Source organism: Stomoxys calcitrans, chromosome 1 (genome assembly GCF_963082655.1).
Source record: "Stomoxys calcitrans chromosome 1, idStoCalc2.1, whole genome shotgun sequence".
Lineage (NCBI taxonomy): Eukaryota > Metazoa > Arthropoda > Insecta > Diptera > Muscidae > Stomoxys > Stomoxys calcitrans.
This window is the reverse complement of record NC_081552.1, coordinates 36470948-36683447: the sequence shown is the minus strand read 5'-3', so window position 1 is coordinate 36683447 and position 212500 is coordinate 36470948. Positions and strand designations below refer to the sequence as shown.

General features: G+C 38.8%; 2 protein-coding genes across 4 annotated transcripts in view; one reads left to right on the top strand and one right to left on the bottom strand.

Annotated features, from left to right (window-relative positions):
- Positions 1-33198: 33198 nt before the first annotated feature.
- On the top strand, positions 33199-159555 carry LOC106095129 (serine/threonine-protein phosphatase rdgC). Of its 3 annotated transcripts, XM_059360392.1 has the most exons (14): positions 33400-33517; positions 33685-34031; positions 46563-46690; positions 80391-80484; positions 88770-88915; positions 88981-89148; positions 89247-89450; positions 89615-89764; positions 105061-105132; positions 150430-150868; positions 150939-151102; positions 151159-151258; positions 158210-158521; positions 158671-159555. In XM_059360392.1, the coding sequence occupies exons 2-14, from the start codon at positions 33932-33934 to the stop codon at positions 158787-158789; spliced, it is 2196 nt and encodes a 731-aa protein (XP_059216375.1). In that variant the 5' UTR covers positions 33400-33517; positions 33685-33931; the 3' UTR covers positions 158790-159555. The 3 variants fall into 3 exon arrangements, with proteins under 3 accessions (XP_059216376.1, XP_059216375.1, XP_059216374.1); XM_059360393.1 differs by lacking the exons at positions 33400-33517; positions 33685-34031 and adding an exon at positions 33199-33386; XM_059360391.1 differs by having other exon boundaries at positions 33400-34031.
- A 38279-nt stretch (positions 159556-197834) lies between these two features.
- The window catches only part of LOC106095253 (uncharacterized), a 75467-nt gene continuing 60801 nt past the window's right edge, over positions 197835-212500 (bottom strand). Inside the window, exons 5-9 of the mRNA XM_059360410.1 lie at positions 202991-203312; positions 202761-202925; positions 202407-202692; positions 199067-199466; positions 197835-199006 (exon numbers count right to left, since the gene is read on the bottom strand). Coding sequence (XP_059216393.1) covers positions 198002-199006; positions 199067-199466; positions 202407-202692; positions 202761-202925; positions 202991-203312 — 2178 coding nt within the window. The 3' untranslated portion in view covers positions 197835-198001. The remainder of the gene's footprint in view (positions 199007-199066; positions 199467-202406; positions 202693-202760; positions 202926-202990; positions 203313-212500) is intronic.

Sequence of the window (212500 nt, the reverse complement as noted above, 5' to 3'; positions counted from 1 at the left end):
AGTCATAACAAAATACCTCAGCCAAATCGGATGAGAATTGCGCGCTCTATTGGATCAAGAAGTCAAGATCCAAGATTGGTTTATATGACAGCTATACCAGATTATGAACCGATTTGAACCGTACTTACCACAGTTGTTGGAAGTGATATCAAAATACTACGTGCAAAATTTCAGTCAAATCGGACAAAGTCAAGACCCAAGATCGGTTTATATGGCAGCTATATCAGGTTATGGACCGATTTGAACTACACTTCGCACAGTTGTTGGATATCATAACAAAACACGTCGTGCAAAATTTCATTCCAATCGGATAAAAATTGCGCACTCTAAAGGCTCAAGAAGTCAAGACCCAAGATCGGTTTATATGGCAGCTATATCAAAACATGGACCGATATGGCCCATTTACAATACCAACCGACCTACACTAATAAGAAGTATTTGTGCAAAATTTCAAGCGGCTAGCTTTACTCCTTCAGAAGTTAGCGTGCTTTCGACAGACAGACGGACGGACGGACAGACGGACGGACATGGCTAGATCGACATAAAATGTCGCGACGATCAAGAATATATATACTTTATGGGGTCTCAGACGAATATTTCGAATAGTTACAAACAGAATGACGAAATTAGTATACCCCCCATCCTATGGTGGAGGGTATAAAAATTGTGCCTGCTATAGCCATAAAATGCCATATCGGATGAAAGTAATATATGGGAGCTATATCTAAATCTGGACCGATTTTGAGGAAATTTTGCTCACATATGAACACGTTAAAAATAGCACCGCATGCCAAATTTTGTAAAGATCGGACCAAAATTATGGCTTCTACAGCCTTAAAACTCCATATCGGATAAAAGATATATATAGTAGCTATATCTAAACCTGAACTGATTTTGATGAAATTTTGCACATATATGGAAACGTCAAAAGAAGCACCTCATACCAAATTTCGTAAAGATTGGACCAAAATTGTGGCTTCTAAAGCCTTAAAAGGCCACATCGGATTATAGATATATATGAGAGCTATATTTAAATCTTAACCGACTTTGTTCAAAGTCAATAACGATTGTCCTTGGGTCAAAAAAGAGACTTGTGCGAATTTTTATGACAAGCGGACAAAAATTGCGGCATGCAGGACCTCAAGAAGTCAAATCGGTTTATGTGGGAGCTATATCAGTTTCTTGACCGATTTGGACCGTACTAATCACAGTTGTTGGAACAACATTCATAACAGAATACTACGTGCCAAATCGGACAAAAATTGTTGCTTCCAGGGGCTCAAGAAGTCAAATCGGGAGATCGGTTTATATGGGAGCTATATCAGGTTATAGACCGATTTGGACCGTACTTAACACAGTTGTTGGGAGTCAAAACACCACATGCGAAATTTCAGCTAAATCGAACAAAAAGTGCAGCTTCCAGGGGTTCAAGAAGTCAAATCGGGAGATCGGTTTATATAGGAGCTATATCCATATTCGAAACGATATGGCCCATTTGCAATCCCCAATGGCCAACATCAATACAAAATATGTGTGCAAAATTTTAGGCGGCTAGCTTTACGCGTTCGAACGCTATCGTGATTTCGACAGACGGACGGACGGACATGGCTAGATCGACTTAGAATGTCGAGACGATCAAAAGCATATATATTTTATGGATGTCCTAGATCACTATTTCGAGGTGTTACAAACGGAATGACTTGGTTCGTATACCCCCATCCTATGGTGGTGGGTATAAAAACAAGAATAATTTTTTTTACCACTCTGAGCACTTCTGCAAGATTTCATAAAAAGCATTTAGATTTTAATATAGATGCTATTTATCTGAATCGCTCGTTTTTAAATTTATAAGGCTTTAGTAAATAAATCTGATTGGCTAAGGTTTGGCTGAAGCTTCCATGCAATTGTAAGCAAAGATATTAAATTAAGAAGTTAAAAAAATTTTCTTTTATACAACCAACTATGCGTCATTTTAAGGTTTTAATGGCCTTGCAAATTTCTTTTATTGTACTTTTATGGAAATTTATATATCATCAGGGATGTCTGATGCACAAAATGGCCACAATTATCATTCGACTCGTCACATTTAATTTGTTTTGCCTTTGTTGGGTCATTTGAATTATGGAAACCCCCATATGATGTTTCCACACGCATATATTAGGACAAAAGTAAGTGAAAACCTCTGGTGACATTTGCACATCACCATAGATATATACATACACATTAGAGTGTCCCAAAAAACAAAAAGTATTCTTTTAATACCCTCCCTAATACTACCCTATGGGGTCTTAGACGATCGACTTTTAAGTCGACCTAGCCCTGTCCGTCCTTCTATCCGTCCGTCTGTCTGTCGAAGGCACGCCAACTTTCAAAGAAGTAAAGCTAGCTGCTTTGCAATTTGGCACAAATACTTCGTATTAGTGTAGATCGGTTTGGGATTTTCAACGGGCCACATCGGTCCATGTTTTGATATTTTATATATAAAAATCAATTTGTGTTTGTTTGTAGGTTTGTTTGTTTGTTTATGTGTTCCTTATAGACTCAGAGACGGCTCGACCGATTTTCTTGAAATTTTCACAGATGGTGCATAATGATCCCGTGGTGATAATAGATGATATCTGAAGGGGGGGCGGACCCTCCCCCTTACCCTAATTTTCAGAAACGCCTGATCTGCGAGATGGCTGGTGCGATTTAAGTTAAATTTTCTGTGTGCTCTCATATAGTACCCCAAAAACAAAAATTTTGGTATCCATATATCGGATGCGGTACCTAGGGGGGCCGCCCCACCCTAAAACCTACCAAACATATTTTTAGACCAATCACGACAATATGGGACTCAAATGAAAGGTATTTAGGATAAGAAAAGGCATCTGATATCCAATTGTCGTGTACCCCAAAAACAAAAATTTTGGTATCCATATATCGGATGCGGTACTTAGGGGGGCCGCCCCACCCTAAAACCTACCAAACATATTTTTAGACCAATCATGACAATATGGGACTCAAATGAAAGGTATTTAGGATAAGAAAAGGCATCTGATATCCAATTGTCGGATCAAGTGTTAGGGGGACCACCCCAACCCCCAAACCACCAATAAATCGGGACACAATGAAAGGTATTTGCGAGTAGAATATGAATCTGATATCCATATGTGAGACCAAGTTTCTGGGGGTCCACCCCTTCCCGAAAACAACCCCCCAACCAGCACTTATTTACTGACTATGAGAATAGTGGGCTTCAAAAAAAGCTTTTTGAGTGTAGAATACGAATCTGATATCAAAATAAGGGACCAAGTGTTTGGGGGCCGCCTCTCCCCAAAAACAACCCCCATTACGACCATAGCAATATGGGGCTCAAATGAAAGATTTTAGGAAGTAAAGCACGAATCTGATATCAATCAAAAGTGTCTATGCGGCCACCCCACCACCATAATACTACTCATATAGGCTGCTGACTATTGCAATATGAGGCTCAAATAAGAGGTATTTCATAGTACAACACGAATTTGATATATATTTTGAAGGCGAAGTCACTGATTGGCCCCATCCCCCAAAACATCCCTCCAAAGCGAACATGTTTCCCGACTATGGAAATAAGGGGCTCAAATGGCAGGTATTTGGGAGTCTGATATTAACATTCGGCACCAACCGTCTAGGGGACGTCCCACCCCCATAACAGCCCCCATATAGGACTCACCATGGCAATTTGGGTCTTAAAGAGAGTGGAGCTCGATATTGATTGTTTTTGGGGCCCAAACCCAATCGGACATATGTACTGACTTTTTTCCAAATGAAACGTATTTGAGATTAGAAAACGAATTTGATATCCAATTTTGAAGCCACTGGCAGTATAGGGTTCAAATAAATGATATTTGAGAGTAGATCACGATGCTGATATATTTTCAGGGCTAAGTGCTTGGGGAATGCCCTCCAAAACACCCCTTAATCGGACACATTTATCTCCCATGTAAAAGCTATTAGGGAGGGGATACCCATACCAATTGATACCTAATTTCGGAACAAATTCTCTGGGGGTTTCCCCTTCCCCAATACACCTCACAAACAGGAATTATTTACTGACCATCAAAATATGGGGCCCAAATAGAGCGCACAACAAGCCTGTGACTGGCTTAGGTGAATTTCCATAGTGGCATGGGGCGGATTTATATCTGCACCCTCTTTTCGACCTAACCTAACCCACAGTAACCTAACAACAAAAATTTGGTAGCAAAATCTGGGGTGGGGTGCCTAGGAGGGCCGCCCACCCACAAAACCCGCCCATACCCTATCAATATGGGTATTAAATTAAAGGTATTTGAGAGTAGAAAACGAATCTGATATCCTATTGTGGGATTTAGTGTTTGGTGGGTCACCCCACCACCAATTAAAATGCCTGAAGTTGGACACATCAACCGACTATGGCAATATGGATCATTAATGAAAGGTTTTTGGGAGTAGAGCTCAAAATGGACCTTCACTTTTAGGACCAAGTCTCTGGTCCTAAACAAAAACTTTACTGACCACTGCACCGTGGGGTTTAAATAAGAGGTATTGAGAGTGGAAAATTACACAGCAAAATTGGAATACATTTTCAACTGAAAATCGGCAGAAATTTCCAAATTTAGAGTACTTCTTTCCAACATAGCATTATCGGGCACAGCGGCGCGGACCGGGCTCAGCTAGTAGCTCCCATATAAACCGATCTTCTTGAGCCACTAGAGGGGCAATTCTTATCCGATTTAGGTGAAGTTTTCCATGACGTGTTTTGTTATGACTTCCAACAACTGTGCTGAGTATTGATCAAATCGGTCCAAAAACCGATATAGCTGCCATATAAACCGATCTAGGGTCTGGCAATTATGATCCGATTGGACAAAAATTTTGAATGAGGTGTTTTGTTATGACTTCCAAATCGATCCATAAACTGATATAGCTGCCATATAAACCAATCTGGGGTCTTGACATCTTGAGTCGCTAGAGGGAGCGATTTTTATCCGATTTGGCTGAAATTTTGCATGACATGTTTTGTAATGACTTTCAACAACTGTTCCGATCCATAGCCTGATAGAGCTGTCATATAAAGCGATCTGCGATCTTGACTTCTTAAACCTCTAGAGGATGTATTTATTACCCGATTTGACTGAAATTTTGTACAACGACTTCTCCCATGTGTCGAATATTGTTTGAATCGGTATATAGCCTGATACAGCTCCCCTAAAAACGGAACTCCCTATTATTTATAATTTTTCAGCCCCTAAACGGAGCAATCCTTACTAGATCTGGCATAGCAATTATTATACCCACCAGCGAAGGATGGGGGTATATTCATTTTGTCATTCCGTTTGCAACACATCGAAATATCCATTTCCGACCCTATAAAGTATATATATTCTTGATCAGCGTGAAAATCTAAGACGATCTAGACATGTCCGTCCGTCTGTCTGTTGAAAGCACGCTACAGTCTTTAAAAATTGAGATATTGAGCTGAAATTTTGCACAGATTCTTTTTCTGTCCATAAACAGGTTAAGTTCGAAGATGGGCTATATCGGACTATATCTTGATATAGCCCCCATATAGACCGATCCGCCGATTAAGGGTCTTAGGTCCATTAAAGCCACATTTATTATCCGATTTTGCTGAAATTTGGGACAGTGAGTTGCGTTGGGCCCTTCGTCATCCTTCGTCAATTTGGCTCAGATCGGTCCAAATTTGGATATAGCTGCCATATAGACCGATCCTCAGATTTAGGGTCTTAGGCCCATAAAAGCCACATTTTGTATCCGATTTTGCTGAAATTTGGCACAGTGAGTTGTGTTAGGCCCTTCAACATTCTTCGTCAATTTGACTTAGATCGGTCCAGATTTAGATATAGCTGCCATATAGACCGATCCTCCGATTTATGGTCTGAGGCCCATAAAAGCCACATTTATTATCCGATTTTGCTGAAATTTGGGACAGTGAGTTGCGTTGAGCCCTTCGATATCCATCGTCAATTTGGCCCAGATCGGTCCAAATTTGGATATAGCTGCCATATAGACCGATCCTCCGATTTATGGTCTTAGGCCCATAAAAGCCACATTTATTATCCGATTTTGCTGAAATTTGGGACAGTGAGTTGCGTTGAGCCCTTCGACATCCTTTGTCAATTTGGTCCAGATCGGTCCAAATTTGGATATAGCTGCCATATAGACCGATCCTCCGATTTATGGTCTTAGGCCCATAAAAGCCACATTTATTATCCGATTTTGCTGAAATTTGGGACAGTGAGTTGCATTGAGCCCTTCGACATCTTTCTTCTATTTGGCCCTGATCGGTTCAGATTTGGATATAGCTGCCATATAGACCGATCTCTCGATTTAAGGTTTTGGGCTCATAAAAAGCGCATTTATTGTCCGATGTCGTCGAAATTTGGGACAATGACTTGTGTTGGGCCCTTCGATATTTGTCTTCGCTTTGGCTCAGATCGGTCCAGATTTGCATATAGCTGCCATATAGACCGATCTCTCGGTTGAACAATGACTTGTACTTATAAGCATTTGGTCTAAATCGGATGAAATCTATAGAGCTGCTATGGGGCATAAGGTATGCATTTTTCACTGGATTTTGACGAAATGTGGTTCATATATATACCCGAGGTGGTGGGTATCCAAAGTTCGGCCCGACCGAACTTAACGCCTTCTTACTTGTTTTCTTTTATCCTTTGTTTGCTTAAAAAGAGATATCGGGAAAGGAACTCGACAAATGAGATCCATGGTGGAGGAACTTAGTACTCTTCTACTTGTTTTTTATACCCACCATCATAGGATGGGGGTAAACTAATCCAGTCATTTCCTTTGTAACACCTCGAAATATTGATTTAGGATCCCATAAAGTATGTATATTTTTGATCGTCTCAAAATTCTGATACGAACTGATTTCGACTAGTCCGTCCGTCCGTCCGTCTGTCGAAATCACGATAGCCGTCGAACGCATAAGCTATCCGCTTGAAATTTTACACAGATGATGTAAGTCGTTGGGGATTGCAAATGGGCCATATCGGGTCAGATTTGGATATAGCTCCCATATAAACTGATCTCCCGAATTGACATCTTGAGCCCATGGAAGCCACAATTTTCGTCCGATTTGGCTGAAATTTTGCACATAGTGTTCTGTGAGGACTCTCAACAACAGCGTCGACTTCGGTCCAAATCAGGCTATGACCAGATGAAAGGTCGTATTTATTACCCGATTGCAAGCGCTTTTATTATCTGATTGCGCTTAAATTGAAAGCATTGAGTTTTTTTAAGCCTCCCGACATCCGATTTAACAGTGGTTCCGAGCGTACTATATTTAGATATAGCTGTCATATAGACCGATATGCCGATTTAAGGTCTTAAGCCAATAAGAGCCGCAATTATTACCCGATGTCGCTGAAATTTGATATGGTGTGTTGTTATAAGACTCCCGACATTCGATCTAAATATGGTTCAGATCGGACTATATTTAGATATAGCTCCCATATAGCCGTATCTGCCAATTTTGTGTCATATGCCCATAAAAGCCGCAATTATTACCCAATTTCGCTGAAATTTTTTATTAATGAGTTCTTTAACGCCTCCCGATATGCGACTTGAAAATGGCTCAGATCACAATTTATTTAGGTAAAGCTGCCATATAGACCGATCTGCCGAACTAGGATCTTAAGCCCATAAAAACCGCATTTATTATCCGATTTCGCAAAATAATGAGTTGTTCTAAGTTTCCCGACATCCGACTTAAATATGGTTTAGATCGAACTATATTTTGATACAGCTGCCATAGGGATCATTACTAAAATTTGCATGTACCAGATGGTTCAGTTTTAGATATAGCTTCCACATATTTAATTCGCCCAAGTTGCACTTATAAGGGTGTAGTAACCACAATTTTCAAAGAACAAAATTTGGAATGTTGCTAATGTTGCTATGCTGCTAAATTTCATCAAAATCGGTTCATATTTGTGTAAAGATTCCATTGTAGTTTTCAACCTACAGAAACTACAGCCCAATAATTCAACTTCGTTCACCATCTTCAAACGGGAGCTTTATCTGAATTTCCACCGATTTGGAGGCTTTCAGTTGAACAATACAACACTCCATACTAAATTTCATGTAAATCCGTTGAAAATTGTCGTGACGACGGGAGAATTATGTATATGGGAGCTATATCTAAGTGTGAAGCGATTTTAACCAAAACCAATAGTGTTTGCCTTTGGGCTAAAAAATTTATATGTGTAAAATTTTGTGATGATTGAATAACAAATGCTACCTGTCCCTTGGCTCCAAAATGCGTTCAGATAGACAAGCAGATTCGCGCCCAGACGGACATGACTAGATCGAAGTAGGAAGTAATTCTTAGTCTATTGATACATTTTTAACTGCCAAACTGTTTAGTTAAATGCCATATAAATCTTTACCTTGTGCTCAAATTATATTCTAAGGCGTAAAATCCTCCAAGGGATCCCAAAAAAAAAACACTTTTTTCAATTTTGAATATCGCTACATCACGTTTTATCATTAACCGATCGTCATGACATTTCGTATGTCGCTTATTATGACTAAAAGGAAAAAAAAAAAAAAATTGAAGGCTATGCGCTACTCTATTTGAAAAAAAAAAAAAAAAAATCTCCCTTATAGGATGGGACAGTCTAATACACATACATTAGCATGAACATTTTGTTTTCATTTGTACAAATGTAAGAACACTTAAACAGAATTTGTCACATATTTTATACCTATTTGTATTCATTATTTGACAAATGGAAAAATAAAATAATGACCAATTGCCATGTCTGCTTCACAGACAAAAGACACCCACAAGGTAAGGCCTTAGTTGGAATGAATGATTAATTTTTAAATGAATGTCAAGTCCAAATGAGAAATTTAAAATATAAAGTAGCCAATTTAAGGAGAACAAAAAGTAAGGTTCTTTAAAATAATTAAATTTTATTTTTTAATAGGGAATTGTTGTAAATACACCTAACCTAACTAAAATAATAAAAAACAAGTAAAAAGGCGTTAAGTTCGGCCGGGCCGAACTTTGGATACCCACCACCTCGGGTATATATGTAAAACACCTTTCGTCAAAATCCGGTGAAAAATGCATACCTTATGCCCCATAGCAGCTATATCGAAACATGTTCCGATTTGGACCAAATACTTATAAGTACAAGTAATTTTTCAATTGCGTATAACAAAATATTGATCTTTTAAGTAGCTGTATCTAAAATTAAACCGATTTGAACCATGTACTAAACGGATGTCGAAATGCTTAGCATAAGTCACTGTGTAAAATTTAAGTGAAATCGGATTTAAATGCGATTTTATGGGACCAAGACTATAGATCGGGATAACGGTCTATATGGCAGATCTGGATCAAATTTTAAAAGAAAATCGAAGGGCCTAACACAACTCACCGTCCCAAATTTCGGCGTCATCGGACAATAAACGCGCCTTTTATGACCCCAAAACCTTAGATCGAGAGATCGGGCTATATGGCAGCTATATCCAAATCTGAACCGATCTGTGCCATATTGCAAAAGTATGTTGAGGGGCTTAATATAACCCATTGTCCCCAATTTCGGCCACATCGGACAATAAATGCGCCTTTTATGGGCCCAAAACCTTTAATCGAGAGATCGGTCTATATAGCAGCTATATCCAAATTTGGACCGATCTGAGCCAAATTGACAAGGGATGTCGAAGGGCCTAACTCTACTCACTGTCCCAAATTTCAACAAAATCGGGAAATAAATGTGGCTTTTATGGGCCTAGGACCCTAAATCGTAGGATCGGTCTATATGACAGCTATATCCAAATCTGGACCGATCTGGGCCAAATTAACGAAGGATGTCGAAGGGCCTATCACAACTCACTGTCCCAAAATCGGCAAATCAGCAAAATCGGATATTAAATGTGGCTTTTATGGGCCTAGGACCCTAAATCGTAGGATCGGTCTATATGGCAGCTATATCCAAATTTGGACCGATCTGAGCCAAATTGACGAAGGATGTCGAAGGACTCAACGCAACTCACTGTCCCAAATTTCAGCAAAATCGGATAATAAATGTGGCTTTTATGGGCCTAAAATCCTAAATCAGGGGATCGGTCTATATGGCAGCTATATCCAAATCTAGACTGATCTGGGCCAAATTGACGACGGTTGTCGAAGGGCTCAACACAACTCACCGTCCCAAATTTCAGCAAAATCGGATAATAAATGTGGCTTTTATGGGCCTAAGACCCTAAATCGTAGAATTGGTCTATATGGCAGCTATATCCAAATCTGAACCGATCTGAGCCAAATTAACGAAGGATATCGAAGGGCCTAACACAACCCACTGTCCCAAATTTCAGCAAAATTGGATAACAAATGTGGCTTTTATGGGCCTGGGACCCTAAATCGTAGGATCGGTCTATATGGCAGCTATATCCTTATCTAGACTGATCTGTGCCAAATTGACGAAGAATGTCGAAGGGCCTAACTCTACTCACTGTCCCAAATTTCAACAAAATCGGGAAATAAATGTGGCTTTTATGGGCCTAAAATCCTTAATCAGGGGACCGGTCTATATGGCAGCTATATCCAAATCTAGACTGATCTGGGCCAAATTGACGAAGGATGTCGAAGGGCTCATCATAACTCACTGTCCCAAATTTCAACAAAATCGGGTAATAAATGTGGCTTTTATTGGCCTAGGACCCTAAATCATAGGATCGGTCTATATGGCAGCTATATCCAAATCTGGACCGATCTGGGCCAAATTGACGGAGAATGTTGAAGGGCCTAACACAACTCACTGTCGCAAATTTCAGTAAAATCGAATAATAAATGTGGCTTTTATGGGCCTAAGACCCTAAATCGGAGGATCGGTCTATATGGCAGCTATATCCAAATCTGAACCGATCTGGGCCAAATTGACGAAGGATGTCGAGGGGCCTTACATAACTCACTGTCCCAAATTTCAGCAAAATCGGATAATAAATGTGGCTTTTATGGGCCTAAGACTCTAAATCGTCGGATCGGTCTATATGGCAGCTATATCCAAATCTGGACCGATCTCAGCCAAATTAACAAAGGATGTCGAAGGGCCTTACACAACTTACTGTCCCAAATTTTCGCAAAATCGGATAATAAATGTGGCTTTTATGGGCCTAGGACCCTAAATCGGAGGATCGGTCTATATGGCAGCTATATCCAAATCTGGATCGATCTGAGCCAAATTGACGAAGGATGTCGAAGGGCCTAACACAACTCACTGTCCCAAATTTCAGCAAAATCGGATAATAAATGTGGCTTTTATGGGCCTAAGACCCTAAATCGTAGGATCGGTCTATATGGCAGCTATATCCAAATCTGGACCGATCTGAGCCAAATTAACAAAGGATGTCGAAGGGCCTTACGCAACTTACTGTCCCAAATTTTCGCAAAATCGGATAATAAATGTGGCTTTTATGGGCCTAGGACCCTAAATCGGAGGATCGGTCTATATGGCAGCTATATCCAAATCTAGACTGATCTGTGCCAAATTAACGAAGGATGTCGAAGGGCTTATCACAACTCACTGTCCCAAATTTCAGCAAAATCGGATAATAAATGTGGCTTTTATGGGCCTTAAATCCTAAATCAGGGGATCGGTCTATATGGCAGCTATATCCAAATCTAGACTGATCTGGGCCAAATTGACGGAGGATGTTGGAGGGCCAAACACAACTCACTGTCCCAAATTTCAGCAAAATCGGATAATAAATGTGGCTTTTATGGGCTTAGGACCCTAAATCGTAGGATCGGTCTATATGGCAGCTATATCCAAATCTGGACCGATCCAAAGCCAAATTGACGAAGGATGTCGAAGGGCCTAACTCTACTCACTGTCCCAAATTTCAACAAAATCGGGTAATAAATGTGGTTTTTATTGGCCTAGGACCTTAAATCGTAGGATCGGTCTATATGGCAGCTATATCCAAATCTAGACCTATCTGGGCCAAATTGACGGAGAATGTTGAAGGGCCTAACACAACTCACTGTCCCAAATTTCAGCAAAATCGGATAATAAATGTGGCTTTTATGGGCCTTAAATCCTAAATCAGGGGATCGGTCTATATGGCAGCTATATCCAAATCTAGACTGATCTGGGCCAAATTGACGGAGGATGTTGGAGGGCCAAACACAACTCACTGTCCCAAATTTCAGCAAAATCGGATAATAAATGTGGCTTTTATGGGCCTAAGACCCTAAATCGGAGGATCGGTCTATATGGCAGTTATATCCAAATTTGGACCGATCTGGGCCAAATTGACGAAGGATGTCGAGGGGCCTTACATAACTCACTGTCCCAAATTTCAGCAAAATCGGTTAATAAATGTGGCCTTTATTGGCCTAAGACCCCAAATCGGCGGATCGGTCTACATGGGGGCTATATCAAGATATAGTCCGATATAGCCCATCTTTGAACTTAACCTGCTTATGGACAAAAAAAAAAAAGAATCTGTGCAAAGTTTCAGCTCAATATCTCTATTTTTGAAGACTGTAGCGTGATTTCAACAGACAGACGGACAGACGGACGGATATGTCTAAATGGTCTTAGATTTTTACGCTGATCAAGAATATATATACTTTATAGGGTCGGAAATGGATATTTCGATGTGTTGCAAACGGAATGACAAAACGAATATATATTGTATAATATTTCAGTCCATTCGAATAAGAATTGCGTCTTGTAGGGGCTCAAGAAGAAAAATCGGTTTATATGGGAGCAGTATCAAGCTATAGATGGATTCAGACCATATTGGAAACGTATGTTGAAGGTCATGGGAGAAGCAGTTGTAAAAAAGTTCTTCCAAATCGGATGAGAATTTCGCTCTCTAGAGGCTCAAGAAGTCAGGATCCAAAATCGGTTTATATGGCAGCAATACCAGGTTATGTACCGATTTTAGTCATGCTTAGCACAGTTGTTGGAAGCCATAACAAAACACCTCGTGCAAATTTTCAGCCTAATCCGATAATAATGGCGCGCGCTAGAGGCTCAAAAAGTCCAGATCGGTTTATATGGCAGCAATATCAGATTATGTACCGATTTGAGCTATACTAAGCACAGTTGTTGGAAGTCTAAATTTCAGCCAAATCGGATAATAATTGCCCCCTTTACAGGCTCTCGAAGTCAATATCCCAGATCGGTTTGTCTGCCAGATACCATTCTTAGCGCAGTTGTTGAAAGTCATAAAAGAACACATCATGTCAAATTTCAACCAATTTGCATAAGAATTGGGCCCTCTAGTTGCTCAAGAAGTCAAGATCCAAGATCGGTTCATATGGCAGCTGTATCAATTTATGGACCGATTTGAACCATAATCGGCATAGTTGTTTGAAGTCATAACAAAACACCTCATGCCAAATTTGAACCAAATCGAATAAGAATTGCGCCCTCTAGTGGATCAAGAAATCAAGATCCTAGATCGGTTTATATGCGGCTAGCTCTACTCCTTCGAAAGTGAACGTGCTTTCGACACACAGACGGACGGACAGACAGACGGACGGTCATTGATAGATCGACTTAAAATGTCATGACAATCAAGAATACATATGTGCTTTATGGGGTCGTACACCAATATTTCGAAGAATTACAAACAGAATGACGAAATAAGTATGCCCCCTTCCTATGGTGGAGGGTATAATTAAAAAACAATGAAAAAGTGTTAAGTCTGGAACGGCCGAACTTTGGGTACCCACAACCATGGATATATTTATCATCAAATTTTCTTTTAACTCCACTACCATATCCATACTTATATCTCAACTAGTCGAACCGGGCCCGCTACGCCGCGTCTTCTTTAACTCGAATATCTTTTTAGGGTGGGGACACTTCCTCCTGAATGTCGAATTCGTATCATTGTTGCATATGATGCTGAACGCATTCGAATCCTGGCGAGAACATCGGACAAAGCGGTGGTTGGCGACATTTGCGAGCTACACTGCCATGCATGGTCATTTAAAACATTTTCCCCAAAGAGGTGTCGCACTGCGGGACACCGTTCGGACTCGGCTATAAAACAAGGTCTCTTATCATTGAGTTTAAACTTGAATCTGAAAGCACTCATTGATGTGTGAGAAGTTTGCCGCTGCTCGGTTCCTGGTGCTTTCATAAACTAGTGTAATGAGAAATGCTTTTTAAGGGGAGGATGCCACCTCAGACATTTCGATTCAAATATGAATATCAAATTCGTGCAGCACTTCCAAATCCCTTTAATTTGAGCGCCATATTGGCATGGCCAGTAAATATGAACCGGGGCGGCCACCGGCAATTTGCACTGAAAATTGTTAATAAATTCCTTTTTTTATTCCCAACTGAAATTAAGTTCATTTTAGGGGGTGCTTTAGGGCGTACCCGTAAACATTTGGCTCCAAAATTGGATATAAAATTCGTTTTCTACTCTCAAATACCTTTCATTTGAGTCCCATATTGTCATAATGGGTCAAAAAACCAATTTGGCTTATCTTTAGTGGGAAAAGGGCCACCTTATCTACTCCCAAATACCCTTAATTTAAGTCCCATATAGCCATGGCCGGTTTATATGCCCATTAGGGGGAATTTGGGGGTGGGCGACCTCCCATTACTTGGACCTAATGTTATATGCCATATTTGTAATCTACTGCCCAATACTTTTCATCTGAGTCCCATATTGGCATGAACTTCGAATATATCTGTTTAGAGGAGTTTTGGGGTTGGGGGGCCCAAATTTTAATACCATGTTCATTTTCTGGTCTCCAATACCTTTCATTTGATACCTTTCTTGTGCCCATTGCACCACTCTCGGCTATGGGTGGCGTTTTTGGGGTAAGGGGGAGGGTCCGCCTCCACCCGATATCTAAAATTTTTACAGACTATATTTCCTTCCAGACAAACGTACACAATCTTTTTTTGAGGGGTGGTGTGACCACCAATACTTCGATCTGATTTTGTATGCCAGATTCGAAATCTAATCCCGAATACCTATCATTTGAGCCCCATACTGAAATGAGCGTCCAATATGTCTGTTGGGGTGGGGGGAGGTTTGGGGTTGGGGGGCCCACTGAGTACTTAGACTCAAATTTTAATACCATATTTATATTCTACTCTGCGATACCTTTCATTTGTGAGGTAATATACCATGTAAAACTTCTCTCCAAAGAGGTGTCGCACTGCGACACGCCGTTCGGACTCGGCTATAAAAGGAGGCCCCTTATCATTGAGCTTAAAACTTGAATCGGACTGCACTCCTTGATAGATGAGAAGTTTGGCCCTGTTCCTTAGTGGAATGTTCGTGGACAAAATTTGCAATTCCTACTTCGTCACCATAATCGTAATCCACTCACGAATACCTTTCATTTGAGATCCATATTATCATGATCGTCAAATAAACCTATTTTAAGGGGTTTTTGGGCCGGGGCGGCGCCCAGGTACTTGGACCCAACTTTTATTATGAAATTCGTTCTCTACTCTTGACAACCTTTCATTCGAATCCCATATTGTCCCGATTGGGCCACTTTTACTTTTGGGGTAAGGGGGAGGGTCCGCCCCCCTCCCGATATCAAAAAATTATATAGCCTATGTTTCCTTCCAGACCAACCTACATAATCTGTGAAAATTTCAATGTAATCGGTTCAGCCGTTTTTATACCCTCCACCATAGGATGAGGGGTATACTAAATTTTATGTCGATCTAGCCATGTCCGTCCGTCTGTCCGTCCGTCCGTCCGTCCGTCCGTCCGTCCGTCCGTCCGTCTGTCTGTCGAAAGCACGCTAACTTCCGAAGGAGTAAAGCTAGCCGTTTGAAATTTTGCACAAATACTTCTTATTAGTGTAGGTCGGTTGGTATTGTAAATGGGCCATATCGGTCCATGTTTTGATATAGCTGCCATATAAACCGATCTTGGGTCTTGACTTCTTGAGCCTCTAGAGTGCGCAATTCTTATCCGATTGGGATGAAATTTAGCACGACGTGTTTTGATATGATATCCAACAACTGTGCCAAGTATGGTTTAAATCGGTCCATAACCTGATATAGCTGCCATATAAACCGATCTTGGGTCTTGACTTCTTAAGCCTCTAGAGTGCGCAATTCTTATCCGATTGGAATGAAATTTTGCACGACGTGTTTTGTTATGATATCCAACAACTGTGCCAAGTATGGTTCAAATCGATCCATAACCGGATATAGCTGCCATATAAACCGATCTTGGGTCTTGACTTCTTGAGTCTCTGGAGGGCCCAATTCTTATCCAATTTAAATGAATTTTGGCACGTAGTATTTTGCTATGATATCCAATAACTGTGCCCTGTATGGTTCAAATCGGTTCGTAACCTGATATAGCTGTCATATAAACAGATCTGGGGACTTGACTTCTTGAGCGTCTAGAGGGCGCAATTCCTATCCGATTTGGCTGAAATTTTGCAACACGTTTTTTATTGTTACTTTCAACAACTATGTCAAATAAGGTACAAGTCGGTTCATAACCAGATATAGCTGCCGTATAAACCGAACTGGGATCTTGACTTCTTGAGCCTCTAGAGGTCGCAGTTATTCTCCGATTTGCCTGAAATTTTGTACGACGGATTCTCTCATGACCATTAACATACGTGTTTATTATGGTCTGAATCGGTCTATAGCCCGATACAGCTCCCATACAAATCCATCTCTCTATTTTACTTCTTGAGGCCACAAAGGGCGCAATTCTTATTCGAATTGGCTGACATTTTAGACAGGTCTCCAACATGTAATTTAATTGTGGTCCAAACCGGACTATATCTTGATATCGCTCTAATAGCAGAGCAAATCTTTTCTTATATCCTTTTTTTTTTGCCTGAGAAGAGATGCCGGGAAAAGAACTCGACAAATGCGATCCATGGTGGAGGGTATATAAGATTCGGCCCGGCCGAACTTAGCACGCTTTTACTTGTTGAGTCTATACAGAACAAACAAGCAAATCGACAAACAAACACAATTTGAAATTTATATATAAAAGGGGCTGGTCTGGATCACATTTTATTCAGGTCCCTGTAACTGTTTCATTGAAATCGAGCAACAAATACGTTTTTTATGGGATTAAGACCTAAAATTAGAATATCGTCTATATGCCAGCTATAACTGTATAGTCTGATCTGATTTATATATGGGTCAGATGTCGGGAGGCTAAAAACAACTCACTGTTTTTAATTTCGGCGAAATCGCATAATAAATGTAAGTTTTATGGGTTCCAGACCCTTAATCGACAGATCGGTCTCATGGCAGCCATATCTTAATATAGTCCGATCCGAAACATATTAAGGTTGGATAACGGGAAGGGCTTAAAAGAACCCACTATTTCAAATTTCAACGAAATCGGGTAATAAATATAGCTTTTATTGGCTTCAGACCCTTAAACGGCAAATCGGTCTGTATGGTAGCTATAGGTAAATATAGTCCGATCTGAACATCTCATTGATTAAAATTTCAGCGAAATCGGATAATACATGCAGATTTTATGGGCTTCAGACCCATAACTGGCAGACCGGTCTATATGACAGCTCTAAATATGATCCGTTTTGGCCAGTTCAAAACATAACCTACGTTGAGCAAAGGTACCTATTTGTGCCCAATATCTCAAATTTTGACGCCTGCAGTGTGATTACAACTGATAGACGGACAGATGGACAAACACACAGACATCTTTAAATAGCCTTAGATTTTTGTAACGATCCGATTTATACGTATTTTATGTAGGGTCGGAAACGGATATTTCGATTGTATGGTGGTGATTATAAAAAAATGTTTAATATTGGGTTGCCCAAAAAGTAATTGCGGATTTTTTAAAAGAAAGTAAATGCATTTTTAATAAAACTTAGAATGAAATATACTTTTTTACACTTTTTTTCTAAAGCAAGCTAAAAGTAACGGCTGATAACTGACAGCAGAAAGAATGCAATTACAGATTCACAAGCTGTGAAATATTTTTGTCAACGCCGACTATATGAAAAATCCGCAATTATTATTTCTTTAAATAATTAGTACGACTTTTGGTGTTAAGCATCCATTAAAAAAATTTTCAAATTTTCATTTCAAACAATTTGTTCAAATAAACCTCTCTATCAGTTTTGCCAAGACGCCCTCTATGGGCGATATCTTGAATTTTTTTATCTGTTACAACATTAACAACTACAAAACTCTCTCCCCATTCAAGGAAGAAGAGAAAAATTTCCAAAACAAGAAAAAAAAATTAAATATATAAAATTTTACAAGTTATACTGTGTGTTGTTTTCTACAAAGAAGGTCAACAACAAGAAGAACTATAAAAGCCAAAACACCCTTAACCTGATATTTATGCCACAGGAAATACGTGTACTACCGGTGCAGTCACAACAAAAAATGCTTTGGCTGCATCAGTTAACAAGGCAAATGAGTTATGTGACAAAGGGCAAATATTGTACAACAAGTAAAATCATGCTAAGTTCGGCCGGGCGAGATCTTATGTGCCCTATAGCATAGATTTGTTAAGTTCTTTGCCCGGCATCTCTTTTTAGGCGAACAAGCGATAATGGATAAAAAATGTTTTGCTATTGGAGCCAGAACACGTAATGGAACGATTGGGGTCATACATGGCTTAGATGTTGAAGACTATAGTAAAAGTTAATGTGTAAGCTTTCAGCCAAATCGGATAAAAATTTAGTCCTGTAAGGGCTCAAACAATAAAATCTGGACTTCGTTTTATGTGGGATCTATATTTGTTTATAGACCGATTCAGATGAGTAAGTTAAATGTCATAAAAAACATTTAGACAAGCACTGCGCCCTCTAGAGGCTTAAGAAGTACAATAGGGAGATCGATTTATATGGGAGCTACATCAGGCTTTAGACCAATTAAGACCATATTTTACATATATATTGGGGGTCATAAGAGAAGTCATTGTGGAAAATTTTCCAAATCGGATAAGAGTTGCGCCCCATAGTGGCTCAAGACGTAAACACGGTAGATCTGTTTATGTGGGAGCTATATCAGATTATGGACCGATTCAAATCATACTTGGTATAGTTTTTAAAAGTCATAATAAAACAAGTAAGAAGGCGTTAAGTTCGGCCGGGCCGAACTTTGGATACCCACCACCTCGGGTATATATGTGAACCACATTTTGTCAAAATCCGGTGAAAAATGCATACCTTATGCCCCATAGCAGCTCTATAGATAGCATCCGATTTAGACCAAATGTTTATAAGTACAAGTCATTGTTCAACCGAGAGATCGGTCTATATGGCAGCTATATCCAAATCTGAACTGATCAGGGCCAAATAGAAGAAATATGTCGAAGGGCCTAAGGCGAATCACTGTCCCAAACTTCAGCAAAATCGGATAATAAATGTGGCTTTTATGGGCCCAAAACCTTAAATCGAGAGATCGTTCTATATGGCAGCTATATCCAAATCTGAACCGATCTGGGCCAAATTGACGAAGGATGTCGAAGGGCCTAACACAACTCACTGCCCCAAGTTTCAGCAAAATCGGATAATAAATGTGGCTTTTATGGGCCTAAGACCCTAAATCGGAGGATCGGTCTATATGGCAGCTATATCCAAATTTGGACCGATCTGAGCCAAATTGACGAAGAATATCGAAGGGCTTAACACAACTCACTGTCCTAAATTTCAGCAAAATCGGATAATAAATGCGACTTTAATGGGCCTAAGACCCTAAATCTGAGGATCGGTCTATATGGCAGTTATATACAAATTTGGACCGATCTGGGCCAAATTGACGGAGGATGTCGAAGGGCCCAACGCAACTCACTGTCCCATATTTCAGCAAAATCGGATAATAAATGTGGCTTTTATGGGCCTAAGACCCTTAATCGGAGGAACGGTCTATATAGCAGCTATATCCAAATTTGGACCGATCTGGGCCAAATTGACGTAGGATGTCGAAGGGTCTAACACAACTCACTGACCCAAATTTCAGCAAAATCGGATAATAAATATGACTTTAATGGACCTAAGACCTTAAATCGGAGGATCGGTCTATATGGCAGCTATATCCAAATCTGAACCGATCAGTGCCAAATTAAAGAAAGATGTCGAAGGGCCTATGGCAACTCACTGACCCAAATTTCAGCAAAATCGGATAATAAATGCGACTTTAATGGGCCTAAGACCCTAAATCTGAGGATCGGTCTATATGGCAGTTATATACAAATTTGGACCGATCTGGGCCAAATTGACGGAGGATGTCGAAGGGCCCAACGCAACTCACTGTCCCATATTTCAGCAAAATCGGATAATAAATGTGGCTTTTATGGGCCCAAAACCTTAAATCGAGAGATCGTTCTATATGGCAGCTATATCCAAATCTGAACCGATCTGGTCCAAATTGACGAAGGATGTCGAAGGGCCTAACACAACTCACTGCCCCAAGTTTCAGCAAAATCGGATAATAAATACGACTTTAATGGACCTAAGACCTTAAATCGGAGGATCGGTCTATATGGCAGCTATATCCAAATCTGAACCGATCAGTGCCAAATTAAAGAAAGATGTCGAAGGGCCTATGGCAACTCACTGACCCAAATTTCAGCAAAATCGGATAATAAATGTGACTTTAATGGGCCTAAGACCCTAAATCTGAGGATCGGTCTATATGGCAGTTATATACAAATTTGGACCGATCTGGGCCAAATTGACGGAGGATGTCGAAGGGCCCAACGCAACTCACTGTCCCATATTTCAGCAAAATCGGATAATAAATGTGGCTTTTATGGGCCTAAGACCCTTAATCGGAGGAACGGTCTATATGGCAGCTATATCCAAATTTGGACCGATCTGGGCCAAATTGACGTAGGATCTCGAAGGGTCTAACACAACTCACTGACCCAAATTTCAGCAAAATCGAATAATAAATGCGACTTTAATGGGCCTAAGACCCTAAATCGGAGGATAGGTCTATATGGATGCTATATACAAATCTGGACCGATCTAAGCCAAATTGACAAAGGATGTCGAAGGGCCCAACGCAACTCACTGTCCCAAATTTCAGCAAAATCGGATAGTAAATGTGGCTTTTATGGGCCTAAGACCCTAAACCTGAGGATCGGTCTATATGGCAGCTATATCCAAATTTGGACCGATCTGGACCAAATTGACGATGGATGTCGAAGGACCTAAGGCAAATCACTGTCCCAAATTTCAGCAAAATCGGATAATAAATGTGGATTTTATGGGCCTAAGACCATAAATCGGAGGATCGGTGGCAGTTATATACAAAGTTGGACCGATCTGGGCCAAATTGACGGAGGATGTCGAAGGGCCCAACGCAACTCACTGTCCCATATTTCAGCAAAATCGGATAATAAATGTGGCTTTTATGGGCCTAAGACCCTTAATCGGAGGAACGGTCTATATGGCAGCTACATCCAAATTTGGACCGATCTGAGCCAAATTGACGAAGGATATCGATGGGCCTAACACAACTCACTGCCCCAAATTTCAGCAAAATCGGATAATAAATGTGGCTTTTATGGGCCTAAGACCCTAAATCGGAGGATCGGTCTATATGGCAGCTATATCCAAATCTGTTCCGATCTAATCTAAATTGAGGAAGGATGTCGAGTGGCCTAACATAACTCTCTGTCCAAAATTTCAGCAATATCGGATAATAAATGTGGCTATTATGGGCCTTAGACCCTAAATTGGCGGACCAGTCTATATGGCAGCTATATCGAAATCTGGACCGATCTGGGCCAAATTGAAAAAGGATATCGAGTGGCCTAACATAACTCTCTGTCCTAAATTTCAGCAAAATCGGATAATAAATGTGGCTTTTATGGGCCTAAGACCCTAAATCGGCGGATCGGTCTATATGGGGCTATATCAAGATATAGTCCGATATAGCCCATCTTCGAACTTAACCTGCTTATGGAAAAAAAAAGAATCTGTGCAAAATTTCAGGTCAATATCTCAATTTTTAAAGACTGTAGCGTGATTTCAACAGACAGACGGACGGACATGTCTAGATCGATTGAGGGTCTTAAGCTTATAAGAGTTGCATTTTTTTTCGATTTCGCTGAAATTTGAAATAATGAGTTGATCAAGGCCTCCCGATATGTGGCTCAAATATGGTTCAGATCGGTCTTAATTCAGATATAGCTGCCATAAAGATCAATCTACCGATTTAGGGTCTTGAATCCATAAAAGCTGCATTTATAACTCGATTTCGCTGAAACTTAAAATAGTGAGTAGTTTTAAGCCTTCCATCGTCACACCTAAAAATGGCCCATATCGAACAGTATTTAGTTATAGCTGCCATATAGACCGATCTACCGATTGAGGATCTTAAGCGCATAAGAGCCGCAATTTTTATCCGATTTCGCTGTAATGTGATATAATGAGTTGGTCAAAGCCTCCCGATATACGACTCAAATAGGGTTCAGATCGGTCTATATTCAGATATAGCTGCCATATAGACCGATCTACCGATTGAGGGTCTTCAACCCATAACAGATGCATTTAGCACACAACTTCGCTGGAATTTGACACAGTGACTTGTATTAAAACTCCCGTTATCCGACCTGTATTTGGTCCAGATCAGACTATGTTTAGATATAGCTGCCATGTAGATCGATCTTTCATTTTAAGGTCTTAATTCCATAAAAAGCGGATTTGTTGCCTCATTTCGCTGAAACTGTGACTTGTATAAGAGTTCTCGGAACCTGAATCAAATATGAACCAGACTAGCCCCCATTTGAATATTATTGGGTTGCCCAAAAAGTAATTGCGGATTTTTTAAAAGAAAGTAAATGCATTTTTTATTAAAACTTAGAATGAACTTTAATCAAATAAACGTTTTTTAAACTTTTTTTCTAAAGCAAGCTAAAAGTTACAGCTGATAACTGACAGAAGAAAGAATGCAATTACAGAGTCACAAGCTGTGAAAAAATTTGTCAACGCCGACTATATGAAAAATCCGCAATTACTTTTTGGGCAACCCTTTTGGTAATGGGTAAATTATGCACTTTGGCGGGTATCCAAAGTTCGACATGGTCGAATTTAACATTTAACATGGAAAAGTAAGGCCACAAGACAATACAGCGCCAACCACGGTATGATGCGATTCGATTTCTTGGTTGAGGTGGTCATCATCGGACGCTTTAAGGTGTGAATACTTCAATACTTCCACACAGTGGGATGGGGAAAAAAATTAGTGGAAACAAGTTTGCTATTTGAAAACGGATAATGAAGTTTCTTATAGTTATATAGCTGTTATTCAGACTATGTGCAAAATTCAGGACCCTAGAAGGCCCGGGGGCCCATTGGTTTGCTTTCAATGTAGGTGACCTTGTTCCTAAAATTTTTTTTTTGGGTTGTCATTTTTGGTCCGATTTTCAAAATTTGTTATTCGCTGGAAAGTGTTCTACAAACCCTATAAAGAACACGCTTTTCGTGCGGGATATCTGTTATAGTGCCCAAAACTACGAATTTGTAATTTCGTAGAGGCTGGCAACTTAATTTGTTGTTTGTGAAAGCATTTCTTAATGGATTTGCAATTTTTCAACTGATTTGAATAGGTAACAAAATTCGCACTTTTGGAATTGTTGCACAGATACTTAATACTGATATCGTATCAGGTTTGGATATAACTCCCAAATAAACCGATCTCCCGGTTTGACTTCTCGAGTCCCTGGAAGCCCCAATAATTGTCCAATATGGCCCATAATGTTCTGCTATGACTTTCAACAACTGTGCTAAGTATCGTCAAAATCGGTCAAAAACACGATATAGCTCCCATATAAACCGATCTCCCGATTTTAATTCTTGATCCCATGAAAGCCTCAATTTTCATCCGATTTGGCTGCAGATAGTGTTCTCTGATGACTTACAACAACTGTGCCAAGTACCGTTTAAATCGGCCAAGAACGAAATATAGCTCCAATTTTTAGCAGAATCCATGGTGGTGGGTTCCCAAGATTCAAATCCAATATGGCTGAAATTTTGTTCTATGACGTTTTCAATGACATTAAATGATATATGCCAAGTGTGAACCGAATAGGTACAAAACCTGATATAGCTCTCACAACCAACCATGTCACCTTTTCTGACCTAAGAGGGCACATTTCTTGTTTGATTTGGTTGAAATTTTGTACAACGACTTCTCCTATAACGACTTTTTCCCACTATCCGTCGCCCCTTATGAGCCAGTATCTCAATTTAATTTTTCGAGCTCGTTTTTAATTACTCTGAAAGTATCCCTCTTTCTTGTAGGGTCTCTTTCGTCTAAATTAGACTTAATCACTTTGGCAAATAATCGCTCTGAAAATTGTTGTTTACTACGTCAGTACTTACGACATTCAACTACGTATGAGTGTCGTAATTCAAAAGTGAAGGAGGGTTGTTTTAACACTTCAATAAAGGGTAGACAGGTACTAAAGACCATTGTTAAGGCATACCAAAGAGGCTGTATTTAACCATAAATAATGACCGCTAGTAGACTAGAGGACAAAATGCTAAAGAAAACTAGGGCGCAATAAAAAAAATGTTGACATTAAATATTGACCCCTTTTCGTCACAATCCGGTGAAAATTGGATAACTTTAGCAACCAAATTCGGCACGGACATTGAGTGGTCTAATAAATATAAGTCACTGTTCAATTTTGTAGAAAACAAGTAAGAGCGTGCTAAGTTCGGCCGGGCCGAATCTTATATACCCTCCACCATTGATCGCATTTGTCGAGTTCTATGCGCGGTATCTCTTTTTAGACAAACATGGAATATTGAATAGGAACTGCTATCCTATTGAAGCTATATCAAGTTATAGTCCGATTCGGACCATAAATGAATGCTGATTGACATTGTAGAAGTCATTGTGTAATATTTCAGTTCATTCGGATAAGAATTGCGCCTTGTAGGGGCTCAAGAAGCAAAATCGGGAGATAGGTTTATATAAGAGCTGTAACAAGCTATTGATCGATTCAGACCATACTAGACACGTATGTTGAAGGTCATGAGAGAAGCAATTGTACAAAATTTCAGCCAAAGCGGATGAGAATTGCGCCCTCTAGAGGTTCAAGAAGTCAAGATCCTCAGATATGGCAGCTATATCAGGTTCTATATCGATTTACGCCATACTAAGCACAGTTATTGGAAGTCATAACAAAACATCTTATGCAAAATTTCAGCCAAATCGGATGAGAATTGCGCCCTCAATTGGCTCAAGAAGTCAAGATCCAAGATCGGTTTCTATGACAGCTATATAAGGTTATGGACCGATTTGAATTATACTTGGCACAGTTGTTGGATATCATAACAAAACACGTCGTGCAAAATTTCAGTTAAATCGGATGATAATTGCGCCCTCTAGAGGCTCAAGAAGTCAAGACCCCAGATCGGTTTATATGACAGCTATACCAGATTATGAACCGATTTGAACCATTCTTTGCAAAGTTGTTGAATATCGTAATAAAACACGTCGTGCAAAATTTCATTCAAATCGGATAAGAATTGCGCACTCTAGAGGCTCAAGAAGTCAAGACCCAAGATCGGTTTATATAGCAGCTAAATCAGGTTATGGACCGATTTGAACCATACTTGGCACAGTTGTTGGATATCATAACAAAATACGTCATGCAAAATTTCATTCAAATCGGATAAGAATTGCGCACTCTAGAGGCTCAAGAAGTCAAGACCCAAGATCGGTTTATATGGCAGCTATATCAGGTTATGGACCGATTTGAACCATACTTGGCACAGTTGTTGGATGTCATAACAAAATACTTCGAGCAAAATTTCATTCAAATCGGATAAGAATTGCGCACTCTAGAGGCTCAAGAAGTCAAGACCCAAGATCGGTTTATATAGCAGCTATATCAGGTTATGGACCGATTTGAACCATACTTGGCACAGTTGTTGGATATCATAACAAAATACGTCATGCAAAATTTCATTCAAATCGGATAAGAATTGCGCACTCTAGAGGCTCAAGAAGTCAAGACCCAAGATCGGTTTATATGGCAGCTATATCAGGTTATGGACCGATTTGAACTATACTTGGCACAGTTGTTGGATATCATAACAGAACATGTCACGCAAAATTTCATTCAAATCGGATAAGAATTGCGCACTCAAGAGGCTCAAGAAGTCAAGACCCAAGATCGGTTTATATGACAGCTATATCAGGTTAGGGACCGATTTGAAGCATACTTGGCACAGTTGTTGGATATCATAACAAAACAAGTCATGCTAAATTTCATTCAAATCGGATAAGAATTGCGCACTCTAGAGGCTCAAGAAGTCAAGACCCAAGATCGGTTTATATGGCAGCTATATCAAAACATGGACCGATATGTATTTGTGCAAAATTTCAAGCGGCTAGCTTTACTCCTTCGGAAGTTAGCGTGCTTTCGACAGACAGACGGACGGACGGACGTACAGACGGACGGACATGGCTAGATCGACATAAAATGTCACGACGATCAAGAATATATATACTTTATGGGGTCTCAGACGAATATTTCGAGTAGTTACAAACAGAATGACGAAATTAGTATACCCCCCCATCTTATGGTGGAGGGTATAAAAATGGGTTCAGATCTGGATACAGCTCCCATATATATGTTTGTCCGATTTTCAGTAATAGTGCATTCAAATGGTCATTTCTTAACCGATTCTCTCGAAATTTGGCAAGAAGGATTTTTTTACGACTGTCGACTTTACGGGTGAACTTCATGGAAATGGGTTCAGATTTAGACATTGCTCTCACATGTACGTATCGCCCGATTTTCACTCCTACAGCCACTGCAAGCACATTTATTGACCAATCTTGCCAACATATTGCACAACGCTTTCCTCGATGACTATCACAATATATATATAGATTTGGTCAAAATCGGTTCAGATTTAGATATAGCTCCCATATATATGTTCGTCCAATTTTGAGAAATATTGCAATAAAGTACTCATTTATTAAGCAATTCCCTCGAAATTTGGCGGTATGGATTTTCTTGTGACTCTTAGCATGAATGGTGAATTTCATAGAAATCGGTTCAGATTTAGATATAGCTGCCACATATGTATATCGTCCGATTTGCACTTCTAGAGTCACAGCAAGCGCATTTATTGACCAATCTTATTACATTTTTGCATATATATATATATGTTCGGCAGATTTTTGGTAATTTGCAAAAATGTGGTTATTTGTCAAACGTAGTTATTACAGTTTGAAAATATTTGCTCGAAATGTGATACGGATTGTTTAATAACCATCAAAATTGGTTCAAAAGAAGAGATAGCTTCCACTTTGTAATTTAAGGGTAGAGGCAGGGTATTGTACAGTCGGCACCGCCCGACTTTGCCTTACCCTACTGGTTTTGTGATAAGAAATACCAATTTGGTTGCCCAAAAAGTAATTGCGGATTTTTCATATAGTCGGCGTTGACAAATTTTTTCACAGCTTGTGACTCTGTAATTGCATTCTTTCGTCTGTCAGTTATCAGCTGTTACTTTTAGCTGGCTTTAGAAAAAAAGTGTAAAAAAAGTATATTTGATTAAAGTTCATTCTAAGTTTTACTAAAAATGTGGAATAGCTAACATATCATATCATAATCATCTTCTCAGACAGCCCTTAAATCTCTGGGAAATTTATTTCTGAATACAAAAACTACTCCCGACTGTTGCAGATCTCTCAATGAAATTGCTGAACAGTTCAATAAATTGCTGAACAGTTCGAAATTCTCCTATACTGGGTGCAGGGAAGCAGAGACGGGACACAGAGATTTGCGGAACTGGGAACTACCTTACACATTTCAAGGAAACCGGAATCTGTGGGTATGACTCTAGCGACATGTAATCTATGTCTTCAATATCAGGGCCGAAGGCCAACTTATGACAGATGGTCACAAAGGGGGCTTGTGAACACTCCAAAATGATGTGGCCGAACTAGAGTTGCTGTCGTTGTCTGGAATAGAAATTTCAATCATTATGTCCGTCATGTCGGGTGTCTGGCTGATCGGAAAACATGCTGGTTGCAAGTAACGACTTCTGCAGAAGCTATGTGGACGTTGAGGTAGAAAATACTATTGAACAGACTATCACGCACTGACAGCCCCGAAGGATTTCAACTTAAGGTTCTAATTTCTTTGAGAATTTGTCTTATTTAGCCAATATGAAAACATTCTCGTTGGGGTTTTTAAAGCAATCTGAATGGTTCAATGCTAGGAACTGAAAAGCTTCTTCCTTTTCTTGTTCCTGTGGTATCACAATGGACGAAAATGTCCAAGTGAATCTGATTGCAGACTGCCACATAATCTTAACCTAACCTTTCTACATATTTTCCCATGAACATTCCATAAAGGAGCCGGATGTACTTCTCTCATGTCAATGAGTGCAGTCCTATCCCAGTTTTAGCTCAATGATATGGGGCCTCCACTTTTATGCCGAATTTGAACGGCGTGCCCCTTAGCAACATCACTTGTTAGAGAAGTTTTCTATTTTTAGTAAATTTGGAACTTAGCCTTGATGTTATTAAAGTTTTTATACCCACCACCGAAGCATGGGGGTATATTCATTTTGTCATTCCGTTTGCAACACATCGAAATATCCGTTTCGGACCCTCTCAAGTATATATATTCTTGATCTGCGTAAAAATCTAAGACGATCTAGACATGTCGAGTCCGTCTGTCCGTTGAAATCACGCTACAGTCTTTAAGAAAAGAGATATTGAGCTGAAATTTTGCACAGGCTCTTGTTTTTGTCCATAAGCAGGTTAAGTTCGAAGATGGGCTATATCGGACCCCATATAGACCGATCCGCCGATTCAGGGTCTTAGGCCCATAAAAGCCTCATTTATTATCCGATTTTGCTAAAATTTGGGACAGTGAGTTGCGTTAGACCCTTCGACATCCTTCGTCAATTTAGCCCAGATCGGTCCAAATTTGGATATAGCTGCCATATAGACCGATCTTCCGATTTATGGTCTTAGGTCTATAAAAGCCACATTTATTATCCGATTTTTTTGAAATTTGGGACAGTGAGTTACGTTAAGCCCTTCGAAATCCTCCGTCAATTTGGCCCAGATCGGTCCAGATTTGGATATAGCTGCCATATAGACCGATCCTCCGATTTAGGGTCTTAGGCCCATAAAAGCCACATTTATTATCCGATATTGCTGAAATTCAGGATAGTGAGTTGCCTTAGGCCCTTCGACATCTTTCTTCAATTTAGCACTGATCGGTTGAGATTTGGATATAGCTGCCATATAGACCTATCCTACGATTTAGGGTCTTAATCCCATAAAAGCCACATTTATTATTCGATTTTGCTGAAATTTAGGACAGTGAGTTGTGTTGAGCCCTTCGACATCTTTCGTCATTTTGGCCCAGATCGGTCCAGATTTGGATATAGCTGCCATATAGACCGATCCTCCGATTTGGGGTCTTAGGTCCATAAAAGCCACAATTATTATCCAATTTTGCGGAAATTTGGCACAGTGAGTTGCGTTAAGCCCTTCGAAATCCTTCGTCAATTTGGCCCAGATCGGTCCAGATTTGGATATAGCTGCCATATAGACCGATCCTCCGATTTAGGGTCTTAGGCCCATAAAAGCCACATTTATTATCCGATATTGCTGAAATTCAGGATAGTGAGTTGCCTTAGGCCCTTCGACATCTTTCTTCAATTTAGCACTGATCGGTTGAGATTTGGATATAGCTGCCATATAGACCTATCCTACGATTTAGGGTCTTAGGCCCATAAAAGCCACATTTATTATTCGATTTTGCTGAAATTTAGGACAGTGAGTTGTGTTGAGCCCTTCGACATCTTCTGTCATTATGGCTCAGATCGGTCCAGATTTGGATATAGCTGTCATATAGACCGATCCTCAGATTTAGGTTCTTAGGCCCATAAAAGCTACATTTATTATCCGATTTTACTAAAATTTGGAAAAGTGAGTTGCCTTAGACCCTTCGACATCCTCCTTCGATATGGCTCAGATCAGTTCAGATTTGGATATAGCTGCCATATAGACCGATCTCTCGATTTAAGGTTTTAGGCCCATAAAAAGCGCATTTATTGTCCGATGTTGCCGAAATTTGGCACAGTGAGTTGTGTTGGGCCCTTCGACATCCTCCTTTGATATGGCTCAGATCAGTTCAGATTTGGATATAGCTGCCATATAGACCGATCCTCCAATTTAGAGTCTTAGGCCCATAAAAGCCACATTTATTATCCAATTTTGCGGAAATTTGGCACAGTGAGTTGTGTTAGGCTCTTCAAGATCCTCCATTAATTTGGCCCAGATCGGTCCAGATTTGGATATAGCTGCCATATAGACCGATCTCCTGGTTTTAGGTTTTGGGGCGATAAAAGCGCATTTATTGTCCGATGTTGCCGAAATTTGGGACAAAGAGTAAAGTTAAGCCCCTCCATATATTTCTGCAATTTGGTCTAGATCGATCAAGATTTGCATATAGCTGCCATATAGATCGATCTCTCGATATAAAGTCTTGGCCCCATAAAAGGCTCTTTTTTAATCCGATTGCACTGAGATTTGACACATTGACTTATGTTATGCTTTTCGGCATCCGTGTCGTATATAGTTCAGATCGGTTTATTTTTAGATATGGCCACTAAAAAGACCAATATATTGTTATATATAATTGAACAATGACTATTACTTATTAGTATTTGGTCCAAATGGGAACATATATTGATATAGCTGCTATGGGGCATAAGGTATGAGTTTTGCACCGGATTTTGACGAAAGGTGGTTTACATATATATCCGAGGTGGTGGGTATCCAAAGTTCGGCCCGGCCGAACTTAACGCCTTTTTACTTGTTTTTATTTTATTTGAATATTTTCTTATTTTAGTTCATTTTGTACGTTAGTACACTAGTGTACTCACAATTATTTCATAAAGCGTTTGACCGATTCCAAAAATTTAAGAAATTGCTAAAGGGTCAGGGTAACCAAACGAAACTCTTTGAAACAAAAAACAAGTAAAAAGGCGTTAAGTTCGGCCGGGCCGAACTTTGGATACCCACCACCTCGGATTTATATTTATAAACCACCTTTCATCACATTTCGGTGAAAATTTCATACCTTATACTCATATACCTCATAGCGATCTGAACTATGTACGACACGATGTCGAAAAGCCGAACATAAGTCACTGTGTCAAATTTCAGTGAAATCTGATTATAAATGCGCCTTTTATGGGGCCAAGACTTTAAATCGAGATATCGGTCTACATGGCAGCTATATCCAAATCTGGGCCGATTAGGGCCAAGTTTCATAAAAATGTCGAAGAGCCTAACTTAAAGCACTGTCCCAAATTTCGGCGAAATCGGACAATAAATGCCTCTTTTATGGGCCCAAACCATAAATCGAGAGATCGGTCTATATGGCAGCTATATTCAAATCTAGACCGATCTAGGCCAAATTGAAGAAGGACGTCGAAGAGCCTAACTTAACTCACTGTCTCAAACTTCAGCGACATCAGACAATAAATGCGTCTTTTATGGCCCCAAAACCTAAAACCTAGATATCGGTCTATATGGCAGCTATATCCAAATCTGTACCGATCTGTGCGATAATGCAGAAGTATGTCAAGGGGCTTAACTTAACTCAATGTCCCAAATTTCGGCGACATCGGACAATAAATGAGCATTTTATGGGCCTAAAACCAGAAATCAAGAAATCGGTCTATATGGCAGCTATATCCAAATCTGATCCGATCTGGACCAAATTGCAGAAATATATCGAAGGGCCTTTCACAATTCACTGTCCCGAATATCATCAAAATCGGATAATAAATGTGACTTCTGTGGGCCTAAGACCCTAAATCGGAGGATCGGTCTATATGGCAGCTATATCCAAATCTGGACCGATCTGTGCGATATTGCAGAAGTATGTCAAGGGGCTTAACTTAACTCACTGTTCTAAATTTCGGCGACATCAGACAATAAATGAACATTTTATGGGCCCAAAACTATAAATCAAGAAATCGGTCTATATGGCAGCTATATCTAAATCTGAACCGATCTGGAACAAATTGAAGAAATATGTCAAAGGACCTAACACAACTCACTGTCCCAAATTTCAGCAAAATCGGATAATGAATGTGGCTTTTATGGGCCTAAGACCCTAAATCGGAGGATCGATCTATATGGCAGCTATATCCAAATCTGGACCGATTTGAGCCAAATTAACGAAGGATGTCGATGGGCCTTACACAATTCACTGTCCCAAATTTCATCAAAATTGGATAATAAATGTGGCTTTTGTGGGCTTAAGACCCTTAACCGGAGGATCGGTCTATATGGCAGCTATATCCAAATCTGAACCGATCTGGGCTAATTTAATGAAGGAAGTCGAAGGGCCTAAGACAACTCACTGTCCCAAATTTTAGCGAAATTGGATAATAAATGTGGCTTTTATGGGCCTAAGACCCTAAATCGGAGGATCGGTCTATATGGCAGCTATATCCAAATCTGGACCGATCTGAGCCAAATTGACGAAGGATTGCGAAGGGCCCAACACAACTCACTGCCCCAAATTTCAACAAAATCGGATAATAAATGTGGCTTTTATGGCCGTAAGACCCTAAATCGGCGGATCGGTCTATATGGGGGCTACATCAAGATATAGTCTGATATAGCCCATCTTCGAACTTAACCTGCTTATGGACAAAAAAAGAATCTGTGCCAAATTTCAGCTCAATATATCTATTTTTAAAGACTGTAGCGTGATTTCAACAGACAGACGGACGGACATGTCTAGATCGTCTTAGATTTTTACGCTGATCAAGAATATATATAATTTATAGGGTCGGAAATGGATATTTCGATGTGTTGCAAACGGAATGACAAAATGAATATACCCCCATCCTTCGGTGGTGGGTATAATAACCCAACTATTAAATATGGTTTTAGTTAAATAGTCACTATGGTTTATGTTTATATTGAAAAAGTATTGACCACCCACACACAACAACTGTGTGTGTATGTATGGGGGTGGTATAAGTATGCGGCCATACAATCCCATTGCTGCACTTGTAGGTGTATGAGTATGTTATGGGGGAACCCTAAGTAACCGTGCATGCGATTGTGTTGTCTATTATGTGTGCGTGTCTATTTGGGTGTAAGGGCGTAAAATAAAGACCACCGCATTGTCAGTTGCTGGTTTTTACTGGTCCCATAATAGTTGACCACAGCACCTGCAAATGAGTGGTCAGCATTCAAGTGAATAGCCATCACGCGTCCCTTTCTTAGCTATAAACACTTGTTAATCAACGGACGGACAAATAGATAGACATAAAGAGACTACACAAAAATCCACGGCAAAAAAGGTTAGCTGAAAAATTATGGAACAACAGTTTAAAGGTAAATACTCAACGTAACAGTTGTGAGCTGTGAGGCAAAACAAAATTCAAAAAAAAAAAAAAAAGAATTCGGAAAATTAACAAAAAAAGTGTTAACATTTCCATAGTCCCATCAAATGAAATGACAAAAATGTAACTGTCATTTCAAGAAAAAGTTTGAAAACAAAAAAGATTATCATTGACATAACTCATTAGGAAATCAATAATTTACAAAGCATATATACCACCGTTAAAGGCCATGTAAGGCTAATAAAATAGTTTCATGGCCAAAAAATAAAAACGAAAAGCTCTTATTTCAGTCAATATTAAAATGTTGAACAAAAATGATAAAAAAAATTAAACAGAATTGTGAAAGTGTAGACAATTTTAGTGTGTTTATATAAAAGAATAAACAAATTTATACAAATAAAAAAGTGTATCCCTCCCTCTGACCATTTTGTTACATAAAGTGCCGTGTTGAAAAATAGGACTTTAATTTTTGTTTGGCCTTAAAGTGTGCCAAAGCTGTGCTGTGCTGGGCAATTGCAGCGCCAATTCAAACGCCAAATGGGTTCACCAAATTCTGGATTATTGACAAAATTGAAAAACAATTTCATATCAATGGGCTGTCTACCTTCAAAACCCAAGCCTGTAGATCCCATACAGAGTATGTATGCATATTTGGTTAATATTGCAAATTGTATTTCGAATTTTCAAAAGGTTGTTCTATGTTCTGTAAATTATTGAAAATTTTATTATTGTTGTGATCTAAGTAAATATTTTATCAAAACAAAATGAAAATTAATAACCATGTGACATTTTCAAAGTTCATTAAATTTTCTGTAAATTCATATTTGAGAGAAATTTTGTTAAAAAAGAAAAAACAGTAAGGAAAGGCAAAAGTCGGAGCCGACTTTATAATACCCTTCACCTACCCTATAAATACAAAGTGGGAGCTATGTATATCTCTGAACCAATTTCGATGGACCTCGGCGGATGTTTTCAGAGGGGAAATTAAAATCCAAATGTCAAACAACCCGTAGTTATTACACTACGGTTGACAAATGACATATTTGAGAGAAAGATCTTTTAGTGAAATACCATGCTACGAAAATAGTATATCGCTTGACTAACAGTTTAACAATATAAGTGCCTTTATTTGAATCCCATATGATCTTTATTGGTCTACGAATTTAAGTTTGGATGTAAGGTGTACTCCATTCTTAATACTTTATTTCAGCCCGATATTCTCATGATATCTGATTCAAGGGTGTTTTCGGGGAAGAGGTGGTGCCCCAGATACTTGACCCTGAAAAAATATCAGCATCGTGCTCTTCTTTCAAATACCATTTATTTAAATTCCTTTTGCCATTGGTTTAAGGAGAATTTAAAGGTTGAGGCGTCCCACAAACACGTGGCCCCAAAATTGGTTATCAAATTCGTTTTCTAATCTCAAATTCCTTTCATTTGAGCCATGGTCCTACATTTGGATATCAAATTCATATTCTTCTCCCAAATACTTTCATTTGAGCCCCATATTGCGATGGTCACTAAAAAATTGCTGTTTTTGGGGTATTTTGGGAAATGAGTAGACCGTGCTCTACTCCTACATACCTTTAATTTGAGCCCCATATTGCCATAGTCGGTAAATATTACAGGCTGAGGCGGGGGTGTTTTGGGGGATGGGCGACCACTCAGTGAGTTGGCCTTGAAAATATATATCGGATTCGTGCTCCACTTTAAAAACCCTCTTATTTAAGCCTCATATTGCAATAGTCAGCAAATACTTACTATCTGGGTGGTGTTGTGGGGGTGGTGTGGCCCCGTATACACTTTTCCCAAATATTGATATCAAATTCGTGCTTTACTCCCAAAGACCGTTCATTTGAGCCCCATATTGCTATGGTCGTAAATTTGTCCCCTTTGGGGGATGGTTTTTGGTGAGAGGCGGCCCCCAATCACTTGGTCCCATATTTGGATATCAAATTCGTATTCTACATTCAAATACCTTTTATTTAAGCCCCATATCCCCATGGTCAGTAAATAAGTCCTATTTGGGGGGTGTTTTGGGAAAGGGTTGGACCCGCAGAAACGTGGTCCCACATTTGGATATCAGATTTGTATTCTACTCGCAAATACCTTTCATTTGAGTCCCATATTGCCATGGTCGGCAAATATGTCAGATTTAGGGGTGTTTTGGGGCTTGGGGTGGTACCCCTAGCTCTTGGTCCGACAACTGGATATCAAATTAGTTTTGTAATCCTAAATACCTTTCATTTGAGTCCCATATTGTTGTGATTGGTTTAAATTTATGTTTGGTAGGTTTTAGAGTAGGGCTGCCCCCCTAGGTACCCCATCCGAAATTTGAATACCAAATTTTTATTTTTAGGTTACTATATGAGAGCACACAAAATTTCGCTTTAATCGCACCACCCATCTCCGAGATTTGGCGTTTCTGAAAATTAGGGTAAAGGGGAGGTACTAAATTTTTTGGTATCTGAAGGGGGGCGCGGACCCTCCCCTTTACCCTAATTTTCGGAAACGCCAGATCTCGGAGATGGGTGGTGCGATTTAAGCGAAATTTTGTGTGCTCTCATATAGTACCTCTCATATAGTACCCTATATATATATATATATATATATATATATATATATATATATATATATATATATATATATATATATATATATATATATATATATATATATATATATATATATATACAGGGCCCGCTCCGCTGCACTTTCTGCCACTCTCTTATTTTATCTAAGCCCTATACGGTCACGTCGAGAAATAAGTCCTTTTTGGGGGTGCTGGTACGGCCTTTCAGATATTTCGCGCCAATGTCGATATTATATTGGTGCTCTTCTCCCAAATACCTTTCATTGGAGACGTATATTGCTATAGTCGGTAAATATGTCCGGTATGGGGGTGTTTTTGAGAGTGAGGCAAATCCCCATATATCAAATTCGTGCTCTGGTCTCAAATACCTATCATTTGAGTCCGATATTGTCGCTATTGGTTTATATGCCATTTGGCTGGTGGCTTTGGTGGTGGGGCGGGAAAGTGGGGAGGGTCCGCCTATTAAATTCTGGATATTAGATCTACTTCATTCTCTTGGATTTGGTGGTAGATTGAAGTAGTCAAACTCTTTGCCCCAAAAGTGGATATTAGATTCATACTTCACTCCCGAAAATCACATTGGAGTTTTACAGGGCATAGTATCTCACAAATTTTGCCAGCATTAACCCGTACTTAATCCTGAAAAAATATTAGCATCGTGCTCTCCCCTCAAATTTCTTTAATTTGAGCTCCAATCGCCATTGGTTTAGGGGAGTTTATGGATTGGCACTATCCCCAAACATTTGGACTGAAACTTGGATATCAATTTCGTTTTTTACTATGAAATACCTATTATTTATCGCCATATTAGGCAATCATGACCAGTTTGAAGAGAGTTTAGAGGCGGACCCTGAAGTAATATCATCATTGTTGCTAGAGCACGATTTTGTTTGAGCCCCATAATGTCAAGCATTTTGAAGAAGGCTATCAAGATATCCAGGGCTAGGGGGCCTCGTTCAGATTCACACTAATTATTTTTTATACCCTCCACCATAAGATGGGGGGGTATACTAATTTCGTCATTCTGATTGTAACTACTCGAAATATTCGTCTGAGATCCCATAAAGTATATATATTCTTGATCGTCGTGAAATTTTATGTCGATCTAGCCATGTCCGTCCGTCCGTCTGTCTGTCGAAAGCACGCTAACTTCCGAAGGAGTAAAGCTAGGCGCTTGAAATTTTGCACAAATACTTCTTATTAGTGTAGGTCGGTTGGTATTGTAAATGGGCCATATCGGTCCATGTTTTGATATAGTTGCCTTATAAACCGATCTTGGGTCTTGAATTCTTGAGCCTCTAGAGTTCGCAATTCTTATCCGATTGGAATGAAATTTTGCACGACGTGTTTTCTTATGATATCCAACAACTGTGCCAAGTATGGTTCAAATCGGTCCATAACCTGATATAGCTGTCATATAAACAGATCTGGGGACTTGACTTCTTGAGCTTCTAGAGGGCGCATTCCTATCCGATTTGGCTGAAATTTTGCAAGACGTTTTTTATTGTTACTTTCAACAAAAATAGAGATATTGAGCTGAAACTTTGCACAGACTCTTTTTTTGTCCATAAGCAGGTTAAGTTCGAAGATGGGCTAAATCGGACTATATCTTGATATAGCCCCCATATAGACCAATCCGCCGATTTAGGGTCTTAGGCCAATAAAAGCCACATTTATCATCCGATTTTGCTGAAATTTGGGACAGAGAGTTGTGTTATGCCCTTCGATATCCTCCGTCAATTTGATTTAGATCGGTCCAGATTTGGATATAGCTGCCATATAGACCTATTCTATGATTTAGGGTCTTAGGCCCATAAAAGTCACATTTATTATCCGATTTTGCTGAAATTCGGGACAGTGAGTTGTCTTAGGCCCTTCAACATTCTCCCTGAATTTGGCTTAGATCGGCCCAGATTTGGATATAGCTACCATATAGACCGATCTCTCGGTTTTAGGTTTTGGGGCCATAGAAAGCGCATTTATTGTCCGATTTTGCCGAAATTTGGGACAAAGAGTTAAGTTAAGCCCCTCCACATATTTCTGCAATTTGGTATAGATCGATCAAAATTTGCATATAGCTGCCATATAGACCGATCTCTCGATTTAAATTCTTGGCCCCATAAAAGGCGCATTTTTAATCCGATGGCACTGAAATTTGACGCACTGACTTATGTTATGCTTTTCGACATCCGTGTCGTATGTAGTTCAGATCGGTTTATTTTTAGATATAACAACTAAAAAGACCAATATTTTGTTATACACAATTAAACAATGACTTGTATTTATCAGCATTTGGTCCAAATTGGATCATATTTCGATATAACAGCTAAATGACATAAGATATGCAATTTTCACCGAATTTTGATGAAAGGTGGTTTACATATATACCCGAGGTGGTGGGTATCCAAAGTTCGGCCCGGTCGAACTTAACGCCTTTTTACTTGTTTTTATACCCACCACCGAAGGATGGGGGTATATTCATTTTGTCAGTCCGTTTGCAACACATCGAAATATCCATTTCCGACCCTATAAGGTATATATATTCTTGATCAGCGTAAAAATCTAAGACGATCTAGACATGTCCGTCCGTCTGTCCGTCTGTCTGTTGAAATCACGCTACAGTCTTCAAAAATAGAGATATTGAGCTGAAACTTTGCACAGATTATTTTTTTGTCTATAAGCAGGTTAAGTTCGAAGATGGGCTATATCGGACTATATCTTGATATAGACTCCATATAGACCGATCCGCCGATTTAGGGTCTTAGGAACATAAAAGCCACATTTATTATCCGATTTTGCTGAAATTTAGGACAGTGAGTAATGTTAGGCCCCTCGACATCCTTCGTCAATTTGGCCCAGATCGGTCCAGATTTGCATATAGCTGCCATATAGAGCGATCCTCCGATTTAAGGTCTAAGGCCCATAAAAGCCACATATTTTATCCGATTTTGCTGAAATTTGGGACAGTGAGTTATGTTAGGCCCCTCGACATCTTTCGTCAATTTGGCCAAGATCGGTCCAGATTTGCATATAACTGCCATATAGAGCGATCCTCCGATTTCGGGTCTTAGGCCCATAAAAGCCACATATTTTATCCGATTTTGCTGAAATTTGGGACAGTGAGTTTCGTTAGGCCCTTCGACTTCCTTCGTTAATTTGGCCTAGATCGGTTCATATTAGGATGTAGCTGCCATATAGACCGATCCGCCGATTCAGGGTCTTAGGACCATTAAAACCACATTTGTTATCCAATTTTGCTGAAATTTGGGACAGTGAGTTGTGTTCGGGCCTTCGACATCCTTCTTCAATTTGGCCCTAATCGGTTCAAATTTGGATATAGCTGCCATATAGACCGATTTCTCGATTGAAGGTTTTGGGCCCATAAAAAGCGCATTTAATGTCCAATGTCGCTGAAATTTGAGACAGTGCTTTGTGTTAGGCTCTTCGACATTTCTCTGCAATGCCTCTGCTGGCCTTAATCGGATCAGATATAGCTGCCAAATAGACTGATATCTCGATTTAAAGTCTTGGCCCCAAAAAAGACGCATTTATAATCCGATTTCACTGAAATTTGACACAGTGACTTACGTTAGGCTTTTCGACATCCATGTTGTATATGGTTCAGATCGGTTTGTATTTAGATATAGCTACTGTACTTATTAGTCGGAACATATTTCGACACAACTACTATGGGACATAAGGTATGAAATTTTCACCGAATTTTGATGAAAGATGGTTTAAATATATACCCGAGGTGGTGGGTATCCAAAGTTCGGCCCGGCCGAACTTAACGCCTTTTTACTTGTTTCCTATTTCAATAGGCTTCATCTCTAGGCCGAAAAACATGCCTGTACTAAATTTTAAGAAAACTGCGACCTGTAGTTTGTACCCAAATTAACATGGACAGACAGACGGACAGACATAGCTAAATCGAATCAGAAAGTGATTCTGAGTCGATCGGTATGCATGTCAAAATCTCTCTTCTTCAGGGTGTTACAAGAAAATTCGCTAACTTATAATACCCTATACCACAGTAGTGGTGTAGGGTATAATAAATTTCAGAAGAATTTTCTATAAATATTGCATTATGAGAAAATGTTCTTGAATTTTATATTTTTTCAAAAATCGTAGATTGAAACAAATTCTTAAAAAAATCCCAAGTTTTAAATCCAAACTGCTAAAAAATTTTGAAGAACAAATTTAGAAAAAAATTTCTTAAAACTTTAATATTCTCAAAATTTGCTTAAAATTCAAGTTTTTTTGTTTAATAATAAAAATTAAAAACAAAATTATATATAAATACATGTAAAGCCGTGCTAAGTTCAACAAGTCGAATCGGGAGATCGGTTTATATGGGAGCTATATCATGTCCTTGACTATTTGAACAGTAGAAAATTTAACAAAAAAAAATGCGGCTTCCATTGGCTCAAGAAATCAAATCGGGAGATCGGTTTAAATGGTTGATATATCAGGTTCTAGACCGATCTAGACCCTACTTGACACAGTTGTTGGAAGTCATAACAGAACACTATATGCAAAATTTCAGCAAAATAGGACAAAAATTGTGACTTTCATGGGCGCAAGAAGTCAAATCGGGAGATCGGTTTATATGGGAGCTATAACAGGTTCTTCACCGATTTGGACCGTACTTATCTGAATCTGAACCGATATGGCCCATTTGCAATCCCTCAGGAACCAACATCGATATCAAATATCTGTGCAAAATTTCAAGCGGCTACCTTAACTCGTTCGAGATTTAAATAAAGCTCCCATATATATGTTCGTCCGATTTGGACTTAAATTGCAATTATATTATTATTTGTATACCAATTCTTACGAAATTTTGGACGAGTGATTCATTTTTAAGTCTTGACATTATTGATGAATTTCATAGAAATCGGTTCAGATTTAGATATAGCACCCATAATACTCAATAGTTTAGTAATTTGTTAACTGATCTTCACAAAATTTGGCATGAATGTTCTCTTATAATTCTTCTGATGATTGATGAATTTCATAGAAATTTCTTTAGTTTTAGATAATGCTCCCATATATATGCACCTCCCGATTTTCACTTTTAAGGACTTTGCTAACCCATTTATCAATCGATCTTCTCAAAAAAAAAAAAATCAAATATAAACAAAATTAAAATTCGACGACTTAGCCTGCATATCCAATGTGGTGTAGGGTATCAAAAGGTCGGCTTTACCCGACTTTAGCCCTACCTTACTAGTTTAATATAAAATTTGTACTCTACTGCTGAATACCTTTCATTTGAATATCATATTGTAACGATCGGTCCACTTTTATTGTTGGGTCGTACTTTTGGGGTAGGGGGGAGGGTCCGCCCCCCCTTCCGATATCAACAAATTATAAAGGCTATTACTCCTTCCCGGCCATATTCGTAATCTACTTCCGGATACTTTTCATTCGGGTCCCATATTGTGGATATCGTCCAATAAACCTATTTCAGGGTGTTTTGGGGTCGGGCGGCCCCTCAGTAACTTGGATTAAATTTTTAATATTCAATTCGTACTCCACTCCTGAATACCTTTCATTTGAGTCCCACATTGTCCTGATCGGTACACTTTTATTTTGTGGGAAGGGGGAGGGTCAGCCGCCCTTCCCATATCAAAATTTAATACACCCAATTGTTCCTTCCAGAACACTCCCAACAATCTGTGAAAATTTCAAGAATTTTTTGAGTCTTAAAGGAACAAACAAACCATACCACATAACAAACAAATATACATACCCACCCACAAACGAACAAACAAACATACAAACACAAATTCATTTTTATACCCTCCACCGTAGGATGGCGGTATACTAATTTCGTCATTCTGTTTGTAACTCCTCAAAATATTCGTCTAAGACCCCATAAAGTATATATATTCTTGATCGTCATGACATCTTATATATAAAAATCAATTTGTGTTTGTTTGTTTGTATGTATGTGTGTTCCTTATGGAATCAGAAACGGCTGAATCGATTTTCTTTAAATTTTCACCGATGGTGCATAATGACCCCGTGGTGAAAATATGGCACTAAATTTTTTGATATCTGATGGGGGGCGGACCCTCCCCCTTACCTTAATTTTCAGAAACCCCAGATCTCGGAGATGAGTGGTGCGATTTAAGCGAAATTTTGTGTGCTCTCATATAGTATCCTAAAAATAAAAATTTGGTATCCAAATTTCGGATGGGGTACCTAGGGGGACCGCCTCAACCTAAAACCTACCACACATATATTTAGACCAATCACGACAATATGGGACTCAAATGAAAGGTATTTAGGATAAGAAAACGTATCTGATATCAAATTGTCGGACCAAGTGCTAGGGGACCACCCCAAGCCCCAAAACACCCCTAAATCGGACATATTTCCCGACCATGGCAATATGGGACTCAAATGAAAGGTATTTGCGAGTCGAATACGAATCTTATATCCAAATGTGGGACCAAGTGTTTGGGGGTCCACCCCTTTCCCAAAACACCCCCCAAACATGACTTATTTACTGACCATGGTAATATCGGGCTTAAATGAAAGGTATTTGCGAGTAGAATACGAATCTGATATCCAAATGTGGGACCAAGTGTTTGGGGGCCGTCTCTCCCCAAAAACATCCCCCAAAGGGGACAAATTTACGACCATAGCAATATGGGGCTTTGGGAGTTAAGCACGAATCTGATATCAATATTCTTTAAAAAATTTATGTGGGGCCACCCCACCCCCACAACACCACCCAAATATTGGGTTGCCCAAGAAGTAATTGCGGATTTTTCATAAAGTCGGCGTTGACAAATTTTTTCACAGCTTGTGACTCTGTAATTGCATTTTTTCTTCTGTCAGTTATCAGCTGTTACTTTTAGCTTGCTTTAGAAAAAAGTGTAAAAAAAGTATAATTGATTAAAGTTCATTCTAAGTTTGATTTACTTTCTTTTAAAAAATTCGCAATTACTTTTTGGGCAACCCAATAGTAAGAATTTTCTGACTATTGCAATATGAGGCTCAAATAAGAGAGTTTTTAAAGTGTAACACGAATCCGATATATATTTTCAAGGCCAACTCACTGAGTGGCCGCCCATCCCACAAAACCACCCTCAAGCCGGTCATGTTTGCCGGCTGTGGACTATGTTTGGGTTAACCACCCCAATCCCCAAAACACCCCTAAATCGGGCATATTTACCGACCATGTCAATGTGGAACTTAAATCAAAGGAATTGGGGGGTAGAGCAAGAATTGATACCCATTTTCGGCACTAATTTTCTGGGGGTCTTCCCTTTTCCCAAAATACCCCACAAACAGCAATTTTTTAGTGACCATTTAGGTATTTGAGAGTAGAATACGAATTTGATATCCAAATGCAGGACCATGTATTTAGGGCATCACCTCTTTCCCAAAAAACCCTCCAAACGGTCATATTTACGGGCCATGGCAATATGGAGTTCAAATTAAAGGGATTTGGAAGTGCAGCACGAATTTGATATCCATATTTGAGTCGAAAGTCTGAGGTCCCATCCCTCCCCTAATGAGAATATTACCCTTAGGAAGAACATTACCACCAGGTATCGAGAAGAGGCAATTTCGCACACGTCTATGAGTGCTTTCCGATTCAAGTTTATACTCAATGATAGGGGTCAATTTTTTATAGACGAGTCCGAACGTCGTCCTGCAGTGCGACACCTCTTTGGGGAAAATTTTTAAATGCCCATGAATGACATTGTACCTTGCAAATGTCGGCAACATTAAGAGGGGATAAACACCGCATTGTCTGATGTTCTCGCCAGGATTCGATCGCGCTCAGCGTTATAGGCTCCATTGACACGATTTCGATAACTGCATTCAGGGCAAAGTGTCACCACCATAAAAAGATATTAGGGAGTTAAAGAAGGCGCAGCGGAAAAGGCCCGGTTCAGCAAGTTTTATATTTATTTAATTTTTCGACTTTTGTCTATAGACAATATTAACTTCATACACATTTAGAGTTAAGAAAAAAATTGCCTTGTTCAATTGATCACACCCCACCTCGGTTGCAGGCTGCTTACCATGGCTAACTTGGGGTCCCATCCTTTGTAAGCTTAACATGTCGCTCTCTTTCACAAAGTCAAACTTGACGACCTTTCAGGAAATATGTCCAACGAGCTTTTTAATATCACCACATCATGCATGGCTTTTTATACCCACCACCGAAGGATGGGGTATATTCATTTTGTCATTCCGTTTGCAACACATCGAAATATCCATTTCCGACCCTATAAAGTATATATATTCTTGATCAGCGTAAAAATCTAAGACGATCTAGACATGTCCGTCCGTCTGTCTGTTGAAATCACGTAGCGTGTCTTTAAAAATTGAGATATTGAACTGAAATTTTGCACAGATTCTTGTTTTGTCCATAAGTAGGTTAAGTTCGAAGATGGGCTATATCGGACTATATCTTGATATAGCCCCCATATAGACCGATCCTCAGATTTAGGGTCTTAGGCCCATAAAAGTCACATTTATTATCCGATTTTGCTGAAATTTGGGACAGTGAGTTGTGTTGGGCCCTTCGACATCCTTCCTCAATTTGGCTCAGAACGGTCCAAATTTGGATATAGCTGCCATATAGACCGATCCCCAGATTTATGGTCTTAGGCCCATAAAAGCCACATTTTATATCCGATTTGGATGAAATTTGGCACAGTGAGTTGTGTTAGGCCCTACAACATTCTTCGTTAATTTGGCTCAGATCGGTCCAGATTTGGATATAGCTGCCATATAGAGCGATCCTCCGATTTATGGTCTTAGGCCCATAAAAGCCACAGTTTATATCCGATTTGGATGAAATTTGGCACAGTGAGTTGTGTTAGGCCCTACAACATTCTTCGTTAATTTGGCTCAGATCGGTCCAGATTTGGATATAGCTGCCATATAGAGCGATCCTCCGATTTATGGTCTTAGGCCCATAAAAGCCACATTTTATATCCGATTTGGATGAAATTTTGCACAGTGAGTTGTGTTAGGCCCTCAACATTCTTCGTCAATTTGGCCCAGATAGTTCCAAATTTGGATATAGCTGCCATATAGACCGATTCTCCGATTTATGGTCTTAGGCCCATAAAAGCCACATTTTATATCCGATTTGGATGAAATTTTGCCCAGTGAGTTGTGTTAGGCCCTTCAACATTCTTTGTCAATTTGGCCCAGATAGGTCCAAATTTGGATATAGCTGCCATATAGACCGATTCTCCGATTTATGATCTTAGGCCCATAAAAGCCACATTTATTATCCGATTTTGCTAAAATTTGGGACAGTGATTTGCCTTAGGCCCTTCGACATCTTTCTTCTATTTGGCCCTGATCAGTTCTGATTTGGATATAGCTGCCATATAGACCGATCTCTCGATTTAAAGTCTTGGCCCCATTAAAGGCGCATTTCTATTCCGATTTCGGTGAAATTTGAAACAGCGACATATGTTAGGCTTTTCGACATCCGTGTCGTATATGGTTCAGATCGGTCTATATTTGGATACAACTACCAAAAAGACCAATATTTTTTTGTTTTACAAATGAAACAATGACTTGTACTCATTAGGCCTCTCATTGCCCGTGGCGAATTTGGTTCAAATCGGACCATATTTCGATATAGCTGCATAAATTATGCATTTTTCACCGGATTATGGCGAAAGGTGATTTTCATATATTAACGAGGTGGTGGGTATCCAAAGTTCGGCCCGGCCGAATTAGTTAATTTATACCAGTAAGTATTTGGTTGGCATCACTGAACATATTTGAGTTTAGAGACAGACACTAATGATATCTCATTTATATTTTATGTTAAGTATCCTACAAAATTCATTACCTACCCTCATCATTACTTAAGCTTTATTTCCAAAAAAAAAGACAAAAATAATGAAAAGAAATCACAGCATTTTTAAAAGGTTCAACCAATAAGTCGACTATGAAGGCCACCTTCATTCATTGCTTGAGCCAAAGTCAAGACCATGAAGTTCATGGAAAAACTTCTCAGACATGTAAATGGAAGCAATGACGTTATCATTTTGCATTAATCCGAAATAAAAGCGATTTTATAGATATTTCCATAATTATCCCCAAGGCAAATGCTATGCCATGCCTTGCCTTGCCAAGGAATGAATGAAAATGGGAGCTCTATAATTATTTGCAGCCCAATGGCTGCACATAATCAGACATCAGCAGAGTATCTTAAATGTCAAATGTATTTTTTTATTGCCAGCTAAAAATTGAAGAGAAGCGAAAACAAAATGATGATGAGAAACAGATGATAATAAACATTAGGCATAAGCGAAATCTATAAAAGTGGAAATGCTTCGAAGCCAAAAGCAAATGCTAAAATTTCTGTTCCGAAAATCATTAAAGTGATGACAGGGTTAATGGGAGGCTTGTATATCCTCAAAATGAATCAAAAGTTTAATTCCAAAAACTTTAAATTGGTTGCAAGGACTATGGAAGCTTTGTATTTCTCTTAAACTTTTCTTAGGAAATTATTTTTAAGTATTACCTACTGCTGTTGAGATGCTTTTGTAACTTCTTTCTTTCTTTGTTTTGTAGCTATGAAAGCCGCCTTGCTCATACAAAGGTGGTATCGACGTCACAATGCCCGCATGGAAATAAAAAGACGCTATACCTGGTCCATATTTACCAATTTGGAATATGCCGGTGAACAGGATCAAGTTGAGGTAAGTAAAAGCAAAAATTTTTTATTCAACAACAAAAAGAAAATGTAAATACTTTTATAGAATTTGTTTGTTATTACACAGGTGTGAAGTTTAAGTTGTCAATTAAAGTTAATATAGCTGAGACATGAACCGGGAATGGGTAAAATTGAAACAAAAATTTGAAATTAATATAACTTAGGAAATTTTGGTTGGATTTTGGAAAATTTGTTATCCAAAGAAAGTTTAAAGCGAGAATAAAAATGTACAGTTGATCTCGCTTTCAAAGCTTCATTTGTACAGCTTGTAACGTGTTTTTTATCTACGGCTGGTGTAGTCCAGCAAGACCCACAAAGCTTAAATAATAACACACTTATAAATTCCCGACCCGGGCCCGCTCCGCTGCGCCTTTTTTTACTTTATGTGGAACAAAAGTTTCCTTGGAATATTTATTTTCGACAATTAAAGATCTTCTAGTGAAATACCATGCTACGAAAAAGTAATTGCGGATTTTTCATATAGTCGGCGTTGACAAATTTTTTCACAGCTTGTGACTCTGTAATTGCATTCTTTCCTCTATCAGTTATCAGCTGTTACTTTTACCTTGCTTTAGAAAAAAAGTGTAAAAAAAGTATATTCGATTAAAGTTCATTCTAAGTTTTATGAAAAATGCATTTACTTTCTTTTAAAAAATCCGCAATTACTTTTTGGGCAACCCTAGTATATCGCTTGACTAATTGTTTAACAATATAAATGCCTTTTTCCGAATCCCATATGATCTTTATTGGTCTACGAATTTTAGTTTGGATGTAAGGTGTACTGCATTCTTAAAATACTTTATTTCAGCCCGCTACTCTCATAATATCTTATTTAGGGGTGTTTTCGGGTGTGAGGTGGTCTCCCAGGCACTTGGGCCTGAAAAAATATTAACATTATGCTCTTCTTTCAAAAACCATTTATTTAAACCCCATATTGCCATTGGCTTAAGAGGAGTTTACAGGATGAGGCGTCCACCGAACACATGACCCAAAATAGGTTATCAAATTCGTTTTCTAATCTCAAATACCTTTCATTTGAGCCACATATTGGAATGGTCGAAAAATATTTTCCCCCCGGGGGTGTTTTGGGAAAGGGGTGATGCCTTAAATACATGGTCCTACATTTGGATATCAAATTCATATTCTACTCCCAAATACCTTTATTTGAGCCCCATATTGCGATGGTCACTAAAAAATAGCTGTTTGTGGGGTATTTTGGGAAAGGGGTAGACCCCCAGAAAATTGGTTCCGAAAATGGGAATCAATTCTTGGTCTACCCCCCAATACCTTTCATTTAAGCTCCACATTGTCATGGTCGGTAAATATGCCCGATTTAGGGGTGTTTTGGGGATTGGGGTGTCCCCCAATGGGGTATTGACCCTAAAAACTATGAATATTTAGTTCCATTCTCTTTAAGACTCAAATTGTCTTGGTGAGCAAATACATCCTACTTGGGGGTTGTTATGGTGGTGGGACGTCCGCTAGACAGTTGGCCCCTAATGCTGATATCAAATACGTGGTCTACTCCCACATACCTTTAATTTGACCCCATATTACCATAGTCGGCAAACATGACCGGCTTGGGGGGTGTTTTGGGGGATGGGCGGCCACTCAGTGAGTTGGCCTTGAAAATATATATTGGATTCGTGTTCCACTCTAAAAACCCTCTTATTTGAGCCTCATATTGCAATAGTCAGCAAATACTTACTATTTGGGTGGTGTTTTGAGGGTGTGGTGGCCCCATAGACACTTTCCCCAAATTTTGATATCAGATTGGTGATTTACTCCCAAAGACCCTTCATTTGAACCCCATATTGCTATGGTCGTACATGTGTCCCCTTTGGGGGAGGCTTTTGGGGAGAGGTGGCCCCCCAAACACTTGGGCTCATATTTGGATATCAGATTCTAATTCTACACTCATATACCTTTGATTTAAGCCCCATATTCCTATGGTCAGAAAATAAGTCCTGTTTGGGGGGTGTTTTGTGGAAGGGGTGGACCCCCAGAAACGTGGTCCCACATTTGGATATCAGATTCGTATTCTACTCTCAAATACCTCTCATTTGAGTCCCATATTGCCATGGTCGGTAAATATGTCCGATTTAGGGGTGTTTTGGGGCTTGGGTTGGTCCCCCTAGCACTTGGTTCGACGATTGGGTATCAGATACGTTTTCTTATCCCAAATATCTTTCATTTGAGTCCCATATTGTCGTGATTGGTCTAAATATTTATTTGGTAGGTTTTAGGGCGGGGCGGTCCCCCTAGCTACCCCATCCGAAATTTGGATACCAAAATTTTATTTTTAGGATACTATATGAGAGCAAACAAAATTTCGCTTAAATTGCACCACCCATCTCTGAGATCTGGCGTTTCTGAAAATTAGGGTAAGGGGGAGGGTCCGCCCCCCCCTTCAGATTTCAAATAATATAGTACCCTATTTTCACCACGGGATCATTATGCACCATCTGTGAAAATTTCAAGAAATTTGGTTCAACCGTTTCTGAGTCTATAAGGAACACACAAACATACAAACAAACCTACAAACAAACACAAATTGATTTTTATATATATTGGGTTGCCCAAAAAGTAATTGCGGATTTTTTTTACACTTTTTTTCTAAAACAAGTTAAAAGTAACAGCTGATAACTGACAGAAGAAAGAATGCAATAACAGAGTCACAAGCTGTGAAAAAGTTTGTCAACGCCGATTATATGAAAAATCCGCAATTACTTTTAGGTCAACCCAATAGATAATAATATACTTCAGTAAGTACTATTCTAGATGATGTTCTAAGCTCTTCGGTACAGGGTGTTGGTTAGTGTCTGTCAGTGAGCCGCTTTAACCGCCAAGTGCTTGGTGTAGGGGGTTGGTCGGTTGGGTTGATTATATATTCAGTCGGTTTCTTCGGTATTCGGAGGGTTTGGGCTGGTTGCGAACCAGTTGCCTAGTCGCGCTAGAATGCGAACAAATCAGCGTTAGGATGCGAACAAATTGCTCAATCGCTCAATCGAAATATTGTAGTTTCCTATTCGTGTTAGGATGCGAACGAATCAGCGTTAGGATACGAATCAGTTGCCCAATTGCGTTAGGATGCGAAATAGTTTCCTAGTCGCGTTAGGAAGCGAACGAATCAGCGTTAGGATGCGAACTAGTTTCCTAGTGGCATTAAGATGCGATCAAATCGCATTAGAATGCGAACTAATCGGGGTAAGGATGCGAACCAGTTGTCTAGTCGCGTTACGGTGCGAACGAATCAACGTTGGGATGCGAACTAGTGTCTTAGTCGCGTTAGGATGCGAACTAGTTGCTCAGTCGCGTTAGGATGCGAACTAGTTACCTAGTCGCGTTAGGATGCGAGCTAATTGTCTTGTCACGTTAGAATGCGAACTAGTTACCTAGTCGCGTTAGGATGCGAACGAATCAGCGTTAGGATGCGAACTATCTTCCTAGACGCGCTAGAATGCGAACGAATCAGCGTTAAGATGCGAACCAATTGCCTAGTCGCGCTAGAATGCGAACAAATCAGCGTTAGGATTCGAATAAGCTGCTCAGTCGCGTAAGGTTGCGAAATAGTTTCCTATTCGTGTTAGGATGCGAACGAAGCGTTAGGATACGAATCAGTTGCCCAATTGCGTTAGGATGCGAAATAGTTTCCCAGTCGCGTTAGGAAGCGAACGAATCAGCGTTAGGATGCGAACTAGTTTCCTAGTCGTGTTAGGATGCGAACGAATCAGCGTTAGGATGCGAACAAGTAGCATTAGGATGCGATCAAATCGCATTAGAATGCGAACTAAACGGGGTAAGGATGCGAACCAGTTATCTAGTCGCGTTACGATGCGAACGAATCAACGTTGGGATGCGAACTAGTGTCCTAGTCGCGTTAGGATGCGAACTAGTTGCTCAGTCGCGTTAGGAAGCGATCTAATTGCCGTGTCTCGTTAGGATGCGAACCAGTTGCCCAGTCGCGTTAGGATGCGAACTAGTTTCCTAGTCGCGATAGGATGCGAACGAATCAGCGTTAGGATGCGAACTATCTCCCTAGACGTGCTAGAATGCGAACGAATCAGCGTTAAGATGCCAACTAGTTGCCTAGTCGCGCTAGAATGCGAACAAATCAGCGTTAGGATTCGAATAAGCTGCTCAGTCGCGTAAGGATGCGAAATAGTTTCCTATTCGTGTTAGGATGCGAACGAATCAGCGTTAGGATACGAATCAGTTGCCCAATTGCGTTAGGATGCGAAATAGTTTCCCAGTCGCGTTAGGAAGCGAACGAATCAGCGTTAGGATGCGAACTAGTTTCCTAGTCGTGTTAGGATGCGAACGAATCAGCGTTAGGATGCGAACTAGTTTCCTAGTCACGTTAGGATGCGAACAAATCATCGTTAGGTTATTTATGGTACAAACGGATACGTCAGTTATGATGATTATGGTACAAACGGATACGTCAGTTATGATGTTAACGAATCGCGTTGAGATGAGATGAAATCCATAGGGCTTTTAGGCTTTCTGACTGCGGACCAAGCCACACGTTTTAGGTTAGGTTAGGTTGAAAGGAGGATGAACATACACCTATGCCAGCAATCGGCTTGCTGTGCGCTCTAAAAACTAATAAGTAAAAGAGTGCTAAGTTCGGTTTGATCGAATCTTGGGAACCCACCTCCATGGATTCTGCTAAAAATTTATGCAAAAGAAATTTAGTTAAAGGGCATAATTTTATTCTTTTTATTTATTCTACATACCAAACTTCTGTCAAACCAGAAAAAATTAAAGCTTCTAGAAACCGAACAACGATAATCGAGAGACCGGTTTACATGGGAGCTACATCAGGTAACAGACCGATATGGATCGCACTTAACACAGTTGTTGGAAGTTATAGCAGAACACCGCATGCAAAATTGCAGTCTTGGATTAACGGAACCCTAGTATTGCCATCTGGAAGATCATGTGACATGGATGGATCAAAGCTAGAGGACAGAGTTCGCCTGAGGGTCTGCATTGAGAACCCAGGGACTGAGATCTGTTTTCGACTGCCTGACCATAATACGGTCCTGCAGACGAAGATCTAGGCGGTCACGGAATTCGTGAGGTGGTAACGCGAGGACGTCGAGTGTGAACACCTTTATGGACAGTAAAATGGCCATAAGGCAATAACAGCCAGAACGGTAAGATCACGAACAATCTTGAAATGTAAGAAGGAACGCCTTCTCTGAGGATGGCACAATCCGCATCGTTTGGGTGCCGGGCCTTAACGGAGTAAGGGGAAATGAAAGGGCAGACGATTTGGCAGTGAAGGTCAGAGAACTGCCATCAATAAACTTGGTCGACCCTTTCGGGTCGACGCAGTCCAAGTTAGGGGAATGGGCGACGAAAACGCATGCAACATTGTGAAACAGCGATACGGTCGGTAGGACGGCGAAAATCCTATGGGGGGATCCAGATCGTGAGAAGTCAAGACTATTACTGAAAGGAAGTAAGAAGGAGGTTAGGATAGCTATTACTATCAGAACGGGACACATAGGACTACGAGCTCCCGAGCTGTGTAGGGCATGCGGGGAAGATGATGAGACCTTGGAGCATTTCCTTTGTCATTGGGCAATTGGGCTTTCGCGTCTAACAGATACCGGCACTTAGGTGGGGACACAATACCTGACATGAACCAACTTAGGGGAGTGTTATTGAATACAATTAAGGATTTTGTAATTTTCTTTTTATACCCTCCACCATAAGATGGGGGGTATACTAATTTCGTCATTCTGTTTGTAACTACTCGAAATATTCGTCTGAGACCCCATAAAGTATATATATTCTTGATCGTCGTGAAATTTTATGTCGATCTAGCCATGTCCGTCCGTCTGTCCGTCTGTCCGTCCGTCCGTCCGTCCGTCCGTCCGTCCGTCCGTCTGTCTGTCGAAAGCACGCTAACTTCCGAAGGAGTAAAGCTAGCCGCTTGAAATTTTGCACAAATACTTCTTATTAGTGTAGGTCGGTTGGTATTGTAAATGGGCCATATCGGTCCATGTTTTGATATAGCTGCCATATAAACCGATCTTGGGTCTTGACTTCTTGAGCCTCTAGAGTGCGCAATTCTTATCCGATTGGAATGAATTTTTGCACGACGTGTTTTGTTATGATATCCAACAACTGCGCCAAGTATAGTTCAAATCGGTCCATAACCTGATATAGCTGCCATATAAACCGATCTTGGGTCTTGACTTCTTGAGCCTCTAGCGTGCGCAATTCTTACCCGATCAGAATGAAATTTTGTACGGCGTGTTTTTTTATGATAACCAACAACTGTGCCAAGTATGGTTCAAATCGGTTCATAACCTGATATAGCTGCCATATAAACCGATCTTGGGTCTTGACTTCTTGAGCCTCTAGAGTGCGCAATTCTTATCCGATTGAAATGAAATTTTGCACGACGTGTTTTGTTATTATATTCAACAACTGTGCTAAGTATGGTTCAAATCGGTTCATAACCTGATATAGCTGCCATATAAACTGATCTTGGGTCTTGACTTCTTGAGCCTCTAGATGGCGCAATTCTTATCCGATTGAAATGGAATTTCGCACGACGTGTTTTGTTATGATACCCAACAACTGTGCCAAGTATGGTTTAAATCGGTCCATAACCTGATATAGCTGCCATATAAACCGATCTTGGGTCTTGACTTCTTGAGCCTCTAGAGTGCGCAATTCTTATCCGATTGGAATGAATTTTTGGCACCAAGTATTTCGTTAAGATATCCAACAACTGTGCCAAGTATGGTTGAAATCGGTCCATAACCTGATATAGCTGCCATATAAACAGATCTGGGGATTTGACTTCTTGAGCTTTTAGAGGGCGCAATTCCTATCCGATTTGGCTGAAATTTTGCATGACGTATTTTATTTTTACTTTTAACAACTGTGTCAAATAAGGTTCAAATCGGTTCATAACCTGATATAGCTGCCATATAAACCGATCTGGGATCTTGACTTCTTGACCCCTAGAAGTCGCAATTATTATTACCGATATGCCTGAAATTTTGTACGACGGATCCTCTCATGACCATCAACAAACGTGTTTATTATGGTCTGAATCGTTCTATAGCCCGATACAGATCCCATATAAATCGTTCTCTCTATTTTACTTCGTGAGCCCCAATGGGCGCAATTCTTATACGAATTGGCTGAAATTTTACACAGGTCTCCAACATATAATTTAATTGTGGTCCGAACCGGACCATATCTTGATATCATTTTAATAGCAGAGCAACTCTTTTCTTATATCCTTTTTTGCCTAAGAAGAGATGCCGGGAAAAGAACTCGACAAATGCGATCCATGGTGGAGGGTATATAAGATTCGGCCCGGCCGAACTTAGCACGCTTTTACTTGTTCTTTTTAGAAGAGCCGATTACTGGCTTAGGTGTATGTACATAGTGGCATGGCACGGATTAATATCTGCACCCTCTTTTCGACCTATCCTAACCTAACCTAAATGAATGTTTTTGTTAACGTTCTAATTTTTTGCACCATTGCAAAAGTTGTGGCAATTTAAAAATGTTATTTGACTATTTTTTATACCCACCACCGACGGATGGGGGTATATTCATTTTGTCATTCCGTTTGCAACACATCGAAGTATCCGTTTCCGACCCTATAAAGTATATATATTCTTGATCAGCGTAAAAATCTAAGACGATCTAGTCATGTCCGTCCGTCTGTCTGTTGAAATCACGCTACAGTCTTTAAAAATTGAGATATTGAGCTGAAATTTTGCACAGATTCTTTTTTTGTTCATAAGCAGGTTAAGTTCGAAGATGGGCTATATCGGACTATATCTTGATATAGCCTCCATATAGACCGATCCGCCGATTTAGGGTCTTAGGCCACATTTATTGTCCGATTTTGCTGAAATTTAAGATAGTGAGTTATCTTAGACCCTTCGACATCTTCCGTCAATATGGCTCAGATCGGTTCAGATTTGGATATAGCTGCCATATAGACCGATCCTCCGATTTAGGGTCTTAGGCCCATAAAAGCCACATTTTATATCCGATTTGGATGAAATTTGGCACAGTGAGTTGTATTAGGCCCTTCAACATTCGTCGTCAATTTGGTCCAGATCGGTCCAAATTTGGATATAGCTGCCATATAGACCGATCCTCCGATTTATGGTCTTAGGCCCATAAAAGCCACATTTATTATCCGATTGGGATGAAATTTGGGACAGTGAGTTGTGTTCAGCCCTTCGACATCCTTCGTCAATTTGGCCCAGATCGTTCCAAGTTTGGATATAGCTGCCATATAGACCGATCCTCCGATTTATGGTCTTAGGCCCATAAAAGCCACATTTATTATCCGATTTTGCTGAAATTTGGGACAGTGAGTTGTGTTCAGCCCTTCGACATCCTTCGTCAATTTGGCCCAGATCGTTCCAAGTTTGGATATAGCTGCCATATAGACCGATCCGCCGATTTAGGGTCTTAGACCCATAAAAGCCTCATTTATTATCCGATTTTGCTGAAATTCGGGACAGTGACTTGCGTTGAGCCCTTCGACATCCTTTGTATATTTGGTCCACATCGGTCGAAATTTGGATATAGCTGCCATATAGACCGATCCTCCGATTTATGGTCTTAGGCCCATAAAAGCCTCATTTATTATCCGATTTTGCTGAAATTCAGGACAGTGAGTTGCGTTGAGCCCTTCGACATCCTTCGTCAATTTGGCTCAGATCGGTCCAGATTTCGATATAGCTGCCATATAGACCGATCCGCCAATTTAGGCTCTTAGGCCCATAAAAGCCACATTTATTATCCGATTTTTCTGAAATTCGGGACAGTGAGTTGCGTTGAGCCCTTCGACATCCTTTGTATATTTGGTCCACATCGGTCGAAATTTGGATATAGCTGCCATATAGACCGATCCTCCGATTTATGGTCTTAGGCCCATAAAAGCCTCATTTATTATCCGATTTTGCTGAAATTCGGGACAGTGAGTTGTGTTAGGTCCTTCGACATTCTCCGTCAATATATTTCAGATCGGTTTAGATTTGGATATAGCTGCCATATAGACCGATTCTCCAATTCAGGGTCTTAGGCCCATAAAAGCCACATTTATTATCCGATTTTACTGAAATTCTGGACAGTGAGTTGTGTTAGGTCCTTCGACATTCTCCGTCAATATATTTCAGATCGGTTTAGATTTGGGTATAGCTGCCATATAGGCCGATTCTCCAATTCAGGGTCTTAGGCCCATAAAAGCCACATTTATTATCTGATTTTGCGAAAATTTGGGACAGTGAGTTGTATTAGGCCCTTCAACATCCTACGTCAATTTGGCTCAGATCGGTCCAGATTTGGATATAGCTGCATATAGACCGATCTCTCGGTTTTAGGTTTTGGGGCCATAAAAAGTGCATTTATTGTCCGATGTTGCCGAAATTTGGGACAAAGAGTTAAGTTAAGCCCCTCCACATATTTCTGCAATTTGGTCTAGATCGATCAAGATTTGCATATAGCTGCCATAAAAACCGATTATGAATTTTCGAACGGATTTTGAGGAAAGGTGGTTCACATATATACCCGAGGTGGTGGGTATCCAAAGTTCGGCCCGGCCGAACTTAACGCCTTTTTACTTGTTTTCTAGCATGTTTGGCTATTTCTTTTCGCATTGGACTTTTTGGCGTTTTTCATTTCATTAAATGCAGCGGTTGAATTTAAATAGATTTTTGTGGCTATTGTGGTTGTTCGAACTGAGTTGGTTAAAATCCTCTATTCTTCTGCCCCTTATGTTCATCCTCCACCATCCAATGGCAAATAGGTAAAGGTTATACTCACTATATTGATATTTTGAGGCAGGTTTGAGGTTTTAGTTGGAATGCATTTGGCATTTGTATGGCTGCAAAAGTCGATATCAGCAAATAAGAAAGTGGAATTAAAAAATCTAAACTAAAATTTTTAGAATACCATAAAATGGGTCATTTAAACTATATGGCATATGGGATTTTTTAAATTCTACATATACATACATATGTGTTCCATATTTTCATTTACTTTTGATAACGTCACCAGTGCCTGGGCAATTAGTAATACCAAATATAGCCAAAACACATCTCCATCAACCATATAATATTGCGTTGCCCAAAAAGTAATTGCGGATTTTTCATATAGTCGGCGTTGACAAATTTTTTCACAGCTTGTGACTCTGTAATTGCATTCTTTCTTCTGCCAGTTATCAGCTATTACTTTTAGCTTGCTTTAGAAAAAAAATGTAAAAAAAGTATATTTGATTAAAGTTCATTCTAAGTATTATTAAAAATGCATTTACTTTCTTTTAAAAAATCCGCAATTACTTTTTGGGCAACCCAATACTTTATGGAGTCTTAGACAAATATGTCGTGGTGTTACTAAAGGACTGAATATATAAATAAACCCGCATCCTATAGTGATGGGTATAAAAAAAAAGACAAGTAAGAGCGTGGTCAGTTCGGCCAGGCCGAATCTTTTATACCCTCCACCATGGACAGCATTTGTTGGTTTCTTTGCGCGTTATCTGTTTTTAGGCAAATTAAGAATAATGAATAAGAAATGTTATGATCTTGGAGCTATATCAAGTTATAGTTCGATTCGGACCATACATGAATTGAATGCTGAAATTTGTAGTAGTCATTGTGTAAAATTTCAGTCCATTCAGATAAGAATTGCGTCAAGAAGCAAAATCGGGTGACCGGTCACTATGGAAGCTGTAACAAGCTATAGATTGATTCAGACCATATTGGACACGCATGTTGAAGGTCATGGGAGAAGCCGTTATACATAATTTCTGCCAAATCAAAGGAGAATTTCGCCCTGCAGAGGACCAAGAAGTCAAGATCCCAGATCGGTTTATACGGCAGCTTTTTCAGGTTATGCACCGATTTGCGCCATACTAAGCACTGTTATTGGAAGTCAGAACAAAACACCTCATGCAAAATGTCAGCTAAATCAGATTAGAATTGCGCCCTCTAGCGGCTCAAGAAGTCAAGATTCAAGATCGGTCCATATGGAAGCTATACCGGGTTATGAACCGATTTGGGCCACACTTAACACAGTTGTTGGAAGGGATTCCAAAACACCACGTGTAAAACTACAGCCAAACCCGCCCTCTAAAAGCTGACGAAGTCAAGATCCTAGATTGGTTTATATGGCAGCTATATCAGGTTATGATGATTTGAACCATACTTAGCAGAAATAGAATGACGATATTACTGTATAAGATGGGGATACAGGGTTGAGGGCATAAAAATAAATAAAAGCGTGCTAAGTTCGGCCGGGCCGTATCTTGGGAAACCACCACCATGGATTCTGCTTAAGTATGGGAGCTATATCTGCGGCTTCTAGGGGCTCAAGAAGTCAAATCGGGGGATTGGTTAATATGGGAGCTATAACAGGTTATGGACCGATTTTGATTGTACTTGGCACAGTGGTTGGAAAACATAACAGAACACAATGTGCACAATTTTATCTAAACCGGCCAAAAATTTTAGCTAAATAGGACAATAATTGCGGCTTTCAGGGGCTAAAGATGTCAAATTGGGAGATCGCTTTATACCGGAGCTGTACCAGGTTATAGACCGATTTGTACCGAACTTGGAACAGTTTTTGGAAGTCATAACAGAACACTATCTGCAAAATTTCAGTAGAATCGGACAAAAAATGCGTCTTGTAGAGTCTCAAGAATTCAAATCGCGGGATCGGTTTATATGGGAGGTATATCAGGTTATAGACCGATTGGAACCGTTACTGGCACACTTGTTGGAAGTCATAACAGAACACTACGTGCAGATGTCAAATCGGGAGATCAGTTTAAATGGGAGCTAATCTGCTTACAGAACGATTTGGACCGAACTTGGCACACTTGTTGGAAGTCCTAACAGAACACTTCATGCAGAATTTCAGCCAAATCGGACAAAAATTGCGGCTTGTAGGGGCTCAAGAAGTCAAATCGAGAAGTCGGTTTATATAGGAGCTATTGGGTTGCCCAAAAAGTAATTGCGGATTTTTTAAAAGAAAGTAAATGCATTTTTAATAAAAATTAGAATGAACTTTAATCAAATATACTTTTTTCACACTTTTTTTTCTAAAGCAAGCTAAAAGTAACAGCTGATTACTGACAGTAGAAAGAATGCAATTACAGAGGCACAAGCTGAGAAAAAATTTGTCAACGCCGACTATATGAAAAATCCGCAATTACTTTTTGGGCAACCCAATATATCTAAATCTGAACCTATATAGTCCATTTGCAATTTCCGACGACCTACATCAATATTTAGTATCTGTGCAAAATTTCAAGCGGCTAGATTTACGCGTTCGACCGATATCGTGATTTCGACAGACGGATGGACGGAAATATCTATATCGACTCAGAACATCGAGACAATCAAGAATATATATTCTTGATGGAATATTAGACGAATATTTCGAGGTGTTACAAACGGAGTGACTAGATTAGTATACCCCCGTCCTATGGCGGTGGGTATAAAAATCCATGTAATTGTTGTGGCAGAAATTCCAAAATTTATTATCGTTTTAGCATGATGTGCAAAAATTTCACTTGCGCATCGGAATATCGTTAAGATTTCATTTGACTCAACAACAAATATGGCAAATATGTCTTCATTCGTGGGAACTATGTCAACATGTCATGATATGTCAAATAAAAGAACAGCCGCAACGTTCTGGCAAAAGTCACACCACAACCATCGCCATCGTCATTATCATCTTCATCGGTGTTGTAAATAGAGATTAAGGCAAAATTTAAAATATTTGCACGATACCAAAGAGTTGCGTGCTGTGTTTACATTTAAAGCATATACCAATGTTAGTTCTTGTCCAAAAGAATAAAAAACAAGTAAAACAGCATTAAGTTCGGCCGGGCCGAACTTTGGATACCTTCTACCTCGGATAAAATAAAAACCTTTCGTCATAATACAGTGAATAAGTAAAATGGCGTTAAGTTCGGCCGGGCCGAACTTTGGATACCCACCTCATCGGGTATATATGTCAACCACCTTTTACCTTATGTCCCATAGCAGTTATATCGAAATATGTTCCGACTTGGACCAAATACAATTAAGTACAAGTCATTGTTCATTTGGGTATAGCAAAATATAAATGCGCCTTTTATGGGGCCAAGACTTTAAAGGGAGATATTGGTCTATATGACTGCTATATTCAAATCTGAACCATATTGACGGAGGATGTCGAAGGGCCTAAGACAACTCACTGCCCCGAATTTCAGCAAAATCGGATAATAAATCTGGCTTTTATGCCCCTAAGACCCTAAATCGGAAGTTCGGTCTATATGGCAGCTATATCCAAATCTGGACGGATCTGAGCCATATTGACGGAGGATGTCGAGAGGCCTAAGATAACGTACTGTCCCAAATTTCAGCAACATCGGATTAGAAATGTAGCTTTTATGGGCCTATGACCCTAAATCGAAGGATCGGCCTATATGGCAGCTATATCCAAATCTGGACCGATCTGAGCCAAATTGACGAAGGACGTTGAAGGGCCTAACGCAACTCACTGTCCTAAATTTCAGCAAAATCGGGTAATAAAAGTGGCTTTTATAGGCCTAAGACCCTAAATTGGAGGATCGGTCTATATGGCAGCTATATCCAAATCTGCATCGATATGAGCCATATTGACGGAAGATGTCGTAGGGCCTAAGGCAACTCACTGCCCTAAATTTCAGCCAAATCGGGTAATAAAAGTGGCTTTTATAGGCCTAAGACCCTAAATCGGAAGTTCGGTCTATATGGCAGCTATATCCAAATCTGAACCGATCTGGGCCATATTGACCGAGGATGTCGAAGATCTTAACACAACTCACTGTCCCAAAATTCAGCTAAATCGAATAATAAATCTGGCTTTTATACGCCTAAGACCCTAAATCGGAAGTTCGGTCTATATGGCAGCTATATCCAAATCTGGACCCATCTGAGCCAAATTGACGAAGGACGTTGAAGGGCCTAAGGCAACTCAGTGTCCTAAATTTCAGCAAAATCGGATAATAAATGTGGCTTTTATAGGTCTAAGACCCTAAATCGGAGGATCGGTCTATATGGCAGCTATATCCAAATCTGGACCCATCTCAGCCAAATTGACGAAGGATGTTGAAGAGCCTAACACAACTCACTGTCCCAAATTTCAGCTAAATCGAATAATAAATGTGGCTTTTATTGGCCAAAGCCTAAATCGGCGGATCGGTCTATATGGGGGCTATATCAAGATATAGTCCGATATAGCCCATCTTTGAACTTAACCTGCTTATGGACAAAAAAAAGAATCTGTGCAAAGTTTCAGCTCAATATCTCTATTTTTGAAGACTGTAGCGTGATTTCAACAGACAGACGGACAGACGGACAGACATGTCTAGATCGTCTTAGATTTTTACGACGATCAAGTATACATATACTTTATAAGGTCGGGAATAGATATTTCGATGTGTTGCAAACGGAATGACAAAATCAACATAACCCCGTCCTTCGGCAGTGGGTAAGAAAATTGTATAAGGAAATTTCAAAGTAGTTTTCATGTTGCTGACACTTCATTTGGTAGAAGGGGTTTTGCAACGAATTTCGCCCACTACTTTTTCTGTTTTGTATGTTCGTTCTTTTGTACATCCAAACCCTTTTTGGCACATTTACTGGTGTGGTGTTGTAATCATTTGAAAGGACATCCGATACTGTTGCTTTGAACGGAAACAGTCATTCGTTCGAGTTTATGCGGTTGTTGATTATAATCTCTTGGCAAAAGGGACGCATGTTAAAAAAGGGAGTGAAAAAGGCTTGAAAGCTAAGATTTGCTTTTAATGGTATTTTTAAACGAAAGTTTAAGTTTGTATGCAGTTGAAAGCATGGGAATGGTGGTGTACAATCACCTTTACATACGTCAAGTTTGTAACACTTTAAACTATTGGGTTGGCCCAAAAGTAATTGCGGATTTTTCATATAGTCGGCGTTGACAAATTTTTTCACAGCTTGTGACTCTGTAATTGCATTCTTTCTTCTGTCAGTTATCAGCTGTTACTTTTAGCTGGCTTTAGAAAAAAAGTGTAAAAAAAGTATTTTTGATTAAAGTTCATTCTAAGTTTTATTAAAAATGCATTTACTTTCTTTTAAAAAATCCGCAATTACTTTTTGGGCAACCCTATATTAGTGTTAGAGTCACAAAGTTTTAATCATACCCACTACCATAGGATGGGGTACCTCGAAATATTCGTCCAGGACCCCATAAAGAATATATATTCTTGATCATCCGACGTTCTGAGTCCATCTAGCCATGCCCGTTTGTCGAAATTAACATAGCGGTCGAACGAATACATTTAGCCGCTTGAAATTTTACACAGATACTTAGTATTGATGTGGGACATGGGGGGGATTGCAAATGGACCGAATCGATTCCGATTTAGATACAGCCCCCATATAAACCAATCTCCCGATTTGATTTTTTGAGCCCTGGAAGTCGTACTTTTTGGCTGAAATTTTGCACTTGGCGTTCTGCTATGACTTCCAAAAACTTTGCCAAGTACGGGTCAAATCGGTCTCTAACCTGATACAGATCCCATATGAACTGATCTCCCGAATTGACTTCTTGAGCCCTTAAAAGCCCCAATTTTACGTCCAATTTGGCTGAAATGTTGCATGTGATGTTTCGTTATGACTTCCAACAACCTTGTCAAGTATATTCCGAATCGGTCTATAACCTGATATAGCTCCCATATAAACCCATATCCCGATTTGACTTTTTGAGCCCTTAAAAGCCTTAATTTTTGACCGATTTGGCTGATATTTTGCATGTGATATTATGTTATATCTTCAAACAAATATGCTAAGTAAGGTCCAAATCGGTCTATAAACTGAAATTTTAAACAATGACTTCTCCTATGGTCTATAAAATTCAGTTCAATTATGGTCCGAATCGGACCATAGTTCTGTAAATAGTAATATTCCTGAATTTGCTTCTTGAGTCTCTAGATGACAAATTTTTATCGGATTTGTCCAATTTTTGTTATATAGGTTAGCATACAGTGAGCGCCAACATAAAATTTACAAAAGCTATAACTTTACAGGATTTTTTTTTTGCCAAATACCTCAAACTTACTTTCATTACTAATTCAGTAATAAATTTAATTTTTTTCGTACTTCGTATAACTAGTAAATTTAAAGATGAAATACATTATTTTTTAATCAAATGCTTTTATACACTTTGTTTTGACGCTCACTGTGTACTGCATCACACCCACCACACTTACTTCTCCCAACACAAAGAGTAGCTCATGCTTAATTTTTATAGTCTTTTCATTTCTGGCAGTCTAACCAAAGCACACGGTCGGATTAATTTTGAACTCTAAGCTATATTCAAAAATACTATTTCTACCCTAATAATGGTTAATGGGTCATTCACAATTCCAACTGACCAACACTAATAAAAAGTGTTTGTGCAACATTTCAAGCGCCTAGCTTAACTACTTCAAATGGTACCGTGCTTCTGACAGACAGACGGACGGACGGACATGGCTATCGACTTAAAATGACATGACAATCAGAATATACATTCTTTATGGGGGGTCTTAGACGTATATTTCGAGGTATTACAAACAGAATGACGAAATTAGTATACCCCCATCCTGGTGGAGGGTATAAAGGAGAGTGCGGTTATTAATCCGCCCCATGCCACTGTGGATATACACCTAAGCCAGTAATCAGCTTGTTGTGCGCTCTACATACTAAACCAGTAAGGAAGGGCAAAAGTCGGACGGTGCCGACTGTATAATACTCTACACCTACCATATGAGAACAATGTGGGAGTTTTATCCAATTCTGAACCAATTTTGATGGTCCTCGGCGGTTGTTTTCAGATGGGTTATTAAACAATTAGTGTCAAATTTTGACCAAATATGTTCAAACAGTAATAACCACGGTTCACAAATGACAGCATTATTGCAAATTACCCGAAATCTGACGAACACATATATCGGAGCTATATTTAATTCTGAAGCGAGTTCGAGCAAATTTCTCAGATATTGTGGTCGTTGTCGAGGAAAACGTTGCACACAATTTTGTCAAGATTGGTCAACAAATGCGCTTGCAGTGGCTCTAGGATTGAAAATCAGGCAAAGGCCGCTCCGCTGCGCCTTCTTTTACTTTATATGGAACAAAAGTTTCCTTGGAATATTTATTTTCGACAATTAAAGATCTTTTAGTGAAATAACATGCGGACCCTCTCCCTTAGCCTAATTTTCAGAAAAGCCAAATCTCGGAAATGTATGGTGCGGTTTAAACGAAATTTTGTGTGCTCTCATATACTACCATAAAAACTACAAGTAAAAGCGTGCTAAGTTCGGCCGAGCCGAATCTTATATACCCTCCACCATCGAGCGCATTTGTCGAGTTCTTCTCTCGGCATATCTTCTTAGGCAAGAACGAATATAAGAAAAGATTTGCTTTGCTATTAGAGCGATATCAAGATATGGTCCGGTTTGGACCACAATTAAATTATATGTAGGAGACCTGTGTAAAATTTCAGCCAATTCGAATAAGAATTGCGCCCTTTGGGGGCTAAAGAACTAAAATAGAGAGATCGATTTATATGGGAGCTGTATCGCTATAGACCGATTCAGACCATTATAAACACGTATATTAATGGTCATGAGGGAATTCGTCGTACAAAGTTTCAGGCAAATCGGATAATAATTGCGAACTCTAGAGGCTCAAGAAATCAAGATCCCAGATCGGTTTATATGGCAGCTATAACAGGTTATGAACCGATTTGAACCTTATTTGACACAGTTGTTGAAAGTAAGAATAAAATACGTCTTGCAAAATTTCAGCCAAATCGGATAGTCCCCAGATCTTTTTATATGACAGCTATATCAGGTTATGAACCTATTTGAACCATATTTGGCACAGTTGTTGGATATCATAACAAAATACTACGTGCCAAAAAATTGGATTAGAATTGCGCCCTCTAGAGGCTCAAGAAGTCAAGACCCCAGATCGGTTTATATGGCAGCTATACCAGGTTATGGGCCGATTTGAACCATACATGGCACAGTTGTTGGATATCATAATAAAACACGTCGTGCCAAATTTCATTCCAATCGGATAAGAATTGCGCCCTATAGAGGTTCAAGAAGTCAAGACCCCAGATCGGTTTATATGGCAGCTATATCAGGTTATGGACCGATTTGAACCATACTTGGCACAGTTGTTGGATATAATAACGAAACACGTCGTGCAAAATTTCATTCCAATCGGATAAGAATTGCGCACTCTAGAGGCTCAAGAAATCAAGACCCAAGATCGGTTTATATGGCAGCTATATCAAAACATGGACCCATATGGCCCATTTACAATACCAACCGACCTACACTAATAAGAAGTATTTGTGCAAAATTTCAAGCGGCTAGCTTTACTCCTTCGGAAGTTAGCGTGCTTTCGAGAGACAGACGGACGGACGGACATGGCTAGATCGACATAAAATTTCACGACGATCAAGAATATATATACTTTATAGGGTCTCAGACGAATATTTCGAGTAGTTACAATCAGAATGACGAAATTAGTATACCCCCCATCTTATGGTGGAGGGTATACAAATTTGGTATCTAAATTTCGGATGGGGTTCCTAGGGGGATCGCCCCACCCACGTATCTGATATCCAATTGTGGGACCAAGTGTTAGGGGGACCACCCAAACCCCCAAAACACCCCTAAGTCGGACATATTTACCGACCATGGCAATATCGGACTCAAATGAAAGGTATTTGCGAGTAGAATACGAATGTAATATCGAAATGTGGGACCACGTTCCTGCGGAGCACCACTTCCCCAAAACACCCCCCAAACAAGACTTATTTACTGACCATGGGAATATGGGGCTTAAATAAAAGGTATTTGAGTGGAGAATTAGAAACCGATATCCAAATATGGGACCAAGTGTTTGGGGGGCCGTCTCTCCCCAAAAACATCCCCCAAAGGGGAAAAATTTACGGCCATAGCAATATGGATCTCAAATAAAAGGTCTTTGGGAGTAATGCACGAATCTGATATCAATATTGGGGAAGAGTGTCTATGGAGCCACCCCACCCCCACTACACCACCCACATAGGAAATATTTGCTGACTATTACAATATTAGGCTCAAATAAGAGGGTTTTTAGAGTAGAACTCGAATTCGATATATATTTTCAATGCCAACTCACTGAATATATATATATATATACATATATATATGTATATATATATATATATATATATATATATATATATATATATATATATATATATATATATATATATATATATATATATATATATATATATATATATATATATATATATATATATATATATATATATATATATATATATATATATATATATATATATATATATATATATATATATATATATATATATATATATATATATATATATATATATATATATATATATATATATATATATATATATATATATATATATATATATATATATATATATATATATATATATATATATATATATATATATATATATATACATATATATATATATATTGTCGATTTATATATCCCTGTCGATTTTCATGAAATTCACCAGTAAAGTCGAGAGTCATAAGAATATCATGTCTGCGACATGACAATCGGTTAACAAATGTCCATTTTATTGCAATATTATTGCAAATCGGACAAACATATATATGGGGGCTATATCTAAATCTGAACCGATTTCGACCAAACTTTATTGATATCGTGCAAATCGGAAAGCGTTGTGCAAAATTTTGGGAAGCTTGGTCAATAAATGCGCTTGTAGTGGCTCTAGGATTGAAAATCGGGTGACATATATATGTGAGAGCTATATCTAAATCTGAACCGATTTCTATAAAATTCACTACTAATGTCGGGAGTTATCAGAAAATCCTTGCTGCCAAATTTCGACAGATTCTGTTAACAAATTACCATTTTAATGTTTTATTAATGCAAAGCCGACGAACATATCTATGGGAGATATATCTAAACCTGAACCGATTTTTTCCAATTTCAATAGACTTCGTGTCTAGGACGAAAGACATGCCTGTACCAAATTTTAAGACGATCAGATGAACATTGTGCACAAATTAGCGTGGGCAGACGGACATAGCTAAATCGAATCGGAAAGTGATTCTGAGTCAATGGCTCAATCTCTCTTCCTTCTGGGTATTACAAACAAATCGACTAAGTTAAAATATCCTGTAGCACGGTAGTGGTGTTGTGTATAAAAACCTCGAAAAAGTAAATCGAAGTTAGGAATTCGGTGCTTCTTACAAAATCCTTAATGAACCTCCCCTAAGTTGGTTCATGTCTGCTATTGTGACCCCACCTAAGTACTGTTGTCTTTTATCATCTTCCCCACATGCCCTACTGACCTCCTTCTTACTTCATTCTAGTAATAGCCTTGTCTTCCTGCGATCCGGATCACTCCATAGGATTTTCGCCGTCCTACCGACTGTTTCGCTGTTCCACAGTGTTACATGCGTTCGTCACCCTCGTCCTTAAATCGGACTGCGTGCACCTGAAAGGCTTCGGCTTAACCAAGTTTATAGGCGGCAGTCCTCTGGCCGTCACCGCTTAATCGCCTGCACTTTCATTCCCCCTTACTCCGTTATGGCCCGGCACCCTAACGATGTGGATTGTGCCATCCTCAGCGGAGGCGTTAATCCCCGTCTTACATTCCAAGATTGTTCGTAATCTTACCGTTGTGGTTGTTATTGCCCGTGCTAACGCGAGGACGTCGAGTATGAACATCTTGTTCATAAAGACGTTCACACTCGACGTCTGTTAGCACCACACCACGCATTCCATGATCGCCCGGATCTCCGCCTGCAGGACCGTATTATGGTCAGGCGGTCTCATTCCCTGGGTTCTCAATGTAGACCCCCACGCCCACTCTGTCCTCTAGCTTTAATCCATCCGTGTAACATGATCTTCCAGATGGCAATACTGGGGTTCCGTCAATCCAAGACTATGCCGATGGCAGCAGTGCCTCGCACTCGACTTTAAGCTTCATCTCAGGTATCCGATCGGAAACCTCTTCCCTTCCTTTCAGGTTTCCTATCGTGGCCTCGATTATACCGCGATGGTATGAGCTGCTCCCATCGCCTCACACTTAATCAGTATGTCAATGTCAAACCTGATATAGTTCTCATATTAACCGATCTTCAGATTTGATTTCTTTAGACTGAATCGTTTAAAAAGCTAATATATTGGGTTGCCCAAAAAGTAATTGCGGATTTTTCATATAGTCGACGTTGACAAATTTTTTCACATCTTGTGACTCTGTCATTGCATTCTTTCTTCTGTCAGTTATCAGCTGTTACTTTTAGCTTGCTTTAGAAAAAAAGTGTAAAAAAAGTATATTTGATTAAAGTTCATTCTAAGTTTTATTAAAAATGCATTTACTTTTTTTTAAAAAATCCGCTATTACTTTTTGGGCAACCCAATAGCATCCATGTAAACCGGCTTACCGATTGCACTTCTTCATGATCCCCTAGAGAGCCCAGTTCATGCCTGATTTGGCTGAAATCTTACAAAACAACTTCTCCTATGACCTTCAAGATACGTGGCAAAAATGGATTGAATCGGTCTTAAACCTGATATAGCTCCCGTATAAACCCATCTCCCGATTTTATTGCTTGAGCTCCTTTAAGGCGCAATTCTTATCCGATTTGGCTGAAACATTACACAGTAACTTCTGCTTCTATTCTCCACCATCCACAACGAGTATGGCACGAATCTGTCTATAACCTGATATACCTCCAATTGCGCAGCAATACTTATCCATTATTCCTGGTACTTTTACTTGTATTAATAAAACACAGCTAGTATCCTTAAAAATTCCTAAAACAAGTAAAAAGGCGTTAAGTTCGGCCGGACCGAACTTTGGATACCCACCATTTCGGGTGTATATGTGAACCACATTTCGTCAAAATTCAGTGAAAAATGCATACCTTATGCCACATAGCAGCTCTATAGATATCATCCGATTTAGACCAAATGCTTATAAGTACATGTCACTGTTCTACCGAGAGATCGGTCTAAATGGCAGCTATATCCAAATCTGAACTGATCAGGGCCAAATAGAAGAAAGATGTCGAAGGGCCTAAGGCAAATCACTGTCCCAAATTTCAGCAAAATCGGATAATAAATGTGGCTTTTATTGGACTAAGACCATAAATCGGAGGATTGGTCTATATGGCAGCTATATCCAAATTTGAACCGATCTGAGCCAAATTGAAGACAAATATCGAAGGGCCCAACACAAGTCATTGTCCCAAATTTCGGCGACATCGGGCAATAAATGCGCTTTTTATGGGCCCAAAACCTTAAATCGGAGGACCGGTCTATATGGCAGCTATATCCAAACTTGGAACGATGTGGGCCAAATTGACGAAGGATGTCGAAGGGCTCAACGCAACTCATTGTTCCAAATTTCAGCAAAATCGGATAATAAATGTTGGTTTTATGGGCCTAAGACCATAAATCGGAAGATCGGTCTATATGGCAGCTATATCCAAATTTGAACCGATCTGTGCCAAATTGACGAAGAATGTTGAAGGGCCTAACACAACTCACTGTGCCAAATTTCATCCAAATCGGATAATAAATATGGCTTTTATGGGCCTAAGACCCTAAATCGGCGGATCGGTCTATATGGGGGCTATATCAAGATATAGTCCGATATAGCCCATCTTCGAACTTAACCTGCTTATGGACAAAAAAGGAATCTGTGCAAAATTTCTGCTTAATATCTCAAATTTTTAAAGACTGTAGTGTGATTTTAACAGACAGACGGACAGTCGGAAAGACGGACGGACATGTCTAGATCGTCTTAGCTTTTTACGCTGATCAAGAATATATGTACTTTATAGGGTCGGAAATGGATATTTCGATGTGTTGCAAACGGAATGACAAAATGAATATACCCCCATCCTTCGGTGGTGGGTATGAAAAGAGGATAATATTAAGGTTTTTTCGATTTGGAACCACAAGAAGGAACGCAGAGGACCCAGGCGCTTGGAACGATATTCAAAGTTCGGTTTATGGGACAATTGTTCGACCCTATTAAAGTAAAGTACCACTGTGCATCTGTCCGTCCTTCGGCCCGTACTTGCGTTTGCTTTTTATACCATAGGATGGGGGTATACTATTATCGTCATTCTGATTGTAACTACTCGAAATATTCGTCTGAGACCCCATAAAGTATATATATTCTTGATCGTCGTGAAATTTTATGTCGATATAGCCATGTCCGCCTGTCCGTCTGTCCGTCCGTCCGTCCGTCTGTCTGTCGAAAGCCCGCTAACTTCCGAAGGAGTGAAGCTAGCTGCTTGAAATTTTGCACAAATGCTTCTTATTAGTTGTAGGTCGGTTGGTATTGTAAATGGGCCATATCGGTCCATGTTTTGATAAAGCTGCTATATAAACCGATCTTGGGTCTTGATTTCTTGAGCCTCTAGAGTGCGCAATTCTTATCCGATTGGAATGAAATTTTTACACGACGTGTTTTGTTATGATATCCAACAATTGTGCCAAGTATGGTTCAAATCGGTTCATAACCTGATATAGCTGCCATATAAACCGATCTTGGGTCTTGACTTCTTGAGCCTCTAGAGGGCGCAATTCTTATCCGATTGGAATGAAATTTTGCACGACGTGTTTTGTTATAATATTCAACAACTGTGCCAAGTATGGTTTAAATCGGTTCATAACCTTATATAGCTGCCATATAAACCGATCTTGGGTCTTGACTTCTTGAGCCTCTGGAGGGCCCAATTCTTATCCAATTTGAATGAATTTTTGCACGACGTGTTTTGTCATGATATCCAACAACTGTGCTAAGTATGGTTCAAATCGGTTCGTAACCTGACATAGCTGTCATATAAACCGATCTGGGGTCTTGACTTCTTGAACTTCTAGAGGGCGCAATTCCTATCCTATTGGGCTGAAATTTCGCATGACGTATTTTATTCTTACTTTCAACAACTTTGTCAAACAAGGTTCAAATCGGTTCATTATCTGATATAGCTGCACTATAAACCGATCTGGGATCTTGACTTCTTGAGCCTCTAGAGGTCGCAATTATTATCCGATTTGCCTGAAAGTTTGTACGACGGATCCTCTCATGACCACCAACATACGTGTTTATTATGATCTGAATCGGTCTATAGCCTGATACAGCTCCCATATAAATCGATCTCTCTATTTTACTTCTTGAGCCCCCAAAGGGCGCAATTCTTATTCGAATTGGCTGACATTTTACACAGGTCTCCAACATATAATTTAATTGTGGTCCAAACCGGACCATATCTTGATATCGCTCTAATAGCAGAGCAAATCTTTTCTTATATCCTTTTTTGCCTAAGAAGAGATGCCGGGAGAAGAACTCGGCAAATGCGATCCATTGTGGAGGGTATATAAGATTCGGCCCGGCCGAACTTAGCACGCTTTTACTTGTTCCTTTATCCTTTAATTCTTCCATCCATCTGGCGGAACGCCAGTCCGTCCTTCCATACGTATTTCTGACCAAACATCTCTCATTTTGTTCATCCTTCCATTGTTAGGCCTGTCCTTCATTTCACCCATACCACCTTTCATGAGTCCTCCCTCTTTTACAAGCCGACCCATGGCTTCGCCATGCTTCAACTTAAAAATATTTACTCCATCATTCCCCATCCTTATGCTAAGTAATTTTGCCAATTGTTATTGCAGATATCCTTCCTGCCTTCCTTCCTTTTGCTGCATGCTGCAGTCCATTTAACCCTATTGGCCTTAATGCCATGGCAGTCAAACCCATTACTCTCAGCATATAATTAAATCCAAACCAAATTGGTTTAGAAAATTTTGCAAATTAGCAGTTTTGTTTCATGAAAAAATGTACTCGAACGAGTCCATGGATTTGTGGACTAAACAATTACGTGAATAGTAACTGTGATGTATGCATCGACAGATGACAGAGGAAGTTCTGGCTTGGTTTTATGGCAGTAGTTATATATTTATTGCTCTTCAACACGAAAACAGAGCAGAAATGCCACTATATTTTTGCATTATAAGCCATAATTAGATTTTTTTTTTCGGAAAATACATGTAGTGGAAAATGATGTGATTATAAAGCAAAAGCAAATGATTGAATGTCGAAGAGAAAATTTAGATTTTTAGTGGTGGACTGCAGTAAATTGGTTTGATTCATACATTAGCATATGAAATGTATGATTGCATGTTGTGGACGTAGTCGTAGTCGTTTCAGAGTATCACATCAAGGTCTCTTTGGTATTTCTGGAACAAATATCGGCACGGATTTCCAATGAACAAAGAGTCTGTAGCATTGTAAGACAAGTAAGGGCAAAAGTCGGGTGGTGCCGACGATATAATACCCTACACCACTGCGCCTACCAATAACTTTTGAGTAAATACGAGGGCATGTTACGAGGGTTTGCATGAAATTGTGACAAAATATGAGAGATTTTGGCCCAGCATACCTATTGAGATTTGCACACCTATTGGGATGTCAAATGAAACATCGCATACACAATTTTGATATAATAGGCCAAATCTGTGGCTACTACAGCCACACTGGCTCTAATCGGGCAAAAATATATGTGGGAGCTAAAGGGTGATTTTTTTGAGGTTAGGATTTTCATGCATTAGTATTTGACAGATCACGTGGGATTTCAGACATGGTGTCAAAGAGAAAGATGCTCAGTATGCTTTGACATTTCATCATGAATAGACTTACTAACGAGCAACGCTTGCAAATCATTGAATTTATTACCAAAATCAGTGTTCGGTTCGAAATGTGTTCAAATTTTGACAAATTTTGTTCAGCGATGAGGCTCATTTCTGGTTGAATGGCTACGTAAATAAGCAAAATTGCCGCATTTGGAGTGAAGAGCAACCAGAAGCCGTTCAAGAACTGCCCATGCATCCCGAAAAATGCACTGTTTGGTGTGGTTTGTACGCTGGTGGAATCATTGGACCGTATTTTTTCAAAGATGCTGTTGGACGCAACGTTACGGTGAATGAACACATTTCGAACCGAACACTGATTTTGGTAATAAAATTCAATGATTTGCAAGCGTTGCTCGTTAGTAAGTCTATTCATGATGAAATGTCGAAGCATACTGAGCATCTTTCTCTTTGACACCATGTCTGAAATCCCACGTGATCTGTCAAATACTAATGCATGAAAATCCTAACCTCAAAAAAATCACCCTTTATATCAAAATATATATATATTTTTTTTTATACCCACCACCGAAGGATGGGGGTGTATTCATTTTGTCATTCCGTTTGCAACACATCGAAATATCCATTTCCGACCCTATAAAGTATATATATACTTGATCAGCGTAAAAATCTAAGACGATCTAGACATGTCCGTCCGTCTGTCCCTCTATCTGTTGAAATCACGCTACAGTCATTAAAAATTGAGATATTGAGCTGAAATTTTGCACAGATTCTTTTTTTGTCCATAAGCAGGTTAAGTTCGAAGATGGGCAATATCGAACTATATCTTCATATAGCCCCCATATAGACCGATCCGCCGATTTAGGGTCTTAGGCCCATAAAACCCACATTTATTATCCGATTTTGCTGAAATTTGGGACAATGAATTGCCTTAGGCCCCTCGACATCCTTCGCCAATTTGGCTCAGATCGGTTCAGATTTGAATATAGCTGCCATATAGACCGATCCTCCGATTTAGGGTCTTAGGCCCATAAAAGCCATATTTATTATCCGATTTTGCTGAAAATTGGGACAGTGAGTTATGTAAGGCCCTCCGATATCATTCGTCACTTTGGTGCAGATCGGTTCAGATTTGAATATAGCTGCCATATAGACCGATCCTCCGATTTAGGGTCTTAGGCCCATAAAAGCCACATTTATCATCGGATTTTGCTGAAAATTGGGACAGTGAGTTGTGTTAGGCCCCTCGACATCCTCCGTTAATTTGGCTGAGATCGGTTCAGATTTGAATATAGCTACCATATAGACCAATCCCCCGATTTAGGGTCATAGGCCCATAAAAGCCACATTTTATTATCCGATTTTGCTGAAATTTGGGACAGTGAGTTGCGTTGAGCCCTCCGACATCCTTCGTTAATTTGGCTCCGATCGGTACAGATTTGGATATAGCTGCCATATAGACCGATCCGCCGATTTAGGGTCTTAGGCCCATAAAAGCCATATTTATTATCCGATTTTGCTGAAAATTGGGACAGTGAGTTGTGTTAGGCCCTCCGACATCATTCGTCACTTTGGTGCAGATCGGTTCAGATTTGGATATAGCTGCCATATAGACCGATCCGCCGATTCAGGGTCTTAGGCCCATAAAAGCCACATTTATTATCCGATTTTGCTGAAAATTGGGACAGTGAGTTGCGTTGAGCCCTCCGACATCCTTCGTTAATTTGGCTCCGATCGGTACAGATTTGGATATAGCTGCCATATAGACCGATCCGCCGATTTAGGGTCTTAGGCCCATAAAAGCCACATTTATTATCCGATTTTGCTGAAAATTGGGACAGTGAGTTGTGTTAGGCCCTCCGACATCATTCGTCACTTTGGTGCAGATCGGTTCAGATTTGGATATAGCTGCCATATAGACCGATCCGCCGATTCAGGGTCTTAGGCCCATAAAAGCCACATTTATTATCCGATTTTGCTGAAAATTGGGACAGTGAGTTGAGTTAGGCCCTCCGACATCCTTCGTCAATTTGGCTGAGATCGGTACAGATTTGAATATAGCTGCCATATGGACCGATCCCCCGATTTAGGGTCTTAGGCCCATAAAAGCCACATTTATTATCCGATTTTGCTGAAATTCGGGACAGTGAATTGTGTTAGGCCCCTCGACATCCTTCCTCAATTTGGCTGAGATCGGTCCTGATTTGAATATAGCTGCCATATGGACCGATCCCCCGATTTAGGGTCTTAGGCCCATAAAAGGCACATTTATTATCCGATTTTGCTGAAATTTGGGACAGTAAATTGTGTTAGGCCCTTCGATATCCCTTATCAATATGGTGCAGATCGGACCAGTTTTGGATACAGCTACCATATAGACCGATCCTCCGATTTAGGGTCTTAGGCCCATAAAAGCCACATTTATTATCCGATTTTGTTGAATATTGGGATAGTGAGTTGTGTTAGGCCCTCCGACATTCTTCGTCAATTTGGCCCAGATCGGTCCAGATTTGAATATAGCTGCCATATAGACCGATTCTCCGATTTAGGGTCTTAGGCCTATAAAAGCCAAATTTATTATCCGATTTTGCTGAATATTGGGACAGTGAGTTGTGTTAGGCCCTCCGATGTCCTTCGTCAATTTGGCTGAGATCGTTCCAGATTTGAATATAGCTGCCATATAGACCGATCCTCAGATTTAGGGTCTTAGGCCCATAAAAGCCACATTTATTATCCGATTTTGATGAAATTCAGGACAGTGAATTGTGTTAGGCCCATTGACATCCTTCTTTAATTTGGCTCAGATCGGTTCAGATTTGGATATAGCTGCCATATAGATCGATCCTCCGATTTATGGTGTTAGGCCCATAAAAGCCACATTTATTGTCCGATTTTGTTGAAATTTGAGACAGTGAGTTGTATTAGGCCCTTCGACACATTTCTTTAATTTGGTCCATATCGCTTCAGATTTGGATATAGCTGCCATATGGACCGATTTCTTGATTTATGGTTTTGAGCCCATAAAATTCTCATTTATTATCCGATGTCGCCGAAATTTGGGACAGTGTATTAAGTTAAGCCCCTTGACATACTTCTGCAATATCGCACAGATCGGTCCAGATTTGGATATAGTTGCCATATAGACCGATATCTAGGTTTTAGGTTTTGGGGCCATAAAAGACGCATTTATTGTCCGATGTCGCTGAAATTTGAGACAGTTTGGCTAGGCTCTTCAACGTCCTTTTTCAATTTTGCCCAGATCGGTCCAGATTTGAATATAGCTGCCATATAGACCGATCTCTCGATTTTAGGTTTTGGGCCCATAAAAGAGGCATTTATTGTCCGATTTCGCCAAAATTTAGGACAGTGCTTTGTGTTAGGCTCTTTTTATGCAACTTGGCCCAAATCGGTCCAGATTTGGATATAGCTGCCATGTAGACCGATATCTCGATTTAAAGTCTTGGCCCCATAAAAGGCCCATTTATAATCCGATTTCACTGAAATTTGACACAGTGACTTAGGCTTTTCGACATCCGTGTCGTATATAGTTCAGATCGGTTTATTTTTAGATATAGCTTGTATACTTATTAGGATTTGGTCCAAATCGGAACATATTTTGATGAAACTGATATGGGACATAAGGTATGAAATTTTCAACGAATTTTGATGAAAGGTGGTTTACATATATACCCGAGGTGGTGGGTATCCAAAGTTCGGCCCGGCCGAACTTAACGCCTTTTTACTTGTTTATTGTAGGGGTCGGATGCCACGGGGGCCTCCCAAACCCTGACAAATTGTTATACAGACCAATTACGATAACATACAGCTCAAACAAAAGGTGCTCGAGAGAAATAAGCGAATCTGATATCCAAATTATGAGCCATGTGTTTGGGGAGCCACCTTATTCCAAAATACCTACCTATTATACAAAAACTGTTTGGGGTGGAACTTGATTGATTTTAGGGAAATTGATACTCATTTTCGGGAAAAATGCCCTGGGGTCTACGATACCCTCATACAGAACATATTTTTCGATCATGCCATTATGGGGCTCACATAAAATATTTTGAAAGCAGAGCACGAATCTTATATTTACATTAAGAGCCAAGTGTCTGGGTTGCCACCCCACCCCCGAATTACCCCGTAACCCGGAAATATTTACCAATACGGTAAAACTACGGTACGGAACTCAAAATAAAGGCATTTGGGAGTAGAGTAAAAATGTACCCAGGAACCGAGCAGGGGCAAACGTGTCACACATCAATGAGTGCTCATCGATTTAAGTTTAAACTCAACGATAAGGGGCCTTTTTCATAGCCGAGTCTGAACCGAGTGCCGCAGTGCGACACCTCTTTGGGGAGAATTTTTTACATGACCATGCATGGTATGGTACCTCGCAAATATCACCAGCATTTAAATTTTTTCCGATGTTCTCGCCAAGATTCGAACGCAGCGTCATAACCGGATATAGGCTACAGTGGCACGGATTCGATATCTACATTCCGGATGAAATGTCCTCACCCTAAAATGATATTAGAGAGTTATAGAAAGCGCAGCGGAGCTGGCATGGTTCGGTTAGTTAAGTATATATATTCTTGATCGTCTCGACATTCTGAGTCGATCTAGCCATGTCCCTCCGTCACGATAGCGGTCGAATGCGTAAAGTTAGCCGCTTGAAATTTTGCACAGATACTTAGTAATGACTTAGGTCGTTTGGGATTGCTAATGGGCCATATCGGTTTAGATTTGGATATAGCTCCCATATAAACCGATCTCCAATTTGATTCCTTGAGCCCTTAAAAACCAAGTATAGTCCGAATTGATCTATAACCTGGTATAGCTCCGATAAAAACCCATCTTCCGATTTGACTTCTTGAGCGCTTACAAGCCACAAATTTTGTTCGCTTTAGCTAAAATTTTTCAGATAGTGTTTAGTTATGACTTTCAATGGCTGTGCCAAGTGCGGTCCAAAACCGGTCTATAAACTGATATAGCTCCCATATAAACCGATCACCCGATTTAACTTCTTGAGTCCTTGCAAGCCACAATTTTTGTCCGATTTGGCTGAAATTTTGCATGCGGTATTCCGTTAGACTTCCAACAAGAATACGGTTCAAATCAGTCAATAACCTGATATAGCTCCCATGTAAACCGGCCTCTCGATCATCCTTGTTCGGTTTCTGGAAGCTTTAAGTTTTGCTGGTGTGACGGTAGTTTGGTATGTAGAATAAAACTATGCCCTTCAACTAAAGTTGGTTTGGATAATTTTTTAGCAGAATCCATGATGGTGGGTGTTACAAACGGAATAGCGAAGTAAGTATAACTCTATCCTATTGTGGAAGATATTTTTTCTTTGTGGGTCAGGAAGGGAATATGCTTTACGCATTGGACGGGTACGTCTCTCATCTTATGCCAGACTCCGTTATAAACGGCACCGGCTAAAACTCACCCTGTGTCACCCCTGGGGATTAATTCCACCTCGGAACCGCTTGCGCATTACTTCGAGGTGGACCCCCATATCTGGTGTTCATCCATATCATCGTCATTGAGTCTGCGTCCAGACCTCCGCATTCATACTCTACGCCGCTGCCTCCAGATCTACCTTCTTACTGCACAGTGCTTGTTTGGCGTACCTCATCACCGCCTCCCACTTCCTCTCGTCTTTCAGCATCATCTGGACTATTGTCTCAGGCGGAACGTCACCAATCGCTGTTTCAAATTCCCTGCGACTTTTGACCCAGCGCTCGCAGTGGATGAATGTGTGTTCCACATCTTCTGCAACTTGTAGCTCCTCATAAATGCACATGCTTGAGGAGCATTTGTCCATTCGATGCTGGTATTTCCGGAAGTAATCATGCCCTGTTAACAGCTATGTGTGACGGAGTAGTTGACGTCCCCGTTGTTCCCATCTCTTTACATCCGTACACCGGGTATAAGTCGACGCATTCAACTGGCCCGATTCTCATTTGTCCACCTTTGTTGCCATCTGTCAACAGTCTCCTCTCGTATGACCCGTATATGATCCGTTTGAATCTCACCCTGTCCTCTCTGGGTGTCACACTTCGCGGTGTAGAGCCTGGCTCTCTGCATGGCCTGTAGATCTATCGGAACCATTCCGACTATTACAAAGGCTGCGGGCTACGTCAATGTCCGGTAGAATGATATGGCCCTAAGAGATGCCGTCCTCTGTACCGAGAGCAGTGATGTCGCCCGGCATGCTGTCTGCAGTGTTTGGTCCCATATTTCACTCCCATAGAGTAGGATGCAATTACTTGTCTCCATTAAGAGTCTGCGACCGCTCGGGAGAGACCCATCGACGTTTGCCATCAGTCGGTTGATTTGCGCCGTTATTCTCGCGGTCTTTGTTGTCACATGCCGAATTAACTCTGCTTAGGTCAGCTTTGTATCTAGTCGGATCCCTAAATATTTGACCCATGTTGGTTTTCACTTCCACTGGAATATTTTTTCTTGTTAGGAGTAGCAACTCCGTGTTCAGCTTGGCAGCCAGGCTTTTGCCCTTAGCATCACCTGCCGTAGTTTGGGCTCTGCAACTTCCGTATCCCTTGCCGTGATGGCTGCGGCGATATCGTCAACATGTCCCACTAAAAAGGTTCCATCTGACATTTCTGTTCGAAGTATTCCATTATAACTGGCATTCCAAAGATCCCGTCCAAGTATGGATCCTTGCACCGCTCCTGATGTGATCTCACATCCACTCGTTCCGTACTGAGAGTTATAGATAAGTACCTTGTCACGCAAGTAACTCCTGATATTTTCAGTAGAAATTCAGGTCTGTTTTCAGCTATCTGCTCGATAATCTCGGCCGGTATTCCGTCAGGGCCAGGAGCTTTTCTGCTCTGAAGGTTCCGGGCTGTATTCCATAGCTCCTCTATCGTAAACGGGTTTATGTTATCAGTGGGCTCTTCATAAACTTAATTATACCCTACAACACCACTGTGGTACAGGGTATTATAAGTTTGTGCATTTGTTTGCAACGCTTAGAAGGAGAAGAGCTAGATCTATTGATACGTATACCGATCGACTTAGAATCACTTTCTGATGGGATTTATCCATGTCCGTCTATGAGTCCATGTATTCTTGTAATCAAGGTACAGGCCGTATTTGTTGTCCAATTGTCACGAAATTTTGCACATACCGCTTTTTTGGCCCAAGGACAAAAGCTATTGGTAAAAATCGGTTCAGATTTAGATATTGCTCCCATATATATGTATTGCCCGATTTGCACTTAAATGGCCGTAGTATCTACAATTTTCAACCGATCTGCACAACATTTAGCACGAACTTTTTTGTTAACATATCTGCAAGAATTTATCACAATCGGTTCAGATTTGCATATAGCTCCCACATATGTATATCGCCCGATTCGCACCTAAATGGGAGTATTAACTACAATTTTCAATCGATCTGCACAAAATTTGGCACAGATTGTTTACATATCTACATATTGGCAGATCTTTACGTATTTGCAAGATTTCATCAAAATTAGTTCATATTTGGATATAGCTCCCATATATATTTATCGATGGATTTGAACTTATATGGCCGTAGTAACAACAATTTGTAAGCGATTTATTCGAAAAAATTTGTTTCAGATTTAGATATAGCTCTCATATACATATTGGGTTGCCCAAAAAGTAATTGCGGATTTTTCATATAGTCGGCGTTGACAATTTTTTTCACAGCTTGTGACTCTGTAATTGCATTCTTTCTTCTATCAGTTATCAGCTGTTACTTTTAGCTTGCTTTAGAAAAAAAAAATGTAAAAAAAGTATATTTGATTAAAGTTCATTCTAAGTTTTATTAAAAATGCTTTTATATTATTTTAAAAAATCCGCAATTACTTTTTGGGCAACTCAATATTTCCATTCTATTTTAACGATTTTGTTTTTTTCTGTATTTTTACAGCTTTACAATTTCTTCAATGCTTTATTAACACACATTCCAAATGCTGCTGCCGATAAAAATCGTTCATATGCTTCCTCTACAGTTTCTTCACTGGGTGAGTATGGGATAAGCGACGATACAAAATGTTGAGATATAAAGAAACAAAAAATTTTTTTTTGCCTAAAGCCTAGTACTCGCTTCGATTGTGCGGCAAATGTTGCTAAACATCAATTAAATTTTGTTTCAAACAGTGTTGATAATTTGTTAAGTTGTAAATAAACTTTTTTATTTGGCGTTCAAAGCGTTCTTTTCGTAGTAAACAATTGTACCATGACTCCATTGTTATCATACGACATAAATATTTAAGACAATTTAAAAGATACAAAAGAAACGGATTTAGAAACAGAAGCTGCTGTATGTTTGGCAGCACAACATGAATTTAACAATACAAAGAGGCGTATCAAGCGGGGCTGGGCAACATTCATGATAACACTGTGGCAATTGCGGTAGACAGCCGTGTGAATGGAGTCCTTGGAAAAGACCAATTGCACCTAAAGAAATATAACCCGATTTCCTGTTTATAGTTCTTAAGCTTCTAGAGGGCGCAATCCGAGATGGCTCAAATTTTGTACGTAGTAGCCAAATATGGTCTAAATCGGTCCATTAGCTCATATAGCTAACATATAAACCGAAATCCCGATTTGACTGCTTGAGCCTCTATAGGGCGCAATTTTTATTCATTAAGGCTCAAATTTTATATAATAATGAATTCTATTATTGTCTTCAACAAAACTAAAGAGGGCCCGGAACGGGTCATAACCTGATATAGCTCCTGATATAGCATTGCAATTCATACCCATTGTCCTCTGTTTGCCTATACATAAATACCAGGCAAAGAACTTGACAAATGCGATCCTTGGTGAAGGGTATATAAGATATGGCCCGGCCTAACTTAGCAAGTTTTTACTTGTTTTTATACCCACCACCGACGGATGGGGTTATATTCATTTTGTCATTCCGTTTGCAACACATCGAAATATCCATTTCCGACCCTATAAAGTATATATATTCTTGATCAGCGTAAAAATCTAAGACGATCTAGACATGTCCGTCCGTCTGTCTGTTGAAATTATGCTACAGTCTTCAAAAATAGAGATCTTGAGTTGAAACTTTGCACAGACTCTTTTTTTGTCCATAAGCAGATTAAGTTCGAAGATGGGCTAAATCGGACTATATCTTGATATAGCCCCCATATAGACCGATCCCCCGATTTAGGGTCTTAGGCCAATAAAAGCCACATTTATCATCCGATTTTGCTGAAATTTGGGACAGTGAGTTGTGTTAGGCCCTTCGATATCCTCCGTCAATTTGGCCCAGATCGGTTCAGATTTGGATATAGCTGCCATATAGACCGATCCTCCGATTTAGGGTCTTAGGCCCATAAAAGCTACAATTATTATACGATTTTGCTGAAATTTGGGACAGTGCGCTATCTAAGACCTATCGACATCGTCCGTTAATATGGCTTAGATCGGTTCAGATTTGGATATAGCTGCCATATAGACCGATCCTCCGATTTAGGGTCTAAGGCCCATAAAAACCACATTTATTATCCGATTTTGCTGAAATTTGGGACAGTGAGTTGTCTTAAGCCATTCAACATCTTCCGTCAATATGGCTCATATCGGTTCAGATTTGGATATAGCTGCCATATAGACCGATCCTCCGATTTAGGGCCATAGGTCCATAAAAGCTACATTTATTATCCGATTTTGCCGAAATTTGGGACATTGCGTTATCTAAGGCCCTTCGACATCCTCCGTTATTATGGCTCAGATCGGTTCAGATTTGGATATAGCTGCCATATAGACCGATCCTCCGATTTAGTGTCATAGGTCCATAAAAGCCACATTTATTATCCGATTTTGCTGAAATTCGAAATAGTGAGTTGTTTTAGGCCCTTCGACATCTTCCGTCAATATGGCTCAGATCGGTCCAGATTTGGATATAGCTGCCATATAGACCGATCCTCCGATTTAGGGTCATACGCCCATAAAATATACATTTATTATCCGATTTTGCTGAAAATCGGGATAGTGAGTTGTCTTTGGCCATTCGACATCTTTTGTCAATATGGCTCAGATCGGTTCAGATTTGGATATAGCTGCCGTATAAACCGATCCTCCGATTTAGGTTCATACGCCCATAAAAGCTATATTTATTATCCAATTTTGCGGAAATTTGGGACAGTGAGTTGTCTTAGGCCCTTCAACATTCTTCCTTAATTTGGCTTAGATCGGCCTAGATTTGGATATAGCTACCATATAGACCGATCTCTCGGTTTTAGGTTTTGGGGCCATAAAAAGCGCATTTATTGTCCGATTTTGCCGAAATTTGGAACAAAGAGTTAAGTTAAGCCCCTCCACATATTTCTGCAATTTGGTCTAGATCGATCAAGATTTGCATATAGCTGCCATATAGACCGATCTCTCGATTTAAATTCTTGGCTCCATAAAAGGCGCATTTTTAATCCGATTGCACTGAAATTTGACACACAGACTTATGTTATGCTTTTCGACATCCGTGTCGTATGTAGTTCAGATCGGTTTATTTTTAGATATAACAACTAAAAAGACCAATATTTTGTTATACACAATTAAACAATGACTTGTACTTATCAGCATTTGGTCCAAATCTGATCATATTTCGATATAACTGCTATATGACATAAGATATGCAATTTTCACCGAATTTTGATGAAAGGTGGTTTATATATATACCCGAGGTGGTGGGTATCCAAAGTTCGGCCCGGCCGAACTTAACGCCTTTTTACTTGTTTGTTTTGTCGGAGTTGAAGTGGAAGTCAGGGCAAGCATGCTCAACTGAACTATGACCTCGGCCTGAAAACCCTGACTCCGCCCTTTTCATGGTTCCGCTCTTTGCATCCTCTAACCAGTCTCGACTTCACATAGTTCGACGCCAGAGCATTCAGCGACGCCTGACTGTTCACATACATCGTGACATTATTATCTTGTCGCATCGACATCATCTCCAATGTCTTCAGATTAGCAAAAATGCGGGACCAGTCCAAAAGCCTCTATGATTCTTTAATTGGCGGAATTCAATGAAGACTCCTGCTCCGGAGTCCCCATTTGTGTATACCGAAGCTCTCGGGGAGGGCGATCTTCCCCGAAACATCCACAACGTCGACAAGAAACGACTTCCATGACATGTTACCATTCGTGCCACATGCAGCATGCAGCCACGCCTCTTTTTCGTTCCCCAGGAGAAAATTCTTATTTTCTCCTGGAGAACGATAGTGCCCTTCGTGAATCATGAAGGGCACTATCAATACACAGACTGCAACCCATGTATGAGTCACAAACGTCAAACTCAGGCGTGGTAGGTCAATACTATCACAGATCCCCTTCAGGGTACGGTGAGAAAGCTGTCTAGATGGGCAAGAGCAAAGGTGCTTGGCATAAAGCCCAGAAAGGCAGAGCTGGTGTTGTTTACCGGAAGGAGGACGTATGACGAATTCAGGGTCCTGGGCGTTATTCTTGACCATAAATAAAACGAAAGGCTGAACGTTGACGAGAGAGTTAAACGGAGGCTGAGTGCGCTCTATTCATGGCGCAACTTAATAGACAGATTTGGGAACATAGACTGGGGGCGGTCCGCTGGATGTACACTGCTGTGGTTTGGCTGATCCTCATCTATGATCGTTCGGTGTGACACCGGGTCCTGGGGTGTAACACTTCCTTCTGGGTGTTACAAACAAATGCACTAAGTTATAATACCATGTACCACAGTTGTGGTGCAGGGTTTAATAAAATGTTTTTATACCCGTCTGTCGAAATCACGATAGCTTACGAACGCGTAAAGCTAGCCACTTGAAATTTTGCACAGATACGTTGGGGATACACGTTGGGGATTGCAAATGGGTTAAGATTTAAATATTGCTCCCATATAAACCGTTATCCCCGTTTGGTTACTAGAGCCAATGGAAGCCGCACTTTTCGTTCGATTTGGTTAAAATTTTGCACGTGTTCAGTTATGGCTTCCAATGACTGTGCTCAGTACGGTCTGAATCGGTCTATAATCTGATATAGCTCCCATATAAACCGATCTACCGATTTGACTTCCCGAGCTCTTACAAGCCCCAATTTTTGTCCGATTTGGTTGAAATTTTGCATGTGGTGTTCTGTTACGAATTCCAACTACTAAGCCAATAACGGTCCAAATCTGTTTATAACCTGATATAGCTCCCATGTAATACGGTCTCGGTTCCTAGAAGCTTAAATTTTTGTTCGGTTCCTAGAAGCTTAAATTTTTGCTGGTTTGACAGAAGTTTAGAATGTAGAATAAATTTATGCCCTTCAACTGTATATTTTGTATACATTTTTAGCAGAATCCATGGTGGTGGGTTCGCAGGATTTGGCCCGTCCGAACTTAGCACGCTTTTACGCTTTTGTGATCCTACCTGCGATAAAAATTTAATTTTTTATACCCACCACCATAGGATGGGGGTATACTAATCTAGTCATTTTGTTTGTAACACCTTGAAATATTGATCTGCGACCCCATAAGCATACATATTCTGGATCATTCCGACATTCCGAGTCTAACTCGCCATGTCTGTCCATCCTTCCGTCTGACTTTCGAAATCACGATAGCGGTCGAACGCGTAAAGGTAGCTGCTTGAAATTTTGCACAGATATTTTTTATTGATGTAGGTCATTGAGGATGGCAATCGGGCCATATCGTCTCAGATTTGGATATATCCCCATATAAACCGATCCCCCGATTCGACTTCTTAAGCTCCTAGAAGCCTCAATTCTCATCCCTTCTTCCCTAACTTCCGAAGGAGTAAAGCTAGCCGCTTGAAATTTTGCACAAGTACTTCTTATTAGTGTAGGTCGATTGGTATTGTAAATGGGCCATATCGGTCCATGTTTTGATATAGCTGCCATATAAACCGATCTTGGGTCTTGACTTCTTGAGCCTCTAGAGTGCGCAATTCTTATCCGATAGGGATGAAATTTTGCACGACGTTTTGCTGTGATATCCAACAACTGTGCCAAGTATAGTTCAAATCGGTCCATAACCTGATATAGCTGCCATATAAACGGATCTTGGGTCTTGACTTCTTGAGCCTCTAGAGTGCGCAATTCTTATCGGATTGGAATGGAATTTCGCACGACGTGTTTTGTTATGATACCCAACAACTGTGCCAAGTATGGTTCGAATCCGCCCATAACCTGATATAGCTGCCATATAAACCGATCTTGGGTCTTGACTTCTTGAGCCTCTAGGGGGCACAATTCTTATCCGATTTGAATGAAATTTTGCATGACGTATTTTATTTTTACTTTCAACAACTGTGTCAAATAAGGTTCAAATCGGTTAATAACCTGATTTAGCTGCCATATAAACCGATCTGGGATCCTGACTTCTTGACTCCTAGAGGTCGCAATTATTATCCGATATGCCTGAAATTTTGTACGACGGATCCTCTCATGACCATCAACAAACGTGTTTATTATGGTCTGAATCGGTCTATAGCCCCATACAGCTCCGATATAAATCCAGCTCTCTATTTTACTTCTTGAGCCCCCAATGGGCGCAATTCTTATTCGAATTGGCTGACATTTTACACAGGTCTCCAACATATAATTTAATTGTGGTCCAAACCGGACTATATCTTGATATCGCTCTAATAGCAGAGCAAATCTTTTCTTATATCCTTTTTTTTGCCTAAGAAGAGATGCCGGGAAAAGGACTCGACAAATGCGATCCATGGTGGAGGGTATATAAGATTCGGCCCGGCCGAACTTAGCACGCTTTTACTTGTTTTTTATTTAAATTTATGTAATTTGTGTTTTTATACACTCCACCAAGGATGGGGGTATACCCATTTTGTCATTCCGTTTGTAACACATTGGAATACTGGGCGTCAGGCCCAACAAAGTATATATATTCTTGATCGTCTTGACATTCATAGTTGATTTAGCCATGTCCGTCCGTCCATGCGCTAACTTTTAAATCAGTAAAGACAGTTGCAATTTTGCACGAATACTTCAATTCGGTTGGGATTGTGTATGGACCAAATCTGTCCATATTTTGATTTAGGTGCCATATAAACCGTTATCGAATCTTGAATTCCAGAGCTGCTAGAGGGCGCAATCCTTATCTGATTAAACTGAAATTTTGCACCAAATATTTTATTTTCATTTCCTACAAAACCGCCAAGTATGGTCAAAATCGGTTCATAACCTGATATAGTTCCCACATAAATCGATTTCGGATCTTGATTTCTTGGGCCGCTAGAGGGCGCAATTTTTATCCGATTTGGCTGAAATTCAGCTTGATGGGTTTTGGTTTGACCACCAATAGCTGTGCTAAGTATGGCTCAAATCGGTTCATAACCTGATATTGCTTCCATATAAAACGATTTCGGATCTTGATTTCTTGAGCCGCCAGAGGGCACAATTTTTATCCGATTTGGCTGAAATTTTGCACAAAGTGTTTTTTGTTCCAACTTATAACAACTGCGCCTAGTGTGTCAAAAATGGGTTCATAACCTTATATAGCTCCCATATAAACCGATCTACTTGAGTCGCTAGAGGGCGCAATTATTATCCAAGTTTGCAAAAATGTTGCACAAAGTGTTTTCGTTTGACTATCAACAGCGGTGTCAAGTATGGCTCAAATCGGTTCATAACCTGATATAGCTCCCACATAAACCGATTTCGGATATTGATTTCTTGGGCTGCTAGAGGGCGCAATTTTTATCCGATTTGGCTGAAATTCAGCTTGAAGGGTTTTGGTTTGAACACCAATAGCTGTGCTAAGTATGGCTCAAATCGGTTCATAACCTGATATAGCTCCCATATAAATCTATTTCGGATCTTGTTTTCTTGAGCCGCTAGAGGGCGCGATTGTTATCTGATTTGGCTAAAATTTGGCACAAAGTGTTTTGTTCCAACTTCTAACAACTGCGCCTAGTGTGTCAAAAATGGGTTCAAACCCTTATATAGCTCCCATATAAACCGATCTACTTGAGTCGCTAGAGGGCGCAATTATTATCCGAGTTTGTAAAAATGTTGCACAAAGTGTTTTCGTTTGACTATCAACAGCGGTGCCAAGTATGGCTCAAATCGGTTCATAACCTGATATAGTTCCCACATAAACCGATTTCGGATCTTAATTTCTTGGGCCGCTAGAGGGCGCAATTTTTATCCGATTTGGCTGAAATTCAGCTTGAAGGGTTTTGGTTTGACCACTAATAGCTGTGCTAAGTATGGCTCAAATCGGTTCATAACCTGATATTGCTTCCATATAAACTGATTTCGGATCTTGATTTCTTGAACCGCCAGAGGGCGCAATTCTTATCTGATTTGGGTGAAATTTTGCACAAAGTGTTTTGTTCCAACTTTTAACAACTGCGCCAAGTGTGTCAAAAACTGGTTCATAACCTTATATAGCTCCCATATAAACCGATCTACTTGAGTCGCTAGAGGGCGCAATTATTATCCGAGTTTGCAAAAATGTTGCACAAAGTGTTTTCGTTTGACTATCAATAGCGGTGTCAAGTGTGACTTCTTGAGCCGCTAGAGGGCGCAATTATTATCCGATCTGGGTGAAATTTTTCATGAAGTGTTTTGGTTTGACCGTCAGCAACTGTGCTTAGCATTGCTCAATTTAGTTCAAAACCTGATATGACTCCAATATATTGGGTTGCCCAAAAAGTAATTGCGGATTTTTCATATAGTCGGCGTTGACAAATTTTTTCAACGGCTTGTGACTCTGTAATTGCATTCTTTCTTCTGTCAGTTATCAGCTGTTACTTTTAGCTTGCTTTAGAAAAAAAAGTGTAAAAAAGTATATTTGATTAAAGTTCATTCTAAGTTTTATTAAAAATGCATTTACTTTCATTTAAAAAATCCGCAATTACTTTTTGGGCAACCCAATATTATACTTCTCAGTCGGCCCATTTGGTCGAAATTTTGCACAACGATTTCTTCTTTGACCTTGAGCATACATGTTTAATATGGTCTTATCGGTAAATAACCCGATAAAACTCTCATATAAACAGATCTCCTGACATTATTTTTTGAGCCACTATAGGGCACAATTCTTATCTGATTTGGCTGAAATTTTGCATAATGACTTCCATTTTGGTCTCCAACAGCCAAACCAAGCATGGCCCCAATCGGTTCTTAACTTGGTATAGCTCCAAAAGCATATAAATCCATATCCATAATCCTTTGTTTACCTATAAAGTGATATTGGGCTATTAACTTGACAAATGCGATCCATGGCGGAGGGTATATAAGATTCGGCCCGGCCGAACTTACCACGCTTTTACTTGTTAACATTATTCTCCTTTTTTTCTAGATCAATATGATTCCAAATATTCCGATGAATCAGATTATCATGAAGAATATGATAATTCCGGTTACCGATACAAAGGACCCCAAATTAATTTTCCGTTAACCAGAAAAGATATTGATGTTTTAATCGATTTATTCCGTAAGAAAAAGGTAAGAGAATAAGAAAATTGGAAAGAAGCCGTGAAGAAGTTAAAAATCCTTTTTTTTTATTGCAGTCTAATCGTCTTCATGCCCGATATGTGGGTGCCATACTCAAAGAAGCCGCCTTGAAGTTGCGTACTTTGCCCAATTTGAATACGGCCTCAACTGCCATTTCTAAACAGATAACCATTTGTGGGGATTTACACGGAAAATTGGATGATTTGTTGGTGGTGTTTTATAAGGTAAAAAAAAAAAACGAATTTGGAAGAAAATTACCAGAAAAAAATCAAATTTTCGGTGAAAATGCAGAATTTTCGTTTTTCTTTTATGTTTTTTCCAGAATGGCCTTCCTTCCTCCGAGAATCCCTATGTATTCAACGGTGACTTTGTGGATCGCGGCAAAAAAGGTTTGGAAGTGTTCCTTTTGCTGTTGGCCTGCTTTTTGGCATTCCCCAATGGTGTATTCCTCAATCGAGGCAATCACGAGGATTCTGTTATGAATGCTCGTTACGGTTTCATACGTGAGGTGCAACAAAAATACAGGGTAATTATCCACGGCATGCAAATGCAAGGGTCACACATTTCATAAATATTTGAAGGACTATCCAAAAATACAAGAGCCTTCACAACAGCTGTTTTGATATCAACAAGGACATTTGTAAAAGTAGTAGTGCGTTAATTTTCATGTATTGTTATGCCTTGTTTCAGCGCAATTCCACAAAATTATTACGGCTCATTGATGAGGTCTATCGTTGGCTGCCATTGGGAACAGTAATTAATAGTCGTGTTTTGGTGGTGCACGGTGGGATATCGGATACAACTAATTTGGATTTAATTAAAAGTCTGGACCGTGGAAAGGTAAGTGTAAATGAAGGAAGAAACAGACAGACGGGCAGACTACCAAAATGAAAATGGCCTTAGGGTTGTGGTTGCAAATGGTTGTTTTTTCTCATGTTTGTTGTTATGACCAGGGAAGCCATTTTTTGAGCCCATTAATTGTTTCTCCTTTGTGGATTCTCTTTAAAGGAAATATTTGTGTATTTTGTACTTTCCAACATTTTTATACCTACCACCATAGGATAAGGGTATACAAATTTCGTCATTCCGTTTGTAACAACTCGAAATATTCGTGTAAGACCCCGTCTTACCGTCTGTCCGTCCGTCCGTCTATCGAAAGCACGCTTACATGCGATAAAGTAAAGCTATGCGCTTACATGAATGCTTCTTATTAGCGCAAGTCAGTTGGAATTGAAAATGGACCATATCGGTCTATACCCTGATACCATCCCTCTCCTTTGCATTCACTTAGCTACGTACATTTTTTGCGGTCATGTTTTTATAGAACTTATAGACTATTGTTAAAGCTTTTCCCAGGGTAGGAGGGTTAAAAAAATAAAACCGAAAACAGTCAAAGGTTTCTTCCTTTATTTTATTTATTCGAAGGACAGACAACTTGTCAAAACAGTAGTTAAAAGCATATGATCAGCTTTGAACACACTCTCCTGTACCTCTAGCGATCTTTTTCTTTGTTCGGGTTTGCTTGGCCATTCAAATAATTTCTATCTCCCAATAGATGGCGCTGAATTTGTTGTTGGTGATACTCGCTGTTGATTCCCATCATATTGTCGTAATTTTGTCTATTTTGAAATTCAATCGAATTTCCACCTTTGTCGGATTATCCAATATTACCGTTGCGCATGGGTAAGCATCTTCAGCAATGACACTGAAGGTCTGGGCTCGAATTTTACTATAAATATCAGAAACAAGTTAAAGCGTGCTAAGTTCGGCAGGGCCGAATCTTAGATAACCACCAACATGGATCGCATTTGTGGAGTCCTTTTCCCGGCATCTCTTCGTAGGCAAAAAAGGATATAAGAAAAAATTTGCTCTGCTATTAGAGCGATATCAAGATATGGTCGGGTTTATATGTTGGAGACTTGTGTAAAATGTCAGCCAATTCGAAAAAGAATTGCGCCCTTTGGGGGCTTAAGAAGTAAAAAAGAGAGATCGATTTATATGGGACCTGTATCGGGCTATAGACCGATACAGATTAAGATCCATAATAAACACGTATGTTGATGGTCATGAGAGGATCTGTCGTACAAAATTTCAGGCAAATCGGATAAGAATTGCGCCCTCTAGAGGCTGAGGAAGTCAAGACCCAAAATCGGTTTATATGACAGCTCTATCAGGTTATGGACCGATTTGAACCATACTTGGCGCAGTTGTTGGATGTCATAACAAAATACTTCGTGCAAAAATTCATTCAAATCGGATAAGAATTGCGCCCTCTAGAGGCTGAGGAAGTCAAGACCCAATATCGGTTTATATGGCAGCTATATAAGGTTACGAACCGATTTAAACCATACTTGACACAAGTGTTGGATATGATAACAAAATACCTCGTGCAAAATTTCATTCCAATCGGATAAGAATTGCGCACGCTAGAGGCTCAAGAAGTCAAGACCCAAGATCGGTTTATATGGCAGCTATATAAGGTTATGAACTGATTTGAACCATACTTGGCACAAGTGTTGGATATGATAACAAAATACTTCGTGCAAAAATTCATTCGAATCGGATAAGAATTGCGCCCTCTAGAGGCTGAGGAAGTCAAGACCCAATATCGGTTTATATGGCAGCTATATAAGGTTATCAACCGATTTAGACCATACTTGGCACAAGTGTTGGATATGATAACAAAATACTTCGTGCAAAAATTCATTCAAATCGGATAAGAATTCCGCCCTCTAGAGGCTGGGGAAGTCAAGACCCAATATCGGTTTATATGGCAGCTATATAAGGTTATGAACCGATTTAAACCAAACTTGACACAAGTGTTGGATATGATAACAAAATACCTCTTGCAAAATTTCATTCCAATCGGATAAGAATTGCGCACTCTAGAGGCTCAAGAAGTCAAGACCCAATATCGGTTTATATGGCAGCTATATAAGGTTATGAACCGATTTAAGCCATACTTGGCACAAGTGTTGGATATGATAACAAAATACTTCGTGCAAAAATTCATTCAAATCGGATAAGAATTGCGCTCTCTATAGGCTGAGGAAGTCGAGACCCAAAATCGGTTTATATGACAGCTATATCAGGTTATGCACGGATTTGAACCATACTTGGCACAAGTGTTGGATATGATAACAAAATACTTCGTGCAAAAATTCATTCAAATCGGATAAGAATTGCGCCCTCTAGAGGCTGAGGAAGTCAAGACCCAAAATCGGTTTATATGACAGCTATATAAGGTTATGAACCGATTTAAACTAAACTTGACACAAGTGTTGGATATGATACCAAAATACCTCGTGCAAAATTTCATTCAAATCGGATAAGAATTGCGCCCTCTAGAGGCTGAGGAAGTCAAGACCCAAAATCGTTTTATATGACAGCTATATCAGGTTATGGACCGATCAGGTTATAGACCATACTTGGCAAATTTGTTGGATATCATAACAAAACACGTCGTGCAGAATTTCATTTCAATCGGATAAGAATTGCGCACTCTAGAGGCTCAAGAAGTCAAGACCCAAGATCGGTTTATATGGTAGCTGTATCAGGTTATGAACCGCGCGTCTGTCTGTCGAAAGCACGCTAACTTCCGAAGGAGTAAAGCTAGCCACTTGACATTTTGCACAAATACTTTTTATTAGTGTAAGTCGGTTGGTATTGTAAATGGGCCATATCGGTCCATGTTTTGATACAGCTGCCATATAAACCCATCTGGGAACTTGACTTCTTGAGCTTCTAGAGGGCGCAATTCCTATCCGATTTGGCTGAAATTTAGCATGACGTTTTTTATTATAACTTTCAGAAACTGTGCTAAATAAAATTCAAATCGGTTCATAACCTGATATAGCTGCCATATAAATCGATCTGGGATCTTGACTACTTGAGCCTCTAGAGGTCGCAATTATTATCCGATTTGCCTGAAATTTTGTACAACGGATCCTCTCATGACCGTCAACATACGTGTTTATTATGAATCGGTCTATAGCCTGATACAGCTCCCATATAAATCGATCTCTCTGTTTTACTTCGTGAGCCCCCAAACTGCGCAATTCTTATTCGAATGGGCTGACTTTTTACGCAGGTTTCCAACATATAATTTAATTGTGGTCCTAACCGGGCCATATCTTGATATCGCTCTAATAGCAGATCAAATCTTTTCTTTTATCCTTTTTTGCCTAAGAAGAGATGGCAAGAAAAGAACCCGACAAATGCGATCCAAGTTGGAGAGTACATAAGATTGGGCCTTGCCGAACTTAGCACCCTTTTAATTGTTTTATCTATAAAGAGATATCGGGCAAAAATATGACAAATGCGATCCATGGTAGACGGTATGTAAGATTGGGCCCGGCCGAACTTTTCCCGCTTGTTGTAACTCGGTTCGTTCGCCAAGTCATTGAAAACAGCTATTTTCCCTTTATAAATTCAGCTGTTTTCAATGACTTGGCGAACAAATCGAGTGACAAAACAAAAATAAAAAGGTGTGCTTATCGGCACGCCACTTGGGCTCGACTATAAAAACGAGGCTTCTAATCTTTGAGCTAAATTTTCAGTCAAACCCGCTTCACTGTGCTTTCGCCTTCAAGACGTAGAAAAATTTCATCTCTGTAACGTAACTTACTCTCCAATAGCTCTGATTTTGTGTACGTTCGTTGAGCCTTCCCCTCCACCAGTTTAACACAAACTTGGATATTCACATTCTACTAAATAAATTTTTATCTATGGCAAAGATAGTCACTTAAACTACCTGAAACACCTATTGTTAAGGACCGTCTTAGGGTGGGAAATTAAAAAAAAAAAAATACAGCAAACAACCGCAACGAAATTTCTATACTTTATTTTTCTTTATTTTACAGAACAATTGGTTGCCATAACAAAGATAAATGCTGCATGATCAATTTTTACCACTCTGCCCTCTCTCTGTTCGTAGTGGCGTGTCCATTCAGTTGATCAATTTGCAAACAACCAATAGATGGCGCATTTTTAAATGTTAGTGCTGCCTTATATAAGGGAAAGATTTAGACTTTAATACCCAACATGTTAATAAAATAACTTGAAAGTTCTCAGTTCCATGTCACCCCGGATGCTTGCGCAATCACATACAAACGACTGAGAATTTTACATTTCTCCCATCTGTTAGAGGTTTTTTGAACATCTATAGATTTCCTTTGTCTATGCTACTACTCTCTTGGAGCGGCTAAGGGCCTATAACATTGATCATCATGTGTTAGTTGTCTAAAACTGGCTACCTGTTGAATAGTCATAATTTAGTCTTTTTTAAATCAAATTGCCTCAGTGGTAAAGAACTAATTTGCCAGTCTTCATATTAGGTGCGATGGCGACAGTTCTTAGTAATTAAATCATGTTAAACTTTTGAACATGAAAGTGTTGCCCAGCAGCAAGTTGTTTGGACTTTTCTAGGAAAAGAAGGCTCTTTTTCGATGAGCTAGAAATGGCGGCCACCTTCACGTTAAGGTTTGCAACTGTTCCTATCACATGAAACGCCCTAACTTTGGGGGTATGTCGGCAGTGTCCTCTTAGGTCATTATAATTGATCACCTGTTTTGAGGTGAGGTGGTCCGCTAGATATATGAGCAGAAGAAATATATCATATTCGCAGTCCACAACCTTATACTTTGAATTTAACTCCACATTGTCATAATTGGTATATATAGCCGTTTGCTACTTAAACTCCACACTCCACTTAAAAATATCGATCACTTGATCCCCCATTGTTTTAATGGGTCAAATAAACTATTGGAGGCAACTTTAGGGGGTAAAGCACCACCTAGATTCTTGAAATCACGCTACAGTCTTTAAAAAGAGATAGAGATATTGAGCTGAAATTTTGCACAGATTCTTTTTTTGGCCATAAGCAGGTTAAGTTCGAAGATGGGCTATATCGGACTATATCTTGATATAGCCCCCATATAGACCGATCCGCCGATTTAGGGTCTTAGACCCATAAAAGCCTCATTTATTATCCGATTTTGCTGAAATTCGGGACAGTGACTTGCGTTGAGCCCTTCGACATCCTTTGTATATTTGGTCCACATCGGTCGAAATTTGGATATAGCTGCCATATAGACCGATCCTCCGATTTATGGTCTTAGGCCCATAAAAGCCACATTTATTATCCGATTTCGCTGAAATTCGGGACAGTGAGTTGCGTTGAGCCCTTCGACATCCTTCGTCAATTTGGCTCAGATCGATCCAAATTTGGATATAGCTGCCATATAGACCGATCCTCAGATTAGGGTCTTAGGCCCATAAAAGCCTCATTTATTATCCGATTTTGCTGAAATTCGGGACAGTGAGTTGCGTTGAGCCCTTCGACATCCTTCGTATATTTGGTCCACATCGGTCGAAATTTGGATATAGTTGCCATATAGACCGATCCCCCGATTTATGGTCTTAGGCCCATAAAAGCCTCATTTATTATCCGATTTTGCTGAAATTCGGGACAGTGAGTTGCGTTGAGCCCTTCGACATCCTTCGTATATTTGGTCCACATCGGTCCAAATTTGGATATAGCAGCCATATATACCGATCCTCCGATTTATGGTCTTAGGCCCATAAAAGCCACATTTATCATCCGATTTTGCTGAAATTAGGGTCAGTGAGTTGCGTTGAGCCCTTCGACATCTTTCTTCAATTTGGCACTGATCGGTTCAGATTTGGATATAGCTGCCATACAGACCGATCCTCCGATTTAGGGTCTTAGGCCCAAATTTATTATCCGATTTTGCTGAAATATGAAACAGTGAGTAACGTTGGGCCCTTCGACATCCTCCGTCAATTTGGCCCAGATCGGTCCAGATTTGGATGTAGCTGCCATATAGAACGATCCTCAGATTTAGGGTCTTACGCCCATTAAAGCCGCATTTATTATCCAATTTTGATGAAATTTGGGTCAGTGAGTTGCCTTAGGCCCTTCGACATCTTTCTTCAATTTGGCACTGATAGGTTCAGATTTGGATATAGCTGCCATATAGACGATCTCTCGATTTAAGGTTTTGGGCCCATAAAAAGCTCATTTTTTGTCCGATGTCGCCGAAATTTGGGACAGTGAGGTGTGTTGGGCTCGTCGATGTTGGTCTTCTATTTGGCCCAGATCGAACCAGATTTGGATATAACTGCCATACAAAGCGATCTCTCCGTTGAACAATGACTTGTACTTATGAGCATTTGGTCTAAATCGTTTGACATGTCTATATAGCTGCTATGGGGCATAAGGTATGCATTTTTCACTGGATTTTGACGAAACGTGGTTCACATATATACCCGAGGTGGTGGGTATCCAAAGTTCGGCCCGGCCGAACTTAACGCCTTTTTACTTGTTCAATTTGGCTTAGATCGATCCAGATTTGGATATAGCTGCCATATAGACCGATCCTCCGATTTAAGGTCTAACGCCCTTAAAAGCCATATTTATTATCCGATTTTGCTGAAATTTAGGACGGAGAGTTATGTAAGGCCACTCGACATCCTTCCATCATTTGGTCCAGATCGGTCCAGGTTTCGATATAGCTGCCATATAGACCGATCCGCCAATTTAGGGTCTAAGGCCCATAAAAGCCACATTTATTATCCGATTTTGCTGAAATTTAGGACAGAGAGTTATGTTAGGCCACTCGACATCCTTCCTTAATTTGGATCAGATCGGACCAGATTTGGATATAGCTGCCATATAGACCGATCCACCGACTTAGGGTCTTAGGCCCATAAAAGCCACATTTATTATCTGATTTCGCTGAAATTTGGGACAGTGAGTTGTGTTAGGCCCTTCGACATTTTCCGGCAATATGGTTCAGATCGGTTCAGATTTGAATATAGCTTCCATATAGACCGATTCTCCATTTCAGGGTCTTAGGCCCATAAAAGCCACATTTATTATCTGATTTTGCGAAAATTTGGGACAGTGAGTTGTATTAGGCCCTTCGACATCCTTCGTCAATTTGGCTCAGATCGGTCCAGATTTGGATATAGCTGCCATATAGACCGATCCACCGATTTAGGGTCTTGGGCCCATAAAATCCACATTTATTATCCGATTTTGCTGAAATTCGGGACAGTGAGTTGTCTTAGGCCCTTCGACATCTTTCGTCAATATGGCTCAGATCGTTTCAGATTTGGATATGGCTGCCATATAGACCGATCCTCCGATTTAGGGTCTCAGGCCCATAAAAAGCCACATTTGTTATCTGATTTTCCGAAAATTTGGGACAGTGAGTTGAATATAGACGGATCTCTCGGTTTTAGGTTTTGGGGCCATAAAAAGCGCATTTATTGTCCGATGTTGCCGAAATTTGGGACAAAGAGTTAAGTTAAGCCCCTTCACATATTTCTGCAATTTGGTCTAGATCGATCAAGATTTGCATTTAGCAGCCATAAAAACCGATTATGAATTTTCGACCGGATTTTGAGGAAAGGTGGTTTACATATATATCCGAGGTGGTGGGTATCCAAAGTTCGGCCCGGCCGAACTTAACACCTTTTTACTTGTTAAAATTGCTTTTAATAACATAAGTAATTTTTTGGATTTTATAGGTTTTAAAACAACAATTTTATATTTGATAAATTATTTGCCAAAACATCAAATCAGTAATTATGGCGAATAACACAAAAAATGTGAAAAATATGCTTGGTCTTTCTAGAGTTAATTCATTTTAATTTTAATTAAATTTTTAAGCTTTCTTTCTATTTTGTAATCTTGTTTATGGCTACCGTTTGGCAAGTGTCACATAGGGTCATAATAATTTTCACACAGATGGATGGTTAGCTAAGCTTTAGTTTGGGACATTGTCCTAGTCATTCGCTATTCGTGGAGTATTTTTTTAGTCCTTCAAGTTTTCTCCATGGTTCTTTGTCCTTGGTTCTTTATGGCCATTCATACAGCTGTGTATAACGTCTCTGTGTGTTTGAATGGCCCTAAGGGGTTCTCATTGCTTTTCTTTGGAGTGAATTCATGGGGATAAAGAACCATTGGTGTTTGTATGCTTTCCACAGCTTAAACTTTATTTCACAACCATTGGTCTGTGAAAATTAATATGATTATTTATTGGTATTTATTAGCTCCTATTCCCTTTCATTTTATTAACCACCACCATAGGATGTGGGTATAATAATCTAGTCAATCAATATTCGTCAAAGACCAACTAGAGTATATATAATCTTGGTCGTCTCGACGTTCTGAGTCGATCTAGATATGTCCGTCCGTCTGTCGAAATCACGAAAGAGGTCGAATGCTTTCAGCTAGTCGCTTACCATTTTGCACAGAGACTAAATATTAATGTAGGTCGTTGGGGACTGCAAATGGGCAACAACGGTTCAGATTTAGATATAGCTCCCATATAAACCGATTTCCCGATTTGACTTCTTGAGCCCCTACAAGCCGCAATTTTCGTCGGATTTAGCTTAAATTTAGCATGAAGTGTTTTGGTGGGACTTTCAACAACTATGCTAAATACGGTGCAAATCGGTGTATAACCTGATGGAGCTCCCATATAAACCGATCTCTCGATTTGACTTCTTGAGCCCCTGGAAGCAGCAATTTTCATCCGATTTAGCTGAATCTTTGCATGTAGTAATCCCTTATGACTTCCAACTACAATACAACGGTAAGTATGGTCTAAATCAGTCTATAACCTGATATAGCTCCCATATAAACCGATCTTCCGATTTGACTTCTTGAGCCCTAACAAGCTGCAATTTTTGTGCGATTTAGCTGAAATTTAGCATGCGGTGTTCTTTTACTGTGCCAAATACGGTTTAAATCAGTCTATAACCTGATATAGCTCCCATGTAAACAGGCCTCTCGACCATCCTTGTTCGATTCCTAGAAGCTCTACTTTTTGCTGGTTTGGCAGAAGAGTGATATGTAGAACAAAATTATGCTCTTCAACTAAATTTATTTTGTAAATTTTTAGCAGAATCCAGGGTGTTGGATTCTCAAGATTCGGCCCGGCCGAACTTAGCACACTTTTATATCCCCCACCATAGGATGGGGGGCATAGTAATTTCGTCATTTCATTTGTTACAGCGAAATATAGATCCGAGACCCAAAAAAGTGTATATGTTATTGACATTCTAAGTCGATTTAGCTCTGTCCGTCCGTCTATTCAAAAAACGCTAACATTCGAAGGAATAATGCAAGACGACTGAAATTATGTATGAATACTTCCTATTAGTGTAGGTTGGTTGGGATTGTAAATGGTCCATGTTTTTATATAGCTGCCATATAAACCGATCCCGGGTCTTGATATCTTGAGCCTCTAAAGGGCACAATTTTTATTTGATTTGTCTGATATTTTGCTTGAGCTGCTTTGTTATGACTTTCAATAACGGTGCCAAGTATGGGCCAAATGTTGTGACTTCCAACAATTGCGCCAAGTATGATCTATGTCCGACGACATCGGACAATAAACGCGCCTTGTATGGGCGTAAGACCTTCAATCGGAGGATCGGTCTATATGACAACTATATCCAAATCTGGACCGATCTGAGCCAAATTGACGCAGGATGTCGAAGGGCCAAATATAACTCACTATCCCAAATTTCAGCAAAATCGGATAATAAATGCGCCTTTTATGGGTAAAAACCCTTAAATCGAGGGATCGGTCCATATGGCAGCTATATCCAAATCTGGACCGATCTGGAGCAAATTGACGAAGGGTGTCGAAGGGTCAAACAGAAGTCACTGTCCCAAATCTCAGCAAAATCGGATAATAAATGTGGCTTTTAAGGGCCAAAGACCCTAAATCGGGGGATCGGTCTATATGGGGGCTATATCAAGATATAATTCGATCCGATCCGCTCATCTTCGAAGTTAACCTGCTTATGGACAAAAAAATGCTCTGTGCAAAATTTCAGCTCAACATCTCTATTTTTGAAGACTGTAGCGTGATTTCAACAGACAGACGGACGGACATGTCTAGATCGTCCTAGATTTTTACGCTGATCAAAAATATATATACTTTATAGGGTCGGAAATGGATATTTCGATGTGTTGCAAACGGAATGACAAAATGAATACACCCCCATCCTTCGGTGGTGGGTATAAAAACACATAAAATTCTTAAAAATTAATGAAATTTTTATTTGAATCGATAATACGGTCCATATAATTTAATATGTGAACATTATTTCATTTAAATGTTGACAGTGACTGCGCCTCAAATGGTCCATCCGCTTAGTCCAGTTTTGGCAAACCCTTCCAACATTTTGCCCAGTATCTCACCAATTAATGCTTCTATGTTATCTTCCAATGCGTTAATTGAAGCGCGCTTGTCTTTATAGACATGAGCTTAAACATAGCCCCACAAAAAATAGTCTAAAGGCTTTAAATCGAACGATCTGGGCAGACAATTAACCAGTCCCGAACGAGAAACTCGCCTCTCAATAAGTCCATTGTTACGACTAGAGCTCTGTGGCATGTAGCACTGTCTTGTTGAAACAACATGTCATGCTAAGCAAAAAGTTGAATATCATCTCATGGTAAGGCTCAACATTCACAGTTACGTTACGATTCGCATCACCTTTGAAGAAGTACGGTCCAATGATGCCACCAGCCCATAAACCGCACCAAACTGTTGCTTTTTATACCCACTATCATTGGATGGGGGTATACTAGTCTAGTCATTCCGTTTGTAGCAACTCGAAATATTGATCTAGGACCACACAAGGTCTCGTCTCGACATCCTGAATGGATCGAACATGGCTTCGTACGTCCGTCTGTCGAAATCACGATAGCGGTCAAACGCATAAAGCTAGCCGCTTGAAATTTCGCATGGATACTAAGTATTGAGGTAAGTCCTTGCGGATTGGCATATCGGTTCAGATTTGGTTATAGCTCCCATATAAACCGTTCTGTCGATTTGACTTCTTGAGCCCCTGGAAGCCGCAATTTTCATCCGATCACTTGTGCTAAGTACGCTCCGAATCGATTTATAACTTGATATAGCTCCCATATAATCCGATCTCCCGTTTTGATTTCTTGAGCCCCTAGAAGATTTAATTTTCATATAATTAGATTGAAATTTTGCACATATTGTTCTGTTATGACTTACAACAACTGTGCCAAGTACCGTCCAAATCGATCAAGAACCAGATACAGTTCCCATATAAACCAATCTCCCGATTTAACTTCTTGAGCCCCTGGAGGCCACAATTTTCATCCGATTTAACAAAACTTTTTCACATAGTGTTCTTTTATGATTTCCAAGAACTGCATCAAGTACCGTCCAAACAGTGAGGAATCTGATATAGCTCTCATATAAACCGATATACCGATTAGACTTCTTGATCCCCTAGAAGCCACAATTTTCATCGGATTTAGCTGAAATTTTGCACATAGTGTTAAATTATGATTTCCAACAACTGTGCTAAGTACAGTTCTATTCAGTCTATAACCTGATACTGCTCCAATATAAACCGATCTCCCGATTTGACTTTTTGAGTCCTTACAAGCCGCAATTTTTGTCCAGTTTGGCTGAAGTTGGACATGTAGTGTTTTGTTGTGACTTTCAACAACTGTGCCAAGTATGGTTCAAATCGGTCCATAACCTGATATAGCTGCCATATAAATCGATCTGGGGTTTTGACTTCTTGAGCCTCTAGAGTGCGCAATTCTTATCCGATTGGAATGAAATATTGCACGACGTGTTTTGTTACGATATCCAATAACTGTGCCAAGTATGGTTTAAATCGGTCAATAACCTTATATAGCTGTCATATAAACCGATCTGTGGTTTTGACTTCTTGAGCCTCTAGAGTGCGCAATTCTTATCCGATTGGAATGAAATATTGCACGACGTGTTTTGTTATGATATCCAACAATTGTGCCAAGTATGGTTCAAATCGGTCCATAACCTCATATAGCTGTCATATAAACAGATATGGGGTCTTGACTTCTTGAGCCTCTAGAGGGCGCAATTCTTATCCAATTTGAATGAAATTTTGCACGACGTGTTTTGTTATGATATCCAACAATTGTGCCAGGTATGGTTCAAATCGGTCCATAACCTGATATAGCTGTCATATAAACAGATCTGGGGTCTTGACTTCTTGAGCCTCTAGAGTGCGCAATACTTATCCGATTGGAATAAAATTTTGCACGACGTGTTTTGTTATGATATCCAATAACTGTGCCAAGTATGGTTTAAATCGATCAATAACCTTATATAGCTGTCATATACACCGATCTGGGGTTTTGACTTCTTGAGCCTCTAGAGTGCGCAATTCTTATCCGATTGGAATGAAATTTTGCACGACGTGTTTTGTTACGATATCCAATAACTGTGCCAAGTATGGTTTAAATCGGTCAATGACCTTATATAACTGTCATATAAACCGATCTTGGGTCTTGACTTCTTGAGCCTCTAGAGGGCGCAATTCTTATCCAATTTGAATGAATTTTGGCATGTAGTATTTTGTTATGATATCCAACAACTGTGCCAAATATGGTTTAAATCGGTTCATAACCTGATATAGCTGCCATATAAACCGATCTGGGATCTTGACTTCATGAGCCTCTAGAGGTCGCAATTATTCTCCGATTTGCCTGAAATTTTGTACGACGGATTCTCTCATGACCATTAACATACGTGTTTATTATGGTCTGAATCGGTATATAGCCCGATACAGCTCCCATATAAATCGATCTCTCCATTTTACTTCTTGATCCCTCAAAGGGCGCAATTCTTATTCGAATTGGCTGACATTTTACACAGGTCTCCAACATATAATTTAATTGTGGTCCAAACCGGACCATAGCTTGATATCGTTCTAATAGCAGAGCAAATCTTTTCTTATATCCTTTTTTTTTGCCTAAGAAGAGATGCCGGGAAAAGAACTCGACAAATGCGATCCATGGTGGAGGGTATATAAGATTCGGCCCTGTCGAACTTAGCACGCTTTTACTTGTTTTTTTTTTCATATAGTCGGCGTTGACAAATTTTTTCAACGGCTTGTGACTCTGTAATTGCATTCTTTCTTCTGTCAGTTATCAGCTGTTACTTTTGGCTTGCTTTAGAAAAAAAGTGCGCGAAATTTTGTTTACCTTTGTTTGTTTGGCGTCAATTTTAATATGGAGCCTACAAAGGAGCATTTTCGTCATATATTACTTTATTATTTCCGTAAAGGAAAAAACGCGGAGCAGGTTGCTAAAAAGTTACGAGATGTGTATGGTGATAAAGCTTTAAAAGGAAGACAGTGTCAAAATTGGTTTCGCAAATTCCGTTCTGGATATTTTTCACTTAAAGATGAGCCACGTACAGGTCGGCCAAATGAAGTTGATGATGACCAAATCAAAGCATTAGTCGAATTGGATCGTCATGTAACTGAGCGTGAGATCATTCATTATCACATAAAAAGTCTTGGACTGGTGAAAAAGCTTGATATTTGGGTACCACATGTATTGAAAGAAATTCATTTAACAAACCGAATCGACGCTTGTGATATGCACCTTAAACGCAATGAATTCGATCCGTTTTTAAAACGAATCATAACTGGAGATGAAAAATGGATTGTTTACAACAACGTTAGTCGAAAACAACCATGGTCCAAGCATGGTGAACCAGCTCAAACCTTTTCAAAGGCTGATATCCACCAAAAGAAGGTTATGCTGTCTGTTTGGAGGGATTGAAAGGGTGTGGTATATTTAGAGCTGCTTCCAAGGAACCACACGATTAATTCGGATGTTTACTGTCAACAATTGGACACATTGAATACAGCCATCAAGGAGAAGCGACCAGAATTGGTCAATCGTAAAGGTGTCATATTCCACCAGGACAACGCTAGACCGTACACATCTTTGGTCACTCGCCAAAAACTGAGTGAGCTTGGCTGGGAACTTTTGATGCATCCACCATATAGCCCTGACCTTGCACCATCAGACTACCATTTATTTGGATCTTTGCAGAACTCCTTAAATGGTAAAACTTTCGGCAATGATGAGGCTATAAAATCGCACTTGGTTCAGTTTTTTGCAGATAAAGGCCAGAAGTTCTATGAGCGTGGAATACTAAATTTGCCACGAAGATGGCAAAAGGTTATCGAACAAAATGACAATTATATATTTTTGGTTAAAGTCCATTCCAAGTTCTATTAAAAATGCATTTACTTTCTTAAAAAAAAAATTTTTTTGGGCAACCCAATACCTTACTTTGTAGGTTCGGAAATGGATATTTCGATGTGTTGCAAACGGAATGACCAAATGAATATACCCCCTATCCTATGGTGGTGGGTATAAAAAACATTTCACAACTCCGGTTCCTCTCAAATTCCATGGCATTGATTTAAAGTAGAAGCATTACTACTATTGGCATAAATTGTGAGGCGTTTTAGGTGATACTTTAACTTAATCAAAGAAAGGAACACATTGCCACCAAATCATTAAGAAACACAGAAAAAGCAGTTAAAGCAATCTGAAGGAAACTTGATACCATTCAATGTAGCCAACGAGGTTTAAGGCTTGAAATTTGTCCTTAGAAAAAGTTCAACCAAAGGTGGCTAAACCATAAACACAGTGATTTATTAGACATTCCCGTTAAACCCTCTGCCTCTACACCGCCCCTGTAGCCTTATAGCTCTTGTATTGTATTTTATGCCCTATATAACGCCCTTCCAGTTTAAATGACACAACGCTCTAGACAGTATGAACAGTTTCAGTTCATTACACGTAGTTTATTAAAAGTAATAACTTTCACATAACCATGCCACCGTGTTATGGAACCTTATCTATGCATTGGAAACTAGGAAAACTATGCCATTTACAAAGGACGACTACTAACCAGCACTAACCAATACAAACATAACATTGCTAAACTATATTTCCGCTACTGACCTTTACTATTCCGTTCACATTTACCTCCTTCTACTCATCAACTTGCTACAAGGCTCTCATATTTTTCTTGTTTTGTTTTTTTTTTTCTATTCCATTTTTTATGGCTACTTCCGTTTTGTGGTTGGCTATGATTGCACCATTTCCTTTACCCGGTGATGTACTGATGATGGTGTGATGGTGTGATGGTGTGATGGCGATGGCGATGACGATAATGATGTTGATGGCAAACGTTATGGCTTTACCTACTGTTTATCCTTTTTCCGTTCTGCATTGCTGCCGCCTGCAGTACGTTTCAATATTAAGGCCACCGGTTGAACAGACAGGTGGCGAAGGTATCGATAAAGTTGAATGGAAACAGGTGAGTACCCATTTTCTTAAACAACGATTTGGTAATAAGCTTAAATTGCTAATCACAGTTAAGGGTTTAAAAAGATGTTTGAATTTTGATAGAACTAAATTTTGATTGAAAATGTGTGAGTCACAAAGGCATATGACTGCAGAAAAATTTAATCTATTAAACTTATCTCCAAATCTATTCATTGAAATAACGAATAGAACCTTGAAAGATTTTCTTACGATAGGACACAAATTGTGGCTCTCTACAGCCTTAAAAGGCCATATTAGATAAAAGACATATATGGGAGCAATTGGGTTGCCCAAAAAGTAATTGCGGATCTTTTAAAAGAAAGTAAATGCATTTTTAATAAAACTTTAAATGAACTTTAATCAAATATACTATTTATACCCTCAACCATGGGAGGGGGGGTATACTAATTTCGTCATTCTGTTTGTAACTACTCGAAATATTCGTCTGAGACCCCATAAAGTATATATATTCTTGATCGTCGCGAAATGTTATGTCAATCTAGCCATGTCCGTCCGTCCGTCTGTCGAAAGCACGCTAACTTCCGAAGCAGTAAAGCTAGCCGCTTGAAATTTTGCACAAATACTTCTTATTAGTGTAGGTCGGTTGGTATTGTAAATGGGCCATCTCGGTCCATGTTTTGATATAGCTGCCATAAAAACCAATCTTGGGTCCTGACTTCTTGAACCCCAAGAAGGCGCAAATCTTATCCGAATGGAATGAAATTTTGCACGACGTATTTTGTTATGATATCCAACAATTGTGCCAAGTATGGTTCAAATCGGTCCATAACCTGATATAGCTGCCATATAAACCAATCTTGGGTCCTGACTTCTTGAACCTCTAGAAGGCGCAAATCTTATCCGAATGGAATGAAATTTTGCACAACGTGTTTTGTTATAATATCCAACAATTCTGCCAAGTATGGTTCAAATCGGTTAATAACCTGATATAGCTGCCATATAAACCGATCTTGGGTCTTGACATCTTGAGCCTCTAGAGTGCGCAATTCTTATCCGATTGGAATGAAATTTTGCACGACGTGTTTTGTTATAATATCCAACAATTCTGCCAAGTATGGTTCAAATCGGTTAATAACCTGATACAGCTGCCATATAAACCGATCTTGGGTCTTGACATCTTGAGCCTCTAGAATGCGCAATTCTTATCCGATTTGAATGAAATTTTGCACGACGTGTTTTGGTATGATATCCAACAATTGTGCCAAGTATGGTTCAAATCAATTCATAATCTGGTATAGCTGCCATTTAAACCGATCTGGGGTCTTGACTTCTTGAGCCTCTAGAGGGCGCAATTCTTATCCGATTGGAATGAAATTTTGCACGACGTGTTTTGTTATGATATACAACAATTGTGCCAAGTATGGTTCAAATCAATTCATAATCTGGTATAGCTGCCATATAAACCGATCTGGGGTCTTGACTTCTTGAGCCTCTAGAGGGCGCAATTCGTATCCGATTTGAATGAAATTTTGCACGACATGTTTTGGTATGATATCCAACAACTTTGCGAAGTATGGCGTAAATCGATATAGAACCTGATATAGCTGCCATATAAACCGATCTGGGATCTTGACTTCTTGAACCTCTAGAGGGCCCAATTCTCATCCGATTTGGCTGAAATTTTGTACAAGGGCTTCTCTCATGACCTTCAACATACGTGTCTAGTATGGTCTGAATCGATCAATAGCTTGATACAGCTCCCATATAAACCTATCTCCCGATTTTGCTTCTTGAGCCTCTACAAGGCGCAATTCTTATCCGAATGAACTGAAATATTACACAATGACTTCTACAATGTCAATCTGCATTCATTTATGGTCCGAATCGGACTATAACTTGATATAGCTCCAATAGGATAACAGTTCTTATTCAATATTCTATGTTTGTCTAAAAAGAGATACCGCGCATAGAACTCGACAAATGCGATCAATGGTGGAGGGTATATAAGATTCGGCCCGGCCGAACTTAGCACGCTCTTACTTGTTTTACACTTTTTATTCTAAAGCAAGCTAAAAGTAACAGCTGATAACTGACAGAAGAAAGAATGCAATTACAGAGTCATAAGCTGTGAAAAAATTTGTCAACGCCGACTATATGAAAAATCCGCAATTACTTTTTGGGCAATACATCTTAATATAGCTGATTTTGATGAAATTTTGTATAGGCATTGGCAAGTCAATTAAAACATCTCATGAAAAATGTTGTAGAGGGAGGAGGTTTTAGATGTGACAATATGTTCGATAAATCTAATCGATGAGGTTCAGGATTGGAGGGTCTTCTCAGACCATCGCTACATTAGATTTAGATTAGCACAGCTAGCGCCGATTTCCGATAAGCTTCCGTAATAAGTTGAAAACCAACTGGCCAAAGTTCGGAAGACTACTCTGAAGGAGACTTGGGCAAGATAATTAGATTGTTCAAGCATAGACACTCAAAAACCCATGTTAGTAGAGGACATGGGAGTGAGAGCAGAGGCAAAGGAGGAGGTTGATCGAGAAGGCTTATCATAACGGAATTTATGGTCAAGGAAGTCTTGAGGAGCTTCAAACCATTTAAGTCACCCAGACCTGATGAAATATTTCCAGCTTTACTACAAAAGGAGGCCGACTATCTGGCGCCTCATCTGGCCACTATTTTCACAGCGTACCTAGGACTTGCATATACTCTGAAAGCCTGTCATGAGGCAAGGGTGGTATTTAAAGCCAAGCCCGGCAAAGCAAGTTATGCGACACCAACGACCTACAGACCTATAAGCCTTACGTCCTTTCCACTCAAAACCATGGAAGGTGTTGTGGATACCATGACAAAGAGAAGGACATTCAGCGAACTGCTCAAATTTAAACAGCATGTCTGACACAAAAATCTAAGACGATCTAGACATGTCCGTCCGTCTGTCTGTTGAAATCACGCTACAGTCTTCAAAAATAGAGATATTGAGCTGAAATTTTGCACAATTTTTTTTTTTTGTCCATAAGCAGGTTAAGTTCGAAGATGGGCTATATCGGACTATATTTTGATATAGCCCCCATATAGACCGATCCTCCGATTTAGGGTCTTAGGCCCATAAAATCCACATTTATTATCCGATTTTGCTGAAATTTAGGGCAGTGAGTTGTGCTAGGCCTTTCGACTTCCTTCGTTAATTTGGCTTGGATCGGTTTATATTTGGATATAGCTGCCATATAGACCGATCCTCCAATTTAGGGTCTTAGGCCCACAAAAGCCACATATATTTTCCGATTTAGATGAAATTCTGGACAGTGAATTGTGTTAGGCCCTGCGACATCCTTCGTTAATTTGGCTCTGATCGGTTCAGATTTGGATATAGCTGCCATATAGACCGATCCTCCGATTTAGGGTCTTAGGCCCACAGAAGTCACATATATTTTCCGATTTAGATGAAATTCTGGACAGTGAATTGTGTAAGGCCCTTCGACATTCTTCGTTAATTTGGCTCAGATCGGACCAGATTTGGATATAGCTGCCATATAGACCGATCCTCCGATTTATGGTGTTAGGCCCATAAAAGCCGCATTTATTGTCCGATTTAGATGAAATTCGGGACAGTGAGTTGCGTAAGGCCCTTCGACATATTTCTGCAATTTGGTCCAGATCGGATCAGATTTGGATATAGCTTCCATATAGACCGATTTCTTGATTTATGGTTTTAGGCCCATAAAATGCTCATTTAATGTCCGATGTCGCCGAAGTTTGGGACAGTGAGTTAAGTTAAGCCCCTTGACATACTTCTGCAATATCGCACAGATCGGTCCAGATTTGGATATAGCTGCCATATAGATCGATATCTAGGTTTTAGGTTTTGGAGCCATAAAAGACGCATTTATTGTCCGATGTCGCTGAAATTTGAGACAGTGAGTTTGGTAAGGCGCTTCGACGTCCTTCTTCAACTTTGCCCAGATCGGTCCAGATTTGAATATAGCTGCCATATAGACCGATCTCTCGATTTAAGGTTTTGGGCCCATAAAAGTGGCATTTATTGTCCGATTTCGCTGAAATTTGGGACAGTGCTTTGTGTTGGGCTCTTCGACATTTTTATGCAACTTGGCCCAAATCGGTCCAGATTTGGATATAGCTGACATGTAGACCGATATCTCGATTTAAAGTCTTGGCCCCATAAAAGGCGCATTTATAATCCGTTTTCACTGAAATTTGACATCCAGCTAGTGTACTTATCAGTATTTGGTCCATATCGGAACATATTTTGATATAACTGATATGGGACATAAGGTATGAAATTTTCACCGAATTTTGATGAAAGGTGGTGGGTATCCAAAGTTCGGTCCGGCCGAACCTAACGCCTTTTTACTTGTTTTATAGTAACACCATCAAGTCTGGATGAGTTAAATGGTTGGGAGCTCCTAGAGGCTTGCTTTACCATAAATTCTTTTATGATATGTCCTCGATCAATGAGGTTGATTCTGACAGGCTTTCTGAGTATATGGAAGCCCTTGGCACGCTGTAAAAATTGTGGCCAGAATGGGCGCCAAATAGTCAGCCTCCTTCTGTAGTAACGCCGTAAGTATGCCATCAGGTCTGGGTGAGTTCAGTGGTTGACTGCTCCCCAAGGCTTCTTTAACCATAAATTCTGTTATGTTAAGCCCCCTTTCAACCTCATTATTTCCAGATACCGGGGACATCGTAAGTCCCGTTGTGTCCTGTGGAAAATGCAGTTTCATCAAAAGCCACCTCCGTTGTCTCTGCTCTCACTCTCATGTCGTCTACAGACGTTTCTGTTGGGACATGGGTTTTTATTTGTAGAACTTCGAAATATTGATCTGCGATGTCATTAAGTATTTATATTCCAGATCGTCTTGGCATTTTTATGCCATCTAGCCATGTCTGTCCGTACGTCGGTCAAAATAACGGTAGCAGACGAACGAAGAATGATACGAGTGGGCAATCTGCCAACTGACAGCTCTAACGTAAAGCTTGACATTTTTGAGGTTATATGTAATCAGAACATTTTGACATACGAGCGCTATTTGAATTGTTTACAGTAATTTAAAAGATTCATCATGTGTAAAATGTCAGCCAATTCGAATAAGAATTGCGCCCTTTGTGGCCTCAAGAAGTAAAATAGAGAGATCGATTTATATGGGAGCTGTATCTGGCTATAGACCGATTTAGACCATAATAAACACGTATGTTGATGGTCATGAGAGTACAAAGTTTCAGGCAAATCGGATGCGTCCTCTAGAGTCCATAGCCCAGATCGATTTATATGACAGCTATATCAGGTTATGAACCGATTTGAACCTTATTTGACGCAGTTGTTGAAAGTAAGAATAAAACACGTCATGCAAAATTTCATTCCAATCGGATATGAATTGCGCACTCTAGAGGCTCAAGAAGTCAAGACCCAAGATCGGTTTATATGGCAGCTATATCAAGTTATGGACCGATATGACCCATTTATAATACCAACTGACCTACACTAATAAGAAGTATTTGTGCAAAATTTCAAGCGGCTAGCTTAACTCCTTCGGAAGTTAGCGTGCTTTCGACAGACAGACAGACGGACGGACAGACGGACGGACATGGCTAGATCGACATAAAATGTCGCGACGATCAGACGAGTATTTCGAGTAGTTACAAACAGAATGACGAAATTAGTATACCCCCCATCCTATGGTGGAGGGTATAAAAACCAACCGCCAAAGACGGATCACTCTTCACCACGACAAGGCGAGCTCTAACTCATCGACTCAAACAACTGCTTCTTTGAGCAATCTTAAAATCGATTTGATGAATCATCCGCCTTATAGTCCTGACTTGGCACCGAATGACTACTATCCTATGGTGGAGGGTATAAAAACCAACCGCCAAAGACAGATCACTCTTCACCACGACAAGGCGAGCTCTCACTCATCGACTCAAACAACTGCTTCTTTGAGCAATCTTAAAATCGATTTGATGAATCATCCGCCGTATATTCCTGACTTGGCACCGAATGACCACCATCCTATGGTGGAGGGTATAAAAACCAACCGCCAAAGACGGATCACTCTTCACCACGACAAGGCGAGCTCTCACTCATCGACTCAAACAACTGCTTCTTTGAGCAATCTTAAAATCGATTTGATGAATCATCCGCCGTATAGTCCTGACTTGGCACCGAATGACTTCTTTTTATTCCCGTACGTAAAAAATAAAATGAGAGGTCAACGTGTTACGACACCTGAAGAAGCGATTGATGCGTTCAGAATGCATGTTTTGGAGATACTTCAATCAGAGTGGCAAAAGTGCCGCGACAATTGGCTCAAAGGCATGCAAAACTGTATAGACCTTGATGGGGAATATTTTGAAAAACCATAAAGCTTTTTGCTATGATTAATATTTGGTTTTGTTGTCGAGTCCCGAAATATAAAAGGCAACCCTCGTATAGTCTGGAAATTTGGAATAGCTACTTCTTATTTTCTTAGGTAGTTAATCCCCAACTACCTACAAATGAGCCATATCTGTTCAGATTCGAACATAACCCCCCTTCCCCATAATTCGATCCCCACATTGGACTTCTTGAGGTCCCAGAAATCTTAACTTTTATGTGATTTAGCTGAAATTTGGTTTTGTTATGACTTCAATAGCCGTGGTAAGTACTGTCCAAATCGGTCTGTAACCCGATATAGCTCCCATATAAACCGGTCACCCAGCTAGTCTTCTACGGCCTCTAGATGTCTGATTTGGCAGAAGTTTTGTATGTTATTACACATATTTCTCATAACTAAATTGAACTTTGAAAACTTTTAGCAGAATCCATGGTGTTAGTCTTACAAGTTTTAGCCCGGCCAAACTTATTGCGTTTTAACTTGTTTTGGTATAAACGATAAACTAAAATTTAAAACTGAAAACTTTTGTTTTTAGGTTTTATTTAGCGTTTTTATTCCATAAACATTGTACTAGTAAAATCGTTTTCAAATTCAATTACCTTGTGCATGCACATATGCACTTTCAAAAGTTTACTTTCACAAAATTGCTTAAATAAAGCTCTATAGCTCAATGCCAAAAAAATCCTTAAACTAATTTGCAGTTTGCCCATAAACAAAAGGACCTTCATTCACATTGACATGGGCAAGTCCATTTACCCATCACCGTCATGCACAAAAACACATAGTGGAGTTACCGTGAATTCACATCCTTAAAAATGGGAAAACTAGAATTCCATTGAACAGTCCAAATTATTGTTTAAGGGAGGGAAATGAATGCTCTGCAATTCAAGGTCTTTATGGCGTTATGATAAATTTGTTCATGGACTGAATCGACAACATTTGTTTTTGGAAACAAATTTTTAAAAAAAATTTCACATACTCATAAATAAAAGGGGATTTTTCAGCGATTATCCTTTTGACAACACTGGTTTAGACAGCTCACGCACGTTTCGTGTTTTGTTTTACTGTCAAAAATCTTCAGTTTGGTCTATAATTTTACCATGAATCGTCTTACAAACAAACAACGCTTCCAATTTATTGCATTTTATTATCAAAGTGCATGCTCTGTTCAGAAAGTTCAACGCGCGCTTCTTCCACTGAGCGACGAAGTTAATTTTTGACTCAATGGGTATGTAAATAAGCATAATAAGAGTTGTCGATTTTGGAATGAAGATCAGCCAGAAGCATTGCAAGAGCTATCAATGCATCCAAAAAAAGTCCGAATTTGGTGCGGTTTATGGGCTGGTGGCATCATTGGACCGTACTTCATCAAAGATAATGCGAATCGTTAAGTAACTGTGAATGGTGATCGCTACCGTGAGAGGATACTCAATGGGAGTTGTGGATTTTGGAGTGAAGATCAGCCAGAAGCATTGCAAGAGCTATCAATGCATCCAGAAAAAGTCACAATTTGGTGCGGTTTATGGGCTGGTGGCATCATTGGACCGTACTTCTTCAAAGATAATGCGAATCGTTAAGTAACTGTGAATGGTGATGGCTTCCGTGAGAGGATACTCAATGGGAGTTGTGGATTTTGGAGTGAAGATCAGCCAGAAGCATTGCAAGAGCTATCAATGCATCCAGAAAAAGTCACAATTTGGTGCGGTTTATGGGCTGGTGGCATCATTGGACCGTACTTCTTCAAAGATAATGCGAATCGTTAAGTAACTGTGAATGTTGATCGCTACCGTGAGAGGATACCCAACTTTTATTTGCCCAAAATGCAAGAGTTTGACTTGCATAACAGTGGACTTATTGAGAGGCGAGTTCGGTGAGCATTTTATTTCACGTTCAGAACCGGTCAATTGGCCGCCTAGATCTTGCCATTTAACGCCTTTAAACTATTTTTTTGGGGTTTTTTGGATAGAGTATGTCAAAAATGTACTAAGCGGATGGACCATTTGAGGCGCAGTCACGGTCAATATTTGCATGAAATATTCTTCAAACATTAATGATTCAAATAAATATTTCATGCATTTTACTTAATTTTATGTGTTTCTTTTTATACCCTCCACCATAAGATGGGGGGTATACTAATTTCGTCATTCTGTTTGTAACTACTCGAAATATTCGTCTGAGACCCCATAAAGTATATATATTCTTGATCGTCGTGACATTTTATGTCGATCTAGCCATGTCCGTCCGTCTGTCCGTCCGTCCGTCCGTCTGTCTGTCGAAAGCACGCTAACTTCCGAAGGAGTAAAGCTAGCCGCTTGAAATTTTGCACAAATACTTCTTATTAGTGTAGGTCGGTTGGTATTGTAAATGGGCCATATCGGTCCATGTTTTGATATAGCTGCCATATAAACCGATCTTGGGTCTTGACTTCTTGAGTCTCTAGAGTGCGCAATTTTAATCCGATTAGGATGAAATTTTACATGACGTGTTTTGTTATGATATCCAACAACTGTGCTAAGTATGGTTAAAATCGGTTCATAACCTGATATAGCTGCCATATAAACCGATCTTGGGTCTTGACTTCTTGAGCCTCTAGAGTGCGCAGTTCTTATCCGATCAGAATGAAATTTTGCATGACGTGTTTTGTTATTATATCCAACAACTGTGCCAAGTATGGTTCAAATCGGTCCATAACCTGATATAGCTGCCATATAAACCGATCTTGGGACTTGACTTCTTGAGCCTCTAGAGTGCGCAATTTATCCGATTGAAATGAAATTTTGCACGACGTGTTTTGTTATTATATCCAACAACTGTGCCAAGTATGGTTGAAATCGGCCCATAACCTGATATAGCTGCATTTAAACCGATCTGGGGTCTTGACTTCTTGAGCCTCTAGAAGGCGCAATTCTTATCCGAATGGAATGGAATTTCGCACGACGTGTTTTGTTATGATACCCAACAACTGTGCCAAATATGGTTCAAATCGGTTCATAACCTGATATAGCTGCCATATAAACCGATCTTGGGTCTTGACTTCTTGAGCCTCTAGAGGGCACAATTCTTATCCGATTCGAATGAATTTTTGCACGAAGTATTTCGTTATGATATCCAACAACTGTGCCAAGTATGGTTGAAATCGGTCCATAATCTGATATAGCTGTCATATAAACAGATCTGGGGATTTGACTTCTTGAGATTTTAGAGGGCGCAATTCCTATCCGATTTGGCTGAAATTTTGCATGACGTATTTTATTTTTACTTTCAACAACTGTGTCAAATAAGGTTCAAATCGGTTCATAACCTGATATAGCTGCCATATAAACCGATCTGGGATCTTGACTTCTTGACCCCTAGAGGTCGCAATTATTATCCGATATGCCTGAAATTTTGTACGACGGATCCTCTCATGACCATCAACAAACGTGTTTATTATGGTCTGAATCGGTATATAGCCCGATACAGATCCCATATAAATCGTTCTCTCTATTTTACTTCGTGAGCCTCAATGGGCGTAATTCTTATACGAATTGGCTGAAATTTTACACAGGTCTCCAACATATAATTTAATTGTGGTCCGAACCGGACAATATCTTGATATCGTTTTAAAAGCAGAGCAACTCTTTTCTTATATCCTTTTTTGCCTAAGAAGAGATGCCGAGAAAGAACTCGACAAATGCGATTCATGGTGGAGGGTATATAAGATTCGGCCCGGCCGAACTTAGCACGCTTTTACTTGTTTTTTTTTGAAAAACTTTCCTATAGCTCTTAAAAAATCACATAAATTTTCAATAGAAATAAAACTTTGGTTAATTTTCTTTAACAATTTTTTTTTTGACAAAACTTTCGCTAGAATTAATTTTGACAATTTTCAAAAATGCAATATCTCTGAGTTGGGTACACCCGGTTAATTGAAGAAGAAAACAGAAACACGAAATTGGTATAACAGTTTTGTGTTTTTTATACCCTCCACCATAGGATAAGGGGGTATACTTATTTCGTCATTCCGTTCTCGTAGCTCGTCTTGACATACTTGGTCGATTTAGCCATGTCTGTCCATCTGCTTGTCTATGGAAAGCACGCTAATGATCTAACCATGTCCGTCCGTCTGTCTGTTGAAATCACGCTACAGTCTTTAAAAATGGAGATATTGAGCTGAATCTTTGCATAGAATCTTTTTGTGCCCATAAGCGGGATAAATGGTTTATATCGGAATATAACTTGATATAGCCCCCATATGGACCGATCCGCCGATTTAAGGTCTTGGACCCATGAAAGGCACATTTATTGTCCGATTTTGCCAAAACTTAGGACATTGCGTTGTGTGGGGCCCCTCGACGCCCTTCTTCAATTTGACCCTGATCAGTGTAGATTTGCACATAGCTGCGCTTAACACCGATCTCTCGATTTAAGGTTTTGGACCCATAAAAGGCGCATTTATTATCCGATTTCGCTGAAATTTGGGACAGTGAGTTATGTTGGGCCCTTCAACATTCTTCTTCAATTTGGTTTATATCTGTTCAGATTTCAATATAGCTGCCATACAGACCGATCTCTCGATTTAAGGTTTTGGACCCATAAAAGGCGCATTTATTATCCGATTTCGCTGAAATTTGAGATAGTTCGTTATGTTAGACCCTTCGGTATTTTTCTTCAATTTGGCGCAGATCGGTCCGGATTTGGATATAGCTGCCATATGGACCGATCTCCCGATTTAAGGTTTTGGGCCCATAAAAGGCGCATTTATTGCCCGATTTCGCCGAAATTTGGGACAGTGAGTTGTGTTAGGCTCTTCAATATCCTTCTGCAATTTGGCCCAGATCGGTCCAGATTTGGATATAGCTGCCATATGGACCGATCTCCTGATTTAAGGTTTTGGACCCATAAAAGGCGCATTTATTATCCGATTTTGCTGAAATTTGAGATAGTTCGTTTTGTTAGACCCTTCGACATTCTTCTTCAATTTAGCGCAGATCGGTTTAGATTTGGATATAGCTGCCATGTGGACCGATCTCCCGATTTAAGATTTTGGGCCCATAAAAGGCGCATTTATTGCCCGATTTCCCCGAAATTAGGGACAGTGAGTTGTGTTGGGTCCTTCAATATTCTTCTTTAATTTGGTCCGGTCCGGATTTGGATATAGCTGCCACATAGACCGATCTCTCAATTTAAGGTCTTTGGTTCATAAAAGACGCATTTTTTGTCCGATTTCCCCGAAATTAGGGACAGTGAGTTGCGTTAAGCCGCTAAACATCTTTTTTTCAATTTGGCTCAGATTGGTCCAGATTTTGATACAGCTGCCATATAGACCGATCTTTCCATTTAAGGTTGGCTCAGGTCAGTCCAGATTTGGGTATGGCTGCCATACAGACCAATAAAAGGCGCGTTTATTGTCCTATTTCGCCAAAATTTGGGACAGTGAGTTGTGTTAGGCTCTTCGATATCCTTCTGCAATTTGGCCCAGATCGGTCCAGATTTGGATATAGACCGATCTCTTCGACATTCATCTTCAACTTAGCTCAGGTCAGTCCAGATTTGGATAAAGCTGCCATACAGACCGATCTCTCGATTTAAGGTTTTGGACCCATAAAAGGCGCATTTATTATCCGTTTTCGCTGAAATTTGAGATAGTTCGTTGTGTTAGACCCTTCGACATTCTTCTTCAATTTGGCGCAGATCGGTTTAGACTTGGATATAGCTGCTACGTAGACCGATTCCTCGATTTAAAGTCGTGGCCACATAAAAAGCTCATTTAATATTTGATTTCGCTGATATTTTAAACAGTGACTTATGTTAGGCTTTTCGACATCCGTGATTTCCAATATTTTGTTCCACAAAATAAAACAATCACTTGTACTTATTAGACCACTCAATGTCCGTGTCGAATTTGGTCCAAATCGGGCCTTATTTCGATACAGCTGCTATGGAGGCTTAAATTATGCATTTTTCGGCGGATATATACCCGAGGTGGTGGGCATCCAAATTTCGGCCCGGCCGAACTTAAGCCTTTTTACTTGATTTTTAACTCGTCTATTAGGGTACTAAAATGTACAAAATTGTACTTTCTTTACAGACTGAGGTACAGCTCTTAAATTTGGGATTTTGTTACACATTGGCGGAGCTAGAGCTCCAAAATTTGGGATACATATTTAACTTGAGAGTGAATGCCGGGCGACGTACAAAATGCGAACGTACAAAATGGTACTTTCTTTGCAAATTAAGCTTTAACTCTCAAAATTGGGACACAGTTACTACTTGATAGTATATATCTGGCGACTGAATGATTTTTTTAATTTCGTTCATTTAGGTACCAAAACGTAAAACCGTTACCCCAAAAACACCACCCGAAATCAATATGGGTATCAAATGAAAGTATCTGGCATACAAATTCATGTCGAAGTATAGGGGGTCATCCCGCTCCCACAAAAACACACAAAATGGCCACATTAGCCAATCACGGATATATGGGACTCGGTTTGTTTGTTCCGTATAGACTGAAAAAGAACGGCAGAACCGATTCTCGAAATTTTCGCATAGGCTATATAATTTTTCAGTATCGGAAGGGGGACCCCCCCTTATGCCAAAAACACAACCCAAAATCAAAAGTGGACCGATCGGGACAATATAGGTATCAAATGAATGGTATTGGAGAGTAGAATACGAATATGGTATTAAAATTTGAGTCTAAGGACCCATCGGGCTGCCCCAACCTCGAAACTCCCCCAAACAAACACATTGGGCGTTCAATTCAATATGGGGCTCAAATAAAAGGTATTCGGGATTAGATTTCGAATCTGGCATGCATAATTAGATCGAAGTATAGGGGGTCATGCCAACCCGTCAGAAACGTCTTTAGACCTATTATGACTATATGATACTTGGCTGAAACGATTTTCTTAAAATTTTCATAGATTGTGTACGTTTATCTGGAAAGACACATAGGCTATATAATTTTTAGAAATTGGTCGGAGGCGGACCCATCCTCTTACCCCAAAAACGCCACCCATGTCCAAAAGTGGTCCGATGGGCACAATAAGGGTATCAAATGAAAGCTATTGGAGACCAGAAAACGAATATGGTACTAAACAGATATATTCGAAGACCTCTAAACAGACATATTCGAAGATCTTGTCAATATGGGACTCAAATGAAAAGTATTAGACAGCAGATTACAGATATGGCATAAAACACTAGGTCCAAGTAATGGGAGGCCGCCCAAACCCAAATGCCCCTAAGGGGCATATTAGCCGACCATGGCTGTATGGAACTCATATGAAAGGTATTAGGGAGTAGATTACGAATATGACATTACAATTTGCATTTAAGCCTAGGTGGCGGTTTTCTTCCTTAAGATACATCAAATGGGTTATTTGATCCATTATGACAATATGGGACTCAAACGAAAGGTATTTGAGAGTAAAAAACGAATTTCGTATCCAAATTTGGAGCCAAGTGTTTTGGGGTACGCCCTAAAGCACCGCCTAAACTGAATTTGGAAGTGCACTACGAATTTGATATCCATATTTGAGTCCAATTGTCTGAGGTGCCATCCCTCCCCTAATGAGAACATTACCCTAAGCAAGAACATTACCACCAGGAACCAAGAAGGGGCAAATTCTCACACATCAATGAGTGCTTTCCGATTCAATGTTAAACTCAATGACAAGGGACCGTTTTTTAGAGCCGAGTCCGAACGGCGTCCCGCAGTGCGACACCTCTTTGGGGAAAATTTTTTAAATGACCATGCATGGCATTGTCCCTCGCAAATGTCGTCAACATTAAGAGGGGATAAACACCGCTTTGTCCGATGTGCTCGCCAGTACTCGAACGCGTCCAGCGTCATAGGCTACAATGGCACGAAATCGATATGAGCATGATATAGCTACCATATCTTAACAGAATCCATGGATTCCCAAGATTTGGCCCGGCCAAACATAGCACGCTTTTACTTGTTATACCATCCACCATAGGATGGGGGTATACTAATTTCGTCATTCTGTTTGTAACTACTCGAAATATTCGTCTGAGACGAATATATATATTCTTGATCGTATATATATTCTTGATCGTCGTGAAATTGTATGTCGATCTAGCCATGTCCGTCCGTCTGTCTGTCGAAAGCACGCTAACTTCCGAAGGAGTAAAGCTAGCCACTTGAAATTTTGCACAAATACTTCTTATTAGTGTAGGTCAGTTGGTATTGTAAATGGGCCATATCGGTCCATGTTTTGATATAGCTGCCATATAAACCGATCTTGGGTCTTGACTTTTTAAGCCTCTTGAGGGCGCAATTCTTATCCTATTAGAATGAAATTTTCCACGACGTGTTTCGTTATGATATCCAAGAACTGTGTCAAGTATGGTTCAAATCGGTCCATAACCTGATAAAGCTGCCATATAAACGGATCTTGGGTCTTGACTTCTTGAGCCTCCATAGTGCGTAATTCTTATCCGATTGGGATGAAATTTTGCACGACGTGTTTTGTTATGATATCCAACAACTGTGCTAAGTATGGTTCAAATCGGTTTATAACCTGATATAGCTTCCATATAAACCAATCTTGTGTCTTGATTTTTTAAGCCTCTTGAGGGCGCAATTCTTATCTGATTGGAAAGAAATTTTCCACGACGTGTTTCGTTATGATATCCAACAACTGTGTCAAGTATGGTTCAAATCGGTCCATAACCTGATATAACTGCCATATAAGCCTATCTGAGGTCTTGACTTCTTGAGCCTCTTGAGGGCGCAATTCTTATCCGATTGGAAAGAAATTTTCCACGACGTGTTTCGTTATGATATCCAACAACTGTGTCAAGTATGGTTCAAATCGGTCCATAACCTGATATAACTGCCATATAAGCCTATCTGAGGTCTTGACTTCTTTAGTCTCTAGAGGGCGCAATTCTTATCCGATTGGATTGGAATTTCGCACGACGTGTTTTGTTATTATATCCAACAACTGTGTTAAGTATAGTTCAAATCGGCCCTTAACCTGATATAGCTGCCATATAAACCGATCTTGGGTCTTGACTTCTTGAGCCTCTAGAGGGCGCAATTCTTATCTGATTGGGATGAAATTTTGCACGACGTGTGCCAAATATGTTTCAAATCGGTCCATAACCTGCAATAGCTGCCATATAAACCGATCTTGGGTCTTGACTTCTTGAGCCTCTAGAGCCTCTAGAGTGCGCAATTCTTATCCGATTGGGATGAAATTTTGCACGACGTGTTTTGTTATTATATCCAACAACTGTGCCAAATATGGTTCAAATCGGTCCATAACCTGATATAGCTGCCATATAAACCGATCTGGGGTCTTGACTTCTTTAGTCTCTAGAGGGCGCAATTCTTATCCGATTGGGAAGAAATTTTCCACGACGTGTTTCGTTATGATATCCAACAATTGTGCCAAGTATGGTTTAAATCGGTCCATAACCTGATAAAGCTGCCATATAAAACGATCTTGGGTCTTGACTTCTTGAGCCCCCATAGTGCGCAATTCATGGTTCAAATCGGTTCATAACCTGATATAGCTGCCATATAAACCTATCTGGGGTCTTGACTTCTTTAGTCTCTAGAGGGCGCAATTCTTATCCGATTTGAATGAATTTTTGCACGAAGTATTTTATTATGATGTCCAACAACTGTGCCAAGTATGGTTCAAATCGGTTCATTACCTGATATAGCTGTCATAAAAATCGATCTGGGATCTTGACTTCTTAAGCCTCTAGAGGTCGCGATTATTATCCGATTTGCCTAAAATTTTGTACGACGGATCCTCTCATGACCATCAACATACGTGTTTATTATGGTCTGAATCGGTCTATAGCCCGATACAGCTCCCATATAAATCGATCTCTCTATTTTACTTATTGAGCCCGCAAAGGACGCAATTCTTATTCGAATTGGCTGACATTTAACACAGGTCTCCAACATATTATTTAATTGTGGTCCAAACCGGATCCTATCTTGATATCGCTCTAATAGCAGAGCAAATCTTTTCTTTAGCTTAAAATCTCTATACTTATCGACATTTTTGTTATGAAGATAACCTTCTTTCCCCCCATCCCTATTTGTTTAATAATTATTGCTCTCCCTCAATTAAATAATTGTTGTTACAAGTAGCCTAAATGCCATAATTAAATGTTTTAATCAAGTGCTCCTTCTATTTGTGTTTTATTTCTAAATACTCTTCACCAAATACTTTATCACTGTTCATAAGAGGTACTTTTGGTGGCTTTCATTTTGTAGTGGTAGCTGTTATTTTTGTTCAAGGCACCAATTAAGGGGATTGTAGCTCAAATACTAGACCAAAGTCAACATTAGCTTCTTTTTGTGGGTCAACATTTGTTGTTGTTGTTTGTTTGTTTCCTTCGCTCCTTCACTGTGAATGAAGTATGGAAATAAATTTAAGATGGCATATTTTTTTTATGATACATATCCCTAACTGTGTATGAAAAGCCTACTTTGTAGCAAATAAAAGAAAGAGTGGCATGTGAACAATAGGGTTGTTAAGCCATAAACGCCTCAACCTTAACTTCCTTGTCTGATTTTGATAAAATTTCTATATATTGGGTTGCCCAAAAAGTAATTGCGGATTTTTTAAAAGAAAGTAAATGCATTTTTAACAAAGCTTAGAATGAACTTTAATCAAATATACTTTTTTACACTTTTTTTCTAAAGCAAGCTTAAAGTAACAGCTGATAACTGAAAGAAGAAAAAATGCAATTACAGAGTCACAAGCTGTGAAAAAATTTGTCAATGCCGACTATATGAAAAATCCGCAATTACTTTTTGGGCAACCCAATATTTATTATTTATTTATGGCGTTTATACTAACCAAATATATTTTTATACCAACCACCATTGGATGGGGGTATACTAATCTAGTCATTTCGTTTGTAACACCTTAACACCATAAAGTATATATATTCTGGATCGTGAAGAAATTCTGAGTCTATCTAGAAATGTCCGTCCAATAGTATGTCAAAATCACGATAGCTATCGAAAGCATAAAGCTAGCCGCTTGAAATTCTGCACAGATACTATCTATTGACGTAGGTCGTTGGAGGTTGCAAATGGGCCATATCTGCTCAGATTTGGATACAGCCCCCTTATAAACCGATCCCCAGATTTGACTTCATGAGCCCCTAGGAGACTCGATTTTCATCCGACTTGGTTAAAATTTGAAACAAAGACTTAAGCTATGATTTCCAACATCCATGCCAAGTATGATCCAAATCGGTCTATAAACAGATATAGCGCCCATATAAACCCCGGATTTGAATTTTTGAGCCCTTAAAAGTTTTATCCGAATTGGTCAATAAGGCCCCCCTAAGTTGCAAAATAATTCAAATTCAAAATCAGTTAATACGATAAGGGTAAATTTTTAGCGGAATCCAAGTTGGTGGAAACCCATGGTTCGGCCCGGTCGAACTTAGCATGCTTTCATTTGTTACACCCACCACCAAAGGATGGGGGCATATTCATTTTGTCATTCCGTTTCTGCAATTTAGCCTAGATCGATCAAGATTTGCATATAGCTGCCATATAGACCGATCTCTCGATTTAAGGTTTTGGGCCCTGAAAAGGCGCATATAATGTCCGTTGTCGTCGAAATTTAAGACAGTGAGCTGTGTTAGGGCCCTCGTCATCCTTCTTAAATTTAGCCCAGATCGGTCCTGATTTGGATAAAGCTGCCATATAAAGCGATCTCACGATTTAAGGTTTTGGGCCCATAAAAGACGCACTGTATATATCGACCAATCTTACAAGCGCATTTATCGACCAATCTTGCCAGAATATTGTACAGGCTTTCCCCGTCGACTACCACAATATCTAAGAAGTTTGCAGGAAATCGGTTCAGATTTAGATATAGCTCCCATATATATGTTCGTCAAATTTGGACTAATATTGCAATAAAGTGCTCATTTGTTAACCGATTGCTTATTTGTTAACCGATTTGGCAGGAAGGATTTTCTTTTGCCTTTTAATATTACTGGTGAACAGGAATTGGTTCAGATTTATACGTAGCTGCCGTGTATGTATATATCGCCCGATTTTCAAAAATTGTGCACAACTATTTCCTCGATACCTACCACAATATCTAAGAAATTTGGTTAAAATCGGTTCAGATTTAGATGAGGTTACCATATATATGTTCGTCAGATTTTGGCTACTTTGCAATAATGTTGTCATTTTTCAACCGTAATTATTACATTTTGAATATATTTGCTCGAAATTTGATAGAGATTGTTGAATAACCCATCTGAAAACTTCCGCCGAGGTCCATCAAAATTGATTTAGAATTATATGTAGCTCCCACTTTGTAGCTATAGTGTAGACATAGGGTATTATGAAGTCGGCACAGCCCGACCTTTACCTTTCCTTACCGGTTTTTTTTATACCCACCAACGAAGGATGGGGGTATATTCATTTTGTCATTCCGTTTGCAACATATCGAAATATCCATTTCCGACCCTATAAAGTATATATATTCTTGATCAGCGTAAAAATCTAAGACGATCTAGACATGTCCGTCCGTCTGTCCGTCTGTCTGTTGAAATCACGCTACAGTCTTTAAAAATTGAGATAGTGAGCTGAAATTTTGCACAGATTCTTTTTTTGTCCATAAGCAGGTTAAGTTCGAAGATGGGCTATATCGGACTATATCTTGATATAGCCCCCATATAGACCGATCCGCCGATTTGGGGTCTTAGGCCCATAAAAGCCACATTTATTATCCGATTTTGCTGAAATTTGGGACAGTGAGTTAAGTTGGGCCCTTCGACATCCTTCGCCAATTTGGCTCAGATCGGTCCGAATTTGGATATAGCTGCCATATAGACCGATCCTCAGATTTAGGGTCTTAGGCCCATAAAAGCCACATTTATTATCCGATTTTGCTGAAATTTGGGACAGTGAGTTAAGTTGGGCCCTTCGACATCCTTCGCCAATTTGGCTCAGATCGGTCCAGATTTGGCTATAGCTGCCATATAGACCGATCCTCAGATTTAGGGTCTTAGGCCCATAAAAGCCACATTTTATATCCGATTTGGATGAAATTTGGCACAGTGAGTTGCATTGGGCCCTTCGACATCCTTCGTCAATTTGGCTCAGATCGGTCCAGATTTGGATATAGCTGCCATATAGACCGATCCTCAGATTTAGGGTCTTAGGCCCATAAAAGCCACATTTTATATCCGATTTGGATGAAATTTGGCACAGTGAGTTGTGTTAGGCCCTTTAACATTCTTCGTCAATTTGGTCTAGATCGGTTCAAATTTGGATATAGCTGCCATATAGACCGATCCTCAGATTTAGGGTCTTTGGCCCATAAAAGCCACATTTTATATCCGACTTAGATGAAATTTAGCACAGTGAGTTGTGTTAGGCCCCTTAACATTCTTCGTCAATTTGGTCTAGATCGGTTCAAATTTGGATATAGCTGCCATATAGACCGATCCCCCGATTTATGGTCTTAGGCACATAAAAGCCACATTTATTATCCGATTTTGCTGAAATTCGGGACAGTGAGTTGCGTTGAGCTTTTCGACATCCTTCGTCAATTTGGTCCAGATCGGTCCAAATTTGGATATAGCTGCCATATAGACCGATCCTCAGATTTAGGGTCTTAGGCCCATAAAAGCCACATTTTATATTCGATTTTGCTGAAATTTGCGACAGTGAGTTGCGTTGGGCCCTTCGACATCCTTCGTCAATTTTGCTCAGATCGGTCCAAATTTGGATATAGCTGCCATATATACCGATCCTCAGATTTATGGTCTTAGGCCCATAAAAGCCACATTTATTATCCGATTTTGCTGAAATTTGGGACAGTGAGTTGCGTTGAGCCCTTCGACATCCTTCGTCAATTTGGTCCAGATCGCTCCAAATTTGGATATAGCTGCCATAAAGACCGGTCCTCCGATTTATGGTCTTAGGCCCATAAAAACCACATTTATTATCCGATTTTGCTGAAATTCGGGACAGTGAGTTGCGTTGAGCTTTTCGACATCCTTCGTCAATTTGGTCCAGATCGGTCCAAATTTGGATATAGCTGCCATATAGACCGATCCTCAGATTTAGGGTCTTAGGCCCATAAAAGCCACATTTTATATTCGATTTTGCTGAAATTTGCGACAGTGAGTTGCGTTGAGCCCTTCGACATCCTTCGTCAATTTTGCTCAGATCGGTCCAAATTTGGATATAGCTGCCATATATACCGATCCTCAGATTTATGGTCTTAGGCCCATAAAAGCCACATTTATTATCCGATTTTGCTGAAATTTGGGACAGTGAGTTGCGTTGAGCCCTTCGACATCCTTCGTCAATTTGGCCCAGATCGTTGCAAATTTGGATATAGCTGCCTTATAGACCGATTCTCCGATTTATGGTCTTAGGCCCATAAAAGCCACATTTATTATCCGATTTTGCTGAAATTTGGGACAGTGATTTGCCTTAGGCCCTTCGACATCTTTCTTTTATTTGGCCCAGATCGGTCCAGATTTGGATATAGCTGCCATATAGACCGATCTCACGGTTGAACAATGACTTGTATTTATAAGCATTTGGTCTAAATCGGATGATATCTATAGAGCTGCTATGGGGCATAAGGTATGCATTTTTCACTGGATTTTGACAAAATATGGTTCACATATATACCCGAGGTGGTGGGTATCCAAAGTTCGGCCCGGCCGAACTTAACGCCTTTTTACTTGTTTAAGTACAACTTTACCCCCATACACTAACCTATTTATTGTGACTATAAACCATTTATTTTATAAACAAAAGTGCTTATTTGTGAAACTCTTAATTAAATAAAATATGCCCACAATGTTACCGTCCAAGGAGAGCTGAATGAAAACAAGCGAGAAAGAACTAAAACTCTTACACACACTTAAGTGTGTGTAAAGTAAAACGACTCTGGGCAGTTAAACAACGAAAGCATGATGCCCCATAGAAATACAACGAACAATTTGAAGGATATTTGTGGAGGTCTGTGTTTGGTATTTCAAGTGTAAAATGGCTGTATTTTAAAGGTCCTTGATACTTAAAATATAAAATGGTGGGGGGCCTTATAATTTACTAGTAATTTCCAAAGAAGGCTTGGGTCAAAAAAAATTTTTCCAGCAATAATAATAACTTGCCAAACACGAACCATGAAACATTTTTTTTTTGTTTCAGCATTATGTGATATTTGTCAGCATTATCTCTGGCAATTTATTATATGCCCTTTAATTACAGCATTCTGGTTTCCATCAAGCTCAACTAAGGCGATTAAGAGCAGAGCCTTCTTTAAAATTGGATTAAACTCTAATTGCAAAATAACATGGTTAAAGAATTTTTAAATCAATTTTCTGGTATTTTCCTTCCTTCGTTCTTCCAACATAAAAATCTCATTAACTTCTCATCCTTGTCCAAGCTAAATTTTAGTTAATAATTAAAGGTGAGGTAAATTTTCTTTTAGTTTTTCCTTTGCAATTTCGTATTAACTTTCCACCTTGTAACTAAGAAAAACAATTTCAAAAGGCTCCTTGATTTTCTTAAGCGCTAATTCATTGAATTCAAATGCGCTATTCATAAAGCTCTTGCTAAGAGTTTTTTAAGGCAAAACATCGCAGACAGCAAAGGGGGGGTTAACTTAATATTTCATGCTATAGGTACAAAATAATGTGAAAAGCTGAACAGAGAAAATTCTTGTTTTTGCGCTTTACAAAGGCCTTATGTTTCTTAATTAAATTGCAGAAAATTCATTTTAAACGTAAACTTATTAGCGGCAACCTTTAGAATAACATAGGAGACAGTAGAAGCGGTATTGCACTGTAAAGAAAATGCTCACTAAACTTTGTCATCGAAAATTTTGTCAAAATTGTATTTTATTAGGCCATTTTGTCAATATTTTACTTCCATAGACAAGGACAATTATAGAAAAGGTTTTCAAAAAACATTTTTATACCCACCACCGACGGATGGGGGTATATTCATTTAGCCATTCCATTTGCAACACATCGAAATATCCATTTCCGACCCTATAAAGTATATATATTCTTGATCAGCGTAAAAATCTAAGACGATCTAGACATGTCCGTCCGTCTGTCTGTTGAAATCACGCTACAGTCTTCAAAAATTGAGATATTGAGGTGAACCTTCACACCGCATCTTTTTTTTGTCCATAAGCAGGTTAAGTTCGAAGATGGGCTATATCGGACTATATCTTGATATAGCCCCCATATAGACCGATGCTCCGATATAGGGTCTTAGGCCCATAAAAACCACATTTATTATCCGATTTTGCTGAAATTTGAGACAGTGAGTTGTCTTAGGCCCTTCGACTTCCTTCGTCAATTTGGCTCAGATCGGTTCAGATTTGGATATAGCTGTCATATAGACCGATCCTCAAATTTATGGTCTTAGGCCCATAAAAGCCACATTTGTTATCCGATTTTGCTATAATTTGGAATAATGAGTTGTGTTAGACCCTTCAACGTCCTTCGTCAATTTGGCTCAGATCGGTTCACATTTGGATGTAGCCCCCATATAGACCGATGCTCCGATTTAGGGTCTTAGGTTCATAAAAGCCACATTTATTATCCGATTTTGCTGGAATTTGAGACTGTGAGTTGTGTTAGGCCCTTTAACATCCTCCGTCAATTTGGCTTAGATCGGTTCACATTTGGATATAGCTGCCATATAGACCGATCCTCCGATTTAGGGTCTTAGGCCCATAAAAGCCACTTTAATTATCCGACTTTTCTGAAATTTGGGACAGTGCGTTGTCTTAGGCCCTCCGACGTCCTCTGTGAATTTGGCTTAGATCGGTTCACATTTGGATGTAGCCCCCATATAGACCGATCCTCCGATTTAGGGTCTTAGGCCCATAAAAGCCACATTAATTATCCGACTTTGCTGAAATTTGGGACAGTGAGTTGTGTTAGGCCCTTTAACATCCTCCGTCAATTTAGCTTAGATCGGTTCAGATTTGGATATAGCTGCCACATAGACCGATCCTCCAATTTAGGGTCTTAGGCCCATAAAAGCCACATTTATTATCCGATTTTGCTGAAATTTGGGACAGTGAGTTGTGTTAGGCCCTTTAACATCCTCCGTCAATTTGCCTCAAATCGGTTCACACTTGGATATAGCTGCCATATAAACCGATCTCTCGGTTTTAGGTTTTGGGGCCATAAAAAGCGCATTTATTGTCCGATGTTGCCGAAATTTGGGACAAAGAGTGAAGTTAAGCCCCTCCACATATTTCTGCATTATCGCACAAATTGGTCCAGATTTGGATATAGCTGCCATATAGAGTGATCTCTCGGTTTTAGGGCCATAAAAAGCGCATCTATTGTCCGATGTTGCCGAAATTTGGGACAAAGAGTTAAGTTAAGCCCCTGCCCATATTTCTGCTATGGGACATTAGGTATGAGTTTTGCACCGGATTTTGACGAAAGGTGGTTTATATATATACCCGAGGTGGTGGGTATCCAAAGTTGGGCCCGGCCGGACTTAACGCCTTTTTACTTGTTTATACAAATTTTTTCAATCGCAGTGTGTTGCGATCTCTGGCTTTTTCTTTTTCCATTGCAAATATCTCGAAAGGGAAACAAACGAAAAAATTTTCAAATTAAGTGATCTTCGCCCTAACAGGCAAAACAAGTAAAAGCGTGTGAAGTTTGGTCGGGCCGAATCTTATATACCCTCCAGCATTTGTAAAGTTATTTGTCCGAAATATCTTTTTTTGGACAAACAAAGAATAACGGATAAGAATTCCTTTGCTATGGGAGCTATACGAAGCTATGAACCGATTCGGGCCATACTTGGTATGGCTGTTAGAGACCAAAATTTCAGCAAAATCGGATATGAATTGTACCCCATAGTGGCTCAAGAAAATTAGATCACCTCTTTATATGAGAGCGAAATCAGGTAATGGACCGATCGACACGTATGTAAAAGGCCATACAAAAAGTCATTGTGCAAAATTTCATCCAATTCGGATAAGAATTTCTCCCTCTAGCGGCTCAAGAAGTATAATCGGGATATCGGTTTAAATTGGAACTATATGAGGTTCAAAATACTTTTTTTTTTTTTTTTTTTTTTTTTTTTTTTATTTTATTCGTTATAAATCTTATATATACAATAATTCAAAATTATGTTGGTGCCTCAGCGCCAAAAAGGCATTAAAGAGGCTAGTTGGCAAAAAACATTACTTCATATTGTATTTATAGTAATTTTAATATTGTAAACTTTTTTTTCTTAAATTATTTACGTATATACAATTAGTAACAATCATAGCTTGTGTACTGTCTTAAACAAATTCATCAACATGAGATAATAAATATTCCTTCAATTTGCGTTTAAAGATTTGGATACTATTGTATTCATTAAAAATTTGTGGTAAGGCATTGAATGCGTGGCAACCAGCATACTCAATACGTTGTTTAGTCGTCTCAGTACGGCATAATACAACTCTTAGCTGCTGATTATTCCGAGTATTGAAACTTGATTGATTTCGTGTAAAAAGAAGTGTGTGGTGTCCAATGTTTTTAAGGCATTTATAGACATATAATAGAACTTGGAATCTATATCTACAATATATTGGCATAACCGATGGGAAAATATCATGATAGAGACTAGACGTGGAATGCCTTATATCCAGATTAGCCACTGCTTTCAGAGATCTATTTTGAAGACGCTGGAGTGATTTCAAAGCCGTATTGTTCTTGTGGGCGTATATGATGGCCAAATAATTAAGATGACTTCCAATTAAACTTTGATAGATTAAAAATTTAGTTCGAGTATCAAATTTGTTCTTGAATTTATATAATAAGCCAAGAGCCGGCGATATCTTTAACTTTAGATGCCGGATATGTTCATCCCAGGCTAAATTCGACTGCAAGTGTAATCCTAAGTACTTGATTGTGCTTACTTCCTTGATTTCTTTTCCACCAATATTTAGGCTGAATTGCGAATTAAAATGTCTGAGTGGTCTGAAGCGCATTATCTTAGTTTTAGACTCGTTAAGAAATAGTTTATTTACTCGCATATATTCACATATTAACGAAGCGTCCCGTTCCATGTAAGACTTTACAACAGCTTCAGATTTGTATGGGTAAAAAACACATATGTCATCTGCATACATAAATAATTTTCCGGTTAGTTCCAAATTGACAAGATCATTCATATATATAATGAACAATAAGGGGCCCAACGTACTTCCTTGAGGTACGCCATGTTTCGCCGAAATCATTGAACTTTTACATTCATTGATCTGAACAAATTGCTTGCGATTCTCCAAATATGATTTAAAAAGTGAAAGCTCATTACCGCGAACTCCATAATTTCTTAGTTTTTGTACCATTATATCATGATCGATCATGTCAAATGCTTTTGTCAAGTCAAAGAAAATCCCAGCCACGCCGTTATAACCTTCATCTAAAAGTTTGCATATATAGTTGATTACATTTATTGTTGCTTCCTCGGTACCACAGCCTCTCCGAAAACCGTATTGGCTAGGATTAAGCAAACTATTTTGTTCGAAGTATGCAGACAATTGTCGATAAAGGATTTTCTCAAATACGTTGTTTACAGACGACAGAACTGAAATCGGGCGAAAACTAGACATTGCTGTTGGCGATCTTTCCTTTGGTATAGGTACGATTTTATGAATTTTCAAAATTTCTGGATATTCACCGGTATTCAACATGGTGTTAAAAATATTAACTAACTGTGGCACAATACTGCTACTACATTCCTTTAGGATTTTAGGGGATACGTTGTCATGCCCACAACTTTTACTCAGTGATAGACCCGATACTATAACGTACATCTCATGTGCAGTTGTTTGATTGATTTCAAATACAGTTCCACATCTACGAACAGTTCTCAAGGAGTTAAAATGATCCATAGGCAAAATTTCTATACCCCGCTTAAGATTTTCAACAGATTTTGCAAAGTATTTGTTCAACATTTCTGCCTTATCCAAATTGTTCACTACGGCAACTCCATCTTCATCAAAAATATTTACACAACTCTTAGAGCTCCTCCCAAGCGTATCATTTAGAAATCTCCAAGTCCTTTTAGGATCGTTTTGAAAGTTTGTTAGATTGCTTTCGTAATAATTGTTCATGGAGAATTTCTGTGACTTATTTATTACTTTACTTATTCTTCTCAGCATACTTTTCAAAGTTTCACAGCTAGGATTTTTTTTACTTCATGCTAAATTTCAGCCAAATCGGCTAATAATTGCACCCTCACGAAGTTAAGATCCGTAACCGATTTATGTGGGCGTTATATCGGGAAATGAACCGATTTGAGCCATACTTGGCATAGTTATTTATGATGAAGCCAAAACACCTCTTGCAAATTTTCAGCCAAATCGCATAGCAGTTAAGATCCGTAATCGATTTATGTGTGAGCTGTATCAGGTAATAAAACGTACTGGCGGTTAAACCAAAACACCTCTTGCCAACTTTTAGCCAAATCGCATAATTGTTGCGCCCTCTAGCGGCTCAATAAGTCAAGATCCGAGATCGGTTTATATGTGAGCTATATCAGGTTATGAACCGATTTGAACCATACTTAACGGGAATCCTGACGGTCAAACCAAAACACTTTGTAGAAAAACGGATAATAATTACGCCCTCTATCGGCTCAATAATGGAAACTATATCAGGTTATGAACCGATTTGAACCATACTGCGCACAGCTATTGAACACCTCTTACAAGCTTTCAGCCAAATTACATACAAATTGAGATCCGTAATCAATTTATGTGGGAGATATATCAGTTTATGAATCATATTTGGCAGAAATGCTGACGGTTAAATCAAAACATCTTTTGCAAACTTTTAGTCAAATCGGATGAGAATTGCGCCCTTTAGAATCTCAAGAAGTCAAGATACGATATCGGTTTATATGAGAAAACATCGTCCGACCCGGCCCATTTACAATCCCAACTGACCTGCACTTATAAAAAGTATTTATATAAAATTTCAAGCACTGCTTTCGACAGACAGACACCAGACGAACGGATATGGCTAAATCGACTAAAAATGTCAAGACGATTAAGATTATATATACTTTGTTGGGTTTCAGATGAATATTTCGATTTCGAAAATCCTGACATCAAACTTTTATTGTAGTTTAATAAAATTTTGTTAAGTTTTTTATACCCTCCACCATAGGATGGGGGTATACTAATTTCATCATTCCGTTTGTAACACGTCGAAATATTGATCTGTGATACAACGGAGGCCACCGTGGAGCAAAGGTTTGCATGTCCGCCTATGACGCTGAACGCCTGGGTTCGAATCGTGGCAAGACCATCAGAAACAAAAAACAAGTAAAAGCGTGCTAAGTTCGGCCGGGCCGAATCTTATATACCCTCCACCATGGAACGCATTTGTCAAGTTCCTTGCCCGCTATCTTTTGATATGCAAACAAATTACAATAGGTAAGAATTGCTAATGGAGCTGTATCAAGTTATGAACAGCCAAACTTGTTTTGGTTGTTGGAGACCAAGGTAGAAGTCATTGTGGAAAATTTCAGCCAAATCTTATCTGATTTGGCTGAAATTTGTGCCTTTGTGCCTTTCAGTGGCCCAAGAAGTAAAATCGGCAGATTGGTATAAAGGTGAGCTCTAACAGGCTATGGGCCGATTCAGATTATATTGAACACGTAAGTGTAGGGTCTTAGCAGAAGTCGTTGTACACAATTTCAGCCAAATCGGATAAGAATAACAGTCGCTAAAGGCTTAAGAAGTATAATCGGTAGATCGGTATATGTGTGAGCTAAATCAGATTATGAAGCAATGTGGATCATACTAAGCATAATCGTTGGAAATCAAAACAAAACATTTCAAACAAAATTTCAGCCAAACCGGATAACAATTGCACCCTCTAGAAACTCAAGAAATCAAGATCTTAGAACGGTTTATATGGGAGCTATATTAGGTTACGAATCGACGTAGACCATACTTGGCAAATTTTTTGAAAGTCAAACCAAAACTCTTCATGCTCAATTTCAGCCATATCGGATAATAATTGGCGCTCTATAGCGGCTTAAGAAATCAAGATCCGGGATCTGTTGATGGTATGGACCGATATAGCCCATTTACAATCCCAAAAGATCTACACTAATAGGAAGTATTCGTGCAATATTTTATGTGCCTAGCTGTATTCCTTCGAAAATTAGCGTGCTTTCGACTGACAGTCCAACGGCCATAACTAAATCGACTTTGAATGTCAAGACGATCAAAAATATATATACTTTTTATACCCACCACCGAAGGATGGGGGTATATTCATTTTGTCATTCCGTTTGCAACACATCGAACTATCCATTTCCGACCCTATAAAGTATATATATTCTTGATCAGCGTAAAAATCTAAGACGATCTAGACATGTCGATCCGTCTGTCTGTTGAAATCACGCTACAGTCTTTAAAAATTTAGATATTGAGCTGAAATTTTGCACAGATTCTTTTTTTGTCCATAAGCAGGTTAAGTTCGAAGATGGGCTTTATCGGACTATAAATTGATATAGCCCCCATATAGACCGATCCGGCGATTTAGGGTCTTAGGCCCATAAAAGCCACATTTATTATCCGATTTTGCTGAAATTTGGCACAGTGGGTTGAGTTGGGCCCTTCGACATCCTTCGTCAATTTGGCCCAAATCGATCCAGATTTGGATATAGCTGCCATATAGACCGATCCTCCGATTTAGGGTCTTGGGCCAATAAAAGCCACATTTATTATCCGATTTTGCTGAAATTTGGCACAGTGGGTTGAGTTGGGCTCTTCGACATCCTTCGTCAATTTGGCCCAAATCGATCCAGATTTGGATATAGCTGCCATATAGACCGATCCTCCGATTTATGGTCTTAGGCCCATAAAAGCCACATTTATTATCCGATTTTGCTGAAATTTGGGACAGTGAGTTGTCTTAGGCCCTTCAACATTCTCGTTTAATTTGGCTTAGATCGGTTCAGATTTGGATATAGCTGCCATATAGACCGATCCTCCGATTTATGGTCTTAGGCTCATAAAAGCCACATTTATTATCCGATTTTGCTGAAATTTGGGACAGTGAGTTGTCTTAGGCCCTTCAACATTCTCGTTTAATTTGGCTTAGATCGGTTCAGATTTGGATATAGCTGCCATATAGACCGATCCTCCGATTTAAGGTTTTGGGCCCATAAAAAGCGCATTTATTGTCCGATGTCGCCGAAATTTGGGACAATGATTTGTTTTGGGCCCTTCGATATTTGTCTTCAATTTGGCTCAGATCGGTCTAGATTTGGATATAGCTGCCATATAGACCGATCTCGCGGTTGAACAATGACTTGTACTTATAAGCATTTGGTCTAAATCGGATGATATCTATAGAGCTGCTATGGGGCATAAGGTATGCATTTTTCACTGGATTTTGACAAAATATGGTTCACATATATACCCGAGGTGGTGGGTATCCAAAGTTCGGCCCGGCCGAACTTAACGCCTTCTTACTTGTTGGGTCTCAGATGAATATTTCGATGTGTCAAAATCACGATAGAGGCAGAACACGTAAGGCTAGCCGCTTGAAATTTCAAACAGATAATTAATATCGATGTAGGTCGTTGGGGATTGCAAATGGGCCATATCGGTTCAGATTTAGATACAGCTCCCATATAAACCGATCTCCAGATTTGACTTCTTGAGCCCTTGGATAACGCAATTTTTGTCCGATTTGGCTGACATTTTGCAAGTTGTGTTGTGTTATGGCTTCCAACAATTATGCCAGGTGCGGTATAAATCGATCTATAACCTGATATAGATCCCATATAAACCGATCTCCCGATTTGACTTCTTTAGCCCTTACAAGTTGCATTTTTTTGTCCGATTTGGCTCAAATTTTGCACGTGGAGTTTTTTATGACTTTCAAGAACTGTCTCAAGTACGGTATAAATCGATCTATAACCTGATATAGCTCCATTATAACCCCATCTCCCGATTTGACTTCTTGAGTCCTAACAAGCCGCATTTTTTGTCCGATTTGGCTGAAATATTGAATGTAGTGTTTTGTTATGACTTCCAACAACAGCGCCAAATTTTGCTCCTAGTGTTGTTTTATGGCCTCTCACAACTGTGTCAACTATGGTCCGAATCGGTTTTCCCCATATAAACCAATCTCCCGGCCCGGCCGAACCTTGCACGCTTTGGCTTGTTTTTTTTTTATCAAATAATTCATACTTTTAAACATTTATTGCCAATTTCCGCTGAATCATATCATAATTCAAATCGTTTTCATAATTTGTTGTTTTCAAAGTTTCAAAAAGTTCGAAACATTAAACATTCAATATGTTTCTTCATAAGTATTATCCCTAGGGAATAAAGTTGTTGATGAGTCATTTTGCAAATCACCGTACCACATACATAGAGCAGCACGATAAATTTGTAACAATATTAGAAAGTTGATTTTGGAAATCTACCATTTAACACCCCCAAAAAAAATGGGAATTTAATGAATTCATTTAAGTTGTATAACACTTGATTTCATTGAAAACGAAAAGTTTTTAATCAATTTAAAACTGAGTTTGTTAAAACTCTTAGCCTTGGACTTTGAATGCATAAATTGGATATTTGTTGCATTTCTCAGAAAGTTTTGACACGAGTTCCTTGCCATTTGCCCAGTCCTTTTTCTTTAGAGGCTATCCGCCTCTAAGGAAGTCATAAATTTCATTTGAATGCCTTTTGCTAAATGTTACAGTTGCCAACAAGCATTGACGAACGCTCATGGATACTCAATAAGATCTACTAGGGGGAATTGGACTATTGTTGGCTGTTCAAATTGATTTGTTGGGCAAAGTTGCCAACCTTGCAAGGAACATGCAACTTTCATTGCTCTTTCTTTTATTTCATTGGAATTTTGAAACTTTAAATGTCATTGAATGACTAAGGGGAGTTTTGTTTTTGATAAGACATTAAAAGAGAAAGCAAATATCAGTTATTCAAATTGTGCTAAAGAGGCAAGAGGCCTTGGTTACAATATGCTGGTATTAGGTGTAACAAGTAAAAAGGCGTTAAGTTCGGCCGGGCCGAACTTTGGATACCCACCACCTCGGGTATATATGTAAACCACCTTTCATCAAAATTCGGTGAAAATTTCATACCTTATGTCCCATATCAGTTTCATCAAAATATGTTCCGATTTGGACCATATTTTGATGAAGCTATACCCAAATCTGGACCGATTTGGGCCAACTTGCATAAAGTTGTCGAAGAGCCTAACAAAAAGCACTGTCCCAAATTTTGGCGAAATCAGACAATAAATGCCTCTTTTATGGGCCCTAAACCTCAAATCGTAAGTTCGGTCTATATGGCAGCTATATTCAAATCTGGACCGATCTGGGCAAAATTGAAGAAGGACGTCGAAGAGCCTAACCAAACTCACTGTCTCAAATTTCAGCGACATCGGACAATAAATGCGTCTTTTATGGCCCCAAAACCTAAAACCTAGATATCGGTCTATATGGCAGCTATATCCAAATCTGGACCGATCTGTGCGATATTGCAGAAGTATGTCAAGGGGTTTAACTTAACTAACTGTTCCAAATTTCAGCGACATCGGACAATGAATGAGCATTTTATGGGCCCAAAACCCTAAATCAAGAAATCGATCTATATGGCAGCTATATCCAAATCTGAACCGATCTGGGCCAAATTGAAGAAATATGTCAAAGGGCCTAACACAACTCACTGACCCAAATTTCAGGGAAATCGGATAAAAAATGTGGCTTTTATGGGCCTAAGACCCTAAATCGGCGGATCGGTCTATATGGGGGCTATATCAAGATATAGTCCGATATAGCCCATCTTCGAACTTAACCTGCTTATGGACAAAAAAAGAATCTGTGCAAAATTTCAGCTCAATATCTCAATTTTTAAAGACTGTAGCGAGATTTCAACAGACAGACGGACAGACGGACGGACACGTCTAGATCGTCTTAGATTTTTACGCTGATCAAGAATATATATACTTTATAGGGTCGGAAATTGATATTTCGATGTGTTGCAAACGGAATGACAAAATGAATATACCCCCATCCTTCGGTGGTGGGTATAATAAACCGATCTGAACTAAAGGGTGATTTTTTGAGGTTAGGATTTTCATGCATTAGTATTTGACAGATCACGTGGCATTTCAGACATGGTGTCAAAGAGAAAGATGCTCAGTATGCTTTGACATTTCATCATGAATAGACTTACTAACGAGCAACGCTTGCAAATCATTGAATTTTATTACCAAAATCAGTGTTCGGTTCGAAATGTGTTCAAATTTTGACAAATTTTGTTCAGCGATGAGGCTCATTTCTGGTTGAATGGCTACGTAAATAAGCAAAATTGCCGCATTTGGAGTGAAGAGCAACCAGAAGCCGTTCAAGAACTGCCCATGCATCCCGAAAAATGCACTGTTTGGTGTGGTTTGTACGCTGGTGGAATCATTGGACCGTATTTTTTCAAAGATGCTGTTGGACGCAACGTTACGGTGAATGAACATATTTCGAACCGAACACTGATTTTGGTAATAAAATTCAATGATTTGCAAGCGTTGCTCGTTAGTAAGTCTATTCATGATGAAATGTCAAAGCATACTGAGCATCTTTCTCTTTGACACCATGTCTGAATTCCCACGTGATCTGTCAAATACTAATGCATGAAAATCCTAACCACAAAAAAATCACCCTTTACATACGACACGGATGTCGAAAAGCATAACATGAGTCAGTGTGTCAAATTTCAGTGCAATCGGATTAAAAATGCGCCTTTCATGGGGCCAAGAATTTAAATCGAGAGATCGATCTATATGGCAGCTATATGCAAATCTTGATCGATCTAGACCAATTTGCAGAAATATGTGGAGGGGCTTAATTTAACTCTTTGTCCCAAATTTCGCTTTTTATGGCCCCAAAACCTAAAACCGAGAGATCGGTCTATATGGTAGCTATATCCAAATCTGGGCAGATCTAAGCCAAATTGAAGGAGAATGTTGAAGGGCCTAAGACAACTCACTGTCTCAAATTTCCGCAAAATCGGATAATAAATGTAGTCTTTATGGGCATATGACCCTAAATCGTAGTGTCGGTCTATATGGCAAGTATATCCAAATCTGAACCCATCTGGGCCAAATTGACGAAGGGCGTTGAAGGGCTAAACGCAACTCACTGCCCCAAATTTCAGCAAAATCGGATAATAAATGTGGCTTTTATGGGCCTAAGACCCTAAATTGGAGGATCGGTCTATATGGTAGCTATATCCAAATCTGGGCAGATCTAAGCCAAATTGAAGGAGAATGTTGAAGGGCCTAAGACAACTCACAGTCCCAAATTTCCGCAAAATCGGATAATAAATTTAGCTTTTATGGGCATGTGACCCTAAATCGTAGGATCGGTCTATATGGCAACTATATCCAAATCTGAACCGATCTGGGCCAAATTGACGAAGGGCGTTGAAGGGCTGAACACAACTCACTATCCCAAATTTCAGCAAAATCGGATAATAAATGTGGCTTTTATGGACCTATGACCCTAAATTGGAGGATCGGTCTATATGGCAGCTATATCCAAATCTGAACCGATCTGGGTCAAATTGACGGAGGATATCGAAGGGCATAACACAACTTACTGTCCCAAATTTCAGCAAAATCGGATGATAAATGTGGCTTTTATTGGCCTAAGACCCTAAATCGGCGGATCGGTCTTTATGGGGACTATATCAAGATATAGTCCGATTTAGCCCATCTTCGAACTTAATCTGCTTATGGACAAAGAAAGACTCTGTGCAAAGTTTCAGCTCAATATCTCTATTTTTAAAGACTGTAGCGTGATTTCAACAGACAGACGGACGGACATGTCTAGATCGTCTTAGATTTTTACGCTGATCAAGAATATATATACTTTATAGGGTCGGAAATGGATATTTCGATGTGTTGCAAACGGAATGACAAAATGAATATACCCCCATCCCTCGGTGGTGGGTATAAAAATGACAGCCTTCGCTTGCTGATACTACTTTAGAAAATCATTTCTAAGGAAAAGTTTCTAATAGGCTAAATTGAAAAGGTTTCAATTTCTGCTAAGACAATTCTATCGAATTTCAGTTGGTGAAATTTTAAAAGAAAGACTAGAGCATGATATGCTATCAAAGAGGAAGGGTTAAAAAATGGAATTGACACACTCCTCCAACAAGATGCCTTCTAATAATCTTATCTTTTGAGCTCTTAACAGTTTTTCATTAAAATGTTTTATTTTTCCCACACTTAACCTGCTTGTCACACTTTGGGGCATGCCGTTGTATTGCATTTCTGCCATGTGGTTCTTTGCTATAAAAATCCATGGGGTTAGTTTAAGCTCATTCATTTCAATCATAAAAACTACAAATAACAAATAGTTTTGTAATACCTTGTCTCTCACGTCACCAATGTGATTAGTATTGTGTTTTCACATTTTGTATTGTCTTCAGTTTTCTTTTGCCATGTCATATCAATTTCAAAAGTAATTAAAATTCGATTGTTTAACCGAAGAAATATCCACCTTGCCCGTGACTCATTTGAAATGTGGCAAATTGAAGTCGTGCATATCAACTGGTGTTTTTCTCCTCTTCGTTTACCCATGCAGAAAAAAAATTAAGGCTGTTTGCTACAAACAAAGGCTGCCTTGGGCTTGTGATTGCCATTGTACCGGCGACGTATGAGTGACATGAATAAATTACAATGAAATTAAATCACGTATACGCACTGATGTCGTAGCACCAAAGGTATTCAGTGCTACTACTCATGAAGTACATACTGCACATATACGATACAAGGTGGAATATAGAAAAAAAGTAATTTTGATATACTTTGGGTGGGTGTATAAGAACATGGAAGCATTTAAACGATTTCCTGCCAATGGAAGGTCAGGGACTATGTGGAGTTTTTATCTAACTTGAAAAAAATCTTGATTGGTTGTAACTACCGGCCAAACACTACAATAGATTTGAATCAAATTAATAACGTCTTAAAGACCATAACATTGGGATACAATGATGTTTTTATAGCTGGGGACTTTAATTTCAATATTCTTGTAGATTCCAAATTGGCTTTCTTCAAGATAACATTGGACGTATCCATGATGCAACAGTCCCCATTCGGACTTAGATGAAGAAATCGGATATTAAGTCTGGGAAAGTTTTACAATAAAACGCCTGAACTTCATGTGGAATTCCGCACGGCAAGAAATAAAGTTAATGCACTCATTAATGTTGCTACTCATCCAAATATTATTCGGCGTTAGACACGAAAGGCAAGTGGAGGGTTATAAACGATATCGGAATTGGAAAATCCAAGGCAATTTCTATTTACCACGGTGATATAAATGAATTGAATGAAACTTTTGTTAATATTCCGACCTTAGATATAGACTCAACTTTTTACCCAGACACCAATAGGCTTCCAGAAAGCACAAATGTTGATTGCAGTTTTGTTGGTTTTACATTGTCTTAGAGCAGTCAAGTCAAATGCCATTGGTCTTGATAACATTGACCCAAGATTCATTAGAATCATTCTAATCCCCAGAGCATATCCGACTATTTGGAAAAGATCAAAGATAATTCCAATCCCTAAATTGAATATTTTATATGACATTTTTATATAAATTACCGTGCGATTTCTATATTATGTTACCTCTCGAAAGTTTTCGAGAAGGTTTTGCATAAACAAATGTCTCCATCATAAATCTTTGTTGTCCGATAGAATTTATGGGCTCATTACACTATATCGGGAGATCGGTCTATATGGCAGCTACATCCAAATATGGTCCGATCTGGACCACATTTGACAGGAATGGGTAGGTGTCTACCAGAACACACTGTGAGCTCGGGTAATAAATGTCGAAGTCGGATAATAAATGGATCTTGTATATCCTCAATTCCATATATCGGGAAACCGGGCGGTCGGCCTAGGGGCAGCTATATCCCAATATAGTCCGATCTGAACGATCACATAAACGGATAGGGGTCTACCAGAACTCACGGTGCCAAATTTCATCGACCGATCTTAAAGACTTTAAGTCTGGAGATTGATCTATATAGCGGCAATATATAACTAAAATCAGATTTTATGAGATCAGACGGTCAGGTTTATAAACAAAGAATACGAAATCATCAAAAGTTGTTTGAAAAATATTTTTATACCCAAGATATGTGCAAAATTAAAAATTCCCAGCTATTGGGTATGAATGGGTAAAAACCTTTTGGGTATTTACCCATCGCCCATCTCTAGACATGGGTTTTTGAGAGAAACTTCGTCATTTTGGCAGCGTCATTGACCCCATCGACCTGATGCACCTTTTGCAGCTCTGATCATTTTCTTGTATTTCTTGAGCCGTGTGTAATGCACATCCCAATAAACTTAAGTCTTTTTTTCGACGTGCTATAAAAAAATCTGCACCGATTTTAGATGAAATTTTTAACATTCATTGGGACGTCAAAAAAAAAAAAACTCAAGTTTGTTAAAATCGGAATAAAATTTGGAAGTCATAACAGAACACCACATGCAAAATTTGAGCCAAATCGGACAAAAATTGCGACTTGTAAGGGCTCAAGAAGTCAAATCGGTAGATCGGTTTATATGGGAGTTATATTAGGTTATAGACCGATTTGGACCGTACTAGGGACAGCTATGGAAGCCAAAAGGGAACACCACATGCAAAATTTTAGCCAAATCGAACAAAAATTGTGTCTTGTAAGGGCTCAAGAAGTTAAATCGGGAGATCGGTTTTTATGGCACAGTTGTTGGAAGTCATAACAGAACACTACATGCAAAATTTCAGTCAAAACCTGCGGTTTCCAGGAGCTCGAGAAGTCAAATCGGTTAAAACCTGCGGTTTCCAGGAGCTCAAGAAGTCAAATCGGGAGATCGGTTTATATGGGAGCTATATCTAAATTTGAATCGATATGGCCCATTTGCAATCCCCAACGATCTGTATCAATATTTAGTATCTGTGCGAAATTTCTACACGTTCGACCGCTATCGTGATTTCGACAGACGGACGGACTGTCGGACAAGGCTGGGTCGACTCAGAACGTTAGACGATCAAGAATATATATTATTGATAGTGTCTTAGTCGAATATTTCGAGGTGTTACAAACGGAATGACAGATAAGTATACCCCTATCCTATGATGGTGGGTATAAAAAGTGGCTTGTGCAAAATTTTTCGACAATCGGGCATTAATTGCTACCTATACCTTGATAAGAAAATGGATCCGATTTTTATGGAAGTGTGGGGACACTTGGCCTTGAATGTCAGATTCGTGCCACTGTAGCCCATGTCCGACTACGACGCTGAACGCCCAGGTTCGAATCCTGACGAGAATATTGAAAAAATTTAAATCGGTGGTTATCCCCTCTTAATGTTGGCGAAATTTGCCAGGTACCCAGCCATACATGGTCATGTAAATTCTCCCAAATGTGGTGTCGCACTGCGACACGCTGTTCGAACTTGGCTTTAAAAAAGTTCCCTTATCATTAAGTTTAAACTTGTATCGGAAAGCACCCAATGGTGTGTGAGAAATTTGCCCCTGCTCGGTTCATGGGCAACATTTTACTCTACTCCCAAATGCCATTCTTTTAGTCCCATATTACCACTTTGGTTAATATTTCCTGTTGATGGGGTATTTCAGAGGTGGGGTGGCCACCCAGACACTTGTCCCTTAAAGTAAATATAAGCTTCGTGCTCCACTTTCAAATATATAGAGACTCAAAAACGGTTGAACCGATTACCTTGAAATTTTCACAGATTGTGTAGATTGGTCTGCCAGGAAACATTGGCTATATAATTTTTTGATATCGGGAGGGGACGGACCCTCCCCTTTACCCCAAAAGAACTACCCAAAAATAAAAGTGGACCGATCAGGACAATATGAGATTCAAATGAAAGGTATTCAAGAGCAAAGCATGAATTTCATAGTAAAAGTTGGGTCCAAGTATCTGGGGGGTCGCCCCAGCCCCGAAACCCCTTAAAATAGGTTTATTTGACGATCATGACAATATGGGACTCAAATGAAAGGTATTCGGGAGTAGATTATTAATATGGTCAGGAATTAGGAATAGGCCTTATAATATATTGAAAACGGAACGAGGGCGGACCCTCCACCGTTACCCCAAAACACCACCCAAAATCTAAAGTGGACCGACAAGGACAATATGGGTATCATTGAAAATTATGCGGGAGTAGATAACGAATCTGGCATACAAATCCATGTCAAAGTATAGGGTGTCACCCCACTCCAACAAAAACGCCAAAAATGAGCATATTAGCCAATCACGGATATATGGGACTCGGACCGATCGGGACAATGTAGGTATCAAATGAAAGGTTTTGGAGAGTAGAATACGAATATAGTATTAAAATTTGAGTATAAATACCCATCGGGCCGCGCCAACCCCAAAACTCCTCCAAACAGACATTCATTTCAATATGGGGCTCAAATTAAAGGTGTTTGGGAGTAGATTTCGATTCTGGCATACACTATTAGATCGAAGTATAGGGGCTCACGCCAACCCTCAAAAACGACATTACACCCATTATGACTATAGGATACTTGGCTGAACCGATTTTCAAATGAAAAGAATTCGGCAGTAAATTACAAATATTGCGCAAAACATTAAGTCCAAGTAATGGGAGGCCGCCCACCCCTAAATACCCCCAAATTGGCATATTAATTATATTATATTGGTATTAGGGGGTAGATTACGAATATGACATGCAAATTTGCGTTCAAGTCTAGGTGGCGCTTTTCCTCCTAAAGATATGTCAAATGCGTTATTTGACCCTTTATGACAATATGGGACTCAAATGAATGGTATTTGAGAGTAGAAAACGAATTTGATATCCAATTTTGAAGTCCCCTAAACTGAACTTCATTTCCGTTGGGAATAAAGAATAAATTTGATATCCATATTTGAATCGAAATGTCTGAGGTGCCATCCCTTCCCTAATGAGAACATTACCCTAAGGAAGAACGTTACCACCAGGAACCGAGAAGGGGTAAATTCTCACACATCAATGAGTGCTTTCCCATTCAAGTTTAAACTCAATGATAAGGGACCTTTTTTATAGCCAAGTCCGAATGGAGTCCCGCAGTGCGACACCTCTTTGGGGAAAATTTTTTAAATGACCATGCATGGCATTGTACCTCTCAAATGTCGCCAACATTAAGAGAGGATAAACACCTCTTTGTCCGATGTTCTCGCCAGGATTCAGGGCGAAGTGTCCACACCCTAAAAAGATATAAGAGAGTTAAAGAAGGAGCAGGGGAACGGGCCGGGTTCGGCTAGAAGCTTTTATATAAGTCACATAAAAAATGGTGGTAAATACTTCCGATTAGCAAAGTATTTTAGGGTGGGGGCCACCCCCACACCCATGGCTCTTCAATTGGATATCAAATTCGTTTTTTTTTCTTTCAAGCACCTATCGTTTGAACTGTATATTGTCCTGACTGGTTTATATATCAACTTTCCGGTCTTGGGTGGCCCCCGATGCACCGACCCCAACAATAAAAACCATGTTTTGTTTTAGGTGACTGTAAGAGTAAAGAAAAATTCGAACCAATCGCATTACCAATCTCCGAGATCTGTTTTTTATACCCACCACCGAAGGATGGGGGTATATTCATTTTGTCATTCCGTTTGCAACACATCGAAATATCCATTTCCGACCCTATAAAGTATATATATTCTTGATCAGCGTAAAAATCTAAGACGATCTAGACATGTCCGTCCGTCTGTCTGTTGAAATCACGCTACAGTCTTTAAAAATTGAGATATTGAGCTGAAACTTTCCACAGATTCTTTTCTTGTCCATTAGCAGGTTAAGTTCGAAGATGGGCTATATCGGACTATATCTTGATATAGCCCCCATATTGACCGATCGGCCGATTTAGGGTCTTAGCCCCATAAAAGCCACATTTATTATCCGATTTTGTTGAAATTTGGGACAGTGAGTTGTGTCAGGCCCTTCGACATCCTTCGTCAATTTAGCTCAGATCGGTCCATATTTGGATATAGCTGCCATATAGATGGATCCTCCGATTTATGGTGTAAGGCCCATAAAAGCCACATTCATTATCCGATTTTGCTGAAATTTGGGACAGTGAGTTGTGTTAGGCCCTTTAACATATTTCTTCAATTTGGTCCAGATCTCTTCAGATTTAGATATAGCTGCCATATAGACCGATTTCTTGATTTATGGTTTTGGGCCCATAAAATGCTCATTTATTGTCCGATGTCGCCGAAATTTGGAACAGTGAGTTAAGTTAAGCCCCTTGACATACTTTTGCAATATCGCACAGATCGGTCCAGATTTGGATATAGCTGCCATATAGACCGATATCTAGGTTTTAGGTTTTGGGGCCATAAAAGACGCATTTATTGTCCGATGTCGCTGAAATTTGGCACAGTGAGTTTGATTAGGCTCTTCGATGCCTTTTTATACCCACCACCGAAGGATGGGGGTATATTCATTTTGTCATTCCGTTTGCAACACATCGAAATATCCATTTCCGACCCTATAAAGTATATATATTCTTGATCAGCGTAAAAATCTAAGACGATCTAGCCATGTCCATCCGTCCATCCGTCTGTCTGTTGAAATCACGCTACAGCCTTTAAAAATTGAGATATTGAGCTGAAACTTTGTACAGATTCTTTTTTTGTTCATAAGCAGGTTAAGTTCGAAGATGGGCTATATCGGACTATATCTTGATATAGCCCCCATATAGACCGATCGGCCGATTTAGGGTCTTAGGCCCATAAAACCCACATTTATTATCCGATTTTGGTGAAATTTGGGACAGTGAGTTGTGTTAGGCCAGTCAATGACCTTCTTTACTTTGGCTCCGATCGGTTCAGATTTGGATATATCTGCCATAGTTTTGGGCCCATAAAAGGCGCACTTATTTTCTGATTTTGCCAACATTTGGGACAGAGAGTTGAGTAAGTGCCTTCGACATCCCTCTTTAATTTGGCCCAGATCGTTTCAGATTTGTATCAATAAAAGGCGCATTTATTGTCCGATGTCGCCGAAATCTGGGACAGGGAGTTGTGTCAGGCTCCTCGACATCTTTCTGCAATATGGCTCAAATCTGCCCAGATTTGGATATAGTTGCCATATAGACCGATCTCTCGATTTAAAGTTTTGGGCCCATAAAAAGCCGTATTTAACGTCCGATTTCGCCGAAATTTAGGACAGTGAGTTGTATTAGACACTTCCACATCCATCTTCAACTTGGCTTAGATCGTTCCAGATTTGGATATAGCTGCCATTTAGACCGATCTCTCGATTTAAAGTCTTGGCCCCTAATAAAAGTCAGATTTATAATCCGATTTCGCTGAAATATGACACAGTGACTTATGTTAGCATTTTCGACATCCGCGTCGTTTATGTTTCAGATCAGTCTATATTTGGATAAGGCTACCAAAAGGGCCAATATTTTGTTCTACAAAATTGAACAATGACATGTACTTATTAGACCACTCAATGTCCGTCTCGAATTTGATCCAAATCGAACCATATTTCGATAAAGCTGCAACGGGAACACCAATTACGCATTTTTCATCGGATTATGGCGAAAAGTGGTTTACATATATGCCCGAGGTGGGTATCCAAAGTTCGGCCCGGCCGAACTTAACGCCTTTTTACTTGTTGGGTATTACTGTTGGGGAAAGGGGGACCCTCCCCCTTCCAATATCAAAAAATTATATAGCCTATAATCTGTGAAAATTTCATGGTAATCGGTTCAGCCGTTTCTGAGTCTATACGGAACAAACAAAGAAACCGACAAACAAACATACAAACAAAAGGACACAAATTGATTTTTATACCCACCACCATAGGATGGGGGTATACTAATCTAGTCATTGCTCGAAATATTCGTCTAAGGCCCCATAAAGTATATATTGGGTTGCCCAAAAAGTAATTGCGGATTTTTTAAAAGAAAGTAAATGCATTTTTAATAAAACTTAAAATGAACTTTAATCAAATATACTTTTTTTACACTTTTTTTCTAAAGAAAGCTAAAAGTAACAGCTGGTAACTGACAGAAGAAAGAATCCAATTACAGAGTCACAAGCTGTGAAAAAATTTGTCAACGCCGACTATATGAAAAATCCGCACTTACTTTTTGGGCAACCCAATATATTCTTAATCGTCTCGTCCGTCTATCTGTCTGTTGAAAGCACGCTAATTTTGGAAGGAGTAAAGCTAGTCACATGATTGGTATTGTAAATGGGCCAAATCGGCCCATGCTTTGATATAGCTGCCATATAAACCGATCTTGGGTCTTGATTTCTTGAGCCTCTAGAGGGCGCAATTCTTATCCGATTTGAATGAATTTTTTTGTTTTGGTAGCACTTCCAACAACTACGCTAAGTATGGTTTAAATCGGTCTATAACCTGATATAGCTGTCATATAAACAGATCTGGGGTCTTGACTTCTTGAGCCTCTAGAGGGCGCAATTCTCGTCCGATTTAACTGAAATTTTGCACGTAGTGTTCTGGGAGCACTTTCAATAACTACACTAAGTATGGTTTAAATCGGTCTATAACCTGATATAGCTGTCATATAAACAGATCTGGCGTCTTGACTTCTTGAGGCTCTAGATGGCGCAATTTTCATCCGATTTAACTGAAATTTTGCACATAGTGTTCCGGTAGCACTTTCAATAACTACACTAAGTATGGTTTAAATCGGTCCATGCTTTGATATAGCTGTCATATAAACAGATCTGGGGTCTTGACTTCTTGAGCCTCTAGAGGGCGCAATTCTCGTCCGATTTAACTGAAATCTTGCACGTAGTGTTTTGGTAGCACTTTCAACAACTGTGTTAAGTATGATTCAAATCGGTTCATAATCTGGTATAGCTGTCATATAAACCGATCTTGGGTCTTGACTTCTTGAGCCTCTAGAGGCCACAATTCCCGTCCGATTTAACTGAAATTTTGCGCGTAGTGTTTTGGTATCACTTCCAACAACTGTGTTAAGTATGATTCCAATCGGTTCATAATCTGGTATAGCTGTCATATAAACCGATCTTGGGTCTTGACTTCTTGAGCCTCTAGAGGGCGCAATTCTCATCCGATTTGCCGGAAATTTTGCGTGAGCTGTTTTGTTATGACTTCCAATAACTGTGATAAGTATGGCGTAAATCGGTATAGAACCTGATATAGCAGCCATATAAGCCCATCTTGGATTTTGACTTCTTGAGCCTCTAGAGGGCGGAATGCTCACCCGATTTGGCAAAAATTTTTTACAACGGCTTCTCTCATAACTTTCAACATACGTGTCTAATATGGTCGGAATCCATCAATAGCTTGATACAGCTCGCATATAAACTTATCTCTCGATTTTGCTTCTTGAGCCCCTACAAAGCGCAATTCTTATCCGAATGTACTGAAAAATTACACAGTGACTTCTACAATGTTCAGCATTCATTTATGGTCCGATTGGGACTACAACTTGATATAGCTCCAATAGCATAACATTTCTTATTCAATATTCTATGTTTGTCTAAAAAGAGATACTGCGCAAATGCGATCCATGGTGGAGGGTATATAAGATTCGGTCCAGCCGAACTTCGCACGCTCTTATTTGTTCTTATTAGAATTCTTTTTCAAAAATATTAGTTGCATAATTTTTTTTTAATTTTATTTTTATTAAAATTTTGCTCAGAAACTCAATTTTGTACAAGATTTTTTCAAAATTTTATCAAATTAATTTGCCCAAAATTCTGTAACTCTTTTCTAATTTTATCTAAAAATTTAAGTAAAAACAAACAAAACAAAAGACATTTAAATATGATTTCTACAAACATGTTAATTTTTTTTTCGGTGGAATGTTTTTTTTTTTTTTAAAAAGAAAATTTTTATAAAATGTAATTTTTTATAAAAAAATTTTTACTAACACTTCATTCTTCTAAAGGGTGATTTTTTTAGGTTAGGATTTTCATGCATTAGTATTTGACAGATCACGTGGGATTTCAGACATGGTGTCAAAGAGAAAGATGCTCAGTATGCTTTGACATTTCATCATGAATAGACTTACTAACGAGCAACGCTTGCAAATCATTGAATTTTATTACCAAAATCAGTGTTCGGTTCGAAATGTGTTCATTCACCGTAACGTTGCGTCCAACAGCATCTTTGAAAAAATACGGTCCAATGATTCCACCAGCGTACAAACCACACCAAACAGTGCATTTTTCGGGATGCATGGGCAGTTCTTGAACGGCTTCTGGTTGCTCTTCACTCCAAATGCGGCAATTTTGCTTATTTACGTAGCCATTCAACCAGAAATGAGCCTCATCGCTGAATAAAATTTGTCAAAATTTGAACACATTTCGAACCGAACACTGATTTTGGTAATAAAATTCAATGATTTGCAAGCGTTGCTCGTTAGTAAGTCTATTCATGATGAAATGTCAAAGCATACTGAGCATCTTTCTCTTTGACACCATGTCTGAAATCCCACGTGATCTGTCAAATACTAATGCATGAAAATCCTAACCTCAAAAAAATCACCCTTTATAATAAGTTATCAGAATTGGTTTTAGATTTTTTTTATCATTTTTGTGACCTATTCCCCTTTGCTCTATTACACACTTCTTAGCCACGCCACTGTTATTTCTGTCATTTAACTTTAATGATGCCCATTACCCTGGCAATGCTAAAGTCTAAGAAAGCTAACAAGCAGAGATGACATGTCAAAAGTATAAATTGGAAAATTTTGTTGCAGGCAATAAAAATCTAATTATAGGCGTTCGTTTTTTTCTCTGCAATGATATTTCCTTCACACCAAATGCCATTTCTCGTTTAACACGCTTTTTTATGTTTTTTTTCTATTTCAGCTTTTCGACATTATGTGGAGTGACCCGCAACATAACGACGGTTGTCTACCCAACAGCCTTCGAGGTGCGGGTACTTATTTCGGGCCGGATGTCACCAGAAATTTCCTGGAACAACATAAACTGGAATATTTGGTGCGTTCGCATGAATGCAAAGTCGATGGCTATGAATATCTCCATGATGAGAAGGTAATTACCATATTTTCGGCTTCCAATTATTACGCCATTGGATCGAATCGTGGAGCTTACATGAAATTGAATCCCCACTTGGAGCCACACTTTGTGCAATACATTTCCGCTGCATCAAAGACACGTCAATTAACATTCCGCCAACGTGTAGGCATAGTGGAGAGCTCAGCCATAAGGGAGTTGGGAGCAAGGCTAAGGGCTAGGCGCAACGATCTGGAGGAGGAGTTTCGGAAAAATGATCCCAAAAATACCGGTAATTGAATTTGTAATGAAAAGATGGCAAAAACATGAAAAACACCAATTTAATTTCATTTTCTCTACAGGATACATTACCATTTCACATTGGTGTGATGCCATGGAAAAGGCCACTAACTTGGGTTTACCCTGGCGCTTGTTGAGACCCCGTTTGGCCCCCTCCTTGGATGAGCGTTCGTCGAATGAAGTTAACTATCTGACAACCTTGGATTTGTTAGACACGGATACAATAGTGAGTTTGAGATGTAAAAAGAAAATTTTAAAAAATTTTACTCAACCATTTTTTAGATTGAAGCTCAAGCGCAAGAAACCAGTGTGGCCGACTCACTTTACAAAAATGTCAGCAGCTTGGAAGCAATATTCCATATTTTGGACTCTGATCAATCCGGTAAGCGTTGAATCACATATTATTAACTCTCCAACTAACCATCTCTATAGGTCATTCTTCCTGAAAAGTTTACTAAAACATTTTCCGTGATAAAATTTATGGAAAACATTGTCTCTGACATATTTTTTATTAAACAAGTAAAAGCGTGCTAAGTTCGGCCGGGCCGAATCTTATATACCCTCCACCATGGATCCTATTTGTCGATTTCTTTTCCCGGCATCTCTTCTTAGGCAAAACAGGATATAAGAAAAGATTTTCTCTGCTATTAGAGCGATATCAAGATATGGTCCGGTTTGGACCACAATTAAATTATATGTTTGAGACCTGTGTAAAATGTCAGCCAATTCGAATAAGAATTGCGCCCTTTGGGGGCTCAAGAAGGAAAATAGAGAGATCGATTTATATGGGATCTGTATCGGGCTATAGACCGATTCAGACCATAATAAACACGTATGTTGACGGTCATGATTTCAGGCAAATCGGATAATAATTGCGACCTCTAGAGGCTCAAGAAGTCAAGATCCCAGATCGGTTTATATGACAGATATATCAGGTTATTAACCGATTTGAACCATACTAGGCATAGTTGTTGGATATCATAACAAAACACGTCGCGCAAAATTCATTCAAATCGGATAAGAATTGCGCCCTCTAGAGGCTCAAGAAGTCAAGACCCAAGATCGGTTTATATGACAGCTATATCAGGTTATAGACCGATTTGAACCATTCTTGGCACAAATGTTAGATATCATGACAAAACACGTCGTGTGAAATTTCATTCCAATCGGTTAAGAATTGCGCACTCTACAGTCTCAAGAAGTCCAGACCCAAGATCGGTTTATATGGCAGCTATATCAGGTTATTGACCGATTTGAACCATACTTGGCACAGTTGTTGGATATTAAAACAAAACACGCCGTGCAAAATTTCATTCCAATCGGATAAGAATTGCGCACTCTAGAGTCTCAAAAAGTCAAGACCCAAGATCGATTTATATGGCAGCTATATCAGGTTATGGACCGATTTGAACAATACTTGGCACACTAGTTGGATATTAGAACAAAACACGTCGTGCCGAAATTCATTAAAATCGGATAAGAACTGCGACCTCTAGAGGCTCAAGAAGTCAAGACTCAAGATCGGTTTATATGACAGCTATATCAAAACATGGACCGATATAGCCCATTTTCAATACCAGCCGACCTACACTAGCTTTACTCCTTCGGAAGTTAGCGTGCTTTCGACAGACGGACAGACGGACGGACGGACGGACGGACAGACGGACGGACAGACGGACGGACATGACTAGATCGGCATAAAATGTCGCGACGATCAAGAATATATATACTTTATGGGGTCTCAGACGAATATTTCGAGTAGTAACAAACAGAATGACGAAATTAGTATACCCCCCATCTTATGGTGGAAGGTATAAAAATTGTTTGTTTATATTTTTTTCGGGAAAAGTTGTCTGTGCCCATTTTTTTCGGAAAATAGTGTCTATGACATATTTTTGTCGTAAAACATTGTTTGTGACAGTTTTTTTTCGTAAAATATTGTCTGTAACAATTTTTATGGAAACAAATTGTCTGCGACAGTTTTTCTTCGCAAAATATTGTCCGAAAAATTTTTTTTTTTAAAAAAATTGTCTGATGTATTTTTTTTTTTTTTTTTTGAAGAAAATATGTGTGACAAATTTTTTTTCGGAAAGTATCTTTTGCGACATAATTTTTTTCAAAAATCGTTTGCTACATATATATTTTATTTTGTGAAAAAATTATGTGTGACATATTATTTTTTTGAAAAAATTGTCAGTGACATGTTTTGTCTTAATAAATTGTCAGTGGCATATTTTTTCTGAAAAAATTGTCTATGACATATTTTTTCCAGCAAAACTGTCAGTGACATTTTTTTTCCTGAAGAATTGTCTGTGACATATTTTTTCTGAAAAAATTGTCTGTAACATATTTTTTTTTTTAAAAATTGTCTGTGACATATTTTTTCTAAAAAAATTGTCTATGACATATTTTTTATGAAAATATTGTGTGACTTATTTTTTCCAAAAAAATTTCAGTGACACTTTTTCTGAAAATATTGTCTGTGACATTTTTTCTGAAAAAATTGTCTGTGACATATTTTTCTGAAAAAATTGTCTGTGACATTTGTTTTCTGAAAATTTGTGTGTGACATATATTTACTGAAAAAATTGTCTGTGACATTTTTTTCTTGTAAAATTTGTGTGTGACAAATTTTTTTGATAAAATTGTCTGTGACATAATTTTTCTGGAAAAATTGTTTATGACATATTTTTTCTGAAAATATTGTGTGTGACTTATTTTTTCCGAAAAACTGTCAGTCAAATATTTTTTCCAAAATATCTGTCAGTGATATTTTTTCTGAAAATACTGTCTGTGACATATTTGTTCTGAAAAATTGTCTGTGAAAAATTTGTGTGTGACTTTTCTTTTTCTGAAAAATTTTGCGTGTGACTTATTTTTTCCGAAAAACTGTCAGTGAAATTTTTTTCTGAAAAAATAGTCTGTGACATATTTTTTCCGAAAAAATTTTCTGTGACATTAATTCTCAAAAAAATTGGCTGTGACATATTTTTATACCCACCACCGAAGGATGGGGGTATATTAATTTTGTCATTCCGTTTGCAACACATCGAAATATTCATTTCCGACCCTATAAAGTATATATATTCTTGATCAGCGTAAAAATCCGAAACGATCTAGACATGTCCATCCGTCTGTCTGTTGAAATCACGCTACAGTCTTTAAGAATTGAGATATTGAGCTAAAACTCTGCACAGATTCTTTTTTTGTCCATAAGCAGGTTAAGTTCGAAGATGGGCTATATCGGACTATATCTTGATATAGGCCCCATATAGACCGATCCGCCCGATTTAGGGTCTTTGGCCCATAAAAGCCACATTTATTGTCCGATTTTGCTGAGATTTGGGACAGTGAGTTGTGTTAGGACCTTCGACATCCTTCGTCAATCTGGCTCAGATCGGTCCAGATTTGGATTTAGCTGTCATATAGACCGATACTCCGATTTAGGGTCTTAGACCCATAAAAGCCACATTTAATATCCAATTTTGCTGAATTTCGGAACAGTGGGTTGTGTGAGACCCCTCGACATTTTTCGTTAGTTTGCTACCGATCGGTTCAGATTTGGATATAGCTGCCATATAGACCGATCCTCCGGTTTAGGGTCTTAGGCCCATAAATGCCACATATATTATCCAATTTTGCTGAATTTTGGGACAATGAGTTGTGATAGCCCCTTCGACATCCTTCGTCAATTTGGTCCAGATCGGTGCAGATTTGGATATAGCTGCCATATATACCGATGCTCCGATTTAGGGTCTAAAACCCATAAAAGCCACATTTATTAACCGATTTTGCTGAAATTTGGGACAGTGAGTTGTGTTAGGCCGTTCGACATGCTTCGTTAATTTTGCCCAAATCGGTCCTGATTTGGATATATCTGCCATATAGACCTATCCTCCGATTTAGGGTCTTAGGCCCATAAAACCCACATTTATAATCCGATTTTGCTGAATTTTGGGACAGTGAGTTGTGTTAGGCTCTTCGACATCCTCCGTCAATTTGGCCTAGATCGGTGTAGATTTGGATATAGCTGGCATATAGACCTATCTTGCGATTTAGGGTCTTAGGCCCATAAAAGCCACATTTATAATCCGATTTTGCCGAAATTTGGGACAGTGAGTTGTATTTGATATCCTTCGTTAATTTGGTCCAGATCGGTGGAGATTTGGATATAGCTGCCATATATACCGATCCTCCGATTTAGGGACTACGACCCGTAAAAGCCACATTTATTATCCGATTTTGCTGAAATTTGGGTCAGTGAGTTGTGTTAGGCCTCTCACCATCCTTCTCCAATTTGGACCAGCTCGGTCCAGTTTTGAATATAACTGCCATATAGACCTATATCTCGATTGAAAGTCTTGGCCCTATGAAAGGCGCATTTATAATCCGATTTCACTTAAATTTGACATAGTGAATTATGGTAGGCTTTTCGACATCCATGTCGTATATGGTTCACATCGGTTTATTTTTAGTAATATCAACTTTAAAGACCAATATTTTCGCATACACAATTGAACAATGACTTGTACTTATTAGTATTTGATCCAACTCAGAACATATTTCGATATAGCTGCTATGGGGCATAAGGTATGAATTTTTCACCGGATTTCGACGAAAGAACGTTTACATATATATCCGAGGTGGTGGGTATCCGGCCGAACTAAACGCCTTTTTAACTTGTTTTCTGAAAAAATTGTCTGTGACATATTTTTTCTGAAAAAATTGTCTGTGACATATTTTTTCTGAAAAAAATTGTCTGTGACACATTTTTTCTGAAAAAATTGTCTGTGACATAGTTTTTCTGAAAAAATTGTCTGTGACATATTTTTTCTGAAAAAATTGTCTGTGACATATTTTTTCTGAAAAAATTGCCTGTGACATATTTTTTCTGAAAAAATTGCCTGTGACATATTTTTTCTGAAAAAATTGTCTGTGACATATTTTTTCTGAAAAAATTGTCTGTGACATATTTTTTCTGAAAAAATTGTCTGTGACATATTTTTTCTGAAAAAATTGTCTGTGACATATTTTTTCTGAAAAAATTGTCTGTGACATATTTTTTCTGAAAAAATTGTCTGTGACATATTTTTTCTGAAAAAATTGTCTGTGACATATTTTTTCTGAAAAAATTGTCTGTGACATATTTTTTCTGAAAAAATTGTCTGTGACATATTTTTTCTGAAAAAATTGTCTGTGACATATTTTTTCTGAAAAAATTGTCTGTGACATATTTTTTCTGAAAAAATTGTCTGTGACATATTTTTTCTGAAAAAATTGTCTGTGACATATTTTTTCTGAAAAAATTGTCTGTGACATATTTTTTCTGAAAAAATTGTCTGTGACATATTTTTTCTGAAAAAATTGTCTGTGACATATTTTTTCTGAAAAAATTGTCTGTGACATATTTTTTCTGAAAAAATTGTCTGTGACATATTTTTTCTGAAAAAATTGTCTGTGACATATTTTTTCTGAAAAAATTGTCTGTGACATATTTTTTCTGAAAAAATTGTCTGTGACATATTTTTTCTGAAAAAATTGTCTGTGACATATTTTTTCTGAAAAAATTGTCTGTGACCTATTTTTTCTGAAAAAATTGTCTGTGACATATTTTTTCTGAAAAAATTGTCTGTGACATATTTTTTCTGAAAAAATTGTCTGTGACATATTTTTTCTGAAAAAATTGTCTGTGACATATTTTTTCTGAAAAAATTGTCTGTGACATATTTTTTCTGAAAAAATTGTCTGTGACATATTTTTTCTGAAAAAATTGTCTGTGACATATTTTTTCTGAAAAAATTGTCTGTGACATATTTTTTCTGAAAAAATTGTCTGTGACATATTTTTTCTGAAAAAATTGTCTGTGACATATTTTTTCTGAAAAAATTGTCTGTGACATATTTTTTCTGAAAAAATTGTCTGTGACATATTTTTTCTGAAAAAATTGTCTGTGACATATTTTTTCTGAAAAAATTGTCTGTGACATATTTTTTCTGAAAAAATTGTCTGTGACATATTTTTTCTGAAAAAATTGTCTGTGACATATTTTTTCTGAAAAAATTGTCTGTGACATATTTTTTCTGAAAAAATTGTCTGTGACATATTTTTTCTGAAAAAATTGTCTGTGACATATTTTTTCTGAAAAAATTGTCTGTGACCTATTTTTTCTGAAAAAATTGTCTGTGACATATTTTTTCTGAAAAAATTGTCTGTGACATATTTTTTCTGAAAAAATTGTCTGTGACATATTTTTTCTGAAAAAATTGTCTGTGACATATTTTTTCTGAAAAAATTGTCTGTGACATATTTTTTCTGAAAAAATTGTCTGTGACATATTTTTTCTGAAAAAATTGTCTGTGACATATTTTTTCTGAAAAAATTGTCTGTGACATATTTTTTCTGAAAAAATTGTCTGTAACATATTTTTTCTGAAAAAATTGTCTGTGACATATTTTTTCTGAAAAAATTGTCTGTGACATATTTTTTCTGAAAAAATTGTCTGTGACATATTTTTTCTGAAAAAATTGTCTGTGACATATTTTTTCTGAAAAAATTGTCTGTGACATATTTTTTCTGAAAAAATTGTCTGTGACATATTTTTTCTGAAAAAATTGTCTGTAACATATTTTTTCTGAAAAAATTGTCTGTGACATATTTTTCTGAAAAAATTGTCTGTGACTTATTTTTTCCGAAAAACTGTCAGTGATATATTTTTTCCCAAAAAATCTGCCAGTGACATTTTTTTCTAAAAGTATTGTCTGTGACATATTTTTTCTGAAAAAATTGTCTGTGCCATTTTTTTCTGAAAAATTTGTGTGTGACATAATTTTTCTGAAAAAATTGTCTGTGACATATTTTTTCCGAAAAAATTGTCGCTGTTGTATTTTTTCTGAAAATATTGTCTGTGAAATATTTTTTTTTTTAAATTGTTTGTCTTACATTTTTCCTGAAAAAATTGCCTGTGACATATTTTTTCAGGAAAAAATTTCCTGTGACATATTTTTCAGAAAAAAATAGTTAGTTTTTAGATTTCTTTTTTGAAAAAAATTCGATGATATTTTTGCCTTGGAACAGAACATCTAAGAAATATGTTTAGGTTAGTTTATTCAAGTTATATATTTTTGCTTGTTTCCTTCTCTTCGATGTTTATATGGAAATTTCTCTCAATAAGACATCACATTTGACATCATTTTTTACTTTGTCGTCCCTTGCAAAGCATTTCGTTAATTTGTAACGTTATTTAACAATTTTCCGGGAATTTTGTTTCCTTATTGTGACTTTGAATATCTTGGTTTGTAATCTGTGATTTCTCCCTCTCCCTACTCAATTACAGGTTACATATCATTAAGTGAATTCAGTGATGCCTGCGATTTGCTGGAACAACATTTACCCGGCACCAATACCCGCGAGCAATTACTCGATATGTGTCGCATGATGGACCTTAACAAGGATGGATTGGTGGATCTCAATGAATTCCTGGAAGCATTCCGCCTCTGCGAACAAGCCAAAAATGACCAAGTGGCAGGGCGACCACCACGCATCAACAAATCCCCCAGCACAGAGACAGTCAGCGGCAATGGTGATGGGGGTGGTGGTGTTGGTGCTGGCTCTGGCGCTGAGGGCGAGGATAAAAAATCAGAGCGAAGTATGTTAATGGCATTTTGAATCAAATAAAGTGACAAAATGATTAATGATTTCACTTGTTCTGGTGTTAACTTTTTTTTTTTTTTTTATTTATTTTTTTGTCTTATTTTTTCGTGTGTTTGGCAAATGCCATGAAATGACTCCCTGCAGGGTGCAGTACCTCGGTGGCGGAAGCAGAGGCTGAACTGAAAAAGCTATTACCAACAGGGGAAGATGATGACATCGATCCTAAAGATTGTGAAGCGAATACGCTTAAGCGTAATAAGTAATTGACTTGCCCCTGCAACCACCAAACGTCATCACCTGTTCCTTTAAGCTACCCTACAGCCCTAATTAACCAACGCCTACAATGCTAATTTTCCATTAGACTTTTTTTAACTTTAAAACTAATCCCCTTCGATGTCGATTGTAATACTCTAAGCTTCAAATTATAACAAAATTACAAAAAAAAAATCTTAGCTTTAAGAATTTGTTTGAAAATATTTAAAATTTTTGTAAGGAATTTTTGATCTCACTTAAAACTCTATTTTTTAAAAAAAGATATGTAAATTATTTAAATTTATAGACTTTGTCCATGCCATATCTAGTCATTCGGTTTTATAAGATTTATATAAAAAAAATTATATAATAAATGTGTTAAATTTTTAATTACTTTATTATAACTTAATTTCTAGACACTTGAAGGTGCTTTTATTTAATTAAAAATTGTATGACCTTAAAATATTCAGGAATGCTCTCGTAGTTACAAAATTCAGAGTTTTTGGGAAAGATACACCATTTCCAGAGTAAAAGTTCGGTAATTTGAGGAGCAAAATTTTAATTTTTTTTTATCCTATTCCTACCACATAAGCATATTTCTTATGCATATATGTTTATACTTTTTTTTTTATTTATTTGTTATTTTATTTTAATTAAATTTCCATTATATCTCTTACAAACAAGGTATAGACAACGAAATTTAATTTTTATAATATCCATACTTATTAAAAGATAGCCATTATTTGTTGTTATCTATCTCCGTCCACTTGTTTGGTAATTTTTTTTTTTTCTTTTAATTAAAATTCTGATGAGTTATCTTTAGTTTATAACAATAAAATAAAAAAAAATGTAGTATTTATAAAAAAAAAAAACAATTGTATATGTTTTTCTATTACATTTGAAATATTTATATATAATAACAAACAATATGAATTTCAAAAACCCTAAATCAAATAAAGGAACACTAACAAACGCTTATTACAAAAGAAACCCATGAAAAACTTAAAACAAAATTAAGCCAAATTAGTTAAGTTTATGAAAAAAGTTTTTTTTTATTGATAAATCTATATATGATGTTAATTCTAATAATAAGCATTAAAACACAAAAGCATTTAAAACAATTTTTTTTTTGTTATATTACTTTCTTTAGAACTTATAATAAAATAAGAAACTAAATTTAGCCTAATTCAAGGTAAAGAAAATATTAAAATCAATTTCTTTGAAAAAATTTCCAAAATCTTAAAAAAATTAGTAAATTCAATTTATTAGTTAAGACAACAAAAAATAATTTAGGCTACGACAACATGAATGTTATTACTATATCGTTTCATTTTTATTGAATTCTTATTAAAATTATTTAAAAATATATATTTCATAATTTTATTTCGAAAAAAATTCTCAATTTTTTGCAAAAAAAAAGAAAATCACATTTTTTCAAAAAAAAAAAAAAAAATTATAAATGTAATAAAAGCTTTTTTCAATTTCGATTTCAAAGACTGGTTATTTTATATTTTTAAAATTTTCTTTAAGTTTTCCAAATGTGGACCGATCTGGATCGTACACTCCACCAAATTTGCTATTCAAAACAGCGAAAATGTTTGCATAAAAAGCTGTTTTTTGTATGCTAAAAATGGAAGAGCAGACATTACTGCTGTTTCAGCAAATAAAAGGCTGCTATATTATTATCATCAGCAAAAAAACTGCTGTTTTAAGTACAAAAATCTTTTGAAAACACACCGTTATGCTTTGATTATTTTTGGCATATTTTTAGAAATTTTGTTGGAAGAGATGACTTGTTAAAAAGCTACACTCATGGAAATTTGTTAGTAAAAACTGCAAAAATGTTTGCTGAAACAGCAGAAAGTCTGCTGAAAATGGGACAGCAGTAATTGTTTGCAAATTTAAAAATGTTTATAAAAGCTCAGAAATGCCATGAATATTTCAAAATTTTTTGTATTCTATCTTGTTTTTCAATTTACAAGCATATGACTTAAAATTTTTTTAAAATTTTGTACAACTTGCTATTGGGTTGCCCAAAAAGTAATTGCGGATTTTTCATATAGTCGGCGTTGACAAATTTTTTCACAGCTTGTGACTCTGTAATTGCATTCTATCTTCTGTTAGTTATCAGCTGTTACTTTTAGCTTGCTTTAGAAAAAAAGTGTAAAAAAAGTATATTTGATTAAAGTTCATTCTAAGATTTATTAAAAATTCATTTACTTTCTTTTCTAAAATCCGCAATTACTTTTTGGGCAACCCAATAATTTTTGATAGAATTTAAATAACAGCAGACAAAATAACTATGTACTTCTATTACATGTATGGCTTTAAACAAAAAATGTACGCCAAAAATTGGATGGGGGTATACTAATTTCGTCATTCCGTTTGCAACACATCGAAATATAAATGTCTGGCCCTATAAAGTATATATATTCTTGATCAGCGTAAAATTCTAAGAAGATCTAGACATGTCCGTCCGTCTGTCTGTTGCAATCACGCTACAGTCTTTAAAAATATAGATATTGAGCTGAAACTTTGCACAGATTCTTTTTTTGTCCATAAGCAGATTAAGTTCGAAGATGGGCTATATCGGACTATATCTTGATATAGCCCCCATATAGACCGATCCGCCGATTTAGGGTCTTAGGCGAATAAAAGCCACATTTATTATTCGATTTCGCTGAAATTTGGCACAGTGAGTTGTATTAGGCCCTTCAACATTCTTCGTCAATTTGGCTCAGATCGGTCCAGATTTGGATATAGCTGCCATATAGATCGATCCTTCGATTTAGAGTCTTAGGCCCATAAAAGCCACATTTATTATTCGATTTTGGTGAAATGTGGGACAGTGAGTTGTGTTGGGCCCTTCGACATCCTTCGATTTAGGGTCTTAGGCCCATAAAAGCCACATTTATTATTCGATTTCGCTGAAATTTGGCACAGTGAGTTGTGTTAGGCCCTTCAACATTCTTCGTCAATTTGGCTCAAATCGGTCCAGATTTGGATATAGCTGCCATATAGACCGATCCTCCGATTTAGGGTCTTGGGCCCTTAAAAGGCACATTTATTATCCGATTTTGCTAAAATTTGGGACAGTTAGTTGCGCTGAGCTCTTCGACATCCCTCGTCAATTTGGCCCAGGTCGGTCCAAATTTGGATATAGCTGCCATATAGACCGATCCTCCGATTTATGGTCTTAGGCCCATAAAAGCCACTTTTATTATCCGATTTTGCTGAAATTTGGGACAGTGAGTTGCGATGAGCCCTTCAACATCCTTCGTCAATTTGGTCCAGATCGGTCCAAATTTGGATATAGCTGCCATATAGACCGATCCTCCGATTTATGGTCTTAGGCCCATAAAAGCCACATTTATTATCCGATTTTGCTGAAATTTGGGACAGTGAGTTGCGATGCCCTTCGACATCCTACGTCAATTTGGCCCAGATCGCCCCAGATTTGGATATAGCTGCCATATAGACCGATCCTCCGATTTATGGTCTTAGGCCCATAATAGCCACATTTATTATCCGATTTTGATGAAATTCGGGACAGTGAATTGTGTAAGGCCCGTCGACATCCTTCGTTAATTTGGCTCAGATCGGTCCAGATTTGGATATAGCTGCCATATAGATGGATCCTCCGATTTATGGTGTAAAGCCCATAAAAGCCACATTCATTATCCGATTTTGCTGAAATTTGGGACAGTGAGTTGTGTTAGGCCCTTTGACATATTTCTTCAATTTGGTCCAGATCGCTTCAGATTTAGATATAGCCGTCATATAGACCGATTTCTTGATTTATGGTTTTGGGCCCATAAAATGCTCATTTTTTGTCCGATGTCGCCGAAATTTGGAACAGTGAGTTAAGTTAAGCCCCTTGATATACTTCTGCAATATCGCACAGATCGGTCCAGATTTGGATATAGCTGCCGTATAGACCGATATCGAGGTTTTAGGTTTTGGGGCCATAAAAGACGCATTTAATGTCCGATGTCGCTGAAATTTGGCACAGTGAGTTTGGTTAGGCTCTTCGACGTCCTTCTTAAATTTTGCCCAGATCAGTCCAGATTTGAATATAGCTGCCATATAGACCGATCTCTTGATTTAAGGTTTAGGGCCCATAAAAGAGGCATTTATTGTCCGATTTCGCCGAAATTTGGGACAGTGCTTTGTGTTAGGCTTTTCGACATGTTTATGCAACTTGGCCCAAATCGTTTTGAGATTTGGATATAGCTGTCATGTAGACCAATATCTCGATTTGAAGTCTTGGCCCCATAAAAGGCGCATTTATAATCCGATTTCACTGAACTTTGACGACTTATGTTCGGCTTTTCGACATCCGTGTCGTATATAGATCGGTATGAGGTATATGAGTATAAGGTATGAAATTTTCACCGAATTTTGATGAAAGGTGGTTTACATATATACCCGAGGTGGTGGGTATCCAAAGTTCGGCCCGGCCGAACTTAACGCGTTTTTACTTGTTTTTTATTAATATGATTCCATTGTTGTTTAGAAGTTAAAAAATTTTAATGGATTTATTCAAAAGTTTGCAATTTTTATTCAACATCAGCAGACAGTGTTTGCTGATATCAGCAGACTAATTTTTCTGGGTGTTCCGGATCCATCCATTGGTATACATTTCGAAATGTGGCTGAGCTCGTTCGCATTTTTGTTTTTTCTCTTTTAATGTCTACATGAGTGGCATGTCATTTTGTACCTAAATTGAAAGAAAAACGATTATGGAAAATCTGTATTCAGTGGTGATTATAAACATCCACTTAGCCAGACACATGTTTACATTTGTATTTTATTTTTTCTTTAACAAACAATAGACTTTTCAGCAGTAAACCTGCTGCTCTGAAATTGCAGATCAACTGCTGTATTAGCAGAACTACAGCAACAATAGCAGCAAAATTAAGTATTTATATTCAGAAGACAGTGTTTGCTATTCTCAGCAAGCTTTTTTCTATGAGTGTATTGAACAGGGATGCGCTAAATTTCAGCGAATTTTATACATATCTTCTATCTATATATGTATAAATGGATTTGTGTTTGTTTGTAAGTTTGTGTGTTTGTGGGTTTGTAAATTTGTTTGTTCCTTATAGACTTCTTCTCTTTTGTCAAATTTTCACAGATAGTGGGGAGTGGTCCGGAAGCAGCAATAGGCTATATAATTTATTGATATTGGTAGGGGTGCGGAGCTTCCCCCTTACCCTAAAAATACGACCCCAAAATAAAAGTGAACCAATCGGGACAATATGGGATTCAAATGAAAGGTATTTAAGAGTAGACTTCGAATTTTATATTAAAAATCGGATCCAAGTAACGGGGGGGATGCCCGACCCCAAAAATCCCTAAAATAGGTTTATTGAACGATAATGGCAACATGGGACTCGAATGAAAGGTATTCAGGAGTAGATTTCGACAAATGGTCAGGAAGGAGGAAAATGCTTTTTAGTTTGTTGATATTGGAAGGGGGCGGACCCTCTCCCGTTACCCCAAAAACACCACGTAAAATCAAAAGTGGACCGATGGGGCTATATGGGTATCAAATGAAACGTATTGGGGAGTAGAATACGCATACGGTATTAAAAATTGGGATGAAATATGCGAGGGGTCGTCCAACCCCAAAAACTCCCCCAAACAAACATATTTGAAGTAAATATCAATATAAGACTCAAAGACTGAAAGGTATTTGGGACTAGACTACGAATATGACATAAAAAATGAGGTCCAAGTAATTGGGGTTCAAATTAAAGGTATTAGGTAGCAGATTACGAATATGACATTAAACTTTTTGTCCGAGAATCTAGGTGGTGCTTTACTTCCCCATTAAAACAATGGGGGACCAAGTGATTGATATTTTTAAATGGAGTGCGTCATTCAAATTTGTGCTCAAGTGGCAGATGGAGTGAGGCGCCCCCCATCAAACGGCTGTATACACCAATTATGACAATATGGGGTTAAATTCAAAGTACAAGATTGTGAACTGCGAATATGATATTTTCATTCTGCTCATATATCAAGCGGACCACCTCCAATCAATTATAGGAGCAGTTGCAAACCTTAAGTCAAGGTGGCCCCCATTTTTAGCCCATAAACAAGGAGCCTTCTTTTCCTAGACAAGTCCAAACAACGTGCTGCTGGGCAACATTTGCATGTTCAAAAGTTTTACATGACCGCTGAGAATCGTTTAATATTGCAATTTGATTCGATTTAAAAAATGCTTAATTATGACTATTCAACAGAAAGCCAGACAACTACCACATCATGTTCAATACTATAGGCGCTAAGCCGCTCCAGGCGTGTAGCAGCATAGACAAAGAAATCTATAGGCTCATAACAATATGTTCAAAAAAGCTCTAACAGATGGGGGAAATGTAAAATTCTTAGTTGTTTATATGTGATTCCGCAAGCATCCGGGGCGACATGGAACGGAGAACTTTTAAGTTATTTTATTAACATTTTGGGTATTAAAGTCTAAGCCTTTCCCTTATCGATGGCAGCACTAACATTTAAATAAGCACCATCTATTAGGTGTTTGCAGAGAGAGGGCATAGTGGTAAACATTGATCATGCTGCATTTATCTGTGTTATCCCAATTTATCGGTTCGTAGAATAATGAAAAATAAAGTATAGAAGTTTCGTTGCGGTTGTTTGCTGTATTACTTTTTAAATTTCCACAATAAGACGGGCCTTAACAATATGTGTTTCAGGTAGTTTAAGTGGCTATCTTTGCCATAGATAAAAATTTATTTAGTAAGGTGGGGATATCCAAGTTTGTGTTAAACTGTTAGAGGGGAAGGCTCAACGAACGTACTCAGAATTAGAGCTATTGGAGAGTAAGTTACTTTACAGAGGTGACATTTTTCTACGTCTTGAGAGCGAAAGCTCAGTGGAGCGGGTTTGATTGAAAATTTGGCTCAAATATAAGTAGCCTCCTTTTCGTCAAGCACAAGTGGCGTGCGGATAAGCACACATTTTTTTCGTTTTGTCACTCGATTCCTTCGCCAAGTCAGTGATGTTTTCAATGACTTGGCGAGAGAACCGAGTGACAATTAGTAAAAGCGTGAAAAGTTCGGCCGGAACGAATCTTACATACCCTCTACGGGGGATCTCTTTATAGGCAAACAAAGATTGATGGATAAAAATTGCAAAGCTATTGGAGCTAATTCAGGTTATCAACCAATTCGGAACATGGTGGGTTTGGTTGTTGGAGACCATAGTAGATGTCATGGTGCAAAATGCCAGCAAAAATTGGATGAGACCTGAGCCCTATAGTGGCCTAAGAATTAAAATCGGGAGATCGGTTCATATGGGAGCTATATCAGGTTATGGACCCTATCAGACCATATTTGGCACGTATGTGGAAGGTCATAGGAGAAATCGTTAAAACAAAATTTAGCCAAACCGCATAAGCATTGCTCCCTTTAGAGGCTCAAAGAGTCAAATTAGGAGATCGGTTTATATGGGAGCCATATCAAGTTTTAAACGGTTTTGAACTATACTGAGCACAGTTGTTGGAAATCATAACAAAATATCTTATGAAAAATTTGAGACAAATCTGATAAGAATTAAGGGGTGTAAGGGCTCAAGAAGTCAAGATCCAAAATCGGTTTATATGGCAGCTATATAAAAACATAGACCATATTACCCATTTAAAATCCCAACTTACCTACATTAATAGGAAGTATTTGCGCAAAATTTCATTTCATGTTGGCGTGCTTTCGTCAGATGAACAGACCGACATGGGTAAATCGAATTAGAATGTCAAGACGATCAAAAAAAATATACATATGTAGTTTGTTGGCTCTCAGATGAATATTTCGATGCTTTACAAACGGAATGACGCAATTAGATTATTATGGAGGGTATAAAAAGAAAAACCAAATATAGTGGTTCAGGCCGAAAGTTTTTGAATTTAAAAACAAGTAAGAAGGCGTTAAGTTCGGCCGGGCCGAACTTTGGATACCCATCACCTCGGGTATGTATGTGAACCACATTTCGTCAAAATCCAGTGGAAAATGCATACCTTATGCCCCATAGCAGATTTATAGATATCATCCGATTTAGACCAAATGCTTATAAGTACATGTCATTGTTCAACCGAGAGATCGGTCTATATGGTACCTATATCCAAATCTGGACCGATCTGAGCCAAATTGAAGACAAATATCGAAGGGTCCAACACAAGTCATTGTCCCAAATTTCGGCGACATCGGACAATAAATGCGCTTTTTATGGGACCAAAACCTTAAATCGAGAGATCGGTCTATATGGCAGCTATATCCAAATCTGAACCGATCAGGACCAAATAGAAGAAAGATGTCGAAGGGCCCAAGGCAAATCACTGTCCCAAATTTCAGCAAAATCGGATAATAAATGTGGATTTTATGGGCCTAAGACCATAAATCGGAGGATCGGTCTATATGGCAGTTATATCCAAATCTGAACCGATCTAGGCCAAATTAACGAAGGATGTCGAAGGGCCCAACACAACTCACTGTCCCAAATTTCAGCAAAATCGGATAATAAATGTGGCTTTTATGGGCCTAATACCATAAATCGGAGGATCGGTCTATATGGCAGCTATATCCAAATCTGGACCGATCTGGGCCAAATTAACGAAGGATTTTGAAGGGCCTAAAACAACTCACTGTGTCAAATTTCATCCAAATCGGATATAAAATGTGGCTTTTATGGGCCTAAGACCCTAAATTGGAGGATCGGTCTATATGGCAGCTATATCCAAATTTGGACCGATCTGAGCCAAATTGACGAAGGATGTCGAAGGGCCCAACGCAACTCACTGTCCCAAATTTCAGCAAAATCGGATAATAAATGTGGCTTTTATGGGCCTAAGACCCTAAATCGGCGGATTGGTCTATATGGGGGCTGTATCAAGATATAGTCCGATATAGCCCATCTTCGAACTTAACCTGCTTATGGACAAAAAAAAAGTGTGCAAAATTTCAGCTCAATATCTCTATTTTTAAAGACTGTAGCGTGATTTCAACAGACAGACGGACAGACGGACGGACATGTCTAGATCGTCTTAGATTTTTACGCTGATCAAGAATATGTATACTTTATAGGGTCGGAAATGGATATTTCGATATGTTGCAAACGGAATGACAAAATGAATATACCCCCATCTTTCGGTGGTGGGTATAATAGACAAAATGATGACAATATGATGGGAATCAACGGCGAGCATCACCAACAACAAATTTAGTGCCATCTATTGGGAGATAGATATTATTTGAATAGCCAAGCAAACCAGAGCATAAAAAAAGAGCTCAAGAGTTAACGGATAATGTGTTCAAAGTTGCTTTTCCCTACTGTTTTGACAAGTTGTATGTCCTTCGAATAAATAAAATAAAGGAACTAACCTTTGACTGTTTTCGGTATTATTTTCTTAACCCTTCTACCCTGGGACAGGCTTCCACAATAGTCTAAAAGTTCTATAAAAACATGGCCGTAAAATATAAACGTAACTTAGTGACTGCAAGGAGAGTAATTGAAAAGAAAGTTATAATTCATATGATGTAAAAGGAAGCGCAGCGAAGCGGGCCCGGCTAGTTCCTGTATATAATTTTTCTTTATTTTAAGAACGGATAGGTTACCATAGCAAAGTTAAATGCAGCATGATACATTTTTAGCACTCTGCCCTCTATCTCTTCGTGTTGGTGTCTCCATTCAGTTGGCCCATTTGCAAACAGATGACGCTTTTCTAAATGTTAGTGCTGCCATCTATAAGAGAAATGTTTAGACCTTAATACTCAAAATGTTAAAAAAAAATAACTTCAAACGGGGGGCTCAAATGAAAGGTCTTTGGAAGTAAAGCACGAATCTGATAGCAATATTCCGGAAATGGGTCTTTGGGCCACCCCACCGCCATAACACCAACCAAATAGGATGTATTTGCTGACCATTGCAATATGAGGCTCAAATAAGAGGTTTTTTTGGGGTAGAACACGAATCTGATATATATTTTCAAACCCAAGTCACTGAGTGGCCTCCCCACACCGGTCTTGTTTGCCGACTATGGAATAAAGGAGCTCAAACGAAAGGTATTTGGGAGTAGACCGTGAATCTGATAGGGGACGTACCACCACCATAACAAACCCCAAGTAGGACGTATTTGCACACCAAGTCAATTTGGGTCTTTAAGACAGTGGAGCCCGATATTCAGAGTGTTTAGGGCCCATACCCCAAACCGGAAATATTTGCTGGTTTTTGCAATGGTATTTGATTGATTAGAAAACGAATTTCATATCCAATTTTAAGGCCAATGAAAAAATGGCCATATATGAGAATAGAGCACGTTGCTAATATATTTTCAGGGCTTAGTGTTTGGAGGACCACCCCAATCCCCAAAACTCTCCTAAATCGGGCATATTTACCGACCATAACAATGTGAAGCTTAAATGAAAGGTATTGAGGGGTAGAGCAAGAGTTGATACCCACTTTCAGAACCAATTTTCTGGGATTATGGAACTCAAATGAAGGGTATATGCGAGCAGAATACGAATCTAATATCCAAATGTGGAACCACGTTTCTGGTCTACCCCTTTCCCAAAATACCCCACTAACAGCAATTTTTTGCTGACCTTCGCAATATGGGGCTCAAATAAAGGTATTTGGGAGTAGATTACGAATTTGATATCCAATTGTAGGACCGTGTATTTTGGGTATCACCCTCTCCCAAAAACACCCCCCAAAGAGTAAAAATTTTTCGACCATGCCAATATGTGGCTCTAATGAAAAGTATTTGAGATTAGAAAACGAATTTGATAACCTTTTTTGGGGCCATGTTATTGGGGGGTGCCTCTTCGTGTAAACTCCCCTAAACCATTGGCAATATGAGATTTAAATAAATGGTATTTTAAAGAAGAGCATGATGCTGATATGTTTTTCAGGGCCAAGTGTCTGGGGGACCCCCGAAAACACCCCTAAATCAGACATCATGAGCTTATCGGGCTGAAGTAAAGTATTTTAAGAATCGAGTTCACCTTACATCCAAACTTAATTCCGTAGACCAATAAAGATCATATGGGATTCAGATAGAGGCAAGTATATTGATAAACTATTTGTCAAGCGATATACTATTTTCTTAGGTAGTTCACCAAAAGTTCTTTAATTGTCGAAAATATATATTCCAAGGAAAATTTTGTTCCATGTAAAGTGAAAGAAGGCGCAGCGAAGCGGGCCCGGGTCAGCAAGCATATCGTCTCGATATTCTGGGTCAATATAGCCATTTCCATCCGTCCGTCTGTCGACATCACGATAGCAGTCGAACACGATAAAGGGTTAATTTTTAGCGAAATCCATGGTGGTGGATACCTAAAATTCGGCCCGCACGAACTTAGCACGATTTTATTTGAATCAGAATGTCAAGACAATCTAGAATACGAATAATTCATGGGGTCGCAGATCAACATTTCAGATTCCTTTTTTGTTCATAAGTAGGTTAATTTCGAAAATGGGCTATATCGGACTATATCTTGATATAGCCCCCATATAGACCGATCCGCCGATTTAAAGGTCTAAGGGCCATAAAAGCCACATTTATTATCCGGTTTTGCTGAAATTTGGGTCAGTGAGTTATAGCTGCCATATAGATGGATCCTCCGATTTATGGTGTAAGGCCCATAAAAGCCACACTCATTATCCGATTTTGCTGAAATTTGGCACAGTGAGTTGTGTTGGGCCCTTCAACATTCTTCGTTAATTTGGCCCAGATCGGTCCAGATTTGGATATAGCTGCCGTATAGACCGATTTCTCGACTTAAGGTCTTGGGCCCATAAAAGGCGTATTTATTGTGTGATTTCGCCGAAATTTGGGACAGTCAGTTGTGTTAGGTCCATCAACATTCGTCTTCAATTTGGCCTAGATCGGTAAAGATTTGGATATATTGGGTTGCCCAAAAAGAAATTGCGGATTTTTTAAAAGAAAGTAAATGCATTTTTAATAAAACTTAGAATGAACTTTAATCAAATATACTTTTTTTACACTTTTTTCCTAAAGCAACCTAAAAGTAACAGCTGATAACTGACAGAAGAAAGAATGCAATTACAGAGTCACAAGCTGTGAAAAAATTTGTCAACGCCGACTATATGAAAAATCCGCAATTACTTTTTGGGCAACCCAATAGCTGCCACAGAGTTGGAAACCACAACCTTGAGACAGTCAGTAACTTTATCTACCTCGGCACCGCCGTAAGCGAAACGAATGACACCAGTTTTGAGATTAAGTGAAGAATAATACTGGCAAACAGATGCTACTTTGGACTAAGTAACCAGTTTAGAAACCTCTCGACAGACGAAGATTACACTATACAAGACATTGATACTACTCGTGCTGTTACGTGGTCCTGAAGCATGGGTACTTGTGAAAGCAGATGAGGCAGTGCTTGGAGTATTTGAGAGAAAGTTTCTTCGTAAAATATATGGACCAGTTTGCGACAATGGAGAATATAGGCAACGTATGAACCACGAGCTGTATGAGCTGTATGACGACGATACCATAGTTATACGCATCATAATACAATGGCTGCGTGGGCTAGGTCATGTTGTCAGAATGGTTGAAGAAGCTCCAGCAAAGAAGTCTTATGAAGGCAAACACGGTGGTACACGCAAACCGGGAAGACCAAAAGTCCGATGGAAAGATCAGTAGTGGGAGACACCTCGAAATTTGGTGTCAGAGATTTTAGAATGAGCGCAGAAGATCAAGGCGCTTGGAACGCTATTCTACGTTCGGCTAGTAGAACAAATATTCTGTCATAGCCAACTAAAGCCAAAACCATATAGAGCGATCTCTGGATTTAAGGTCTTGGACCCATAAAAGGCGCTTTTATTGTCCGATTTCGCCAAAATTTGGGACAATGAGTTGCGTTAGGCCCTTCGACAAATTTCTTTCGGTTCAGACTTGGATATAGCTGCCATATAGACCGATATTTCTATTTAAAGTCTTGGCCCCATAAAAGGCATATACATAGTCCGATTTCGCCCAAATTTGACACAGTGACCTATGTTAGGCTTTTCGACATCCGTGTCGGTTATAGATCGATATAACTATATTAGGATATGGCTACCAAAAATACCACTATTTTGTTCTGCAAACTTGAACAATGACTTGTACCTGTTATTAGACCACTCAATATCCGTGCCGACTTTGGACCAAATCGGACCATATTTCGATAAAGATGCTATGGGGCATAAGGTATGCATTTTTCACCGGATTATGACGAAAGGTGGTTTACATATAAACCCGAGGTGGGGAATATCCAAAATTCGGCCCGGCCGAACTTAACGCCTTTTTTACTTGTTTACATTTTCCCAACATTTCGGCTAATTTCTCAATTTTTAAGAACTGCAGCGTGATTTCAACAGGCAGGCAGAGGGACATCGCTTGATCGTCTTAGATTTTTAAGACGATCAAGAATATATATACTTTATAGGATCGGAAGTGGATATTTCGATATGTTACAAAGGAAATGACAAAATGCATATACCCCCATTCTTCGATGGTGGGTCAAGTCAAGGTTGGTCAAGACACAACTCAGTAGCAGTTAAAATCCTAACCAAAATCTAATTTTTATTGACTAAACAATTTATACAAAATAAATTTATAATTTTTCAATAAATTTCACAATTTTTATCTGTTTCTCTTTCGAGACAAGCTCAATGATCGGAGATGCAAATGGAAAAGGAAGCCAAAGATAGCAACACACACCAACCACTATGGGACGCGTTACGTTTTTGGTTAGAAGACTTTTCAACCATATTAGGTGTGATGGCTTCAAGGGCCGTGCGTTGGTATGTTGTATTTGAATCGTATTAATAGCGAAAACGCATCTATGAGACAATTACCACATTAACCACACTCGCCAACCCTGTCTATAAGCTGTACTTTTCCCAATACATGTATTTTTGTGTAATGACAGACATTCTTTCTGTGACAAATTACACTTCTTCCGTATTACACATGATTTTTGTGCATCTGTTGGAAGTTATATTGATGGCTTCGAACGCTAAAACAACGGCAATGGATCTCGCTGTTGCTCCGTGGTTTGAATCAGGCCGGGCTCTGCCGAATTTTTAGTTTTTCAAGTTTTTTGCCTGTTAGGGCGAAGACCATTACAAATGGAATGACTTGATTAGTATACCTCCATGCCTATGGTGATGGGCATAAAATGGAGTTTTGAATACATTTTCTATACCCTCCACCATAGGATGGGGGTATACTAATTTCGTCATTCCGTTTGCCACACATCGATATGTTGATCTGGGAATAAACAAAGTAAATATATTCTTGATCGTCTTGACATTCTGAGTCGATGTCTGTCGAAAGCACGCAAACTTTTGGAAGGAATAAAGCTAGGAGCTTGAAATTTCGCATAAATATTTCTTGATTTAGCAGGTCGTTTTGGATTGTAAATGGGCCAAATCTGTTTCTGTTTTGGTATAGCTGCCATATAAACCGATATTGGATCTATAAAGCGATATCGACCAAAGAACTTGACAAATGCGATACATGGTGGAGGGTTTATAAGATTCGGTCCGGCCGAACTTAGCACGCTTTTGTTTAAATTTAACAATAAAAACAGAATGGTCCTAATTAAATATATTATACCCACCACCGAAGGATGGGGGTATATTCATTTTGTCATTCCGTTTGCAACACATCGAAATATCCATTTCCGACCCTATAAAGTATATATTCTTGATCAGCGTAAAAATCTAAGACGATATAGACATGTCCGTCTGTCTGTTAAAATCACGCTACAGTCTTTAAAAATATAGATATTGAGCTGAAATTTTGCACAGATTCTTTTGTTGTCCATAAACAGGTTAAGTTCGACCGATCCATATAGACCGATCTCTCGGTTTTAGGTTTTGGAGCCATAAAAAACGCATTTATTGACCGATGTTGCCGAAATTTGGAACAAAGATTTATGTTAAACCCCTCCACATATTTCTGCAATTTGGTTTAGATCGATCAAGATTTGCATATAGCTGCCATATAGACCGATCCTCCGATTTATGGTCTTAGGCCCATAAAATCCACATTTGTTATCCGATTTTGCTGAAATTTGGGACAGTGATTTGCCTTAGACCCTTCGACATCTTTCTTCGGCCCGGCCGAACTTAACGCCTTCTTACTTGTTTTTTTTTTTTTTTATTTAGTATTAAAAGTATAATTGTCCCGATTCCCACAAGGCAATTTTTTTTGCGGCATTTCTAAGCAGAGAGGGAGAGAGAGAGGAGTGGGTATTAGTGGATTGACAAACCATTCCCCCTTACACTCTCTCCTATAGACTTAGAAACGCCCAAAGGAAAGTTACCTTGTGGGAAACAGGAATATTTTACTTCATTGCTCAATTAAAAAGCATTTTTTTCCACTTGGACTTTGCCATAAAAACTTAACTTTCATTGGCAGTGTCAGTCTTTGTGTCAGTCTCTTATATTAACAGCATTTTTCATAATTTTTTTTTTTTCAAAGTATGAAAAAGAAACTTTAAAATCACATAAATTAAACATACATAACAAAATCTACAATCTAATCCGTTTAATATAACCTTACACATAATGGTGGGAACAATTCTCTAGAGCACTATTTTTCAGAGGAAAACTAATGTTAAAAAAAATTAATAAAACAAATTATAATAAGTGTTGTTTCAAAACCCTAAAAAAGAAAAAAAACACATAAAACAATTTAAAAACAAAATCTTGAAATATAATAATCATACAGAAAAAAATAACAAAAATATATATTTATATAAACCATATACAAATCACCTCCAAAAAAATTTGCACTGAGTCCAAATGTTTCAAATTAAAAAAAAAAAAAAAAACGACTACAACAGAACCATTAAGAAGCTTTAATTTTTCCGTAAACTCTATCCAAATTTATTTCTACTTCTATATTTACTAATAAATTATATATTTATTCGCTATTAAATATTTTTTATAGTTTTGTGGTTAAACCTAACATTCCATTCTATACACAACAATTTTTATATATGTAAGTCTTCTTAAGCTAAAAATGATCAAATTAATTCTTAAAATTTTCTTTAAATGGCTGTTTAAAATATTTTTATAAAAAAAAAACAAAAATTAAATCAATTAAAAAACCCAAAGCCCTTATCAAATTCGAATTTGTTTAAATTTTTTCTAAAAAAAAAAAAAACAAAAACCAAAACGAAATTATGTATGCATACTGAAAATAAATGTTTGTTCTTAAAAAAAAAACAAAAAGGATTTTCAATAAAAAATGGGGGAAAATATATAAAAGAATTCGAAAACAAGTAAAAAGGCGTTAAATTCGGCCGGGCCGAACTTTGGATACCCACCACCTCGGGTATATCTATGAACAACCTTTCGCCAAAATCCAGTGAAAAATGCATACCTTATGCCCCATAGCAGCTCTATAGATATCATCCGATTTAGACCAAATGCTTATAAGTACAAGTCATTGTTCAACCGAGAGATCGGTCTATATGGCAGCTATATCCAAATCTGGACCGATCTGAGCGAAATTGAAGACAAATATCGAAGAGCCCAACACAAGTCATTGTCCCAAATTTCGGCGACATCGAACAATAAATGCGCTTTTTATGGGCCCATAACCTTAAATCGAGAGATCGGTCTATATGTCAGCTTTATCCAAATCTGAACTGATCAGGGCCAAATAAAAGAGAGATGTCGAAGGGCCTAAGGCAAATCACTGTTCCAAATTTCAGCAAAATCGGATAATAAATGTGGCTTTTATGGGCCTAAGATCCTAAATCGGAGGATCGGTCTATATGGCACCTATATCCAAATTTTGAACGATCTGGGCCAAATTGACGAAGAATGTTGAAGGGCCTAACACAACTCACTGTGCCAAATTTCATCCAAATCGGATATTAAATGTGGCTTTTATGGGCCTAAGACCCTAAATCGGAGGATCGGTCTATATCCAAATTTGGACCGATCTGAGCCAAATTGACGAAGGATGTCGAAGGGCCCAACGCAACTCACTGTCCCAAATTTCAGCAAAATCGGATAATAAATGTGGCTTTTATGGGCCTAAGACCATAAATCGGAGGATCGGTTTATATGGCAGCTATATCCAAATCTGAACCGATCTGAGCCATATTAACGGAGGATGTCGAAGGGCCTTAGGTAACGCACTGTCCCAAATTTCAGCAAAATCGGATAGTAAATGTGGCTTTTATGGGCCTAAGACCCTAAATCGGAGGATCGGTCTATATGGCAGCTATATCCAAATTTGGACCGATCTGAGCCAAATTGACGAAGGACGTGGCAGGGCCTAACACAACTGACTGTCTCAAATCAAAGCAAAATCGGATAATAAATGTAGCTTTTATGGGTCTAACACCCTAAATCGGAGGATCGGTCTATATGGCAGCTATATCCAAATCTGGACCAATCTGAGCCAAATTGAAGACAAATATCGAAGAGCCCAACACAAGTCATTGTCCCAAATTTCGGCGACATCGGATAATTAATGCGCTTTTTATGGTCCCAAAACCTTAAATCGAGAGATCGGTCTATATGGCAGCTATATCCAAATTTTGACCGATCTGAGCCAAATTTACGAAGGATGTCGAAGGGCCCAACGCAACTCACTGTTCCAAATTTCATCCAAATCGGATATAAAATGTGGCTTTTATGGGCCTAAGACCATAAATCTGAGGATCGGTTTATATGGCAGCTATATCCAAATTTGGACCGATCTGGGCCAAATAGTCGAAGGATGTCGAAGGGCATAACATAACTCACTGTCCCAAATTTCATCCAAATCGGATATTAAATGTGGCTTTTATGGGCCTAAGACCCTAAATCTGAGGATCGGTCTATATGGCAGCTATATCCAAATTTGGACCGATCTGGGCCAAATTGACGAAGGATGTCGAAGGGCCTTAGGTAACGCACTGTCCAAAATTTCATCCTAATCGGATAATAAATGTAGCTTTTATGGACCTATAACCCTAAATCGGAGGATCGGTCTATATGACAGCTATATCCAAATCTGGACCGATCTGAGCCAAATTGACGGAGGATATCGAAAGGCATAACACAACTCACTGTCCAAAATTTCAGCAAAATCGGATAATAAATGTGTCTTTTATGAGCCTAAGACCCTAAATTGGAGGATCGGTCTATATGGCAGCTATATCCAAATCTGGACCGATCTGAGCCAAATTGACGGAGGATATCGAAGGGCATAATACAACTCACTGTGCGAAATTTAATCCAAATCGGATATAAAATGTGGCTTTTATGGGTCTAAGACCCTAAATCTGAGGATCGGTCTATATGGCAGCCATATCCAAATCTGAACCGATCAGAGCCAAATTGAAGAAAGATGTCGTAGGGCCTAGCACAACTCATTGTCCCAAATTTCAGCAAAATCGGATAATAAATGTGGCTTTTATTGGCCTAAGACCCTAAATCGGCGGATCGGTCTATATGGGGGCTATATCAAGATATAGTCCGATTTAGCCCATCTTCGAATTTAACCTGCTTATGGACAAAAAAACGAATCTGTGCAAAGTTTCAGCTCAATATCTCTATTTTTGAAGACTGTAGCGTGATTTCAACAGACAGACGGACAGACGGACGGACATGTCTAGATCATCTTAGATTTTTACGCTGATCAAGAATATATATACTTTATTGGGTCGGAAATGGATATTTCGATGTGTTGCAAACGGAATGACAAAATGAATATACCCCGCTCCGTCGGTGGTGGGTATAACAAAACAAATTCAATGAGAACGGTACAACCTTATCGCCAACCCAATTTATTCAATCAGGGTAGGAAAAATTACTCAAAATAAAGGAACAAATTTAAGATTCCATGACACATTATTCTTTTGGTGAAAAATATCGTAAATTTAACAAAATGTGGAAAACTTTACGGTCAAAATGTATGCATAAATAAATTCTACCCTTGGCTCAATAAATCTCTTCTTCAATTATTATATCAACACGAAAAGGCAGAAAAAAATGGTTGCAATTAGCCTGAGCAGTCCACTACAATATATAAAAGAATTCGAAAATTAACTGTCGGTGGTCGGTTGAAGTTACACAGAGCAAACGAAATCAAAAACTCCGAAACATTTTCAAAAAAATTCTACCAGATGGAGACAAACACAAATTTCTTTTCATTTGTAGGCGTATACACTAATAAAAAAACTACATCTAGTGAAAACTTTTGCGATTCCTTAAAAAAAAGCTCTGGTTAAGGATTCTACACCACAGTTGGCATGACAGCTTAAAGCTTCTTAAAGCTTTTGTTTAGTAAAACTATAACAAATGGTTGATGTTTTTGCTATGCCAATGTCTTAAGAAGCTTTAAGCTTAAGCTGCTATGCCATCGAGAAAACACACCTTTAGAGCTGTAATCAATGATGATGGTTGCAGTCTCATAAAAGTTCGTATCAAGTTTTAAACGCCACCACACAACAACAATTGGCGCAATATTAGGTTAGCCCGAAAAAAAACCAAAATTGGGATAAATAAATAGAAAGAAGTTCCTTATGTTACTTCGAATTCAAAAATGCTTTCAGATTTTCAAAATATTAACATTTAATAGGGAAATACCATTTTTCCAAAAAACATGCGAAGACATTCAAAAGTTCGATTTCACAGAAATTGTTAATGACACATGACTCCTCGTGTTCACCCTATTTACGGAATGCTGCCACGTTTTCGAAATTCGTATATTCAAGGGAGCTATGGCAATTTAGGAGTAAAATTTTAGTACCAATAATTTTCGATTTGCTAACTGTTCAACGAAAACAAACCGGTTTTCGTTTTAAATAGTAAAGGGTGATTTTTTTGAGGTTAGGATTTTCATGCATTAGTATTTGACAGATCACGTGGGATTTCAGACATGGTGTCAAAGAGAAAGATGCTCAGTATGCTTTGACATTTCATCATGAATAGACTTACTAACGAGCAACGCTTGCAAATCATTGAATTTTATTACCAAAATCAGTGTTCGGTTCGAAATGTGTTCATTCACCGTAACGTTGCGTCCAACAGCATCATTGAAAAAATACGGTCCAATGATTCCACCAGCGTACAAACCACACCAAACAGTGCATTTTTCGGGATGCATGGGCAGTTCTTGAACGGCTTCTGGTTGCTCTTCACTCCAAATGCGGCAATTTTGCTTATTTACGTAGCCATTCAACCAGAAATGAGCCTCATCGCTGAACGGTGAATGAACACATTTCGAACCGAACACTGATTTTGGTAATAAAATTCAATGATTTGCAAGCGTTGCTCGTTAGTAAGTCTATTCATGATGAAATGTCAAAGCATACTGAGCATCTTTCTCTTTGACACCATGTCTGAAATCCCACGTGATCTGTCAAATACTAATGCATGAAAATCCTAACCTCAAAAAAATCACCCTTTATATACGAGGCATGAACTGCGGAATGGATATTCGAAACATTTTTGGATCTACGAATTTGAAATTTTCAATGACAGAAAAATTTACCCCAAAAATCAGAAGTTCGATTTCAAAGAAATTCTTAATGAAAAACAAGTAAAAGCGTGCTAAGTTCGGCCGGGCCGAATCTTATATACCCCCCACCATGGATCGCATTTGTCGAGTTCTTTTCTCGGTATCTCTTCTTAGGCAAAAAAGGATATACGAAAAGAGTTGCTCTGCTATTAAAACGATATCAATATATGGTCCGGTTTGGACCACAATTAAATTATATGTTGGAGACCTGTGTAAAATTTCAGCCAATTCGTATAAGAATTGCGCCCATTGGGGCTCACGAATTAAAATGGAGAGAACGATTTATATGGGAGCTGTATCGGGCTATAGACCGATTCAGACCATAATAAACACGTTTGTTGATGGTCATGAGAGTATCCGTCGTACAAAATTTCAGGCATATCGGATAATAATTGCGACCTCTAGGGGTCAAGAAGTCAAGATCCCAGACCGGTTTATATGACAGCTATATCAGGTTATGAACCGATTTGAAACATACTTGGCACAGTTGTTGGATATCATAACGAAATACTTCGTGCAAAAATTCATTCAAATCGAATAAGAATTGTGCCCTCTAGAGGCTCAAGAAGTCAAGACCCAAGATCGGTTTATATGACAGCTATATAAGGTTATGAACCGATTTGAACCATACTTGGCACAGTTGTTGGATATCGTAACAAAACACGTCGTGCAAAATTTCATTCTGATCGGAGAAGAATTGCGCCCTCTAGAGGCTCAAGAAGTCAAGACCCAAGATCTGTTTATATGGCAGCTATATCAGGTTATGGACCGATTTGAACCATACCTGGCACAGTTGTTCGATATAATAACAAAACACGTCGTGCTAAATTTCATTTCAATCGGATAAGAATTGCGCACTCTAGAGGCTCAAGAAGTCAAGACCCCAGATCGGTTTATATGGCAGCTATATCAGGTTATGGACCGATTTGAACCATACTTGGCACAGTTGTTGGATATCATAACAAAATACTACGTGCCAAAATTCATTCAAATTGGATACGAATTGCGCCCCCTAGAGGCTCAAGAAGTCAAGACCCAAGATCGGTTTATATGACAGCTATATAAGGTTATGGACCGATTTGAACCATACTTGGCACAGTTGTTGGATATCGTAACAAAACACGTCGTGCAAAATTTCATTCTGATCGGAGAAGAATTGCGCCCTCTAGAGGCTCAAGAAGTCAAGACCCAAGATCTGTTTATATGGCAGCTATATCAGGTTATGGACCGATTTGAACCATACCTGGCACAGTTGTTCGATATAATAACAAAACACGTCGTGCTAAATTTCATTTCAATCGGATAATAATTGCGACCTCTAGAGGCTCAAGAAGTCAAGTCCCAAGATCGGTTTATATGGCAGCTATACCAGGTTATGGACCGAATTGAATCATACTTAGCACAGTTGTTGGAAATCATAAAAAAACACGTCGTGCAAAATTTCATTACAATCGGTTATGAATTGCGCTCTCTAGAGACTCAAGAAGTCAAGACCCAAGATCGGTTTATATGGCAGCTATATCAAAACATGGACCGATATGGCCCATTTACAATACCAACCGACCTACACCAATAAGAAGTATTTTGTGCAAAATTTCAAGCGGAAGTTAGCGTGCTTCGGAAGTTTGTGCTTTCGACAGACAGACGGACGGACGGACATGGCTAGATCGACATAAAATGTCACGACGATCAAGAATATATATACTTTATGGGGTCTCAGACGAATATTTCGAGTAGTTACAAACAGAATGATGAAATTAGTATACCCCCCATCTTATGGTGGAGGGTATAATTATACTTTGCGATCTCCCGTATTATGGAATGCTTTCACATTTTCGAAATTGGAAGACTTAATGGAAATATGGAAATATTTTTCGATTCTCTGACCGATTTTCAACGAAACCAAACCACTTTTTCCTTTAAACAGTAAAATAAGGTCATAAACTGCACTTCGGAATACAAATTCGAAAAGTTGTGGATCTTCGAAAATTCGATTTTCCATGGGCTATATATACTCTTGTCAGAAAAGTTGACCAAACATTTAAAGTTTGATTTCTAAGAACTTGTTAATGGCAAATGATTCCTCGTGATCTCCCGAATTACAGAATGCTTTTACATGCTCCAAATACAGAGATTTAAAGGAGTTATGGCATTTTCGGAGTGAAATTTTGGTGCAAATATAATACCCTGTGGTACAGGGTATTATAAGTTTGTGCGTTTGTTTGCAACGCTAAGAACAAGAAGAGCTAGACCCATTGATAAGTACACCGATCGACTCAGAATCATTTTCTGATTCGATTTAGCCATGTCCGTCTGTCCCAAAATACCCCATAAACTGCAATTTTTTAGTGACCAACGCAATATGGGGCTCAAATAAAAGTATTTGGGAGTAGAATACGAATTTGATATCCCAATGTAGGACCAAGTATTTAGAGCATCACCCCTTTCACGAAAAACACCCAAAGCGAAAAAATTTTTCGACCATTTTTCGAAAGCTATTTGAGATTGGAAAACGAATTTGATAACTAATTTTGGGACCACGTGTTTGTGGATCGCCTCAACCTTTAAACTCTCCTTAAACCAATGGCAAAATGAATTTAAATAAATGGTATTTGAAAGAAGAGCACGATGCTGATATTTTTTCAGGGCCAAGTATCTGGGGCACCACCTCTCCCCCGAAAACACCACTAAATCAGACATCATGACTAATAGTTTAACAATATAAGTGCCTTTATTTGAATACCATATGACCTTTATTGGTTTACGAATTTAATTTTGGATGTAAGGTGTACTCCATTCTTAATACTCATGATGCCATATAAACCAATCTTGGGTCTTGACTTCTTGAGCTTCTAGAGTGCGCAATTCTTATCCGATTTGAATGAATTTTTGCACGAAGTATTTTGTTATGATATCCAACAACTGGGCCAAGTATGGTTCAAATCGGTTTATAACCTGATATAGTTGTCATATAAACAGATCTGGGGACTTGACTTCTTGACCTTCTAGAGGGCGCAATTCCTATCCGATTTGGCTGAAATTTTGCATGACGTATTTTATTCTTACTTTCAACAACTGTGTCAAATAAGGTTCAAATCGGTTCATAACCTGATTTAGCTGCCATATAAACCGATCTGGGATCTTGACTTCTTGACCCCTAGAGGTCGCAATTATTATCCGATATGCCTGAAATTTTGTACGACAGATCCTCTCATGACCATCAACATACGTGTTTATTATGGTCTGAATCGGTCTATAGCCCGATACAGCTCCCATATAAATTGATCTCTCTATTTTACTTCTTAAGCCCCCAAAGGGCGCAATTCTTATTCGAATTGGCCGACATTTTACACAGGTCTCCAACATATAATTTAATTGTGGTCCAAACCGGACCATATCTTGATATCGCTCTAATAGCAGAGCAAATCTTTTCTTATATCCTTTTTTGCCTAAGAAGAGATGCTGGGAAAAGAACTCGACAAATGCGCTCCATGGTGGAGGGTATATAAGACTCGGCCCGGCCGAACTTAGCACGCTTTTACTTGTTATACCCTCCACCATAAGATGGGGGGTATACTAATTTCGTCATTCTGATTGTAACTACTCGAAATATTCGTCTGAGACCCCATAAAGTATATATATTCTTGATCGTCGTGAAATTTTATGTCGATCTAGCCATGTCCGTCCGTCTGTCCGTCCGTCCGTCCGTCCGTCCGTCCGTCCGTCTGTCTGTCGAAAGCACGCTAACTTCCGAAGGAGTAAAGCTAGCCGCTTGAAATTTTGCACAAATACTTCTTATTAGTGTAGGTCGGTTGGTATTGTAAATGGGCCATATCGGTCCATGTTTTGATATAGCTGCCATATAAACCGATCTTGGGTCTTGACTTCTTAAGCCTCTAGAGTGCGCAATTCTTATACGATTGGGATGAAATTTGGCACGACGTGTTTTGTTATGATATCCAACAACTGTGCCAAATATGGTTCAAATCGGCCCATAACCTGATATAGCTGCCATATAAACCGATCTTGGGTCTTGACTTCTTGAGCCTCTAGAGGGCGCAATTCTTATCCGATTGGAATGAAATTTTGCACAACGTGTTTTGTTATTATATCCAACAACTGTGCTAAGTATGGTTTAAATCGGTTCATAACCTGATATAGCTGCCATATAAACCGATCTGGGGTCTTGACTTCTTGAGCCTCTAGAGTGCGCAATTCTTATCCGATTGGAATGAAATCTTGCACAACGTGTTTTGTTACGATATCCAACAACTGTGTTAAGTATGGTTCAAATCGGTCCATAACCTTATATAGCTGTCATATAAACCGATCTTGGGTCTTGACTTCTTGAGCCTCTAGAGGGCGCAATTCTTATCCAATTTGAATGAATTTTGGCACGTAGTATTTTGTTATGATATCCAACAACTGTGCCTCATATGGTTCAAATCGATTCATAACCTGATATAGCTCTCATATAAACAGATCTGGGGACTTGACTTCTTGAGCTTCTAGAGGGCGCAATTCCTATCCGATTTGGCTGAAATTTCGCAAGACGTTTTTTTATTGTTACTTTCAACAACTGTGTCAAATAAAGTACAAGTCGGTTCATAACCTGATATAGCTGTCATATAAACCGATCTGGGATCTTGACTTCTTGAGCCTCTAGAGGGCGCAATTATTATCAGATTTGCCTGAAATTTTATACGACGGATTCTTTCATGACCATCAACATACGTGTTTATTATGGTCTGAATCGGTCCATAGCCCGATACAGCTCCCATATAAATCGATCTCCATATTTTACTTTTTGAGCTCACAAAGAGCGCAATTCTTATTCGAATTGGCAGACATTTTACACAGGTCTCCATGTCTCGCTCTAATAGCAGAGCAAATCTTTTCTTATATCCTTTTTTTTGCATAAGAAGAGATGCCGGGAAAAGAACTCGACAAATGCGATCCATGGTGGAGGGTATATAAGATTCGGCCCGGCCGAACTTAGCACGCTTTTACTTGTTTTTTATCTGATTTCGCTGAAATTTTGCAACATTGGGTTATTTTATTCTAGACATGTCCGTCCGTCTGTCCGTTTGTCTGTTGAAATCACGCTACAGACTTTAAAAATAGAGATATTGAGCTGAAATTTTACACAGATTCTTTTTTTTGTCCATAAGCAGGTTAAGTTCGAAGATGGGCTATATCGGACTATATCTTGATATAGCCCCCATATAGACCGATCCGCCGATTTAGGGTCTTAGGCCCATAAAAGCCACATTTATTATCCGATTTTGCCGAAATTTGGGACAGTGAGTTGCATTGGGCCCTTCGACATCTTTCGTCAATTTGGCCCAGATCGGTCAAAATTTAGATATAGCTGCCATATAGACCGATCCTGCGATTTAGGGTCTTGGCCCCATAAAAGCCACATTTCTTATGCGATTTTGCTGATATTTGGAAGAGTAAGTTGTGTTTGGCCCTTCAACATTCTTCGTCAATTTGGTCCAGATCGGTCTAGATTTGGATATAGCTGCCATATAGACCGATCCTCCGATTTGGAGTCTTAGGCCCATAAAAGCCACATTTATTATCCGATTTTGCTGAAATTTGGGACAATGAGTTGCCTTAGGCCCTTCGACATCTTTCTTCTATTTGTCCCTGATCGATTTAGATATTGGAAATGCTTCTATATATGTGGAATTGAGTTAATAAGAACACACACGAATTGAATGATACAAGGGTTTATTTGAGAATAAAAAAATATTCTTTAGAATTGGCAACATGTATAATACATTGAAAATTAATGCTATCTATGTGAATATAATAAAAAAAAAATAATAAAGTTAGTTATTCAAAGTCGATTGATACTCCAACACCCTTCCTCAATCGAGTTCAACGCCAATTGATTTTCGAAATTTTACAAATAGAGGTGGTTTTAAAGGTTTAGTCATTATATCCGCCACCATAGATTCCGTTGGACTGTAATTCATTCAACATCTTTCTTTTTGATGTGATCCTTTACAAAATGGAGCTTTGTTTCGTTCTGTTACTGAGTTTTTCTTCTTTAATAAGTTTCAAGCAGCTTTGATTGTCTTCGTAGATTAATGTTGGTGAAGTTTGAATTATCTTCATGTCACTCAATAGACGTCTTAGCCAGATTGCTTCTTTGCAAGTTTCAGAAAGGGAAATAAACTCAGCTTCCGTAGAGGACAGTGAAACACAAGTTTGTTTTCTGCAAGCCCAGCTTATTGAACCACCATTTATTTGGAACACATATCTAGAATTGGACTTTCTATCTATCTTATCCTCGGCCCAACTCGCATCGGCGTATCCAATCAATATGTTACCCTCAGAATTGTTGTTACTTAACTTGAGGTACTCCAGGATGCGTTTCAACTCTGCCCAATCTTCCTGTGTGGGACAGCTTACTTTTCTCGCAAGTATGGAAACACTCGCAGCAATGTCCGGCCTTGAATTAACACTAAGGTATAAAAGCGATCCAATCAATTTTTGGTATTTGGTGTTGTCTATCAGAAGATTAGACTCGGTTTTTCCGTAGCCAGGATCCAACGAATATTTTGATTCTTTTGCATTTTCCATACCGTATTCCTTCAACATATCAGTAATATATTTTCGTTGGCGTAAGCAAAAGTTAAAATTCTTATCTTGAAAAATTTCGAGGCCCAAATAGTGTTTTGCATCTCCGAGATTACTTATCTCAAAATGCGATTGAATCAGTTTTTCAAACATTCTAATATCTGATTTGCTTTTTGAAACAGCTAAAATGTCTTCAACGTATACAAGAATATATATGATCCCTTCCTCGTTGGTGCATTTTGTATAAAGACAAGGATCCGCAACAGATTGTTTATACCCTCCTTTACATAAGACATTATAAAGGGTTGCATTCCAAACATGCGCAGCCTGCTTAAGACCACATATGCTCTTTTTCAATTTGAAACTAACTTTTCATTAAGATCGCCATTTAGAAACGCTGATTTGAAATCGAAGTGAACCGCTGTCATTTTCTTTGCACCTGCTACAGATAAAAGGGTTCGAAAGGTTGTCTGTTTGACAACAGGAGCGAATACTTCGTCATAGTCAACCCCATACTTCTGAGAAAAACCACGAGCCACCAGTCGTGCCCTAAATCTTTGCGCTCTTCTCTCGGCATCTCTCTTTATTTTATACGTCCATTTACAACTGACGATATTGGCATTTTCTGGAGGTACAACCAGATCCCACGTTTCTAATATCTTTAGAGATGACATTTCATCCTCCATACCACTGATCCATTGTTTACGTTGTGGGGATTCTAAAGCTTGCTTATATGTCTTTGGTTCAATGAAGTTGTCATCGGCGCGTACGCTGTATCCATATCTATCAGGAGGATTACCTTTAGTTTTCCTTTCAGATCTTCTCTCGACTGTTTCGCGTTCATCTTCATCGCAGGGCGCATCTGTATTATTTAGAAAATTTTCAGAAAATATATAATCGCTACTTATTTCACCATTTACACAAGAATTTTCTACTTCCTTGCTTCTTATAAAGATCTCTAATGGTATTTCCGAACTTTTTTTTATCGACGTTATCTTTGGTTTCAGCAATTTTGCATTCATCCAGGAATTTTGCATCTCTGCTAATGGTCACTTTTCGGCTCTCGAGATTCACAAATCGATATCCATTAGAATTTTCATCATAACCCATGAAGGTCAAAACTTCCGATTTGTTATCCAATTTTCGCCGTTTCTCATTCGGTATATAAACGTGAGCTTTTGATCCAAAAATCTTCAAATTAGTTACATCAGGTATCTTATCTTCCCATAGCTGATACGGAGTTGAATTTGTTGATTTCGTATATATCCGATTTTGTAGATAATTCGATGTCATGATAGCTTTGCCCCAAAACATATTTGGAAGCTTGGCCACTGCCGACAAAGATCTCGCCATTTCCACCAGATATCGATTCTTTCGTTCAGCGACCCCGTTTTGCTGCGGACAATATGAAACTGTGTATTGGCATTAAATTCCTTTCTTTTCCAAAAATGTCTTAACATTGTTTCCAGTATACTCCCCTCCATTATCAGATCTAATTATCGAAGGGTATCGTGAGAATTTATTGTACATTAGTTCCACAAAACATTTTATTTTTTCAGCAACCTCATTTTTATACCCACCACCGAAGGATGGGGGTATATTCATTTTGTCATTCCGTTTGCAACACATCGAAATATCCATTTCCGACCCTATAAAGTATATATATTCTTGATCAGCGTAAAAATCTAAGACGATCTAGACATGTCCGTCCGTCTGTCCGTCTGTCTGTTGAAATCACGCTACAGTCTTTAAAAATTGAGATATTGAGCTGAAATTTTGCACAGATTTTGCAAATTTGTTCATAAGCAGGTTAAGTTCGAAGATGGGCTATATCGGACTATATCTTAATATAGCCCCCATATAGACCGATCCGCCGATTTAGGGTCTTAGGCCCATAAAAGCCACATTTATTATCCGATTTTGCTGAAATTTGGGACAGTGAGTTGCGTTGAGCCCTTCGACATCCTTTGTCAATTTGGCTCAGATCGGTCCAAGTTTTGATATAGCTGCCATATAGACCGATCCTCCGATTTAGGGTCTTAGGCCCATAAAAGGCACATTTTATATCCGATTTGGATGAAATTTCGCACAGTGAGTTGTGTTAGGCCCTTCAAAATTCTTCGTCTATTTGGCCTAGATCGGTCCAGATTTGGATATAGCTGCCATATAGACCGATCCTCCGATTTATGGTCTTAGGCCCATAAAAGCCACATTTATTATCCGATTTTGCTGAAATTTGGGAGAGTGAGTTGCGTTGAGCCCTTCGACATTCTTTGTCAATTTGGCCCAGATCGGTCCAAATTTGGATATAGCTGCCATATAGACCGATCCTATGATTTATGGTCTTAGGCCCATAAAAGCCACATTTATTATCCGATTTTGCTGAAATTTGGGACAGTGAGTTGCGTTGAGCCCTTCGACATCCTTTGTCAATTTGGCCCAGATCGGTCTAAATTTGGATATAGCTGTCATATAGACCGATCCTCCGATTTATGGTCTTAGGCCCATAAAAGCCACATTTATTATCCGATTTTGCTGAAATTTGGGACAGTGATTTGCCTTAGGCCCTTCGACATCTTTCTTCTATTTGGCCCTGATCAGTTCAGATTTGGATATAGCTGCCATATAGACCGATCCTCCGATTTATGGTCTTAGGCCCATAAAAGCCACATTTATTATTCGATTTTGCTGAAATTTGGGACAGTGAGTTGCGTTGAGCCCTTCGACATCCTTCGTCAATTTGGCCGAGATCGTTCCAAATTTGGATATAGCTGCCATATAGACCGATCCTCCGATTTGGAGTCTTAGGCCCATAAAAGCCACATTTATTATCCGATTTTGCTGAAATTTGGGACAGTGATTTGCCTTAGGCCCTTCGACATCTTTCCTCTATTTGGCCCTGATCAGTTCAGATTTGGATATAGCTGCCATATAGACCGATCCTCCGATTTATGGTCTTAGGCCCATAAAAGCCACATTTATTATTCGATTTTGCTGAAATTTGGGACAGTGAGTTGCGTTGAGCCCTTCGACATCCTTCGTCAATTTGGCCCAGATCGTTCCAAATTTGGATATAGCTGCCATATAGACCGATCCTCCGATTTGGAGTCTTAGGCCCATAAAAGCCACATTTATTATCCGATTTTGCTGAAATTTGGGACAATGAGTTGCCTTAGGCCCTTCGACATCTTTCTTCTATTTGGCTCAGATCGGTTCAGATTTGAATATAGCTGCCATATAGACCGATCTCTCGGTTGAACAATGACTTGTACTTATAAGCATTTGCTCTAAATCGGATAATAGCTATAGAGCTGCTATGGGGCATAAGGTATGCATTTTTCACTGGATTTTGACGAAATGTGGTTCACATATATACCCGAGGTGGTGGGTATCCAAAGTTCGGTCCGGCCGTACTTAACGCCTTTTTACTTGTTTTTTTTTCAGATTTCGCTGAAATTTGCAACAGTGGGTTATTTTAAGCCTCCCGACGTCTGACCTAAATATGGTTCGGATCGGACTATATTAAGATATAGCTGCCATATAGACCGATCTCCCGATAAAGGGTCTGAATGCCATAAAAGAATTATTTCTTATCCGATTTTGCTGTAATTTGGAACAGTGCGCAGTTTTAAGCCTGCCAACCGACCCAAATATGGTTCAGATCGGACTATATTTAGTTAAAGCTGCCATTAAAGCTTTATTTATTACCCAATTGCGTTGAAATTTGAAACAGTGAGTAGGTTAAGACCTCCCAACATCTGACATAAATATGGTTCTGATCGGACTATATTTAGATATAGCTGCCATATAGACCGATCTGCCGATAAGGGGACTGTAGCCCATAAAAGCTTTATTTATTACCCGATTTCGCTGAAATTTGAAACAGTGAGTTTTTCTGAGCCCCACGATATCCAACCTTAATACGGTTCAGATCGGTTTATATTGGATATATCTGCCAAAAAGACCAATATTTTGTTTTACAAAAATTTAATAGTGATATATATTGGGTTGCCCAAAAAGTAATTGCGGATTTTTCATATAGTCGGGGTTGACAAATTTTTTCACAACTTGTGACTCTGTAATTGCATTCTTTCTTCTTTCTGTTATCAGCTGTTACTTTTCGCTTGCTTTAGAAAAAAAGTGTGAAAAAAGTATATTTGATTAAAGTTCATTCTAAGTTTTATTAAAGATGCATTTATTTTATTTTAAAAAATCCGCAATTACTTTTTGGGCAACCTAATATATTAGACCACTCAATGTCCGTGCCAGATTTGGGTGCTTAAGTTATCCAGTTTTCACCGGATTGTGACGAAATGGGATTTATCCAAATGGGGGTATCCAAAGTTCGTCCCGGCCGAACTTAATGCCTTTTTACTTGTTTTTTTGTGGGTTTTAAACAGAATTTTATTGAATTTTTCTTTTGACTTATATTTACAACTAGGTTTATATAAATATCTTACTAATCGTACATTATTTTCTGTATACTGGTACATACAATATCTCTATTGTTATGAATACTTTTATTGTTTTTTTTTTTTTCAATACATTTATAAATATTTTAATGCTATAAGTTTTTTAATTTTTTATTTCAGTTTATATTTTATTTTAATAAATATGCCTTAAATATTAGAAACTTCTTAAAGTTAAAACAAGTTATTCAATTGTCTTAAAAATATAAATATAAAAAACTAAACAAAAAAAAAGTTTTTCCAAAGGGAAATTAAACAATAAAATAATACTTCTAAAGTAAAATTGACTAGAGTGTAGTTTCTTTTTTTTTTTCAAAAACAAACAAAAAAAATTATATATATATAGATGTGTGTATAAATAAAATAAAATAATCACAAGGCCGCTAAAATTTCATTTTAACTAATTTTGAAACTTAATGTTGAAAGTAATGCCAAAAATAAAAGAAGAAAAAAAAAAACAAAATTGTCATAATAACCAATTATTTCTTGGAGGGTTACACATAGTTTTGATCAAATAAGCGTAAAATAGTTCTAAAATCATAATAAGTCTTAGTTTTCTTATTTAAAACACTACCCAATTTTGATATACCAAATTTTTCATTATTTTATTTTCATTTCCTTATATGCTTGCCATATATTAGTATGGGGTAATGTAAAATGTTTGGGTATTTTTAGGTTTTTTTTTTTTGGAGTCTAATTTGCGTATGGAAAAAGGATACAAGAAGAGTTTTATAGAGAGGTACAGTGTTCTTTACTTTTTTGCGATATATCGATATTTTTTTCTCTAGCATAAAAGGGCTTTTTGAAAATATCCTAAATACATGTGTTTGCTCCAAAAATGGTATTGTTCTATTCTAAATATTTGAAGGGGTTTGCTCCTTTTTTCTGATTTGTTTTTTTAATTTATTCTTATAAATGATTCATAAATACATGGATTAAACACTCACAGCTTTAATATGTATGGTTTATGGTTTCACTTAATATTTGAAATATTAGATTTGTTTTCTTTGGTTCTGGACTTTTTGCAAAAAGCAGCGCCTTAGGGCATTAACTTTTTTTTTTTTTTTTGTTCACCTGGTGAGTTGTATGACTATTGAACAATAACAATTGGAGGGGAATGAACAACGGTGAGAATAGCAAGTCACAGGATTAGGATGAGCAGAGATTTTGAAGACATTCTCAAAAAAAATAAAACAATTGAAAATTTTCGAAATTTTCGGTTCGAAATGTGTTCATTCACCGTAACGTTGCGTCCAACAGCATCTTTGAAAAAATACGGTCCAATGATTCCACCAGCGTACAAACCACACCAAACAGTGCATTTTTCGGGATGCATGGGCAGTTCTTGAACGGCTTCTGGTTGCTTTTCACTCCAAATGCGGCAATTTTGCTTATTTACGTAGCCATTCAACCAGAAATGAGCCTCATCGCTGAACAAAATTTGTCAAAATTTGAACACATTTCGAACCGAACACTGATTTTGGTAATAAAATTCAATGATTTGCAAGCGTTGCTCGTTAGTAAGTCTATTCATGATGAAATGTCAAAGCATACTGAGCATCTTTCTCTTTGACACCATGTCTGAAATCCCACGTGATCTGTCAAATACTAATGCATGAAAATCCTAACCTCAAAAAAATCACCCTTTAAAATCATATTTAAAACTTTTATATCCAATATAAACTCTTTACGTTTGAAAAAGCACGAGACGTCCGTCAGTGTATTCCACTGAGGTTGGCACTACAACGAATAAAGCTATACGTTTGAGACTTTGCCCAGCTACTTAATCATTTGGGTCCACATCATTTTATATTCCGACACAGCCTCAATATAAGCCAAGGTATGTCCAAATATGGCTTTCATACAAACCGATATGCCGATTTCATTAAACCTACTTTTTTTATACCCACCACCGTTTTTTTTTTTTGCAACACACCAAGGTATACATATTCCATACATATTTACATACCATACATATTCCGACCCTATAAAGGGTATACATTTTTGAACGTCGTAAAAATCTAAGACGATCTAGCCATGTCCGTCCTTCTGTCTGTCTAACCGTCTGTGTGTCTGTCTGTTGAAATCATGCTAACGTCTTTAAAAATAGAGACATTGAGCTGAAACTTTGCACAGATTCTTTTTTTGTGCATAACCAGGTTAAGTTCCAAGATGGGCTATATCAGACATTATATTGATGTAGCCCCCATATAGCCGATTTAGGGTCTTAGGTACATAAAAGCCACATTTATTATGCGATTTTGCTGAAATTTAGGACAGTGAGTTGCGTTGGGCCGGTCGACATACTGCTTTAATTTGACACCGATCGGTCCATATTTGGATATAGCTGCCATATAGACCGATCTAACCATTCAAGGTCTTGGGCCCATAAAATACACACTTATTGTACGATGTCGCCAAAATTTAGGACAGTGAGTTGTGTTTGACCACCCGACATCGCTCTTGAATTTCGCCCAGATCAGTCCAGATTTGGATATATTTAGCTGCCATAAAGAACGATATCTCGATTTAAGTTCTTGGCCTCCCAAAAGGCTCATTTATAATTCGATAGGCTATATAATTGTTTGATATTGGAAGGGAGCGGACCCTCCCCCGTTAGCCCAAAAACGCCATCCAAAATCAAAAGTGGACTGACAAGTACATTGTGGGTATCAAATGAAAGATATTGGAGAGTAGAATACGAAGCTTATATATAACAAATAAAAGCGTGCTAAAATCGGCCAGGCCGAATCTTATATACCCTCCACCATGGATCGCATTTGTCGAGTTCTTTTCCCGGCATCTCTTCTTAGGCAAAAAAGTATATAACAAAAGATATGCTCTGCTATTAAATCGATATCAAGATATGATCCGGTTTGTACCACAATTAAATTATATGTTGGAGACCTGTGTAAAATGTCAGCCAATTCGAATAAGAATTGCGACCTTTGGGGGTTCAAGAAGTAAAATAGATAGATCGATTTATATGGTTTATAATAAACACGTATGTTGATGGTCATGAGAGTATCCGTCGTACCAAATTTCAGGCAAAGCGGATAATAATTGCGACCTAGAGGCTCAAGAAGTCAAGATCCCAGATGGGTTTATATGACAGCTATATCAGGTTATGAACCGATTTGAACCTTATTTGACACAGTTGTTGAAAGTAAAAATAAAATATGTCATGCAAAATTTCAGCCAAATCGGATAGGAATTGCGCCCTCTAGAAGCTCAAGAAGTTAAGTCCCTGGAACCGTTTATATGACAGCTATATCAGGTTATGGACCGATTTGAGCCATACTTGGCACAGTTGTTGGATATCATAACAAAACACGTCGTGCCAAAATTCATTCAAATCGGATAAGAATTGCGCCCTCTAGAACCTCAAGAAGTCAAGTCCCTAGATCTGTTTATATGACAGCTATATCAGGTTATAAACCTATTTGAACCATATTTGGCACAGTTGTTGGGTATCATAACAAAATATTATGTGCAAAAATTCATTCAAATCGGATAAGAATTGCGCACTCTAGAGGCTCAAGAAGTCAAGACCCCAGATCGGTTTATATGACAGCTATATCAGGTTACGAACCGATTTGAACCATCCATGGCACATTTGTTGGATAGCACAACAAAATACTTCGTGCAAAAATTCATTCAAATCGGATAAGAATTGCGCTCTATAGAGGCTCAAGAAGTCAAGACCCTAGATCGGTTTATATGACAGCTATATCAAAACATGGACCGATATGGCCCATTTACAATACCAACCGACCTACACTAATAAGAAGTATTTGTGCAAAATTTCAAGTGGCTAGCTGTACTCCTTCGGAAGTAAGCGTGCTTTCGACAGACAGACGGACAGACGGACGGACAGACGGACGGACAGACGGACGGACGGACAGACGGACGGATATGGCTAGATTGACAAAAAATGTCGCGTCGATCAAGAATATATGTACTTTATGGGGTCTCAGACGAATATTTGAGTATTTACAAACAGAATGACGAAATTAGTATGCCCCCATCCTATGGTTAAGGGTATACAAATCAATTTGTGTTTGTTTGTAGGTTTGTTTGTTTGTTTGTTTGTGTGTTCCTTATAGACTCAGAAATGGCTGGACCGATTTTCTTGAAATTTTCACAGATGGTGCATAACGATCCCGTGGTGAAAATACGATATTACACTTTTTGATATCTGAAGAGGGGCGGACGCTCCCCTTTACCCTTATTTTCAGAAACGCCAGATCTCGGAGATGGGTTGTGCGATTTAACCGACATTTTGTGTGGTCTCACATAGTACGCTAAAAATAAAATTTTGGTATCCAAATTTCGGATGGGGTACCCAGAAGGGCCGCCCCACTCTAAAACCTACCAGACATATATTTATACCAATCACGACAATATGCGACTCAAATGCAAGGTATTCAGGATAAAAAAACAGATCTGATATCCAATTTTCGGATCAAGTGTTAGGGGATCCACCCCAACCCCCAAAACACACCTAAATCGGGCATATTTACCGACCAGGGCAATATGGGTCCAATATGAAAGGTATTTGGGAGTAGACAATGAATCTAATATCCAAATGTGGGACCACATTTCTGGGGGTCCATTCCTTCCCCAAACACCCCCCAAACAGGACTTATTTACTGATCATGGCAATATGGGGCTTAAATAAAAGGTATTTGAGTGTAGAATACGAATCTGATATCTAAACATGGGACCACGTGTTTGGGGGCCGCCTCTTCCAACATCCCTCAAAGGGGACAAATTTACGACCATAGCAATATGGGGCTCAAATGAAAGGTCATTGGGAGTAAAGAACGAATCTGTTATCAATATTCGGGAAAAGTGTCTATGGGGCCACTCCACACCCACAATACCACCCATATAGGAAGTTTTTGTTGACTATTGCAATATGAGGCTCAAATAAGAGGGTTTTTAGAGTAGAACACGAAGCCGATATATATTTTCAAGGCCAATTCACTGAGTAGCCGCCTATCCACCAAACAACACCCCCAAGCTGGTGATGTTTGTATTTAGGGCATCATCCCTTCCCCCAAAACACCCCCCAAAAGAAAAAAAATTTCGACCATGCCAATATGTGCCTCAAATGAAAGGTATTTGTGAATAGAAAACGAATTTGATAACCAGTTTTGGGGCCATGTGTCCTCAAGCCTCATCGTGTAAACTCGCCTTAAACCGATGGCAATATGGGGTTTAAATAAATGGTATTTGAGAGAAGAGCACAATGCTGATATTTTTTCAGGGCCAAGTGTCTGGGGAACCACCTCACCCCCGAAAACACCCCTAAATCAGACATCATGAGAGTATCGGGCTGAAGTAAAGTATTTTAAGAATGGAGTACATCTTACATCCAAACTTAAATTCGTAGATGAATAAAGATGGGATTCAGATAAAGGCATTTACATTGTTAAACTGTTAGTCAAGCGATATACTATTTTCTTTGCATGGTATTTCACTAAAAGCTCTGTAATTTCGAAAATAAATGTTCAAAGGAATATAAAGTAAAAGAAGGCGCAGCGGAGCGGACTCGGCTCAGCTAGTATGGTATAAAAACTTGGATTCAAGCATCATTGGGTCAAGCAGCCCCAAATACATTTTCCACTGAAATTTCCAAATTATGTGTACTTATCTCCAACGTAGCATTATCGGGCCGAGATCGGTACAATATGGGACTCAAATGGGATATAAGAGTGGAGTATGAATACGATATATTAAATTGGTTCCAAGTACCTAGGAAGCCGTTCTAAGCCCAAAACCGCCCCAAAAGCACTGTCAACAAGTAAAAAGGCGTTAAGTTCGGCCGGGCCGAACTTTGGATACCCACCACCTCGGGTATATATGTAAACCATCTTTCATTAAAATTCGGTGAAAATTTCATACCTTATGTCCCATATCAGTTATACCCAAATATGTTCCGATTTGGACCAAATACTAATAAATACATTAGCTATATGTAAAAATAAACCGATCAGAACTATATACGACACGGATGTCGAAAAGCCTAACATAAGTCACTGTGTCAAATTTCAGTGAAATCGGATTATAAATGGGCCTTTTATGGGGCTAAGACTTTAAATCGAGATATCGGTCTACATGGCATCGGACTACACGACATCGGATAATAAATGAGAATTTTATGGGCCCAAAACCTTAAATCGAAAGATCGGTCTATATGGCAGCTATATCCAAATCTGAGCCGATCTGGGCCAAATTAACGATGAATGTTGATGGGCCTTACACAACTCACTGTCCCAAACTTCGGCGAAATCGGACAATAAATGGCTATTTTATGGGCCCAAAACCTTAAATCGAAAGATCGGTCTATATGGCAGCTATATTCAAATCTGGACCGATCTGGGCAAAATTAAGGAAGGATGTCGAAGAGCATAACCAAACTCACTTTCTCAAATTTCTCGGACAATAAATGCGTCTTTTATGGCCCCAAAACCTAAAACCTAGATATCGGTCTATATGGCAGCTATATCTAAATCTGAACCGATCTGTGCGATATTGCAGAAGTATGTCAAGAGGCTTAACTTAACTCACTGTCTCAAATTTCGACGGCATCGGACAATAAATGAGCATTTTATGGACCCAAAACCACAAATCAATAAATCGGTCTACATGACAGCTATATCCAAATCTAGACCGATCTGAACCAAATTGAAGAAATATGTCGAAGTGCCCAACACAACTCACTGTCTCAAATTTCAGCAAAATCGGACAATAAATGTGCCTTTTATGGGCCTAACACCATAAATCGGAGGATCGATCTATATGGCAGCTATATCCAAATCTGGACCGATCTGAGCCAAATTGACGAAGGATGTCGAAGGGCCTAACACAACTCACTGTTCCAAATTTCAGCGAAAGCGGATAAAAAATGTGGCTTTTATGGTTGTAAGACCTTAAATCGGCGGATCGGTCTATATGGGGGCTATATCAAGATATAGTCCGATATAGCCCATCTTCGAACTTAACCTGCTTATGGACAAAAAAAAGAATCTGTGCAAAATTTCAGCTCAATATCTCTATTTTTAAAGACTGTAGCGTGATTTCAATAGACAGACGGACGGACATGGCTAGATCGTCTTAGATTTTTACGCTGATCAAGAATATAAACGGAATGACAAAATGAATATACCCCCATCCTTCGGTGGTGGGTATAAAAATCAATGTGGACCGATCAGGACATTATGGGACTCATATAAAAGGTTTTCGTTAGTAGAATACGAATATGGTGTCAAAAATTGGATTCAAGTACCTAGGGAGCCGCCCCAGGTCCAAGACCACTCCAAAAGTAGGGCCCAAAATCAAAAGTGGACCGATCGGCACAATATGGGACTCAAATGAAAAGTATTTGGGGGTTGAGTATGAATATGATATTTCAGTATTTTTTTTTTTAATTTTAAACCCCCAATAGAAGAGATAAGAGCACTCAAGAATGATCTGACAGTAGATCATAAATTACCTATAGCGGCAATTAAGTTACAATGCCTTAACTGCTGGTTCTGCCTTTGAATTCCCTTAACATCCTTCACTTGCTATTCTCACTTAATTTTCTCCTTTATTTTCCCTAAACCTGTGTCCTTCTCATGGTCTTAGTTTGACTCTGATGTATGAGAGTGTTGCTAACCTTTTTCAACTCTCTTACCAATTTGCACTCTTCCGCTAAAATCTCTTTTGCTGACAATTTACGCTCACTATTATTTGGCCTCATCGAAGCATCATGATCACTTTCACTCTCATCAGCAAATTGTATGTCATCCAGGGCGGAATATCTTTCCAAATCACTTGGAGACTTCACCACAGAGGTTTCCTTTTCTATGTAGGAGCCATTCATGGAATCGGTCTCCAAAATTCCATCAGTTTCTTGAGGGCAGGTGGTAGCTGCATGCAGCAACAAATTCCTGTCAGATTTGGTGACGTTTAACTCTTGCAGCGGTATGGTCTCTTCCTTGGTGGCATTGCCCAAAGAAGCCGCAGATTTGGATTGCTGCCTTTGTTGTTTGCGTCTTTTACGCGTTAGATATGGCGTTGATTGTTTGGTGGAATTCTGCGAATGCGATGATATGGCTTTGCGTATGAGACAATTTTTGAAATCGCTCTCTGAGGGTGTGGTAGCCTTTGAATGGAGATTGCTATTCAGGGGCGACACTTCATCTGAAGTAGGGCTAGTATTGGTGGTGGTATTGTTGCTGGAGTTGGTGTGACTATGAGGGCTTAGAAAATGACCATATTTGGGCATTTTGATTTCTCCATATAGTGGTTGACCCTCATCGTTCATGGGCTCTGGGGTTTTGTCGTCATCTCTTTCTGGCGAATCAGGTATGTCATCAAAGGGGGGTATCCATATCAAATAGGCAGGATCCATGCCCAAATAGGAGCCAGGAGCTGCCCCTGCATTGGTCACATTGTAATCATAGTAGTCCAATTCAAAGTCTTCCTGGGTGCCCAACGAAAATTCGGAGCCTGGCCGGGCCAACAGCTTTTTGAGATTTTGTTTCTCTTTACTCTCCTTGGCATTGGTGCTGCGTATGGTGGCAGAGCTGATAATGCTGGCCGCAGGCGAGTAGCAGCCCTGTTAAAAAAAAACAAAGGAAAAAGTTTACAAAGATCCTTTCAATTTTTTCTCACTTACATTCGTTAAATTCACACTACTGCATCTGGGATTTCCTCTTTGCTGGTGCATTATCAGTGACTTCAGCGACTCACAATCTGTCTTCTCCTCCATATAGGAGTTGGTCATCTTCAGTGTAGCTTCATCATAGCGTTCTGAATATTTGCTACTACGTTTTGTATTCATGGGCGGACTATTGCAGATCGAAGACATTCCTGATGATATAATGCTCTCCGAATCCTTGCCACTGTCCTTACGCTTTAAGGTGGCATTGCGAGGATCATCATCTTCGCCATTGGAATCTTCAATCGAACCATTTGTTATGCCCTCTTCGATGGACGGTGTTCTACTAATGCTTTTTGTGGTAGGTATTTCATTGCGCAGGGTGACTATAGATCCATTGCTGCCAAATTCTTCGACACTATGTAAAGGAAGAGAAAAGTTATAGAAAATTAAAAAAAAATTTACAATAAATGTAATGAAAACCAGTGCAGAAATCTGAAACATAGTGCAATCCTAAAGGCTTAGGTCACCTGAACCTATTGGCAAAAATAAAGATGTGTTCAGATTTTGCTCTTAAGGCCAAAGTACCTAAGTTCAGACCATATGATAATCAAGGTTCCCAAAATCGTTTAGCCTTTTTGGTTTCTTCAAAAAGTGGTTTCTTCAAAAAGTGAGGTTGTTGAATCATTCCCTTGCGAAAGCTGGACATAGGCACAGGATTATACATTGTTTTTATGAAAAATGTGTATAACCTCCACCACACGATGGGGGTATACCCCCTTCTTCGTCATTCCGTTTGTAAGCCACCGAAATAAAGGGTGATTTTTTTGAGGTTAGGATTTTCATGCATTAGTATTTGACAGATCACGTGGGATTTCAGACATGGTGTCAAAGAGAAAGATGCTCAGTATGCTTTGACATTTCATCATGAATAGACTTACTAACGAGCAACGCTTGCAAATCATTGAATTTTATTACCAAAATCAGTGTTCGGTTCGAAATGTGTTCATTCACCGTAACGTTGCGTCCAACAGCATCTTTGAAAAAATACGGTCCAATGATTCCACCAGCGTACAAACCACACCAAACAGTGCATTTTTCGGGATGCATGGGCAGTTCTTGAACGGCTTCTGGTTGCTCTTCACTCCAAATGCGGCAATTTTGCTTATTTACGTAGCCATTCAACCAGAAATGAGCCTCATCGCTGAACAAAATTTGTCAAAATTTGAACACATTTCGAACCGAACACTGATTTTGGTAATAAAATTCAATGATTTGCAAGCGTTGCTCGTTAGTAAGTCTATTCATGATGAAATGTCAAAGCATACTGAGCATCTTTCACTTTGACACCATGTCTGAAATCCCACGTGATCTGTCAAATACTAATGCATGAAAATCCTAACCTCAAAAAAATCACCCTTTAGCTACCATATTGAATGATCTTTAGATAAAGGGTCTGAGGCCATAAAAACTTTATTTATTACCCGATATCGATGAAATTTGAATCAGTGGGTAGTCTTAGTTCTCCCCACATCCGTCCCAAATATGGTTCGGATCGGAATATGGTTCGGATCGGACTACATTTAGATATAGCTGCCATACAGACCGATCTCCCGATAAAGGGTTTGAAGCGAATAAAAGCTTTATTATACCCTCCACCATAAGATGGGGGGGTATACTAATTTCGTCATTCTGATTGTAACTACCCGAAATATTCGTCTGAGACCCCATAAAGTATATATATTCTTGATCGTAGTGAAATTTTATGTCGATCTAGCCATGTCCGTCCGTCCGTCTGTCTGTCGAAAGCACGCTAACTTCCGAAGGAGTAAAGCTAGCCGCTTGAAATTTTGAACAAATACTTCTTATTAGTGTAGGTCGGTTGGTATTGTAAATGGGCCATATCGGTCCATGTTTTGATATAGCTGCCATATAAACCGATCTTGGGACTTGACTTCTTGAGCCTCTAGAGTGCGCAATTCTTATCCGATTAAAATGAAATTTTGCACGACGTGTTTTGTTATTATATCCAACAACTGTGCCAAGTATGGTTTAAATCGGTTTATAACCTGATATAGCTGCCATATAAACCGATCTTGGGTCTTGACTTCTTGAGCCTCTAGAGTGCGCAATTCTTATCCAATTGGAATGAAATTTTGCACGACGTGTTTTCTTACGACATCCTACAACTGTGCCAAGTATGGTACAAATCGGTTCGTAACATGATATAGCTGCCATATAAACCGATCTTGGGTCTTGACTTCTTGAGCCTCTAGAGTGCGCAATTCTTATCCAATTGGAATGAAATTTTGCACGACGTGTTTTCTTATGATATCCAACAAGTGTGTGTAGTATGGTTTAAATCGGTCCATAACCTGATATAGCTGCCATATAAACCGATCTTGGGTCATGAATTTTTAAGCCTCTAGAGCGCGCAATTCTTATCCGATTGGAATGAAATTTTGCACGACGTATTTTGTTATGATATCCAACAACTGTGCCGAGTATGGTACAAATCGGTTTATAACCTGATGTAGCTGCCATATAAACCGATCTTGGGTCTTGACTTCTTGAGCCTCTAGAGGTCGCAATTCTTATCCGATTGGAATAAAATTTCGCACGACGTGTTTTGTTATGATGTCCAATTAGTGTGCCAAGTATAGTTCAAATCGGTTCATAAGCTGATATAGCTGCCATATAAACCGATCTTGGGTCTTGACTTCTTGAGCCTCTAGAGTGCGCAATTCTTATCCGATTGGAATGAAATTTTGCACGACGTGTTTTGTTGTGATATCCAACAACTGTGCCTAGTATGGTTTAAATCAGTTCATAACCTGATATAGCTGTCATATAAACAGATCTGGAGACTTGACTTCTTGAGCTTCTAGAGGATGCAATTCTTATCCGATTTGGCTGAAATTTTGCAAGACGTATTCTATTTTAACTTTCAACAACTGTGTCAAATGAGGTTTAAATCGGTTTATAACCTGATATAGCTGACATATGAACCGATCTGGGATCTTGACTTCTTGAGCCTCTAGAGGTCGCAATTATCATCCGATTTGCCTGAAATTTTGTACGACGGATTCTCTCATGACCATCAACATACGTGTTTATTATGATCTGAATCGGTCTATAGCCCCATACAGCTCCCATATTAATCGATCTCTCTATTTTACTTCTTGAGCCCCCAAAGCGCGCAATTCTTATTCGAATAGGCTGACATTTTACACAGGTCTCCAACATATAATTTAATTGTGGTCCAAACCGGACCCTATCTTATCGAAAATTGTATATTTAGCCTTTTTGGTTTCTTCCCAAAGTCGTGTTCTGAGATAATTCTTCAGACCAAACTCACCACTTCCGAATGGGCTCCTTAATGATGGACTCATTCATTTCAGTTTCTCGGGCCAAATTTTCAGCATCTACACTCTCGCGTAGTATGGAGTGTCTCAACTGATGTTTGGGACGCATTTTAACCATATAGATGACCTCCGATATCAAGGTAGTGGTAGACATGGCCCTCGAGGGAGGACATTGCAAGGAAGTCATAGAAGCACAAGGGGTATGAAGACGAGATCCCTCATCACGACGCCTAGCAATGGCCAAATGATATTTGCGATAGCGTACCACATATTGGGCACCTGGAAAGAAAAAAAACAAACGCCTTTGAACAAATGCGAAGTATATTTTAACACACAAATTTACTCACCCAATAAAGCACTGATTAGTATGATAATGGTGGCAAATACTATGGCACTCAGATGTACCAAAGTAAATTTCGATTTCGATTTGGGTTTCAATAGGTAAGCTCTACTCTTTACCGTTAGTCCGGTGGCTGCTATTAGAGGACGTGTGGCGGAAGAGGAATTTTTGCCTGAATTAAATGAAACTGTTGATTATCATCCCTCCATACTTTAGTCCTCGCCAAAAATATCTTACCAATTTGTTCGATATTAGCCAAAAATCCTCCAGTACATATCAGACCCGTATGAATTTCCGTATTGTTTGCTATACTGCCGCCACCCTCTTCGCCAGCATAAAATTCCAACAATAGCTGAGCACCGCTGGATTCAACAAAAATTGGTAAATCCATTGCATTGCTGGCGCCATTGCCTCCATTTGTGTTGCTGCTGGTGCCACCCTGCATTTCTATCAGCAAAGTGGATGACAATGATGGTCCATCACGGATTTTGATGTATTGTGTGGCACACGGCAAACGTAGAAAGCTTAACTGCAATGCAATTGTCTCTTCGCCATCCACCTGCAATTATGAGAGGGGGTAAAGGCGGGCAAAGTGAATGATATGGGAATTGTTACTAAAAATCATAGGTGAAACAGTAGGATGAGAAATCCAAAAGCTTCACGCTATACTAAAGACAAAAATGGAAAAATCTAATCTATTGGATTTAAAAAAAAAAATGTATTGCATTATTATAAGTACGCCCTCTAGAGGCTAAAAAATTGTTGGGAGATTGATTTAATGGATCCTATGTTAGGTTTTGAGCCGCTTCGGATCGAACTTCTTACGCTTTATGGAAGTCTAAAAAAACACTACGCCAACATTTTCATCTGAGTCTGAAAAAAATATTCTCAAAACATTTATTTTTGTGAAGAAAATTTTGTCAACAATTTTACGAAATTTAACTATTCAACATTTGATGGACAAGGTTTTTTTTTGTAAACAAAAATTTAAATTTTTGATAAAAAAAATTTTTTTTTGATAAAAAAAATTTCTAATTTTTTAGAAAAATTCGTCAGTTAGTGACTTTTTTGTTGTTTCTATTTTAAAGTAGTTAACAAAGTGCAAGAATCATACTAATGTTTTGCTAGCTCTCTCTTCTTACTCCCTGTCTCGTTATCGCCTTTGGCAGATATGGAAATTAACATGCACGGCTCTCAGAACGGTATAGTGTTGGTTATGTTTACGCCTTTGTTGGTCCTACAAACGATCTCATTTCCCTATTAAAAACTTCATCAATGCATTGGTGAGTTTACCCTTCTCAATGTCTGTCTGGGCCTTGAGTGTATGTTTGAAAGGCAAACAAAATTTGAAAATGTCAGAAAAATTGCGAAAAACTAAAATTTAACAAATGTGCGCTAAATACCCATTTTGAAGTTTTATGGATAATTAGCTATTTAAGGCAAGTCGAGTGGATTTGTGCGAAATAAGTGCTGCCTTTGCCATTCAACATAAGTTAATAAGTAAGTCGTGAATATTTTATGCATAAAAAAACCAAGGCCAAAGAAACCAAGTAAAGAAAGGCGACATTTGGACGGAGCCAACTATTTAATACCCCTACCCAACTATAATCTCCCCTATACCCTTCATTTAAGCCCCACATTGACGTGGTCGGTAAATATGCCCGATTGAGGGGTGTTTTGGGGAGTGGGGTGGTCCACCAAAACGCTGTTATGGGGGTGGGACGTCCCTGAGGCAGTTGGTCCCGAATTTTGATATCAGATTCATGGTCTACTCCCAAATACCTTTCATTTAAGCCCCCTATTTCCATAGTCGGCAAACATGACCGGTTTGGGGGGGTGTTTTGGGGGCGGGGCGGCCACTCAGTGAGTTGGCCCTGAAAATATTTATCAGATTCGTATTCTACTCTAAAATATCTTTAATTTGAGTCCCATATTGAAATGTTCAGCAAATGCATCCTATATGGGTGCTGTTATGGGGGTGGGGTAGCCCCATAGACACTTTTCCCGAAAAATTGATATCAAATTCGTGCTTTACTCCCAAAGACCTTTCATATGAGCTCCATATTGCTATGGTCGTAAATTTGTCCCCTTTGGGGGTGTTGTCATAAAGAGCGGCCCCCCAAACACTTGGCCTCACATATATCCCCACCGAAGGATGGGAGATATTCAGCTCAAACTTTGCACAGATTCTTTTTATACCCTCCACCATAAGATGGGGGGTATACTAATTTCGTCATTCTGATTGTAACTACTCGAAATATTCGTCTGAGACCCCATAAAGTAATTTTTTGTGGATCTAGCCATGTTCGTCCGTCTGTCCGTCCGTCCGCCCGTCCGTCCGTCTGTCCGTCTGTCGAAAGCACGCTAACTTCCGAAGGAGTAAAGCTAGCCGCTTGAAATTTTGCACAGCTACTTCTTATTAGTGTAGGTCGGTTGGTATTGTAAATGGGCCATATCGGTCCATGTTTTGATATAGCTGCCATATAAACCGATCTTGGGTCTTGACTTCTTGGGCCTCTAGAGTGCGCATTTATTGTCCGATGTCGCCGAAATTTGGGACAATGACTTGTGTTGGGCCCTTCGATATTTGTCTTCAATTTGGCTCAGATCGGTCCAGATTTGGATATAGCTGCCATATAGACCGATCTCTCGGTTGAACAATGACTTGTACTTATAAGCATTTGGTCTAAATCGGATGATATCTATGGAGCTGCTATGGGGCATAAGGTATGCATTTTTCACAGGATTTTGACGAAAGTTGGTTTACGTATATACCTGAGGTGGTGGGTATCCAAAGTTCGGCCCGGCCGAACTTAACGTCTTTTTACTCGTTTATGTCATATTCGTAATCTTCTTCTGAATACCTTTTATTTGAGTACCGTATTGATATGTATGTCCAATATGTTTGGTAGGGGAACATTTGGGTTTTGGAATGGCCCCTGGGTTCTTTGGACCCAACTTTCAATACCATATTCGTATTCTACTCTCCAATACCTTTCATTTGATACCCATATTGTCCCAATCGGTCCAACCTTGATTTTGGGTGGTGTTTTTGGGATAGCGGGGGAGGTTCCGCCCCTTCCAATATCAACAAATTATTTGGCCTATTCCTCCTTTCTGACCATATTCGTAATCTACTCCGGAATACCTTTCATTCGAGTCCCATGTTGTCATTATCGGGGTCTTGGGATCGGGGCAGCCCCCTAGGTTCTTGGACCCAAAGTTTGATATCAAATTTGTATTCTACTCCCCAATACCTTTAATTTGAGTCCCATATTGCCCCGATCGGTCTGCTTTAATTTTTGTGTGGTACTTTTGGGGTAAGAGGGAGGGTCCGCCCCACTTGAGATATCAAAAAATTATATAGCATATTGCTTCAGCCGTTCACTGGTTCAGTCGTTTTTGAGTCTATACGGAACAAAGAAACTTACAAACCCACAAACAAACCAATAAACATACAAAAAAACAAACAAACACAAATTAATTAATAAAAATGGAAAGGAGTACTCTAAATTTAAAAATTTCTACCCCATTTCAGTTGAAAATGAATTCCAATTTTCCTCAGGATTTTTCTACTCTCTCTCTCTCTCTCTCTCTCTCTTGTTTAAACCCCATAATGGTCAGTAAAATTTTGACCCCTAGAAACTTGGTCCCAAAAATGAAAGTCAATTTCATACTGTACTTCCAAAGACCTTTCATTTAAGATCCATATTACCATGGTCGGTAAATATGTCCGATTTGATGGGTTTTTCGGGCACCAAACACTTAGTCCCACAATTGGATATCAGATTCCTTTCTACTCCCAAATACCTTAAATTTGATTCCCATATTGTTTTTTTCCAAAATTAGGGTAAAGGTGAAGGGTCCTTCCCTTCACATATCAAAAAATGAAGTACCCTATTTTCACCACGGGTCCATAATGCACCATCTGTAAATATTTGAAGAAAATCGGTTCAGCCGTTTTTATACCCTCCACCATAAGATGGGGGGTATACTAATTTCGTCATTCTGATTGTAACTACTCGAAATATTCGTCTGAGACCCCATAAAGTATATATATTCTTGATCGTCGTCACATTTTATGTCGATCTAGCCATGTCCGTCCGTCCGTCTGTTTGTCGAAGGAAGGAGTAAAGCTAGCCGCTTGAAGGAGTAAAGCTAGCCGCTTGAAATTTTGCACAAATACTTCTTATTAGTGTAGGTCGGTTGGTATTGTAAATGGGCCATATCGGTCCATGTTTTGATATAGCTGCCATATAAACCGATCTTGGGTCTTGACTTCTTGAGCCTTTAGAGTGCGCAATTCTTATCCAATTAGGATGAAATTTTGCACGACATGTTTTGTTATGATATCCAACAACTTTGCTAAGTATGGTTCAAATCGGTTCATAACCTTATATAGCTGCCATATTTAACCGATCTTGGGTCTTAATTTCTTGAGCCTCTAGAGTGCGCAATTCTTATCCAATTAGGATGAAATTTTGCACGACGTGTTTTGTTATGATATCCAACAACTTTGCTAAGTATGGTTTAAATCGGTTCATAACCTGATATAGCTGCCATATAAACCGATCTGGGGTCTTGACTTCTTGAGCCTCTAGAGTGCGCAATTCTTATCCGATTGGAATGAAATTTTGCACAAAGTATTTTGTTATGATATCCAACAACTGTGCCAATTATGGTTCAAATCGGTTTATAACCTGATATAGCTGCCATATAAACCGATTTTGGGTCTTGACTTCTTGAGCCTTTAGAGTGCGCAATTCTTATCCGATTGGAATGAAATTTTGCACAAAGTATTTTGTTATGATATCCAACAACTGTGCCAACTATGGTTCAAATCGGTTTATAACCTGATATAGCTGCCATATAAACCGATTTTGGGTCTTGACTTCTTGAGCCTCTAGAGTGCGCAATTCTTATCCGATTGGAATGGAATTTCGCACGACGTGTTTTGTTATGATATCCAACAACTGTGCCAATTATGGTTCAAATCGGTTTATAACCTGATATAGCTGCCATATAAACCGATTTTGGGTCTTGACTTCTTGAGCCTCTAGAGTGCGCAATTCTTATCCGATTGGAATGGAATTTCGCACGACGTGTTTTGTTATTATATCCAACAACTGTGTTAAGTATAGTTCAAATCGGTCTATAACCTTATATAGCTGTCATATAAACCGATCTTGGGTCTTGACTTCTTGAGCCTCTAGAGGGCGCAATTCTTATCCAATTTGAATGAATTTTGGCACGACGTATTTTGTTATGATACCTTTAACATTTGTGCCAACTATGGTTCAAATCGGTTAATAACCTGATATAGCTGTCATATAAACAGATCTGGGAACTTGACTTCATGAGCCTCTAAAGGTCGCAATTATTATCCGATTTGTCTGAAATTTTGTACGACGGATCCTCTCATGACCATCAACATACGTGTTTATTATGGTTTGAATCGGCCTATAGCCCGATATTGCTCCCATATAAATCGATCTCTCTATTTTGCTTCTTGAGCCCTTAAAGGGCGCAATTCTTATTCGAATTGGCTGACATTTTACACAGTTCTCCAACATATAATTTAATTGTGGTCCAAACCGGACCATATCTTGATATCGCTTTAATAGCAGAGCAAATCTTTTCTTATATCCTTTTTTGCCTAAGAAGAGATGCCGGGAAAAGAACTCGACAAATGCGATCCATGGTGGAGGGTATATAAGATTCGGCCCGGCCGAACTTAGCACGCTTTTACTTGTTATATATAAAGATAGACAGAAAAAATAGCCTTTAAAGAATAATTTTATGGCTTTCAGTTAAATTCTATTCATAATATATATGACCCCAATAGCTTTGTGCGAGAAATATCAATAACTGTGTGTATGTGTGTGTGTGTGTGTGTGTGTGTGTGTATTGGTGTTTGCAAGTCAGAGGGTATATATATAAGGAAAATAGGTAGCTTTGAAACCTATTTTTTTATCATAATTTTCTCGCCTATAATATCATTTTGTGATAATGATGATTATTTGTTTGTGCCGCTGTTTGGGCTCAACCTCAATAAACTCTCTATCCCCCACTACTTGGTTTATGATTTCGATTTTTATTGGGGTTCACTTTAAATCTTTGATTGGGTAATGCCGATAATATTTATCTATTAAAAAATATAAACATAAATATAAAATGCTAAACATTTGGGGCGCTTATTATCCATCTAAAGACTCAAAATTCTATAGCCATATTTGGTTCATAAAATATTTTAGCTTTGGTTGAAATACAATGGGGGGGGGGGGGGGGAAAGGATCCCCTCGAAAAAAGGTCACTGGGTTTGTAATAAAAATAAATTGTGGGTGAAATATGCAGGAAAACCAATATGTGTCAGCTAAGCTTCTTTGCCAAGATAAGGGACACAACTATTTGCCATGGTAACAGACAATAAGACAGACTGATATCCTCATCATCCCAGACTCAGAGAATGTATGAGTGGGAATATCACACATTTAGAAACGCTAGGCGCACCTTCCCATGACAACCACAAGAGCTTGTGGCAAGAAGTTGGAAATACACACACACGCGTAGCACATATTCGCAAAATGCCACGTCACATTCTAAGGATACTCCAGACACTTCGCACAGCCAGACATCTAGTGATGCGCTTACTTCCTTCCATCTTACTTAACGTTGAGTAGATATGCAAGCCTTAGAGAAAACCAGGGCTTAGCATGAAAAGAATATCAACAACAACAACAAGACGTACAACAACTGTAACAGAATAAAAAGGGCCTCTTCCACAACTTCAAATATAGTTGAGAAAATGCCAGCATGTTGGTATGACTGACATTGCTGGCTGACTTCTGAGGGTGCAATGGAACCCAGCCATCGCCTGTAATGATTGTCACATAATGGGGGGATGCTTATATTATCTTTCGCTGTATCACCAAAGGATCAAAGGTAGGCGTGTGGAGATATAAGCACTATGCAGTAATCAAGACAAGCTTTTGAAGCCTCATCGATAGGGAGATGAGTTTACCAAAAGCAATAGAATTTAAGGGTAGTTGGTAAAAGGTAGGTCGTTTACTTAATGCTTTAAAACTTCAATAGACAGGGCAAAGTGTTGAAAGAAAAGCAAACATTTCCTCCAAGTTTTACAAAAAAGATTGAACATTTTTAATGTAAGTAAACTTTTAACAAACGTTCTATGTAATAACAAGTAAAAAGGCGTTAATTTCGACCGGGCCGAACTTTGGATACCCAACACCTCGGGTATATATGTAAACCACCTTCCATCAAAACCCGGTGAAAATTGTCCCATAGCAGTTATATAGAAATATGTTCCGATTTGGACTAAATAGTAAAAACTACAAGTCATTGTTCAATTGTGTATAACAAATCTGAACCATATACGGCACAGATGTCGAAAAGCTTAATATAAGTCACTGTGTCAAATTTCAATGAAATCGGATTATAAATGCGCCTTTTATGGGGCCAAGACCTTAAATCGAAATATCGGTCTACATGGCAGCTATATCCCAATCTGCACCGATTTGAGTTAAGTTGCAGAAACATGTCAAAGAGTCTAACACAACGCACTGTCCCAAATATCAGCGAAATCGGGCAATAACTGCGCCTTTTATGGCATCAAAACCTAAAACCGAGAGATCGTTTTATATAGCTGCTATATCCAAATCTGGACTGATCTGTACCATATTGCAGAACAACACACTGCCCCAAATTTCAGCGAAATCGGATAATAAATGTGGCTTTAATGGGCCTAAGACCATAAATCGGAGGATCGGTCTATATGGCAGCTATATCCAAATCTTTACCGATCTGAGCCAAATTCACGAAGGATGTCGAAGGGCCTAACACAACTCACTGTCCCAAATTTTAGCAAAATCGGATAATAAATGTGGCTCTTATGGGCCTAAGATCCTAAATCGGAGGATCGGTCTATATGGCAGCTATATCCAAATCTGAACCGATCTGAGCCATATTGACGGAAGATGTCGAAGGGCCTAAGACAACTCACTGTCCCGAATTTCAGCAAAATCGGATAATAAATGTGGCTTTTATGGGCCTAAGACCCTAAATCGGCGGATCGGTATATATGGCAGCTATATCCAAATCTGAACCGATCTGAGCCATATTGACGGAAGATGTCGAAGGGCCTAAGACAACTCACTGTCCCGAATTTCAGCAATATCGGATAATAAATGTGGCTTTTATGGGCCTAAGACCCTAAATCTGAGGATCGGTCTATATGGCAGCTATATCCAAATCTGGACCGATCTGAACCAAGTTGACGGAAGATGTCGAAGGGCCTAACACAACTCACTGTCCAAAATTTCAACAAAATCGGACAACAAATGTGGCTTTTATGGGCCGTAGACCCTAAATCGGAGGATCGGTCTATATGGCAGCTATATGCAAATCTGGGCCGATCTGAGCCAAATTGATGTAGGATATCGAAGGGCCTAACACAACTTACTGTCCCAAATTTCAGCAAAATCGGATAATAAATGTGGCTTCTATGGGCCTAAGACCCTAAATCGGCCGATCGGTCTATATGGGGGCTATATCAAGATATAGTCCGATATAGCCCATCTTCGAACTTAACCTGTTTATGGAGAAAAAAAGAATCTGTGCAAAATTTCAGCTCAATATCTCAATTTTTAAAGACTGTAGCGTGATTTCAACAGACAGACGGACAGACGGACGGACATGTCTAGATCGTCTTAGATTTTTACGCTGATCAAGAATATATATACTTTATAGGGTCGGAAATGGATATTTCGATGTGTTGCAAACGGAATGACAAAATGAATATACCCCCATCCTTCGGTGGTGGGTATAAAAATTAAGAAAATGCTATAGAAAAACAAGTAAAAGCGTGCTAAGTTCGGCCGGGCCGAATCTTACATACCCTCCACCATAGATCGCATTTGTCGAGTTCTTCTCCCCGCATCTCTTCTTAGGCAAAAAAGGATATAAGAAAAGATTTGCTCTGCTATTAGAGCGATATCAAGATATGGTCCGGTATAAAATTTCAGCCAATTCGAATAAGAATTGCGCCCTTTGGGGGCTCAAGAAGTAAAATAGAGAGATCGATTTATATGGGAGCTGTATCGGGCTATAGACCGGGCTATGTATTTGACACAGTTGTTGAAAGTAAGAATAAAATACTTCATGAAAATTTTCAACCAAATCGGATAGGAATTGCGCCCTCTAGAGGCTCAAGAAGTCAAGACCCCAGATCGGTTTATATGGCAGCTATATCAGGTTATGAACCGATTTGAACCACACTTGGCACAGTTGTTGGATATCATAACAAAACACTTCGTGCAAAAATGCATTCACTTCGGGTAATAATTGCGCACTCTAGAGGCTCAAGAAGTCAAGACCCAAGATCGGTTTATATAGCAGCTATATCAGGTTATAGACCGATTGGAACCATACTTGGCACAGTTGTTGGATATCATAACAAAACACGTCGTGTGAAATTTCATTCCAATCGGGTAAGAATTGCGCACTCTAGAGGCTCAAGAAGTCAAGACCCAAGATCGGTTTATATGGCAGCTATATCAGGTTATGGACCGATTGGAACCATACTTGGCACAATTTTTGGATATCATAACAAAACACGTCGTGTGAAATTTCATTCCAATCGGGTAAGAATTGCGCACTCTAGAGGCTCAAGAAGTCAAGACCCAAGATCGGTTTATATGGCAGCTATATCAGATTATGAACCGATTTGAA

Coding starts and splice junctions, on each gene's coding strand:
- LOC106095129 (XM_059360392.1), top strand. CDS start 33,932: ATGGGTTCACCAAATTCTGGATTATTGACAAAATTGAAAAACAATTTC. Junction 34,032..46,562: donor GCCTGTAGATCCCATACAGA/GTATGTATGCAT, acceptor TTTGTTTTGTAG/CTATGAAAGCCGCCTTGCTC. Junction 89,149..89,246: donor TGTTGGTGGTGTTTTATAAG/GTAAAAAAAAAA, acceptor TGTTTTTTCCAG/AATGGCCTTCCTTCCTCCGA.